This window comes from Eleutherodactylus coqui, chromosome 6 (genome assembly GCF_035609145.1).
Source record: "Eleutherodactylus coqui strain aEleCoq1 chromosome 6, aEleCoq1.hap1, whole genome shotgun sequence".
Classification (NCBI taxonomy): domain Eukaryota; kingdom Metazoa; phylum Chordata; class Amphibia; order Anura; family Eleutherodactylidae; genus Eleutherodactylus; species Eleutherodactylus coqui.
Genome location: NC_089842.1, coordinates 43,275,029 through 43,563,386, shown reverse-complemented (window position 1 = coordinate 43,563,386; position 288,358 = coordinate 43,275,029). Strand labels below are relative to the sequence as shown.

At 45.1% G+C, this 288,358-nt stretch overlaps 3 protein-coding genes across 5 annotated transcripts; 2 read left to right on the top strand and 1 right to left on the bottom strand.

The window, feature by feature from the left end:
* Positions 1 to 67,628: 67,628 nt before the first annotated feature.
* On the top strand, positions 67,629 to 97,223 carry LOC136632082 (mucin-2-like). Its single transcript, XM_066606698.1, has 9 exons — positions 67,629 to 74,633; positions 77,191 to 77,315; positions 81,801 to 81,865; positions 84,298 to 84,494; positions 87,361 to 87,526; positions 89,594 to 89,758; positions 89,882 to 89,955; positions 93,367 to 93,518; positions 96,700 to 97,223. The coding sequence occupies exons 1-9, from the start codon at positions 67,817 to 67,819 to the stop codon at positions 96,748 to 96,750; spliced, it is 7,812 nt and encodes a 2,603-aa protein (XP_066462795.1). The 5' UTR covers positions 67,629 to 67,816; the 3' UTR covers positions 96,751 to 97,223.
* Positions 97,224 to 98,877: 1,654 nt separating this feature from the next.
* LOC136632081 (putative oxidoreductase YteT) lies at positions 98,878 to 220,887 on the bottom strand. 2 transcript variants are annotated; one of them, XM_066606696.1, is made up of 15 exons: positions 220,765 to 220,887; positions 205,642 to 205,692; positions 202,848 to 202,958; positions 181,648 to 181,732; positions 179,886 to 179,959; positions 175,658 to 175,717; positions 172,689 to 172,796; positions 171,487 to 171,543; positions 169,418 to 169,548; positions 167,981 to 168,035; positions 164,702 to 164,794; positions 160,512 to 160,646; positions 157,732 to 157,833; positions 108,170 to 108,334; positions 98,878 to 101,435 (listed from the first exon to the last, which is right to left on the bottom strand). In XM_066606696.1, the coding sequence occupies exons 1-15, from the start codon at positions 220,825 to 220,827 to the stop codon at positions 101,310 to 101,312; spliced, it is 1,416 nt and encodes a 471-aa protein (XP_066462793.1). In that variant the 5' UTR covers positions 220,828 to 220,887; the 3' UTR covers positions 98,878 to 101,309. The 2 variants fall into 2 exon arrangements, with proteins under 2 accessions (XP_066462793.1, XP_066462794.1); XM_066606697.1 differs by lacking the exons at positions 202,848 to 202,958; positions 205,642 to 205,692; positions 220,765 to 220,887 and adding an exon at positions 183,824 to 183,883.
* A 45,279-nt stretch (positions 220,888 to 266,166) lies between these two features.
* Positions 266,167 to 274,412, top strand: LOC136632080 (prothymosin alpha-like). Of its 2 annotated transcripts, none has more exons than XM_066606695.1 (5): positions 266,167 to 266,329; positions 272,387 to 272,467; positions 272,947 to 273,010; positions 273,767 to 273,867; positions 274,092 to 274,412. In XM_066606695.1, exons 1-5 carry the CDS (start codon positions 266,276 to 266,278, stop codon positions 274,158 to 274,160), a joined length of 369 nt encoding a protein of 122 aa, XP_066462792.1. In that variant the 5' UTR covers positions 266,167 to 266,275; the 3' UTR covers positions 274,161 to 274,412. The 2 variants fall into 2 exon arrangements, with proteins under 2 accessions (XP_066462792.1, XP_066462791.1); XM_066606694.1 differs by having other exon boundaries at positions 273,764 to 273,867.
* Positions 274,413 to 288,358: the final 13,946 nt, after the last annotated feature.

Sequence of the window (288,358 nt, the reverse complement as noted above, 5' to 3'; positions counted from 1 at the left end):
ACCAACAACTGCATCCATAGAAACCGGCAAAGAAACATTTTCCACTCCAACCGCCACAGAAGAGACCTCAAAGAAAGTGTCTTCACAACCTAGTACAGTGACTGAGACCTCAACAACTGTAGAAGTTTCAACTACTTCTGGATCTTCACCATCTTCATCGGAACCAAGAATATCACAATCTACTGAGGGCACAGAGACCTCCACAATACAATTTTCACATTCTACACAATCACTTGGATCCTCCGCATTACCACAAACATCAACTTCTTTCCATACATCCCACTCCCCATCTAGTGCACAATCAACAACAGTGGAATCGTCTGTAACACAAACTTTACCAACAACTACATCCATAGAAACTGGCAAAGAAACATTTTCCACTTCAATCCACACAGAAGAGACCTCAAAAAAAGAATCTTCACAACCTAGTACAATGACTGAGACCTCAACAACTGTAGAAATTGCAACTACTTCTGGATCTTCACCATCTTCATCGGAACCAAGAATATCACAATCTACTGAGGGCACAGAGATCTCCTCTGTACAAGATTCACATTCTACACAATCTCCAGGATCCTCCGCATTACCAGAAACTTCAACTTCTTTCCATACATCCCACTCCCCATCTAGTGCACATTCAACAACAGTGGAATCAACTGTAACACAAACTTTACCAACAACTACATCCATAGAAACTGGCAAAGAAACATTTTCCACTCCAACCCACACAGAAGAGACCTCAAAGAAAGAGTCTTCACAACCTAGTACAGTGACTGAGACCTCAACAACTGTAGAAGTTTCAACTACTTCTGGATCTTCACCGTCTTCATCGGAACCAAAAATAGCACAATCTACGGTGGGCACAGGAACCTCCACAATACAAGTTTCAGATTCTACACAATCACCTGGATCCTCCGCTTTACCACAAACATCAACTTTTTTCCATACATCCCGCTCTCCATCTAGTGCACATTCAACAACAGTGGAATCAACTGTAACACAAACTTTACCAACAACTACATCCATAGAAACTGGCAAAGAAACATTTTCCACTTCAACCCACGCAGAAGAGACTTCAAAGAAAGAGTCTTCACAGCCTAGTACAGTGACTGAGACCTCAACAACTGTAGAAGTTTTAAGTACTTCTGAAACTTCACCATCTTCATCGGAACCAAAAATTGCACAATCTACTGAGGGCACAGAGACCTCCACAATACAAGTTTCACATTCTACACAGTCACCTAGATCCTCCGCATTACCACAAAGATCAATTTCTTTTCGTACATCCCACTCCCCATCTAGTGCACAATCAACAACAGTGGAATCAACTGTAACACAAACTTTACCAACAACTACATCCATAGAAACTGGCAAAGAAACATTTTCCACTTCAACCCAAGCAGAAGAGACCTCAAAGAAAGAATCTTCACAACCTAGTACAGTGACTGAGAGCTCAACAACTGCAGAAGTTTCAACTACTTCTGGATCTTCACCATCTCCATCGGAACCAAGAATATCACAATCTACTGAGGGCACAGAGATCTCCTCTGTACAAGATTCACATTCTACACAATCTCCTGGATCCTCCGCATTACCAGAAACTTCAACTTCTTTCCATACATCCCACTCCCCATCTAGTGCACATTCAACAACAGTGGAATCAACTGTAACACAAACTTTACCAACAACTACATCCATAGAAACTGGCAAAGAAACATTTTCCACTCCAACCCACACAGAAGAGACCTCAAAGAAAGTGTCTTCACAACCTAGTACAGTGACTGAGACCTCAACAACTGTAGAAATTTCAACTACTTCTGGATCTTCACCATCTTCATCAGAACCAAGAATATCACAATCTACTGAGGGCACAGAGACCTCCACAATACAAGTTTCCCATTCTACACAATCACCTGGATCCTCCGCATTACCACAAACATCAACTTCTTTCCATACATCCCACTCCCCATCTAGTGCACAATCAACAACAGTGGAATCAACTGTAACACAAACTTTACCAACAACTACATCCACAGAAACTGGCAAAGAAACATTTTCCACTTCAACCAACGCAGGAGAGACTTCAAAGAAAGAGTCTTCACAACCTAGTACAGTGACTGAGACCTCAACAACCATAGAAGTTTTAAGTACTTCTGAAACTTCACCATCTTCATCGGAACCAAAAATAGCACAATCTACTGAGGGCACAGAGACCTCCACAATACAAGTTTCACATTCTACACAGTCACCTGGATCCTCCGCATTACCACAAACATCACCTTCTTTCCGTACATCCCACTCCCCATCTAGTGCACAATCAACAACAGTGGAATCAACTGTAACACAAACTTTACCAACAACTACATCCATAGAAACTGGCAAAGAAACATTTTCCACTTCAATCCACACAGAAGAGACCTCAAAGAAAGAGTCTTCACAACCTAGTACAGTGAATGAGACCTCAACAACTGTAGAAGTTGCAACTACTTCTGGATCTTCACCGTCTTCATCGGAACCAAAAGTAGCACAATCTACTGAGGGCACAGGAACCTCCACAATACAAGTTTCAGATTCTACACAATCACCTGGATCCTCCGCATTACCACAAACATCAACTTTTTTCCATACATCCCGCTCCCCATCTAGTGCACAATCAACAACATTGGAATCAACTGTACCACAAACTATACCAACAACTTCATCCACAGAAGCTAGCACAGAAACAATTTCCACTTTAGCCCACACACAGGAGACCTCAAAGAAAGAGTTTTCACAACCTACAACAATGACTGAGACCTCAACAACTGTAGAAGCTTTGACTGCTTCTGGATCTTCAGTATCTTCATCAAAACCAAAAACAGCACAATCTACGGTGGGCACAGAGATCTCCTCTGTACAAGATTCACATTCTACACAATCTCCTGGATCCTCCACATTACCAGAAACTTCAACTTCTTTCCATACATCCCTCTCCCCGTCTAGTGCACATTCAACAACAGTGGAATCAACTGCAACACAAACTTTACCAACAACTGCATCCATAGAAACCGGCAAAGAAACATTTTTCACTCCAACCGCCACAGAAGAGACCTCAAAGAAAGTGTCTTCACAACCTAGTACAGTGACTGAGACCTCAACAACTGTAGAAGTTTCAACTACTTCTGGATCTTCACCATCTTCATCGGAACCAAGAATATCACAATCTACTGAGGGAACAGAGACCTCCACAATACAATTTTCACATTCTACACAATCACTTGGATCCTCCGCATTACCACAAACATCAACTTCTTTCCATACATCCCACTCCCCATCTAGTGCACAATCAACAACAGTGGAATCGTCTGTAACACAAACTTTACCAACAACTACATCCATAGAAACTGGCAAAGAAACATTTTCCACTTCAATCCACACAGAAGAGACCTCAAAAAAAGAATCTTCACAACCTAGTACAATGACTGAGACCTCAACAACTGTAGAAATTGCAACTACTTCTGGATCTTCACCATCTTCATCGGAACCAAGAATATCACAATCTACTGAGGGCACAGAGATCTCCTCTGTACAAGATTCACATTCTACACAATCTCCAGGATCCTCCGCATTACCAGAAACTTCAACTTCTTTCCATACATCCCACTCCCCATCTAGTGCACATTCAACAACAGTGGAATCAACTGTAACACAAACTTTACCAACAACTACATCCATAGAAACTGGCAAAGAAACATTTTCCACTCCAACCCACACAGAAGAGACCTCAAAGAAAGAGTCTTCACAACCTAGTACAGTGACTGAGACCTCAACAACTGTAGAAGTTTCAACTACTTCTGGATCTTCACCGTCTTCATCGGAACCAAAAATAGCACAATCTACGGTGGGCACAGGAACCTCCACAATACAAGTTTCAGATTCTACACAATCACCTGGATCCTCCGCTTTACCACAAACATCAACTTTTTTCCATACATCCCGCTCTCCATCTAGTGCACATTCAACAACAGTGGAATCAACTGTAACACAAACTTTACCAACAACTACATCCATAGAAACTGGCAAAGAAACATTTTCCACTTCAACCCACGCAGAAGAGACTTCAAAGAAAGAGTCTTCACAGCCTAGTACAGTGACTGAGACCTCAACAACTGTAGAAGTTTTAAGTACTTCTGAAACTTCACCATCTTCATCGGAACCAAAAATTGCACAATCTACTGAGGGCACAGAGACCTCCACAATACAAGTTTCACATTCTACACAGTCACCTAGATCCTCCGCATTACCACAAAGATCAATTTCTTTTCGTACATCCCACTCCCCATCTAGTGCACAATCAACAACAGTGGAATCAACTGTAACACAAACTTTACCAACAACTACATCCATAGAAACTGGCAAAGAAACATTTTCCACTTCAACCCAAGCAGAAGAGACCTCAAAGAAAGAATCTTCACAACCTAGTACAGTGACTGAGAGCTCAACAACTGCAGAAGTTTCAACTACTTCTGGATCTTCACCATCTCCATCGGAACCAAGAATATCACAATCTACTGAGGGCACAGAGATCTCCTCTGTACAAGATTCACATTCTACACAATCTCCTGGATCCTCCGCATTACCAGAAACTTCAACTTCTTTCCATACATCCCACTCCCCATCTAGTGCACATTCAACAACAGTGGAATCAACTGTAACACAAACTTTACCAACAACTACATCCATAGAAACTGGCAAAGAAACATTTTCCACTCCAACCCACACAGAAGAGACCTCAAAGAAAGTTTTTTCACAACCTAGTACAGTGACTGAGAGCTCAACAACTGTAGAAGTTTCAACTACTTCTGGATCTTCACCATCTTCATCAGAACCAAGAATATCACAATCTACTGAGGGCACAGAGACCTCCACAATACAAGTTTCCCATTCTACACAATCACCTGGATCCTCCGCATTACCACAAACATCAACTTCTTTCCATACATCCCACTCCCCATCTAGTGCACAATCAACAACAGTGGAATCAACTGTAACACAAACTTTACCAACAACTACATCCACAGAAACTGGCAAAGAAACATTTTCCACTTCAACCAACGCAGGAGAGACTTCAAAGAAAGAGTCTTCACAACCTAGTACAGTGACTGAGACCTCAACAACCATAGAAGTTTTAAGTACTTCTGAAACTTCACCATCTTCATCGGAACCAAAAATAGCACAATCTACTGAGGGCACAGAGACCTCCACAATACAAGTTTCACATTCTACACAGTCACCTGGATCCTCCGCATTACCACAAACATCACCTTCTTTCCGTACATCCCACTCCCCATCTAGTGCACAATCAACAACAGTGGAATCAACTGTAACACAAACTTTACCAACAACTACATCCATAGAAACTGGCAAAGAAACATTTTCCACTTCAATCCACACAGAAGAGACCTCAAAGAAAGAGTCTTCACAACCTAGAACAGTGAATGAGACCTCAACAACTGTAGAAGTTGCAACTACTTCTGGATCTTCACCGTCTTCATCGGAACCAAAAGTAGCACAATCTACTGAGGGCACAGGAACCTCCACAATACAAGTTTCAGATTCTACACAATCACCTGGATCCTCCGCATTACCACAAACATCAACTTTTTTCCATACATCCCGCTCCCCATCTAGTGCACAATCAACAACATTGGAATCAACTGTAACACAAACTACACCAACAACTTCATCCACAGAAGCTAGCACAGAAACAATTTCCACTTTAGCCCACACACAGGATACCTCAAAGAAAGAGTTTTCACAACCTACAACAGTGACTGAGACCTCAACAACTGTAGAAGCTTTGACTGCTTCTGGATCTTCAGTATCTCCATCAAAATCGAGAACAGCACAATCTACGGCGGGCACAGAGATCTCCTCAGTACAAGATTCATATTCTACACAATCACCTGGATCCTCCGCATTACCAGACACTTCAACTTCTTTCCATACATCCCTCTCCCCGTCTAGTGCACATTCAACAACAGTGGAATCAACTGTAACACAAACTTTACCAACAACTACATCGATAGAATCTGGCAAAGAAACCTTTTCCACTTCAACCCAAGCAGAAGAGACCTCAAAGAAAGAATCTTCACAACCTAGTACAGTGACTGAGACCTCAACAACTGTAGAAGTTTCAACTACTTCTGGATCTTCACCGTCTTCATTGGAACCAAAAATAGCACAATCTACGGTGGGCACAGGAACCTCCACAATACAAGTTTCAGATTCTACACAATCACCTGGATCCTCCGCTTTAGCACAAACATCAACTTTTTTCCATACATCCCGCTCCCCATCTAGTGCACATTCAACAACAGTGGAATCAACTGTAACACAAACTTTACCAACAACTACATCCATAGAAACTGGCAAAGAAACATTTTCCACTTCAACCCACGCAGAAGAGACTTCAAAGAAAGAGTCTTCACAGCCTAGTACAGTGACTGAGACCTCAACAACTGTAGAAGTTTTAAGTACTTCTGAAACTTCACCATCTTCATCGGAACCAAAAATTGCACAATCTACTGAGGGCACAGAGACCTCCACAATACAAGTTTCCCATTCTACACAGTCACCTAGATCCTCCGCATTACCACAAGCATCAACTTCTTTCCGTACATCCCACTCCCCATCTAGTGCACAATCAACAACAGTGGAATCAACTGTAACACAAACTTTACCAACAACTACATCCATAGAAACTGGCAAAGAAACATTTTCCACTTCAACCCAAGCAGAAGAGACCTCAAAGAAAGAATCTTCACAACCTAGTACAGTGACTGAGAGCTCAACAACTGCAGAAGTTTCAACTACTTCTGGATCTTCACCATCTCCATCGGAACCAAGAATATCACAATCTACTGAGGGCACAGAGATCTCCTCTGTACAAGATTCACATTCTACACAATCTCCTGGATCCTCCGCATTACCAGAAACTTCAACTTCTTTCCATACATCCCGCTCCCCATCTACTGCACAATCAACAATATTGGAATCAACTGTACCACAAACTATACCAACAACTTCATCCACAGAAGCTAGCACAGAAACAATTTCCACTTTAGCCCACACACAGGAGACCTCAAAGAAAGAGTTTTCACAACCTACAACAGTGACTGAGACCTCAACAACTGTAGAAGCTTTGACTGCTTCTGGATCTTCAGTATCTTCATCAAAACCAAAAACAGCACAATCTACGGCGGGCACAGAGATCTCCTCTGTACAAGATTCACATTCTACACAATCTCCTGGATCCTCCGCATTTCCAGAAACTTCAACTTCTTTCCATACATCCCTCTCCCCGTCTAGTGCACATTCAACAACAGTGGAATCAACTGCAACACAAACTTTACCAACAACTGCATCCATAGAAACCGGCAAAGAAACATTTTCCACTCCAACCCACACAGAAGAGACCTCAATGAAAGAGTCTTCACAACCTAGTACAGTGACTGAGACCTCAACAACTGTAGAAGCTTTGACTGCTTCTGGATCTTCAGTATCTCCATCAAAACCAAGAACAGCACAATCTACGGCGGGCACAGAGATCTCCTCAGTACAAGATTCACATTCTACACAATCTCCTGGATCCTCCACATTACCAGAAACTTCAACTTCTTTCCATACATCCCTCTCCCCGTCTAGTGCACATTCAACAACAGTGGAATCAACTGCAACACAAACTTTACCAACAACTGCATCCATAGAAACCGGCAAAGAAACATTTTCCACTCCAACCCACACAGAAGAGACCTCAAAGAAAGTGTCTTCACAACCTAGTACAGTGACTGAGACCTCAACAACTGTAGAAGTTTCAACTACTTCTGGATCTTCACCATCTTCATCGGAACCAAGAATATCACAATCTACTGAGGGAACAGAGACCTCCACAATACAATTTTCACATTCTACACAATCACTTGGATCCTCCGCATTACCACAAACATCAACTTCTTTCCATACATCCCACTCCCCATCTAGTGCACAATCAACAACAGTGGAATCAACTGTAACACAAACTTTACCAACAACTACATCCATAGAAACTGGCAAAGAAACATTTTCCACTCCAACCCACACAGAAGAGACCTCAAAGAAAGAGTATTCACAACCTAGTACAGTGACTGAGACCTCAACAACTGTAGAAGTTTCAACTACTTCTGGATCTTCAGTATCTCCATCAAAATCGAGAACAGCACAATCTACTGAGGGCACAGGGATCTCCTCTGTACAAGATTCATATTCTACACAATCTCCTGGATCCTCCGCATTACCAGAAACTTCAACTTCTTTCCATACATCCCTCTCCCCGTCTAGTGCACATTCAACAACAGTGGAATCAACTGTAACACAAACTTTACCAACAACTACATCCATAGAAACTGGCAAAGAAACATTTTCCACTTCAATCCACACAGAAGAGACCTCAAAGAAAGTGTCTTCACAACCTAGTACAGTGACTGAGACCTCAACAACTGTAGAAGTTTCAACTACTTCTGGATCTTCACCATCTCCATCGGAACCAAGAATATCACAATCTACTGAGGGCACAGAGATCTCCTCTGTACAAGATTCACATTCTACACAATCTCCTGGATCCTCCGCATTACCAGAAAGTTCAACTTCTTTCCATGCATCCCATTCCCCATCTAGTGCACATTCAACAACAGTGGAATCAACTGTAACACAAACTTTACCAACAACTACATCCATAGAAACTGGCAAAGAAACATTTTCCACTCCAACCCACACAGAAGAGACCTCAAAGAAAGAGTCTTCACAACCTAGTACAGTGACTGAGACCTCAACAACTGTAGAAGTTGCAACTACTTCTGGATCTTCACCATCTTCATCGGAACCAAAAGTAGCACAATCTACTGAGGGCACAGGAACCTCCACAATACAAGTTTCAGATTCTACACAATCACCTGGATCCTCCGCATTACCACAAACATCAACTTTTTTCCATACATCCCGCTCCCCATCTAGTGCACAATCAACAACATTGGAAACAACTGTAACACAAACTATACCAACAACTTCATCCACAGAAGCTAGCACAGAAACAATTTCCACTTTAGCCCACACACAGGATACCTCAAAGAAAGAGTTTTCACAACCTACAACAGTAACTGAGACCTCAACAACTGTAGAAGCTTTGACTGCTTCTGGATCTTCAGTATCTCCATCAAAATCGAGAACAGCACAATCTACGGCGGGCACAGAGATCTCCTCAGTACAAGATTCACATTCTACACAATCTCCTGGATCTTCCGCATTACCAGACACTTCAACTTCTTTCCATACATCCCTCTCCCCGTCTAGTGCACATTCAACAACAGTGGAATCAACTGTAACACAAACTTTACCAACAACTACATCCATAGAAACCGGCAAAGAAACATTTTCCACTCCAACCCACACAGAAGAGACCTCAAAGAAAGTGTCTTCACAACCTAGTACAGTGACTGAGACCTCAACAACTGTAGAAGTTTCAACTACTTCTGGATCTTCACCATCTTCATCGGAACCAAGAATATCACAATCTACTGAGGGCACAGAGACCTCCACAATACAATTTTCACATTCTACACAATCACTTGGATCGTCCGCATTACCACAAACATCAACTTCTTTCCATACATCCCACTCCCCATCTAGTGCACAATCAACAACAGTGGAATCAACTGTAACACAAACTTTACCAACAACTACATCCATAGAAACTGGCAAAGAAACATTTTCCACTTCAATCCACACAGAAGAGACCTCAAAGAAAGAGTCTTCACAACCTAGTACAATGACTGAGACCTCAACAACTGTAGAAGTTTCAACTACTTCTGGATCTTCAGTATCTCCATCAAAATCGAGAACAGCACAATCTACGATGGGCACAGAGATCTCCTCTGTACAAGATTCATATTCTACACAATCTCCTGGATCCTCTGCATTACCAGAAACTTCAACTTCTTTCCTTACATCCCTCTCCCCGTCTAGTGCACATTCAACAACAGTGGAATCAACTGTAACACAAACTTTACCAACAACTACATCCATAGAAACTGGCAAAGAAACATTTTCCACTTCAACCCAAGCAGAAGAGACCTCAAAGAAAGAGTCTTCACAACCTAGTACAGTGACTGAGACCTCAACAACTGTAGAAGTTTCAACTACTTCTGGATCTTCACCATCTCCATCGGAACCAAGAATATCACAATCTACTGAGGGCACAGAGATCTCCTCTGTACAAGATTCACATTCTACACAATCTCCTGGATCCTCCGCATTACCAGAAACTTCAACTTCTTTCCATACATCCCACTCCCCATCTAGTGCACAATCAACAACAGTGGAATCAACTGTAACACAAACTTTACCAACAACTACATCCATAGAAACTGGCAAAGAAACATTTTCCACTTCAATCCACACAGAAGAGACCTCAAAGAAAGAGTCTTCACAACCTAGTACAGTGACTGAGACCTCAACAACTGTAGAAGTTGCAACTACTTCTGGATCTTCACCATCTTCATCGGAACCAAGAATATCACAATCTACTGAGGGCACAGAGACCTCCACAATACAAGTTTCACATTCTACACAATCACCTGGATCCTCCGCATTACCACAAACATCAACTTCTTTCCATACATCCCACTCCCCATTTAGTGCACAATCAACAACATTGGAATCAACTGTAACACAAACTATACCAACAACTTCATCCTCGGAAGCTAACAGAGAAACATTTTCCACTTCAGCCCACCTACAGGAGACCTCACACCCTGCTACAACAACTAAGCCTTCAACAGCTGTAGAAGTCTCAACTGCTTCTGAACCTTCAACATCTTCATCAACTAAAGTCGGACACGTATTTGCATCTTCAACACTAGTTGACACTTCAAATGTATTTGATACATCTCACTTTTCTTCTAGTGCATATCAAACTATACTAACATCAAATGTAATAGAAAATTTACCAACAACTACTTTCAAAGAATCTACAACAGTTTTTGATTTACTGAGTTCGTTAGCAGTAGAAGGCTCTGAGACATCTAGTTTTTCAGATGTGACAGCTACCTCAAATGTTGTTCTCTCCACTGAAGTATCTACTAAACCAACTGTTACAGAAGTGATACCACCATCAAAACAGACTTCTACCCAGCAATGTCCAAAAGACAGGTTTGGGGAAAATTGTGAAAATGGAGTCAATTACGTAGACATAGGTGAGACCAGATTTATACATTCATAGATTTTAATGTATTGTGATAATATAGAATGGATGTAATTTTGAATGGTTTCTGGCCTGTACAAAGCCCTGGATGTGACGGGGTTTTTCTTTTACCTTCAGCCTTGTCTTTTTCAATTCCTTGGTTCAGATTGCTGGATTTATTTCTTTTGTCAGTTGTACTAACTATGCAGCTATCTATCCTATCCTAACAATGTTATGTCATTGTTTGTCCAGACAGAATAATTAATCTGCATGTGTGGCTTTGCATTGTACTGCAGCTCAGACCGCCATAAAGCATACTTCTGGAAAACTCCTTTTACTTCATTTTTTTGGTCTAAGAAAAGTACATTAATCTAAACCATATTTCTAACCTCACAAAGCTTTGACTGAACTTTAGCAAATCCCAATAGAGGAGTTCTACAAAACAGTAAAATGAATATTAGAGGCATTTATAGCAGCAAATGAGAGTTGATTCCAAAACAAAGCTTACATTGTAGTTTATGGAAAGTTTGAATAGTATTTATTGTCAGTGCAATTAGTCTATATGGATTTGTAAAAATGTTCCTCTCTGACTTTTAACATTTTCTCCTATTCAGGTAAAATCAATGCTGTTAAGAGTATTAATGTTCGTGTCTCATTGAACAGAACATATACTCAACAACTTGAGAATACGTCTTCATCAGAATATATGGACCTGAAAAACGATATTGTAAAGGTAAATAAAATGTATATAAAAGTTGTATATGTAAAATTTTTAAATGTAATGCTTAACTTAATTTAATATTAATATGATTCACTTAGGGTGGCTTCACACAAGCGTGTTTTTGTGCATGCATACGCATGCACAAAAACACGCTCCTATTTGCTACAATGCATTCCCTATGGTGTGTTCATATGTCCGTGCTTTACAGGCGTGTGCCTGCAAAGATAGGACATGCGTGCACCATAGAGAATGCATGCATTGTTTTCAATGGAGCCGCGGCTGCTGCCGGTGGCTCCATTGAAAACAATGGTCTGCCGGCCCCCCTGCATTCTTTTTCTGGAAAGGGCTTCACATATACGCCCTTCCCTGAAAAAGAAGGATTTTAGTGTAAAAAAAAAAAAAATACTTACCTCTCCGCCGCTGCCGTGACCCCTACGGGGATGAAGAACACATCTGCTGCATGCGGCAGATGTTTCCTTTATCCCCACTAGTTAAAAGAATTCCCTGCTGCTACATCTGCCACATCTGTGACAGATGCAGCAGAGGAATTCTTCAATTCTCCACTGCAGCTGTCACACATGTCAGCTGCGATAGAGGATTCTGCTGCCGGCAATTGATTTCAGGGAAGGGCTTTAAATATAAGCCCTTCACTGAAAATCAAGTAAAAGTAGTTTAAAAAACAAAAAAATTCATTCATTCAGGGAGAGCTGCCTATGAATGGCTGAGCACTTCAGCCAATCACATTCAGCTCTTTCAGCAGGCAGGGATTTTAAATCCCCGCCTACTGATAAATCAGCACCACAGTGCAGGAGACAGCAGGAGAAGATGCGGCTGAGCCCCAGCAGCTGAAGGGGGGTGAGTATCTTTTTTTTTCTGTTTTTTAAACCACTTTTACTTGATTTTCAGGGAAGGGCTTATATTTAAAGCCCTTCCCTGAAATCAATTGCCGGCAGCAGAATCCTCTACCGCAGCTGACATGCGTCACAGCTGCGGTAGAGAATTGAAGAATTTGTTTGCTGCATCTGTCACAGATGTGAGAGATGTAGCAGCAGGGAATTCGTTTAACTAGCGGAGATGAAGGAAACATTTGCCGCATGCGGCAGATGTGTTCTTCATCCCTGCGGGGGTCACAGCAGCAAGAGAGGTAAGTATATATATATTTTTCTTTTTTTATGTTTACCCTAAAATCTTTCTTTTATAGGGAAGGGCTTATATGTAAAGCCCTTCCCTGAAAAATAATGCAGGGGTATCAGCAGACCATTGTTTTCAATGGAGCCGCCTGCAGCAGCCGCGATTCCATTGAAAACAATGCACGGACTTGAATTCACATGTGTTTTTGCACGTACATGGGTGCCCACCTATGTATGCGCAAAAACACGCTTGTGTGAAGCCACCCTTAATGTATATGTGGTGGTAACTATATATTGGACAATCAGCAGCACAGCTGAAACCATGAGACACCGGATTGTCTATTGACTTAATGTAGTCTCTCTTAAGTCTCTTCAATTTATGAAAATCCTGAATGGGGGGCACCTTCTATCAATTCAGAATATCTCAATGAAGTATTTAAAAATGGATTTTCTAATGCAGTTCTCTTTAAGCTGTGCTCTATAACAATGTTCTATGACATCCTTTAATTAAAGAGGATTGAATAGTGGAATAGGCTGCATAGTTCTACATCTGGGTCCCCGCTGATTCATTTGCTGTCACAGTAGCCATTTGTAGTGGCCCAGAGTTAGTGGGACCCCTCCATAATGTTATATGTCTGTCTTGTGTCACTGTATTGTCAGTATCTTGTCTGTGGTATGTATTTGGTTTATGTGTATTGCATGGCTGCAGGACTGAATGGGTAAATGTCTGGTATGTGATGTCTTGTCCGGAAAATGTTACGTTTTATGAGTCATGTGATTATGTTTTATATATATATGTTTGCAAGAATGCAAGAAGGAACAGTCAGAGAGGGAGTTTGTGAGTGGGAGGAGTCTGACACCCACACATCAGACGAGTTGGTCTGTATGTGGAGAATAGAGGAGGCCGAGCGATGGCCTGAAGCTCAGCCTGGGCCTAACCGACCCAAGAGTTATAGTACCCCTGTTCAGTGTTGAGAGAATGAAGTTGCTTCACAGCGAGAAGAGGACAATGTGAGTGAGTGTTGACCAGTAGAGAGACATAGTTGCCGGGAACAGGATCACACAGATAACTTGGACTGTGGATTATCGGAATACCCCAAGTATCCTCCCTGCTGCACCACTTTGGCCTGTTGTATCTGTACCAGAACTGTTTTATTTGAATTGAAGTTTGGAAAGTTCCAGTAAACGGACATAACAGACCATTCCCACTCTTCTGTGTGTGGACTACTTTATTTCAACAAGGGATCTGCACCAGAAGGTGGAACGGTGGCATCACGAGTGACAACTGAACTTAAGGTAACCCCGGTTACTAACCTTGTACTCTCCCCCAGCAGTAACTTGGTCGGGTCCCAAGCTACCTTCAGGGGAGGAGATGGTAGAGCCCCGTTACAAGGCCTGTTCTATATCCCACTGTCTTCTCGGCTGTGGGTCCGCTCCTCAGACGCTGCACATTGACACTGGGTGGTGAAGACCATTTAATTGACAATTGACTAGTATTCTGGAATGGAATTGATTGTAGACCCAACTGTAAAGATATGCAGACCCTTCCATTTGTCAGAGAACATAACAGGTCCTCTTTAAGCATGATAAAAGTTATTATTCTAGATATTATCTATTGTGAGAACACGTGTGTACAGAATAATCATTTTTAACATAGAAATGTTCTTTTATTTTTAGAATTTTTCTGAAATATACCGGAAGTGTGCACCAGAATACTATCAAGGAATTATACTACATGGGTTCAGGTAACTTATACACTGTATCTACAAGTAGTAAGGACTTCACATAATATTTTTATATTTAGTCATGGAAAAACAGTAACTCACATATACATGTGTGTGTGTGTGTATATATATATATATATATATCTTAATACATATACACATGCGTATATTTAAGTTACTGCCAAGGAACGATGAGTTGTGTGTTCGGACACATTAGTTGGAGCACCAGGATTGTATTCAACTGCTATTTGCTTGACTGCGCACTGCCTTGACCATGCACTCAGAACAATTCTTAACATCCTTCTCTGACCCCTTACTTTGACTCATTGTTACGTCCACAGGATCCCCTTTTTGATTGGCTGTATTTCCTCAATCACACCATTCTTGTTACACTCTCGACACTGTTGAATGAGATAACTTCACGAGGTTGGCAGTTTTTGAAACACTTGCCCTGGAAAGTCTAGCACTGATGACAAAGTCATTCTTATCACTTAAAGGGGTTGTCCCGCGGCAGCAAGTGGGTCTATACACTTCTGTATGGCCATATTAATGCACTTTGTAATGTACATTGTGCATTAATTATGAGCCATACAGAAGTTATCAAAAGTTTTATACTTACCTGCTCCGTTGCTGGCGTCCTCGTTCCCATGGTGCCGACTAATTTTCGGCCTCCGATGGCCAAATTAGCCGCGCTTGCGCAGTCCGGGTCTTCTGCTGTCTTCAATGGGGCCGCTCGTGCAGAATGCCGGCTCCGTGTAGCTCCGCCCCGTCACGTGCCGATTCCAGCCAATCAGGAGGCTGGAATCGGCAATGGACCGCACAGAAGAGCTGCGGTCCACGGAGGGAGCAGACCCCGGCGGCCATCTTCAGCAGGTGAGTATGAAGACGCCGGACCGCTGGGATTCAGGTAAGCACTCTCCGGTTTGTTTTTTTAACCCCTGCATCGGGGTTGTCTCGCGCCGAACGGGGGGGGGGGGGGTTAAAAAAAAAAAAAAAACCGTTTCGGCGCGGGACAACCCCTTTAATATTTCCCATTTTAATGTGGATTCACACTAAAACCGATTCACTTATTTTATACTGTACTCCGGGGTCACAGCTTCAATTTTTAAATGACAGGCCCTGCAATAAAGTGGTCATTGAGTGTATGGCCGCCTGCACACGGGCGGAAATCCCGCGGCGGTATTTCCCGCGTGATTTCCGCCGCTGAAAGTCTGCATAGGAGTGCATTACAATACGCACTCCTATGCAGACGGCAGCGGTTTGGCCGCGCGAAATCTCGCGCGGCAAACAAACTGCGGCATGTCCTATTTTTGTGCGGGGCTCACACTCACCCGGCCGCCGGGGCCGCCAGGAGCGGGTGAGTACGCGCTCGTCACTGCAGGCGGCCTATGTCTGTGTGTCATTGCAGTAGAGAGGTAGAGTGCTGATTGGTTACTGGTAGATTTCATGAACTTTCTTTCTTACACAAACTAAATAACATATTTGCAAGTTAGTAAACAGAAACAATAATTGTTGTCAAGAAAACATATCACCAGTTCATTCTCCCGGCGATCTAATGCTGCAGCTCACTCAGCTACATTTGGCTACTATCTGACTGCTGCAGCAATCATGTGCCTTATTCCTGGCATATCCCCATCTGCAGGCAGTATCTCTAGTTCTCAGTTCTCTCTGAGCTAGTGGGAGAAGTCTGGCTGTTATGATGTCTTCTATATACTGTGCACAGAGAAGACTGCCGATTCTGCTCCCTGTCTGTAACATAAAGAGACATGGTGAAAAAGGTTTGGTACCGTGTTAGCCAGTAGAGCAAAATGTGATTGTTCCCAGTAAGAGAAACCAAGTAATCTTGTAGATATGATACCTTTTAACATCTAACAAAAATACACGTGTCTTAACATCATGTATTTTTGTTAGCCATTAAAAGGTATCATAGCTACAAGATTACTTGGTTTCTCTTACTGAGAACAATCACATAAAGAGACATAACATCATCAGGGAGGACATTAGATAAGTACTATGCAGTAGAGATGTGATTCCAGTAGCTATTACACAATAAGCAATCATGTCTATGTGAATCTGTCTCTCCCCAATAGCTCCCCCCTCCTCTCTACAGTCTTCAATGAGCAGCATGAGTCATCACCCTTCTCCACTGCCTGTTGTCTGCATTGTTATCTCTGTTACTAGAGACAGGCATCACTTGACAACAGGCAGTGGTCAACAAATTAGGAGGAGAAACCCATTATGGGCAGTACTTTAGAATGATTTTTCAACACAAAAACGTCATAGGTAGATAGAATGAATTTCACTTGTACTAGTCATTAGATTATCACATATGCAAAAGTTGTTTGAGAAGTTAGTGACCATTTTAAAAAGCCAGCCACAACTAGGTGAAGCTCAGAAGCTTTGTGAAGGCAGATTTATCATTGAGTTTGACAGGAGCTGTAGAAACCCTTTCATAGTGGAAGATGTATGTGGCCAGAAATCTTATAATGTAACCATATGGGTGTAGGGAATGAAGCGGATGAAAAAGAGCTTCAATTAAAAAAATTAATGGAGCTCTGGCTTTGCTATAAAAATAATGTAATTACACTTTATATAAAATCATGTAATTATAAAGTACTGATCATAACAAGAACTGAGATGCGTCATCTTTTATGGTTAATTTCCTTTTTTCCCCATTTTCTTTCACAGCAATGGAAGCATTGTAGTTAATACTTCTGGAATCTATGGCTACCCAAACAACCAGACAGGCATCGACTACATAAACCATAATTTAACTGGTGACGTTTCTAAAGCATTTTCCACCATTAATGACGGCACAAATAAAAGGCCAGAAGTATTTTCCGCTTCTTCTAATATAACAAGTAAGTCTTTGTTTCTAAAAAATGTTCGAAACTATTTGGCGCAGCATAGACATTGGACATGGCCAGGCTCTCTAACCCTGCCGATTGCTAGAAACAAGTGGCAGCAAAATTAGGAAAACGCAGTGCCATTTCATCGCCTGAGATGGTCCGCTCATTACAGTCAATTGCTGACCATGCAGCTGCCAAGAAAACGCCAAGCAGAGAGGACTGAAGTGGCGCTGGCTTCTGACCACTGCTGTCATTTTGTTTCAGTGATTGGCAGAGGTTACATCGGTTGGACATGGCTGCAATATACTAGTGATAAGTAGCACGCTGCTTTATTCCTTCCACATGGGCGTGAAAAGCACGCAGAAGCTAGCTGCGCAAAAAAACTCCACTAAAAAGTGCATCAATGGACGATTTTCCGTGAGCCACATTTGTCCATTCACACGATCTGGAGCGGCGTGTTGCAGAACAACTGTGCTGCTGTTCGGAATTCTCTCGATTGGTAGAAATTAGAGATGAGCGAGCGTACTCGGAAAAGCACTACTCACTCGAGTAATTTGCTTTATCCGAGTATCGCTGGGCTCGGGTCTGAAGATTCGGGTGCCGCTGCGGCTGACAGGTGAGTCGCAGCGGGGAGCAGGGGAGAGCGGGCGGGAGAGAGGGAGAGAAAGATCTTACCTTCGTTCCTCCCCGCTCTCCCTTGCAGCTCCCCGCTCCGTGCCGGCACCCGAATCTTCAGGGACGAGCACAGCGATACTCGGATAAAGCACATTACTCGAGCGAGTAGTGCTTTTCCGAGTACGCTCGCTCATCTCTAGTAGAAATCCTTCGATAACTTCTAATGTGTAAACAACAGGCACCCGTTTTCTTTTCTGACCGCTGGACGCAGCTAATCTTCCTCCCCCTCCCTTTTTTTTTAGATCCCATTGGAATCTATGGAAACTCCTGCACTTTGCACACCAAACATAGGGCTAGACCTATATTTTAGCACAGCAGGAAATTTCAGTCGCTGATGTCTTATCTTTTTGTGTGATGTTTTGGCGGCTAAAATTCCTCTCTCTGAACGTTTCCATAGGAAACCATTGGTTATTATAGTTGAGATTTTTTTGCACATGTGAGTGAGCTGCGCAAATTCCCTTGTGTGAATAGGTAGAAGTAAGGAAACATACTGCAAGTAAATGGCATATATACAAATAAGGAAAACTTTAAATATTGTCTTTTCTTTTGGACCAAACTCCTTATTATTCTAAGACTGTGAGACAGTAAAATAGCAAAATACAGATCACTATTTCAGTGCCTATTGTCTTATGCTGGGAGTTACTGAAACTGAAAGGGAGGAGACACAAATTAGATATTAGAAAAAACTTTCTGACGGTGAGGGTGATCAATGAGTGGAACAGGTTACCACGGGAGGTGGTGAGTTCTCCTTTAATGGAAGTGTTCTAACAAATATCTGTCTGGGATGATTTAGTGAATCCTGCACTGAGCAGGGGGTCAGACCCCCGATGACCCTGGAGGTCCCTTCCAACTCTACCATTCTATGATTCTATGATTTTGATGCAGAATTGCAGGCATGTTTTAAGCTATTTTCACTTCCTCATCAAAATCCACAAGCAGCCCGCAGATTTTGCGGTGGAATTTACTGCGGCTTGCCTATTCCGTCCCATGTGGATCGCACGAGAATATGATGATGTGATGCGAGCTGGTTTTAACACAACAACCCCTCACATCCGTGGGGACCGCACACGTTGCGAGTGTGATATGGGGCATAGTTTCACGGCCCAATATCAGACTCACCTGTGTAAAGTTAGCCTAAGGCCGGCTGTACACGGCTGGATCTGCATTCCAGAATATGGAGTGGACATCCGCCTACGGATTCCCCTGGATGTACCGCCCGTAGCATGCTATGGAAAAGCGTTTTTTCCTCTATACGAGCAGAAATGAATTGCGGTTTTCCACTCACGGAGGAAAAATCACGGCATGCTCTATTTTAGTGCAGATTCTGCACGGACGGCCTCCATTGAACTCAATGTAAGCCGTGCGACCTGCCACCCTGACATTGCGGAAAAGTCGCGGGCACCCGCGTCATCTCCTAGCGACGGCGCTGGAAAGTCAGTGATTAAAAGAAAAAAAACATTTTCTGTGCGGGTCCGATGGCTCGCCTTGTGGACCACCCATAGTACAGAAAAAAGAAATTACTGGTCCGCGTGGATGCCAGCAGGCACAGGGTTGGATTCCGCTGCGGGCTCACGCATGCAGAATCCGGCCCAGTTGTGTGCAGCCGGCCTAACACCGTGTGCATGGATTTTGTTGCATTTATGAACCACAATTTAAATCACATCCATAACTGCATGCACTATTATAAACCGCACGGGGATTCAAACAATTCAGGCGGGTTTTTAAACTGCATGCAGGTTTCTGATGCTTTTTTAAGTTGTGTATAAAGTGTTAAATAAATAGTATATACCCAGGTTATACCAGCTGTACATATATAATTATATACAGTATATACCCAGGTTATAACATCTGTACATATATAATTATATACAGTATATACCCAGGTTATACCAGCTGTACATATATAATTATATACAGTATATACCCAGGTTATACCATCTGTACATATATAATTATATGCAGTATATACCCAGGTTATACCAGCTGTACATATATAATTATATGCAGTATATACCCAGGTTATACCAGCTGTACATATATAATTATATACAGTATATACCCAGGTTATACCAGCTGTACATATATAATTATATACAGTATATACCCAGGTTATACCAGCTGTACATAAATAATTATATACAGTATATACCCAGGTTATAGCAGCTGTACATAAATAATTATATACAGTATATACCCAGGTTATACTATCTGTACATATATAATTATATACAGGAGAGGTATAACTTATACCAGCTGTACATGTATATTTATATACAGTATATACCCAGGTTACACCAGCTGTACATATATAATTATAAACAGGAGAGGTATAACTTATACCACCTGTACATATATAATTATATACGGTATATACCCAGGTTATACCAGCTGTACATATATAATTATATACAGTATATACCCAGGTTATACCAGCTGTACATAAATAATTATATGCAGTATATACCCAGGTTATACCAGCTGTACATAAATAATTATATACAGTATATACCCAGGTTATACTATCTGTACATATATAATTATAAACAGGAGAGGTATAACTTATACCAGCTGTACATATATAATTATATACGGTATATACCCAGGTTACACCAGCATGGTACATACAGGAGATTATAAGTATATACATCTCCTGTATACAGTGATATCGGCCATGGTGGTGTAAGGCCGGTCTCACATCTACGTCGGGACCTCTGGCCAGAGATTCAATCACAGATCCGGCACCAAATATGGAGTCCTTCCGGCGCTATTCCGTTCTGTCTACAGACGGATCGTTCTTCCACAGGGATTCCCCTTTCCTGCTCCCCAAACGGAACAGGAAAACGGAATTCCCCAGTGCAGATGTGAAACCTCCCAAAGTTGCATATCTTCTGTATATAATTATACATGTACAGCTGATATAAGTTATACATTCTGTATATAGTAATATAGAGCATGCTGATATAAACTGGGCCAGGTTACACCAGCATGGTCTATATCACTATATACAGGCTGCAGAGCTTCTACCAGCTGTACATACATAATTATATACAGGATATACACAGGTTACACCAGCATGGGACATATCACTATATACAGTAAATGTATATCCCCCTGTATATAGTGGTATGTCCCATGCTGGTGTAACCTGTGTATCTCCTGTATATAATTATATATATATATATATATATATATATATATATATATATATATATATATATATATATATATATATATATATATATATATACAGCTGGTATTACTTATACCAGCTATACATATATAATTACAATTCCTCCTCTACTCACCTCTGCAGCAGTCTCTGGGCAACCTGTAATGGAAAGTCCCGTCCTTTGATCACATGACCAGAGCCTGGTCATGTGATCTGCAGCCACAGGTCCTCTCCCTGGTCCTGTGCATCTAGCGCTCCGGAGGGCATATTTCTCTTTTCAGCCGCAGTTCTCCGGCGCGGCGCATTCAGCCAATCAGCTGGCTGGAATCGGCACCACGTGACTACACAGCGTGCATGCGGATTGCCTTCAGCAGCCGTGCACTACACACTACAGTTAAGCAGACGTGCACTACACACTACACTTAAGCAGCACGGGGTTAGGTTTAGTGTTAGGGTTACCTAAACCTAACCCAAACCCCAACCCTAAACCTATCACTAACCCTAAACCTAACCCCAACCCTAACCCTAAACACTAAACCTAACCCTATACCTAACTCTAAACCTAACCCTAAACCCTAACCCTAAACCTAACCCCGTGCTGCTTAACTGTAGTGTGTAGTGCACATGTCTGCTGAAGGCAATCCGCGTGCACGCTTTGTAGTCACGTGGTGCCGATTCCAAAGGGTAATATGCCTCCGGAGGTGAGTAGAGCCGTACTAGCCCCTCCCCCTGGTAATCGCTGGTCGGCAGAGACTGATACAGCTCACAGCTGCAGCCTATCAGTGGGAGTACTGCACGGTGTGGAAGTCTGCAGCCTGTAATTGGCTGCCGACTCCACGTGTAACAGCCCTCCCCTCTGTTCCTGCCGACCTGCGGAGCTGCCTCCCGCCTCTCTCCTCTCCCTTCTCAGCCATCATGCGGCCGACAGCGTCGGTCCCCTGGGCCCCCTCAGCGCAAGGGCCGGGTCGCTGTTGCGACCCCTCCTTCCCCTCACTGTACGCCAGTGGCCATGTCCTTAAGGGGTTAAAAAATACAACTTGTTCTGCAAAAGCAAGCCCTCATACGGCTATGCTGACGGAAAAATGTAAAAGTCATGTTTTTTTGATTACGACAATGAAAAAAACTGAAAACGTTAGTCAATCAGATGCAAAGAGGCTTTGGCACTAAGGGGTTAAATTGACTGGCTGCAGCTTTCCCTGACAGTAAACATTAGGATATAAAAAAAGAATTGTACACAGTTGCCCCCTTCCCTTCCCCACTAGCCCACTCTGTCCAATAGCAGCATTCAGGTAGCAGAGCAGCAGAACTTTAACCCTTACTGCACCTCATTCCAAAAGCCCTCTCCACTAAGCAGATGATCCACCTAAGGCACACATACCGGAATGAATTGCAGTTCGTGACCCCTGTCACTACTCAGCAGCAGCAGGGCACATACGGAGCTGACGTGTACAGTGTCAGCAGGGGGATGACGACATCATCCTGTTACACAGTGCTGTGCCATGCATCCCCCCCAGAGCCCCTTCTTCTCCTCACCCCTCCCCGGCTTCCTCTGTGGCTCATCCTATCGGCTGGACTGCATGGCTGACAGCACGACATGAATGTACATTTGTTAATGGTGGGAGGGCGACCTCTGGGCCCCCTTAAGCTCAAGGGCCATTGCGACCCCAGCACCCCCTGACGCTCCGCCCATGCCCTTAGGGTACATTGCTGTGGTGCAAAAAATATGATAAAAACATAGGAACCCTTAACGATAACCTTACTGAATTGCAAGCATTTAAGGCCTCCCTCACACAGGCGTTCGTCAAAGTGCCATATATTAGTTGGCATCGTTTGTGGCAGTATTTTCACACAATTTTGTCTCATAGTGTCATATTTAGGCCACATCCCTTTTACAGTGAAGCCACGCCCCTTTTGTTGAACGAGGCGCAGGAAGTTTGTAAAACACATAATAAACGTAATAAAAGATATGTAAGTTTTTGGGGGCAAATTAAGATACAATTCTGGTGCAATTAGTTAGTAAGGGTGGGTTGAACCAGGGGCGTAACTATAGGGGATGCAGGGGATGCGGTTGCACCGGGGCCCAGGAGCCTTAGGGGCCCATAAGGCCTCTCTTCTCCATATAGGGAGCCCAGTACTATGAATAAAGCATTATAGTTGGGGGCCCTGTTACAGATTTTGCATCGGGGCCCAGGAGCTTCAAGTTACGCCTCTGGGTTGAACCAACCAAGCTGTGGATCTAGGATTAGTTAAACTGCGATCACCTGTTGAACTTGGTTTCAGGAAAAATGTTGCACAAAAACTTTTCGATCTAAGATTAGCAAAACCAAGTTTGCTTGATCTGAAATCAAAGCTTCTTCCTGGACGACATGCATCGCGTATGGTAATTGCTTACTGTAATCAGGTGATCTTCCCAGCATGTATTGAAATCTTAGGAGCATTCATAGCTTTAGTTAAAAACGTGGCTGCTACCAGCAGGAAATGTTGGAGTCATTTCATAATCCAGGAGAAGTCTATCACGCTATTAACCTAGCCCACCATCTTGGATTTCACCAGTTGAATTTCGATCAACTAGTTTGATTCACCAAAACTGGGGGATCAAAATGAACCTAGACGTAAAGCATGATCACGGGCTAAACTATGTTGGTGCAACATTTTTAGACTTGATCTTAGATCAAGTCTTGTTCATCTCAGATCAACTGGTACAACTGGCCCTGAATCACCTGATTGTCTTGACCATGCTCATATACTGTAAGTTTATTCTTCATCTTGCGCATTTTAGGTCTAAAGCAACTAGGACCTTACATGACGTGCAGTTTGACCTTTACTAATTACACGGTGATCTGTAACGAGTCCTGCGAGTGTGAAGGACCATGTGCACAGAATTCTACCTATTGTCCTAATAATCATACGTGCTACAATCGTGAACATGGACCAGTGTGCATGTAAGTTCTTCATAAACTAATATGATATATCTACCTAAGCTGCTTTGCAGACATGATATGGTGCTTTATAGACAAACATAGCTTTCGAAAATTAAGGGTAACCATGAATGAGGGGGAGATATGGAACTGAAATAGGTCAACCGATTAACATATAACGGCCACCACTAGCATGTGTTCATTCCAAACAAACTTATGTAGCTTCCATAAAGTTTACATACTAACTGTATAAATCCATATTTAAAGGGTTCTCAGTAGAGATGAGCGAACGTACTCATTTAGGGCAATTACTCGAGCGATCATCGCTTTTTTCGAGTAACTGCCTACTCGGGCGAAAAGATTCGGGGGGCGCCGGGTTGGAGCGGGGGGGGGGGGGGGGACAGGGGGGAGCTCTCCCCCCCCCACTCCCCTCAGCAACCCCCCCGCTCACCCCTGGAGCCCCCCGAATCTTTTCGCCCGATTAGGCAGTTACTCGAAAAAAGCAATGCTCGATCGAGTAATTGCCCTAAACGAGTACGTTCGCTCATCTCTAGTTCTCAGTAATGGAAGCTACATGTAGTCAAAATTATAAGTAGAGTGAAAGACCATTTTGGAGGAGCAAACACTGACTTTTACTAAAATCCCTCTATTTGTCTTCGCTTCTAAAATAGTAATATTTTTTGACATGATGAATACAAGAAGACTATTCCTTTTGGGGATTACCTAGAAGCCAGTCAATTACACTAGAGTATAGTTGTAACAGGCTGATTCATAAATAACCTATTAAATCCTATTCATTATATTTTGTGTCTGAGAAAAAAAAAATATTAAAAATTGAAAAAAAATAAATACATTTTAGGGCTCAGTCAGACAGGCGTTTTTTGCTGCGCATGCTTTTTGCGTTTGCGATCCGTATTTATCAGAACCAATGTTTTTTAATGGCAGAGGTCACATTTCTGATTTTTATCTGCGCAAAAAATTTGCACCGGTAAAATAGGGCAGCGGATTTCAAAATGCAAGTAACTGCGGCATTCTTTCACCTTACGGTCAATGGGGCTGGTGGCAGCAGCGCCAACCCCATTGAGAACATTTGGTGAAGATCGCAATCCTCTGGCACAGCTGTCACAGCTGTGGCTGAGGATTTCTTCATCTCCGTGGGGAGTCCCCTCATCACTGAACACTGTGACAGCATTGACACAGTGTCCAGTGACAAGGGGACTCCCCGTGGGGATAAAGGAATCCTCTGCCACAGCTGTCACAGCTGTGGCACAGGAGCACAATGTTCTCCCATTGCTTTCAATAGGGCTGGCGCTTCTGAAGCCGGAGAATAAATTTGATGAAAAAGAAGTGCTGCAGAAGTGCCGGCCCCATTGAAAGCAATGGCAGAACATCACGGTCCTGTGCCACAGCTGTGACAGCTGTGGCAGGGGAATTCATCATCCCTGTGGGGAGTCCCCTTGTCACTGGACACTGTAACAATGCTGTCAAAATGTTCAGTGATAGAGGGACTCCAAGTGGAGGTGCAGAAATCCTATGCCACAGCTGTCACAGCTGTGCCAGAGGATCGCAATCTTCACTGTATGCTCTCAATGGAGCCCCATTGACCACAGGGTGAAACCCCTGGTTGTGATGGCATCCAGGGGTTTCACATCCAAGGAATCCCCTGCTGCAGCTGTCACAGCCCCAGCAGGGGATAGCTGGCACTGCACTTTATGTGAATTTTAAATGCAGCCAAGTGTGTTTTTTCAGTGTGACGCTCGCTTCGGTCAAGCGAATTTCTGAGTGCATGAGCTTTGCGCAAAAAAATGCGCAGCAAACAAACGCTGTTAGGGTGTACATAGAGTGTATTACAAAAGATAATAGTAAACAAAATTATAAAATTCTGTCTTTTCTACAGCTGTAATGCAGGACAAACATGTGATATCGAAACTACAACCACATCATCCATAGCAACTTCTACACCACAGCAGTCTGAGTCAGTCTTAACTACTGAGACTTCCACTGAAGCACTCACTACTACTAGAACTCAGGAAACTCGCACATTTTCTACAGGATCGTCAGGCTTCTTATCAACAGTTTCGTCCACCTACTTACCATTGGAAACAACAACTGCAGAGCCTACCATTACAACACAATCTCTGAAGTCAGAACCCACAACCTCTACCGAGGAAAATGGCCCACAATCAACAATTCCAACAACTAAGACAATTGTAATACCTGCAATGACTTCTACACTAGAAAGTCTTACTACCTCAATACCAGCCACAGTTTCTAAGCTATCTACGTCAAGTGAGCAAACAAGCGTGTCTTCAGAAGAAGTACCAACATCATCTTTGTCAAGCACATCAGTTTCAACATCTCCAACTTCAGAAAACATCTCCCCAATAGAGACAGGTCACACTCCAACTCCAAAGTCACAGACATCAACACAATTACCTACAAGAGCAGAAGAGACCTTATCATCTCAAGAACCCAGTACCATGCAAACCATTAGTCTATCAACAGAGGAACAAATATCGTCTTCTGCATCAATGGCACCAAAGACTGTCTTCACCACTGAAATTTCCACTGAAGCAATTACTCCTACCACAATTGAGGAAACTGGCACGTTTTCTACAGAGCCTTCAAGCTTCTTGTCAACTCTTTCTTCCACCTCCTTACCATTGACAACAACAATTGCAGAGGTTTCGACTACAATGCAAGCTCTAAAGTCGGAATCCGCAACCTCTCCTGAAGAAAATGCTACTCTGTCATCCGTTCCAACAACTGAGGCAGTTTCCATAACTGCAATCAGTTCTACAATGGAAAGTCTTAGCAGCTCAATACCACCCACATTTTCTAAGCTATCTACGTCAAGTGAGCAAACAAGCGTGTCTTCAGAAGAGGTACCAACATCGTCTGCGTCAAGCACATCAGTTTCGACAGCTCCAGCTTCGGAAAATATCTCTACAACAGAGACAAGTCACACTCCAACATCAAATACATCAACACAATTACCTACACTAACGACAGAGACATTACCATCTCCAGAACCCAGTACCATGCAAACCATTGCTCTATCAACAGAGGAACAAATATCATCTTCTGCATCAACAGAAACAAAGACCGTCTTGACTACTGAAATTTCCACTGAAGCAATTACTCCTACCACAATTGAGGAAACTGGCACGTTTTCTACAGAGCCTACAAGCTTCTTGTCAACTCTTTCTTCCACCTCCTTACCATTGACAACAACAATTGCAGAGGTTTCGACTACAACGCAAGCTCTAAAGTCAGAATCCGCAACCTCTCCTGAAGAAAATGCTACTCTGTCATCCGTTCCAACAACTGAGGCAGTTTCCATAACTGCAATCAGTTCTACAATGGAAAGTCTTAGCAGCTCAATACCACCCACATTTTCTAAGCTATCTACGTCAAGTGAGCAAACAAGCGTGTCTTCAGAAGAGATACCAACATCAACTTTGTCAAGCACATCAGTTTCAACATCTCCAACTTCAGAAAACATCTCCCCAACAGAGACAGGTCACGCTCCAACTCCAAAGTCACAGACATCAACACAATTACCTACAAAAGCAGAAGAGACCTTATCATCTCAAGAACCCAGTACCATGCAAACCATTAGTCTATCAACAGAGGAACAAATATCATCTTCTGCATCAACGGCACCAAAGACTGTCTTCACTACTGAAATTTCCACTGAAGCAATTATTGAGGAAACTGGCACGTTTTCTACAGAGCCTTCAAGCTTCTTGTCAACTCTTTCTTCCACCTCCTTACCATTGACAACAACAATTGCCGAGGTTTCGACTACAACGCAAGCTCTAAAGTCGGAATCCGCAACCTCTCCTGAAGAAAATGCTACTCTGTCATCCGTTCCAACAACTGAGGCAGTTTCCATAACTGCAATCAGTTCTACAATGGAAAGTCTTAGCAGTTCAATACCAACCACATTTTCTAAGCTATTTACGTCAAGTGAGCAAACAAGCATGTCTTCAGGAGAGGTACCAACATCGTCTGTGTCAAGCACATCAGTTTCAACAGCTCCAGCTTTGGAAAATATCTCTACAATAGAGGCAAGTCACACTCCAACGTCAAATACATCAACACAATTTCCCACACTAACGACAGAGACATTACCATCTCAAGAACCCAGTACCATGCAAACCATTGCTCTATCAACAGAGGAACAAATATCATCTTCTGCATCAACAGAAACAAAGACCGTCTTCACTACTAAAATTTCCACTGAAGCAATTACTCCTACCACAATTGAGGAAACTGGCACGTTTTCTACAGAGCCTACAACCTTCATGTCAACTCTTTCTTCCACCTCCTTACCATTGACAACAATTGCAGAGGTTTCGACTACAACACAAGCTCTAAAGTCGGAATCCGCAACCTCTCCTGAAGAAAATGCTACTCTGTCATCCGTTCCAACAACTGAGGCAGTTTCCATAACTGCAATCAGTTCTACAATGGAAAGTCTTAGCAGCTCAATACCACCCACATTTTCTAAGCTATCTACGTCAAGTGAGCAAACAAGTGTGTCTTCAGAAGAGGTACCAACATCAACTTTGTCAAGCACATCAGTTTCAACATCTCCAACTTCAGAAAACATCTCCCCAACAGAGACAGGTCACGCTCCAACTCCAAAGTCACAGACATCAACACAATTGCCTACAGTAGCAGAAGAGACATTATCATCTCAAGAACCCAGTACCATGCAAACCATTAGTCTATCAACAGAGGAAGAAATATTGTCTTCTGCATCAACGGCACCAAAGACTCTCTTCACTACTGAAATTTCCACTGAAGCAATTACTCCTACTACTATTGAGGAAACTGGCACGTTTTCTACAGAGCCTACAACCTTCATGTCAACTCTTTCTTCCACCTCCTTACCATTGACAACAACAATTGCAGAGGTTTCGACTACAACGCAAGCTCAAAAGTCGGAATCCGCAACCTCTCCTGAAGAAAATGCTACTCTGTCATCCGTTCCAACAACTGAGGCAGTTTCCATAACTGCAATCAGTTCTACAATGGAAAGTCCTAGCAGCTTAATACCACCCACATTTTCTAAGCTATCTACGTCAAGTGAGCAAACAAGCGTGTCTTCAGAAGAGGTACCAACATCGTCTGTTTCAAGCACATCAGTTTCGACAGCTCCAGCTTCGGAAAATATCTCTACAACAGAGACAAGTCACACTCCAACGTCAAATACATCAACACAATTTCCCACACTAACGACAGAGACATTACCATCTCAAGAACCCAGTACCATGCAAACCATTGCTCTATCAACAGAGGAACAAATATCATCTTCTGCATCAACAGAAACAAAGACCGTCTTGACTACTGAAATTTCCACTGAAGCAATTACTCCTACCACAATTGAGGAAACTGGCACGTTTTCTACAGAGCCTTCAAGCTTCTTGTCAACTCTTTCTTCCACCTCCTTACCATTGACAACAACAATTGCAGAGGTTTTGACTACAACGCAAGCTCTAAAGTCGGAATCCGCAACCTCTTCTGAAGAAAATGCAACTCTGTCATCCGTTCCAACAACTGAGGCAGTTTCCATAACTGCAATCAGTTCTACAATGGAAAGTCTTAGCAGCTCAATACCACCCACATTTTCTAAGCTATCTACGTCAAGTGAGCAAACAAGCGTGTCTTCAGAAGAGGTACCAACATCATCTTTGTCAAGCACATCAGTTTCAACATCTCCAACTTCAGAAAACATCTCACCAACACAGACAGGTCACGCTCCAACTCCAAAGTCACAGACATCAACACAATTACCTACAAAAGCAGAAGAGACCTTATCATCTCAAGAACCCAGTACCATGCAAACCATTAGTCTATCAACAGAGGAACAAATATCGGCTTCTGCATCAACGGCACCAAAGACTGTCTTCACTACTGAAATTTCCACTGAAGCAATTACTCCTACTACTATTGAGGAAACTGGCACGTTTTCTACAGAGCCTTCAAGCTTCTTGTCAACTCTTTCTTCCACCTCCTTACCATTGACAACAACAATTTCAGAGGTTTCGACTACAACGCAAGCTCTAAAGTCGGAATCCGCAACCTCTCCTGAAGAAAATGCTACTCTGTCATCCGTTCCAACAACTGAGGCAGTTTCCATAACTGCAACCAGTTCTACAATGGAAAGTCTTAGCAGTTCAATACCAACCACATTTTCTAAGCTATTTACGTCAAGTGAGCAAACAAGCATGTCTTCAGAAGAGGTACCAACATCGTCTGTGTCAAGCACATCAGTTTCAACAGCTCCAGCTTCAGAAAATATCTCTACAATAGAGGCAAGTCACACTCCAACGTCAAATACATCAACACAATTTCCCACACTAACGACAGAGACATTACCATCTCAAGAACCCAGTACCATGCAAACCATTGCTCTATCAACAGAGGAACAAATATCATCTTCTGCATCAACAGAAACAAAGACCGTCTTGACTACTGAAATTTCCACTGAAGCAATTACTCCTACCACAATTGAGGAAACTGGCACGTTTTCTACAGAGCCTACAACCTTCATGTCAACTCTTTCTTCCACCTCCTTACCATTGACAACAACAATTGCAGAGGTTTCGACTACAACGCAAGCTCAAAAGTCGGAATCCGCAACCTCTCCTGAAGAAAATGCTACTCTGTCATCCGTTCCAACAACTGAGGCAGTTTCCATAACTGCAATCAGTTCTACAATGGAAAGTCCTAGCAGCTTAATACCACCCACATTTTCTAAGCTATCTACGTCAAGTGAGCAAACAAGCGTGTCTTCAGTAGAGGTACCAACATCGTCTGTGTCAAGCACATCAGTTTCAACATCTCCAACTTCAGAAAACATCTCACCAACACAGACAGGTCACGCTCCAACTCCAAAGTCACAGACATCAACACAATTACCTACAAAAGCAGAAGAGACCTTATCATCTCAAGAACCCAGTACCATGCAAACCATTAGTCTATCAACAGAGGAACAAATATCGTCTTCTGCATCAACGGCACCAAAGACTGTCTTCACTACTGAAAGTTCCACTGAAGCAATTACTCCTACTATTATTGAGGAAACTGGCACGTTTTCTACAGAGCCTTCAAGCTTCTTGTCAACTCTTTCTTCCACCTCCTTACCATTGACAACAACAATTGCCGAGGTTTCGACTACAACGCAAGCTCTAAAGTCGGAATCCGCAACCTCTCCTGAAGAAAATGCTACTCTGTCATCCGTTCCAACAACTGAGGCAGTTTCCATAACTGCAATCAGTTCTACAATGGAAAGTCTTAGCAGTTCAATACCAACCACATTTTCTAAGCTATTTACGTCAAGTGAGCAAACAAGCATGTCTTCAGAAGAGGTACCAACATCGTCTGTGTCAAGCACATCAGTTTCAACAGCTCCAGCTTCAGAAAATATCTCTACAATAGAGGCAAGTCACACTCCAACGTCAAATACATCAACACAATTTCCCACACTAACGACAGAGACATTACCATCTCAAGAACCCAGTACCATGCAAACCATTGCTCTATCAACAGAGGAACAAATATCATCTTCTGCATCAACAGAAACAAAGACCGTCTTGACTACTGAAATTTCCACTGAAGCAATTACTCCTACCACAATTGAGGAAACTGGCACGTTTTCTACAGAGCCTACAACCTTCATGTCAACTCTTTCTTCCACCTCCTTACCATTGACAACAACAATTGCAGAGGTTTCGACTACAACGCAAGCTCTAAAGTCGGAATCCGCAACCTCTCCTGAAGAAAATGCTACTCTGTCATCCGTTCCAACAACTGAGGCAGTTTCCATAACTGCAATCAGTTCTACAATGGAAAGTCTTAGCAGCTCAATACCACCCACATTTTCTAAGCTATCTACGTCAAGTGAGCAAACAAGCGTGTCTTCAGAAGAGGTACCAACATCATCTTTGTCAAGCACATCAGTTTCAACATCTCCAACTTCAGAAAACATCTCACCAACACAGACAGGTCACGCTCCAACTCCAAAGTCACAGACATCAACACAATTACCTACAAAAGCAGAAGAGACCTTATCATCTCAAGAACCCAGTACCATGCAAACCATTAGTCTATCAACAGAGGAACAAATATCGTCTTCTGCATCAACGGCACCAAAGACTGTCTTCACTACTGAAATTTCCACTGAAGCAATTACTCCTACTACTATTGAGGAAACTGGCACGTTTTCTACAGAGCCTTCAACCTTCTTGTCAACTCTTTCTTCCACCTCCTTACCATTGACAACAACAATTTCAGAGGTTTCGACTACAACGCAAGCTCTAAAGTCGGAATCCGCAACCTCTCCTGAAGAAAATGCTACTCTGTCATCCGTTCCAACAACTGAGGCAGTTTCCATAACTGCAATCAGTTCTACAATGGAAAGTCTTAGCAGCTCAATACCACCCACATTTTCTAAGCTATCTACGTCAAGTGAGCAAACAAGCGTGTCTTCAGAAGAGATACCAACATCATCTTTGTCAAGCACATCAGTTTCAACATCTCCAACTTCAGAAAACATCTCACCAACACAGACAGGTCACGCTCCAACTCCAAAGTCACAGACATCAACACAATTACCTACAAAAGCAGAAGAGACCTTATCATCTCAAGAACCCAGTACCATGCAAACCATTAGTCTATCAACAGAGGAACAAATATCGTCTTCTGCATCAACGGCACCAAAGACTGTCTTCACTACTGAAATTTCCACTGAAGCAATTACTCCTACTACTATTGAGGAAACTGGCACGTTTTCTACAGAGCCTTCAAGCTTCTTGTCAACTCTTTCTTCCACCTCCTTACCATTGACAACAACAGTTGCCGAGGTTGCGACTACAACGCAAGCTCTAAAGTCGGAATCCGCAACCTCTCCTGAAGAAAATGCTACTCTGTCATCCGTTCCAACAACTGAGGCAGTTTCCATAACTGCAATCAGTTCTACAATGGAAAGTCTTAGCAGTTCAATACCAACCACATTTTCTAAGCTATTTACGTCAAGTGAGCAAACAAGCATGTCTTCAGAAGAGGTACCAACATCGTCTGTGTCAAGCACATCAGTTTCAACAGCTCCAGCTTCAGAAAATATCTCTACAATAGAGGCAAGTCACACTCCAACGTCAAATACATCAACACAATTTCCCACACTAACGACAGAGACATTACCATCTCCAGAACCCAGTACCATGCAAACCATTGCTCTATCAACAGAGGAACAAATATCATCTTCTGCATCAACAGAAACAAAGACCGTCTTGACTACTGAAATTTCCACTGAAGCAATTACTCCTACCACAATTGAGGAAACTGGCACGTTTTCTACAGAGCCTACAACCTTCATGTCAACTCTTTCTTCCACCTCCTTACCATTGACAACAACAATTGCAGAGGTTTCGACTACAACGCAAGCTCAAAAGTCGGAATCCGCAACCTCTCCTGAAGAAAATACTACTCTGTCATCCGTTCCAACAACTGAGGCAGTTTCCATAACTGCAATCAGTTCTACAATGGAAAGTCCTAGCAGCTTAATACCACCCACATTTTCTAAGCTATCTACGTCAAGTGAGCAAACAAGCGTGTCTTCAGTAGAGGTACCAACATCGTCTGTGTCAAGCACATCAGTTTCAACATCTCCAACTTCAGAAAACATCTCACCAACACAGACAGGTCACGCTCCAACTGCAAAGACACAGACATCAACACAATTACCTACAAAAGCAGAAGAGACCTTATCATCTCAAGAACCCAGTACCATGCAAACCATTAGTCTATCAACAGAGGAACAAATATCGTCTTCTGCATCAACGGCACCAAAGACTGTCTTCACTACTGAAAGCTCCACTGAAGCAATTACTCCTACTATTATTGAGGAAACTGGCACGTTTTCTACAGAGCCTTCAAGCTTCTTGTCAACTCTTTCTTCCACCTCCTTACCATTGACAACAACAATTGCCGAGGTTTCGACTACAACGCAAGCTCTAAAGTCGGAATCCGCAACCTCTCCTGAAGAAAATGCTACTCTGTCATCCGTTCCAACAACTGAGGCAGTTTCCATAACTGCAATCAGTTCTACAATGGAAAGTCTTAGCAGTTCAATACCAACCACATTTTCTAAGCTATTTACGTCAAGTGAGCAAACAAGCATGTCTTCAGAAGAGGTACCAACATCGTCTGTGTCAAGCACATCAGTTTCAACAGCTCCAGCTTCAGAAAATATCTCTACAATAGAGGCAAGTCACACTCCAACGTCAAATACATCAACACAATTTCCCACACTAACGACAGAGACATTACCATCTCAAGAACCCAGTACCATGCAAACCATTGCTCTATCAACAGAGGAACAAATATCATCTTCTGCATCAACAGAAACAAAGACTGTCTTGACTACTGAAATTTCCACTGAAGCAATTACTCCTACCACAATTGAGGAAACTGGCACGTTTTCTACAGAGCCTACAACCTTCATGTCAACTCTTTCTTCCACCTCCTTACCATTGACAACAACAATTGCAGAGGTTTCGACTACAACGCAAGCTCTGAAGTCGGAATCCGCAACCTCTCCTGAAGAAAATGCTACTCTGTCATCCGTTCCAACAACTGAGGCAGTTTCCATAACTGCAATCAGTTCTACAATGGAAAGTCCTAGCAGCTTAATACCACCCACATTTTCTAAGCTATCTACGTCAAGTGAGCAAACAAGCGTGTCTTCAGAAGAGGTACCAACATCGTCTGTTTCAAGCACATCAGTTTCGACAGCTCCAGCTTCGGAAAATATCTCTACAAGAGAGACAAGTCACACTCCAACGTCAAATACATCAACACAATTTCCCACACTAACGACAGAGACATTACCATCTCAAGAACCCAGTACCATGCAAACCATTGCTCTATCAACAGAGGAACAAATATCATCTTCTGCATCAACAGAAACAAAGACCGTCTTGACTACTGAAATTTCCACTGAAGCAATTACTCCTACCACAATTGAGGAAACTGGCACGTTTTCTACAGAGCCTTCAAGCTTCTTGTCAGCTCTTTCTTCCACCTCCTTACCATTGACAACAACAATTGCCGAGGTTTCGACTACAACGCAAGCTCTAAAGTCGGAATCCGCAACCTCTCCTGAAGAAAATGCTACTCTGTCATCCGTTCCAACAACTGAGGCAGTTTCCATAACTGCAATCAGTTCTACAATGGAAAGTCTTAGCAGCTCAATACCACCCACATTTTCTAAGCTATCTACGTCAAGTGAGCAAACAAGCGTGTCTTCAGAAGAGGTACCAACATCATCTTTGTCAAGCACATCAGTTTCAACATCTCCAACTTCAGAAAACATCTCACTAACACAGACAGGTCACGCTCCAACTCCAAAGTCACAGACATCAACACAATTACCTACAAAAGCAGAAGAGACCTTATCATCTCAAGAACCCAGTACCATGCAAACCATTAGTCTATCAACAGAGGAACAAATATCGTCTTCTGCATCAACGGCACCAAAGACTGTCTTCACTACTGAAATTTCCACTGAAGCAATTACTCCTACTACTATTGAGGAAACTGGCACGTTTTCTACAGAGCCTTCAAGCTTCTTGTCAACTCTTTCTTCCACCTCCTTACCATTGACAACAACAATTTCAGAGGTTTCGACTACAACGCAAGCTCTAAAGTCGGAATCCGCAACCTCTCCTGAAGAAAATGCTACTCTGTCATCCGTTCCAACAACTGAGGCAGTTTCCATAACTGCAATCAGTTCTACAATGGAAAGTCTTAGCAGCTCAATACCACCCACATTTTCTAAGCTATTTACATCAAGTGAGCAAACAAGCGTGTCTTCAGAAGAGGTACCAACATTGTCTGTTTCAAGCACATCAGTTTCGACAGCTCCAGCTTCGGAAAATATCTCTACAACAGAGACAAGTCACACTCCAACGTTAAATACATCAACACAATTTCCCACACTAACGACAGAGACATTACCATCTCAAGAAACCAGTACCATGCAAACCATTGATCTATCAACAGAGGAACAAATATCATCTTCTGCATCAACAGAAACAAAGACCGTCTTGACTACTGAAATTTCCACTGAAGCAATTACTCCTACCACAATTGAGGAAACTGGCACGTTTTCTACAGAGCCTACAAGCTTCTTGTCAACTCTTTCTTCCACCTCCTTACCATTGACAACAACAATTGCAGAGGTTTCGACTACAACGCAAGCTCTAAAGTCGGAATCCGCAACCTCTCCTGAAGAAAATGCTACTCTGCCATCCGTTCCAACAACTGAGGCAGTTTCCATAACTGCAATCAGTTCTACAATGGAAAGTCTTAGCAGCTCAATACCACCCACATTTTCTAAGCTATCTACGTCAAGTGAGCAAACAAGCGTGTCTTCAGAAGAGGTACCAACATCATCTTTGTCAAGCACATCAGTTTCAACATCTCCAACTTCAGAAAACATCTCACTAACACAGACAGGTCACGCTCCAACTCCAAAGTCACAGACATCAACACAATTACCTACAAAAGCAGAAGAGACCTTATCATCTCAAGAACCCAGTACCATGCAAACCATTAGTCTATCAACAGAGGAACAAATATCGTCTTCTGCATCAACGGCACCAAAGACTGTCTTCACTACTGAAATTTCCACTGAAGCAATTACTCCTACTACTATTGAGGAAACTGGCACGTTTTCTACAGAGCCTTCAAGCTTCTTGTCAACTCTTTCTTCCACCTCCTTACCATTGACAACAACAATTTCAGAGGTTTCGACTACAACGCAAGCTCTAAAGTCGGAATCCGCAACCTCTCCTGAAGAAAATGCTACTCTGTCATCCGTTCCAACAACTGAGGCAGTTTCCATAACTGCAATCAGTTCTACAATGGAAAGTCTTAGCAGCTCAATACCACCCACATTTTCTAAGCTATTTACATCAAGTGAGCAAACAAGCGTGTCTTCAGAAGAGGTACCAACATTGTCTGTTTCAAGCACATCAGTTTCGACAGCTCCAGCTTCGGAAAATATCTCTACAACAGAGACAAGTCACACTCCAACGTTAAATACATCAACACAATTTCCCACACTAACGACAGAGACATTACCATCTCAAGAAACCAGTACCATGCAAACCATTGATCTATCAACAGAGGAACAAATATCATCTTCTGCATCAACAGAAACAAAGACCGTCTTGACTACTGAAATTTCCACTGAAGCAATTACTCCTACCACAATTGAGGAAACTGGCACGTTTTCTACAGAGCCTACAAGCTTCTTGTCAACTCTTTCTTCCACCTCCTTACCATTGACAACAACAATTGCAGAGGTTTCGACTACAACGCAAGCTCTAAAGTCGGAATCCGCAACCTCTCCTGAAGAAAATGCTACTCTGCCATCCGTTCCAACAACTGAGGCAGTTTCCATAACTGCAATCAGTTCTACAATGGAAAGTCTTAGCAGCTCAATACCACCCACATTTTCTAAGCTATCTACGTCAAGTGAGCAAACAAGCGTGTCTTCAGAAGAGGTACCAACATCATCTTTGTCAAGCACATCAGTTTCAACATCTCCAACTTCAGAAAACATCTCACCAACACAGACAGGTCACGCTCCAACTCCAAAGTCACAGACATCAACACAATTACCTACAAAAGCAGAAGAGACCTTATCATCTCAAGAACCCAGTACCATGCAAACCATTAGTCTATCAACAGAGGAACAAATATCGTCTTCTGCATCAACGGCACCAAAGACTGTCTTCACTACTGAAAGTTCCACTGAAGCAATTACTCCTACTATTATTGAGGAAACTGGCACGTTTTCTACAGAGCCTTCAAGCTTCTTGTCAACTCTTTCTTCCACCTCCTTACCATTGACAACAACAATTGCCGAGGTTTCGACTACAACGCAAGCTCTAAAGTCGGAATCCGCAACCTCTCCTGAAGAAAATGCTACTCTGTCATCCGTTCCAACAACTGAGGCAGTTTCCATAACTGCAATCAGTTCTACAATGGAAAGTCTTAGCAGTTCAATACCAACCACATTTTCTAAGCTATTTACGTCAAGTGAGCAAACAAGCATGTCTTCAGAAGAGGTACCAACATCGTCTGTGTCAAGCAAATCAGTTTCAACAGCTCCAGCTTCAGAAAATATCTCTACAATAGAGGCAAGTCACACTCCAACGTCAAATACATCAACACAATTTCCCACACTAACGACAGAGACATTACCATCTCAAGAACCCAGTACCATGCAAACCATTGCTCTATCAACAGAGGAACAAATATCATCTTCTGCATCAACAGAAACAAAGACCGTCTTGACTACTGAAATTTCCACTGAAGCAATTACTCCTACCACAATTGAGGAAACTGGCACGTTTTCTACAGAGCCTACAACCTTCATGTCAACTCTTTCTTCCACCTCCTTACCATTGACAACAACAATTGCAGAGGTTTCGACTACAACGCAAGCTCAAAAGTCGGAATCCGCAACCTCTCCTGAAGAAAATGCTACTCTGTCATCCGTTCCAACAACTGAGGCAGTTTCCATAACTGCAATCAGTTCTACAATGGAAAGTCCTAGCAGCTTAATACCACCCACATTTTCTAAGCTATCTACGTCAAGTGAGCAAACAAGCGTGTCTTCAGTAGAGGTACCAACATCGTCTGTGTCAAGCACATCAGTTTCAACATCTCCAACTTCAGAAAACATCTCACCAACACAGACAGGTCACGCTCCAACTGCAAAGACACAGACATCAACACAATTACCTACAAAAGCAGAAGAGACCTTATCATCTCAAGAACCCAGTACCATGCAAACCATTAGTCTATCAACAGAGGAACAAATATCGTCTTCTGCATCAACGGCACCAAAGACTGTCTTCACTACTGAAAGTTCCACTGAAGCAATTACTCCTACTATTATTGAGGAAACTGGCACGTTTTCTACAGAGCCTTCAAGCTTCTTGTCAACTCTTTCTTCCACCTCCTTACCATTGACAACAACAATTGCCGAGGTTTCGACTACAACGCAAGCTCTAAAGTCGGAATCCGCAACCTCTCCTGAAGAAAATGCTACTCTGTCATCCGTTCCAACAACTGAGGCAGTTTCCATAACTGCAATCAGTTCTACAATGGAAAGTCTTAGCAGCTCAATACCACCCACATTTTCTAAGCTATTTACGTCAAGTGAGCAAACAAGCGTGTCTTCAGAAGAGGTACCAACATTGTCTGTTTCAAGCACATCAGTTTCGACAGCTCCAGCTTCGGAAAATATCTCTACAACAGAGACAAGTCACACTCCAACGTTAAATACATCAACACAATTTCCCACACTAACGACAGAGACATTACCATCTCAAGAAACCAGTACCATGCAAACCATTGATCTATCAACAGAGGAACAAATATCATCTTCTGCATCAACAGAAACAAAGACCGTCTTGACTACTGAAATTTCCACTGAAGCAATTACTCCTACCACAATTGAGGAAACTGGATCGTTTTCTACAGAGCCTACAAGCTTCTTGTCAACTCTTTCTTCCACCTCCTTACCATTGACAACAACAATTGCAGAGGTTTCGACTACAACGCAAGCTCTAAAGTCGGAATCCGCAACCTCTCCTGAAGAAAATGCTACTCTGCCATCCGTTCCAACAACTGAGGCAGTTTCCATAACTGCAATCAGTTCTACAATGGAAAGTCTTAGCAGCTCAATACCACCCACATTTTCTAAGCTATCTACGTCAAGTGAGCAAACAAGCGTGTCTTCAGAAGAGGTACCAACATCATCTTTGTCAAGCACATCAGTTTCAACATCTCCAACTTCAGAAAACATCTCACCAACACAGACAGGTCACGCTCCAACTCCAAAGTCACAGACATCAACACAATTACCTACAAAAGCAGAAGAGACCTTATCATCTCAAGAACCCAGTACCATGCAAACCATTAGTCTATCAACAGAGGAACAAATATCGTCTTCTGCATCAACGGCACCAAAGACTGTCTTCACTACTGAAATTTCCACTGAAGCAATTACTCCTACTACTATTGAGGAAACTGGCACGTTTTCTACAGAGCCTTCAAGCTTCTTGTCAACTCTTTCTTCCACCTCCTTACCATTGACAACAACAATTGCCGAGGTTGCGACTACAACGCAAGCTCTAAAGTCGGAATCCGCAACCTCTCCTGAAGAAAATGCTACTCTGTCATCCGTTCCAACAACTGAGGCAGTTTCCATAACTGCAATCAGTTCTACAATGGAAAGTCTTAGCAGTTCAATGCCAACCCCATTTTCTAAGCTATTTACGTCAAGTGAGCAAACAAGCATGTCTTCAGAAGAGGTACCAACATCGTCTGTGTCAAGCACATCAGTTTCAACAGCTCCAGCTTCGGAAAATATCTCTACAACAGATACAAGTCACTCTCCAACATCAAATACATCAACACAATTACCTACACTAACGACAGAGACATTACCATCTCCAGAACCCAGTACCATGCAAACCATTGCTCTATCAACAGAGGAACAAATATCATCTTCTGCATCAACAGAAACAAAGACCGTCTTGACTACTGAAATTTCCACTGAAGCAATTACTCCTACCACTATTGAGGAAACTGGCACGTTTTCTACAGAGCCTTCAAGCTTCTTGTCAACTCTTTCTTCCACCTCCTTACCATTGACAACAACAATTGCCGAGGTTGCGACTACAACGCAAGCTCTAAAGTCGGAATCCGCAACCTCTCCTGAAGAAAATGCTACTCTGTCATCCGTTCCAACAACTGAGGCAGTTTCCATAACTGCAATCAGTTCTACAATGGAAAGTCTTAGCAGTTCAATACCAACCACATTTTCTAAGCTATTTACGTCAAGTGAGCAAACAAGCATGTCTTCAGAAGAGGTACCAACATCGTCTGTGTCAAGCACATCAGTTTCAACAGCTCCAGCTTCGGAAAATATCTCTACAATAGAGGCAAGTCACACTGCAACGTCAAATACATCAACACAATTTCCCACACTAACGACAGAGACATTACCATCTCAAGAACCCAGTACCATGCAAACCATTGCTCTATCAACAGAGGAACAAATATCATCTTCTGCATCAACAGAAACAAAGACCGTCTTGACTACTGAAATTTCCACTGAAGCAATTACTCCTACCACAATTGAGGAAACTGGCACGTTTTCTACAGAGCCTACAAGCTTCTTGTCAACTTTTTCTTCCACCTCCTTACCATTGACAACAACAATTGCAGAGGTTTCGACTACAACGCAAGCTCTAAAGTCGGAATCCGCAACCTCTCCTGAAGAAAATGCTACTCTGTCATCCGTTCCAACAACTGAGGCAGTTTCCATAACTGCAATCAGTTCTACAATGGAAAGTCTTAGCAGCTCAATACCACCCACATTTTCTAAGCTATCTACGTCAAGTGAGCAAACAAGCGTGTCTTCAGAAGAGATACCAACATCAACTTTGTCAAGCACATCAGTTTCAACATCTCCAACTTCAGAAAACATCTCCCCAACAGAGACAGGTCACGCTCCAACTCCAAAGTCACAGACATCAACACAATTGCCTACAGTAGCAGAAGAGACATTATCATCTCAAGAACCCAGTACCATGCAAACCATTAGTCTATCAACAGAGGAAGAAATATTGTCTTCTGCATCAACGGCACCAAAGACTGTCTTCACTACTGAAATTTCCACTGAAGCAATTACTCCTACTACTATTGAGGAAACTGGCACGTTTTCTACAGAGCCTTCAAGCTTCTTGTCAACTCTTTCTTCCACCTCCTTACCATTGACAACAACAGTTGCCGAGGTTGCGACTACAACGCAAGCTCTAAAGTCGGAATCCGCAACCTCTCCTGAAGAAAATGCTACTCTGTCATCCGTTCCAACAACTGAGGCAGTTTCCATAACTGCAATCAGTTCTACAATGGAAAGTCTTAGCAGTTCAATACCAACCCCATTTTCTAAGCTACTTACGTCAAGTGAGCAAACAAGCATGTCTTCAGAAGAGGTACCAACATCGTCTGTTTCAAGCACATCAGTTTCAACAGCTCCAGCTTCGGAAAATATCTCTACAACAGAGACAAGTCACACTCCAACATCAAATACATCAACACAATTACCCACACTAACGACAGAGACATTACCATCTCCAGAACCCAGTACCATGCAAACCATTGCTCTATCAACAGAGGAACAAATATCATCTTCTGCATCAACAGAAACAAAGACCGTCTTCACTACTGAAATTTCCACTGAAGCAATTACTCCTACCACAATTGAGGAAACTGGCACGTTTTCTACAGAGCCTACAAGCTTCTTGTCAACTCTTTCTTCCACCTCCTTACCATTGACAACAACAATTGCAGAGGTTTCGACTACAACGCAAGCTCTAAAGTCGGAATCCGCAACCTCTCCTGAAGAAAATGCTACTCTGTCATCCGTTCCAACAACTGAGGCAGTTTCCATAACTGCAATCAGTTCTACAATGGAAAGTCTTAGCAGCTCAATACCACCCACATTTTCTAAGCTATCTACGTCAAGTGAGCAAACAAGCGTGTCTTCAGAAGAGGTACCAACATCATCTTTGTCAAGCACATCAGTTTCAACATCTCCAACTTCAGAAAACATCTCACCAACACAGACAGGTCACGCTCCAACTCCAAAGTCACAGACATCAACACAATTACCTACAAAAGCAGAAGAGACCTTATCATCTCAAGAACCCAGTACCATGCAAACCATTAGTCTATCAACAGAGGAACAAATATCGTCTTCTGCATCAACGGCACCAAAGACTGTCTTCACTACTGAAATTTCCACTGAAGCAATTACTCCTACTACTATTGAGGAAACTGGCACGTTTTCTACAGAGCCTTCAAGCTTCTTGTCAACTCTTTCTTCCCCCTCCTTACCATTGACAACAACAATTGCCGAGGTTGTGAGTACAACGCAAGCTCTAAAGTCGGAATCCGCAACCTCTCCTGAAGAAAATGCTACTCTGTCATCCGTTCCAACAACTGAGGCAGTTTCCATAACTGCAATCAGTTCTACAATGGAAAGTCTTAGCAGTTCAATACCACCCCCATTTTCTAAGCTATTTACGTCAAGTGAGCAAACAAGCATGTCTTCAGAAGAGGTACCAACATCGTCTGTGTCAAGCACATCAGTTTCAACAGCTCCAGCTTCGGAAAATATCTCTACAATAGAGGCAAGTCACACTCCAACGTCAAATACATCAACACAATTTCCCACACTAACGACAGAGACATTACCATCTCAAGAACCCAGTACCATGCAAACCATTGCTCTATCAACAGAGGAACAAATATCATCTTCTGCATCAACAGAAACAAAGACCGTCTTGACTACTGAAATTTCCACTGAAGCAATTACTCCTACCACAATTGAGGAAACTGGCACGTTTTCTACAGAGCCTACAACCTTCATGTCAACTCTTTCTTCCACCTCCTTACCATTGACAACAACAATTGCAGAGGTTTCGACTACAACGCAAGCTCTAAAGTCGGAATCCGCAACCTCTCCTGAAGAAAATGCTACTCTGTCATCCGTTCCAACAACTGAGGCAGTTTCCATTACTGCAATTAGTTCTACAATGGAAAGTCTTAGCAGCTCAATACCACCCACATTTTCTAAGCTATCTACGTCAAGTGAGCAAACAAGCGTGTCTTCAGAAGAGGTACCAACATCATCTTTGTCAAGCACATCAGTTTCAACATCTCCAACTTCAGAAAACATCTCCCCAACACAGACAGGTCACGCTCCAAGTCCAAAGTCACAGACATCAACACAATTACCTACAAAAGCAGAAGAGACCTTATCATCTCAAGAACCCAGTACCATGCAAACCATTAGTCTATCAACAGAGGAACAAATATCGTCTTCTGCATCAACGGCACCAAAGACTGTCTTCACTACTGAAATTTCCACTGAAGCAATTACTCCTACTACTATTGAGGAAACTGGCACGTTTTCTACAGAGCCTTCAAGCTTCTTGTCAACTCTTTCTTCCACCTCCTTACCATTGACAACAACAATTTCAGAGGTTTCGACTACAACGCAAGCTCTAAAGTCGGAATCCGCAACCTCTCCTGAAGAAAATGCTACTCTGTCATCCGTTCCAACAACTGAGGCAGTTTCCATAACTGCAATCAGTTCTACAATGGAAAGTCTTAGCAGTTCAATGCCAACCCCATTTTCTAAGCTATTTACGTCAAGTGAGCAAACAAGCATGTCTTCAGAAGAGGTACCAACATCGTCTGTGTCAAGCACATCAGTTTCAACAGCTAAAGCTTCGGAAAATATCTCTACAACAGATACAAGTCACTCTCCAACATCAAATACATCAACACAATTACCTACACTAACGACAGAGACATTACCATCTCCAGAACCCAGTACCATGCAAACCATTGCTCTATCAACAGAGGAACAAATATCATCTTCTGCATCAACAGAAACAAAGACCGTCTTGACTACTGAAATTTCCACTGAAGCAATTACTCCTACCACTATTGAGGAAACTGGCACGTTTTCTACAGAGCCTTCAAGCTTCTTGTCAACTCTTTCTTCCACCTCCTTACCATTGACAACAACAATTGCCGAGGTTGCGACTACAACGCAAGCTCTAAAGTCGGAATCCGCAACCTCTCCTGAAGAAAATGCTACTCTGTCATCCGTTCCAACAACTGAGGCAGTTTCCATAACTGCAATCAGTTCTACAATGGAAAGTCTTAGCAGTTCAATACCAACCACATTTTCTAAGCTATTTACGTCAAGTGAGCAAACAAGCATGTCTTCAGAAGAGGTACCAATATCGTCTGTGTCAAGCACATCAGTTTCAACAGCTCCAGCTTCGGAAAATATCTCTACAATAGAGGCAAGTCACCCTGCAACGTCAAATACATCAACACAATTTCCCACACTAACGACAGAGACATTACCATCTCCAGAACCCAGTACCATGCAAACCATTGCTCTATCAACAGAGGAACAAATATCATCTTCTGCATCAACAGAAACAAAGACCGTCTTGACTACTGAAATTTCCACTGAAGCAATTACTCCTACCACAATTGAGGAAACTGGCACGTTTTCTAAAGAGCCTACAAGCTTCTTGTCAACTTTTTCTTCCACCTCCTTACCATTGACAACAACAATTGCAGAGGTTTCGACTACAACGCAAGCTCTAAAGTCGGAATCCGCAACCTCTCCTGAAGAAAATGCTACTCTGTCATCCGTTCCAACAACTGAGGCAGTTTCCATAACTGCAATCAGTTCTACAATGGAAAGTCTTAGCAGCTCAATACCACCCACATTTTCTAAGCTATCTACGTCAAGTGAGCAAACAAGCGTGTCTTCAGAAGAGATACCAACATCAACTTTGTCAAGCACATCAGTTTCAACATCTCCAACTTCAGAAAACATCTCCCCAACAGAGACAGGTCACGCTCCAACTCCAAAGTCACAGACATCAACACAATTGCCTACAGTAGCAGAAGAGACATTATCATCTCAAGAACCCAGTACCATGCAAACCATTAGTCTATCAACAGAGGAAGAAATATTGTCTTCTGCATCAACGGCACCAAAGACTGTCTTCACTACTGAAATTTCCACTGAAGCAATTACTCCTACTACTATTGAGGAAACTGGCACGTTTTCTACAGAGCCTTCAAGCTTCTTGTCAACTCTTTCTTCCACCTCCTTACCATTGACAACAACAATTGCCGAGGTTGCGACTACAACGCAAGCTCTAAAGTCAGAATCCGCAACCTCTCCTGAAGAAAATGCTACTCTGTCATCCGTTCCAACAACTGAGGCAGTTTCCATAACTGCAATCAGTTCTACAATGGAAAGTCTTAGCAGTTCAATACCAACCCCATTTTCTAAGCTACTTACGTCAAGTGAGCAAACAAGCATGTCTTCAGAAGAGGTACCAACATCGTCTGTGTCAAGCACATCAGTTTCAACAGCTCCAGCTTCGGAAAATATCTCTACAACAGAGACAAGTCACACTCCAACATCAAATACATCAACACAATTACCCACACTAACGACAGAGACATTACCATCTCCAGAACCCAGTACCATGCAAACCATTGCTCTATCAACAGAGGAACAAATATCATCTTCTGCATCAACAGAAACAAAGACCGTCTTGACTACTGAAATTTCCACTGAAGCAATTACTCCTACCACAATTGAGGAAACTGGCACGTTTTCTACAGAGCCTACAAGCTTCTTGTCAACTCTTTCTTCCACCTCCTTACCATTGACAACAACAATTGCAGAGGTTTCGACTACAACGCAAGCTCTAAAGTCGGAATCCGCAACCTCTCCTGAAGAAAATGCTACTCTGTCATCCGTTCCAACAACTGAGGCAGTTTCCATAACTGCAATCAGTTCTACAATGGAAAGTCTTAGCAGCTCAATACCACCCACATTTTCTAAGCTATCTACGTCAAGTGAGCAAACAAGCGTGTCTTCAGAAGAGGTACCAACATCATCTTTGTCAAGCACATCAGTTTCAACATCTCCAACTTCAGAAAACATCTCACCAACACAGACAGGTCACGCTCCAACTCCAAAGTCACAGACATCAACACAATTACCTACAAAAGCAGAAGAGACCTTATCATCTCAAGAACCCAGTACCATGCAAACCATTAGTCTATCAACAGAGGAACAAATATCGTCTTCTGCATCAACGGCACCAAAGACTGTCTTCACTACTGAAATTTCCACTGAAGCAATTACTCCTACTACTATTGAGGAAACTGGCACGTTTTCTACAGAGCCTTCAAGCTTCTTGTCAACTCTTTCTTCCCCCTCCTTACCATTGACAACAACAATTGCCGAGGTTGTGAGTACAACGCAAGCTCTAAAGTCGGAATCCGCAACCTCTCCTGAAGAAAATGCTACTCTGTCATCCGTTCCAACAACTGAGGCAGTTTCCATAACTGCAATCAGTTCTACAATGGAAAGTCTTAGCAGTTCAATACCACCCCCATTTTCTAAGCTATTTACGTCAAGTGAGCAAACAAGCATGTCTTCAGAAGAGGTACCAACATCGTCTGTGTCAAGCACATCAGTTTCAACAGCTCCAGCTTCGGAAAATATCTCTACAATAGAGGCAAGTCACACTCCAACGTCAAATACATCAACACAATTTCCCACACTAACGACAGAGACATTACCATCTCAAGAACCCAGTACCATGCAAACCATTGCTCTATCAACAGAGGAACAAATATCATCTTCTGCATCAACAGAAACAAAGACCGTCTTGACTACTGAAATTTCCACTGAAGCAATTACTCCTACCACAATTGAGGAAACTGGCACGTTTTCTACAGAGCCTACAACCTTCATGTCAACTCTTTCTTCCACCTCCTTACCATTGACAACAACAATTGCAGAGGTTTCGACTACAACGCAAGCTCTAAAGTCGGAATCCGCAACCTCTCCTGAAGAAAATGCTGCTCTGTCATCCGTTCCAACAACTGAGGCAGTTTCCATAACTGCAATTAGTTCTACAATGGAAAGTCTTAGCAGCTCAATACCACCCACATTTTCTAAGCGATCTACGTCAAGTGAGCAAACAAGCGTGTCTTCAGAAGAGGTACCAACATCATCTTTGTCAAGCACATCAGTTTCAACATCTCCAACTTCAGAAAACATCTCCCCAACACAGACAGGTCACGCTCCAAGTCCAAAGTCACAGACATCAACACAATTACCTACAAAAGCAGAAGAGACCTTATCATCTCAAGAACCCAGTACCATGCAAACCATTAGTCTATCAACAGAGGAACAAATATCGTCTTCTGCATCAACGGCACCAAAGACTGTCTTCACTACTGAAATTTCCACTGAAGCAATTACTCCTACTACTATTGAGGAAACTGGCACGTTTTCTACAGAGCCTTCAAGCTTCTTGTCAACTCTTTCTTCCACCTCCTTACCATTGACAACAACAATTTCAGAGGTTTCGACTACAACGCAAGCTCTAATGTCGGAATCCGCAACCTCTCCTGAAGAAAATGCTACTCTGTCATCCGTTCCAACAACTGAGGCAGTTTCCATAACTGCAATCAGTTCTACAATGGAAAGTCTTAGCAGTTCAATACCAACCACATTTTCTAAGCTATTTACGTCAAGTGAGCAAACAAGCATGTCTTCAGAAGAGGTACCAACATCGTCTGTTTCAAGCACATCAGTTTCGACAGCTCCAGCTTCGGAAAATATCTCTACAACAGAGACAAGTCACACTCCAACGTTAAATACATCAACACAATTTCCCACACTAACGACAGAGACATTACCATCTCAAGAACCCAGTACCATGCAAACCATTGCTCTATCAACAGAGGAACAAATATCATCTTCTGCATCAACAGAAACAAAGACCGTCTTGAGTACTGAAATTTCCACTGAAGCAATTACTCCTACCACAATTGAGGAAACTGGCACGTTTTCTACAGAGCCTACAAGCTTCTTGTCAACTCTTTCTTCCACCTCCTTACCATTGACAACAACAATTGCAGAGGTTTCGACTACAACGCAAGCTCTAAAGTCGGAATCCGCAACCTCTCCTGAAGAAAATGCTACTCTGTCATCCGTTCCAACAACTGAGGCAGTTTCCATAACTGCAATCAGTTCTACAATGGAAAGTCTTAGCAGCTCAATACCACCCACATTTTCTAAGCTATCTACGTCAAGTGAGCAAACAAGCGTGTCTTCAGAAGAGATACCAACATCAACTTTGTCAAGCACATCAGTTTCAACATCTCCAACTTCAGAAAACATCTCTCCAACAGAGACAGGTCACGCTCCAACTCCAAAGTCACAGACATCAACACAATTGCCTACAGTAGCAGAAGAGACATTATCATCTCAAGAACCCAGTACCATGCAAACCATTAGTCTATCAACAGAGGAAGAAATATTGTCTTCTGCATCAACGGCACCAAAGACTGTCTTCACTACTGAAATTTCCACTGAAGCAATTACTCCTACTACTATTGAGGAAACTGGCACGTTTTCTACAGAGCCTTCAAGCTTCTTGTCAACTCTTTCTTCCACCTCCTTACCATTGACAACAACAATTGCAGAGGTTTCGACTACAACGCAAGCTCTAAAGTCGGAATCCGCAACCTCTCCTGAAGAAAATGCTACTCTGTCATCCGTTCCAACAACTGAGGCAGTTTCCATAACTGCAATCAGTTCTACAATGGAAAGTCTTAGCAGCTCAATACCACCCACATTTTCTAAGCTATCTACGTCAAGTGAGCAAACAAGCGTGTCTTCAGAAGAGCTACCAACATCATCTTTGTCAAGCACATCAGTTTCAACATCTCCAACTTCAGAAAACATCTCACCAACACAGACAGGTCACGCTCCAACTCCAAAGTCACAGACATCAACACAATTACCTACAAAAGCAGAAGAGACCTTATCATCTCAAGAACCCAGTACCATGCAAACCATTAGTCTATCAACAGAGGAACAAATATCGTCTTCTGCATCAACGGCACCAAAGACTGTCTTCACTACTGAAATTTCCACTGAAGCAATTACTCCTACTACTATTGAGGAAACTGGCACGTTTTCTACAGAGCCTTCAAGCTTCTTGTCAACTCTTTCTTCCCCCTCCTTACCATTGACAACAACAATTGCCGAGGTTGTGAGTACAACGCAAGCTCTAAAGTCGGAATCCGCAACCTCTCCTGAAGAAAATGCTACTCTGTCATCCGTTCCAACAACTGAGGCAGTTTCCATAACTGCAATCAGTTCTACAATGGAAAGTCTTAGCAGTTCAATACCACCCCCATTTTCTAAGCTATTTACGTCAAGTGAGCAAACAAGCATGTCTTCAGAAGAGGTACCAACATCGTCTGTGTCAAGCACATCAGTTTCAACAGCTCCAGCTTCGGAAAATATCTCTACAATAGAGGCAAGTCACACTCCAACGTCAAATACATCAACACAATTTCCCACACTAACGACAGAGACATTACCATCTCAAGAACCCAGTACCATGCAAACCATTGCTCTATCAACAGAGGAACAAATATCATCTTCTGCATCAACAGAAACAAAGACCGTCTTGACTACTGAAATTTCCACTGAAGCAATTACTCCTACCACAATTGAGGAAACTGGCACGTTTTCTACAGAGCCTACAACCTTCATGTCAACTCTTTCTTCCACCTCCTTACCATTGACAACAACAATTGCAGAGGTTTCGACTACAACGCAAGCTCTAAAGTCGGAATCCGCAACCTCTCCTGAAGAAAATGCTACTCTGTCATCCGTTCCAACAACTGAGGCAGTTTCCATTACTGCAATTAGTTCTACAATGGAAAGTCTTAGCAGCTCAATACCACCCACATTTTCTAAGCTATCTACGTCAAGTGAGCAAACAAGCGTGTCTTCAGAAGAGGTACCAACATCATCTTTGTCAAGCACATCAGTTTCAACATCTCCAACTTCAGAAAACATCTCCCCAACACAGACAGGTCACGCTCCAACTCCAAAGTCACAGACATCAACACAATTACCTACAAAAGCAGAAGAGACCTTATCATCTCAAGAACCCAGTACCATGCAAACCATTAGTCTATCAACAGAGGAACAAATATCGTCTTCTGCATCAACGGCACCAAAGACTGTCTTCACTACTGAAATTTCCACTGAAGCAATTACTCCTACTACTATTGAGGAAACTGGCACGTTTTCTACAGAGCCTTCAAGCTTCTTGTCAACTCTTTCTTCCACCTCCTTACCATTGACAACAACAATTTCAGAGGTTTCGACTACAACGCAAGCTCTAAAGTCGGAATCCGCAACCTCTCCTGAAGAAAATGCTACTCTGTCATCCGTTCCAACAACTGAGGCAGTTTCCATAACTGCAATCAGTTCTACAATGGAAAGTCTTAGCAGTTCAATGCCAACCCCATTTTCTAAGCTATTTACGTCAAGTGAGCAAACAAGCATGTCTTCAGAAGAGGTACCAACATCGTCTGTGTCAAGCACATCAGTTTCAACAGCTAAAGCTTCGGAAAATATCTCTACAACAGATACAAGTCACTCTCCAACATCAAATACATCAACACAATTACCTACACTAACGACAGAGACATTACCATCTCCAGAACCCAGTACCATGCAAACCATTGCTCTATCAACAGAGGAACAAATATCATCTTCTGCATCAACAGAAACAAAGACCGTCTTGACTACTGAAATTTCCACTGAAGCAATTACTCCTACCACTATTGAGGAAACTGGCACGTTTTCTACAGAGCCTTCAAGCTTCTTGTCAACTCTTTCTTCCACCTCCTTACCATTGACAACAACAATTGCCGAGGTTGCGACTACAACGCAAGCTCTAAAGTCGGAATCCGCAACCTCTCCTGAAGAAAATGCTACTCTGTCATCCGTTCCAACAACTGAGGCAGTTTCCATAACTGCAATCAGTTCTACAATGGAAAGTCTTAGCAGTTCAATACCAACCACATTTTCTAAGCTATTTACGTCAAGTGAGCAAACAAGCATGTCTTCAGAAGAGGTACCAATATCGTCTGTGTCAAGCACATCAGTTTCAACAGCTCCAGCTTCGGAAAATATCTCTACAATAGAGGCAAGTCACCCTGCAACGTCAAATACATCAACACAATTTCCCACACTAACGACAGAGACATTACCATCTCCAGAACCCAGTACCATGCAAACCATTGCTCTATCAACAGAGGAACAAATATCATCTTCTGCATCAACAGAAACAAAGACCGTCTTGACTACTGAAATTTCCACTGAAGCAATTACTCCTACCACAATTGAGGAAACTGGCACGTTTTCTAAAGAGCCTACAAGCTTCTTGTCAACTTTTTCTTCCACCTCCTTACCATTGACAACAACAATTGCAGAGGTTTCGACTACAACGCAAGCTCTAAAGTCGGAATCCGCAACCTCTCCTGAAGAAAATGCTACTCTGTCATCCGTTCCAACAACTGAGGCAGTTTCCATAACTGCAATCAGTTCTACAATGGAAAGTCTTAGCAGCTCAATACCACCCACATTTTCTAAGCTATCTACGTCAAGTGAGCAAACAAGCGTGTCTTCAGAAGAGATACCAACATCAACTTTGTCAAGCACATCAGTTTCAACATCTCCAACTTCAGAAAACATCTCCCCAACAGAGACAGGTCACGCTCCAACTCCAAAGTCACAGACATCAACACAATTGCCTACAGTAGCAGAAGAGACATTATCATCTCAAGAACCCAGTACCATGCAAACCATTAGTCTATCAACAGAGGAAGAAATATTGTCTTCTGCATCAACGGCACCAAAGACTGTCTTCACTACTGAAATTTCCACTGAAGCAATTACTCCTACTACTATTGAGGAAACTGGCACGTTTTCTACAGAGCCTTCAAGCTTCTTGTCAACTCTTTCTTCCACCTCCTTACCATTGACAACAACAATTGCCGAGGTTGCGACTACAACGCAAGCTCTAAAGTCAGAATCCGCAACCTCTCCTGAAGAAAATGCTACTCTGTCATCCGTTCCAACAACTGAGGCAGTTTCCATAACTGCAATCAGTTCTACAATGGAAAGTCTTAGCAGTTCAATACCAACCCCATTTTCTAAGCTACTTACGTCAAGTGAGCAAACAAGCATGTCTTCAGAAGAGGTACCAACATCGTCTGTGTCAAGCACATCAGTTTCAACAGCTCCAGCTTCGGAAAATATCTCTACAACAGAGACAAGTCACACTCCAACATCAAATACATCAACACAATTACCCACACTAACGACAGAGACATTACCATCTCCAGAACCCAGTACCATGCAAACCATTGCTCTATCAACAGAGGAACAAATATCATCTTCTGCATCAACAGAAACAAAGACCGTCTTGACTACTGAAATTTCCACTGAAGCAATTACTCCTACCACAATTGAGGAAACTGGCACGTTTTCTACAGAGCCTACAAGCTTCTTGTCAACTCTTTCTTCCACCTCCTTACCATTGACAACAACAATTGCAGAGGTTTCGACTACAACGCAAGCTCTAAAGTCGGAATCCGCAACCTCTCCTGAAGAAAATGCTACTCTGTCATCCGTTCCAACAACTGAGGCAGTTTCCATAACTGCAATCAGTTCTACAATGGAAAGTCTTAGCAGCTCAATACCACCCACATTTTCTAAGCTATCTACGTCAAGTGAGCAAACAAGCGTGTCTTCAGAAGAGGTACCAACATCATCTTTGTCAAGCACATCAGTTTCAACATCTCCAACTTCAGAAAACATCTCACCAACACAGACAGGTCACGCTCCAACTCCAAAGTCACAGACATCAACACAATTACCTACAAAAGCAGAAGAGACCTTATCATCTCAAGAACCCAGTACCATGCAAACCATTAGTCTATCAACAGAGGAACAAATATCGTCTTCTGCATCAACGGCACCAAAGACTGTCTTCACTACTGAAATTTCCACTGAAGCAATTACTCCTACTACTATTGAGGAAACTGGCACGTTTTCTACAGAGCCTTCAAGCTTCTTGTCAACTCTTTCTTCCCCCTCCTTACCATTGACAACAACAATTGCCGAGGTTGTGAGTACAACGCAAGCTCTAAAGTCGGAATCCGCAACCTCTCCTGAAGAAAATGCTACTCTGTCATCCGTTCCAACAACTGAGGCAGTTTCCATAACTGCAATCAGTTCTACAATGGAAAGTCTTAGCAGTTCAATACCACCCCCATTTTCTAAGCTATTTACGTCAAGTGAGCAAACAAGCATGTCTTCAGAAGAGGTACCAACATCGTCTGTGTCAAGCACATCAGTTTCAACAGCTCCAGCTTCGGAAAATATCTCTACAATAGAGGCAAGTCACACTCCAACGTCAAATACATCAACACAATTTCCCACACTAACGACAGAGACATTACCATCTCAAGAACCCAGTACCATGCAAACCATTGCTCTATCAACAGAGGAACAAATATCATCTTCTGCATCAACAGAAACAAAGACCGTCTTGACTACTGAAATTTCCACTGAAGCAATTACTCCTACCACAATTGAGGAAACTGGCACGTTTTCTACAGAGCCTACAACCTTCATGTCAACTCTTTCTTCCACCTCCTTACCATTGACAACAACAATTGCAGAGGTTTCGACTACAACGCAAGCTCTAAAGTCGGAATCCGCAACCTCTCCTGAAGAAAATGCTGCTCTGTCATCCGTTCCAACAACTGAGGCAGTTTCCATAACTGCAATTAGTTCTACAATGGAAAGTCTTAGCAGCTCAATACCACCCACATTTTCTAAGCGATCTACGTCAAGTGAGCAAACAAGCGTGTCTTCAGAAGAGGTACCAACATCATCTTTGTCAAGCACATCAGTTTCAACATCTCCAACTTCAGAAAACATCTCCCCAACACAGACAGGTCACGCTCCAAGTCCAAAGTCACAGACATCAACACAATTACCTACAAAAGCAGAAGAGACCTTATCATCTCAAGAACCCAGTACCATGCAAACCATTAGTCTATCAACAGAGGAACAAATATCGTCTTCTGCATCAACGGCACCAAAGACTGTCTTCACTACTGAAATTTCCACTGAAGCAATTACTCCTACTACTATTGAGGAAACTGGCACGTTTTCTACAGAGCCTTCAAGCTTCTTGTCAACTCTTTCTTCCACCTCCTTACCATTGACAACAACAATTTCAGAGGTTTCGACTACAACGCAAGCTCTAATGTCGGAATCCGCAACCTCTCCTGAAGAAAATGCTACTCTGTCATCCGTTCCAACAACTGAGGCAGTTTCCATAACTGCAATCAGTTCTACAATGGAAAGTCTTAGCAGTTCAATACCAACCACATTTTCTAAGCTATTTACGTCAAGTGAGCAAACAAGCATGTCTTCAGAAGAGGTACCAACATCGTCTGTTTCAAGCACATCAGTTTCGACAGCTCCAGCTTCGGAAAATATCTCTACAACAGAGACAAGTCACACTCCAACGTTAAATACATCAACACAATTTCCCACACTAACGACAGAGACATTACCATCTCAAGAACCCAGTACCATGCAAACCATTGCTCTATCAACAGAGGAACAAATATCATCTTCTGCATCAACAGAAACAAAGACCGTCTTGAGTACTGAAATTTCCACTGAAGCAATTACTCCTACCACAATTGAGGAAACTGGCACGTTTTCTACAGAGCCTACAAGCTTCTTGTCAACTCTTTCTTCCACCTCCTTACCATTGACAACAACAATTGCAGAGGTTTCGACTACAACGCAAGCTCTAAAGTCGGAATCCGCAACCTCTCCTGAAGAAAATGCTACTCTGTCATCCGTTCCAACAACTGAGGCAGTTTCCATAACTGCAATCAGTTCTACAATGGAAAGTCTTAGCAGCTCAATACCACCCACATTTTCTAAGCTATCTACGTCAAGTGAGCAAACAAGCGTGTCTTCAGAAGAGATACCAACATCAACTTTGTCAAGCACATCAGTTTCAACATCTCCAACTTCAGAAAACATCTCTCCAACAGAGACAGGTCACGCTCCAACTCCAAAGTCACAGACATCAACACAATTGCCTACAGTAGCAGAAGAGACATTATCATCTCAAGAACCCAGTACCATGCAAACCATTAGTCTATCAACAGAGGAAGAAATATTGTCTTCTGCATCAACGGCACCAAAGACTGTCTTCACTACTGAAATTTCCACTGAAGCAATTACTCCTACTACTATTGAGGAAACTGGCACGTTTTCTACAGAGCCTTCAAGCTTCTTGTCAACTCTTTCTTCCACCTCCTTACCATTGACAACAACAATTTCAGAGGTTTCGACTACAACGCAAGCTCTAAAGTCGGAATCCGCAACCTCTCCTGAAGAAAATGCTACTCTGTCATCCGTTCCAACAACTGAGGCAGTTTCCATAACTGCAATCAGTTCTACAATGGAAAGTCTTAGCAGTTCAATACCAACCACATTTTCTAAGCTATTTACGTCAAGTGAGCAAACAAGCATGTCTTCAGAAGAGGTACCAACATCGTCTGTGTCAAGCACATCAGTTTCAACAGCTCCAGCTTCGGAAAATATCTCTACAATAGAGGCAAGTCACACTCCAACGTCAAATACATCAACACAATTTCCCACACTAACGACAGAGACATTACCATCTCAAGAACCCAGTACCATGCAAACCATTGCTCTATCAACAGAGGAACAAATATCATCTTCTGCATCAACAGAAACAAAGACCGTCTTCACTACTGAAATTTCCACTGAAGCAATTACTCCTACCACAATTGAGGAAACTGGCACGTTTTCTACAGAGCCTACAAGCTTCTTGTCAACTCTTTCTTCCACCTCCTTACCATTGACAACAACAATTGCAGAGGTTTCGACTACAACACAAGCTCTAAAGTCGGAATCCGCAACCGCTCCTGAAGAAAATGCTACTCTGTCATCCGTTCCAACAACTGAGGCAGTTTCCATAACTGCAATCAGTTCTACAATGGAAAGTCTTAGCAGCTCAATACCACCCACATTTTCTAAGCTATCTACGTCAAGTGAGCAAACAAGCGTGTCTTCAGAAGAGGTACCAACATCGTCTGTGTCAAGCACATCAGTTTCGACAGCTCCAGCTTCGGAAAATATCTCTACAATAGAGACAAGTCACACTCCAACATCAAATACATCAACACAATTACCTACACTAACGACAGAGACATTACCATCTCCAGAACCCAGTACCATGCAAACCATTGCTCTATCAACAGAGGAACAAATATCATCTTCTGCATCAACAGAAACAAAGACCGTCTTGACTACTGAAATTTCCACTGAAGCAATTACTCCTACCACAATTGAGGAAACTGGCACGTTTTCTACAGAGCCTACAAGCTTCTTGTCAACTCTTTCTTCCACCTCCTTACCATTGACAACAACAATTGCAGAGGTTTCGACTACAACGCAAGCTCTAAAGTCGGAATCCGCAACCTCTCCTGAAGAAAATGCTACTCTGTCATCCGTTCCAACAACTGAGGCAGTTTCCATAACTGCAATCAGTTCTACAATGGAAAGTCTTAGCAGCTCAATACCACCCACATTTTCTAAGCTATCTACGTCAAGTGAGCAAACAAGCGTGTCTTCAGAAGAGGTACCAACATCATCTTTGTCAAGCACATCAGTTTCAACATCTCCCACTTCAGAAAACATCTCCCCAACACAGACAGGTCACGCTCCAACTCCAAAGTCACAGACATCAACACAATTACCTACAAAAGCAGAAGAGACCTTATCATCTCAAGAACCCAGTACCATGCAAACCATTAGTCTATCAACAGAGGAACAAATATCGTCTTCTGCATCAACGGCACCAAAGACTGTCTTCACTACTGAAATTTCCACTGAAGCAATTACTCCTACTACTATTGAGGAAACTGGCACATTTTCTACAGAGCCTTCAAGCTTCTTGTCAACTCTTTCTTCCACCTCCTTACCATTGACAACAACAATTTCAGAGGTTTCGACTACAACGCAAGCTCTAAAGTCGGAATCCGCAACCTCTCCTGAAGAAAATACTACTCTGTCATCCGTTCCAACAACTGAGGCAGTTTCCATAACTGCAATCAGTTCTACAATGGAAAGTCTTAGCAGTTCAATACCAACCCCATTTTCTAAGCTATTTACGTCAAGTGAGCAAACAAGCATGTCTTCAGAAGAGGTACCAACATCGTCTGTGTCAAGCACATCAGTTTCAACAGCTCCAGCTTCGGAAAATATCTCTACAATAGAGGCAAGTCACACTCCAACGTCAAATACATCAACACAATTTCCCACACTAACGACAGAGACATTACCATCTCAAGAACCCAGTACCATGCAAACCATTGCTCTATCAACAGAGGAACAAATATCATCTTCTGCATCAACAGAAACAAAGACCGTCTTGACTACTGAAATTTCCACTGAAGCAATTACTCCTACCACAATTGAGGAAACTGGCACGTTTTCTACAGAGCCTACAACCTTCATGTCAACTCTTTCTTCCACCTCCTTACCATTGACAACAACAATTGCAGAGGTTTCGACTACAACGCAAGCTCTAAAGTCGGAATCCGCAACCTCTCCTGAAGAAAATGCTACTCTGTCATCCGTTCCAACAACTGAGGCAGTTTCCATAACTGCAATTAGTTCTACAATGGAAAGTCTTAGCAGCTCAATACCACCCACATTTTCTAAGCGATCTACGTCAAGTGAGCAAACAAGCGTGTCTTCAGAAGAGGTACCAACATCATCTTTGTCAAGCACATCAGTTTCAACATCTCCAACTTCAGAAAACATCTCCCCAACACAGACAGGTCACGCTCCAAGTCCAAAGTCACAGACATCAACACAATTACCTACAAAAGCAGAAGAGACCTTATCATCTCAAGAACCCAGTACCATGCAAACCATTAGTCTATCAACAGAGGAACAAATATCGTCTTCTGCATCAACGGCACCAAAGACTGTCTTCACTACTGAAATTTCCACTGAAGCAATTACTCCTACTACTATTGAGGAAACTGGCACGTTTTCTACAGAGCCTTCAAGCTTCTTGTCAACTCTTTCTTCCACCTCCTTACCATTGACAACAACAATTTCAGAGGTTTCGACTACAACGCAAGCTCTAAAGTCGGAATCCGCAACCTCTCCTGAAGAAAATGCTACTCTGTCATCCGTTCCAACAACTGAGGCAGTTTCCATAACTGCAATCAGTTCTACAATGGAAAGTCTTAGCAGTTCAATACCAACCACATTTTCTAAGCTATTTACGTCAAGTGAGCAAACAAGCATGTCTTCAGAAGAGGTACCAACATCGTCTGTGTCAAGCACATCAGTTTCAACAGCTCCAGCTTCGGAAAATATCTCTACAATAGAGGCAAGTCACACTCCAAAGTCAAATACATCAACACAATTTCCCACACTAACGACAGAGACATTACCATCTCAAGAACCCAGTACCATGCAAACCATTGTTCTATCAACAGAGGAACAAATATCATCTTCTGCATCAACAGAAACAAAGACCGTCTTCACTACTGAAATTTCCACTGAAGCAATTACTCCTACCACAATAGAGGAAACTGGCACGTTTTCTACAGAGCCTACAACCTTCATGTCAACTCTTTCTTCCACCTCCTTACCATTGACAACAACAATTGCAGAGGTTTCGACTACAACGCAAGCTCTAAAGTCGGAATCCGCAACCTCTCCTGAAGAAAATGCTACTCTGTCATCCGTTCCAACAACTGAGGCAGTTTCCATAACTGCAATCAGTTCTACAATGGAAAGTCCTAGCAGCTTAATACCACCCACATTTTCTAAGCTATCTACGTCAAGTGAGCAAACAAGCGTGTCTTCAGAAGAGGTACCAACATCGTCTGTTTCAAGCACATCAGTTTCGACAGCTCCAGCTTCGGAAAATATCTCTACAACAGAGACAAGTCACACTCCAACGTTAAATACATCAACACAATTTCCCACACTAACGACAGAGACATTACCATCTCAAGAACCCAGTACCATGCAAACCATTGCTCTATCAACAGAGGAACAAATATCATCTTCTGCATCAACAGAAACAAAGACCGTCTTGAGTACTGAAATTTCCACTGAAGCAATTACTCCTACCACAATTGAGGAAACTGGCACGTTTTCTACAGAGCCTACAAGCTTCTTGTCAACTCTTTCTTCCACCTCCTTACCATTGACAACAACAATTGCAGAGGTTTCGACTACAACGCAAGCTCTAAAGTCGGAATCCGCAACCTCTCCTGAAGAAAATGCTACTCTGTCATCCGTTCCAACAACTGAGGCAGTTTCCATAACTGCAATCAGTTCTACAATGGAAAGTCTTAGCAGCTCAATACCACCCACATTTTCTAAGCTATCTACGTCAAGTGAGCAAACAAGCGTGTCTTCAGAAGAGATACCAACATCAACTTTGTCAAGCACATCAGTTTCAACATCTCCAACTTCAGAAAACATCTCTCCAACAGAGACAGGTCACGCTCCAACTCCAAAGTCACAGACATCAACACAATTGCCTACAGTAGCAGAAGAGACATTATCATCTCAAGAACCCAGTACCATGCAAACCATTAGTCTATCAACAGAGGAAGAAATATTGTCTTCTGCATCAACGGCACCAAAGACTGTCTTCACTACTGAAATTTCCACTGAAGCAATTACTCCTACTACTATTGAGGAAACTGGCACGTTTTCTACAGAGCCTTCAAGCTTCTTGTCAACTCTTTCTTCCACCTCCTTACCATTGACAACAACAATTTCAGAGGTTTCGACTACAACGCAAGCTCTAAAGTCGGAATCCGCAACCTCTCCTGAAGAAAATGCTACTCTGTCATCCGTTCCAACAACTGAGGCAGTTTCCATAACTGCAATCAGTTCTACAATGGAAAGTCTTAGCAGTTCAATACCAACCACATTTTCTAAGCTATTTACGTCAAGTGAGCAAACAAGCATGTCTTCAGAAGAGGTACCAACATCGTCTGTGTCAAGCACATCAGTTTCAACAGCTCCAGCTTCGGAAAATATCTCTACAATAGAGGCAAGTCACACTTCAACGTCAAATACATCAACACAATTTCCCACACTAACGACAGAGACATTACCATCTCAAGAACCCAGTACCATGCAAACCATTGCTCTATCAACAGAGGAACAAATATCATCTTCTGCATCAACAGAAACAAAGACCGTCTTCACTACTGAAATTTCCACTGAAGCAATTACTCCTACCACAATTGAGGAAACTGGCACGTTTTCTACAGAGCCTACAAGCTTCTTGTCAACTCTTTCTTCCACCTCCTTACCATTGACAACAACAATTGCAGAGGTTTCGACTACAACACAAGCTCTAAAGTCGGAATCCGCAACCGCTCCTGAAGAAAATGCTACTCTGTCATCCGTTCCAACAACTGAGGCAGTTTCCATAACTGCAATCAGTTCTACAATGGAAAGTCTTAGCAGCTCAATACCACCCACATTTTCTAAGCTATCTACGTCAAGTGAGCAAACAAGCGTGTCTTCAGAAGAGGTACCAACATCGTCTGTGTCAAGCACATCAGTTTCGACAGCTCCAGCTTCGGAAAATATCTCTACAATAGAGACAAGTCACACTCCAACATCAAATACATCAACACAATTACCTACACTAACGACAGAGACATTACCATCTCCAGAACCCAGTACCATGCAAACCATTGCTCTATCAACAGAGGAACAAATATCATCTTCTGCATCAACAGAAACAAAGACCGTCTTGACTACTGAAATTTCCACTGAAGCAATTACTCCTACCACAATTGAGGAAACTGGCACGTTTTCTACAGAGCCTACAAGCTTCTTGTCAACTCTTTCTTCCACCTCCTTACCATTGACAACAACAATTGCAGAGGTTTCGACTACAACGCAAGCTCTAAAGTCAGAATCCGCAACCTCTCCTGAAGAAAATGCTACTCTGTCATCCGTTCCAACAACTGAGGCAGTTTCCATAACTGCAATCAGTTCTACAATGGAAAGTCTTAGCAGCTCAATACCACCCACATTTTCTAAGCTATCTACATCAAGTGAGCAAACAAGCGTGTCTTCAGAAGAGATACCAACATCAACTTTGTCAAGCACATCAGTTTCAACATCTCCAACTTCAGAAAACATCTCTCCAACAGAGACAGGTCACGCTCCAACTCCAAAGTCACAGACATCAACACAATTGCCTACAGTAGCAGAAGAGACATTATCATCTCAAGAACCCAGTACCATGCAAACCATTAGTCTATCAACAGAGGAAGAAATATTGTCTTCTGCATCAACGGCACCAAAGACTGTCTTTACTACTGAAATTTCCACTGAAGCAATTACTCCTACTACTATTGAGGAAACTGGCACGTTTTCTACAGAGCCTTCAAGCTTCTTGTCAACTCTTTCTTCCACCTCCTTACCATTGACAACAACAATTTCAGAGGTTTCGACTACAACGCAAGCTCTAAAGTCGGAATCCGCAACCTCTCCTGAAGAAAATGCTACTCTGTCATCCGTTCCAACAACTGAGGCAGTTTCCATAACTGCAATCAGTTCTACAATGGAAAGTCTTAGCAGTTCAATACCAACCACATTTTCTAAGCTATTTACGTCAAGTGAGCAAACAAGCATGTTTTCAGAAGAGGTACCAACATCGTCTGTGTCAAGCACATCAGTTTCAACAGCTCCAGCTTCGGAAAATATCTCTACAATAGAGGCAAGTCACACTCCAACGTCAAATACATCAACACAATTTCCCACACTAACGACAGAGACATTACCATCTCAAGAACCCAGTACCATGCAAACCATTGCTCTATCAACAGAGGAACAAATATCATCTTCTGCATCAACAGAAACAAAGACCGTCTTGACTACTGAAATTTCCACTGAAGCAATTACTCCTACCACAATTGAGGAAACTGGCACGTTTTCTACAGAGCCTACAAGCTTCTTGTCAACTCTTTCTTCCACCTCCTTACCATTGACAACAACAATTGCAGAGGTTTCGACTACAACGCAAGCTCTAAAGTCGGAATCCGCAACCTCTCCTGAAGAAAATGCTACTCTGTCATCCGTTCCAACAACTGAGGCAGTTTCCATAACTGCAATCAGTTCTACAATGGAAAGTCTTAGCAGCTCAATACCACCCACATTTTCTAAGCTATCTACGTCAAGTGAGCAAACAAGCGTGTCTTCAGAAGAGGTACCAACATCATCTTTGTCAAGCACATCAGTTTCAACATCTCCCACTTCAGAAAACATCTCCCCAACACAGACAGGTCACGCTCCAACTCCAAAGTCACAGACATCAACACAATTACCTACAAAAGCAGAAGGGACCTTATCATCTCAAGAACCCAGTACCATGCAAACCATTAGTCTATCAACAGAGGAACAAATATCGTCTTCTGCATCAACGGCACCAAAGACTGTCTTCACTACTGAAATTTCCACTGAAGCAATTACTCCTACTACTATTGAGGAAACTGGCACGTTTTCTACAGAGCCTTCAAGCTTCTTGTCAACTCTTTCTTCCACCTCCTTACCATTGACAACAACAATTTCAGAGGTTTCGACTACAACGCAAGCTCTAAAGTCGGAATCCGCAACCTCTCCTGAAGAAAATACTACTCTGTCATCCGTTCCAACAACTGAGGCAGTTTCCATAACTGCAATCAGTTCTACAATGGAAAGTCTTAGCAGTTCAATACCAACCCCATTTTCTAAGCTATTTACGTCAAGTGAGCAAACAAGCATGTCTTCAGAAGAGGTACCAACATCGTCTGTGTCAAGCACATCAGTTTCAACAGCTCCAGCTTCGGAAAATATCTCTACAACAGAGACAAGTCACACTCCAACATCAAATACATCAACACAATTACCCACACTAACGACAGAGACATTACCATCTCCAGAACCCAGTACCATGCAAACCATTGCTCTATCAACAGAGGAACAAATATCATCTTCTGCATCAACAGAAACAAAGACCGTCTTCACTACTGAAATTTCCACTGAAGCAATTACTCCTACCACAATTGAGGAAACTGGCACATTTTCTACAGAGCCTACAACCTTCATGTCAACTCTTTCTTCCACCTCCTTACCATTGACAACAACAATTGCAGAGGTTTCGACTACAACACAAGCTCTAAAGTCGGAATCCGCAACCGCTCCTGAAGAAAATGCTACTCTGTCATCCGTTCCAACAACTGAGGCAGTTTCCATAACTGCAATCAGTTCTACAATGGAAAGTCTTAGCAGCTCAATACCACCCACATTTTCTAAGCTATTTACGTCAAGTGAGCAAACAAGCGTGTCTTCAGAAGAGGTACCAACATCGTCTGTGTCAAGCACATCAGTTTCGACAGCTCCAGCTTCGGAAAATATCTCTACAATAGAGACAAGTCACACTCCAACATCAAATACATCAACACAATTACCTACACTATCGACAGAGACATTACCATCTCCAGAACCCAGTACCATGCAAACCATTGCTCTATCAACAGAGGAACAAATATCATCTTCTGCATCAACAGAAACAAAGACCGTCTTGACTACTGAAATTTCCACTGAAGCAATTACTCCTACCACAATTGAGGAAACTGGCACGTTTTCTACAGAGCCTACAAGCTTCTTGTCAACTCTTTCTTCCACCTCCTTACCATTGACAACAACAATTGCAGAGGTTTCGACTACAACGCAAGCTCTAAAGTCGGAATCCGCAACCTCTCCTGAAGAAAATGCTACTCTGTCATCCGTTCCAACAACTGAGGCAGTTTCCATAACTGCAATCAGTTCTACAATGGAAAGTCTTAGCAGCTCAATACCACCCACATTTTCTAAGCTATCTACGTCAAGTGAGCAAACAAGCGTGTCTTCAGAAGAGGTACCAACATCATCTTTGTCAAGCACATCAGTTTCAACATCTCCAACTTCAGAAAACATCTCCCCAACACAGACAGGTCACGCTCCAACTCCAAAGTCACAGACATCAACACAATTACCTACAAAAGCAGAAGAGACCTTATCATCTCAAGAACCCAGTACCATGCAAACCATTAGTCTATCAACAGAGGAACAAATATCGTCTTCTGCATCAACGGCACCAAAGACTGTCTTCACTACTGAAATTTCCACTGAAGCAATTACTCCTACTACTATTGAGGAAACTGGCACGTTTTCTACAGAGCCTTCAAGCGTCTTGTCAACTCTTTCTTCCACCTCCTTACCATTGACAACAACAATTTCAGAGGTTTCGACTGCAACGCAAGCTCTAAAGTCGGAATCCGCAACCTCTCCTGAAGAAAATGCTACTCTGTCATCCGTTCCAACAACTGAGGCAGTTTCCATAACTGCAATCAGTTCTACAATGGAAAGTCTTAGCAGTTCAATACCAACCCCATTTTCTAAGCTATTTACGTCAAGTGAGCAAACAAGCATGTCTTCAGAAGAGGTACCAACATCGTCTGTGTCAAGCACATCAGTTTCAACAGCTCCAGCTTCGGAAAATATCTCTACAACAGAGACAAGTCACACTCCAACATCAAATACATCAACACAATTACCCACACTAACGACAGAGACATTACCATCTCCAGAACCCAGTACCATGCAAACCATTGCTCTATCAACAGAGGAACAAATATCATCTTCTGCATCAACAGAAACAAAGACAGTCTTGACTACTGAAATTTCCACTGAAGCAATTACTCCTACCACAATTGAGGAAACTGGATCGTTTTCTACAGAGCCTACAAGCTTCTTGTCAACTCTTTCTTCCACCTCCTTACCATTGACAACAACAATTGCAGAGGTTTCGACTACAACGCAAGCTCTAAAGTCGGAATCCGCAACCTCTCCTGAAGAAAATGCTACTCTGTCATCCGTTCCAACAACTGAGGCAGTTTCCATAACTGCAATCAGTTCTACAATGGAAAGTCTTAGCAGCTCAATACCACCCACATTTTCTAAGCTATCTACGTCAAGTGAGCAAACAAGCGTGTCTTCAGAAGAGATACCAACATCAACTTTGTCAAGCACATCAGTTTCAACATCTCCAACTTCAGAAAACATCTCCCCAACACAGACAGGTCACGCTCCAAGTCCAAAGTCACAGACATCAACACAATTACCTACAAAAGCAGAAGAGACCTTATCATCTCAAGAACCCAGTACCATGCAAACCATTAGTCTATCAACAGAGGAACAAATATCGTCTTCTGCATCAACGGCACCAAAGACTGTCTTCACTACTGAAATTTCCACTGAAGCAATTACTCCTACTACTATTGAGGAAACTGGCACGTTTTCTACAGAGCCTTCAAGCTTCTTGTCAACTCTTTCTTCCACCTCCTTACCATTGACAACAACAATTTCAGAGGTTTCGACTACAACGCAAGCTCTAAAGTCGGAATCCGCAACCTCTCCTGAAGAAAATGCTACTCTGTCATCCGTTCCAACAACTGAGGCAGTTTCCATAACTGCAATCAGTTCTACAATGGAAAGTCTTAGCAGTTCAATACCAACCACATTTTCTAAGCTATTTACGTCAATTGAGCAAACAAGCATGTCTTCAGAAGAGGTACCAACATCGTCTGTGTCAAGCACATCAGTTTCAACAGCTCCAGCTTTGGAAAATATCTCTACAATAGAGGCAAGTCACACTCCAACGTCAAATACATCAACACAATTTCCCACACTAACGACAGAGACATTACCATCTCCAGAACCCAGTACCATGCAAACCATTGCTCTATCAACAGAGGAACAAATATCATCTTCTGCATCAACAGAAACAAAGACCGTCTTGACTACTGAAATTTCCACTGAAGCAATTACTCCTACCACAATTGAGGAAACTGGCACGTTTTCTACAGAGCCTACAAGCTTCATGTCAACTTTTTCTTCCACCTCCTTACCATTGACAACAACAATTGCAGAGGTTTCGACTACAACGCAAGCTCTAAAGTCGGAGTCCGCAACCTCTCCTGAAGAAAATGCTACTCTGTCATCCGTTCCAACAACTGAGGCAGTTTCCATAACTGCAATCAGTTCTACAATGGAAAGTCTTAGCAGCTCAATACCACCCACATTTTCTAAGCTATCTACGTCAAGTGAGCAAACAAGCGTGTCTTCCGAAGAGATACCAACATCAACTTTGTCAAGCACATCAGTTTCAACATCTCCAACTTCAGAAAACATCTCCCCAACAGAGACAGGTCACGCTCCAACTCCAAAGTCACAGACATCAACACAATTGCCTACAGTAGCAGAAGAGACATTATCATCTCAAGAACCCAGTACCATGCAAACCATTAGTCTATCAACAGAGGAAGAAATATTGTCTTCTGCATCAACGGCACCAAAGACTATCTTCACTACTGAAATTTCCACTGAAGCAATTACTCCTACTGCTATTGAGGAAACCGGCACGTTTTCTACAGAGCCTTCAAGCTTCTTGTCAACTCTTTCTTCCACCTCCTTACCATTGACAACAACAATTGCCGAGGTTGCGACTACAACGCAAGCTCTAAAGTCAGAATCCGCAACCTCTCCTGAAGAAAATGCTACTCTGTCATCCGTTCCAACAACTGAGGCAGTTTCCATAACTGCAATCAGTTCTACAATGGAAAGTCTTAGCAGTTCAATACCAACCCCATTTTCTAAGCTATTTACGTCAAGTGAGCAAACAAGCATGTCTTCAGAAGAGGTACCAACATCGTCTGTGTCAAGCACATCAGTTTCAACAGCTCCAGCTTCGGAAAATATCTCTACAACAGAGACAAGTCACACTCCAACATCAAATACATCAACACAATTACCCACACTAACGACAGAGACATTACCATCTCCAGAACCCAGTACCGTGCAAACCATTGCTCTATCAACAGAGGAACAAATATCATCTTCTGCATCAACAGAAACAAAGACAGTCTTGACTACTGAAATTTCCACTGAAGCAATTACTCCTACCACAATTGAGGAAACTGGCACGTTTTCTACAGAGCCTACAAGCTTCTTGTCAACTCTTTCTTCCACCTCCTTACCATTGACAACAACAATTGCAGAGGTTTCGACTACAACGCAAGCTCTAAAGTCGGAATCCGCAACCTCTCCTGAAGAAAATGCTACTCTGTCATCCGTTCCAACAACTGAGGCAGTTTCCATAACTGCAATCAGTTCTACAATGGAAAGTCTTAGCAGCTCAATACCACCCACATTTTCTAAGCTATCTACGTCAAGTGAGCAAACAAGCGTGTCTTCAGAAGAGATACCAACATCAACTTTGTCAAGCACATCAGTTTCAACATCTCCAACTTCAGAAAACATCTCCCCAACAGAGACAGGTCACGCTCCAACTCCAAAGTCACAGACATCAACACAATTGCCTACAGTAGCAGAAGAGACATTATCATCTCAAGAACCCAGTACCATGCAAACCATTAGTCTATCAACAGAGGAAGAAATATTGTCTTCTGCATCAACAGCGCCAAAGACTGTCTTCACTACTGAAATTTCCACTGAAGCAATTACTCCTACTACTATTGAGGAAACTGGCACGTTTTCTACAGAGCCTTCAAGCTTCTTGTCAACTCTTTCTTCCACCTCCTTACCATTGACAACAACAATTTCAGAGGTTTCGACTACAACGCAAGCTCTAAAGTCAGAATCCGCAACCTCTCCTGAAGAAAATGCTACTCTGTCATCCGTTCCAACAACTGAGGCAGTTTCCATAACTGCAATCAGTTCTACAATGGAAAGTCTTAGCAGTTCAATACCAACCCCATTTTCTAAGCTATTTACGTCAAGTGAGCAAACAAGCATGTCTTCAGAAGAGGTACCAACATCGTCTGTGTCAAGCACATCAGTTTCAACAGCTCCAGCTTCGGAAAATATCTCTACAACAGAGACAAGTCACACTCCAACATCAAATACATCAACACAATTACCCACACTAACGACAGAGACATTACCATCTCCAGAACCCAGTACCGTGCAAACCATTGCTCTATCAACAGAGGAACAAATATCATCTTCTGCATCAACAGAAACAAAGACAGTCTTGACTACTGAAATTTCCACTGAAGCAATTACTCCTACCACAATTGAGGAAACTGGCACGTTTTCTACAGAGCCTACAAGCTTCTTGTCAACTCTTTCTTCCACCTCCTTACCATTGACAACAACAATTGCAGAGGTTTCGACTACAACGCAAGCTCTAAAGTCGGAATCCGCAACCTCTCCTGAAGAAAATGCTACTCTGTCATCCGTTCCAACAACTGAGGCAGTTTCCATAACTGCAATCAGTTCTACAATGGAAAGTCTTAGCAGCTCAATACCACCCACATTTTCTAAGCTATCTACGTCAAGTGAGCAAACAAGCGTGTCTTCAGAAGAGATACCAACATCAACTTTGTCAAGCACATCAGTTTCAACATCTCCAACTTCAGAAAACATCTCCCCAACAGAGACAGGTCACGCTCCAACTCCAAAGTCACAGACATCAACACAATTGCCTACAGTAGCGGAAGAGACATTATCATCTCAAGAACCCAGTACCATGCAAACCATTAGTCTATCAACAGAGGAAGAAATATTGTCTTCTGCATCAACAGCGCCAAAGACTGTCTTCACTACTGAAATTTCCACTGAAGCAATTACTCCTACTACTATTGAGGAAACTGGCACGTTTTCTACAGAGCCTTCAAGCTTCTTGTCAACTCTTTCTTCCACCTCCTTACCATTGACAACAACAATTTCAGAGGTTTCGACTACAGCGCAAGCTCTAAAGTCAGAATCCGTAACCTCTCCTGAAGAAAATGCTACTCTGTCATCCGTTCCAACAACTGAGGCAGTTTCCATAACTGCAATCAGTTCTACAATGGAAAGTCTTAGCAGCTCAATACCAACCACATTTTCTAAGCTATTTACGTCAAGTGAGCAAACAAGCATGTCTTCAGAAGAGGTACCAACATCGTCTGTGTCAAGCACATCAGTTTCAACAGCTCCAGCTTTGGAAAATATCTCTACAATAGAGGCAAGTCACACTCCAACGTCAAATACATCAACACAATTTTCCACACTAACGACAGAGACATTACCATCTCAAGAACCCAGTACCATGCAAACCATTGCTCTATCAACAGAGGAACAAATATCATCTTCTGCATCAACAGAAACAAAGACCGTCTTCTCTACTGAAATTTCCACTGAAGCAATTACTCCTACCACAATTGAGGAAACTGGCACGTTTTCTACAGAGCCTACAACCTTCATGTCAACTCTTTCTTCCACCTCCTTACCATTGACAGCAACAATTGCAGAGGTTTCGACTACAACACAAGCTCTAAAGTCGGAATCCGCAACCTCTCCTGAAGAAAATGCTACTCTGTCATCCGTTCCAACAACTGAGGCAGTTTCCATAACTGCAATCAGTTCTACAATGGAAAGTCTTAGCAGCTCAATACCACCCACATTTTCTAAGCTATCTACGTCAAGTGAGCAAACAAGCGTGTCTTCAGAAGAGGTACCAACATCGTCTGTGTCAAGCACATCAGTTTCGACAGCTCCAGCTTCGGAAAATATCTCTACAACAGAGACAAGTCACACTCCAACATCAAATACATCAACACAATTACCTACACTAACGACAGAGACATTACCATCTCCAGAACCCAGTACCATGCAAACCATTGCTCTATCAACAGAGGAACAAATATCATCTTCTGCATCAACAGAAACAAAGACCGTCTTGACTACTGAAATTTCCACTGAAGCAATTACTCCTACCACAATTGAGGAAACTGGCACGTTTTCTACAGAGCCTACAAGCTTCTTGTCAACTCTTTCTTCCACCTCCTTACCATTGACAACAACAATTGCAGAGGTTTCGACTACAACGCAAGCTCTAAAGTCAGAATCCGCAACCTCTCCTGAAGAAAATGCTACTCTGTCATCCGTTCCAACAACTGAGGCAGTTTCCATAACTGCAATCAGTTCTACAATGGAAAGTCTTAGCAGCTCAATACCACCCACATTTTCTAAGCTATCTACGTCAAGTGAGCAAACAAGCGTGTCTTCAGAAGAGGTACCAACATCATCTTTGTCAAGCACATCAGTTTCAACATCTCCAACTTCAGAAAACATCTCCCCAACAGAGACAGGTCACGCTCCAACTCCAAAGTCACAGACATCAACACAATTGCCTACAGTAGCAGAAGAGACATTATCATCTCAAGAACCCAGTACCATGCAAACCATTAGTCTATCAACAGAGGAAGAAATATTGTCTTCTGCATCAAAGGGACCAAAGACTGTCTTCACTACTGAAATTTCCACTGAAGCAATTACTCCTACTACTATTGAGGAAACTGGCACGTTTTCTACAGAGCCTTCAAGCTTCTTGTCAACTCTTTCTTCCACCTCCTTACCATTGACAACAACAATTTCAGAGGTTTCGACTACAGCGCAAGCTCTAAAGTCGGAATCCGCAACCTCTCCTGAAGAAAATGCTACTTTGTCATCCGTTCCAACAACTGAGGCAGTTTCCATAACTGCAATCAGTTCTACAATGGAAAGTCTTAGCAGCTCAATACCACCCACATTTTCTAAGCTATCTACGTCAAGTGAGCAAACAAGCGTGTCTTCAGAAGAGGTACCAACATCGTCTGTGTCAAGCACATCAGTTTCGACAGCTCCAGCTTTGGAAAATATCTCTACAACAGAGACAAGTCACACTCCAGCATCAAATACATCAACACAATTTCCCACACTAACGACAGAGACATTACCATCTCCAGAACCCAGTACCATGCAAACCATTGCTCTATCAACAGAGGAACAAATATCATCTTCTGCATCAACAGAAACAAAGACCGTCTTGACTACTGAAATTTCCACTGAAGCAATTACTCCTACCACAATTGAGGAAACTGGCACGTTTTCTACAGAGCCTACAAGCTTCTTGTCAACTCTTTCTTCCACCTCCTTACCATTGACAACAACAATTGCAGAGGTTTCGACTACAACGCAAGCTCTAAAGTCAGAATCCGCAACCTCTCCTGAAGAAAATGCTACTCTGTCATCCGTTCCAACAACTGAGGCAGTTTCCATAACTGCAATCAGTTCTACAATGGAAAGTCTTAGCAGCTCAATACCACCCACATTTTCTAAGCTATCTACGTCAAGTGAGCAAACAAGCGTGTCTTCAGAAGAGGTACCAACATCATCTTTGTCAAGCACATCAGTTTCAACATCTCCAACTTCAGAAAACATCTCCCCAACAGAGACAGGTCACGCTCCAACTCCAAAGTCACAGACATCAACACAATTGCCTACAGTAGCAGAAGAGACATTATCATCTCAAGAACCCAGTACCATGCAAACCATTAGTCTATCAACAGAGGAAGAAATATTGTCTTCTGCATCAAAGGGACCAAAGACTGTCTTCACTACTGAAATTTCCACTGAAGCAATTACTCCTACCACAATTGAGGAAACTGGCACGTTTTCTACAGAGCCTACAAGCTTCTTGTCAACTCTTTCTTCCACCTCCTCATTACCATCTCAAGAACCGGGTACTACGCACACCATTAGTCTCTCAACAGAAGAACAAATATCGTTTTCTTCAGGACCAAAGACTGTCTTCACTACTGAGATTTCCACTGAAGCAATTACTACAACCAGAATTCAGGAGACTGACACATTTTCTACAGAACAATCAAGCTTATTGTCAACTGTTTCTTCAACCTTCTTACCATTGGAAACAAGCTCCTTACCATTGGAAACTGCAGAGGCTACTATTACAACACAAGCTCTGAAGTCGGAACCTGCAACTTTTCCCGAAGAAAATGGAACCTTGTCATCAAATCCAAGAACTGAGACAATTTTGACAATTGCAATCAGTTCTACAACGGAAAGTCTTACCACCTCAAAACCTTCTACGCTTTCTGACATATCTACTTCAACTGAGGAAATAACCATCTCTTCAGAAAACACATCAACATCGTCTTTGTCAAGCACATCAGTTTCAATAGGTTTGACTTCAGAAAGCATCTCTGCCACAGAGACAGATACAGTAACAAAAGAGACATCACCATCTCAAGAACCCATTACCATGCAAACTATTCACCTTTCAACATGGGTACCAATATCATCATCTGCATCAGCAAGACCAAGGACTGCCTTCACTGCTGAGATTTCCACCAAATCAGTTACTGCTACCAGAACTGAGGAAACGGACAGATTTTCTACAGAATCATCAACTGTTTCCTCCACCTCCTTACCATTGACAACAACTTCAGAGGTTTTATTAACAAAGACCCAAAGTAGTCATTTTTCTGCTACAACTCCTGAACTACGAGGTACAACAACAATGAAAGAAACAGTGAAGTCTGAGCCGACAATGTCTTCTATGGTGAATAACACTGTGTCATCAACTCAAGCAACAGAGACAATGTCAATAAGTGCATTACCAACTCTATCAGAACCTACAGCCTCTCGCGAGGTGAACTCTGATTTAACAAGTTCAACTCCTGAACCAGTTCCTACACATGTCATAAGTTCTTCAACTCAAAAAGCCACATCACTGTCACCCACTACTGAAAACTCATCTTCTCGGCAGATTATTACTACTCAAACAACAGAAGTTCTAACAGTTACAGAAAAACCATTCTCTGCTCATTCAACATCTGAAAGTGTCTCCACCACTTTCTCTCCACACATCACATCTTCTACGAAGACTGACACAACTTCTGGTTCTAGTACAGCACCGGCATCTATCTCAACCTCATCATTTTCATCACAATCAACGTTCTTTACCACACCACCCATTTCTTTGAGTAGAACTACTAGTTCTTCTATTCCTAATTCGGTAACGCAAAGTTCCACAGAACCACTCACGGTAACAAAAATAATGACACCCATTCCAGAGACTGTAACAGGCTCAACAACACATCTTTCAACAGCTAATCTGGAGTCCTCAACCACAGAAAAATCAACTGTAACTCATGAGTCAGATCATGTACCTAGGACTAATAATGTAACATCTTTACCACCAAAACCCACTACTACAAAGTCAACGTCTCTAGTTTCAGCAACCTCCAGTAATTCTACCAGAACTCAAACCTTTTATTCCACGTCTTCTTACAATGATCATTCTGTCACTCAAAATGTTACAACTGTGAACCCATTAGTTAAATACACCACAATGAAGACGTCCCTCTCTTCATCATACACTAATCTTAATACCACTGCTATTTGGACATCCATTAGAAAGATGTCCTCTCTGTCCATGACTAGTTTAAACACTCCTGAAAAGCAATGTACAAGCACCGCAAGCAAAGACTGCTCATATATAAATGGAACCTGCTCTTGTGTTTGCAACAAATATTTCGTCGGGAGTGAATGTATATATGGACATAATCAAACATCTGCTTCATTACGTAAGTGAAACTGAAATTTTGACTTCAACTATTTAAATGTCTTTACGTTATGTGTTTTAAGGTGTCCACGGTACTCAGGAAAGCAATTCACATATGTTTTTAAATACCCCAACATATAGATAGAAAGTAATAATGATGATCTTTATTTATATGGTGCCATCATATTCCACAGTGCGATAGATAGATAGATAGATAGATAGATAGATAGATAGATAGATAGATAGATAGATAGATAGATTATACATTTATATACACATACACTCATGGTAAAAACAATATCAAGCACCTAACACTTATCAGAATTGAGTGACACTTTCTCTGTGTGATTGTAATGTTGCTATAAGTAAGTAATTACAATATCACAGCAAAAGCATAATTTACTGGGGAAAAACTGAACAGTTAAATGGAGGCTCTAGTACCCTATTTGACCACCTCTAGCTTGGTGGTAGGATGTGATACAGGTGGGCACATAGGCTCTAGTACCCTGTTGGGCCGCCTCAAGCTTGGATACAAGATGTGATACGGGTGGGCATGGAGGCTCTAGTATCCTGCTGGGCCACCTCTAGCTTGGTGGCAGGATGTGATACAGGTGGGAACATAGGCTCTAGTACCTTATTGGGCCACCTCTAGCTTGGATACAAGATGTGATATGGGTGGGCATGGAGGTTCTAGTATCCTGTTGGGCCACCTCTAGCTTGGTGGCAGGATGTGATACAGGCGGGCACATAGGCTCTAGTACCCTGTTGAGCTGCCTCTAGTTTGGTGGCAGGATGTGATACAAGCAGAAATGGGTGCATAATGGTTCCATATGGTATCCTGTGGCATATTGCTCCACATTTTCTGTAACTAAGCCTGGTAGGCTGTTTAGGTTTGTGTCCCAGATGATCCCATACATGCTCCAGTGGTGATAAATCTGGTGACTGGGCAGCCACGGAAGTGTGACAATGTTGTGGGGACTCACGTGACCCCCTTGTGTTTGCGGCCAAGCATTATCCTGCTGGAAGTCACCATGAGAGGAACACATGTGGCTGCAGGATGTGCTGAACATATCGCTGAGCTGTCATTGTCCCTCGTACCACTACTAGGGGTGACCAATTGTGTTATGCGATGGCCCCCCAGACCATCACACCAGCATCAAAAGTCAGTGCCCAATCTATACCTGAATTTGTCGCTGAAGATAACACTGCAAATAGAGACGGCGGTGAGTGTCAAAAGCAGTACATGTAATGAGCTCTGCGAGAGCGAATGTCCTTCAGCCAAGCACGTGTAAATGCTTCTGACAGATACAGGGGTGTAACAATGGGGCTACCTGTCTCTTCATAGCGTAGAAACAGTTGGAACTGTTCATACTTGTCGGACAATCAGACAATCCTCTGTACTGGTGGTCTGTCGAGTGTCCTAAGCCTGGTTGCCTTGTGTGATCTCATGCATCCTAACAATCTGGTGAGAACGTCCAGTGGAGGACAATTCGTCAATACGACCATCCAGCTTCTCGTATTACAATAATGCGCCCCTCTAAGACTCTGTTAAATGGGCGAAATCCCTTTGATTGCATCGTAGAAGCGTCATTGTGGAGTCCATGCTTCAATGGGTCAGAGCTGGTTTATTATTATGGCTTATTGGTGTACTAGCTAAATAAATCCATGCTTAGATAACAGTAGACATCATATAAGAAAATATGTCGCAGTTATGTGTTGATTTCTTCTCTCTACCCCCTCTTCTTACAATCCTACACACAGTAGAAGAGCAACTGACTGCACGATCAGACTACATAGTGTTTGTTTGTAGTCTGTAACCATTGCGACACATAAGTCTGCATAGAAGCTGTATACACAAAGCAGGGAATATTTTTAATCAAGAGTATTGCCTCCTTCCTTGTATTTTAGATGCATTGGGGCAATAAATATGATTGTAAAAGTTCATACAGCTTTTATTGCTGTCCAGCTGAATAAATATACCTTCTATCTCCTGTATGTTGCATACAGATACTTGCATAAATTCTGGTTCTTGGGGCTAAAAGTTAGAGGAAATCAAGCCTTAGCGAAACAGCTTCTATGTTACTAAGAAATATTGCTAAAATCTGGCCGTACCTAACCATGGACACTCCAAAAACACTCGTTGTCGCCCTCATCCACTCCTGACTCGACTACTGCAACTCGCTATTCAAAAAACACACCTCTTCAGGGAGACATATCAAATCCCCTGACCTAGTCCCCCTGCCCCTCCCTATGGCTCCCCAAACCTTCTACCCTGCCTATTGCATATGACCTCTTCCCCTGCACCTCCTTACCACCCCCACCCTGTTTGCTTCCTAATAACTATCTTCCACTTGTCATTCCTGTACTGCCTGTGCCCCCCCCCACTCCCCCGTGCCTTATCTCCACCCTCCCGTACCTCCTGTATCACCTCCACCCCTTTCTTTCAAACTGGTTGTATATCACATTTAATCTGTTCTATGTGTCTGTGTTCTCCCGTGCTTGAAAGTACTGCGGAATAAGTTGGCGCTATACAAATAATATTATTAAGTAACATACAAGTAAGCAATTTTGTTTTCCAGCCAAAGAAAGTGGCCCGATCCGTACCATCTCAGTTGACATCAAAATAGCTAAGAAGTTTGATGCATCTTTAAGCAACTCATCATCGGAAGAATATTTACATCTGTCTGCGCAAATACAAAGTGTGGTAAGTATAAAACAATCAATATACAGCAATATTCTAATATGTAGGCGGCTTTTCTACATTGTACATTATTTGCATACTAATCATACAACCCTTAGGCCTCATGTCCACGGGGAAAATCAGGCCCACTACGGATTCTCTATTGAGAATTCGTAGCTGGTCCCTCCTGCCCCGCGGACATGAGGGCTGAAAATAAGAAAACTTACCCGCAGCGGACCGGCAGATCTTCTCCTCTTCACGGCCGGATCTTCTTTCTTCGGCCGGCGGATGTGCTCGGCACGCCGGCAGCGTGCCGCGCGAATGCGCCTGGCACATCCGCCGGGCCGAAGAAAGGAGATCCGGCCGCGAAGAAAGGAAGACCTGCCGGTCCGCTGCGGGTAAGTTATTCTTATTTTAGGTCTCCCGCGGATCCGGACGGCTTCCATAGGCTTCAATAGAAGCCTGCGGGAGCCGTCCCCGCGGGAGACCCGCACCTAAATGGAGCATGTCCATTTTTTTTCATGCTCCATGTTTTTTTTATTCACTTTTATTGACCATCCGCGGGTATTTATCTACCCGCGGGTGGTCAATGCATCCCTATGGGATGCGGATCCGCGTGCGGGTGATCCGCTGCGGATTTAAAATCATCTTTTGCCCGTGGACATGAGGCCTTATTTTTGAGCACCTTAGATTGATAGAGGTTGTATAGTTGTATAAAACGTCTGTGAGTAATGGAAACTATGTAACAGCCTTCGTCCTTTCTGATTTATCCGATGACTATCATTATCTGTGCCCCCATGACAAGACCCTCTGCCCCATGCTCCATGGTGGTCTGGAGGGCAGAAATAGCCGAACGCCCTGTACTTCACTGTTTTGGTAACTCCCGTAGAGATTAATTGGCATTCACAAAAACAATGTAGCACAGCGAGCTACGCCATTTCTGTATCTCTGGAGCTGTGAGAACAGCATAGCTCACTGTGCTAAGCTGTTTGTGTGACTCCTATTGACTTCCAAGGGAGTTACAATAGCAAATGTAGCTCAGCTGAGCTTACAGATGCAGCAAAGTGTAACATGACTTTTAAGGCATTATGATTAGTGTTGAGTAATTAGTGAAATATTCGGGTCTGGACTGCCTGATCTGATATATATAAGAAATGATTGTGAATTGGAACAGCCGTTTGCTACTCCTATTGAAATCTATTAGTAGCAGTGCTAATAACTGAGCTATCACATCTGTGCTTTCTACAGAAGAGGAGGCGAAGAAAAACAAGAAGGAGAAAGTAAAGAAATCCTTGGGCAAATTTGTACCTACACATCCAGCACTGCAAAGCCGCAATGCTAACAACTGAGATACCACACCGATCCTTTCTCCTACAGAGGAGGAGAAGAGCAGGAAGAGTAAACAAAAACACAACATAAAACGACCCCCAGATGTTGCCCTTGTACAGATATTTATCTGTATTTGCAAATCAGCAGTGCTAACAACTGAACTATCAAATCTTTCTTTTTTGCTCGAGAGGAGGAGAAGAGCAGGAAGAGTAAACACAAACAGAACGTAAAAACTACATCCAGATGTTGCCCTTGGACTTATTTGAACCGACAACTGAGCCAACACACTTCTTTTTTCCCCTTTCTCCATGGAAGGAGAAAATGGAGAAGAAGAATAACAAAAAACACAAAGAGCTCATACAAACAGGGGTTGTTGCAGATGCTGTCCATAATCAGACATTAGAATCCAAGCGTTACAAGGTAACAGTACTAGCCACTGAGCCACTAAGCTTCTTCCCTTTATCCTCCCCTTCTACTTCTCTTTTCTTTGTTCTTCTCCATCACTTTCTTTTTACTCTCCTTCTCCACTGGAGAAGCGAAGGAAGAAGAAATTAGAAGAAGGAAAAGCAAGCATGGTGGCTCAGTCTTTAGCACTGTTTCCTTGCAGTGCTGGGGTCCTAGGTTAAAATCTCTCCAAGGAAAACATCTGAATTGACTTTGTATGTTCTCCTTGTGATTCTCTGCCTTCTTCCCCTCCTCCTGAAAAGGAAGACCAAGCATGGTGGCGCAGTTGGTGGCACTTCTGCCTTGCATTGCTAAAATTCTAGGTTCAAATCTGACCATGGGCAACAACTGGATGGTATTTTATATATTTATTCTTCCTACTCTTCTCCTCCTCTGGAGCAGAAAGGCCAGGTGTGGTGGCTCAGGTGTTAGCACTGCAGTCCTGGAGTTCTACATTTAAATCTGTCCAAGGACAACATCTGGATGTTCTTTTTGTGTTTATTTGTATTGTTCTTCCACTTCTCTGGAGCAGAACAGACAAGTGTGATGCCTAAGGCCTCATGTTAACGGGAGGATCTGAATTGAGGAATCCGTGCAGAACATCTGCAGTGCAAGCCACCCATAGGGAACCATGGGAGTCTGTAATGGAATTTACAAATATGGATTTGTTTTCCAGGATCCGCATACGGAAAACAAATCGCAGCATGCTCCCTTTTAGTGCGGATGGCTTCCATTGAAGTCAATGGAAGCCGGACAGGCCGCGTGTTCCGTGGCAAAGCAGGAGTCTGAAAAGAAAACCTGTACTGCGCATGTGCGTGGTGGGCCGGCCATCACTTCTGCACACATCCACAGTACAGAAAAAAGAACACCCGGACAGGCACACAGGGTCGTCAGCCGCGGGCATAGTCAGATTCCGCTGCGGGCTCACACAGGAATCCAACCCATCTGTGGACATGAGGCCTTAGTTGTTAACACTGCTGCTTTGCAATGTTGGAAGTAGCAGGTTCAATTCTGAGGCAATATCTCGATAGGTATTTTTTATAGAAAACATCCAGCCCCATCCCCCCTCCCCACCTCTGCACCTTTAATTTGTAAAACGGTTTTCTGGTGATCAGGTGGGGATAACCCAATCCGATTTTACCAAAACTGGCACGGTTTTATTGCCAAAACAATCACTATGAGTGAAGGACCTTTTACATGCTAAGATAATCTTTCAAACAACCAAAAGATTAAAAGATTTAGCGACGTATTTGCATAAAGTGTTATTGGCCTTAATGGACATTAACATTTTAATCATCTTTATTTGCATGTAAAAGGACCTTTAATCATCTTCTCCCCCCCCCCCCAGGAGTTAGCTGCTGAGCTGGGCATATGTTTAAACACAAGCACAGCTGAAACAACATCTGCTGGCAGTTTCCATTGTTCTCCTTTCTGTAGAGTACACCCTGTACTCATTATGTATGTATCTTGGAAGACAAGCAAAATGCATTCAAATGGAATGCATTTGCTCAGTTTTTCAGCTGCGAACGATGGATTTTATGCAGACCTAAAATCCATTGTTCAAACGAAAAGTGCATGATGCTTGCATTTACATGTAACTATTTTCGCTCATTTTCGCCCGTTTGGACCAATTTTGAGCGATTATTGTTGCATGTAAAAGGGCCTTAACAGCAGTTATGATAACTCATTGTATCACAGTTTGTTTAACCTTTCAATTACTTTACAAAGACTTTTGTTGTTTTAGGATAGAATAAAATATCTTTCTATGGCTTAAAGAGGTTTTCCAGGTCCGTACAATTGAGGACCTATCCTCAGCATAAGTCATAGTTGATTGGCTGGGGTCCACCGCTTGGCATCCTGGCTGAGCAGCTGATCAGGTGCCTACTTTCAACACCACAACACACAAGGGTTTGGAGGAATCAAATTACTCCGACCCCTGTTTATTGGCTGGACTGGTAATTGCAGGCGCAGATGTCACTGATGTTAATGAGACCCCAGCCTACAATTATCAAAGCCAGCCACTAAACAGCCGTCGAAGCTAACTGCTTCCATTCTATACCCCAGTGTGTTGTCGTGCTGACAGCATGCCCCCAAGTAGCTGATTTGCCAGGATCCTAAGAAGTGGACCCCAGCCGATCAACTACTGATGAATTAATAGTATTTGCCCAAGAAACCCCTTTACATAAGATAACCTTTTCTGAAAAGGTTATCAATAGACAAGTTAAAATCTGTTGTGGGTATTCTGAGCCTGGTCGCCTTGTGTGCCCTCAAGCAACCATTGGTCCCAACACCTCCTAACAGTCTGGTCAGAATGGCTCGGTGGCAGCAATTCATCGATACAACCATCCAGCTTCCCACATCCCAATAATGCGCCCGTCTCAGACTCTAGTGAAGTGTCTTCTCTGCGTCGTAGAGGCATCTAGTGGTCAACAAGCTCTACACAAACGGAAGAAGAGGTCACTACACACCAGGAGCCTCCGAGAGCCTTTTATAGGCCATGAGGGGGAACCACTTTTAGGGCCTCCGGTGACAAGACCGTTCATCTAATCACCCCAACTCTCATCATCTACATATCTGCCTGAGATGGAACTGCATGCCGGGTTTTGCAGCAAAATGACAACTTCTTCTAGGGGCACGATTCTTTTTTTTACAAAGTTTATATATTGCTCATTAGTACAGGAACGGTAACAATGTTCTATCATGCTCACATACTGACTACTTCTGTTTTCTTTACAGCTTGAACCCGCTTTGAAGAAAATAGCACCTGATTATTTTTTGAAAGTGGTCATTCTTGGCTTCAGGTAGTAAAATCAATCCTCCTGTTTTTAGGGAATGCATCATCCTGTGTTATGTCGATCTGATAAGTGGTGAACAAGGGCAAAACAACTGTTAGTGATCTCTGGTGTTATCTGCACTGATGGGGCATGGAGGGGGAGGACTGAGCAGCCGCGTTATGTTTGGCTGCAGAGACTACCTGATCATTAAGGCAGCGGTCAGGAGTCTCTAGATCTATCAGACCCCCCTGCCTCTGGAAAACAAGGCAAAGACGCTTTCAGCAAGATTTTATCTGAAAACTGCATCTTAGGGCTCTGTCACACAAGCGTATGCCACGGCGTATTACACACATGGGTCTTAAGCGTGTTACAAGCAATACCAATTTTCATATTGATTTTCAATTGTGCCTCTAACACAAAAAAGATTGTGGCATGCACTACCTGCGTATTACGCTTGTATATATGCCAAGGTAGTGTTTGGGGGTTGTTGGCACGCAGCAAGTATGCAAATCATTGTCTACTTTCTGTGTGCTCCCGCGCAGGGAGATAAGCGCATGGTGCGCTGCAAAAAAACTGTTGTGTGAGAAAGCCCAAGTAGTCAGAAAAGTATGGCATAAGGCTGGCTGTTCATGGGCAATACTTCATAGCAGGATCCTCGGTGATAAATCGCACGTGGATCACGCTTGAAACACTTTCCATTGGACAACTATGGAAAGCGCAGCCCAATGTACACGAGTGGGCAATGCATAGCTATTTCCTGCTCACGTCTAAAAATCGCGGCATGCCTATTAATATGATAGGTTCTTCGCGGAAAACGTGGTGACTTTAGTGTTCTCCCGTGGTAGAAATCCGTGGCGTTAAAGCGCAACGCTCGTGGACAGGCAGCCCAATAAATTTGGAAAATCCTCAGACCTTTTCACTTTTTTTTTAACGTTTTGTTATGTTGTGGTCTGCTCCCACAACAAATTTTCCCCCATGATTCCACAGTTAATACCCTATAATGACGAAGGGATAAAAGAATGTTCAAAATCTTTGTAAATGTAAAACAAATGAATAACATCTTGCATTGACCCAAGTATTCACACCCTGTACTCAGTACTTAGTTGAAGCACCTTTGGCAGCGATTACAGCTAGAGATGAGCGAGTATACTCGCTAAAGTCAATTGCTCGAGCGAGCATTGCCCTTAGCGAGTACCTGCCCACTCAAGACTGCAGGTTCGGGTGCCGGAGAGGGGGAGCGGTGAGTAGCGGCTGTCAGCAGGAGGGAGCGGGGGGGGGGGGGGGGAGAGAGAGATCTCCCCTCCGTTCCGCTCCGCTCTCACCCACAGCTCCCTGCCCGCTGTCGGCACCCGAACCTGCAGTCTCGAGCGGGCAGATACTCGCTAAAGGCAATGCTCACTTGAGCAATTGCCTTTAGTGAGTATACTCGCTCATCTATAATTACAGCCTCTGGTCTTCTTGCCACAAGGTTGGCACTTCTGGATTTGGGGATTGTCTGCCATTCTTTCTGCGGATCCTCTCAGGCTTCTAGAGGAGAATACATTTGGAATATAGCATTAAACGAAGCATGGCATGACATTATATTTGCAGACAATCATAGAAAAAACCTCCATATTTCTGTGAAACATAAGAAGCTTATGGAGGCAATGGTCCCTGTATTACAGATAAACCCACGAGGATACATAATAAACGGGTGTGCATGCACCTTATCACTTCCACAGGGCTCCGTCACTCTACAGGCACTGCAGTGGCACCGACCAAAGGACACAAGATACAATAGGGAGGTGGTGGACATCCAGCTCCTGGTCTCAAATTATGATTTTTAATCAGTTTTTGGTACTGGAATCATTTACTCTGATTTGTAGGAATGAGAAATAAAATTGCACACTGATCAGGGGGATCCATAGAGTAGAAAAAACATCCATCTAGCAGCATGACACTAAGGCCGCATGCACACAGCAGAGCCGGATTCCACATGCAGAATCCCGCAAGGAATCCGACTCTGGCATCTGCATGTACCTGTCATTCTGTTTCTTCATCTGTACTGTGGATCATCCGCATGGTTCGCCATCAGACATGTGCAGCACAGATTCTTCTTTCTAGACTCCTATTTTTCCAGTGGAATCCACAGCCGTTTACAATGTCAATTGCGGATGGGCCGGGGGTCGGATGGCCTCTGTTGACTTCAATGGAAGCCGTCCGTGTGGGAACCGCAGGAAAATGGAGCATGCTGTGATTTTTCAGCCACGAGCAGAAACCGCAATTGGTTTCCGCTCATGTGCATGAAGTATTACTTTTGCACTGCATGCTATGGGCGGTAATTTCTGCGGAATCCGGAGACAGTCGCCCACTCCAGATTCTGCAATTTAAATCTGGCCGTGTGCATTGGGCCTAAGTGCTTTAAGTCCATATTATTGACAAGATAAGAGTTACAATATATGTATATCTCACTTTTTTAGGGATGGGAGCATTCTTGTGAACAGCACTGCAGTCTATGCATATCCTAATAACCAGACGGGCATTGACTTCATAAACAAGAATTTGACGAAGTCTGTGGTGGAGAGTTCCCTGAAGGAGCCATTGTCTAAACTCACAACAGAGATGAATGCTAATGTGTCCATTCTTACATTAGATCCGGAATCTCCTAATATAACTAGTAAGTTCTTTATCTCCACATCATTACGGTTGGGGCTACACAGTGACTGTCCCAAATGTGCTGTTCCAATGTGACTTCAAAAAGTTGCTCACTCAGCAGATTCGGCCTCCAGTATCATCTCTACGCTGATGACACCCAGTTATACACCTCTTCCACCAACATCTCTACACCTTTCCTCCAAAACATCACCGACTGTCTGTCCACTGTCTTTAATACTATGTCCTCCCTTTTTTTCTTAAAGGGGTTGTCCCGCGCCGAAACGTTTTTTTGTTTTTTTTAACCCCCCCCCCCCCGTTCGGCGCGAGACAACCCCGATGCAGGGGTTAAAAAAACAACCCGCACAGCGCTTACCTGAATCCCGGCGGTCCGGCGTCTTCATACTCACCTGCTGAAGATGGCCGCCGGGATCCTCTGTCTCCGTGGACCGCAGGGCTTCTGTGCGGTCCATTGCCGATTCCAGCCTCCTGATTGGCTGGAATCGGCACGTGACGGGGCGGAGCTACACGGAGCCGGCATTCTACACGAGCGGCCCCATAGAAGACTGCAGAAGACCCGGACTGCGCAAGCGCGGCTAATTTGGCCATCGGAGGGCGAAAATTAGTCGGCTCCATGGGAACGAGGACGCCAGCAACGGAGCAGGTAAGTATAAAACTTTTTATAACTTCTGTATGGCTCATAATTAATGCACAATGTACATTACAAAGTGCATTATTATGGCCATACAGAAGTGTATAGACCCACTTGCTGCCGCGGGACAACCCCTTTAACCTTAACTTCTCAAAAACCGACCTCCTTGTTTTTCCGCCTTCTACAGCCGACCTCCCAGCAACATCTCCATATCAGTATCTGGCACCACCCTGACCCCCAGACAGCATGCCCGCTGCCTTGGGGGTCACACTGGTTTCTGACCTCTCCACATCCAATCTCTGGCCCAACATGCCACCTGCACCTCAGTAACATTGCTAAACAAGCCGACCGTTTCTCAGCATGGACACGCTAAAGACACTCGTCGCCCTCATCCATTCCCGACTCGACTACTGCAACTTGCGGCTCACTGGCCTTCCCCGCACCAGACTCTTCCCTCTCCAATCCATACTAAATTAAGCAGCTAGTCTCCTCTTCCTATGAAGCCATTTCTCAGATGCCTCCGCACTATGCCAGTGACTGCATTGGCTGCCCATCCACTACAGAACTAAATTTAAACTCATCACCCTCATCCACAAAGCTCTCCATGGCACCGCGCCACCGTACACCGCCTCGCTCCTGTCCGTACACCACCACCCGCGCACGCAGACTACACACCACTCTAATACGAGCCTCACATGCTCGCCTACAAGACTTCACCAGAGCAGCACCCATCCTCTGGAATGCTCTACCTCAAAACATCCGGACAATTCCCGATGCATGAAATTTCAGAATAAAAAACGCACCTCTTCAACCCCTTAATGACATGGCCTATTTTGGCGTTGAGGACCAAACGATTTTTGGTATTTTTTCATCTCCATTTTTTTAAAAGCCATAACTTTTTTTTTTTCCATTGACGCGGCCGTATAATGGCTTGTTTTTTGCGTGGTGAACTGTAGTTTTTATTGGTACCATTTTTGGGTACATAGACTACATTGTAAAACTTTTATTATTTTTTTTATGATCACAGGGAGAGAAAACGCATCAATTCTGCCATAGATTTTTTTGGTTTTTTTTAAAGCGTTAATTATGCAGCATAAATGACACTCTACATTTTTTTCTGCGGGCTGGTACGGTTACAACGATACCAAAATTCTTATATTTTTTTTACGTTTTTTCACTTTTCCACAATAAAACCCCTTTTTTTGGAAATTATTATTTTTTTCTAAACTTACTGCATTCAAAGTCCTATAACTTTTTTATTTTTCCATGGACGGAACTCTGTGAGGGCTTATTTTTTGTGAGATGATCTGTAAATTTAATTGGTACCATTTTGGGGTACACACATTTTTATTATCACTTTTATTGCAATGACGCAGGGATATCACCAGTCTTTTCAATGGGGCCAGTGGCAGCAGCGTTAGCCCTATTGAAAAGATAGGGAGAATACCGCGGACTTCTGCCACAGCTGTCACAGCTGTGACAGCTGTGGCAGGAGTTTCCTTCATCCCTGCGGGGACCGCTGTGACAGCTGTGGCAGAAGTGTAGCATGCTATCCCATTGCTTTCAATGGGATCAGCGCTACTGCCGGTCCCATTGAAAGTAGTGCTTTGTGGCAAACCCTGCAGTATGATTTTTGGGGAAGGGCTTGAAATATAAGGCTTTCCCTGAAAATCATCATTCAGTGGTGAAAAAAGAAATAGCTAAGCACTAGCTGTAATTGGCTGAGCGCTCAGCCAATCAGCACAGCTTTTTCAGGAGGCAGGGATTTTTAAATCCCCGCCTGCTGAAAGTGCTGGACAGTACAGAAAGCAATAGGATAGCATGCTGCACTTCTGCCACAGCTGTGACAGCTGTGGCAGAAGTCTGCGGTATTCTCCTTATCTTTTCAATGGGGCTAGCGCTGCTGCCGCTGGCCCCATTATCAGACTGGCGATATCCTGGCCTCATCCCAGCGTCTGTTTTCACTTGCTCTCGCAACGCAAGAGAGAATAAAACTCCAGTGGGTGTCCAGCCTTAAACTGTTGTTTGAATGACTTTTGAGCAATCATCTGTCAGTGTAAAAGGGGTCTAACAAGGCATACAACTAAAGTGCCTCATTTATTGTACTGTTCACCTCATATGGGGAAGAGACCTCATAAAGTTCCAAGGTTTTGGTGCGACCGCATGCTCTGCACCTGCTAATGTTACACCCCTGCTCTCGTATCTGCTTACATTAATCTGTATCTCTTCAATATTACAGTGGTAGATCAGATGAAGAAATATGTCAGCTGCTCCTTAAATTACACTGGCTATACAGTAGAGTGTAATGATGAGTACTGCTACTGCACTGGGCCATGCTTCAACGACCCAGGCTACTGCCATCATAACGGAGAATGCTTCAATGCAGCAAATGGTTCCATCTGTCAGTAAGTATGTTTGCCACATATTGTTTGAGTCTATCATGTAAGCATTATTCTAGCACCAGTAAAGAAGGCAAAATGCCAGAGGGAACCAATTAGATCACTTTTTTTTAAAGTTTTTGTACTACAAGTCTTGTCAGGCCTGACATGGAATACTGTCTACAGTTCTTGAAAGATGTTGCAGTGCTTGAAGGGATTCAAAGAAGGGCAACTAAACTAATACATGGAATGACGGGACTGGAATACCCAGAGAAGCTCAAAACTGGGATTATTCACCCTGGAAAAAAGACGGCTAAGGGGCGATCAAATTACCATGTATAAATACATGAGGGGACAATACAAGGATCTCTCCCATGATCTGTTTAGTGCCAGGACTGTGTTGGTAACAAGAGGGCATCCGCTACGTCTAGAAGAAAGAAGGTTTCATCACCAACACAGAAGGGGGTTCTTTACTGGAAGAGCGGGGAGATTGTGGAACTCTCTGCCTGAGGATGTGGTGATGACAAAATCCATAGAGGAGTTTAAGAGGGGCTAGATGGCTTTCTAGAGCACTATGATCTTACAGGATATAGACATTAAATAACCAGTGGGTTGTTGATTCGGGTGTGGGGTCCGGTAGAAACTTTCAAACGTTGATCCAGGTATTATCCTGACTGCCATTATGGAGTCGTGAAGGAATTTTTCCCCCAAAATGGGCTAAATTGGCTTCTGCCTCATTGTTTTTTTTTTGCCTTTCTCTGGATCAACAAGGGGGGGGGGGGGGTAGAAACAGACTGAACTAGATAGAAGTTATCTTCCTTCAGCCTAACATACTATGTAAGTGTCAGCTGGAATGTGACTGGTTGTTATGAGCAATGCAACTTCATTTTGCAGCAGTTTTTAGAATTATTTGCATTTCGTATTAGCAATAATAAAATTTTAAAGCGACCCTCTGGACCCAGAAAAACCAAGATGGCCGCACCATTTCTCTGTCTACCTGATAGACTCCTAATGCATTACTAATGTGACATGAGCAGCGCTGGACGATCAAGCAGCGCATAGAGTGTCAGACTACCAATACACCACCAGTGCTGAATTTACCTCTGGCTTCTCCAGGACCGGAGGGTTGCGTTAAAAAGGCACTCTGACTAAAGACAGCCATAGACTATGCCATACGTGTCTGATCATGGAGATCAGATGGTAACACTCTGCCAGTCTTCTGCACATGGCAACTTGGTGGCAGATGGCCAAACGTGCATGTGTGTTTGCCAAGTTGGTATACAAATGGAGATATTACAATACCTCAGTAGTGCCACCGTTTGCAAGGTATATTTCCTACTAGTCAATGTCCTGACCAATGTCAGGCCTTATAACATGGAATGGTGTAGACCAAAAAACTGGGAATAAGGCGCCATACACATCTACCTACATTTCTTGGGTTGGTTGCACCAGCCATTTCATACATATGTCACTCTTGCCATTCCACCATCAAGATACCCAACTAGGACAAGGATAAACTCATTCCTACTGCACCTAACCTCTAATGGGGTTGCTCTGCTCCTTTTTTCTATCCTTCATCTTATAATATGACTGGAAATATAAGCCAAAACACTAACGAGGTGTAAAAACCCGGAAACAGCTGTCTATACATGGCCATCTTTTCCTTCTGGAGAAGACTGGTTTTGGCATATATTCCCAGTCATGTTAGAAGGCCTGTTAAAGGGTCGAACATTGACTAATAGAAAAGCTACCTTCTAATTGGTGGTGCTGCCGACAGATTGTAACATCTTCCATTTGCATACCAAATTTCCCAGAGGAGCATTGCATGGCCTATAAGTCTCCTCACACCAAGGTGATCTCCACAATGAAAAACTGTCCTCCTCCCAACTGAGCAAAGTGTGAGAGGAGGACACAGACCTAAATCTCCTTACCAGTGAAAGTCCCATCAAACAGACATTTATCATTGGAACATCTTTTTGGGGTCCCACTAAAGCCACCATATATGACAAAGCTGTATTCTAAGAACCAAATTACATATACTGTACAGAAAACAAATCCTTCAATAAGTTGTACTGAAACTATCATTTGCTCTAGGTGCTACAAGCATCATTTCTACCAGATCAGAGGAGAAAGGTGTGAGATCTACGAACGAACTTCAGGATTTTACGGGTTAATATTTGGAGTGATTGGCGGAGTCCTCCTGCTTCTCATCGTACTGATCTTCGCAGTGTTCGTCCTCAGGAAGAAAAGAATGTTCAAGTACGTCTATTGTGTCATGTAATGTGGAGCCTATGGTTGATGGTTGAGGGAGCTACCCAACAGTTATACCAACTGATACATTGTAGAAGCCGTAGAATGAACTTCTCTTTCCATGTCCTTTAGTTTATTTACAGACAGACGCGAGTCAAAAACGTGGTTCACATACGATGAAGAGAGAACCCATTTCCAGCATACGGGTAAGTAGGAAGTGATGTTGGTTTATTTTTAACCCTTTCCAATTCACTGTCTGACTTCTGAAGACATTATGGTTTAAGGCTGTACAGCTCCGATGTTGGAAGACATCCATCGGGGTTCTCTTACTGTAAATTGCCAGCCTCTCTGCTGTCGGAGCCTATCCAACGTGTCACCTCATGCAGTACTGGCTTTAGCCAGCATATAGCGTTATTGTATAATGGCAAAAAAAACCTAAGTCCTCCAGGAAAACCAGAATACAAATTGGATTGGAAAGGGTTAAGAGCTCCTTCATACAAGAGTATGTGTAAAAGCACCTGCTTCAGCACATCGTATTTGTCCTATGAATAAGGTTTATTTGCGCGCATGCCTGCACATGGTACTGTACTTTTTATGCACGCAGGGCCTGCTCATATGCCCATGCAACACCCCAATCCTGTTTTTAAAGGCTATTTAGTCTAATAAGGTCCATATGGGTTCTTTTCCCCGCAGTTTTACACTGTTTTTTGTGCATTTCGTGGGGTAGTGCGAGCACATTTGTGCAGACACCACAGACCTCTGCAGGGCCTGTTGGTGCGCAGATGCGCATAGAATGGAGCATGTTCGGTCTTGTTGCACGCACGAGAAATGCCTGCACAAAAAAGGAAATGTGAATGAACCCACTGATATCAATGGCTTCTGTTCTCTGTGTATGGTGCACACAAATACGCTCATGTGAAGGAACCCTGAGGACTCTTTCACACAGGCTTGCTTTTAGGTGTGTCTAACTGCACTAAAAATCACGTGAACGGGCAATTTTTTTCCGCCCAGAAGACCCGAGCTTCATGTGAATGAAGATCGTGCATTCACTGGAGCAGCGTGTTGCTTAAAAAAGCGTAGCTGCTCTGGGAGAAGAGGGAGATGAAGCTCGGGGAGGAGAGGGAGCGGGGCTATGGGGATTCCCGAGAGATATCCCCACAGGGAGAAAGAGAGTGGGGCTGCTGGGATCCCCAAGGGATAGCCCCATAGCAGGGAGAGACAGAGCGGGGCTATGGGGATCCCCAAGAGATACCCCCCCGCCCCACTCTCGGGGAAGCTCTTTAACCATGCTCCCCTCTCTCTCCCCGCTATGGGGAAATTCCTTGGGGAACTCACTGTTGGAGAGAAAGATAAAGGGAGTCCCTTACTTAGATATGCTCACGAGAGGATGGTGTGATTGCGCTCTGAATCGAGTGCGATTGCGTTCCCATGCATTTCTGCGCTGCCATGCCAGTTCACATCTGCGTGGGAGACACCTGCACCAGTTTTAAACCAGTACAGCAGCTTAATTAGTCCCCGGTGTTAGCAATTAGCACCACAAAATCGCTCAGTTACGCACAAAACTTCATTAAGACGGGGTGCGTATTTGCGCACCTCCATATACTCCTATTAAGCCTCCAGTGCGCAAATACGCACAGAAATAGAGCATGTTACATTTTTTTTTTCGCCTGACATTAATGTGGGCGCAAAAATGCTCAATATTAGGGAACCCAGTAAAATCAATTGCCTGCAGTTTGCACAAGCAAAGTACAAAAATGCATGAAGCAGCGCAACGTTTTTGTATCGCAAAGGAGTCTTTTTTGAGCACGTGACTGCGCAAATACAGTGCGTATTTGCACATACACTGCTAGTTCACATAGGCAGGGGAATCACCCATTGATTTAAATGGCTATTAAGCCAAACAAGGTGCCGGTGTTCGCAGGTATGTGTAGCATTTGCGCATCCCCACTGACTCCTATGGGGACCTTTGGTGTGCAAAAGCGCACTAAAACAGAGCATGCTCCTTTTTTTTTTGCACGTGCGAAATGCAAAAATGAAATATGAGAATGAATTAATTGAAAGCAATAGGTTCTATCCTCTATGTAATAAATACGTGTGCAAATACGTCTGTGTGAGACCGCCCTAAGGGCCCTCCACACGAACATATTTGCGCATGTATTTGCACGTGTAATATGCGGAGAATAGAGCCCACTGATTTCATTCCCAACACTCTTTTTTATGCATGCGGAAAAAAATGTTGAATGTGTATCGGTGGTGCGCAAATATACGCTCAATACCCGCGCAAATGTGCAATACGCTACGCAATTCTGTGGAAAAAACAACACGTCTGGAACTTATTAGGATAAATAGCCTAAAAAATTGAGGCAGGGTTGTGTCCTGCGCCCATGTGAACTGGCCCTGAGCGTGCAAAAAGTACAGTAATATGTGCAAAAACGCACGCAAGAGCACAACGTTTGCAGCGCACATGCATTGCGCTTATGCGAGCGTTTCTACGCATACACCCATGTGAAGGGGCCCTAAATCTGATGACTATCCACATTCATTGTATGTAAATGGAGTGTTTGAGTCTATTTGCTAGTAGCATCCTTGGTGGAAGACAGCTGGGTTTTCGGAGATGTGCGTGCCTGTATGTCCGCAGAGCATGATATACGCACTGTGGTATATAGAGCTAGAGGACGCCACATGGCTCAGAGGATGCAAATTACTGCAAGGTCCACTGGAACTCCAGTATCACCAGTACAAACAGCGGCTGCTTCTGTACTGGTGACACCGGAGCTCCAGCAGACCTTGCACTAATTTGCATCCTTTGAACCATCTGCTGACTCCTCACTTTTTATGCTACTTTGAATAGAGTTGTTGTAACCCCGCTCACGTGCGCCAAAAAGAAACCTGCACAGATTTCTGTCCATATCGCAAAAAAAACAGAATGCAAAAATAGGTAGCGTACTATTTATTCTCATATCTGCACAGAAAAAATGGCGGATTATCCCCCCTGATTGGCGCTAATCCCCTTGAGGATCCACGGCACGTCAATAGCAGAAATCCAAGTGTCAGCCTCAGATTACTGCTGCGAATCCTGCAATTAATACATGTCGGATTTGCCTATGACAAATCAGTCATGCGTGGAAATATATCCGCAAAGGCTCACAATATATAAAGCACGCATATACTCATACAGACATAATCTATATGTCTAAGAAGGTGTACACACTGACAGGCCAAAAGTCATGGGATAGTGGTATGCAAATTAATTATGAATTGGCGATATCTCAGGAACACCCACACCTGTATAAGTTGTTATCTTGTGTTCTATATTGTATAATGCCATGCATTGTATTATATTACTGGACTCTGCATTATATTATATGTTAGATTATATTATTCTGTATGTACACTGATATGCCAAAAGTCATGGGATATTGGAGCCAAAGACTCACCACAAAACACGGCGCCTCACCTGGGCTCATGAAGTTGCTAACTGGACCCTAGAGAACTCACATGATCCTCTGGATAGTTACCCAGTATACTGCCAAGTCATACCTACTACAGAAGAGCAGAGGACCGCAGAATGATCATCACTAATAAAATATTGGTTTGCTTTCCTTCTCTTGTTCTAGATATGGACGGTTTTGGCATAGCGAATTTGGCAAGCTTTTCACCCAAATCTGGAAAATATGATTTAGAAACCAATTCAGTAAACTCTTCAGACAGTGACCTCTCGGCAGGAAAGTACAAGCCCAGGCTGGATAAAGTGGACACTTCACAACCGGTAAAGAAAAAAAGGCAACATATTTGTGCAAATTATGGTAAACTGATAACTACATTTAATGGGGCCTTCCAGGACTAAAATATTAATAAGTCCTCAGAATAGGCCATCAAAAACAGATCACCTCTTCCGATCAGCTGTTTGAACAGCGGTTGTGTTCAGGTAAATGCTGCAGCCTCTTCATCGTATTCCAGGCATAGCGCCATATATTTTGTAGTGACTGTGCATGGAATTGCAGTTGAATCCCATTCACTTAAATTGGACTAAGCTGCAGAATGGCCATGTGACCGAGACACGTGACATCACAAGCCAGAAAATAGGCCATAGCTCTGAAAGGACCGATGGATGGACATGCTGGGAGTTGGCCCCTCACCAAGCTGATATTGATGACCTATTCTGAGGATAAGTCATCAATATTTTAGACTTTGAAATCCCCTCTAAATGGTTGTGAAATGGTTTGTCCCATTAAAGCACATATGCATCACAGAGGTCGGTCCCTTTCTCTTAGGCTTCATTCCCATGAGCGCATATACACCGCTTTTTCACGCCCGGGCGTATATTCGCTACCCATGTGAAGTATTAGTTCCCAATGCATTAGTTCACATGGGCAATTATACGGTGTGTAAGTACATCAGCACTGTGAAAGATGGAACATAAGCGGCCGAAATATGTCCGGCATATATACGGTGACCAAAAAGATAGTTCTGGAACGATGTTTTGGCCAGTATACACCGGCGGGTCTTATAGACTCCTATGGGAGCAGGAAAAGAGTAATAAGGGGGAGGCATTTTTGCAGCGTCCAACGCTGCGATATGCTCACAGGTGCCCCTATATAGGCACTGGAAGACATCCTGAGGATTTTGGCAGAGTGAGGGTTTTCCGGGGTGCGGTGTATTTTTTCATTAAAATCGAAGCTCGCGGTCGTGTGAATGGTCGAGAAAACGCTGGCCGTGATCACGGAAAAACGCTCATTCAGGCGCTCATACGGAGGGGGCATAAAAACGCAGTCGCCATATATTCGTTCGCGTGAAAGAGCTCTTATGCAGAGCATAGGAGTGTTAAAATAAGAGTATCTCTTGCTCTGGCAGATCTGGCCCATCCATGTATTACATGTCAACTATTATTTTGATTTGTATGTCCAAATGCAACTTCTGATGACAACAGCTGTTTGTCAGAGGTGTCAGAACCGGACTTATGGCGATCAGCTCAATGTCAGACTAGCTTCATCATTTGTTTTATTGCTGCAATGCATGGAATATTTAAAAAATTTGCAACTTTTTAAACAGTGTTTATTAAAAACATCATACCATTCTGTGTATACAGCTTTTACACAGACTTATGTGTCTCCATGGTCACAGGCTACAACAAACACTGTGTCTATGTGAGGTGGCACTGGGGACAGGCTTGGGCTCTACCTCACTCTCTGGAGAAGAGTAACCACTGGTTGGGAGACAAGGTGCAAGTCTGGCAGTGTCAGACCCAACACTTGTAGGTCACCATCGTCCCCCGGCCAACATACATGGGTGAAAGCACCAGCAAGGCCTCATGGCCATATGGGCTCATTGGATGGCTTCATTTTGTAGTAGGTCTGAGGGGTTACTGTAGTCTTAAGGTGCCACGGGTAGTTCTGAAACTCTCCAAACTCCATTAGTAATACTGCAGAACTTTTATTAAACCTAACAACTGTACCAACAGTAACAGACGCCCGTTCTCGGGCCAGAGACCAACAGTGAGGTCTTTATCCGTTAGCCGGGTGTTTACCAGGTAGTGTAAGTCCAAGTTTTACCAGTTCACGGGAACATTCCCTAACCCAGGAACCGGGTCTATCAAAGTCAGTCCTTTCCCGCTCAGCAGATCTTTTTAGGATTAACCTCCCATGTACCAATGCTTACCCAGGAACCAGGTTCTTTTCTGCTCAAACTCCAATGAAGTCAATGGTTAGGAAGGAGTGAGAGCAGCTGCTGGTTCCAAGTAACTTTGCAACATTAGTTTACCGATTCCAACGTCACACCCGGAGGGCAAATAGCTTTCTGCACACAAACACTTTCTTCTTAAAGACACTGCTTATCTACACAAAGAACTTAACTTACCCTCCTCCAGAAAATGTCATTTTTGTAGTGTAGATCTTGAATTGATGTATCATGTAACTATATTGGTGCCCAACTCAGTTGTCATAAGAGCATTTTTAACCCCTTAGTTAAAACCCTGGATAATTTTAGCCTTAAGAATAAATGGTATACCCCTTTGTATTCCAGCGGTCATAACCTTTTATTTTATTGTCAGTGTATCTGTGTGGCATCTTGTATTTTGCAGGACCAGTTCTATTTTTTTTATAGGAACCAATTTTGGGCACTTATGTATTTCATAACTTTTATTACTTTTTTTCTTGCTGGGAAGCGGTGGAAAAAAAGCTGTTTCTCCATTTCTTGGGATTTATTTTTATAGCATCCCCCATGCTTTGTACAATATAAAGCTGGATGCACACAGGTGTCTGCGTTTTTACAATCGTCAGCCGGCGAAGTAAAAACGCATGAACAGGCGCACAAATCTACCAAGGGGTTAATGCCTTATGTGAGGGAAATAAAGGTTTTAGAATTTTTCTATAAATATGACTGCATCATCTGCAGGGTTAAATGGCGTAGTGGGGTGATTAGAGGAGCAAGTCCTCATTATTTCACTGCTTTTCAAGGTCAAAAGGTAAAAAACGGGACAGAGCAAATATGATCTCCGACTGATAGGGTGGTGATAACATAAACAAAAATTAATGTCTCCCCTCTGCTGGGATAGGGAGATATTCAGGAGAATCACAGATCCTCTCGTTCCCACTCCACTCTGCGCACACTGACTGAACAGTGGCCGCTGTAAATTCAGTATTCCCAACCCCACTTCTAATGGTTGTAGCTCTGGTCCTGTAGGTGCTATTGAGATGGTTCTGGTGTCAATCAAAAGCCAAGAATCTTAGCTTTAAAATGACACTAAAGCATGGGGGTATATAGAGGCAGAACTACAGAAAGAGCTCTGTTCAACCAAAACTATACTTTTCCAACAGGATGAACTGAGCTCCTTCTAAACTGCTGGGGGTCCAATCAACTCTGTTCGTAAAGTTGATTTATTTTTTATTTCAGATGCAAATATCACTTATGATCCTAAGAAATAACTTTACATTTCCTAAACTTTTTAACAGTTCAAAATTCAAAGACCAGAAATAGTCCCAGCCAATGATGAACAAAGGTGAAGACATCAATGGGTGAAGACATCAACGGGTGAAGACATCAACGGGTGAAGACATCACCTGAGACGACTCTGCTTTATGTTGTGTTCAACATAATCTAATTTACTTCTGTGAATGTAACTTTAAAATAAAAAAAGAAAAAAATAGCATAAAATGTTTCGCCGACAAATGTTCTCATCAGATATCTTATTCTGCTGCGGCACTTTGCACATTACTGTCTTGGATTCCTGTATGTTCTTGTTTCTATATGAGGTTTCCAGATTTTTATATTATGCATTTATATTATTATAGTAATATATGAACCATAAATGAACAAAGCGGATTCTATATGAACGCAATGTGCTGCTTATTGCAGATATAGAAGTACGCCCCTGTACTATGCCTTTTGCACTTATAACAAACTTTGTATTAATAATGATGCATAGTTGGAAGTTACTATGCTGAATTTTTTTAAGCCTATTTAAATATGACCTACGTTATAATACTAAATGATTGGTCAATAGATAATAAATAAAAAAAATTAAAAAAATGTGTGAAAAAAGAGTTATTAATTCCATAGGGTTAATAGAATGGGGAAGGCACTGCTTCAGCATTGCTTTGTGGGAGATGTAGGGTTTACGGTGCTTGGAGTGAACAGCATGGTGGCTTAGAGATTAGCGCTGCTGCCTCTGGCCTGCTCTGTCTCCATTCACAGAACAACTACAGTGTTTCCCTGAAAGGAAGACCTAACCCAATATTAAGCCCTACCCTGATTTTCGTGGACTTGAAATATAAGCCGTACCCCGAAAACATGCCCAAGCTACATCAATACTCACCTAGCAGGTGCCGTCTGGGTCCCTCCCGCTCCTCTCCGGTGTTTCTGCAGTTCCGTGCAGTTGTCAGTGCTGACAGAACATCTCTTGCTGGTAATGTGAAAACCCTGCCTACAGCAAGAGATTGCTCTGATTGGTTCTTGAGTGCTATGGCTGTGATTGGTGCATCGAGCACTGGCTCTGATTAGCTGAGCCGTGGTGCTCGAGAGCCAATCAGAGCAATCTCTTGCTGGAGGTGGGGTTTTCAAACCCCATTACCAGCACGAGATGTTCTGTCGACGCTGACAACTGCAAGGAAGCCTGCAGGAACGCCGGAAATGAGCGGGAGAGACTCGGACGGCGCCTGCTAGATGAGTATAGGACATCCCCCCAAAATAAGACTTCGTGCCTCTATTGGGGAAAAAATTAATATAAGACAGGGTCTTATTTTGGGGGAAACACGGTATCATTGTTGCTATCGGGTGCTTATGTGCGTGATTGTTATCCCATGTAAAGGTACCTTTGGGTCAAATCTTTTGCATGGCGTTAGCATATTTTTCTAGGTTTTCTTCAAGTTCTCTGGTTTCTTTTCAGTGTCAAAAAACAAAGAGGGGTTCATTTACTTTTTATTAAATTGGCCTAGCGTGTCTGCAGTGTTTATATTGTGTACAGCACTGTGCAATCAACCTGCGACTATTGTGTAAGCAATGGAAAATTAAAGGGGTTGTGCCAAGTTATCCCTTACTTACATCATAGGGGATAACTTTATGATCGGTGCGGATCCAACCACTGGTAAACCCACCGATCCTGAGAACGGGGATCTGGTTGGCCCCCAAGTGAGTGGAGCGAAGCTCATACAAGCACACTTCTTCTCTGTTTACTTCGATGACAACACCGGAACTTACTGAGTTCAAGCATTTTAGCAATCTCCGGCGCTGTCATTAACGTAAATACAGAAGCAGCAGCGGCAGCTGTACGGCCTCCGCTGCATCCACTTGGGAACTAACCAGACCTCAGTTCTTTGGGATGTGGATCCACCGGCACTAATCATAAACTTATCCCCTACCTTCTGAATAGTGGATAACTTTATAACTTGGTTCGTCCCCTTTATTAATAAAATGTCTCACCAGAGTACGTTAAACACACTAAGTCAGCTACAGTGAGGGCAGCAGAACTCTGCATACAGCTATGAAAGTTACAGGAAGAGACTTACAAAAAGTAATTGAACCCTTCTGGAAGGACCTGGATTTCTGCATTGATTGCTAATACAATTTAGTTTTGATTGTTATCTATGTCACAGTTATACACAAACACAATCTAACTAAAAACCAAACAGACACACAGTTTATGTATTTTATTGAGCATATTGAGTAAACATCCACAGTGCAGGAAAAAAGTAAGTGAACCTCTGTGTTACTGATTTCTTTCAAGAGGTAATTGGAAAAATGTGTTTTTCCACTAAGAAGATGAGATTGGAATTGTAGGTTTCACGGGTGCTTTGCGCATTAAATAAAAGCACATAAAGCCTGGTTACTGACAAATCTGTTCTTCTCAAGAAGGATTGGTTCGTGTGAAGACCTCAGAAGATTCATGTTCAAGTAAATGTTCTTCACGAAGAAAATATAATAAATGTGAGAATTTTAAAAATACAAGTTTTTGGAAACAAAATCTTAAACATTATGTATTTAATTGGAAAATGGTTTCCTAGTAGGCAAAATCTTCGGTGAGCCAAACTGGCTCCTGCTCAGGCAGGTCTGGTGCATCCATGTACTTTATGGTTGGCCATTCATTTGAAAGGCAGTGATATAATAGTGCATTTCCCCTACAGAGGCTACAGCAGAGAAATGTATGGCCAAATGAAGCTTCCCCTGGTGATTACAGGTAAATGTCAGGGGTTCCTTACCCACAGTATAATGGCTTTAAGAGGAAGAGATTCCTAATATTCAGATTCTCATGTTCCTTTCATATTGAAACTAGGTTGGATTTTTGTGCACCCTATGTAATCTGGGAAGGAAAAGTGATCTGATATAGATTGCTTCCTGAGAATATCATCAAGGCGATGTGTAAAAAAACCTGCCACAAGGTGGTGCTGTAGATATGTGTCTAAACCTCCCACAAGGTGGCGCTGTAAGATATGTGTCCAAACCTCCCACAAGGTGGTACTGTAGATATGTGGCTAAACCTCCCACAAGGTGGTGCTGTAGACACTTAGTATGTCTAGAACAGTTCAGACTTTGACACAGCTGAGGCCGGTTAGGTGATACCATAAGAAAATAATAGAAACAAAATCATCAAATTGGAAATTCTGAGTTTTTACACCCAAGAAATCGAATCAAGTAGTTAGAAAAGATCGTGAAAAAAAATTGGTCGCTTGGCTTCATCTAATGATTAGCGTGATTTCAAATCAGTCAGATGATTTCCAGTTAAATTGAATTAGGAGACGACCACAAAGACCTGTATAAAGCATTTCTGCTCTAAAAGGTCCTCGGAATGACAAAAGAGAACTAGATGCTCAACACCAAAGAATGGGTAAAAATGCAGATTTATACTCCGTGGGGGAGATTTACTCTGAGGCCAGATTCACTTGGGCGTATTTGAAAGCAATATGCAGAGAACAGAACCTATTGATTTCAATGGGTTCGTTCACATGTGCATATTCATCCTGCGCACTTTGCTAATACAAAATAATACGTATCATGCTCTACCTTCCTGCGTATTTGCGCACCAAAAGTCCCGATAGAAGTCAATATGGATGAGCAAATTGGCGAGCAATATGCAAGGACATGTATAAAACACTGCGCAGGAAAAAGAACACATCTGGAACTCATTAGACTACTTATCCATTTCAATTGATGCAGATTTCTTTTGCACCACGCAAATACACATGCCTTGCATGCGGAAAAAGTACAGTAAAATACGCCGATGGGCACGCAAAAAAGCATTCTTCATTCCGCAAATACACAACGCTCATGTGCGTGCAAATACGCATACGCTTGTGCAAATCTGGCCTTACCGGCATACTGTAGGAACAGTGTGCCAGCCTCTTCCCACTCGGCACATAAACCCGAAGCGGTAAGTTCATCAGTATGGCACTGCCCCAGAAGAACCCATTTTTGATGTGGCTAATGGAAGAGGCTGTAAACACAGACAGATATCGGACACATGCATTCTACTGACAAGAAGACGATTTCAAAGGAGTTTCTAGGATTAGAAGAAGCAGCCACTTTTTCCCACTAGCAGCACCATTTCTGTCTATGGACTCTGTCAGGTACTGCAGTTTATCGGGCAAAGCTGCAATACCAGACAAAGCTCACGGAGTGGCGCTGTAAATGGAAATAAAACACAGATTCCTTTTCATCATTATATGAGCCTTTAAAATGATCTTCTTTGGAATCATCGCCTCTTGAGAGCTCACAACACAATTTTTGACATCACACTTCATTGCTCTCCACATGGCAGCATGTACCAGTCAATGACTGGGATCCCTGATCTAGGGGTGCTTTACGTGTACTTTTCTGATGCAGTATTTGAAGCCAGTGCAGGAGTGGATCATAAAAGGTAGAAGTTTTGTATATGAGAAAAAAAGTCAACTTTTTAAAAAAAATTCACTTCTAGTTTTGGCTCCAAAAACTGCATCTAAATGGCAGGTGTGAAAGCACCCTAAGGCATCTTATTACCAATTACTAGAGCATTACATTACTATTACTAATTCTACAATTACGTTTGCAGTATATTCCAGGATTTTTGGCAGGATCTGAATATCCACATTCTTTATTGTCCATCCTTGTCTATATGCACCACGCGATTCTCTAGCCTCGATTTTTCAGCTTGAAACACCAACAGGTGACTTCTAAGAGTCTCATCTGGCCCCGATATAATCAGCGATGGGTCATTGTTCTGTCGGGAGGAAACACATCAGATTTTCATAACAATATTAAGAATGGAAACAATCAGAGGTGCAGAGGAACACATGGACTGTCCATTGCAGCCAATCAGAGACTGCAGCGGTCAGATGGCGTTCTCTTGGCATCATGGCGCCCAACATCAGAGGGGTGATGCGAAGAGAGAAGCGCATGACTGCTGCAGTGGTCAGGTGGTAGCGGTTCCTAAATAAAGACTGGGAGGACCATGGGATCGCTGGGGAGGGGGATGGGTAATTACAGCTACTTTTATTGTTTTAACAGATTTAGATCCAGTTTTACAAAAATCATATAACACCCCATTAACAGATACCTATAATGGATGTTCTACAGTAGCACCCAGCATCCTTAGACTACCAGAAACTGATAGAAGGCTAACCACAGCGCAATGGCTAAGGTTGGCATTACAGGCGCATCTCCTGTAGGATTCAATGGGAGCGGTGCTGCAGTAACAACCCAGCCCGCTGCGCTATAGTCAGTGCTACCTGCTTCCTGATTAAGTTGACCGTAGAGGCAGCGGAATAGAGAATCAGCTAATTGGCGGGGATCCGAGTATGTATTGATGACCTGTCTGTCATCAACAGAAAAAAGTTTTAAAAGTCGCAGAATATTCCTTTAAGAAGAAAAAATATACTTTTTTTATTGACTTCGTGGGATGAAATATCATAGTCTATACTTTTTTTTAAAACAGTATACTGATGCTGCACCAGCCAGACGGAGGCTGAAAGGATGATCTTTTGGTCTTCATCTGGCAATGAAAGACTATAAACACGTTTAGTATGTATGCTGAAAACTTTCCTGGCATACATACTAAATGTAGGACAAAAATCCAAGTTACTAGTGCATTATGCCTCCACCGGAAGAATGGGTGGAGACATGAGTTAGCTGGTTTGACGGCAGATTACGCCCACAGATGCTGATTGGCTGAGGCACGCTCTAGGAACCCTGCCGAGGCCGCTGCTGTCAGTGTATGGGCTCCCATCTACCCTGGCGAACCCCTGCCGCTGTCACGCTCTACATGGCAGTGCCCTCCCAGCTCCGCTGTCATTCTCCTACTCCCCACCGCTCGCTGTACTTCCATCTCAGCTCCTGGGCCCACTGTCACAGTAGCAGTCGTTTCCACGTTGGCTCTCTGCCACACTGGCTTCTCACTCCTCTGTTCCCCACCAGTTCTATTGCGCTGTGCTTCAGCGATTCGGGCTCACATAGCTGCTGTGTGCTGGGTGTAGGCCACCGCCACGGTCTAGGAGAGGGAGTCTGCCAGGTGTTAATGGAGAAGTCTGTCAATGTCTGACAATTAACTGTGGGGACAGAACAACATCCATCACGAGCCAAATCGGCAGCTAGGGGCATGACCGGGGCATAACCTCCAGCTAAGGCCGGTTAACCCCTAGCTTCCGGTGGAGACATAATGCACCAGTACCAAAATCCAATGTAAACCCAGGCCAAGACTGTGTTCATCTCTCGCTATAAACACATTCAGTGTATGAGATACTAATAGGCCTCTATTCATACAACAAAGGCCAAAAAGGCGTCTTTTTGTCCTCTGTTGGAGTGGTATGCGTCAGTAAAGAGTTTTTTTTTTTTTAACTGTATGGGAAAATACAACAAACTGCCCTTTCTTATATAGTGGGCCATAACGCAAAACATATAGTTCACAATATAGTTTTGTTTTTTTTTAACTTTGGGAAAATGGCTGACAGATATACCATTGTATACCTCCGATGGAAGGCTCTATGAACAGATGTGAACAGAACTTAGCCTATGCATCCCTTCTGCCTTTATAAACCCACCGCTGGCATTAGGGAAGAAGACAAACTGGCTATTACTTGCTCCAACTCCCATAGAAGTGAATAGAAGTGAGGTGAATGTGTTGTTTTTGTAATTTCTGAAATGTAAAAACAAATTAATTCCCTGTGCTACGTGGTCTAAGCAACTTCTATCCACTTCTTTCTCTGTAATCCTGGCCATGTTGGGCAGAGGAGATGAGCTGAGATGAGCTGAGATGTGCTTGGGAGGGGGGGGGGGGGGCTTTTGGAGACAGGTGTGGCATATATCAGACACTTATGATATATCCTGTGGATATACAACCACATTGCATACACAACCATTTGTATACACAACTATAAAGCTGGCCATGCACATTGGACAGTTGATAGAAATGGATGATTTCAACCAAAACCATGAGTTATAAGGTGAAATTGAATAATGAACAATCATTTTAGCCAACTGATGACACATTGCCATCGTCTGGAAGGAAGTTTGTTATGATTAACATTTTTGCCTGATAGTCATTAGTACTACAACGTATATGGTGCCAGATCCGTTCTGTCTAAAGCTGATAAATGATTGCTTACTTTTTTTCTGTATGGCAGTGGACTGTCCATATAAAGACCTTCTCAATCACTAGCCCTGTACTAGGCCGAAGAGACAATGGTATTTGGCCAACCGTGAAACACATGAGCACAAGTGCTTCCTCCTAGAGCCATCGAAATCTATAGCCAGTAGCTGTAGAGAAATGGTTACCCAAGGGTTTATGTACTATGAAGATAGCCGTCGGGGTTAAAACTGGGCCCTTGTGGGGAATGAAACGAGTTGTGGTAAGGATAGGGATAACAAAGGGTGTTGAACAAAGAGTCTTTAAGAATTCATATCAAATTCCTGGAGTTTCCATAGTATATAACCGGAGATGGTTACGTGGGGGATAGTTAGGTAGATGATATATTGTTACATAGTCCTGGCATCTTTAGGTAGTCAATCAAGGGTTGCCAGATATTTAAGAAATTGCTCATGGTGTCAGTTACGATTGCATAAATTCTTTCGTATAGCATAATTGTGGATATTCTGTTGACAACCTCAGTAAAGGTGAGGATTCCCATTTGAAAGAGATATTGTAGTGACACAGAACACCATCCTGGTCCCCTCCATAAATGTCATACATGTGTTGTCCTATATAGATGCACTGTGCAAAGCTTGTCTTGTCATATCCAGTGTGTGTGTTGCACAGCTGAGGCATTGAGAGGTTAACTCTATAAAATCACTGCCTGCCTGTAAATGTATAAGTTTGTCATGTCATGTGGTGTGTCAGAAGGTATAAATAGAAGTGCTTGAGAGTGGGAAGAGAAGTTGAGTTCTGTCTTCAATCTGTGAGTGCCATCTTGTTCAGGGACCCAAGAGAGTGCTAACGCAGAGCCACATGGAAGCACCTTCAGCTTCCATGCAGGTGAAGATGGAGGAAAAGAAGCAATATCCTCTAGCATTTTGAGTGTGGATGTGAATGGAGTGAGTCCCACCATCAGAGAGAGAGAGAGAGAGAGCACCTTACAATAGTTCTGTAGAGAAGAACCCATCGTACAGGTTACACAACATGCTTTTTCTGTGCGTCTGTCCAAAGTCAGGATCACCGCACAGAGGTACTCTACTGAGACACACCCAATAATTGTCTGCCAGAGTGTCTGCGGAGTGACCCCTACCCCTTTCCTCCTCTGGAGTTCTCCCAGTCCAGGAGCGGTGCCATACAGATAAGGTGGACTGTAGGACCGGATTCATCCTGTGTATCCTCCCTGACCTCTGAGCTTTAGCCTGCTTGCAATTAAAGAGAATTTTACCTGCATTGCTTCGAATACCTGTTGTAAAAGTTTATTATTCAGTAAAAGTTATACCGGGCCCTAACCGTTCCTGGGGACCCAACGTACTATACACAAGTCTCTGTGCTATTTTCTCCTCCACGTAGCATACCTGTGTGTGGGAATAGTTGTGTAACGAGTGATAACTACTACTACACCCATCATCCCACTTATTGGCATTCCCTATCCTAGTGGTGTCGAAGGTGGCCTGCAATCCTACTGTGGCCTTAGCTACGAGTCATCCTTCTGGGACCAGAGCTTGGTAAGTGCCGCCGTGACAAGCCAACACTTATCCTTCCCAGCTCTGCACAGTAATCAAGTGTCCGGGGTCATCCCTCTGGGGTTTTGCAATATGACTTATTGTGGCCATACATATAAATTGAATATGTTTATGGGCTTGAAATTTGAATCGTGGAGGACGATCTCCTAGGAGGAAGACCGTGGGCGATTTGGGTACCAGACCCACAAACAAATGATTTAGTAGATTAAGAACTTGTGGCCATAATCAATCAACCTCCAGGCAGGTCCACAAGCTATGGGGCATAATCTCCGTTTCTTGGCATCCTTAGAAGCATAGTGGGGAGGAAGATGGGTACAGATGGTACAATCTTTGGGCTACTAAATACGTAGTGTGTAGGATTTTAACTGAGGTTTCCATAAGGGAGACTTGGTGACTACCTATAGAGATCGTGGAGCAACAGTGTTGCCACCAATCAGAAGTCATCTCCGTCCATAGATCTTCTTCCCACCTCCTCCTAAACAGAAGCTTTTCTCTGAGTAAAAGTTGATTTAGTATATTATATATGAATGAGAGGATTCTCCTCTGGGAAGGATTAGTAGCACATTGAGTTTCAAATTAGGTGGGCCTGCGGGGCATGGGAGGAGGGGAGGGGGTGGTAGAGATAGGGAGTGAACAAAGTGGAAGACTTGATCTGTAGGTATTCTTGTATAGGGGGTTGTTTTGTATAGTGTATCCCTGGTTTCCTTCTGTTGGACGAAATACAAACAATGCAGCTGAAAAGCATTTGTGAAGGCAGCAATAGACCATGCGAGGGCGGGAGGGCGAGTCATGCGGAGCCCTGCTGCTCTATTCAAAGTCAATATGGCTAATGGAAACAGATGAATACTCTGTCTTAGGGCTCCTTCACACAAACCTATGGTCACAGGCACTCAGATTTTGCGCATGTAATATGCTGTCTTAATCTGCCATAGGCCGGTCTCACACAGACAGGTCGGATTCCGCATGCAGGAGCCCGCAGCAGAATCAGTCTCTGACCGTGGCAGGTGACCCCATTCAACTTGCTTTACTGTACCGTGAATGACCGTGGATGCTCGCCGATGGTCATTCGCACTACAGATTTTTTTTTTTATATTTGTATTTCCCATATTGTCTACTAGGCGATGGCCTATCCGCAATGTCGATTGTGGATGGGCCATGGGGCGGAGGCTTCCATTATTGAGTTTAATGGAAGCCGCCCGTGGAGATCCGTGCAAATAGAACATGCTGCCATTTAAAATCCGCTCGTGGAAATCACAATCGCTATCCACTCATCTGAGGGAATATGCGAATGTCCTCTTTTTTCAATGTGTGCAGAATACCGCGGATCATAACCTACCTGGACAAAGACCAACCGGTCGAAACGTTGCTATGCTGTCATAGAACATAAAGAACTTTTTTCTATATTGCAAACCCGGATGCTGCCGCTTCTTCCTGTCTTCTGGTTCATTTCTCTGGGAACTTGCTCAGATCCCGAGCGGCTTTTGCAATCCTGTAAGTCCTGCCCCTGATGTGGATGCAAGTCATGCTGTTGGTAATCTATGGTATTTAACCCCTTAATGACACGGCCTATTTTGTCGTTGAGGACCAAGCGATTTTTGGTATTTTTCCATCTCCATTTTTCAAAAGCCATAACTTTTTTATTTTTCCGTCGACGCGGCCGTATAAGGGCTTGTTTTTTGCGTGGCGAGCTGTAGTTTTTATCGGTGCCACTTTTGGGTACATAGACTATATCGTAAAACTTTTATTATTTTTTTTATGATAACAGGGAGAGAAAACGCATCAATTCTGCCATAGATTTTTTTTTTTATAAAGTTAATCATGCAGCATAAATGACACACTAATTTTTTTCTGCGGGCCGGTATGGTTACAACGATACCAAAATTTTTATACTTTTTAGCTTTTTACACTTTTTGCAATAAAAACCCTTTTCTTTTGGAAATCTTTTTTTCTTTCTCTATAGCTGCATTGAAAGTCCTGTAACTTTTTTATTTTTCTATGTACGGAGCTCTATGAGGGCTTATTTTTGGCGAGACAAGCTTTAGTTTTTATTGGTACCATTTTGGGGAATGTACGGCTTTTTTGATCACTTTTATTGCATTATTTGGGAGGCAAAATGCTGGCGTCCTGTTGCAATGGCGACAGGCCGGGCTCTCGCGATAACATCGCGAGAGCCGGCCGGAGACACAGAGGGAGCACTCCCTCTGTGAACTGTTTCCCTGCCGCAATCTACTTAGAAGGGAAGGGGTTAACAGCGGGGGGGGCGCATCTCCGATGCCCCCTCTCGCTGTTGCAGCGGGACGCCGGCTGTGACAGACAGCCGGCTCCCGCTGCGGGATAGCGCAAGGTCAGTCATGATCTCGCGCTATCCTGATGACGTAAGGGTACGTCATTTTGCGCGAAGTACCAGCTTGCCATGACATACCCTTACATCATAGGGCGGGAAGGGCTTAGCATGTTCTATCTTGGCGCGTATTAAGTGCACATACACGCCAAGATAGTGCATGGTGATGAACAGCACACAGCAAGTACGCGCTGTCACTGTCAACTTGTTGCGCGACTATCTCATGCGGGTGGTATGTGGCGAATTCCGCTCATGTGAAGTCGCCCTTGAATCCCACTGGCCCATACTTACTAGCATCACTAAAGCGATAGGGACCGGAGCATCAGTTACATGTGAACGGTGAGATTTGGCATTCGTTCTAGCTAGTGGTAGGTTATGGGGTGGGGAGTAATTGGTTATATAAATACACTAAGAGGACAACTACGAGCTGCAACAGCCTCCACTTTATATGGACGGGTACTTACAGCGACTGCGGAGATGAAACTGTCGATGAGGTAGTAGTCCGCACCACCATGTGCGCTCAGTTGCATAGGCATGAATCCAACAATCTTTGCTTGATACTGCGTCTCCTTATTAGTCACAAAATCGAACACTTGAATAGGTCCCCCTCCGGTGCAGCGTAACTCTCCCTGGAAGAACAAACAGAATATCCTTACATGCGGTCATGGATTAATATGAACCTATAGTTCACCGGGCTATGAAGATGTGCTAATAGCTGCCCTGCTCTCCCGATTTGGCAAGACCGGCTGACCATCAAATGAGTTTGGGGGTGTCCCAATTCTTCCTTAATGGCAGATGTGGAGGGAAAGATTAACTGGGCACACTGGATTTCCAAATGTCCAATACTATTGTCCTCGGGGGAAATAAGTCAACACTAAAGGAGGCGACAGCGGCTTACTCCCATCTACCCAAGTAAACTTGGTTGAGAATTGGGAGGAATGGCTGTTGGCCAAACATGCATTTGGTTGGCAGCAGTCTGAAGTTTATGACCAGCTTTTGGCTTTGTCCACATCTTTGTAGTGGCTTCCATTTATAACCCTTTATATCGTTCTATATGCTAGAATTTAAAGGTTTAAAGGTTTTTTTTTATTTCCAGACCCTTTAGAAGAAAGAGAACAAACATTATACAACATATAAAAGATGTTCCCCAAAACAGTGTCATTAAAAATAGAACTTGTCGTAAAAAGAGAAGGTTATGGTTCTTGGAATATAGAGATAAAAAGGCAGAAGGACAAAAAAACAACAAAAAACAAATGTTATATCCTTAGGGGCTCCCGATGTAGAAGGAGAGAGGAATCTGCCCCAGAGGGTTTTTTAATCAACGGTTCTTGATTCTATAACTCCTGTGTAGGTTCTCGCCACCCAGCAGCAAAGGGAATGGCCCAAACCAGGGATGGGACCCCTACCCCAAGCACTCCTTAGCAGGGATGGATGGATGGATGGATGGATGGATAGATGGATAGATAGATAGATGGATAGATAGATAGATGGATAGATAGATAGATAGATAAATATGAGATAGCTGTAAGATAGATAAATATGAGATAGATATAAGACAGATAAATATGAGATAGATATAAGATAGATAAATATGAGATAGATATAAGATAGATAGATATGAGATAGATAGATAGATAGATAGATAGATATGGGAAAGAGAGAGATATGAGATAGATAGATAGATAGATATGAGATAGATAAATAGATAGATAGATAGATAGATAGATAGATAGATAGATATGAGATAGATAGATATGAGATATGAGATATATAGAGAGATAGATAGATAGATAGATAGATAGATAGATAGATATGAGATATATAGATAGATAGATATGAGATATATAGATAGATAGATATGAGAGAGAGATAGATTGATAGATATGAGATAGATAGATAGATAGATAGATAGATAGGAGAAATAATAATAATATTTAGTCATATAGCACCAACATATTCCACAGCACTTTACAAAGTGGGGAAAACACTAATTCAGAGACCATGAAACCTTCACATCTTTATCAGTGGAGTATTTAAGTATTTATTTATATCTCTACTCATCCTGTTCTGGTATTCTTTTAAGAGTAAATTAATCACATCCTTGTCTGCGCCATGTCATAAGTATGTGTGTATATATATGCATGCCTCTTCGGATCTATTTCATTATGCCTGAGGAAGAACCCTGAGAGGTTCGAAAGCTCGCACTAACATCATGTATTTTTGTTAGCCATTAAAAGGATTCATATCTACAAGATTACTTGGTTTCTCTTGCTGGGAACAATCACAAGATAGATCATGACATGCAGCAATATATTAATGCCCATCTTGCACCATAGGGGTGGGGGCCCTGCTCACAAGAGCTTAGGGTCCTTTTACACCGGACGACTGGTTGAGCACAGACGCCTGAAAGGGCGTCCCAGCGATAATTGTTCCCGTCCTTTTACACAGGAATGAGCATCACTAGTGAATGCAAGCAGAACAGGTCAGAGATTGTACCGGCCCATCGGCCTCCATTCACAGTAGACAGGCAGTCGTTCACAACTGATCAGCCTGTTTACGCGGGCTGAATCCCCATTCAGTTTTCTGCATGTAGAAATGGAATAGCAAATGTGATGTAAATGAATTCTGATTCATCGTTGAGTCGGGGCATGTATTTACACTGAATGATAATCCTGTAGATCCCCGCTGGATATGGGAATCTGAACGATTTATCGGCCCGTGTAGAAGAGCCCTTACAGACTATAAGGAAGTATATATATAGGATACTATGCATACATAAGGCTGTGTGAGTGGATCACCAGCAGTGTTTGCAAACAAACAGATAAGAGGTACCATGTGGTATGTGGGGGATACAGTGGGATGAAGGGGCTCAAGGGAGAGTGTAGAGGCAGGCTAGATTGAGAAGAGTTAGATTAAGAAAAGTGGTAGGCCTCCCTAAAATGATGTGGTTTTAGGACATGCTTAAAGCTCTGGGTGTTGGGAATTACGCCGATTGTCTGGGGTAGCACATTCCAAAGAACTAGTGCAGCTCAAGAAAAATCTTGGAAAAAATTCAGATAAGAAACAAATTTAGTTTTAGGTCATTAGCAGAGCGGGGAGAACGGGTAGAGTAGTAGACAGAGATTAGGGAAAAAGATATGGAGTGGCACAGCATTGTGGAGAGCCATATGGATGAGAGTGAGGACTTTAAATTGTTTTCTATGTATAGTGACTGGCACAGGGTGGAGGCAACAGTGTAGTGACTGGTACAGGGTGGAATCATGAGTATAGTGACTGGCACATGATGGAGGCATCAGTGTAGTGACTGGCACAGGATGGAGGCATCAGTACAGTGACTGGCACAGGATGGAGGCATCAGTACAGTGACTGGCACAGGATGGAGGCATCAGTGTAGTGACTGGCACAGGGAGGAGGCATCAGTGTAGTGACTGGCACAGGGAGGAGGCATCAGTGTAGTGACTGGCACAGGGAGGAGGCATCAGTGTAGTGACTGGCACAGGGAGGAGGCATCAGTGTAGTGACTGGCACAGGGAGGAGGCATCCGTGTAGTGACTGGCACAGGGTGGAGGCATCCGTGTAGTAACTGGCACAGGGTGGAGGCATCAGTGTAGTGACTGGTACAGGGTGGAGGCATGAGTGTAGTGACTGGCACAGGGTGGAGGCATCCGTGTAGTAACTGTCACAGGGTGGAGGCATCCGTGTAGTGACTGGTACAGGGTGGAGGCATGAGTGTAGTGACTGGCACAGGGAGGAGGCATCAGTGTAGTGACTGGCACAAGGAGGAGGCATCAGTGTAGTGACTGGCACAAAGTGGAGGCATGAGTGTAGTGACTGGCACAGGGTGGAGGCATCCGTGTAGTAACTGACACAGGGTGGAGGCATCCGTGTAGTGACTGGTACAGAGTTGAGGCATGAGTGTAGTGACTGGTACAGGGTGGAGGCATCAGTATAGTGACTGAGAGTTTTTGCTGTTTCCACAGTGAGGAAATGGCGGATTTGGGAGATGTTTTCGAGATGCAGGTGACACTAGCTAGAAGTAGAGAATACATATGTTTAAAGAGAGATTATGCACTTTACGTTAGCTTACATTCGTATTTCGTTGCTGTTTGGGGTTGTGTTAAAATTGGCTTCCACATGAGACCCTGGATGGAACCATAAACTGCTATTAGTAATAAACAATCAGTTTTTGTAGGCCTCTGTCCAATTCCAGCATTTTGGCAGAATAGTGTAGTCTACCTGTCTTAGTTAAAAACGATTTATTGGACGCAGAACAGCCGGCTTTACTGAGCGGATCATGTCACATTAATCTCATTGATTTCTTTGACTATGTCATAAAAGCGGTGAATGAAGGTGCCGTGAATATCAGTAAGCCTTTGATGTAGCTCCACATAAAGAGCTCATAAATAAGTTCTTGAAATTTGGACTTAACCCTTTGGTATTCTAGCAGATTCCCAATTGGTTAAGGGTGCCTTCACAGTTGCGATCGCGATATGCGGACTTTCTAATGTTAAAAACGCATCACAAAAAAAAAACAACGCAAGTTTGCGCTTTTTGTGCACATTCTCATTAAAAAAACGCAGCCATATCGCGATCGCCAGTGTGGAGGCCCCCTAGAGGATAGATATCAGTGTTGTTGGTAGCGGAGTGTATTCTGATCAGAGATAGGCTATGGTGACCACAAGGGGCGTCCCTATCCTGTTTCATATGTTTGTAAGTAACATAGGAGAAAGTTAGAGAGTCCTGGTGAGACCACATCAGGAATTCAGTGTTCACTTTTGGAGACGTCACCTACAAAAAGACATGTATGAAGCAGAACGAGACGGGCTACGAAAATTATGGAGGGCCTAGAGAGAATCTGCCAGCACATTTATGCTGCTTTCACTGTGGGCAGCATAGGCTAGTGTCAGGCATGCTGATTGCAGGTATATCAGTAGCAGCACACATAGAGGACTACAGGAAGTAGTCCTTGTTATTTATGACCTGTAGGCTTGGTTTTTGCCAATCGAACTTCGATCAGCGAGTCTGATTTGTGAAAATCAGTGAATCAAATTTATCCGAGATGGAAACGTATTTTTGCAATGTTTTTCTACTTGATCGGCAGTCACCTCTTCTTGCTCCTCGATCAAAAAGTGGGTGCAACCACAGTCAAAATACAGTATAATACAATACTACAGTATTGCATTATACTGTGTAAGTGATCAAACTTTCACAAGTTCAAGTCTCCTATGTGGCCTAATGGTAACATTGAAAAACACATTTTTCAGCAAACAAACCCTCATGTTGCTATGTCGTCCGAAAAATAAAACAGCTACGATTTTTTAAAAGTGAGGAAGAAAAAAAAACTAAAAATCAAAAGGATCAAACATGTTAAAGAATCCACTGTCTGACGTCTAAAGACATTCTGATTGACGGCTGTAAAGCTCCAATGTCGGAAGAAGTCCGGTAGGGTATTCTTACTGTATATTACTGGCCGCTCTGTTGTCGGGGGCCTTTCCAGCATGTCTCATACCGCAGTACTGTCTCTAGCCAGCAGATGGCACCATTGTATAGTGGCAGAAAGAGAAAACCTCCTAGGAAACCCTGAATCCAAAATTGGCTTGCAAATGGTTAAATAAGGTTCAGGAGGGAATAAACAGAATACAAGAACAAGGGGGCACAATCGGAGATTAGTTGGGGGAAGATCAGTAGCAATGTCAGCAAATATTTTACTGAAAGAGTAGTAGATGCTTGGAACAAACCACCAGCAGATGGGGTTGGAAAACAACGATAAATGAATTCATGCTGCTTGGGATAAGAATCCTAAGAGAGAAGTAATGTAAGGGCAGACTAGATGGATCGGGGGGGCTTTATCTACCGCCAATATTCTATACATACTAATATTATAAATGCGGAATCTACTGTCTGTTTGTTACCTTTTCACGGCTGAGACGCCGAAGCGATTTTGATATAATCTGGCAGGTAGATAGCTTGCATCTAGAGGAAGGATATAGGCTACATTTTATTTATAGTGTTCTCTAGGGAGCGCGACAAGACCGATTTATTTGGTGATGCGTAGGCGCACCTCTGTACCCATGCCTTGCTGTGCGGCGAGGCACATCATAAGCTATGCTTACACAAACGGGCAGACACGTGAGGGCAGATGTCACTGCCGTATGTATGCGATTATTATGCTAGCAGGGATACCCGCGTTGCCCGGGATTAAAACTTGAACCAAAAAGATATATTATGGATTGAGACTTGAAAGAAAATCTGTGTTGCCCCTAGCAACCAATTACAGCACAGCTTTTACTTTGCCTCAGCAGTATAACAAATGAAAGCTGGGCTGTACGACACAAGCAGACAGATTTTGCTTTACAACTTGAACATGGATTGACTGGAATAGCAAAAGGAGAAAGTGTTTTACTTCCACGCATTCCAACAATACCAACGGATTTGCCTTTTCAATTCACAAAGCTGCAATTCACTCTAAAAATAGTATTTGCGATGGCGATCATTAAGGCTGAAGGGCAAACACTTAAGGCAGCGGGTGTACATTTAGAAAAAAACGGTTTTTCTCATGGGCAGCTGTATGTGGCGGCTCACGTGTATACAGCCCGCAAAACCTTTATATCCTAGCAAAAGACGACAAGACCAAAACCGTACAGAACTGCTGACAGCAGATTGCAGCTACATTCCTTTCACTAGTTCAACTTTTTAGGTTTCAATATAGAGCAAAACACAGATTAGATTAAAAAAAAAAATACAAATTCCATGCTAACGAAGCCGCAGGTAACAAGCTAGTGTTTTTATAAACCTCAGAACAAGATGAAGTAGACTGGGTTTCCCACCTCACCACTAGATGTCAGTAGAGTGTCATAATCTAAAACTCAAGTGGAAAAGTAAATACAGCAAATACATAATAAGGACTTGTATTGTATCACCTCGTTAAGCTGTGCCCCATCATTTATGGTATATAGCGCACACATATTTCCATTGATATGCATAAAGCATCGGTCCATACTGATCAGTATACTTTCAAACAAGTCCGAATTTTGTATATTATTGTTGTGGATTTCACAACTTGGAATCCACAGCATATTGTATAGGGGAAGTTGCAGAACTGAACGTCCGCAGATCAGATCAGCTGTGTGAGGGAGTTTTGAAAACTCCATTCTAGTACATTATGCTGTAATTCCTTCTGTTGGTCAAAAATACTCGCCGCAGCATATCTGCGCATGGATGAAGTTTGAAGAGGTACATAATCTGTGCGCTGCACGTGTGTCTACTACACTTTTTGCGCACACAAGGTCATTTCACGCATGACACACCCGTAAATTTCACGGCTGTTTAAAGCCTAATGTTTTGCGCAGTGTCACACCCTTCCCCTTGCATATTTTGGCATCTCCCATAGACTTTTAGGGGACTTTTGCTGCGCCAACGGCAGGATATAGGAAGGTCCTACTTCTGCCCGTGTTTAGGAGAATGAAGCCATTGAAATCAATGGGTTCTATTTACTATGTGTAGCGCCTGCAGATTTAGCGCACACAAATACTTGCGCAAACACGGTTGTACAAAAAAGCTTTGTGATTTGTGTGTTGCGAGACGCACAGAACCTGCCCAAATATAAACCCCATTCTTTTGAGTGGGGTCATACACATGAGCGATGTTTTCCTGGATGGCACCGCGATGCGATGTGATGCAGGAAACAAATCGCGGCATGTTCTATCTTTCTGCGTGCTCTCGCATCACAGCTCCTATCGTTCTCCATGGGGCCGGCGGCAGCATCACGCCATGTGCACGCAATGCAATGTTTCCCATTGAAAACATAACATGAAATGCCTCGCATCCGTGGAGAATTTACATGGCGGGGAGCATGATATGGCACCGGGATTCACAGCCCCATACCGTGCTCGCCAGTGTGAAGATAGCCTGAGGGTGCATTCACACAGGCGAGAAAATCGTGCAAGCTTTGTGCATTGCGAGATGCACGAAACTTGCATGAGAATACAACCCACTATTTGCAAGTGGTGGAATTACATGGGCGATTTTATTCTTGCAGCGATGCAGCGAGACAGAAAAATTGCAAGTGCATACACATGTGCGGCCTGCCGAACATCACACAAGACACATAAGACGTGTCCATCTGCGGTGTGATGTCAGTCACGCCTGAGGATGTCAAGAATGACTCGCGAATGCACCCTCATGCATGTGGAGCGTGGGGTCTGGCGGGGCATGTGCCCCGGGCGCTGCTATCTAAGGAGGCACCAACAAGCTATTCTGCCTGGCTTAGATATTTAGATATCAGTGTGTCAGGGCACCAAACTGAACTTTTGCCCCATTCTCGTAGGGCTCGTCAATGTAGTGACCGATGGGGTTCTCAGTTCAGGACCAGTGCTACCAATCTACTGACACAACTCAACACTCACTTCAGTATTACTTTACCAAACACCTAAATTATCCCCCCCCCCATCCCAGTCAGTGACTTTTCCTTCCATCAGAATGTAAGTAAATTCCAGTGTTTATATGCCATTCAGTAGGGACTACAAAAATAAAGACAAGTGTTGATTTACCCCGTTTCATTGTAATGCAGCGAGCCAGTGAACTACGAAACGCGTTTGCATTCTCCCCCACAGCACTTTACTGGTCCGGGGTCAGGAATGAATGAAATGGGAATTAGCATTAGAACAGTAGTTGTGAATGTGAGGCAATTTCCTGACACAATAGATGCCTATTCCCGGCTTACATCTGCTGGGCGCCCGCTCGCTGGTCATTACTGCCATTTACATATATTGTCCGTACCGCCAATTCACGGTCTTTTTTTGTACAATCCCTCTAATTTGTTTGTATTTAGTGATAATCAGCGCTGATTGAAATGACGACATATCACTTCAAGAATCGCAAACTTTATCAGCGGCAGAAGAGAAAAAAAGTCTCTCGGTGTTATAGCCCACGAGGGATAAACAAATTACATGAAAGCGCTGCGGAATAAGTTGGCGCTATACAAATAAGATTTCTTTAGTTAGGTCATCAATAGTTGATGGGCGGAGGTCAGGATCCCCGATGGTCAGCTGATTCTCAGCATTGCTGTCAATATGAACAGAACTAGAAGCAGACAGTGCCGTCCGTAGTGTAGTGCCCTAGTTTGGTACTACAGCCAGTGCTTTCTGCCTCAGCACTCTCCATACTGGCAGCGGACCAGGGGATCAGCTAGTTGTCGTAGATCCCAAGCGGCAGACCTCCACCAATCAATTATCCTAAGCATGGCTCATCGATAGTAAAACTCCGGACAACTCCTTTAAGGGCTCGTCTGGAATGCCAGAAGTTAACGAATTGCTTTATTAAGAACTGTCCCCTTTAACTTAATGTCATTATATGAATTGTCTGTCCCCTCCTTGGCTCCAATCCTTATTTCGCATGCATGAGGCCTTTCAGCAGATGTACTGTGGAATCCTTACTTATGCAGCGCTTTTACGCAATTCCCTAATATAATGGCTAATTAGTGGCGGGACATCAAAGTCTGCCATATGCTATTTCCTAGGAAGCTTTGCAAGGCAGACAACCAGTCTTATCTTGTTTGCTCATAGCAGTGTGAGTCACTCAGCAAACTGTAAGATCTAGCTGTCAACTCCACAGTGAAGGCAGACACATTGTGGTGTGCGCCCCCTGCAGGCACAGCGACTTCTGGCTGCCAAAGGCGCAGAAGTGAAAGTGAGAGCCTAGCTTTACAAACTACAGGGGGGTTCTAGTCAACCCAAATATTCCTCAATAATGTGCGGCACGTTCGTTCACATAAGGCAGCGGGCTCCATTCTCCTGAGCCTTTGTGCACACAGTGAACTAATTACACTAATTGCCCATTTAAATGAATGGGAGCATGGTTGTGAATTTTTTCTTTGCGCATGCAAATGCACGATTTGCATGCACAAAATGTACCGTACAACACGCACATAAATACACTTCTGCCCGTGTGAAGCTGGCCTAATGCACAAACATTTCCTTAGTCTGGCATCCGATAATCCAGAAATTCAAATGAAGTATGGAACTGCAAGATAATCTGAAACCTCACAAAAATCAGACTACTGCACCTACGAAATAAAGCGACAGCAGCACACTGCACCGCAGCATTTTGTTTCAGTGACTCTTCATAGATACTTTCTGTGGCCCTCCACTAATCCAGAATATTTGATAATCCAGCAACTATCCGGTAACGTTACTGCTGGGTTCAAGGAATGTTACTGAGATTTTGCTTCTTAGTATTCAGCTCCTAATCGTACACAGATACATTAGGACGGATCAGCGATGTAAGCTGTAATGCTGTCTGACCTAATTAGTCCCCGATGTTTTCGATTTCCTGCAAAATTGCGCGGGTTTTGAGTTGCGCTGATGCGCTGTTGAACCGCTTCTAGCTTGGATACAAGATGTGATACGGGCGGGCATGAAGGCTCTAGTATCCTGTTGTACTGCCTCTAGCATGGATAAAAATGGTAATATGTGTGGGCATTGAAGCTCTAGTACTCTATTCTACCGCCACTAGTTTGGATACAGGCGAGCACGGAGGTTCTAGTACCCTGTTGTATCACCTCTAGCTTGGATACAAGATGTGATACTGACAGGCATGGAGGCTCTAGTACCCTGTTGTACCGCCTCTAACTTGGATACAAGATGTGATACAGGTGGGCATGGAGGCTCTAGTACCCTGTTGCACCGCCTATAGCTTGAATACAAGATAAGATACAGGTGGGCATGGAGGCTCTAGCACCCTGTTGTACCGCCTCTAGCTTGGATACAAGATGTGATACAGGCAGGCATGGAGGCTCTAGTACCCTGCTGTACGGCCTCTAGCTTAGATACAAGATGTGATATAGGCAGGCATGGAGGCTCTAGCACCCTGTTGTACCGCCTCTAGCTTAGATACAAGATGTGATACAGGCAGGCATGGAGGCTCTAGAATCCTGCTGTACGGTCTCTAGCTTCGATACAAGATGTGATACAGGCAGGCATGGAGGCATTCAGGTTCCATATAGTGTGCTGCAGCACATTGCTCCACATTTGCTGTAACTGAGCCTCTATATCATGCAGACTTGTAGGCTGTCAAAGTTGGCTTCCAAGATGGTCTCATACATGTTCTATTGGTGATACATCTGGTGACTGGGCAGCCACGGAAGTGTGACAATGTTGTGGGGGCTCCTGTGACCCCCTTGTGTGTGCGGCCAAGCATTATCCTGCTGCCTCTTGGAAGCCGCCATGAGAGGAACACATGTGTCTACAGGATGTCCTGAACATATCGCTGAGCTGTTATTGTCCCTTGTACCACCACTGGGGGGTATGTGATGTCCCCCAGACTGTCACACCAGCAGGGGGCAGTGTGGCACGCCAAGCAAAGGCAGGATTAAGGTGCTCACCCCGAGGTGTCCAGATATGAACAAGACAGTCGTCAGCGCCAAACTGAACCTGGATTCGTCGCTGAAGCCAACCTGATTCCACTCCGTAGCGTCCAGTTTCATCGTTCACAACACCCCTGAAAACAGAGGTGGCAATGGGTGTCAGAGGCCAAACATGCAATGGGTGCCATGAGATCAAATGTCCTCCAGCCAAGCACCTGGAAATGATTCAGACAGATACAGGGGTGTAACGATGGCGCCACCTGTCTCTGGATGGAGGACAATGAAACAGTTGGAGCTGCTTGTGCTGATCGTAGGATCACCTGATCCTCTCTACTGGTGGTCTGCAGGGGGGCGTCCTGAACCTGGTCGCCTTTTGTGCCCTCACTGATCCCAACATCTCCTAATAGTCAGGTCAGATGCTCCTCTCTACTGGTGGTCTGTTGGGGGTCCTGAGCCTGGTCGCCTTATGTGCCCTCACACATCCACTGATCCCAACACCTCCTAACAGTCTGGTCAGACGCTTCTCTCTACTGGTGGTCTGTTGGGGGTCCTGAGCCTGGTCGCCTGGTGTGCCCTCACACATTCACTGATCCCAACACCTCCTAACAGTCTGGTCAGGCGCTCCCCTCTGCTGGTGGTCTGTTGGGGGTCCTGAGCTTGGTCGCCTGGTGTGCCCTTACACATCCACTGGTCCCAACACCTCCTAACAGTCTGGTCAGACACTCCTTTCTACTGGTGGTCTGTTGGGGGTCCTGAGCCTGGTCGCCTGGTGTGCCCTCACACATGCACTGGTCCCAACACCTCCTAACAGTCTGGTCAGTGCGACCCGGTGGCGGACAATTCATGGATACGACCATCCAGCTTCTCCCATCCCAATAATGTGCCCCTCTCAGACTCTGGTAACGGGGTGAAATCTCTTCTCCGCGTCGTAGAGGCGTCTAGTGGCCAACAAGCTCCACACAAGCGGAAGAAGAAGTCACTACACACAAGGAGCCTCCGAGAGCCTTTTATAGACCAAGGGGGAACCACTTTTAGGGCCTCCGGTGACAAGACTGTTCATCTAATCACCACAACTCTCATCATTTGTATATCTGCCTGAGATGGAACTGCATGCCAGGTTTTGCAACAAACCGACAACTTCTTCTAGGGGCTTTGTTTCGTTTTTTTACAAGGAGTATAAAACAAACCCCCTTGCGTTTCCCGGATGCGAGCGGTGGGGCGTTCCCAGCGCCACCACATATATCCACTACTGGGTTAAGGATTAGCCGGGTTGTTATGCGTTGTTTGACACTGAACAGATTGAGTTGTTGAGGTGAAATCTGAAACCCGGCATTGTGAAGCGAGCCGACTCCAGCAGACTGTGTGCAAAACAGCGCTGCACACGGTACTCGCCGTTTCCTTGACGACCACAGAATTTGAATTTACAAAGGATTTTTTTCCTTTGTAGTGCCATGGAAACCTCCGCAGGAAACGGTCATTTGTCACTCACAATTGTGATGTTAGTGCAGCCTTCTTCTCCAGCATCTGATACATTGCCTATAGCCTTCCTACAGATGATCAAAGGAGCAAATCACAACACTCTCCTGGTAATCTGCAGTGAATGGAAACTAAACGGTATGTTCACCCGTAGCGGAAACGCTGCCGGATTTACACCAGCATCATTTCTGCAACCAAAACAGTCAAAATCCGCGGATTTTGGTGCAGATTTTAACTCCGAATCGGTTGTGTATCCGCAGCTGATTTCAGAAGATACGGCGCTCACCTCCGAAGTCTTCACGCTGTCAGCGCCTCCCCGGTGGTCTGGGGTAAGCGCACCACCACTGGTCAGGTGATCCGGAAGTGACATCACCTGATCAGCAGCACTGCGCTGACTACCTCGCCGCTAGATGGCGGAAAGTGCTGACAGTGCGAAGACTTTGGAGGTCAGGGCAGCACCGTATCTTCTGAAATCAGCTGCGGATAGACGGCTGATTGGAGTCAAAATATGCACCAATGGTTTGGATTTTGACTGGTTTGGATGCGGAAATCCCGCAGCACTTCCGCTACGTGTAAGCGTATCCTAAGGTTATGTTCACACATGAAAAAAAGAACACATCTGGACTTCGTTAGGCTAAGTAGCCATTTAAATCGGAGGGTGTTCATCTGCCGCACACAAACGAACATGATCTGCGTGCGCAAAAAGGATATTAAAATACGCTGATCTGCACAGAAAAAAAAGTCTCATAGCGCAAATACGGTGCGCTGAGGTTTGCACAAATATGCATACACCCATGTGAACGAGCCCTTAAGCCTCATGTCCACAGGGACAGATCCGCAGCGGGTGTCCCGCACGCGTGATCCGCACCCCATAGGGATGCACTGGACACCCGCAGGTAGTTAAATACCTGCGGATGTCATTTTCCCTTGAGGCGCCGATTGTGTGTGTGGGAAAACACCAAGCAGCATGCTCCATTTTAGTGCGGGTCTCCCGCAGGCTTCTATTAAAGCCTATGGAAGCCGTCTGGATCCGCAGCACACCCGCAGCAGAATTCCTGCTCTCCGGCGCGGGAGAGCAGGAGTTAAAAAAAAAAGAGTGCACAGCGCATGTGCACCGCACCTTGCCGGCGTGCCGAGCACATCCGACGGGCCGAAGAAAGAAGATCCGGCCGCGACAGAGGGAAGATCCGCAGCGTCCGGACAGGTAAGTAATTCTTCTTTCTAGGCCTCATGTCCGCGGGAAAGGAGGGACCCGCTGCGGGATTCTGCATGGACATGAGGCCTAAGTCTACTGGGAGGGGCATCTTAGGGTCCTTTTACACCTATCAATTTCTTATAGATGGCAAGTAGCGGTTAACAAGATCGGCACTGCCAATCACAGACTATTAGCGGTCGAATGGTATTCATACATTTGTGGATGCGCTACAGACAACTATGACTTTTTTGCCACATAAGAGATGCGATCACCTATGGAATGAGCGTTTGCTCGTTCGTCGGGTGATCAGCGCATATTTAGTCAGGCTGTTTATCGAGCCCAACAATCAATCCTTGTAAAAGGCCATTTAGGCTGCGTTTGGCATATATACTATACGTGCCAGGAAAGTCTCCTGCCGTATACGTCGTCCATTGAATTTTATTGTAAAAAACACATAATGCCTCAAAGCAAAAAAAATGTACAGATATATACCAGCCAAATGGATACCAAACAGACGGCTTTACATTATATACTATGGAGATGAGGACAAAACGAGGTCGCTCTGTTCTCACTGACATTATGGCTCTGTGCTGATCAGTGATAGAACAGATCTCTGCAGTGTCTTAAGAACCCCGCTGACTTATTGTGATCCGTCTGAGACTTTGTCATTTTGACAGCAGGACTAGTATTATTGGATGCATTTTCTTGACAGCAAATGTGACAAAAAGAGTCTGAAAGATATTCTCCGAGTCTACAAAATTGAACTTCAGAATGGTGGGGGTCCGACCACCATAGAATGCCAGAGTTGGAAGGGACCTCCAGGGTCATCGGGTCCGACCCCCTGCTCAGTGTAGGATTCACTAAATCATCCCAGACAGATGTTTGTCCAGCCTTTGTTTGAACACTTCCATTGAAGGAGAATTCACCACCTCCCGTGGTAACCTGTTCCACTCATTGATCACCCTCACTGTCACTGTCACTACCCCCACCCCCAGCAATCATCTGACTGAAAGGACAGCGGAAAGCTAACCATTGTGTCCTCTTCATTGTTTACCAGGCACAACTCCATATATTTGGTAGTCACACAGACAAATTATCCCCAAACTGCTTGTTTATTGTTTGATTGTATCTTTTATGAGACATCACATGGTACCATGCCACTGTCAAAAATGTGCATGAAGAATCAAGATTCAGGTATTGTAGAGTTCGGTACTACCCTACGAAACCCCTACACTGTGACCACTACCGCCTAACCAACCGGTAACCCTACCGCCAAACACTTTTATAGGCAATCGGTTGCCTTTCTCCACCGAATGTAGACACAGAGACCTGGAGTAAATTGGCCACAGCAGTCATTTTACTGTACAAACATCAACATGTAACATAAAACTTCTCTTCCAAACAGAATACACCCACTCATACCTACCAACATATATGAACAATCAAATAGGAGGGACATCTTTGCAGATGCAAAAGTCTGGCGCCCAAACAAATGTGCTCAATGATCTAGATTACTCCACCAGAGGCAATTATCGCCAGCTGAGGAAACACCGTAAACTACATTAATTTGCACCGACTTCCAGGGACCCCACCCTGTAAGACCTTCAAATGTACCTGACTAAGAAGAGTGGTTAATGAATTGAGGAAACCTTACTCATGATGAATCCCCCCACCAATTTGACCAAATCCAAGGACCTCTACCAGCTAACAGCTGTCATGACATCGTATCACTGTCAAGATCAGCTATCGCTCGCATCTCTTGTAATGTTGACACTGATCCCATTCAAGAAGGCCTCCAAAAAATATATGATAGAAGATGAGGGAGGGCAGAATGTTCAGTACTCTGTCCCTACTTTATCGCTAGGTGTACTTTCCTGCTCAGAACATGGGAGTGCTTCCTCAAATTGTATCTCCTTTAGTAATCCCTTCCTCTTCATAAACCATCCCTGCCCTACAAACTAGTGCTTCCACCAATGGCCTTCAGCCTGCCCCTACTTACTAATGACTCATAAATATAGTGAAATATAGTGCTAATGATTGCCCCATGTAAATTTAATTAAACTCTTGCCAGTAGACTTACTACATGGCCATTTGTGATGGTTTGGGGTAGAAAATCTGCATAAAAGGAACCTTTAGACACCGTTGTGGCTCAAAATTTTGAAATGCGGGAATTGTATAATTTGACCAAGGCCAATTTCACAACTGTGGCAGAACATCGGGCTGAAGGTTCCATCACAGATCTGGCTTAAAATACCGGATGGTGTCCAAGAGATGGTGGATCAGAGGGGTGGCAGAGAACAACTATAAGTAATATATCCACCTCTGCCTTCTGTCCTGAAACGGAGGGCTGCTTTACAATCAATGGGATGGGGATCGGGCTTTACTGTCCTAGAATAGAGTGTGAATTGCCACCAGGTAGGTGACCTTCTTTTGATCTTGCTATGGTGTAGAGCCAGAAGGAGGAATAGTCAGCCACTGTTGTGTGCGTGGGTGTGGTATGAAAACTGAAGGGTTATGGTTCATAGCTGTTGGCTGAATGATTGTCTATTAGAGATGAGCGAGCGTACTCTGTCCGTGTGTTTTTGCACTCGAGCACCGCTTTTTCCGAGTAACTGACTACTCGGAAGAAAAGATTCAGGGGGCGTCGGGGGTGAGCGGGGGGTTGCAGAAGGGAGTGGGGGGGGAGAACTCCCCCCTGTTCCCCACTGCTACCCCCCGCTCCACCACGCTGCCCGCTGCCCCCTGCCCCGAATCTTTTCGTCAGAGTAGTCAGTTACTCGGAAAAAGCGGTGCTCGAGTGCAAAAACACCCGAACCGAGTACGTTCGCTCATCTCTATTGTCTATTTCACAGCTATCATATTGCATATTCAGGGACCAAGACTGGGCAAAGGGGCACATTCTGATACCCCAGCCCTGGGCACCAAGAGAGCTTCTCTCTCCCCGCTGTGGAGCCTCCTCTTCTATATGCAGATCCCTGTTCTGAGCTTTGCAATACTATCATAATTACTCAACGTACTGAGCACCAGGCGTAGCGGATAATTTTAGAGTTTTTAGGAGTACTAAAAGCACAATAATTTTCCTTTGTAGCAGACGCAATCTAGGACGTCTGGAAAATGGCTTTAATTTCGGTTTCTGCTGAACATATGTCACTCATTTAGGTCACCAGAGGTTGCAACCTCCAGCGCTCTACATCATTAAAATGAGCTGTGTGAAGGCACGCAGGAAGCAAGTTTCCAATATAAGCCTCCAATTATTAGACAGGGCTTATTTTAAGATTTGTAAATCTGACAACAGCCAATGTTTTATCTCTGAGCACACCTGAATACGCCTGTAACATAGCCAACGTAAGAGGAGAACAACCGGGGTCCATCATTTGTAGCTACTAAAAGAAGTTCTATTAGCTCTGATGGTCTGGACACTCAAAGCTTGTACCCCTCATCCTACAAACAGTACCAGATCACAGATTTACATGGACCTTGGGGCGAATGAGTCACAGTAGATCCTCTCAGTAATTTATTGGTCCCATTGTGCCCCTTCAGTAATTTATAGGCCTCACTCTGCAGCCTTAGTTATTTATAGGCTCCACTGTGTGCCATTAGTAATTAATAAGACCTAATTGTGTCTCTTGAGAATGAAGACCAGATCAATTCTACCCCTGAGTGGAACCCCCAGGTTTATGGACCCCAACACCTACCCGGATTTGCCAGGTGCGGACGTCAGCCCAGCCAGGGTTGGACCTATAGGAATGTAGCTGTGCAGAAAGCGGATATATTCCCTAGTTTAACACCACCTATGTGAGATAAGCAACTTCTGGCACTGTGATTCAGCGAGAAGCCAGCAAGAAGCCCACGATTCGGCAGTGAAGTCTGCTTGTCTAAGCACTCTGCACAAGCGCCAGCAACCTTAGCGGCGACGTCAGCGCTTGTGCAGTCGTTCAGACAACTGTCATCCCATTTAAATGAGACATTAGTCTGTGGTGCTCATAGGGCCCGACAGGTTGCCTTTAACCCTCCTGCAACTCTAGTAAACACAAACTTAGTTACAACTTTGTGATTTAAGTCTGGTTAGTTAGAACCGTGGAGATTCTGGACATTGTGGCCATCTCACATGGGCTTTATGGGCCATTTCTTAAATGGGATGTACCAAAAACAACTTTTATCGCCTATCCATAGGATAGGCAATGAAAGTCTGTTTGATGGGGATCTCAGCACTGAGACCCACACTGATGCTGAGAATGCGGGTCCCGTGTCCACCCTCATCCTCCATGTAGGCTCGCTGCACCCCAAAGTGAGGTGAAGAATGAATGGAGCAGAGGTCATGCATGCGAGGTGCCACTCCATTCATTTTCAATGGGTTTGCCAGAGAAAACCAAGCGCTTGTGCTCAGCAATGTCCGTCAGCCCTTTTGAAATGAATGGATCGGCACCGTGCATGTGCGAACACCGCTCCACTGAATCTGACGTCACGGTGAGTGTGTGCAGCGGCCCCGCAGTGACGAGAATAAAGGAATGCCGGACCCCGTTGTTCTTGGGATCAGTGGGGATTTCAGTGGTGAAACCCCAAAGATCAGACTTTTATCACTATCCTTTTGATGGGTACTAAAACGTCTTTAGAGACTACTTTAGGGACCTTTCACACAAGACAGAATATCCTGCACCAGCATGACAGAGTATATCCTCCTGTGGAATACTCAGCACCAAAATCTACACTGCTAACACGCGGAATTGAAGATACCAGAATGCTGCCGGCAATTCCACATCAAAATACACAATTGGTGCAGAATTCAGGAACGGCGAATCCAGCAACACTGTTGCGGAATATTCTGTTCTTGTATGAAAGGTCCTTTAATATATTTTCAAAGGGGCAAGGTCGCTGGCCTTTTTGATAGCCTTGTCGTTTCTTGCAGATTCAGTGAACGGGGCTGAGCTGGAATACCAGTCCAAGGGCCCATTTACACAAAACAATGATTGTTCAAATAATCGCTGAATCGTGGTAAAATGAATGATAATTGTTTAGTGTATACATGGCCAACAACGGAACGAGGAACGACAATTCGCTCGCTTATCGCTCATTGTTCATTTTATGCAGGCACGCCATACGTCATCATTTGACAATCGTTGTGTGTAAAAGACAGTTGTTCAGTCTTTCTCAAATCATTCCCTGGCGTGTAAAGACTCCCCTGTTGTTCCGCCTCTAGCTTGGATACTAGATGTGATACATGCGGGCATGGAGGCTCTAGTACCCTGTTGTACCGCCTCTAGCTTGGATACTAGATGTGATGCATGCGGGCATGGAGGCTCTAGTACCCTGTTGTACCACCTCTAGCTTGGATACAAGATGTGATATGGGTGGGCATGGAGGCATACAGGTACCTTATGGTATCCTGCAGCATATCACTCGACATTTGCTGTAATTGAGCCTCTAGATCGTGCAAATTAGTAGGCTGTTGGAGTCGGCATCCCAGATGGTCCCATACATGTTCTATTGGTGATAAATCTGGTGACCAGGCAGCCACGGAAGTGTAACAATGTTGTGGGGACATTCCTGTGACCCCCTTGTGTGTGTGGGTGACCATTATCCTGCTGCCTCTTGGAAGCCACCATGAGAGGAACACATGTGGCTGCAGGATGTCCTGAACATATCGCTGCACTGCCATTGTCCCTCGTACCACCACTAGGGGTGACCGACTGTCGTATGCGATGGCCCACTACACCATCCACCAGCAGGGAGCAGTGTGCCGCTCCCCAGCAAAGGCAGGATTGAGGAGCTCACTCCAAGGTCTCCAGACATAAACATGGCCATCGTCAGTGCCTAAACGAAACCTGAATTCATCACTGAAGACAACCCAGTTCCATTTGGCAGCTGTCCAGTTTTGTCGTTCATGACACCACTGCCAATTGTCGCAATGGTGGGTGGGATTTCAAAGACAGCACACATAATGGGGGCCATGAGACCAAATGTCCTTCAGCCAAGCACCTGGAAATGGTTCCGACAGACACAGCAGCCTGTAACGATGGTGCCACCTTTCTCTGGATGGAGGACAATGAAACAGTTGAAGCTGCTTGTGCTTGTAGGATGATCAGATGATCCTCTATGCTGGTGGTCTGTAGGGGGCGTCCTGAGTCCAGGTCTTGAGTGCCCTCACGCATCTACTGGTCCCAACACCTCCTAACAGTCTGGTCAGAACAGCACGGGTGTCAGCAATTCATCAATACGACCATCCAGCTTTTCACATCCCAATAATACGCCCCTCTCAGACTCTGGTAACGGGGTGAAATCTCTTCTCTGCGTCGTAGACGCGTCTAGTGGTCAACAAGCTCTACACAAGCGGAAGAAGAGGTCACTACACGCAAGGAGCTTCCGAGAGCCTCTTATAGGTCATGGGGGGGAACCACTTATAGGGTCTCCGGTGACAAGACCGTTCATCTAATCACCACAACTCTCATCGTCTACATATCTGCCTGAGATGGAACTGCATGCTCGGTTTTACAGCAAAACGACAACTTCTTCCAAGGGCGGGATTTTTTGACAATGACAGGTTCTTCCGTCTTATCTCACACAATCACTTAAAACCGTGAACTGTTGGCCGGTATGTTAACTACCTGATCCCTACAGAGGATACCTGGAGTTCCTGTTCTGCAATCTCAGTGCCCAGGTTGCATGTACAGTCTATGTATAGCATAAAGTGGAAGAACAATCCGACTAGAACAAGCGCGGATTCCCAAAGCGTACTTTTTCTATGTTTAATTTGCCCATTGAACGGGCATCATTTCCTAAGAACACACGGCAGGAATGTGAATCACACATGGAGCAGCGATATATGAAGGACGTATTGTGAAACGCAGCAACTGTATTCATTTCATTTTGGCAGCGGGACAGAAATGAAACATGGCCGGCTGCACACAGCTCCCTGAATTACCTCATAGTCTATTTCAGGGCTGTCTGCCGCCTTTCAGGCCAGATGTTGCCTTCCAAGCCTTCCCTGCCCTTCATTAATTATCCACATTGCGTTGTGTTTGACTTTCTGATATCTTTATACTGTAGGCTATGTTCACACTGCTTAATAAGTGTTAGATCCACGTTAGATTTATCTGATGTGGATCGAACGCTTCATCCACGGAATCCTGCTGCAGATTTACATGTGGATCCATCTAATGTGGATAGGGAATAACTGATTGATGGGGGTCCCACTAATCAGGAGAAAAGGGAGGGGGGGGGGCCTGAAGATCCCCTAATGAATGAAGCAGTGGTTACGCATGTGCATTCCATTCATTTCAATGGGACTATTGGGGATTGCTTGCATTTGCTCAATCTATTACCAGCATGCAGAAATCTTCTAAGCTCCCTCTAGTGGTGGCAACAGGCTGCTAGAATTTAAGCTATTCGCCTTACGCCTGTGCAGAGGATTTCAAGCTCAGAAAAACAGAGCTATTACACTTATAAAGATATGTGAAAGGGGCACTCCTGTGATTTTATTTTATTTTTTTGCCTTTCTCTGGATCAACATTAGGGGTAATAGGCTGAACTTGATGGCTATGTCCTTTTTCTGCCTTATATACTATGTATTATGCAGCTTTCCCCCCAGTATATATAAGTGGGTTACCTTGGTTAGTTATTCCCTTCTGTCTGAGTCTCCCAACCTCTTTTTCCTCAAATGGTCATGTGATCTCAATTCTGACCAGCTCAAATCAATTTGGGGTTATGCTGTCCGGAACTAGTCAGTTTCTCAATCTGTGTTATGCTGTTTCATGAATCTGACTACAGAAACTGTCTAGAGGGGGACAAAGACATTCCTGTCACAGTTACTAATGACGATCACACGGGTATAATAGAGGAGGTCACAGCTCATCTTCCTGACTGTATACTTATTTAGAAGACTACATTAGCTAATAATAATTAAGCGGTTGTCGCAGCAGGGAGAAATGGTATAGCTAATACTGTGCTGATACATCATGGGATTGATGTGAAAGTAAAATCTTTCACCATCAACACGGTACCTGATAAACATCAGACCGGGGGCAAAACTGCACAGAAGTAGCTGCAATATACAAAGCAGACCTCCAGAGTGTGACAGGCAGTCATGTGAGGGGGATGGAAAAATGTGTTTTCACCGGAGTGGCCCTTTAAGAAACTGAATAGTTTTGTAACTATTTAGGGAAAAAAAATTGTGATTGAGGGTGAACATTCAATTTGATTTTTGGCTCGAATGGACATTTTCCAGACTCACTCCGTCCAACCATGGCAACCAGGGCCATTTTAGTACCCAAGTGGCCGTTGGGCACAGGTAGCAAAACGGTCCCCATCCCATCCCCAAACATTCTATGGCATTCAAAAATAACAGTCATATTCACCTAATCTATCCCCAGCTCACCTCCGGGTCCAGCAGTCACATGCCCATCGAAGCACATGATCACTGCAGCCAACCGATAGCCGCAACAGGTACTTAGACCGGTGACTGGTCACAGCAATCATGTGCTTCAACAGACATGTGACTGGTGGTCCAAGAAGTGAGTAGAGACCGGAGTGGGAATAGAGGAGTATAGCTTTTTCTTATTTTAACTTCTTCAATACTTTACAACTCTGTCCGCATCTTGAAGACACAGATACACTTGAAATTGGTGCCATTGCCGGGGGGCCTGGTGCTACTAAGGGGCCCGGCGCACATGCACGGTTTGCCCTATGCTTAAAGCGATATGTTACATTAACTTCATATTCATAAGCTTCATATTCATAATTACATACTTCTTTGTACATTTATATATTGATTTTATGTTATTGTTAATTTTTGTAGATCTTATCCTGCAACGTTCCCATTCTAGCCATACAATAACATTTTGCTTGGAAGTGGCACAGTCCTGTAGACGTTCATCTGAGCCTAGGGATATAACCACTAAGCAAGATATCATGTGCTGACACTATTCCAAGAACGTCTCCATTCTGCAGAGAGAATTGTTCATCACTGACTGGAAGCGATATTCATGAATTAATAATGAAGCATGCAGAAAAATGGAGTATGTTGTCATTTCCATGCAGTCCCCATCTGTGACACTTTGCTGGAAGAGCGAGCCGTCCAGACTCTGATTCTATATAATGGGAACATACAAGTCCCTCTTATCAGCTCCCAGCAGACGTGACATTGCAAAGAATATGAGGAAATGCTGCTATGTCATCTCGCTCTCACAACTGGCGGCTGTTATGAAGACCGTCCGTTATACCGTTGTGTTTGACTATTGCTTCACGCATTAATGACTGCGGTCAACAGCCGGAAGCCTGTTATCACTCGCTAAGGAAACTACACTGTTTTTCAGGCATAGTGGTTGTTTTTCCATGTTGGACCAATCACAATAATGGGACATAGTGAAAAAGAATAGGTACCTGCTGGATAGTATAGAAATATATATTCTATCTACCCTCTCCTATCAACCAACCCATGCTCTCTTCAGCTAATGGCCAATGGTTATTGATTGACTGTAACTCATCCTGACTGCAACGGAGTCATATCCTTTCAATCCGCCACATAATAGTGCCAAGGAGGAGCAGTCCACACCATCCACCTCCATTAACAAACTGATCCTGCTAAACCTGGAGGCAGTGCTGGTCTTGGGTTAGATTATTTGTTGTCCCCTCCCTCCTATCATGAAAAAAATGACATATATTGCACTTGTAGGCAGTCCGCCTGTATTCTGTTTGTGCAGAAAGCAGCAGGATAGAAACATATCCACAGCAGAACAGCTCAAGGAATGAATACAATACCAGAACCAAGTTAAGTACATAAATACAGTCCCAGGATCAAGCTCAGTGGATGCAGCACCGGAACCAAGCTCATAAACATACACTCCAAGTACCCAACTCATAACAAAATACAGCACCAGAACCAACTCATAACATACAGTCCCAGTACCCAACTCATAAAAAATACAGCACCAGAACCAAGCTCATAACATACAGTCCCAGTACCCAACTCATAAAAAAATACAGCACCAGAACCAAGCTCATATCATAAATACAGTCCCAGGATCAAGCTCCATGGATACAGTCCCGGAACCAAGCTCATAATATACAGTCCCAGTACCCAACTCATAACAAAATACAGCACCAGAACCAAGCTCATACTGTAAATACAGTCCCAGGATCAAGCTCAGTGGATACAGTCCGCCTTCGGATTCCGTAGAAAATACTGCCCATAAAATGCTATTGAAAAATCGCTTTTTCCTCTACACAAGTTCATATCATAAATATAGTCCCAGAATCATACTGAGCACAACACAGTCACAGAACCATGCTCAGAACATAATTACAGCATCAGAACCAAGCTTATAACAAATATAGTAGCATAACCAAGCTCATAATTAATACAGTACCAGAACCATGTTCATAACGTAAAAAATGCAGCACCAGAGCCAAGCTTATAACAAATACAGTAGCAAAAGGGCTTCTTCACACGGGCGTATTTATGCACACAAAATTTGTGGGGAGGAATGCAAGGAAAATAGAGAATGCTGTTGGGCTATCTGTGTGATCGCAATGCGCAAGAAAATACGCTTATGTGAACGAACCCACTGAAATCAATGCGTTCTATTCACTGCTTTCTGTGTGTGTAAATATTGCATGAGCATAGACTCGTGCAAAGACGCCCGTGTGAAGCCGGACTAAGAGAAACAAGTATCTGGCTATAAACAGCAACAGCACACGGGAGAGAAATGTGGAAACATATTACAACATGATTCCGGAAAAAGCAATTCAAAGATTCGGGATTGCTTTGATGTTCTACCCTGCGGGGGGCTCACAGACTTGTTTCATGACACAACTAGAGCAAGAATGTGAAGCAGGACTACAACTACATGCACGGGCCTGTAGATGCGAAAGTTGTGTACCTTGTGCATTCCTGACAACAGACAACTTGGCATCCGGGGATTAGGGGCCCACGTACACTAAAAATAGGCTACTAAATGTTCTGCGGGAGATCCCAATCAATGCAAAACCAAAAACGAGAACATGACCTGCGTCCCTTCCCTTTGGACTTGTGACAAGTTCTCCCTTCATCTACTCCACACTATAGGTTGAACATTGGACCTTCTTCTTCCTCACCCATTCACAGACATTACATCTATTTTTTGTTTGACCTGTTCATGGCTGATTAAGGCTGGTTTCACATCCTCATCGGACCTCCGGTCGGCAGTTCCGTCACAGACGTGGCTGAAAATAGCAGAAGAAAAAGTGTGCACTGCTTTTTCTTCTATCCAAAAGACGGCAAACTGGGCAGAAAACGGGCAGATCCCATTATAGTCCATGTGGCCCACCCGGCGCTGTTCGGTTCTGTCCACAGTCGGAATCGTTCGGCTGTGGGGATTCCCCTTTCCTGTTTCCCGTATAGAGCAGGAAAGTGGAATCCCCGACACAGATGTGAGACCACCATATCATAGTCATATCTGACTTGATGTTCTCCTGGTTGAAGGTTATTTTCATCGCCGTTTATATCTGATTTTGCACTGGTCCGTGTAAAGAAAGTAAGCAAAAGACAAGCGCAACGGATGGACTCTGGCCACGATTATATACGGTCTGCCATGGTCACATAGGTGTCCTCAAACTAAAGTGCTTTGGTTTACTCCTACGCACTTTTACCGGTAATCGCAGTGTAGTGTACCCCTTATTCCTCAAGATGGCGCACAACTATCGAGGAATACACTGCAAATACTAAAGGATAACAGTTGTACTGTAAGAGTAACCTGTAAGAGTGTTGTACACATTTATTTCAGGGCTATTTATGGTTGATTACTGTGACAAAAGCAGTCAAAAACAGGCGTCAGCAGTGGGCGAGGCTCTACTAGAAGAAGTTCACTGTGCAAACCCTAGATAAGATAATTGCCAATTTTAGAATTTAGCAATTGTTTATGTTTACAGCAAGCCTGAGATAATGTAAGGCTGGTTTCACATCTGTGTCGGAGTCTCCGTTCTGTGGTTCTGCTGCAGATCTCGCGCAAAATACCGGAAGAAATAGCGCCGCATTCAACACTTTTTCTTCCGTCTAAAAGCCGGCAGCTGCGCGGACACCAAGTAGACACCATTATAGTCCACGGGGTATTTTAGTGCTGTTTTGCTCCATCCTGAGACATAGCCGTTCGGCCATGGGGATTCCTCTTTTATGTTCTTCGAACCGAGCATCAAAGCAGAACCCTGGGCGCAGGTGTGAGCCCATCCTTACTGATAGCTGTAGCAATTTTATAAGTTCACATGTAAATTTGAGATAATGTAACTGCCAAGTCAATTGTAACATTTAGAATGATGATTGGATGACAGCCGGGCGGTGTCTGTCAGGATCAGCTTGTGCTACAATGTGTTTATCTATATATACGTTTTACTCAATAAAGAGCTTCAGAAGGGGAAGCGATTTTTGAAGCGCCACTTCTCTGTTTCATGCTGTGTTCTTCTCTGATGCAACGTCGAATTTGGCATATCTGACTGATACGCCTATGAACCCTTTGAGTATCACCTAAATTAAGGGATCCCTTTGACAGTTCTTTGTGTAGTCCTCCATGACCCTTTTTTTTTTTTTAGAAAAGAACCAGAAATTTTTGGGAGATCAGTTGTGCAGAGTGAAATCCCCCCCCCCCCCCCCCACCTCCTCCCCCCCAAGTAATGTGGCAAGTGTTTTTCAATGGAGCGGTGTCAGAAAATTGTGGTAATGGCATTGACACGTGCCCCAGAGTAGGGCAAGTAAGCCAATACTCTCTGGGCTGGGCTGCAGATCTGGAGAGAGAGAGAAAGTGGTGGTGAGGCCCGACCAGAAACAGAAATAATAATTGGGGTGGCACAGTTTGGAGCTGCGAATGCTTCTGCACACTTTTACAGTCTTAGCAAAATTCATGTGTCAAGCTGGGTACACACGGGATGGAATTACCGTAGAATTTCTGTGCGGCAAATCCGCCCACGGCTTCTAATCCTGAGATAAGTCAGCCATGTGGACGAGATTTTAGCGAAATCTCGTCCACACTAGGCGGCCAATCCGTTGCGGCAAAGCCAGGCGGAAATGGACATGCGGCGCGGAATTAAATTCCACTACATGTCAATTCTTTTTTTTTTACACTGCGGCCTCGCTCCTCTCTGTGGGGAGAGAAAGTCACAGTGGAATGCCGGCGGCCGTACCACTCCAAAACCTGCGGTGAAATGCCGCGGGTTTTGAAGCTGCAGCTCTCCCGTGGAAATCTCAAGAGTTTTTTGGTGCGGCCAAGCCAAGGGATGAACCCAGCCTTATATGTAGATTTTTCTGGGGACTCCCCATGCCGTTCACCCCTGCTACAATGAAGCATGCTCGCTTTTCCGTATTGAAAATTTCTCATTCACTTGTCTTGTACCGTAATCCACATCACATTTTACCTGCGCGAATCTGCAGGTGAAATCTACAGCAAATCCCCCACAGGTGAATCCATCCTTAATGAATTCCTTCAGTACGCCGCAGACAACTGATAAGCATACACAAGTAGTTCTCTTCCAGAAGCACGCAGACAACATGCTTTATCGCCATGTTTGCCGTGTTAATTGCTTTGTAAATGTATTAATCTTTAGGTGGAGCAGAACAAGCAACAAAGCAAGTATGACAATCCTAAATCTGAACACAGTAAGATCTGGCAATGTGTCACCCAGCACCGCACCCAAGCTAGGACTGCAAAGCTAATTATTTCTTTTTTTTGGATAACTTATCAAAAGAATCATGCACCGCTATTATGGATATATTGGAAATTCAAAATAAATCATGCTTTCTTTAGGTTTCCTCTTTGTTTATTTATTTTTTGGTTCAGTTTTTAATGTAGTTTTATGTAACTTATCAGCTAACTTTGTAGTTTGCAGAAAACCACTGCTAGCTGCGTAAGGCCGCCTGCAGACGGGCGGGTTGGATCTGGCGGCGAGGAGTCTCACTGCGGGACCCGACCCGAGCGTCTGCAGGGACCAGCGCGTACTCACCCGCGCCCCGCAGAGAAATAAAGCATGCCGCGATTTGTTAACGCAATCCTATGCAGGCTTCCAGCGGCGGAAATTCCGTGGGAAATCCCGCCGCGGAATTTCCGCTCGTGTGTAGGCGGCCTAAGGCCTGCAAATAACTTATAGTGGCTGGACTGGCAACTTTGAACGATGTGTGAGGACTAAAGATGAGCGAGTATACTCGTTAAGGCACATTACTCGAGCGAGTAGTGTCTTAGCCAAGTATCTCCCTGCTCGTCGGGGCCAGCGGAGGAGAGCGGAGAGCAACGGAGGGGAGATCTCTCTCTCCCTGCGCTCCCCGCCGCAACTCACCCGTCACCCGCGCCACCCCCCGAATCTTTAGAGACGAGCGGGGAGATACTCGGCTAAGGCACTCGCTCGCTCGAGTAATATGCCTTAGCGAGTATACTCGCTCATTTCTAGTGAGGCCGCTGACACACACTGTGTGTATTTGCTGTTTCCCTGTTTAGTTTCTTTTTGTTTTAGATCATCAAAAAAACACTGCCAACTAAATAAGCTGCAACCCTTGGGAGGCACAATATGTGAGAACAGAAGGCCACAAAGTATAGCTTGTATCTCTATAAGTTGTCCCCAATTGGTGCAGCGTAATTGAAGTTTCAAAACCCCACTGCTAGCTGCGTAATGTCTGCAAATAATTTGGAGTGGCTAGATTGATGACTTTGAACGATGTCTGAGACCACAAACAGAGAACTGCAATATTCCCCACTCCAAAGCGTATGTCTACTTTGCTGCTATATACGTTGACAGCAGCATAAATATACCCTCCTCCAATGTACAGACCATGTTTCGTACAGGCATGTAAATGTGATGCAGCAACTATCCCTGCTCCCTCCAACAGAACCCCATTTTAGTCCTCTGCCGGTGTACCTATCAGTCTCTCTGTGAGGGAATTTGAACTAGCTCCTTTGTGCAAAGGGTGATGGTTGTACTTCTTGTGTTCTGGTGAGCATTCTATAGACCTGTTTTCAGTGGTTCTCTGCCCCATGGACCTGTGCTTAGTAGTTCTGTATTCAGAAGTTTAGTACTCAGTTTTTTTTGCATTCTGTGCCCAGTACTCCAGTGCTCGGTGGCTTGGCATTCCATGTTTAGTGTCACTTTGTGACCTTGGACTTGTTCTCAACTTCTCTTTCACAGTGGGGTTGCCCTTTTCAGAGCAGGTGCTTTGCGCGAGTCAAGTTTGGGCAGTTCAGGAGATACCTTGGTGCCATTATTACTATAAAACCATTATAGTCTCCTACGTTAATCCATACTCCAGTCTGACCCTATGCTTAGGTCTGGAATGAATAGTCTTCGGTTGCACCGACAAGTCTAATCATATGGGACATGCATTGTTTCATTTCTGGATTGTCTGCTGGACTGTATTAAATGGTCAATCTCGACCTAACACAGTACCGAAGTCACTGTCCAGTCTGATTTCCTTTCCTTGCCATTCATGTGAAAGTCACTTTTCTATAGCCAACGTCTGTATTACCGTCCGTGTTCTAGATACAGCAGTGCAAGTGCACAGATTTTACTTGCAAACAGTAAAATGTTATTTTTGGGCCTAAAGCTCGGGGGAAGAGTCCTATAGACAGATTAAGTCTTCGGCTATAAAAAGAGCTGATACAGCAACTGGCACTGAATGAACAAATATTAACTCCTCACTCCCAAATGTCATAGTAGCTACTCCTATAGAGCGGCAAATCTCCCCTACGGCTAAACTATTAATCACCGGTGAGCACAACATCCCAGCCCCTGTCACATACTTGCTTCTAAATCTGCCTCTTAAAGAGAGACTGTACCTATTTTGAAACGGACACTGCATTACCTGCAGCATGAATCCGGACAGATCATGCACTGCAGTACCTGCCAAAGCCGCATCATGACTGTTAGTACATGGAGCCGTACCACACTGATACTTCATTGGTGCAACGTCTAGTACCGTGCTATCAAGTGCCAATTATATATCCCTGAAATCTACAAATCAAGCGATAATTATATGATTCAGACCAACAATAGAAATAGTCCTGACCCCGGGGACACGTTTCAGTGACGCTAAGAAATCTCAGGTGTTTTGACATCTCAGATACTCAGTGGTATACACCAAATGGCCACTTTATAAGAGATGCCCACCTAGTAGCGCATTGGACCTCCTTTGGCTTTCACAACTGCAGCAATCAGTCTGCAGATATTAGAGGACCCAGAGTGTGCCAAGAAAACATTCCCCACACCATTACTCCACCAGATTGAATCATTGGCACCCGACATGAAGGGTCATTGATTCATGCTGCTTGCACTAAATCCTGACTCTCCCATCAGTATGGTGCAACAGAATTCTGGATTTATCTTACCTGGCAATGCTTTTTTACTACTCCAATTGATCCAATTTTTGCACTCTTTTGCCCACTTGAGTCTTGTCTTTCCGTTTTTCTTAGCAATGTTGCTGCAACTAATCATCCGCCATTATAGCCCATCAGTGCTACGTAACGACAAGTTATGTGTCAGACATGTTAGTTGAAGCACCAGTACTGTAACTCTGCAGCGCCTGTTCACCCAAATAATTCTTGACATCTTCCTCTGACCCCTTTTGCCAATCATTGTTACATTCCCGGTGTTAAGGACAGCGAGTGTGGACCCACTGTGCCAACTAACCCGTTTGGCTTTGGGCTAATCCTAAGGACGCTATTTTGGCGGTTCCCCAGTATTCACCCTTTAACGCCTGTACAGGGATCTGGCCATCACTGCGGGAAACTGGGCAGGCTGCTACCTCCTTGAATAGTTCCAGTGTAGTTAGCAGCTGACCCACAGGAGTCAGAGGCACCAATGCAAAGCACCGCAAAACAGTCCGAACTGCAATTAGAGTTTAGTCCAGTGATGGAGCAGGCAGAGTACAGGCATTATCCAGGTAATGTCCAAGGATCGGAGCAGACACAGGAGTCATAAGCTGGAGACCTTTGCTGGGTGAGGCAAACTCACACCAATACTTTGGCAAGGAGGACGATCCTCAGCTCAGCTAAATAGGAGGGCAATAGCCTATTACCTGCAGCTGGGCTGAGAGCACTGGGGAGAATTAACTCCTGTAGTGCTGATGGAAAGTACTCAGTTACGGAATCATTCATACATGAGGAGCAGAGCAACGCCTGCATCTGCCTGGAAAAGCAAGAGGACCGCAGACACGAGTAGCCAACCTAACACCCGGGATCCCCTTTTGCTGGATGTTTTAATTGAATCACATAATTCTCTGTATACTCTCCACACCGTTGCATGAGAAAACTCCACGAGGTTGGCAGTGTATGAAATCCTGTCACGGGCTAGTCTAGCACCAATGACCAAGGCTTGTTGGAAGGTGCTCAGATCACTGAATTTTCCCATTCTAATGTGGATTTACAATGAAACCGATGCATGGTGACTTTGCTTCCTTTTTTTATGCCGCACTCTAGGATCACGGGGCTAATTTCCATATTGAAGCTCCAATCCAGAAAGTGGCCATTTAGTGTATCTTTATAGGGGTTGGAGGTTGCATTTTTCCCCAAATACAGAGCTCCAAACTCTCTGCCCAGACAAAAATGCACAGAAAATAATAAAATTCTATCTGCCTTATGCCACCACTAGGGGGAGCATAAGAGCTTATTGCATGCCATATTAATGAGTTGCAGCAATCTTGCTTGTAGGGCAGTTGTCACCATCCTTCCCCCACTCCTCCTGATAGCTTGAGCAAAGTACATACTTTAGCAGCGGGCAAAAGTGAGGACAGGCAAAGTAGGAGTGAAATTGAGAATAGCTATAAGAATAATTGCTAAATTTCTTTTTTAAGAGAGATTTTACACATTTATATACACAGTTATATTGGGATGTTAATATCAGTTGTGACTAGTGGGGATAAATATGGTTATGTCCTGAACAGTACAACTATTAGGGGCTATCCATGAGGGATTAACATAGCCTCTCTTATGTCACCAGCCCAGGGTCAGCCCCTAGGCACAGGGGATAGTGCATAGGGGTAAGCCCAACTCCTCCACAGCAAACAGGCCCTGCAATAATGGACTGAGTAAACTAGGATATATCTGGACAATGGTTTCTTCATTTTGCACTCTATGAATCGTCAGTGAGGTCAACCTTCATACCGATAGTGGGTGTGTACACTGATAGGGACTGAGTCAGTGTAAGAGGCCGGTTATATAAATCTATAGGAAGTGCTCTAAGTGCGGTTTATTATACTGTCAGCAGTGAGTGGAACCTTGTCTCAGGGGTTCTGTCACTATACATTTCCGTGTCATAGAACATATCTTTGGGAAGGAACGCTAATATTGTTTTTCTATCACCGCCATTTTCTTTTTGCTGTGTGAATTACAATATAACCGAGTTGGACCCCCAGGGTCATCGGGTCCGACGACCTTCTCAATGCAGGATCACTAGATCATCCCAGACAGATATTTGTCCAGCCTTCGTTTGAAGACTTACATCTACCATCCGTGGTTCGTAAGAAGACTTTAGTGATCTCTGTGGACTTTTATGAATCACAGAGCTGGAGAGGCGGTACAATGTATCACAGCTTCTTACTGATTGTCTGTTATCTGGCTGTCAAGGCTTCTGTTGCCCCAAGGCGGACAGACTAGTCGCATTCTATTCCTGGCTCAGCTGCAGGTATCAGCTTACAAGGTGATTGTAGGGATCGATAAGCTGCTTAATGTAAAATGAGTCAATCAGTAAACAATTAGGTGCAGGAGGAAGAAGAAAAGGAACAAAGAAGTGAAGAAAAGGCGGCAAAATACACAAGCGTGCATCGAGGAGACCTACAAGAGGAAGCCGTCTCCCAGTATTATGGCTCCTTGGCACGGGTATATGCGCTTTTGTGCGTGCCTCACAAGGCTTTATTGCGCACGTATCTGTACATTTTGCTGAATTTTGTGCGCTCACAGGGCATGTTTATTTGCATGCGGCAGACGAACACACCCCGATTTAAATGGCTATTCAGCCTAATGAGTTCCAGATGTGTTCTATTTTCACGGAATCTGTGCGCACATTGCACAAATCTTACGTGATTTTCTCGGCCATGTGAAAACAGCCTAAGCGTGCATTCCCACGAACGTATATTGGCTTTGTTTTCACTGGGGGGGGGGGGGGAGGATGGAAGAGCCAGGGGCAGGAACTGTGCTCCTGCCCCCTCTCTACTTTCTCTCCGCCCCTCTGCACTATTTGCAATGGGGAGAGGTGGGGCAGGGGCGGGCTAATTCGCAGAACTTAGCCCTGCCCCCGCCCCACCTCCTTTCATTGCAAATAGTGCAGAGGGGCGAAGAGGAGGCAGAGAGGGGGCGGGAGCTAAGTTCCTGTTCCTGGCTCTTCCATCCTCCCCCCCCCACCCTGCACATGAGGACGACGTATATCGGCTCAGCGTGAAAACCGAGCCGATATACGTTCGTGGGAATGCAGCCTAAGGGACCCTTCATGCGGGCCGGAATAAGGACGCATGATGCACCACAAACCAGGGTAAATTCCACACCAAAATTTGCAGGCTACCTGCAGGTTTTGATGCAGAATTGAAAAAGGCTTAAAATCTGCCTGCAAATCTGTATCAAAGTCTGCAGTTAGACCTCTGGATTTTGGCATGGAATTCCACAGCCCCGGATTTGGGTGCATCCTGCGTCCTAACCCCTGCCTGTGTGAAAAGTTCCCCAGTCTGAAAAATGGGTGTGGCTAAATCAGAAAGGGGACATGGCTTAATTGTGACTTTTTGCGCCAAAGATGCACCAACATTTGGACACAAAATCTGTCATACAACTAGGCCAACTAACAGATGATATAACCTAGGACTAGACAGTCTAAAGGCCCTTTTACACACAAAGATGATTGCTCAAAAGATGGCTTTTGAGCGATCATTTTGCATAAACTATTAATTGGTACTAATGCCAATTAGTAGTTTATTAATGCCTGTGAGCTGGCGGGAACTATATTCAGAGAACAGCGGGTGGTCTGTTCTCTAAATACATTCCCTTGGTTCTGCCACGGGAGAACCCAGCGTGAAGTCCCTGCTATCAGCTCTTCTGCCAAAAGATGAATTTTATGCCGAACGTAAGATCATCGTTCAGCAGTAAAGCGAAAGATAGGCACATTTATATGCAACGATTATTGCTCAAAAGATATGTTTCGAGCGAATTTTGAGTGATAAACGTTGTGTGCAAAAGGGCCTTAAATGTGCACAAGATTTATCATTCAGCCTGGTAAGCATGGCACATTTTATCAGGGGAGATAAGGGTGCAGCACTTGGATTTTGATTGACCAATCACAGTCAGCCTCACATGTGACTGTGCGATTGCACAAGGTGCCAGTCACCAGTCGGATGTAAAGGCCCTTTTACACACAATGATATCGCTCAAAATTAGTTCAAAAGCCATCTTTTAAGTGATAATTGTTGCATGTAATCGTGTGCCCATGGTGCATTTTTCGTCCATGGCTCAGCTTAACATCCATCAGGAATGATAAGACGGACCGCTCAATGAGTTCTCCGTGGGCAGTGCTGATAACATTCTTTCAGCAGCTGTCCAGCTGGAGAACAATAGTGATGTATTTAGAGAACAGACAACCTGCTGTTCTCTAAATACGTGCAAATGAAGCTAGTTAGCTACTAATGGGCTGATTAGCCCATTAGTAGCTAAAGTAAAATGATTGATTAAAACTGTCAGTTTCTGACAAATTTTGAGTGATTATCTGTGTGTATAAATGGGCCTTTAGCTGGATACAATCACCTTTCTGAAGTCTGTCTGGCTAGATGTCTTCTTCCTCCGTGCGACAACGTCTTACATAAATCATTCTCCTCCTGAGGGTGAAGCCACACGAACGTATATCGGCTCGGTTTTCACGCCGAGCCGATATATGTTGTCCTCGTGTGCAGGGGGGGGGAGGCTGGAAGAGCCAGGAGCAGGAACTGAGCTCCCGCCCCCCTCTCTGCCTCCTCTCCGCCCCTCTGCACTATTTGCAATGGGGAGAGGTGGGACGGGGGCGGGGCTAATTCTCGGAACTTAACCCCGCCCCGCCTCTTCCCATTGCAAATAGTGCAGAGGGGCGGAGAGGAGGTAGAGAGGGGGCAGGAGCTCAGTTCCTGCTCCTGGCTCTTCCACCCCCCCCCCCTGCACAAGAGGACAACGTATATCGGCTCGGCGTAAAAACCGAGCCGATATACGTTCGTGTGACTTCACCCTGACTCTGTCTCCTCCTCTCCGATGCTCAGGTAACGCTACCAGCCTATTGGTAACTCCCGCAAAAAAAACAAAAAAAAAAACTTAGCTTTGCTACTATATTAAGATTATATGCTTGGTTTTGGTGCTGTATCTATACACTAAGGTTAGTTCTGGTGCTGTATTTATGTTACGAGCTTGGTTCTGGTATAGTATTTATTCACTGAGCTCTTCTGGTATGGGAACGCTGCTATCTTACTACTTTCTGCACAAGCAGAATACAGGCAAAATGCCCATCAGTGCAATATATATTGAGTTTTTTTTATGACAGAGGGGGCACCAAAAAAAATCCACACAGGGAACCATCTAAGGGTACCTTTAAACGGACCAACTACTGGCTAAAAAAAATATTGCTCAAACAAGCAATTTTGATCAATAGTTGTCCTGTGGAAATGTGGGACCTGACAGGGTACTGAGCAAGAAATCGCTCATTAGTTGCTATTCACTTCATTTCACATTACGAAAATGAAGCTACTAGTGAGTTAACCCTTTCCAATCCAATTTGTATCCTGGTTTTCCTAGGGGGCTTACTCTTTTTCTGCTGTTGTACAACGGTGCTATCTGCTGGCTAAAGCCAGTACTGCAAGAGGTGACACGTTGGATAGGCTCTGACAGCAGAGAGGCTGGCAATATACAGTAAGAGAACCCTGACGGACATCTTCCGACATCGGAGCTATACAGCCTTAAAGGGGTTGTCCCGCGCCGAAACGGGTTTTTTTTTTTTTTAACCCCCCCCCCCCCCCGTTCGGCGCGAGACAACCCCGATGCAGGGGTTAAAAAAACAACCCGCACAGCGCTTACCTGAATCCCGGCGGTCCGGCGTCTTCATACTTACCTGCTGAAGATGGCCGCCGGGATCCTCTGTCTCCGTGGACCGCAGGGCTTCTGTGCGGTCCATTGCCGATTCCAGCCTCCTGATTGGCTGGAATCGGCACGTGACGTCGCGGAGCTACACGGAGCCGGCATTCTACACGAGCGGCCCCATAGAAGACTGCAGAAGACCCGGACTGCGCAAGCGCGGCTAATTTGGCCATCGGAGGGCGAAAATTAGTCGGCTCCATGGGAACGAGGACGCCAGCAACGGAGCAGGTAAGTATAAAACTTTTTATAACTTCTGTATGGCTCATAATTAATGCACAATGTACATTACAAAGTGCATTAATATGGCCATACAGAAGTGTATAGACCCACTTGCTGCCGCGGGACAACCCCTTTAAATCATAATGTCTTAGACGTCAGACAGTGGATTGGAAAGGGTTAATTCTCACTCAGTATAAACTGGCAGTCGTTCATCTTTGACTGACTGCCTGTTCACATTGAATAGAGGCGGGTGGCCATAAGAGATCTCAGGTACGCTCCACCAGCATTCACTGAATGACTATCGCACCTGTGCCTCAGCGTCAGAGAGTCGTCCCATCTAAACGTACCCTAACCCAAGACCAAACTCTCCTTTGGCGGACATCTATTCTTCCCGACTATCCAATACACATGCATGCTCATTTGAGCCAAGGGTGCAAAAAGAGCACTTTATGGATATACATGTAATATAGGAAGACTTTATAGAATCAAGAATGATGTCTGTAAGGCAGACTTAAACCCATCCAACAAGAATATGAGGAGGGAAGGATATATACAACCTATATTTACATATGCAAAAGAGGAAATGAAAAGCACCAGGAATGTTCCTTTAAATGCCCAACTGATTGGCTGGCGTACAACCAATGTACCATGATATCATGCACAATGCAGGACATTGTATTTTCGTATCACTTATCTGGACCATTTATCTAAATCACCTTCTGATACTCTTGTATATAACACACCTGCTCTCCTTGCCCTACAAACCAGCATTTCAGGTTTTCTGCTATGGTGTGCATGCCTCTCCTAAGCAGAAGGATCTAAAGATGTCCGATTATGTCTAGGATAGCTTTACACAGGACAACTATCGTCTAAATAGTCACTCGAAACAGTCGCGAGAGCGTATGACCAGCAGAGCGATTGCTGTTCATTCTCGCAAATGAGCAAATTTGAACAAATTTTTGAGAACATTTACACCAGCTGAAATATTGTCCATCAACTGCTTAGGAGCGGGAGGTTCTTTGGCGGGTGTGTATTTGGAATTTCAACCACTCCCCAAAGTACAGTCATTGGTCGCCGAGTCCACCGAACGCACATAAATACGTGCAAGGAGCGTTCGCGTTAAAGACTTGCAGTCACACTGGACCAGAACCGGCCAAAGACTGTAGCAGCGAATCTTCTGTTGCAGACCAGCAGGGCCTGTTCAGTCGAGGATCACTCACATATGTATGTGTTTTCGGGAACCAATGAGTATTAACCCTTTCCAATCCACTGTCTGACCTCTGAAGACATTATTTAATTTAACATGATTTAAGTCTGTAGAGCTCCGATGTTGGAAAACATCGGCCGGGGTTCTCTTACTGTATATTGCCAGCCTCTCTGCTGTTGAAGCCTTTCCAACGTGTCACCTCATGCAGTACTGGCTTTAGCCAGCATATAGCGCCGTTGTATAACGGCTGAAAAAGAGTAAGAACCCTAGGAAAACCAGGATACAAATTGGATTGGAAAGGGTTAAGTGGGAGGGCAGAAAAAGGTGGGAGCTAATCAGCGTTTGGTGGGAGGCACAAGCGCACACCTCCTTGCAAAGTTGTAGGCTGGTCTTTGGAAGATTACCTGTTTAGACCAGATGATAATTCATGAATTAGCGACTATTTTTAAGTTATTTTTGTGAAGTAAAGACAAGTCACAAATTATTGCGCACAACATATTTGGGCAATAATTTGCGACTTTCTACCATTTTACTCTTCTCTGACGACTTTTGAAAAGTGCCAAGAAAGTGCATGGGCTTTAGCAGTTAAGGAGGGACCTTTCGTACACTGACACATTTACCATAACTGAAACAAGACAATGTATAAGGGGCTATACTGAAGGGTTAGATAGCTGCCATGACAATGGAATGTGAGATGTGCAAAAAATTGCACCAAATTGCCAAGCTTGTCAAAATTTGTGCCAAATTTTGCCACAGTACAACAGAGCATGCCTAGCGGACCCTTACTGCTTGGCTGATGCCTGGCATGTGAAAAGAATTTCTGCTGCGCCACAAGAAGGAGAGTGCAGAGACTGTGACAGCCACCAGAGGGGCTGTTGGAGTGTTGCTGGATATAGGTGCAATAGTCTGTACAGAGAAAGAAAAGACAGGTGCAGCCTGGACCCCTGGTTGAGAGAGGATGTCTGGAGGAGAATGGGCACTGGACTGAGGAACTGAGGGCTGCTTGGAACCAACAGAGGGAGATAGAGTAGCCACACTACAGCTCCAGCCTGGTGCAAGCCATTGGACTGTGACAAGGATCTAATTAAACCATGGTAGAGTTGTCTTCCCAGCCTTTGATTAACCTAAGGTGGTGATAACGGCAATTCTCACATGAAAAACTGTAAGTGAGGCCGGCCTCAGTAAAACCGCTTCGTGTGCACATCACAGGGACTCGGCACATCATTTTATGTGGTCTGGACACAGGATAGACTCTTCTACATCGGAGAGTCCTGAGCTGTACATTGGATGCATTTGTAGTCTGCAGCTGGTTAGCAGGATTGTGGCTACCATCTTAGTCCTACACTGCAACATCAGGTGAATGCGGTCTTAGCGCGGTGGCTGTATGTTTATCCTCTGAGACTATTCTGCCGTACATCTGCTTGCCGGGGCTCAGACCGTGGGGCAGCTCGGACATGCCCGCTGCTCTTCCCTAGCATCCTGCAGAGGACAGTCTGTTCCACCCTGCCTGTCCATATCCAGTGAGAACATTATTTTATACTGTTGCTTAACCCAATGAGTAAGGCTTTATCCTAAGGAATTTTTTTGGAACCTTTCACCAGGTCTGCTAACAACCGTAATTTTTCCTTTTCATTGACTACATGGCAGTTTAGAGTCAATGTCTGTGTTGGAGGACTTGTGCCCCAATTTTTCTGGACCTTGCTCTGGTCCATCTATTCTCTCTTCTCCCTTTTTAATATACCCTTTAAAATGGTTTTACAATTAGAAACGGCCCATTGAAAGCAACCGTAATGCCTTCGGTGAAAAAGTAATGCCGAAGCCGGTGACTGGAAGGAATAGGAGGGGACAGGCATGACAGGGTTAATGGGGGAATGAAGGGGTTAAAGGAGTTGAGAAGTTGCTGGAAAAGAGGAGGGGAGGGAGGAAGGGGTGGAGTATGCAGGAATAGGTCACGTGCCCTGGCAGTTGGAGTCATCTTTCAGAGGGAGAAGACGGAGATCCTGGAAGAAGAGTCCCACCCGCCCACCGTTCTATTTGGGGTTAATTTTATTGTCATGGCAGTGTAAAAGGGGGGTCCTGTGGAGTCAGCGGATTGGGTTGGGGGGGGTGAAGGCAGGGGCTAGAGAGCGGCCTTCCCCTTTCCACCCTCTTTTTGGTTAGAAGTGTGAGTTGGTGGATCTGTCGCCTCGTGGTTTTGACAGGGTGGTGCCCTGCCAAGAGGGGTGGAGTCGCTAGCCCGTGTAGGGCTAGTGGGCCTCGGTGTTGGGAGGAAGGAGACTAGAGGCCAAGTGGTGAGTGTTGATCTCCCGAACCAGGTTGTTGGAGGCGGGGGGAGTGTGTTGTTGGGAAATAGTCTCCCGAGTCGGGGGTGTGCGGCGGGAGGCCGTACTAAATATTTCCCGGGTTGTGAGGCAACAGATCAGTTTGGGGGCTAATAGGACCTCCCCTGGGGTTGTTATCTGTAATGTTGTAATTTGTTATTTTTCAATAAATGCCTGCTGTGGCTAATTGCATCCAAAAATGGTTTATGGAGTTTTCTTGGTAATGGGAAGGGTTGCATGGGGCCACTGCGTGAATGAGTCCGTTATACCCTTGTCATGAGTTTGAGGCCCCTGGCCTAGATGTTAGTCTGTTGGCGGTGATGTTTTCGGAGAACTGACAGTAGCCTGTAGTGATTTAGATTGTGACCCAAATCAGTGTTCTCCAACTTGTAGTTGCCCACCTGCTGCAAAACTACAACTTCTGAGACTGTCAGGGCATGCCGGGGGCTGTCATTTTGGAAAATCTAGAGAGCCACAGGTTGGAGACCACTGATCCACCGTAAACATTCTTGATGTCTAGAACTCCAGCTCTGTGGACAGCAATGACCTCTTGGTAGTCAAATGTGGCGTTACACACAAGAAAGCCTCCCGTATAATGGTGTAGGTCAGTTTGGTTTATTCCAACAAAGCATCTTTTCTGTGTGCATTGTACCTAGAAGTGCAGCCTGAGCAAAAATTAACAAATGTTTCGCAACAAAGACCAAATATCTCCAGTGGAATAATAGCTCCACAAGCCTAGGAGAAGCCTTGCTGTTTGCACAGAGCTTAGTATCAGATTACCCCACCGCATCTGTGGCCTATAGCACCATAAGGGAATTGCTAGAAGGAGCCGCCTTCACATATGTTTACATAACAACATAATGAGAACCAGATCAGCTTGTAGTCTATTATTACAGCTATGGAAGGTATATAGTAATTAGAGGTCCACTATAAACACCGCATACAAAGAGAAGAGATCGAATGTCTATATAATGTGTAAAAAGCCAATGCCCCATGGTGGCACAGACCTGTAATGCTACAATTTTACCCAAAGCGCGGTGTCACCCAATCATAAGTGTCCAAAAACTAAACATATAATGTGATGGTTGTTCCACATGTCATTAAAGGGGTTGTGCCAAGTTGAAAGGTTTTTCCCCTAGCCACAGGAGAAGGATAGCTTCATGGTTATGGGGCCTGACCACTGAGAAAGGGGGTGCGTTGGTCCCTAAGGAAATAGAGCGGACATTGCATAGGCACGCTGCTGCTCCATTCACTTAAGTTCAGCCCCAGCTGAAGCACTTCAACTTGGTAATCTCTGGCGCCGTCATTGAAGTGAATGGAGTGGAGGTGTGCCAGCGTGACCGCCACTCACTCCGCAACCGAACTCCTGTTATCAGGGTCCATGGGGAATCTCAGCGATTGGACCTTCACCAATCATGAAGTTATCCCTTATCCCGTGTTATAGGGAATAACATTATAACTTGGCACAACCTCTTTAACCCCTTCCCGCTCAATGATGTAAGGGTACGTCCTGGGAGCCTGGTACTTCGCGCAAAATGACGTACCCTTATGTCATCGGGATAGCGTGAGATCATGACTGACCTCGCGCTATCCCGCAGCAGGAGCCGGCTGTCAGTCACAGCCGGCATCCCGCTGCAACAGTGGGGAGGCATTGGAGATGCGCCCCCCGCTGTTAACCCCTTCCCTGCCGCGATCTAAGTAGATCGTGGCAGGGAAAGAGTTCACAGAAGGAGCGTGCTCCCTCTGTGTCTCCGGCCGGCTCTCGCGATGTCATCGCGAGTGCCCGGCCTGTCGCCATGGCAATGCCTATGATCGCTGTATAAGCGATAAGGCATGGCAGAGCAGTAGCTCTGCCATGCCTTCTCACAGCAATCATAGGTACAGGGTTGTAAGTCCCTCAGAGGAACTCAAATAGTGTAAAAAAAGAAAAAATGTAAAAAAAAGTAAAAAAAAACCCTTTTTTGTGCTTTTTCTAATATTAGCATAAAAAAGGTAAAAAAAAAATTAAAACCCCACATATTTGGTATTGACGCGTCCGTAACGATGTGTACAAAAAGTTTAACACGCTTTTTATTTTATACGGCAAAAAACTTTTTAAAAAATGCTAAAAAGCAGAGGCAAAATGCTAATTTTTAGCATTTTGCCTCTCAAAAAATGCAATAAAAGTGATCAAAAAAGCCGTACATTCCCCAAAATGGTACCAATAAAAACTACAGCTCGTCTCACAAAAAATAAGCCCTTATAGAGCTCCGTACATAGAAAAATAAATAAGTTACAGGACTTTGAATGCAGCTATAGAGAAAAAAAAAGATTTCCAAAAAAAACGGGTTTTATTGCAAAAAAGTGTAAAAACCTAAAAAAATATAACAATTTTGGTATCGTTGTAACCGTACCGACCCGCAGAAAAAATTTAGTGTGTCATTTATGCTGCATAATTAACACTGTAAAAAAATATATATATTGATGCAATTCAGCACAGTTTTCGGCACATTTTAAGCCATCCCCTTTTTTGGGAAGACTGTCGGAAAGTGTCTTAAAACAAATGATAAATGTGGCGCAAGCATGTAATACAGTTGTCTGGTGCAATTTGTGCCAGAAAACTGTCGCACTTTAAATAGTAAATAACCCCCAGTGTGTTTACGGTTGAGTCTTCCGTCAGGGAGCACCCGTAATAACCTACGCTGGCTTCTTTGCCTACAATACTATACCAGCGCACACGGATAGAACTGGAAGAGAGGCCTATGGATATGAGGTGGGCGGGCGTCACGAAAATGCATGGAAAATGTCATGGACCATTCTGCGGGGCACCGATACATGGGGAGTCAGTATGGAAACTATGTTGCAAAAGTGCTTCCTTCCAGGGGTAGGTAAAGAGAAGCGAAGCTATCAAAGTCCCGGAATACCCTTTTAGGTATTGGAAACAGCCTTGCATCGCTGCAGGGCTGAATGAATCCCCTGCCGCGGCTGTCACAGTCGCGGCAGAGGATCGTGGGGTTCTCCCCTTGATTTTAATGTTGCTGCTGCTGCCGCTGGCCCCGTTGCGAGCTATGGGCTATATCGCAAAAGGATAGAAAATGCTGCGATTTGTTTCCTTCATCGCATCGCATCGTGGTGCTGTACAGGAGGAAAAAAAAAATCGCTCATGTGTATGGACCCATTCAGAAGAATGGGGTTCTTATTTATGCATCTCGCAACACACAAATCTTACACGATTTTCTCGGCTGTGTGAAACTGGCCTCAAGAGGTAAGTTCATCTGATGGTAAAGTGGTCAGCAACATCCTGATGCTGTTTGTATATGCAATGAGATGTGATGCGGTTATAATGTGATGGCAATGGCGCACCCCACCGAGCTGCTGTACTTACTAATCTACGTCAGTCCCATAGACAGCGAATGGAGCGGTAGTGCGCATGCATTACACTGCTGCATGCCAACTAGGGACTCGGGACCCCACAATTGCAATCAGTGTGCCTCCAGAAGAAATGACCGTAACAAGTCCATAGCTCAGTATCAATGATTAAATGTGGTGCAGTGTTAAAACAGCTCACGGCCTGAAGGTTGTCAGTTCAATCCCCGCTTGGTTCAGGTAGCCGGCTGAAGGTTGATTAATCCTTCCGAGGTTGGTAAAATGAGCACCCAGCTTGCTGGGGGGGAGGGTGATAAAAAAATTACCTGAAAGCGCTGCGGAACAAGCGGGCGTTAAAAAAAAAAAAAAAAAAAATCTTATTTGTATATTATTTGTGAAAAAGCAAAAAGGAGAGAAAAGGCAAAAGCTAAGAAAATGCTTATTAGGTATTTTTGCACACACAAATACGCCCATGTGAAGCTGCCCTAATTGGCAACATCCGTATCTGCGCTGCATCCTGCCGGTGTGGAGGGTTGAGCAAGTGCAAGGACTGTCTCTCCTCTATATACATCACTGGCAGAAAGGGAGGAGAAGAACAAACATATTCCTCCAATCCGCACTCACACGAAAAATGAGACAACCCTATATATACAGGCACCGAGCAACTCCAGCCAATATTTGATGCTAGCTATGATTAAGTCTATAAATTGTTCCCTCACCCTCCAGCAGAGGGCACTGTTACACTGTAGCAATATAACAATCCAACCGGCATATCTTGTATCACCCGATATAATATAATGTTCAGTCAATTCATTGAATCACCACTGAGAATCCAGGAATGCCCAATGCTGAGAACAAAGTTCGGGAAGAATTTCCTAGGCCTGGATGGCATCTGTTTTGCAGGTTCTGTTCAGGGGCCTGCAGCGCAGATCTGGCAGCGTATAAAACTGGTCACAGAGGTGCTATCTTTCCCGGAACGATTATTTTATATATAGATGGTCGTGCTATCTAGGCGATTTTTTTTTCACGCAGTGAAATAGTTGTGTAAATTCGATCGTCTGAATAAGCCTTTAGGGCCCTTTGCATAAGCGTATTTGTGTGCGCAATACACAGAGAATAGAACCCACTGATATCAATAAGTTCTTTCTCATTACATCTGAACAATCCCCAATGGACGAAACGTCGGACGTGCCTTAAAAATGCACCACTTCAGGGAGGCATACCAAATCTCCTGATTCACCCCCCACCAATGCCCCCTACCCCTCCCTATGGCTCCCACACCTTCCACTTTGCCTATTCTATACATTTTCTGCCCCTGTAGCTCGTGTATCACCCCCCACCCCAAATAATTGTGTGCCACATGTAATTGTTGTCTTGTTTTGTGTTCCCCTGCCTTGAAAGCGATGCGGAATAAGTTGGCGCGGTACAAATATAGACTATTATTATTACACAGGCCTGTAGAGCAATGATTGGGACTTGTATATATGTATACACACCGGTAGATCATGGTGTATACTCATGTTACATCTACGGGGACTTTTCTCTCTGTAGTATCAGCTTCTCAGGTTTTACATAGTGTAAGAGGAAGTGAAATCCTCCCACAGAAGTTCCCAGCAGCTAAATGTGTAAGTGGCGTATGAGTCAGCGCTGGAGGCCATCGCTCGGCCGCCGCACATCTCTAGACCAGCCGACTGTTACTAGAAGTGGCTGCACACAGAATAACTACCGGCCGAGTAGTCGCTCCAAATAGTTGTTAGCCCTGAGGGCTGTCAAACAGAGCAATTGTTCCTTACTTGTTCTTCGTGTTCGCAGTCGCTGAAGCGCACCCCCGCCTGCAAGGTCAGCCCAACTTCACACAGGTGTATTTGCACATGCAAAATTTGGGCGTGCAATATGCAGAGAATAGAAACCATTCATTTCAATGGGCTCGGTCACATTTCAGTCACGCCAAAAAAACACAGCTCTATTTTCCTGCGTATTTGTACACTAAAATCTCACATAGAAGTCAATGCAGATGCGCAAATGCACACAAAGAGGTTCGTGAAATACTGCGTTATTGCACAAGAAAAAGAACACATCTGGAGCTCATTAGACTAATGAGCCATTTTAATTGGTGCATATTTTGTGGTCGCATGGAAAATACGTTGATGTGCGAGTATAAAAAGCATCGTCGTTCCTCATAAAACGCTACACTGATGCACGCGCAAATACGGGGGGCCTTATAAGTTAGTTGTTCAAGGACAATTACCTGTTTACATCAGGCAATAATTAATTAACTGACGGCTACTATTAGATTAGCTGAAGCCAAGCGACTAGTGAAGGAATTCTTACTCCTCACATGGTTGTCGGCCGCGTTTACATGGAACAAATATCGGATAGTAGTTAACTCATTGTATAACCCTTTCCAATCCACTGTCTGACCTCTGAAGACATTATGAGGGGTTGTCCCGCGCCGAAACGGGTTTTTTTTTTTTTTAAACCCCCCCCCCGTTCGGCGCGAGACAACCCCGATGCAGGGGTTAAAAAAACCACCCGCACAGCGCTTACCTGAATCCCGGCGGTCCGGCGTCTTCATACTCACCTGCTGAAGATGGCCGCCGGGATCCTCTGTCTTCATGGACCGCAGGGCTTCTGTGCGGTCCATTGCCGATTCCAGCCTCCTGATTGGCTGGAATCGGCACGTGACGGGGCGGAGCTACACGGAGCTACACGGAGCCCCATTCAGAAAAGAAGAAGACCCGGACTGCGCAAGCGCGGCTAATTTGGCCATCGGAGGGCGAAAATTAGTCGGCACCATGGAGACGAGGACGCCAGCAACGGAGCAGGTAAGTATAAAACTTTTTATAACTTCTGTATGGCTCATAATTAATGCACAATGTACATTACAAAGTGCATTAATATGGCCATACAGAAGTGTATAGACCCACTTGCTGCCTCGGGACAACCCCTTTAAGTGTTGCATAGCTCCGATGTTGGAAGACGTCCGTCGGGGTTCTCTTACTGTATATTGCCAGCCTCTCTGCTGTCGGAGCCTATCCAACGTGTCACCTCATGCAGTACTGGCTTTAGCCAGCAGATAGCGCCATTGTATAACAGCAGAACAAGAGTAAGCCCCCTAGGAAAACCAGGATACAAATTGGATTGTAAAAGGTTAAGGCCACCGTTTGTTGGTTGATTGCTCAGTTTCAGAGCACATACATCTTCCCGTGTGAACAGCTGGCCTGTGGGGATGAATGACCATCATTACGATCTTTCATCCCTAAAAGCCGATTCTTGACCTGTGTGGATGAAAATGAAACGAGTGCAGACGTTCAGCGCTTGCTGCATCAGGCCTCTTTCACACGAGCATTGCGATTTTCGGTCACCTGCATCACAGCCGAAAATTGCATGAGCGGGAGAAAGCCATGACCAAGTCATGGCTAAATCTCCCGTTTTCTCACCCGTTCACGTGGCTAGGCAGCTCGGAATTCCGTGGGCCCAGGGAAAGAGACCTTAGTGCTGCTAAGGTTTCTCCCCCTCCCCTTGCTGGCTTACAACGATAATAGAAGCTCCCATGGAAGCCTATGGGAACTGCCGGCAAGGGGAGGGCGAGGGACTTTAGCATAGGTGTCTATGGGAACGGCCGGTGTATTCCGGCAAAAGATACCCTGTTTCTTCGAAAATAAGACATACTTTGAAAATAAGACATAGCATGATTTTCCAGAATTTTTGAGCATGCAAAATGATGTTTCAGGCTTTTTGAGGATGCTTGGAATGTAAGCCCTACTCCAAAGTTAAAGGGGTTGTCCCGCGCCGAAACGGTTTTTTTTTTTTTTCAATAGCCCCCCCGTTCGGCGCGAGACAAACCCGATGCAGGGGTTAAAAAAAACAAAACGGATAGTGCTTACCTGAATCCCCGCGCTCCGGTGACTTCTTACTTACCTTGTGAAGATGGCCGCGGGATCTTCACCCTCGGTGGACAGCAGGTCTTCTGTGCGGTCCATTGCCAATTCCAGCCTCCTGATTGGCTGGAATCGGCACGTGACGGGGTGGAGCTACGAGGAGCCGCTCTCCGGCACGAGCGGCCCCATTCAGAAAAGAAGAAGACCGGACTGCGCAAGCGCGTCTAATCCGGCGATTAGACGCTGAAAATTAGACGGCACCATGGAGACGGGGACGCCAGCAACGGAACAGGTAAGTGAATAACTTCTGTATGGCTCATAATTAATGCACGATGTATATTACAAAGTGCATTAATATGGCCATACAGAAGTGTATAACCCCACTTTGTTTCACGAGACAACCCCTTTAAGCCCTGCTAACAGTTAATTTAAAAAGTCAATTTAAATAGTGTCCAGGCAGCTATACATGTAAAAAAGTTAAACCTTTTTTACAAAAATTAATATAAGACACTATCTTATTTTCGGGGAAACACGGTAGGACAAGTCCTATCCTTTCCAGCTGTGTGTAAATGCGGCCAGCCAGAATGCGCACCGCATGCGCTATCTTTTACAGTCAGACAATTTTACGTACCGAAAATCGCCCATCTGAGCAAATGCATTGGAATCCAATACTTCAGAGGGCCACGATAAAACATGTAAAGCATGTAAAAGGACTCTTAGGGTGGCCTCAGATGGCTGTAGGCGCAACTACGGAGCATAATTGTGCCTGAACAAGGTTTTTCAATCTCCGGCCATAGCACAGAAGTTTGAAAAAAAAACACTGGAAGATAGGACCGCCCTAGTACCTGGTATTAACGACGTGCGGGGAAGGTAGGGCAGGACCGGTCTCTTCTCGGCCGTAGTATTAATGCGTGAGAAAAGAGCTAGTGAAAGCGAAACCACTAAAATCATTGGTTTTGTTTTGATTATCACGGCCGCAGAAGGGGAGAAAAACATGTTCCTCCACATAAGCCCTAAGGCCAGATTCATACGAGCATATGCACATTTGCGCATGCCTAAGCGTAGTGTTTTTATAGAACATATGTCACTTTTTAGCACACGCATCCGTGTATTTTACTGCACTTTTTTCATCTCAGGAGTTCTATTCTACATTCTCTTTCTGTACTTGTTCTGAATGTTTCATTACGTAAAGTAATGGTGGCAAACAAGTACCAATCATTATCACATCCGTTATACATCATACCGCCCGTTCTCAAAAATGTCTGCTACTATATTGTCACCCGTTAATTACCCCCAGGAGGGCGTCCAATGAGGACCTCATCCATCTTGCAGTCTTCTGCTTTCCCCTCCGTATAATGAGTGCTTTATATCACACTTTACAATGTAATGCGCGGCTGATACTGCAGCTGTAAGACATGATAGATGCCGGCGAGATGGCAGACAAGGTCACAGAAATGAGATCTACGCTAGTTATCCCCTTGGTGTCAAGATGGGCGGATCAGACGTGTAAATCGAGCTTGAGCTTATAAATTCATCTTCTCCATTATGGTATAAGAAGACTACAGACGTGAATGGCGCAGCCGGCTGCGGGCTCCACTCTAGTGTGTGTTTTACATCAAGCCTAGCTGATGAAGGGATCTGACAAGTGGAACCCTGGCGGAGCGACATCACAGAGCCGTCCTCTGCCGGTACAATGGGGCTCTTGTTACACAAATGGGCACCATAATGAGATAAGGAGAGGTCAGCCATGTCATGACCGCAGCACGAAAATATAAACAGGATTGAATGCCGCAGAAAAGCGACAAGGCCTTCTGGGATGACGGAGGATATAAATGTAGGCGGGAGGACTTTTCCTGTATACAGCGAGCGAATAAAAGGTCCGATTCAGTCCTTGTGCCATTAAGCCCTTATTCACACAGGCGATGCATTTTTACACTAGCCGCACGTGGCCGAAAATCGCAACAATGAAGAATAGCCGCGATCAAGTCCAGAGATTAATTAGCGTTTTCTCGTCCATTCACACAGGCATATTGCGTTAAAAACACGCTACAGCGCGGAATTACGGCTGTCAGCAGAAATCCTCATAAGGACTTCTAATGCTTAAATAGCGCCAGCTGTCTTCTTTCCCGGGTGCTAGACGCAGGTAAACTCCCTCCCCCTTTTTTTCAGCTCCCATAGGAGTCTATAGGAGCCTCCAGCATATTTCATGAAAAGATGAGTCAAGACTAGGGATGAGCGAGTATACTCGCTAAGGCACTACTCGCTCGAGTAATGTGCCTTAGCCGAGTATCTCCCTGCTCGTCCCGAAAGATTCGGGGGCCGCCGCAGCTGACAGGTGAGTTGCGGCGGGGAGCGGGGGAGAGCGGGCAGGAGAGAGGGAGAGAGAGATCTCCCCTCCGTTCCTCCCTGTTCTCCCCCGCAGCTCCCTGCCCCGCGGCGGCACCGGAATCTTTCGGGACGAGCGGGGAGATACTCGGCTAAGGCACATTACTCGAGCGAGTAGTGCCTTAGCGAGTATACTCGCTCATCCCTAGTCAAGACCTATCTTTAGACGCAGCGTGAAAAATTGGCGACCAAAAGCAGTCGGCGATTTGACGTTCTGACGATGCGATTTTTTTCACGTGCCCGAAAATCACCCAAGCCACATAAAAACATTTTTTAAAGAATCGCCCAAAGAACGAAGAAGCATTGGGTTCCAATGTATTCATTCAGATGAACGATTTTTTCACGGTGATGACAATTTAAAAATTGTGCGATCCTCACACACATGAAAAGCGTGCATGAATATCGCAGTACAGCGATGCTATACGTTTTCCCCCAAAGAAGCATCGCACTCGCTGAAAAATCGCAGGTTTGAGAGTGCGAAATCGGTCCAAGTTTCTCAGACCGATATTGCGCTCACCCATATGAATACAACCTAACACAGTCATTACTAGGCTGGACATCCCACCTTAGTACCATAGATGGTGGTCTTCCTTGCACCGAGGTCTCTTGTGAATGCCATCATGGTAAATGCAGCCGTCTGTCCACCTTCAAACTCCATATTCACAACCTGTTCATGAAGAACGCCACAATTATTACTAGAACATTCCTACACGTTTATCCGTACAACTTTAGGCGGCTCTCACACCGCCGTTAGGGTCAGTTAAGGGTTTCTGTCTCTCTGCTCCGTTTTTGGAGGAGTGAAATGGAAAAAAATTATCATTTTTTCCCCCATTGATTTCAATGTGATTTCAAAAAAACGGAAAGCTAACGAAAGGCTTCCACTTGCGTCCATTCCGTCAGGTTTCTATTTTTTTAAATAAAAAAATTATACTGTACACTGCACTATTTTTCCATTAAAAGAACAGATATGTATGTGGCCATATCTTTAATCTTGGGTGAGCGGAGTTCTGGCCATTACTATACTGCTTGGTGGAGGAGAGTTCTGGCCATTGCTATACTGCTGGGGAGGGGGGATAGTTCTGGCTATTAGTATACTGCTGGGGAAGGGGGAGGAGACTACTAGCCATTAGTATACTGCTGGGGAGGGGGGCGGAGTTCTGGCTATTAGTATACTGCTGGGGAGGGGGGCGGAGTTCTGGCCATTAGTATGCTGCTGGGGAGGGGGAGGAGTTCTGGCCACTAGTATACTGTTGGGGAGGGGGGAGAGTTCTGGCTATTAGTATACTGCTGGGGAGGGAGGTGAAGTTCTGGCCACTAGTATACTGTTGGGGAGGGGGGAGAGTTCTGGCTATTAGTATACTGCTGGGGAGGGAGGTGAAGTTCTGGGCACTAGTATACTGCTGCGGAAGGGAAGGGGTGTAATTCTGGCCATTAGCATACTGTTGGGGAGGGGGGCGGAATTCTGGCCATTAGCATAGTGTTGGGGAAGGGGGGAGAGTTCTGGCCACTAGTATACTGCTGGGGAGGGGGGTGAAGTTCTGGGCACTAGTATACTGCTGCGGAGGGGAAGGGGTGTAATTCTGGCCATTAGCATAGTGTTGGGGAAGGGGGGAGAGTTCTGGCCATTAGTATACCGCTGGGGAAAGGGGAGAGTTCTAGCCATTAGTATACTGCTGGGGAGGGGGGAGAGTTCTAGCCATTAGTATACTGCTGGGGAGGGGGGTGAAGTTCTGTACACTAGTATACTGCTGCAGAGGGGAAGGGGTGTAATTCTGTCCATTGGCATAGTGTTGGGGAAGGGGGAGAGTTCTGGCCATTAGTATACTGCTGGGGAGGGGGGAGAGTTCTTGCTATTAGTATACTGCTGGGGAGGGGGGAGAGTTCTGGCCACTAGTATACTGCTGGGGAGGGGGGAGAGTTCTGGCCACTAGTATACCGCTGGGGAGGGGGGAGAGTTCTGGCCATTAGTATACCGCTGGGGAGGGGGGAGAGTTCTTGCCATTAGTATACTGCTGGGGAGGGGGGAGAGTTCTGGCCACTAGTATACTGCTGGGGAGGGGGGTGAAGTTCTGGGCACTAGTATACTGCTGCGGAGAGGGGTGAAGTTCTGGGCACTAGTATACTGCCGCGGAGGGGAAGGGGTGTAATTCTGGCCATTAACATAGTGTTGGGGAAGGGGGGAGAGTTCTGGCCATTAGTATACCGCTGGGGAAGGGGGAGAGTTCTAGCCATTAGTATACTACTGGGGAGGGGGGTGAAGTTCTGTACACTAGTATACTGCTGCAGAGGGGAAGGGGTGTAATTCTGTCCATTGGCATAGTGTTGGGGAAGGGGGAGAGTTCTGGCCATTAGTATACCGCTGGGGAGGGGGGAGAGTTCTTGCTATTAGTATACTGCTGGGGAGGGGGGAGAGTTCTTGCTATTAGTATACTGCTGGGGAGGGGGGAGAGTTCTGGCCACTAGTATACTGCTGGGGAGGGGGGAGAGTTCTGGCCACTAGTATACTGCTGGGGAGGGGGGAGAGTTCTGGCCATTAGTATACTGCTGGGGAAGGGGGAGAGTTCTGGCCACTAGTATACTGCTGGGGAGGGGGAAGAGTTCTGGCCACTAGTATACCGCTGGGGAGGGGGGAGAGTTCTGGCCACTAGTATACTGCTGGGGAGGGGGAAGAGTTCTGGCCACTAGTATACCGCTGGGGAGGGGGGAGAGTTCTGGCCATTAGTATACCGCTGGGGAGGGGGAAGAGTTCTGGCCACTAGTATACTGCTGGGGAGGGGGTGAAGTTCTGGGCACTAGTATACTGCTGAGGAGGGGGTCAGCTATTGGTATACTGCTGGTGGGGAAGGGGGGCAGAGTTCTGTCTATTAGCATACTGCTGGGAGGGGGCGGAGTTCTGTCCCTTAGCATACTGCTGTGGAGGGCGGTGGAGTTCCGGCCATTAGTATACTGCTGTGGGAAGGGAAGGAGTTCTAGCCATTAGAATACTACTGGTTGGTGGGGGAGATCTGGTCATTAGTATACTGTTAGGGGGGAGTTCTGTTCATTAGTATACTACTGGGGAGGGGTGAAGTTTTGTCCATTAGCATACTGCTGGGGAGAGGGAAGGAATTCTGGCCATTAGAACACTACTGGTTGTTGGGGGAGATCTGGTCATTAGTATACTGCTGGGGAGGGGGGGGGGGGTCTGGCTATCAGTTCTGGCCATTAGTATACTGCTGGGGAAGGGGGGATGGGATTGAGGGTTGTTGAAGTGTTGGATGTGAATAAATTGAAATGAAGAGGGCTGGTGAAGCTTTGAATGTGATTACACTGTAAAGGGAAGTTGGTTTTCAGCTGTTTATTTACCTGGTTGCTGACGACATCATTGTCACATTCATATACACATCTTCCATAAGGGCCCGTCTTTAAAGCATCAGTCAGCGATTCAATATCATCGACCCCATTACTGCATACAACAGACACGGGCCAGCCGAAGCTTCCCTGAAAAACACAAGATGCAGAAGATCTCATAAAATAAGCAAGCATGCCAATAACATGCACATCGACGCAAAACAAACATGCATACCCTAGCCTGATAGATTTCTAGGACACCAGATACAAATAATTATGTCATGACAGCTCTCATGACCCTTCAAGATCTGCTAGTGTGACAGCTGCTGGGGGGGACGACAATTTTATTATCATTATCTTCTATATCCTTCCAAGTAAGCTACAGCTCATAAGTATACAGTCAGGGAGTATGAGCTGTGATCTCCTCTACTATAACAGTGTGACAGGAGCTGTGTGATCATCATCAGTAACTGTGACTGGCCCTTTAAAATGAACCTGTCAGGTCCTACGAGCCCCATTGCATAAGGTTATAGACTCATAGAACAGAGGCTGTTGAGTCCAGGAATGTGAATGTCATACTCCCCAGTCTCAATGTTCCCTTGCTGTCTGTTTAAGAAGCCGTTGCTTAGTGAGTGCATCAGCCTCATCTTGGACACTTTTTTGCTGTCCAACAAAAGAGAGTTCCTTAGTAGAAAGGGGGCATAGCCTAAATAGCGCCAATATTTTGTCATAATTTTTGGCGTAAACTAAACCAACTAATAGGTGATGGTTACTTAGACTGCAAAATATTAAAATTCGACAGATTTCCCATCCAGCTGCAATGAATGTGGAGCATTTTAAGACAATGGGGCACATTTACTAATACTATCCAAAAGTTAGATAGTGAAAACGGAGACAGGAGGTCTTAAAATGCGTCAATTCATCACAGCTGGAAGGTTAATCTATTGAATGTTAACACTATCTGGTGTACGTTTATAGCGGTCTTACTTTACACCAAAAATTGCACCAAAATGTTAGTAGGTGTGCCCCAGTGCGTGTATGTGCGCAGAATGAAGAGAGAAGTCCGATGCAAACACCGAGCCCCAGCCCAGACTCGTCAGCTTCTGATCTCACGGTCCATAATAACCTTAGATTATGGGGCTCAAAGGACTTGACAGGTTCCCTTTAACATATTTAAAGTAACCCTCCAGGCATGGAGAAAGAAAGCTGGCCGAACGGCTTTGGCTATGTGATGCACAGGGTGCATACTATGCATTGGTAGTCTACGACACTGCATGCTGCTTTGACTGGCCAGTACTACTCATGATGGCAGCACCCGTCAATCAAAGGAGGTGTAGCGTCTTAGACTAATAAGGTATATGAATACACAGTGTGCATCAGGTAGTCAGAGAACCAGTGTGGCCATCTTTGTATCTGCAGTCCGGGAGGGTCACTTTAAAGAGGATTTCCACTAAGAACAAAGAATCATCAGTACATATCCTACTTCATTGTAACGACAACTAGCAGAATAGTGAGTGCAGCTCTGGAGTATAACACATGCCGTATGCAGGGCAGCCTCCTGTCTGATGCTTATCAGGCACCATCTTGATGTTACTTTCACTTTCAAACAATCCCATAATGTATCAGCACAGAATTATGGAAGATATACCATCTTTGCCTGCTGGGTGGACAATGTAAATATCATTAACCTCTATATTCACCTAAATAAGCTAAACACTACAGTAGCCATTCAGGAGCTTGAGCTGTGATCTCCTCTATTATAACTGTGTGACAGGAGCATCTAATTCACTGGGGAGGTCACCATGAGATCGCATGACCCAACTGAAGGGACTTTTTCAGATAGAAAGGGATAACTAAACAAGTAAGACTAGCTGATTTATATATACTGGGGGTTAGTTACATAATGCTCAAAACACAAAACCTCAGAGAACTGCTTCTTTAGAGTTTTTGTCTGGGCTCATTTCAACTAATAACCTATGACCAGTGGTTATATCCTTAGTAGTTGGTGGAAGGAGGTCCACCTCTCAGGACCCCCATCCATTAACTGATCATCCAGCTCACTGTTCAATACAGCGGGTCGGACATTGTCATCATCGGACGGGGAGGAAATGCCGGTGCCGGATTCATTCCCATTGCTACTGCCCTTCCTGGCCTGTTACTGACATTTTGTCTTAGGGCTCGTTCACACAAGGGACCTAATTGCACAAAAATTTTGCGCGCAAAGAAATCGCGACCAACTTCGCAAAAAAGCGTGTGAATTTTCCTTGATCGAGTCCCGAGCTTCGTTAGCGTTAAAATTGGCCATTTGCACTATCTGGAAGCGGCGTGTTGCAGAAAAAATGCGCTGCTATCCAGAATTCTCTCAGTCAGTAGAAATCCTCCTAATGACTTCTCATGTGTAAACTAGTCAGGTTTAGGATTAGTCGTCAGTTGAAACGAGCCTAGACAACCCCTTTAAGGATTGCGCAATGCAGATGTTCCAGGCATTTCCTAACTATCCTACCCAGGGGCGTAACTAAAGGCTCAGGGACCCTGATGCAAGACGTAAGCTGGGGCCCCCCGTCTATCTGTATCTGTACCTGTACCCATACCTAAACCATGCTGCATAGAGGCATAACTTGAAGCTTCTGGGCCCCAATGCAAAACCTGTAACAGGGCCCCCAACTATAATGCTTTATTCATAGTACTGGGCTCCCTATATGGAGAAGAGAGGCCTTATGGGCCCCCTAAGGCTCCTGGGCCCGGGTGCAACTGCATCCCCTCCACCCTCTATAGTTACGCCCCTGATCCTACCCCCAAACTCATTGATCAGTGTCGGAGCAGTAGGTGGGCCTTTGTAGCAGCACATATAGGTAGACCCCCGCGGGACAGTTCCAGCATGCCGCTGCAATGTGAATGTACTGTAGTACCGTCATGTGGAAATAGGACCCCGCACAACACTCATACAATTATTATAAACCCACGAGAGGCACATTCATCTCCAAGGTTTCTTCCCATCTCACAATCTGAACAGATGTCAAACTTTCTACAAAGAGGGAAGGACATAAAGGGAGGTGAAGTCTGCCCAGCAGATGCCTTCTAAGTGTCTTGCGTTGCTCTTGGCAGACGGCGCGGGGCCTTTTGTGTCCGCTCGTACGAGTCTCTCCTCTTCTCCGCTCATCAGACCCGTCTCTCTCTACTACACGTATGCCGCAAGCTTGGCATGGCTCTAAAGAGCAGATGGCCATCTTCTAGGCAGCCGCATCAGCACAATGGAGTCCTTAATAGCCGGCGCTCCTGCATTGTCCTCTGCACAGTCCTGGCCCTACAATACCAGATGTACTCCAGGTTTTATTTGCAGCTTCCATCTTTATTTGTCGCATGCCCCGTGGTGAACGGCCGCACGATCACAAGGCGGGGAAACATCTGACTAAATGGACACCTGATGAATCGGAGTTTTATGGGAATTTTAAGTGCGAACTTAGGGCTTCTTCAGACGAGCGGATTTAGCAAATTGCTAGCTCCTGCACAATTGTTTTGCGTAGCGAACCAGTGTATTTGTGTGTGTGCGTAAATAGTGTGCGTATTTGCGCAGGCACCGCTTGTTTACATGGGCGGGAAAATCAACCTGATTTAAAAAGCTAATTTGCCTGTGATCACAGATATGCGCGGCGCTTATAGCGCATACGCCGATGTGTGTGTTTGCGTACCTCCAATAGACGTCTATAGGGCTGTTTTGGGCACAAATACGCACAAAATAGGGCAGGTCCTACTTTTTTTTTTTTTTTAAATCAATGGTTCTGTTCACTGCGTATTACGAGTGCAAATCCTTTGTGTGCATTGATAGCGCTCAGTAAAACACACATGTGCGGGCAAATACACGACGCTAATGCGCTTACGCCTGTGTGACACCAGCCTAAGGCAGGAAAAAAAGAAGAGAATCAATCATCGCCACACAAACCATTTCTTAGGCCACTCTCACACGTGGTGTTGGCGAAATTGTGCCGTTTTCTAACGTTCGCACGCAGGTTTGCGACACCCAATTGAAATCAATCGGAGCTTTGTACCGTGATGACCGCGGTAATTGTGGTAAAAAGCGTACATATAAGAGTGGCCTTAAGGGTACGTTCACACATAGCAAAAACGGCGCAATTTTCCACTGCGCCAAAACTGCGTCTAAATTTCCCCCATTTGCGCTGCACGAACTGTGTACAAGAGGTACCTACCCGAAGGGCCTTCTTCAGATAGACTTTCTGTGCTGAATAAGGACACGCTTCTTCCACCGAACAGTCCAAGCAGCGGCTGCTGGCGCCCTCGGGCTGAGTGAGAGATACGGGACAGATGAAGAATATACAATCATATCTACAATGTTCACCAATGAATATTTAACATATACAATAAAAACTACCGAATCGAAGGACTCCTATGGCCCAATGCACACGGACATATTTGCACTGCGGTATCGCATTCTCCTCTGGATCCCACAGCAAATACTGCCTATGGGATATGCCAAGCAAAACGCTTTTCCATGCCCACAAGTGGAAATCAACTGCGATTTTCCACTCGCAGGTGGAAAAAAAAATCACAGCATGTCCTATTCTAGTGTGAGCCTCGCATGGACAGCTTCCATTGCAGTCAATGGAAGACATCTATCCCGCTGTGAGTCAACATCTACCCCGCTGTGAGTTGCCGTCGAACCACGTATTCGCCGGCGCGACTCTCCGCACAGCGCATGTGCGGCAGCGCGCCAGCCGGCACATCCACAGAGCAGAGAGAAGACATCTCTTGTTGGATATTGCAGACTCTCGTCAGAAACTGGCCGAGGTCACCAAGAAAAGATGACCAGCAATATACAGCAATCACGGTGTGTGAGGAATAACACCCGCTTAGGCCGCTGTCACATGAGCATTATGTTTACGCTATGTAAGGCACGTCAAAAAATCGTGACCATCGGAGCAGTAAACTGCATAAATGAAGAAGACTTGGTCGCGGCTATTATTTGCGACTTTTACAGCCATTTACACGGTTGGCTGCAGTAAAATAACACCGCAGCCCCGAAATCTCTCGGTCGGCAGAACTACTATTTAATCAGTTTAAATACCATTAGAGGCACCCCTCAGTGTTTAGCAGCACTCGTCGCTGCTAAACTCCCTCCCCCTCCCTTTTTCAGACGGCTCCTATAAGAGTCTAAGGAGCTTCCAGCGTTTTGCGGTCTAAAGAACGGACCTATCTTTTAGCGCAGAAAGAACATTTCGGGCGTTGAAATAACGATGTTTAGGTGCGTCAAAAAAATTGTTCGTCTGAAGAAATCCATAGGAAACCATTGGTTTCAATGGTCGCAGCTGTTTGGCATGCCAAAATAATGTTCGTATAAAAGAGGCCTTACAATGGCTTAAGGACATCGAATACTAATGGCCCATGTGACAGCAAGGAGACCAGTATCTATGTGTATAATATGGTTGTCCCCTTTTCAAGGGGGGGGGGGGGGAGTATAATTTCTTTTGGCCTACAAAAGTATGTAAGCACAGACAGTACTGCCTTCCTGTCTCTGTAATGATCTAGGAACAGATAGTACTGCCTCCCTACCTCTACCTGAAATGATGGAGAAATAGGTAGTACTGCCTCTCTGCCCCTTCTTGTAATGATGGAGGAATAGGTAGTACTGCTTCTACGTGTAGTGATGGAGGAATAGATAGTACTGCCTCCCTACCTCTACCTGAAATGATGGAGAAATAGGTAGTACTGCCTCTCTGCCTCTTCTTGTAATGATGGAGGAATAGCTAGTACTGCTTCTACGTGTAGTGATGGAGGAATAGGTAGTACTTCCTCTCTGCTTCTACCAGTAATGATGGAGGAATAGGTAGTACTGCTTCTGCCTGTAGTGATGGAGGAATAGGTAGTACTTCCTCTCTGCTTCTACCAGTAATGATGGAGGAATAGGTAGTATTTCCTCTCTGTCCCTTCCTGTAATGATGGAGGAATAGGTAGTACTGCCTCCCTGCCTCTACCTGTAATGATGGAGGAATAGGTAGTACTGCCTCTCTGCTCCTTCCTGTAATGATGGAGGAATAGGTAGTACTGCCTCCCTGCCTCTACCTGTAATGGTGGAGGAATAGGTAGTACTACCTCCCTGCCTCTACCTGTAATGATGGAGGAATAGGTAGTACTGCCTCTCTGCCCCTTCTTGTAATGATGGAGGAATAGCTAGTACTGCTTCTACGTGTAGTGATGGAAGAATAGATAGTACTTCCGCTCTGCTTCTACCTGTAATGATGGAGGAATAGGTAGTACTGCTTCTGCTTGTAGTGATGGAGAAATAGGTAGTACTTCCTCTCTGCTTCTACCAGTAATGATGGAGGAATAGGTAGTACTTCCTCTCTGCCCCTTCCTGTAATGATGGAGGAATAGGTAGTACTGCCTCCCTGCCTCTACCTGTAATGGTGGAGGAATAGGTAGTACTACCTCTCTGCCCCTTCTTGTAATGATCTAGGAACAGATAGTACTGCCTCCCTACCTCTACCTGAAATGATGGAGGAATAGGTAGTACTGCCTCTCTGCCCCTTCTTGTAATGATGGAGGAATAGGTAGTACTGCCTCCCCGCCTCTACCTGTAATGGTGGAGGAATAGGTAGTACTACCTCCCTGCCTCTACCTGAAATGATGGAGGAATAGGTAGTACTGCCTCTCTGCCCCTTCTTGTAATGATGGAGGAATAGCTAGTACTGCTTCTACGTGTAGTGATGGAGGAATAGATAGTACTTCCGCTCTGCTTCTACCTGTAATGATGGAGGAATAGGTAGTACTGCTTCTGCCTGTAGTGATGGAGGAATAGGTAGTACTGCTTCTGCCTGTAGTGATGGAGAAATAGGTAGTACTTCCTCTCTGCTTCTACCAGTAATGATGGAGGAATAGGTAGTACTGCCTCCCTGCCTCTACCTGTAATGGTGGAGGAATAGGTAGTACTACCTCTCTGCCCCTTCTTGTAATGATGGAGGAATAGGTAGTACTGCTTCTACGTGTAGTGATGGAGGAATAGATAGTACTGCCTCCCTGCCTCTACCTGTAATGATGGAGGAATAGGTAGTACTGCCTCCCTGCCTCTACCTGTAATGATGAAGGAATAGGTAGTACTGCCTCCCTGCCTCTACCTGTAATGATGGAGGAATAGGTAGTACTGCCTCCCTGCCTCTACCTTTGTTCTGACTTTTATTACTTAGGCCGACTTCACACTCGCGTATTTGCAGAACAAACATTGCTATTTGCATGTGCACATTGCCATTCTTTACTGCACTTTTTCAATGTGCATGCGTGTGCTTTTTCTCACGGCAAACAAAGACGCACCAATTGGAACGGCTAATTAGTCTATTAAGTTCCAGTTATTTGCCCGAGGTCCGTGCACATAGCTGGTGTCCTCCTTATTTTCCCGATCCCACAAGCGTCTGATGGTCCTACAAGTCCATATAAAACCGTACATTTAACTCCTATTAATACGTTTCTTGACTTACCTGGTTTTCTTTAGTAAAGTGGGACAGAGTTCCGAAGGACGACACCTTTACACATCTGGAAACAAAGAAAATCTTGTCATCCAATTACACCAGGCGAAAAGTGTTCCCAGACGAAATCGTAATAGACAGAAGGTATTGGGAGGCTCAGGCCATTTTCACACAACTGAGAAAAGTGCGTGAGATTTCTGTCTTGCGAGACGCACAAATCTCGCACAAATGTGAACCCCATAAGCGTTTTTTTTTCCTTTTCCGACTTCGTGGTGTTCACTGGGGCCAGCACAGCATCACACGGCATACAAAGTGCACGCGAGTGCGATGTGAGCTTTACCTATTAACAATGGGATCGCTACTTTCCTGAAGTGATGCAGGCAGTTTTAACACAAAAACGCCCCGCATCTGCGGGACATCGCATGTTGGTGAGCGCGATATCGGACCAAGTTTCACAGACCAATATCGCATTATCCCTTGTGAAATTAGCCTTTAGGGCCTTTCACACGTTGTGAAATTAGTCCCTGTGGACATTTCTACGTCACAGTGTTCTCTCTATGGGACTTGAGTTCAGCTCACATTTTTAGGCTCCTTTACACGGACTAATTAACGTTCAACTAATCGTTCCAACGGCGAAACTGAGCAATAATCGTTCATTGTAAACACGGCCAACGATTAAAAGATGAACAATAAGTTGAATGCTTACAGATCGTTATTCATTTAAAGCATGCATAAAAACCAAACAACTGTCGGCCTGTGTGAACAGGCAGTCGTTCGACTATGACTGCCTGTTTACTGTGAATGGAGGCCGGCGGCTGGAAGAGATCTCCGGCGCACTCCACATCCATTCAGTGAGCGATAACCTCTGGGACAATCGTCCCGTGTTACATGCTTACTGACGTGATGTAAATGTGCGTGGGAAGAAAACCCACCCACTCCAGGCAAAATCCATATGCCATGTTATGTCTACCGCAGAGCATGTGGAGGTGGAGCATTGGTCGGGGGTTTAAAGAATAAATTGTGTTAAGCTCAATCCATCGCTAGGCTTAAAGAAGTTATCTGAGATTTTACTATTAATGACCTTTCCTGAGGACAGTTTATTAGTGAGGATCTGCCACTGAGGATCCCCACTGATCGGCTGATCTCTGGACCCGCGTTGGAAGCAGATTGCACATTGCAGCAGCCTGATTTGGTACTACAGGCACATCACTCACTCAGTTCAATGACTACCAAACAGGGCCATTGCATCCAGTGCTGGCCGACCCCTGCCGATCAACTATTGATGACCTAATAGGTCATCAATAGTAAGAGTCCCTTGAGAACACCCTTAAGAGAGTATATTCGTTTTACCCGGAAAATTCCTTTAAGTGGTAAATTAGATGTCATATGTTAAGATATCTCAGATTACTTTATAACAAGTCCTAAAACATATAAAGGATAAAGCTATACCTTCGATTTCCCATCCAAAAACATATGAGATCGATATCATGGCAGGACTTGGCAAGTAGAGCGAATGTGCTTTCTTCTTCATTCCTCCAGTTCCCTCGCACGTATGAATGAGCAAAGTGCCAGTATCCAATCTTCACACATAGAGAAACAAGATGGAAATACACAAATAGCGCAATATGCACAAAGCATCATTCATGAAGCAGAGGTGGCGGGATTCCCTGCACCATCTGAAGTTGACACAGCTGCATAGATTTCCGACAGGCAGCAACTTCTCACTGGTGTACACTGCCTCAAACAGTCATAACGAATACTGGATGGAAAGCTTCTGACTATGAACAAAAATAGTCAGTGTAAGGGTGAAAACACATGGGCGCATGCTTCAATACGCTCGGAGCGTATTAGCGCATTAATCGTTTTTTTTTTTGTTTTATTTTGGCTATTCAAACTCAGCGCTACTGCACAAGAGTTTGAAAAAAAAAAGTGGGAAGATAGGTCCTGCCATATAGTTCCCGCATGTAGAAAAACTAGTATTAATGTGCGAGAATTCCACTAGTGAATACGAAATCAATGGTTTTGTTTTGGACCATGACTGCAAAATGGGGGGGGGGGGGGAATCACGCTCATGTGTTTAAGCCCTAAGGACCCAAAAATCGTGACCATCTGAAGCATTGGATCCCAATACATTCATTCACATGGGAGACGTTAGCCGCGTAAAATCAACCGTCCGAAAAAGATAGCGCATATGCTGCAGAATCCAGCAGCCGAATTTTGACGTGACCAGCAAAGATAGGTTTTGTCCTATCTTTTGGCCGAAATACGCTGGCAGCTCTCTTAGACTCCTATGGGAGCCTATGAAAGCCATCAATAAAGGGTGGAGAGGGAGTTTAGCAGCGGCTAGAGCTGCCAAACCATATCAGCTGGCTCTATTTAAATAATAGAAGCCATGCTGAGCATTTCTCCTGACTGAAGGATTTTTGGGCTGCGGCGTGTATACAGAGCCGCTCTCTGTTCCGATTCACAAATAGAGGTTCCTATGTAATTCCAATGTGTCCTAGAATAGTATATAGTAGCATTGGACACATGATGCTTAAAGGGGCTTTCCGGGCAAATTTTATCGATGACCTATCCCTAGTGTCAGTGCAACTGGGCTGGATGTAGTCATCGGTGTTGGAGGTAAGGTGCCATAGAGGGCTTCACTCCTACTGAAATCAATGGGAGAGCCGCCTTCTGTTACGTATCCGTGTCTGATCCCGCCACCGGAGATGGAAGTGCTAGAAGTGTAATAGGAGGCTTCAGTTCCCATTGATATCACAGGGTCGGGGTTAACTTGCCAATTGGTGGAGGTCCAACTGCTGGGACCCCGACCGATCTAGAGAAAGTGCCCTTGGCGTGTCCTAAAATTCTAACAGTGGTGGCCACACACGGGCACCAGTGTGCCATTTACTTCAATAAGATTGCCAGAAATAGATGGGTTCAAGTGCTTGGCAATCTCAGGCGGCTCCACTGAAGTAAGTGGTGCAGGCGCTGCAGGCAAAGTCAACGGGACGCGCTAGAGGCAATATTTTTGGATCGGTCAAGTTATCCCCTATCCTATACATAAGGTATAATTTGCTGAGAAGGAAATACTCCTTTAACCATTTGATGCCCACATTGCAGATCCACTGGAGTGTAACGCAAAGTCCATGATTGACGAAAGAGGGTAAAAACATTTTAGGCCCCATTAGGATAGTGCGGGCGCAGTCAAAAGGCCCCAATGGGGGAAGAGGGAAGAAAAATAACTGTAAAATAGACCCTTATTGTGATTTTAACCATTTGATGCCCACATTGCAGTTCCACTGAAATGTAATGCAAATCCCATGACTGTTGAAGGAGAGTAAAAACATTTTAGGCCCCATTAGGATAGTGCAGGCGCAGTCAAATGGGGACTGCGGGTGGAAGAAAAGTTACTATAAAATAGACGCCTTTTGTGTTTTTATACATGAATGGCTGTTAAAAAAAAATTCTTTTATGATTCCCTATTAATTAGAGACAGCTTTTACATATCAACAGTCTCTCGGCGAAATACTCACTGGCTCCATGTGTTGAATGTGTACAATATCTCCGATAACACCAGAATCCAACAGCTCCTAAAAATAGGACGAAAAAGAATAATGAGGTCTACGGAGATGCTGCCGGCAATCAACGCTTCCAGATTATCTTTTATAATGAGGACGTTTTACCTTGGAGACGTATCAGGAGGTGAATCCTTTATCTAAACATTATTCTTGTGAACCGCTAAAGCTGAAATATGTCACCTTATCAGACCTCCAAACACTTACTAATGGGCTAGAAGAGACAAGGCTGGGTCTAAGCGGAAAGAAAGCACCTCCGCGTGAAGCAATTAGCGCTCGGAATCAAATGGCCGCCAAGATTTGTACCAATAATTGCCTCATGCAAATAAGTAAAACAATGAATGATGGGCGCTAAAAATACCGTTCTTTTTTGACTAAATTAATGAATTATACATAAACTCTTCAGCATGCATTAACATTGGCTTTGTCTACTTTTTACAACCCATTTCTATTGTCCCAATGCATCAAAAATAAAACAGTTTAAACGTAAGACTATTTGCAGAGATTCTTAGTTTTTCATTGGCATTAGGTTGCAAATAGTCTTATTATAATGAAAATCACCTACTGTCTTGTGTATACAGCTCTTATGCAGAACTATATATGTCTCCATGGCAACAGACTACAAAGAAACCCTGCGTAGTCTGATCCTGCATTCATACTGTCTTACATCTATTCCCTGCAAAGCCCCCCAAAATTAGCGCTTAGCCTAGAAGGACACATGGGATCACCAACACTCTAACCTCCACCATTTCTATTCTATTATAGGGGCCTCGTGTGGCAAAGAGTGTTAAGGCTGCAGAATGCAGTTCTAAGCTCTCGCTCATGACCTGAAGGTTGCGAGTTAAATCCCCGCGTGGTTCAGGTAGCCGGCTCAAGGTTGACTCAGCCTTCCATCCTTCCGAGGTGGGTAAAATGTGTACTCAGCTTGCTGGTGTGTGTGTGTGTGGGGGGGGGGGGGATAAATTACCTGAAAGCACTACGGAATAAGTTGGCGCTATACAAATAACAAGTCCCTTCCCCCTATTATAGAAATGGCATGAAATTTCAATTTATCTTTCAAAAAGTCGCATTTTATGCTAAAACACAGCACAAACACTTTAATAAATGTAAGCGAAGGTCTACAAGAAGAGATAGGTAAGTTGTTAGCTAAGAAAGTTTACCTTGGTTCTCCTAGAAATAGGATGATACCGCATGACATGTCCCACAGCAAGTATGACGCCATTTTCTTTACAAGCGTTAACTATTTCACAACAGTCTTCAGGAGTAACCTAGGAAGACAAAAAAAGAAAACTCTGATTAGTGATTGTTTTGTTGTTGTTCCTGATCTTGTGTATATAACAAAAAAAAAAAAAGAAAGAAAACCTCTGCCCGGGAGGCACCGGGCAAACTAGAGCACTAAACTAGCATACCTGTAGTATGTGGAGTCCGGCACATGCGTGTTAGAGAATATATCACACGGTACTGAGCAAGGTCGGTTGTTTCTGTTAGTGCCAAGTCTAGTTTTTCTGCTACCCAAACATATTCCAGTTCTGCCAAACAGGCTTTGCTCATTCAATAGCTGAGAGCTGCCTCTAATTGGTCCCTGCGCTCAGCCAATCAGAGGCAGCACTCACTCACCCATTCATGAATTCATGAATGGGTGAGTGAGAGCTGCCTCTGATTGGTAAGGGCTGTGATCAATCAGAGGCAGCCCATTCAGCAGCCGGGGATTTTAAATCCCCGCCTGCTGAATACTACATAGAGTAGTTCAGGAGAACTGCTGGCTGGACGCGGCTGAACTCCGGCTGCAGGAAAAAGGTGAGTATACTTTTTTTTTTTTTTTTTTTTTTTTACACATTTTCAGGATGGTTTCGGGGAAGTGCTTATATTTTAAGCCCTTCCCCGAAAATTCATCCCGCGATCGCCGGCAGCCCATTGCTTTCAGTGGAACCTGCTGTATTGCCGGCTCCATTGAATTAAATGGGCGAACATTGTTCTTCTCTGCCACTGCTGTTACAGCAGTGGCAGAGGAGAACGATCTTTAGTATATGTTCTCAATGGGGTCGGCGCTGCTGCCGCCGGCCCCATTGAGCGCATATATAGGACACAGCGATGCGCAGAACGCAGATAGGCGCGTTCTGCGAATCGTTGTGTCCTATAATTTATCGCACATCCGCATAAAAAGCGGACATGTGACCGATCCCATTGGGATGCATTGGGTCTATAGATCTGCAGATCGGACGCGCGTCTGCAGATCGGACCAAAAAACGCTCGTGTGACCAAGCCCTGATTGTTTGAGTCTATGCAAATGTCTTTAGGACAAGACTGAAAACTGCCAGAACACAAGTGTTGTCTTGGGGAAGTAGTGGGGGCTTTGTGCCTATGGAATCAATAAGGTGTTAAAAGGGGTGTCCAGGATTTGAAAACATGGCTGCTTTCTTCCAAACACAGCGCCTTGCTTGTCCATAGGGTTGTGTGTGGTATTACAGCACAGCTCCATTAAAGAGAATGGGAACTGAGCTGCAATACCAGACACGATCCACAAACACAGGTAGCGCTGTGTTTGCAAGAAAGCAGCCATGTTTTCCTAACCCTGGACAGCCCCTTTAAAGGGGTTTTCCAGGGAAATACTGCTGATGACCAATCCTCAGGTAGGTTATCAATAGTTGCTCAGCGGGGGTCTGCCATTAATTTTAATTAGCTTTTAACTGTGCCTGCAGTTACAAGAACTGGCCACTGCACAGGGCTTTGAGCAGCAGCTTCCACTCCATACCCCCATGTGTAGCAGCAATGACATAGGGCGCTTGATTGGCTGATCAGCTGGGGTCCCAAGCGGCAGACTCCAGCCAATCAACTATTGATGACCTATCCTAAAGATAGGTTATCAATAGTATGTCCTGGAAAACCCCTTTATATGTCTGTAAGGAGTCTTTTATATAAGCCTTAGGACAAGAGTTTAAACTAGTGTCACAAGGAGACCAAAGGAAGCAAAATGCAATAAACTATTTAGTGTGGCGTGGCCCTTTAAGAACAATATTTAATTACATTTATTCAAAAAGTCAGTTTCTTCCCTTTTTTACATTAAGAGGAAGATATCAAAAGCCTAACTGAGATGTTATTTATACAGCACAAGGTTCTTTCAGGAAATTTGTCCAATCTGCATATGTAGACCGAGATCACAATAGCTCCATTATATAGGAAGAATGTAGACTGGTAATAGGCCATCTGTTGTTTGCAGTATTTAGTTAATTAATGGAAATCTCACCCACAATAAAATGCAGCAGAACAGTCTTGTGAACTTTGTGTTGGAAAGTCGAGGCCAAGTGCTTGTGAGCTCATGCATATGTAAGGAGCCCTCGTAGGGCAGCATAGAGGTATACAGGGCCACTTACCTACATGCATATGTAAGGAGCCGTCGTAGGGCTGGCATAGAGGTATACAGGGCCACTTACCTACATGCATATGTAAGGAGCCGTGGTAGGGCTGGCATAGAGGTATACAGGGCCACTTACCTACATGCATATGTAAGGAGCCGCCGTAGGGCTGGCATAGAGGTTCACAGGGCCAATTACCTACATGCATATGTAAGGAGCAGCCGTAGGGCTGGCATAGAGGTTCACAGGGCCACTTACCTACATGCATATGTAAGGAGCCATCGTAGAACTAGCATAGAGGTAGACAGGGCCACTTACCTACATGCATATTTAAGGAGCCGCCGTAGGGCTGGCATAGAGGTACACAGGGCCACTTACTTACATCCATAGGTCTCCAATTTCATATAAAGGCATAGGCCAGTTTCATATATGCGTATTGCAGCACATCTGTAAGGGCCCATGCCCACAGACGTTTTTTTCACTGCGAATTACGTGGGAGTTACACGGGCACGTGATATGCGGTGAATGGAGTCAATGGACTTTCATTGGTCCATGCACACGGGCGTGTGGACACTGCGTGTCGATGCATACGAGAAATAGATCGCAGCATGCTCTATTTTTCTGTACCACGCAGCGTGATCCCTATACATTGGTATAGGCAGCGTATGAAAAAGGTTTTCTTACCTGCAATGGTCAAGGAATGTCTCTATTCTCTCCAGACGTGTCTGAAGAAGAACCAAAGAAATACATTGTACAGACTGCATGTAATCACTTACTGCCATGGGTTTTTCCAGAAGAATATGATATCCCTTCTTTGCAAATGCTATCGCTGGGTCCTAAAAACAGACAATTTAGATCGGTATTTAATAAAGATGATGCAACAAAACTGGAACAAATGTACAAAAAATAGGTACTAGAGACAAGAATATTATCTACTGTGAGATATAAGGCCTATGGACAGACAGTCATTGCTGGCAAAGCCAGGAGGGATAGCTAACGGCGCGTCTAAACGCGCGCCCATTGTGCGCTTTTCGGGCACTGCTAGCTGATCGTTAAGTTCAGTCCAACATAAAAATCGTCAGTCAGTCTTATCAGCTGTTCGCCACAGGGAGTGCTGATAGCATTGTTTTCTGTGGAGAACAAAGGATCTGAGCGCAGATAAGAGCCCTCGGGCTATTAACTGCGTTCAGCTAAGGCTTCATTTGCATACTTAAGCTACTCAATAGTTTATGCAAAATGATCGCTCAAAGCTGTCACTCAAATTATTATTTGAGCGATCATCATCCCGTGTAAACCAGCCTTAACACTAGAGAAGAGAGTATACAAAAAGATCTAGATAAGCTTGCACAGTGGGCAGCGACTAAAGGCCCTTTTACACACAACGATTATCGCTCAAAATTTGCTCAAAAGCTGTCTTTACAGCCCGGCGCTCAGAGCGGAGGCTGCAAAAGACAAGCGGGGTGTCCCCGCTTGTCTTCTGAAAACAGCTGTTCTTCGCTCCGAGCGCTCGGATGTAGGACGTTGCAGGATACAGCTGATACTATTGTTTCTGCTGTATCCCGTCCCTGATAACAGGCTCAGTATGAAGAACAGAGCAGCCCAGCTCTGTTCTCCATACCTGGCACGGAGCGCCCGGCTGTATACCAGCCGATCTCTCCGTGCAGAAAACATCTGGATGCAGAAGACAAGCAGGGACACCGCGCTTGTCTTCTGCATCCTCCGCTCCGAGCGCCCAGCTGTATAACAGCCAGGCGCTCGGAGCGGAGAACAGCTGTTTGCAGAAGACAAGCGGGGACATCCCTCTTGTCTTCTGCAGTCTCCGCTGGCAGTGCATGGTGGTTGCTCATCTTGAGCGATCATCTTGCGATGTAAATGACACAACGGCGATCATTCAAAAGTCTCTTGAGCGACACCTTTTGAGCGATTATCGTTGTGTCTAAATCAGCCTTAACAGAATGGTATTTAACAAGGAGAAATGCAAAGTCCTACATCTGGGCAAGAAAAATGAAAAAAAAGCACACACAGAATGGGAGAAATTGGGCTAAGCAGCAGCACATGTGAAAAAGACTTGGGCATACTAATAGATCATAGACTGAACACGAGTTAACAATGTGATGCAGCAGCCAAAAAGGCAAACACAATTTTGGGATGTATTAAGAGAAGCATAGAGTCTAGATCACGTGAGGTCATTATTACCCTCTACTCTTCCTTAGTCAGATCTCATCTGCAATACTGTGTCAGCGAGGGTGATCAATGAGTGGAACAGGTTGCCACGAGAGGTGATGAATTCTCCTTCAATGCTAGTCTTCGAACAGTGGCTGGACAGACATCTGTCTTTGATGATTTAATAGTCCTGCATTGAGAAGGGGTTGGACCAGATGACCCTGGAGGTCCCTTCCAACTCTATGATTCTATGACAATTTTTGTTCTTGTAAGAGCAGAAACTGAATTCAAAATAATGGCAGGTTATTTGTGGCCCCTTAAAAAGGTTTTCTTGAGGCTAGGTCATCAATAGGTGATCAGCGGCAGTCTGTCATTCGGATCGCAGCTGATCAGCTGATTGAAGTGAAAGTGATGCTCAGGTGAGTGCCTGTCACTTCAGCCTATACTAGGCACAGGGCCACACATTGTATAGTGGCTATGCCTGGTATTACAGCTCAGTCCCTGAGTTGCTCTTAGGCCATGTGACATGTGACAAAGGAGTGTGACGTCACAGGAATGAGAAGAGGCTAAAGAGTTCATCCAAGCACCATGGCCACAGCAATCAGCTGATTAGCGGAGATCACAAGCAGGCGTATCCCCGCTGATCAACTATCTTAAGGATAGGTCATTAATATTGTAGTCCTGGAAATGCTCAATTCTAGAGAGTGCATGACATGGTTAAAAACAACAAACAAAGAACACTCACTGCTCTGATCCCTCTCTAACCCAGATCCGCTGCTCCTGTCCTCACCACTAGGCCCTGTTTAACAGTTTCATATACATATAGGGAGTCTAGTAGTATAAATAAAGCATTATAGTTGGGGGCCCCGTTACAGATTTTGCATTGGGGCCCCGAATCTACAAGCTAAGCCTCTGCCTTCCACAAACCCCACTTAATAATGCCTACTGACATGTCACCTTTTTCTGGCTTTTACCTAGAAAGCCTTCCTGTAGTAGCGCTTCCTTTAGAGTCGGGGCCCCCGCACTGCGTGCGCATGTATCTGGTGCTGGAGCTTAGCCCCATTCTGTTGACAAGCAGCAATGCTCCATCATTTTGCTGGTCAGTGAGGGTTTGATTGTGTGAGTGCTGGGGTTCCACCACTGATAGACTATCCTAAGGATAGATCATAAATATGAAATCCCCTTTAAGGCTGGGCATGTCATGCCAGATCCAATTAAAGGGTAATCCAGTCTACATTTAAAGGAGTTGTCTGGGACTTCTACTATTGATGACCTATCCGTGAGGCCCACATTTATTATGAACAGCAGTGGAAGCAGACAGCGCTGTCCATATTGAAGTGGCCTGGTTTGGTACTGCAGGTACAGCTCCCATTGAATTCAGTAGGAGCTCTGCCTGTAGTACCAAAGTGGGCTGCTGCAATGTTGACAGCGCAATCTGCTTCCAGCACTGACAGCAATGCCAGAAATCAGCTGATCAGCCATGATCCCAAGCGGCAAACCCCCGCTGATCAACTATCCTGAGTAAAAGTCCTAAACAACCCCTTTAAATGAAGTCACTGTCCAATGAAATTAGTCAACCCTGTCCATGATTGTCCAAAATGTAATACTTAGACTACCTTCACACAGGTGAGCGCGATATTGGGTTTGTCAATGTGCGTTTTATTCGCGAATGCGTGGCGATTTTCATGCAAAAACGCTTACATCACTTCTCTGAATTTCTGACCCCCTGGTGCTTGCTTCATGCGTGTCGGAAGATCGGCAAGTGATTCCCATTGATTTCAATGGGAAACATCACATCACGTGATGTGTTTGACTGCCACATTGAAAACAATGGGCGATGCTTTCCGAGGGGCGCAAAAAAAAAAAAAAAATAGGACATGCAGCGATTTTTTATCTTGCAGCATCACTCATGTGTATGACTCCGTTTAAAAGAACGGAGTTTATACTTGCGTGTCTCGCAACGCACGGACGAGATTGAGCACTACACTATGGAGAACACATCTGGACCTCAATAGGCTAAATAGCCTTTTAAATCAAGGAAGGGGTGTCAACTGGCCCTGCGTGCGCAAAAGGATCCAGTACTATTCAGAGATCTGTGCGTGAATGTATGTCATCAAACCTCGTTAACTGCACAAATGTGTTGCGCTGAATTGCCGCCCTTATTCACATATCCATATAGTTTGTCCGTGTTTGCATCGGGCTGCACATGGAAGTGCACGGACCCATTGACTTTAATGGGGCTTTTAAAAAAAAACACCCATTAACCCGGACCCGCGGATCTGTGCTTAAAAAAAAAATTACAGCATGCCCTATTTTGCGCTGTCTGATGTGTAGTGGCCATAAATCTTTGGCGCAGCTCGCATACGCCTGTATAAATAAGCCCTAATGGAAATCTACACATATTCTCTACCAACGTTCATTAGGACAGAACTACAGTAAGTGATCAGCAGCAAATGATTTCTACTCGAGTGGGAAAATATAAAATAATGTTGCAAGGATGAAGTAAAGGAGCGTTACTGTAGCATCACCACCTACACAATGTAACGAAATCCCAGCCTCATGTGATGGCAGCTTAAGAACCACTATAGCTGTTGGAGGGTCTGCAGTGCAGGTGCAGGATTGGGGGTTGTCAAATACATTTGTGTGCCATCTGGTTGGCATTTCACAACAAAAGATGTATTGAGGTCACCCTGGGAGATGGTAGACATGAAAGAGAATTTGGCCTAGAGCAGATGCTGGTGGTGCACCCAGCGAGAAGAGCCGGGACCTCATTACAGCCTCCCCCTCGCACCTGCTTCAGCATCGTGACTCAGATGGGCCTCTGCATTTCGGAACATATACCTTATGTAGTCTGTCCGGGGTTGCGATTATCACTGCTTCTGCAAATCTCTCACGTTCTGCAGCTTCTCTCCAGTCTGCAGAAAAAAAATATTTTGGAAAATGTTTAGCATTAAATGTCTCAGCTAAAGTATATGGAAATAAACGTGTTGGCTGCAAGAATAGAACTACTTAAAGGGGTTGTAACAAGATTGCTCTTAATCACCTATGGATAGGTGATAAAAGTTTAATCGATGGGGGTCTTACTACTGAGACACCCACCGATCCTGAATATGAAGGTCCCATGTTCCCCCTCCTCCTAATTGTGGCTCGCTGTGAGGAGGAGATTGAATGGTGCAATCGCTCTGCATGTACGGTGCCACTCCATTCATTTTTAGTGGGACTGCCAGTGATAGCTGAGTACTAGGGCTTGGCTAAGATGACAAGACATCCTGATTTAGGTGGACAGTTGCGCTTTGGGACTCTGTCCTGCTGTTCTTTGGCTCCCTAAGCGGGATAGCCTTTTGTCCTGGGGACAGTGATTACCAGTCGGCTCCCCGGCTGGTAATCACTCAGCGGTGCTGCTACGGATGCACAGACTGACAGCAGTGTGTGCACCCGGGATCCTCCTCCCCTGACCGATCCTCCTTGCTTCCGCAGGAAGAGAAGAGAAGGCGTCAGAGTGCACACACTTCTACCCGCAGCAGTGCCAAGCAGGTAAGCAGCGGCGCTTTGAAGATAAGAAGGAGGTAAGTATATTGGTCTCAGGGGGGAACTATTACTACTGGGGCTGATAAAGGGAACACTATTAGTAATAGTGTCCCCTATATCGGCCCCAGTAGTAAAAGTATTACTACTGAGGCCAATATAGGGGACACTATTTCTACTAAGGGCACTGTGGGGGTCACTATTACTACTGGGTCCAATATAGAGGACACTGTTACTACTGAGGCCACTGTGGGGGTCCTAAAGCCAGTACTGCATGAGGTGACGCGTTGGATAGGCTCCAACAGCAGAGAGGCTGGCAATATACAGTAAGAGAACACCGACAGACGTCTTCCAATATCGGACCTGTACAGCCTTAAATCATAATGTCTTTAGAGGTCAGACAGTGGATTGGAAAGGGTTAATGCAGAATTACGACTCGCACCCCAGAGTTGAAATTCTGCTGTGTGGAAACTTACCCAAAGAAATGTTTATCAAGTAAGGAGCTCGGGTGGTGTAGCCTGTGGATATTGTTAGGGACTTGACACGCGGGATGGAATTACGACGCCTGACACAGCCAAATCCGCTGCCATGGAATTCCACACCAAATTCTGCAGGTCTAACTGAAGATTTTGATGTGGAATCGCAGGCAGGTTTTAAGCCATTTTTAAATCCGCCTCAAAATCTGAAGGTATCCTGTAGATTTTGGTGTGTAATTTTCCGTGGCTTGCGGTGCATTGTGCGAACTGTTCCGTCCCACGTGAAATGTCCCTTAACCCTTTCCAATCCAATTTGTATCCTCGTTTTCCTAGGAGGCTTACGCTTTTTCTTTTGTTATACAACAGCGCTATTTGCTGGCTAAAGCCAGTACTGCATGAGGGGACACGTTGGATAGGCTCCGACAGCAGAGAGGCTGGCAATATACAGTAAGAGAACCCCGACGAAAGTCTTCCAACATTGGAGCTTTACATCCTTAAATCATAATGTCTTCAGAGGTCAGACAGTGGATTGGAAAGGGTTAATAGACTTCATGTTCTACGTGCATTTTTATTTCACTAACACAAAATCAACGTATACATACCATCAAAATATTTATCTTCATCTATACGATGCATCAACTTAAGCATTTCTTTCACACTCGCTCGAGGATCTACAGCTCCGACAACCTGAGAAGAAGGTTGTGTAAACGTAACAGTGAGATTCTGCATTCCGTAATCCAGAAAAGGACTTTTTCTAAAGCACAAAAGTCCAGTATTATGTGAACTGTCACCGGACTAAGCAGAGATAACCAATCAGGAAAATCCTCAAAAGTTACAGTATCACATTTTGTGCCAACATTGAATTTTGGGCCGTTTTTTTGAAGGTTATTTACCCTTAGAAGTAAGTTTTAAATACGGTACTTTTCTATGAAGATGCAGAATATTTCATAACCACCTGGTCTCATTTACTCAACAGCAGATTATAGAATTTTTCTGTATATACATTAATATACCGGCATGATGCTACAAACATTAAACCATTCACTTGTTAAAATTTAAAGGGCCACTCCGGTGATTTTTCTTTAAAATTCATTCATTATGCAGTTAGCCCCCAGCATATATAAGTGAGCTAGTGTTACTTCGGTTAGTAGTTATTTCTTTTTGTCTGAACCTCCCAAACAGAGGATCCAAGGCAGATATGAAGGCAGCCTTCCCTGGTACGGTGACATCTATGGGTCTGGTTGTGCCCATTGCTGCAGCCCAAGCAATATGGCCTTGGCTTTGCTAGATAAAGGGAATGCAGTGCCACTGTCACTTAGCTTCCAAGGATGGGACCCCCAAGGACCCTTCACTGATGACTTGTGTGATTAATTAGATTATGAATCCATACAAAAGGTTTTAGGTACTGAGTAGAGATGAGCGAGTATACTCTATAAGGCCCATTACTCGAGCGAGTAGTGCCTTAGCTGAGTATCTCCCCGCTCGTCTCTAAAGATGCGGGGGGCGGGGAGCGGCGGGGGAGAGCAGGGAGGAATGGAGGGAAGATCTCTCTCTCCCTCTCTCCCCGCCGCAACTCACCTGTCACCCCCGCCGGCCCCTGAATCTTTAGAGACGAGCGGGGAGATACTCGGCTAAGGCACTACTCGCTCGAGTAATGTGCCTTATAGAGTATACTCGCTCATCTCTAGTACTGAGTATAAACAAAAATTCAGTGTTTATTGACGGTTTCCCCAGAATAAAGTATGTATTCTGTCTGTTTTGTACTTCTGCAGCATTCACTGGAAAAACACCAGAAACCGCTCTCATAAACACGTCCGTTAAACCAAAGGAACTTCATCGCTTCCTCTTTTAAACTTTCGCTTGTTGACTTTATGAACATTTCAAGGGTATATGAGATAGTGAACTCGTTAGGCGATCAGTGAATACAGCACTGCAAAATAAAGAAGGCCCAACTTTCTTTTATTTCATTCAACTTTTTAGGTCTCAAAAATTGCCCAATGCCCACGGACGGATTTTCACTGCCAGACACCCGCCGCGAACGCCACAGCAATGTCCATCCATAGACATGCTATGTTCAAAGATTCCCTTGCCGGCGAGCGAAAAACAACTGCAATTTTCCGCTCGGGGGGGAGAATCGCAGCATGCTCTATTTTGTGTGGTAAATTGCAGCTTCCATTTCAGTCAATAGAAACCATTCGTCCTGGGAGACTTCCACAGTAAGCAATGCGGAAGTATTGTGCTAATCCGCATCATAGCTCAGAACCGGCGAGTTATGCCTAGTACTGCACATGCGTGCCAGCCGGCTGAGACAATCACAGCGGAATCCGGACAGGCGAGTATGGGTCTCTGGGGGGCACTGCCGCTGCAAGATTTTGCAGCCAGAATCCAACCCGGCCATGAGGCCTCAATACTGTAGCAGATTGCTTACAATTTCTCGTTTAGGCCATGTTCACACGGGATGGATTTGCTGCAGATATTCTGCAGCAGATCCGCAGCTGAAAGCCTGCATCAAAACCTGCACCATTTCACACTGTTTTTAATGCGGGTTTTGCATATCAATTTTTCGTACACGTCAGTTTCTTGGTCCCCAAAGGGCACATGCATGCTGCAAGCCCTACCCCATAAAGAGCTACCTCCTCTACCCAGCTTTCCAATCTTCAGTCAATCCAGCCAGGCTTCTGACTATTTAAGGCACTGTCCTACACTAGCAGGTGACTGAGCAATCAGTCTCTGTTAGGTCTGGCAGATGTGGGCGTCGTTCTCTGAATCTGTGATTACCTTTTTTCCAGCACTGCCATGGTTAAATTGGTTCTGCCTGTTCTACCCAGCTGCAGATTGTTGATGATCTCTTAAACACTATATAGAGGCCTCCGACCTGTCAACCCCTGCTGCAGTGTTGATGTATGAGCCTTCATGTATACATGTGTTGCAGCTGCTCCTGTTTGTGGCTGTGTTTGCAGTTTATGCTTGGTCTTAAGTTTGCTCAGTACTTCCAGCTTGGTCCTGAACTTGCTCACTCCTTGGTTCTGCAGACAACGTGGTGTTATCCAACTTTCTGGCTGGTGATCAGTCCTGAGAGGGTTAATCAGCACCTAGGTTCTCGCGCGGGGCCGCCCTTGTCAGGGCAAATTGTCTGCTGTTGATAGGCAGGGACTTTCCATCTCCTACTTCCAGCTTACGGCTAGACCCCCTGGTCACCTTGCATTCCAACTCGCGCCTTCCAATGGTGAGCATCCGGGTTTCCAGAGTCTGTTCCATCTACTGTTGGGCAACACAGATCATCCACAGCAAATGCTTGCCTGAGCTCTCCAATCCGGACTATAGCTCATTATTTGTCTATGTGTTCCTTGTCTGCTGCCTGCCGTGATGCTTGGACTGATCCATGTTGTATAAGTATCCCACTTTTCTTACTCCAGCTCTGTTTTACTCTACACCTGTGTCTCTAATTATAACCTCTGGTACCGAATTACGAAAAACCCTGACCAAGTGTGTCAGCTGCCTCTTAACAGACTATTTCTAGGGTAACAGTTTCCTGAAGCGAAGACCAGATTCCCATTGGTGGGGTGAAAGAGTGAAAAACAGGTAACCCCATGTGTTAACCCTGGCTCTAGCCCCAAATCAAGACAGTTCTGGGATGCAGAGGATCCACATCCACTGTTGGGACACCAGCCTAGATAGAATAAAATGTTTACGAAGACAACAGGATTCTTTTTAATTGTACATAGAGTCAAGAAACATGAGATGAACTTTTTTTGTATATCTGAAGTCCTTCTTTAATCCCACCAATGATCCAGGATGTAGAGATATGTTGAGTTGTTCAGTGATGGCCTACAATATAGTGATTAGATGCAGTTTATAATGGTGCCAGAATAAAGGTGGTCACCAGTGATTAAGCTACTTAGGGACAGTGCCTCGAAAGGGTCAAAACCGCCTGTGTCTCCTGAAGCTCCATAAAATTTTGTATGTTGAACCAACTGTCAGGGCGCGCCACCACTGCCTACTTGGCTTACCTGCTGCTGGGGCCATGGTCAGACATCGCCATCAACCACTCACAGCACAATAGCTCCCTCTTCTACTGGCTCTCTGGTGTCTGCCTGTAGGATTTGGACGCACTCCTGCCCCTCACTTAACGGGCCAATGCACGCTCCCTAACCCTGTCCCCCTTCAATCCTGCCACAACACCTGCTATATTAGGCATGCACACCCTAGGGTGGATGTCCAAGCCATTGGTTCCTATCCATTGTTACAAAGCCCATGTTAGTGTTTTTTCTCTGGCCTGTTTTCCTGACTGCTGTGCTCAAAACATTGGCTACATTATTGTCCTTTGCCATTTGCCTGCTGCCTGCCCTGATCTTTGCCTAAAACTGTTACTGAAGTTGTGCTGCTTGCCCTGACCACTGCTGGTTATACGGACAAGCCTCAGTTCACACCATCTGGTACCACGCCTCGGCCTCGTGCCGCATCATCAGCCACCCAACCATGACTATCACGGCAAGTAACGACTTGGGGACTCTGCAGCGAAGACCAAATCCCAAGTAGAGGGTTCAAGGGTGAAAACTGTGGTGCTGCTTCCATTGATAGCCCAAAGTCAAATCAGTGTGTGGCAAAGCGGATCCGCATCGATCTGCCTGACACCAACATACTCCAAAAATTTGCAAGGTTGCTTTCTCGTGAACATTTTTGTATCTCACAAAAAAAACAAAAAAAAACCTCCCCCTTTCTTACTATGAATACTCTTGAAGCCCACAAAATGGCTTCCTCCGTCGGGTCGGAGACATTTTGAGGTCTGCAAGAGCGCAGCCATACAAAAAAAAACCCTCCTAGGCTATTTGAATACATCCTATAAATCACCTAAACCATGTGTTTCTGTACAAGCACGGATGAGGGAGCTCTTGTTCTATATACAGTATCTATGAAGTCAGATGTTCTACACAACGCCTCCGAGATGGTAAAACCCAAACAAAAAAAAAAAAAAGCACCCTCTAAAATTAAAGCTAGAGTTCTTGCCAATCCCATTTTCCTCTTTCAACAAAAGCTTAGGTCGTATAGTGTTATTTTTACCATCTCTAAATAAAGCGGTAGTGATTGATGCCGCAGTTCCGCCCCTACAATTCCTCTCTTTTCCAGAAATACACATTGTTTCGGTTAGGGGGGGGGGGGGAGAAAAAAAGTCCTGCAAGTCCGGATTGGCTGCAATCTCCGACTGGTTTCAGCCAGACAAGTCCCTCTTTTTTTTTTTAAGCTTATCTCCTATTAAAATCACCCTTGTCCTGTTTTTTTTTCTAAAGGGAGCCAGGAAGAAGCTGTTCTAATCTTCAGAACATAACCTTGTAACTCATAAATCTTTTTTGTTTTTGGGTTTATGCCCGGAAAACAACGAAAGATATTGCATCATGAACTTTTTTTTTGTTGATTCCAGCTAGCAAATGCTTGAGTTCTTACAGAGAACTCGGAGAGCAGAATATCCCTCCCACTCGCTGGAGACACAGTGGAAGCAGGATCCATTACAGCTCAGGCGAGGAGCACGTATTCAAGAAGGCACAGTAGGAAATCCAAGAAGAGTTCAAGAAGAGACTTGGAGGAGATGCGAGGTGCAATTTTAGCAGAAGATTCTAATTAGTACTATTTTTGTCGCGTCTCTATTCTTTATTTTAACTGAAGAGATCATTTTTATTTATTTTTTCCACCTATTTTATTATAATTTTTTTATTCTGCCACGACTAAAAGATGCCTTCTCTGTCAAGGATGTGAATGCTATTGGGCCGACGTGTTGCGAAAGGTGATTTTTATTTATTCATCTGTTTGTATGCCAAATTAATTTTTTGTAAATTGTTTTTGGACATTTTATTATAGATGGTGGCTGTATGAATAAATGTTTTTGGTATTTTGTATATTATTTTGTACTTATTATTGTATAGGTCATGCAGGACTAGGTTAGTATATTTGGGTATAGCATTTAGTTCAGCATTAGAACGGGCATAAAAAGGTGAAAAAGTTTTTTAAAAATCCAGATTTAAAGTTTGATGCAGTGATGGATGTAGTGTGGCTATATAGATAGGTAAAAACATGCAGGTACTTGGATAGGGGACTGATTGAGATAGGAACGAAAAACTGGGCAAATGGGGCAACCCTTTGTAAATCACCACTAAGACCAGGATAACCTGATGCCTCTTCAATTTAGAGCACAGAACCAGCACGTGACGCGTTTCGGGGACATAGCCCCTTCCTCAGGACAGCTGGCTGGTACACTGTTTAGGTAACATACATAATAATCACTCCTTCATTTTAGACATCTTCACCTATCTGTATATCTTTGCCTGTTACCTAAGCAGTGCACCATCCAAGTGTTCTGAGGAAGGGGCCTGAAACGCGTCACATACACTGGTTTCTATACAAATAAAAGAGGAGTTTATTCTGGTTGGAGAAGAGATTATTCACAAAGGATAGCACCATTTGCCAAGTTTTCCAGTGTTTTATCTCCATCTCCAATAACACACCCGTCCACAACTGAAGCGTCCCTTGAGCTGGCAGTGCCTTGCAATAGCACCTTCTGTATTACGGTCACAGTCCCTACAAGGACATATACTACTGTATTCTCAGACCAATTTCTTTGGAGTTGCTCCGCCTATCTGTACTTTTCTTTGATGGAGCAAGGGTGGTTTGAGTATTTCCAAAGTCTGAGGATCTTCCAGGGGTTTTCACATAAATGTCTCTAAACTTTATAATGATGCACAAAACAAAATCTCTAAGTGCCAGCTCTTTGGGCAAAAATCCATATGAATGAGAAAAGTTAGAGGAACATAAATGGGGATTCTGGTTAAATGGAGAGGCATTATATCAAATAGCCACTGGTGGGCAGAGGAGTATATGTGAAGACACAACAGGTCCAACCGTGAGGTAACAGGGATGCAGCAAGTCTACACCGGGTTCCAGTTAACGAAGAGCAAGGAACTGGGGCTACAGTAGGCCGAGGCTCACTATAAATGGACAGCTCGATAAGTGTTCACGAATCCTAGTTTCCTCTGATGGTAGGGTCATAATGTGGTGTAGATCACACAAAGTCATGGATTCATCCTGTCTTGATGCAACAATGCAGGCTGCTGGTAGCAATGCACTGGTAGGTGGAGCATTTTCCTGGGCACACATTTGGTGCAACTTGTACATCATTCAATTCCCAGTCATTGTTACAAGGCTTGTATAAAGAGTCTAACATGGACTTCTGGGAATGCTGCCTTCCAGTAGGTGGCGCTGCAGAGGTACTGTTCCATCTCCCTTATTTGTACATCATTTACATGTCTTGGTCCACTTGTGTATTGCTGCTGACTATGTTCATCCATGCATATAGAAACAAACACGGTGCTAGCAGCACAATCCAGAGCACTTAATAGTGAGGCAACATATGCAGAGTCACCTGGAACCAGAATCCATGGATCCAATCTAGACTCACAAAGTATTTGTAATTACAAAAGTATCTGTTCTTGACAAACGCCATTTTGGTCGAAACATTGCTACTACGTCCTTGAATGCAGTCATGTGTCTTCCATGTCCATCGACAGTCTACCCATCTCTTAATACATTGCATGGCATGTGATAAAGCAACGATTCCACAAACATGACAATGTGTTCAAGATGCCCCAATTGTCCCAGGTCACTAATCCTGAAGCTTTGGGGTAAAATGAGAGCCTTGTGTGGCACAGAGTGTTAAGGCAGCAGATATGCAGTCCTACGCTCTCGCTCACGACCTGAAGGTTGTGGGTTCAATCCCTGCTGGTTCAGGTAGCTAGCTCATCCTTCCGAGGTTGGTAAAATGAGTACCCAACTTGCTGGGGGGTAATAAATACATTACTTGAACGCGCTGTGGAATAAGTTGGCGCTATACAAGAGTTATTTTTTACTTTACTTTTACTGCAGCATGAATAGGGAGCAAATGTGAGATGCTTTCATATGTACAACTTCTAATGATTGTTTCGACGGTAGCACCTTGGGGGTCCTGGTGGTCATTGAGGCAATACTGAATGCCACAAGTAGACACAGGTAGAATTTGCCACCATCTCAATAAAGGGTATTCTAAAGAAGACAAATGTACATTCTAGGTCATTGGTTGTGTAGACTAATGGTTAACTTAGTCGCTTCTGAACACAAGTCCACACCCTCCAATATAACCTCCGGAGTGAATGAGTCCCTCTGTGATCTGGTGAAGCAGCATCGGCTGTACATCAGAGAGTTGGGTTTATAAGCCTCGCTACCCTTTGGAAACCACGAGCATCTATGGCTCATGCACAAAGTAAACTGGCAAAAGGAACATGAAACCTGAAGCTCCACCGCTGGAAAACAGTAAAATGGTCCAATAAGTTGTTTTTTTCCTTACATAAAACCACCCACAGTGACTCACACTACTGGCTGCACTAGCCACGAACGGAAAGAGGCGCGATGGTCTGCATTACGCAGAAAGAGAACGGTCTATTGTTTTATACAGCGACATGTGTCCTCTGATCACACGGGACACATGAGGCTGCTGTATGGGCATAAAACAGTAATGTTTCCTTATACGTACCTTACAGGAGCTCACCTGGTCCTGCACTGCCACTCCCCGTATACAACGGTGCATGACGACATGTTATCCAATGTGGCGGCACTTCACATGAGCGCAGAGCACACTAGGAACAACACATCACACGCGTGCATACAGGGAGCGGCGGAGATACTGTAAGGCCTCATGTCCACTAGAAAAATACAATCCGTGCAGAATCCGCGGCGGATTTGCTTTAAATGGTATTTTTTTTGCATGCAGATATCCGCACACATTGCTATCAATGTGATAGCAATGTTGACGATCCGCGGCAAAAATGGAGCATGCTGCGTTTTTTCTCCCGCGCGTGAAAAACACAATTCTTTTAAAATGCCATCCGCGGGTGCAAAAATCAATTTAATGAACCGCGGATGGCCAATGATTCCCTATGGGCAAAATCCATAGAGCTATGGAAAATCCGCACCAAAATCTGAGTCTATCAAAAGCCTCGTCAAAATCGGCATCAAAATGAACCAATGGTGCGGATTTTGACGTGGATTTTGGCTCCACAGCAGATTTCACCCATTCAATTGAAACAGTGAAATCTGTTGCGGATCCGCATCCACAAATTGGTGGAGATTTTGATGTAGAACTTGGCGCGGATTTTAATGTGGATTTGTCCACTGTGGAAAATCCGCTACATTTTTAAACACACCCAAAGCAGCACACGGAGTCCCCTGCGGCTCTGGAATATGGAACTGGAGACGTCTGAGCGCCGCTGAATTGTGGGTGCCATATCTTAGAGATAGAAGCAATAAGGGGACATTCCCACAGTGCATTTCACTTCGCAGTGGGGGTTGGGGGTGGGAGGGAAGGGTTTACATTACAGGTACCGTTTCACTAAAATCCGCAGCATTTCTGCTGCATTGTGTGGATTTTGACTCGGTTTTTGATCCGGTACTGCTGTGGATTTTTCTGAGGAATTTTCAGCTATGGAGGATCCGCAGAATTTCCGCTACGTGTTTATAGGTCACGGATTCGCTGCGGATTTTGTCATGCATGTTGGTATACTGATCTGCAACAGATTTCACCCGTTCAATTGAATTCAAACTGAAGGAGTGAAATCTGCGGCAGATCTGCACCAAAACCGGCAGCAAATGAGCAACCTGTGAACGCAGCAAGATTTAGGCTAGGTTCACATGGGGTGGAATCGCCGCAGAATTTCCGGGCAGACTTTTGCAAACATTTCGTAGAAACACTGCGGACAAGCCACGCGGAAACTGACATGTGGCGTGGAATTCAATTTGGAAGTAGCTTTTCCGCTATAGACATTCCGTGAGATTTCAACGGGATTTCCGCCCCATGGGAACCCACCCTAAAGAAGAAGTATGGAAAAGTACAAATGGACTCCAAAAAGAAAACATGTGCAGCGCAGCAGATACAATATATCCGGTCACGCTGTTTACCGCGCTGAACTGTATAAAAATGACCACAAAACTCTGATGCCGGTATTTAATGGCCCATGGGGCAAAGAGGATGATGAAGAATGAAACCAAGATGTAAAGGAGAGAGCCACTAAACCTAAATAGGAGCTGCTAATATCATTCGCAGACACGTAGGTCTACAACCTCAGGCCTGCGCTACATAAAAGGATTTGTGCGGCTTTTTGTGCGCGTGCGGTACACAGTGGGAAAAAAACATGGATTTCAATGGGTTCGTTCACACAAGCGTGTTTTGCACGCACATTACATTCACGCAAAAAATGTGCAGCTTGCTCTATTCTCCAGCACAAGAAAATAGAGCATATTGCCCATTTCAATGAATAAGAGTATGCGGGCGTGGATTTTTGCAACCCGCAAATGCGCACAATTTGCTTGCGTATAAGTACAGTAAAACACACATGTGTGTGCAAATAGCCAAGCACATTGTGCAAATGCGCTTAGACCTGCGTGACACCGGGCAAAGGATATACGGTATTAAGGTACGAGATTTTTGTAAACTAAGGCTGGGTTCACATGGGGCGGATTTGCCGCGGAAATTCCGTCCGTAATTTCGCCGCGGCAAATCCACCTGCGGCCGTTAATCCCGGGATTAGTCAGCCATGTGGACGAGATTTCGCAGAAATCTCATCCACACGGGATGGCGAATCCGCTGCGGCAAAGCTGGCAGAAGCTGGCGCTGCGACGCGGATTCGCCGGCCGCAGCATGTTAATTTTTTTTCTTCTTCCGCTGCGGCCGCACTCTCCTCTAGCGAGAGAGCCAGCGGCCAGGCTGCTTCAAAACCCGCAGCTAAGTGCCGCGGGTTTTGAAGCAGCGCTTCTCCCGGCGGAAATCTTGCAGTTTTTCGCTGCGGCCAAACCGCGAGATTTCCGCCAGGGAATCCGCCCCGTCTGAACCCAGCCTTAGGGCCCATTCACATGTGCGTATTTTCTGTCCGTATTTTTTTACTGACTGATGGGCGTATGCGCTGATACGTTTGTCACTACAAAGCATATTAGAGCAAGAATAAGGGGTGTTTGTTTTTTCGGACTAGTCAGCCAAACTCCACGCTACAGCCCACAAATTTGAAAAAAAAAAAAAGAGATACGGGAAGATACTTCTACAAGTAGTATTAACGCTTGAGAATCCCGATTGTGGAAACAAAATCATTGAAATCGATGATTTTGTGTCATCCCTTTATGCGGCCGTGATTATCACGATAATGGGACAAAATCCAGGTGCAATAAGGTTTTTTTTTTACTTGCACCCTGTTTTCTGCAACATCACTTGGGTCTTCTTGTGTTTTTTATTTCAGGAGTGAAAAACGTGTGATCCACAGATGCAACAAGATACACCAAAAACACATTTTACAGAACAAAATCACATACGCCCGTGTGAATCAGCCCCATCAGTCATTCCACTGAGTAAAAGCTCCTTCACAGAAGTGTTTGCGCAAAAAACACTCGCCGCAGCTCATGAACGAGGAAGGATGTATTCTTTCCCTTTTGTTTTCGTAGGGTTTCACGCTTCCCCTTTGACCACCTCTTATGAACTTCTATGGGGCATTGCTTGAAATAAACGCAGGAAAATAAAGCAGGTCCTACTTTTTACCATGTGCGCAAAATGTGCTTACGAAAACGCGCTCCTGAGAACGAACCTATTGAAATAAATGGGTTGCATTCTTTGTTTTTGGCACGTGCAAATACCCGTGCAAACGTGGTCGCGTGGAGAAGACCTAAGGGTGGTTTCACATGGATGTATGTGCGCCCGCAGCACGCAGAGAATAGAACACACTGATATCAATGGTTTTATACTCATTTCCCTTTTTGCGCACCAAAGGGCCTTAGAGGTGTATGGGGAATGCACACAGTAGGATGAGCAAAATGCAGCGCAAAACATTGAGGAAACGAACACATCTAGATTTCATTAGGCTAAATTGCCTTTTAAATCAGGGTTTTCTTCATAGCTTAAAATGGCTGATAACAGGGAACAGCAGAACACTTTCAACTACATGGTAAAGGATATAGGATAAATGTTTGGGTTAGTTTCCCTTTAAGCTGCACGTGATCCGATGTCTTTACCATGTAAGTAATTAAGTGCAATTTGCGGAATTCAAAAAGTGAAGAGACTGTAAGTAAATAGTGAAGCGACATATTTGGAAGAAGAACAGCGTTGGACAGGAGTGACGTGGAGTAGAACCGGCGGACCGGCGGGAACTGCCTGGAATGAAATGACTCAGAACAGCTGGACGTGTTACAATAGACCGCACGGCGCTGGGAGTGACTGTATTACGCAGACTCCATTCCCTTCCACAAGGGGGCGATGGTGGAACAGTAATGGATAGCTGAGGCTCCTTTCACACTTCTTCTCTTCTGTACCTCCCAAGTTTTCGTTCCGAGTATACATGACAGAAACCTCCAATACATACTTGCCAGTGCCACTTAGCCCCTTCTGCTGCCCGTCGGCTGCCATTGTAAAAAAAAAAAACGTTTCTGTGGAGGCGCACGGAACAGCTGAGACATGCGTGCCTCTGCCTATAGTAGACGCATCGTGCGGCAAGAGAAATCCTATTAAGACCAGCGTATGAAATCCCAGTCTTCATACATTTACCCCAAAGTGTTAAAGTAAGCCAAGCTTCTTCCACGTATCCGCACTTACAGGGACTGCTGCGCAGTAACGCATCTATTATCGCCTTTTATTACTTTTACAGAGGTTGTGCCAAGTTATCCCGTATCCACACCACAGGGAGTAACTTTATGATCGGCGAGGGTCCAACCACCCGGACCCCCACTGAACCCAATAAGAAGGGTCTTCTTGGTCCCAAATTGAGGAAGCGGAGGTTGCGCAGACACGCCGTCACTCCATTCCCTTCAATGACAGCCCTGGAGATTACTTAATTGAAGCCCTTCGGCAACCTCCGGCATGGTCACTGAAGTGAATGAAACCAAAGCGCACCTAGACAGCCTCCGCTTCATTCAACAAGCGGTATGCAGAAAAAGCAAAAAAGTCACACATTTTTGGACAAATACCTGTTTGCACAAAAATATGAGACTTTTTACGTTGAAAAGGGATGTAAAAGCTTTAATAAATGTGCCTTGGGTGACTTCACATGGGCGTATGTGCACACAATACGTAGAGAATAGAACCTATTGATTGGGTTTGTTCACATTTCCCAATTTGGCGCGCATTTCTCGTGTGTAAAAAAAAAAAAATTCGGACCTGATCTATCTTTTTGCGCATTTGTACACCAACGTTCACCATAGAAGTCTATTGTGGGTGCGCAAGAATACATGCAATGCGCAATACGGTGAAAATAAAGAACACCCCAAATATCCTTAACACCAAACAGACTTATCTAATAGTGGAACCGGACCGGAGCCGCTGACTTGCCAGAAAATCTTCAGAGTAGAAGTATAACCAGCATCCTGAATGAGGAGGAGCCAGAATAAAAGTGCACAGACAAGCACCGATTGGCCGGCTGTAGCACCCGCCTCCCAGCCAACCAATCATCCACACACGCTCATGTCGGCGTCCGAGCCCGGAATGCCACTGAGTATGCCATTGTGTGGGTCACATAGGCTGCGGCTGATGCTGTGATGTCACTCCAGTCCTGATCCGACACGGCCCGGAGATCCGTGATACTGTGAGAACCGGCATTTGTAGAGTATTTCGTAGAGTTTACCAATTTTCCCGCCTGATATCATCGCACCGTTCAACAGGATTAGGATTCTAGTAGATTACACTTATTAGCGCCGTTGCGTGTTCCACTCATTCTAACACTGCTTGCTGTCATTTCTGTATTGTACGATGTATCCCAGAGAATCGGGTTCCATAAAATGCTTTTCTATTAACTCTTCTCTTTCCAGTTTTGAGCATTTCTATGGTCTACACTGCTTTGGCTTTGTTCGTTATCGCCGGCCTCCCATCATTAAGGGGCCGGGACGCTCGTAACGTTTGTTTTGGAAAATCTATAAATAAGGAATTTATAGAGGTAAAAAAAATCATAAAAATACTGTTTGCCGTACGTATAATGCGCTCCTTTAAGTAGTGACTGGGAAGGATGCCAGCAGCTCTTGTGGGACTCTCAATATCTAATCATTAACCATTGTAATATGGCAGCCGGCGTCCTCGCGTGCCCTCTGCCAGAGAATAGCTGAGCTAGGAGGGGCGCCATTACCCTGCTAATATAAACGCAGACATGCCCCCCCCCCCCCCCGAAGGATATTTATTCACCTATCCCTCTCGCTGGCTTTACATAAGGGCTCGCTCACACGGGCTTAGGGGGGCCTAGAAGCCCATTCATTTACATTGGGCCATTCAGATGCGTTTTTTTTTCACATGCGTATAATGTGAGTGAAAAAAAACGCACAGCATGTCCATTGATTGCAATGGGTTAATTCTCATTTCCTTCCTTTGTGCGAGCGCAAAAAATAGGGCCTGTTCTAGGTTGTGCGTATGTTGCGCACCAAAGTAGCCCATAGAGGTTTATGTGAATTGCGCAAGTGCGCACATATGGAGCTCTCTGCCTGAGGACGTGGTGATGGCAAAATCCATAGAGGAGTTTAAGAGGGGACTAGATGGCTTTCTAGAGCCGAAGGATATTTCAGGATATAGACATTAGGTGACCAGCGGGTTGTTGATCCGAGTATACAGACCGGTAGGAACTATTAGAGGTTGATCCAGGGATTAGTCTGATTGCCATTATGGAGTCAGGATGGAATTTTCCCCCTGAAGGGCTAATTGGCTCCTTCCTCTTGGGTTTTTTGCCTTCCTCTGGATCAACAAGTAGGAACTAGATGGACATTCGGCCTTACATACTATGTTACTAAATGTACATACGGGTATTCGCAAAACGCTGTGCAAGTAGCACCTCATTTGGCTTAATAGGCTTTTAAATCAGGGCAGGGTTATTCCGCCACCGATGTGAACGAGCGGTGCCTGCGTATTGTGCGCAAGCATGCACACAAAGTACACTTGTTCTCTGTGCAAAAAAGTTGCAAGTGTATTTTGCAATGTGCTCGTGTAACGCTGCCACAAAGTAACATGTTAAACGCAAATTTAAGGGCCCCTTTACACGAGTGTATACGAAAAAATGCTTGCATGAGCGTTGTGAAAGATGTGCATTTGCGCACATTTTTCTTCATAATACGGTACATGAGCGCAGGACACACCCGCGCGATGATTTTAAAGACTATTTAGCCTGATGAGTTCCAGATGTGTTCTTTTCCCCCCAGAATTACACTGCATATTGCACAATTACGTGGGTATTGAGAACACATTTGCGCAAAAAAAAAAAAAGTAACGAGAATGAACGCATTGAAAGCATGGGTTCTCCAGTGAAGGACTGCCTCACAGGCGTAGGCGCATATACACTCACTATGGCGAGACGTATTTGGGCTATGTAGGGCGCACGATAGTGGGCTATTGTATGCATAGCGCTGCATTTTACTGTACTTTATTGCACTGGTCCCGGCAGCGCCATTACAGAGTAGGCGAGTCAGCTGACTCGGTAGGCCTAGGTGTTCTCGTATAAGCCCAAGAAATCGTGCAGCTCACTGTGTGATTACGGGCAAACGGAGCCTTGTGTGCGGAATTGCGCACCAAAATAAAGCAGGTCTCATTTTTTTCCCCTATGCTCGAAATGCGCAAAAAACCCCCCCAAAAAAACAAGGAACCCATTTAATCCAGTGAGTTCTATTTGTTGCACATTCAGCGTGCAGATTTTCCGAACACAAACGCGGCCGTGTGAGACCGCCCTAATACTACTTTACAAAACGCAGATGTGCGTGTGAGCACCTCCCACAGACCTCTACGGGGCTCTTTGGTGTTCAAACACACACAAGATAGAGCAGATCCTATTTTTTGGTGCCCGCAAAATTTTTGGCATGCGCAAAAACAGTAGTGAGAATGAACCCATTGAAAATCGATGAGTTCTATTTTCCATGCTGTGCACGCAGGATTTTGCGGTGTGCAAAAATAAGCAAAAGCCAGCAAATTTGTTAACGCCCGAAGAGCGTAAAAAATATGGCAGTGTCATACGGACGCAGTCGTGCGTGCATTTGCACGGGCAATGCGCAGAGAATAGAAACCATTGTTTTCAATCGGTTCATTCTCATTTCCACTTTTGCACGCACATTTCACGTACACAAAAAAAACCTCACAACGCTATCCACTTTAGTGCGCATTTGCGCAATGAAGGCCCCATTGTAGTCTATGAGATGTGCGCAAATACACGTCTGAGGCCCGCAAAATTGCGCCATTTTACTGGGAAAAGAATACACTGGGGACTAATTAGGCTAAATAGCTGTCGTAGCTTATTGGTCGCGATGATATCATGGTGCGTTAACTACGATGCCGAAGCATTCTAGTCGCTCCCTCCCCCCCTTGCAGTTCAGTTGGTCATGGTGGTTGAGTTGTGTCAAAGTCCTCCTGGAGTTAGCGGTGCATCTTTCAGTTACGTTGTGGCTTATTTCCCTCTCTTGGTCATTCATACTTTGTTTTGGTTTTCTCCCTTGCCCCTCTGTTAGGGTCGGGTATCTCAGTGTTTCCCAACTCCAGTCCTCAGGGACCGCCAACAGGCCATGTTTTCAGGATTTCCTCAGTGTTGCACAGGTGATGTAATTATTGTCGGTGCCTCAGACATTGCCACAGGTGTTCTTACTATAGGATATCCTGAAAACATGACCTGCTGGTGGTCCCTGAGGACTGGAGTTGGGGACCCCTGGGGTAGCAAACCGAGGGGCGTTTAGCAGGTTCGCACTTTTCAGAGCGGTCAATCTGCTGTTAGGTAGGGACTTATTCCAGTTAGGAGCAGGGTCAGTTTTCCCTCTTATTTTGTGTTTTCCTTTGCCCGGTGTTGACAGTCTTGCATCTGTCCTGGGCAAGGTGTGCATTGTGCCCACCAGGTCGAATGTGACAATTGGCTTTTAACTCCGGCATGGCTGTGTCCCGCGTCCACATGAACAGTCCCGGTTAGCACAAAAGGTTCTGTTAAATTAGCAGATACGCAAGTGATAGCGCAATGTTTTTGTGCCGTGAGTGTCGCACTACGTTTTGCGCATACACTTGTGGGAAGCCACCCTAATTCTCAGTTCTCTTTGAACTGGTTGGAGGAGCCTGGTTGCTGTTGTGTCTTCGGCACACGAAGAAAACAGGTTTTTGCCTTCTTTAATGCTCTACAGCACACACAAGCCTATCAGCCTGGGGGATAATGGGGCAGAATGAACCTACAAGTTTTCTCTTGATGAAGGAATAGCAGAATTTGCACAAAGAAAAACTGGAAAATGTCCTCTGAGTGATTAATTTCTGATCACGTTCTGACCAGCTTAGGGCTCTATGGAATCTATGTTGCCGATTTAGTCATATGAAAAACGCCAAACGGGAACTGAATGGACCTCATTATAGTCAATGTGGTCTGTTCGGTGCTGTTTGGTTAGGTCAAGATGGATCCGTTTGGTAATGGGGTGCCATTTTCCTGCTTTCCGAACAGAGCAGGAAAACAGAAACCCCCATCACAAATGTGAATGAGCCCTTAGGCCTCATGTCCACAGATCCGCAGCAGGTCACCCGCACGCGTGATCCGCGCCCTATAGGGATGCATTGGACACCCGCAGGTAATTTAATACCTGCGGATGTCATTTTCCCTTGAGGCGCGGATTGTGTGTGCGGGAAATCACCCGCAGCATGCTCCATTTTCGTCCGGGTCTCCCGCGCGGACGGCTCCCGCAGGCTTCTATTGAAGCCTATGGAAGGCGTCCGGATCCACGGCACACCCGCAACTGAATTCCTGCTCTCCGGCGTAGGAGAACAGGAGTTCAAAATAAAAAAAAATCCACGGCGCATGAGCGCCGCACGCTGCCGACGTGCCGAGGACATCCGCCGGGCCGAAGACAGAAGATCCGGCCGCGACGGAGGGCAGATCCGCAGCGTCCGGACAGGTAAGTAAATTCTTATTTTTAAGCCTCATGTCCGCGGGAAAGGAGGGAGCCGCTGCGGGATTCTGCATGAAGAATCCGCGGCGGGCCTGATTTTCCCCGTGGACATGAGGCCTTAGGTTGTTGTTGTTTTGTTTATCAATAATAGTTTGCAAATGCAATTCAAAAAAGTAATAAACTAAACATAATTGCAAGTTCTGCAGCTCCACTCCTGGCCTGAAAGTTACTTTTCTGCACTTATTGTGTATGCTCGTTTCGGAGGCGCACATTCAGTTATGTGCCCAGAGCCTAGCACACCATTAACCCGTCCCTCTTCACAAAAACGCTGTGTAAACAGATATCCATACATTTGCTGAATACTAAACTATGCATTAGGTATTAAAGAGGTTGGCCACTTGTAAATTCGATGGGCCATCGATAGTAGATCAGTGAGGGTTCACCACCCGGGATCCCCGCCAATCAGCTGTTCTCTGAGCTGTTGTGCTGCGCTGAGTTCTGCAGCAAGCAGACAGCTCCGTTCCCACTGCAGTGACCAGGTATTGCAGGCTGAGGCCCCATACACTTCAATGGGAACTTTGCTTCTAATACGAAGCCTGGCCTCTGCAGTGGGAATGAGGCTGTGAGCTTCCTGCATAAATCAGCTTAGAGAACAGCCAATCAGTGACAGACCACTGATATACTATTATGTTGGGTTCCCACCGCGGAAATCTCTTATTTTGCCACAGCAAAAAAAACCCACAAAATTTCTGCAGGATAAGCGCAGCTTCAAAACCTGCGGCACTTAGCCGCGGGTTTTGGAGTGGCTTCACCACATGCTTTTCCGTTGCAGCTGGCTCTCCCATAGAGAGGACAGAGGCTGCAAAAAAAAAAAGAATTGACATGCTGTGTCCCAGGAATCCGCGCCGCAGCGCCAGCTAATGCTGGCTTTGTCGTGACCGATGGTCAGCCCTATGGGGCTGGCCAATCGCAGGATTAGCGGCCGCAGGTGGATTTGCCGCTGCGAAATTCCACGGCAAATCCACCTTGTGTGAACCCAGCCTTAATGACCTATTCTGAGGATAGGCCATAAGGCCCTATTTTTTTTTTTTCCTCAGCTATCTAAATAAATATATATATATATATATATATTTTTTTTTTTTTAGAGACTAGGGCCTCATGTCCATGAGCATAATAGAATTGCGGAATCTGCGCATGTCACCCACACGTGTGATCCGCAGTTCAATCATCATAAACAATCATTTGGCATCCACAGGTAATTGAATACCTGTGGATGTCCTTTCCTGATTTGCGTATAACATGTGTTTTAAAAAATAAATTGCAGCATGCTCCATTTTCTATGGATTCCTGTACGGACGGCTTCAATTGAAGTCAACGGAAGTCATCCGATTCGCGGCACGTGTCTTGGATCCACGGGAAGGCAGAATATTTGAAAAAAATTCTAAAAACGCACTGCACATGGCGCACTGGCCATGCATCCGCCGTACATAAGAAAAAAGATCTAGTCGGGACAAAGAAGACCCGCACCGCATCCGGAAAGGTAAGAAAATGTCCATGGCTGCGGGCATGGGTGGATTCCGCATAGAGCTATTTTTTATAGCTTTTTTCACAATTTTTTTTTCATTTTTTTGTCTTTATTAGGGGTAAAAAGTAATTTTTATTTTTAAAATTAGTATATTTACAGTAAGGGGGTGGGTCACTATTACTACTGAGGCTACTGTCAGGGGTCACTATTGCTACTGAGGTTACTGTGGGGGGCGTCACTATTACTACTGAGGCTTCTGTGGGGGGAGGCGTCACTATTACTACTGAGGCTACTGTGGGGGGGGGGTCACTATTACTACTGCGGCTACTGTGGGGGGGGGGTCACTTACTACTGCGGCTACTGTGGGGGGGGGTCACTATTACTACTGCGGCTACTGTGGGGGGGGGGTCACTATTACTACTGAGGCTACGGTGGGGGGGTCACTATTACTACTGTGGCTACGGTGGGGGGGGCACTATTACTACTGCAGCTACTGTTGGCGGCGGTCACTATTACTACTGTGGTTACTGTTGAGGGTAACTATTACTACTGCGGCTACTGTTGGGGGGGGCACTATTACTATGGAGGCTGTGTGTGTGTGGGGGCGGGTCACTATTACTACTGAGGCTGCTGTCGGGGGTTCACTATTAATACTGCGGCTACCGTTGGGGGGGGGGTCACTATTACTACTGCGGCTACTGTGGGGAGGGGACACTATTACTAATAAGGCCACTGTGGGGTGTGGGGTTTGCTATAACTACTGAGGCTACTGTGTGTGTGTGTGGGGGGGGGGGGTCACTATTGCTGCTGAGGCTACTTTGGGGGGGGGGGGTTCACTATTGCTGCTGAGGCTACTGCGGTGGGGTCACTATTACTACTGAGGCTACTGTGGTGGGGTCACTATTACTACTGAGGCTACTGTGTGGGGGGTCACTATTACTACTGGGGCTACTGTGTGGGGGGTCACTATTACTACTGGGGCTACTGTGTGGGGGGGTCACTATTACTACTGGGGCTACTGTGTGGGGGGGTCACTATTACTACTGGGGCTACTGTGTGGGGGGTCACTATTACTACTGAGGCTACTGTGTGGGGGGTCTATTACTACTGGGGCTACTGTGGTAGGGTCACTAGTACTACTGAGGCTAATGTGGTAGGGTCACTATTACTACTGAGGCTACTGTGTGGGGCTCACTATTACTATTGGGGCTACTGTGTGTGTGGGGGGTCACTGTTACCATTGAGGCTACTGTGTGGGGGGTCACTATTACCATTGAGGCCACTGTGTGTGGGGGGGGGGGTCACTATTACTACTGAGGTCACTGTATCAGACACTATTACTACTGGCTCAACTCCGAATGTGGCAGCATACCTCTAGCTGACTTTGGGTCATGCTCGAAATGCTGCAGAATGTCCACAGTGGAAAAAACTGTCAAAATCCATACCATTGGTGCAAATTTTGACTGGAAATAGGCCGCATATCCGCAGCTGATTTCATACTATGCGGCTCTCCCCCTCACCTGCTTCGAAGGATTCACGCAGTCAGCGCTCCCCAGCTTCCAGTTCCCAGCGGCTTAGTCAGGTGATGCTGGTCAGGTGAGGTAACTACAGGTCACTGGAAACTGGAAGCTGGGGAGCGCCGACACAGGAAGCCTACGGAGGAGGCGAGGGGAGCGCTTCGTAGTATGAAATCAGCTGCGAGTACGCGGCTGATAGTTCAGGCTCATGACTGTATACTTATGGTCTGCAACTAATTTACATAAATGTAGAATGTAATGATAGTGTTCTCCCAGCAGGCAGAGATGATACAGGCTCAAGCCACTCAAGTGATGTTGCTCTGATGCATCATGGGATGGAAAGCACAGAATAGTGAAAGAGACAGTACCTGATAAAGCATTAGACAGGAGGCTGTACTACATGGAAGGGATTGCACTATACATAAAGAGACCTCCAGAAGTGTGACGGGCAATCAGGTGAGGGTGGCAGGGATGGAAAAATGTGTTTTCACTTGAGTGGCCCTTTAAGATTTTCCCACCACCCATATTATTAGGAGAGCCAACAGCCAATGTTACCATGAAATGACTCTGTCCACAACCTCAACTTCAAATGGTAAATATTGAAGGGGGAATCCATGGATACGCACTAATATTTCCTTTGATGTGATCTCATAACAGTATTTTATATTCTATGTATTACCCTCAATATCTGTTCAGTGCTTGGGAACCCCACCGATCAGCTGATTGAAGAGGCTGTGGCACTTACAGCAAGTAAGCACTACCCATAAGTGGGACCGGATTAGTTCTTATAAGTATATGTGCTCTAGCCCACAATTAGTCATCATGTGCCGTAAAGTTTTACCTTCATTCTTTTGGGGAAGTTTAAGGCATAATAAGTATAACAAATCCCCCGACTTCCAGCGCCCACTATCAGGACCGTTACACGTTTCACGTCTCCTTTATCAGGTCTTGGCTGAGAAAAGAAAGAATATATTTCAGTTGTTGGATGATGTAAGAAACACATTCATATATCAAAACTATTGGGACTAGAGATGAGCGAACGTACTCGTTAAGGGCGATTTCGCAATTGAGCATCGCTATTTTCGAGTACCTGACTACTCGGGTGAAAAGATTCGGGGGGCGCGGGGGGTTGCAGGGGGGAGTGGGGGGAGAGAGAGAGAGAGCTCCCCCGTTCCCCACTGCTACCCCCCACTCCACCACGCTGCCCCCAGAATCTTTTCACTCGAGTAGCCAGGTACTCGAAAATAGCGATGCTCGATTGCAAAATCGCCCTTAATGAGTACGTTCGCTCATCTCTAATTGGGACATATTAGCAAACACAGTAACATAGTGTGTAAGGCTGAAGAAAAGACACATGCCCATCTAGTTCAGCCTATTACCCCTCAATGTTGATCCATAGGAAGGCAAAAATGAGATAGAAGCCAATTTTCCTGATTTTAGGGGAAACCTAGTCCTTCCCAACTCTAATCTGGCAATCGGAATAATCCCGGATCACCGACCCTTCTGAAGTAATCAGTGACTATAACATGTAATAATGTAATTCTCAAGGAAGGCTCTTGAGTACCAATGCCCAAAACTGTCCACAATATTCCATGTGTGGTATGACCAATGACTTGTAAAGAGGAAGAACAATGTTCTCATCATGTGCCCCTAGACCTCTTTTAATGCACCCCATGATCCTATTTGCCTTGGCAGCAGCTGCCTGACACTGGTTGCTCGAGTTAAGTTTACAGTTAACTAAAATCCCCAAGTCCTTTTCCATGTCAGTGCTCCTCAGTGGTTTCCCATTTAGTGTGTAATGGTGACATACACTCTTTGAAAAAAAAACAAAAACAAGCGCCTAGGAGATATAGGCAGATATACAAATGATGAGAGTTTTGGTGTGATTAGATGAATGGTATTGCCACCTGAGGCCCTATAAGTGGTTCCACCTTTGGCCTATAAAAAGGGCTCTCAGAAGGTGAAAACTTCTCCAGTGCCTGCTGTCCCATCCCGCACCAGTCCTTCGGTATTCCCCCTGACATTTGAGACCATACCATTCCTAGGTCTCTAATTGTTTGTGTATTTTAACCAGCTGAACTGATAAACGAGCATTTTCCCATACTGGCAACTCACATTATTTAATAAAGGAGAAATTTCAAACATTATCATCTTCATTATTTTCTATATCTAAAGTGTTGCACCAAATAACCAGTTTTTCAGTTCTATCCTCCCACTTGTGTAGAGCTTGTTGACCACTAGACGCCTCTACGACACAGAGAAGAGATTTCACCCATTACCAGAGTCTGAGAGGGGCGCATTATTGGGATGGGAGAAGCTGGATGGTCATATCGATGAATTGTCCCCCACCGGGCCGTTCTGACCAGACTGTTAGGGGGTGTTGGGACTAGTTGATGTGTGAGGGCACACTAGGTGACCGGGCTCAGGATGCCCGCAACAGACCACCAGTAGAGAGGAGCGTCTGACCAGACTGTTAGGAGGTGTTCAGATCAGTGGAAGCGTGAGGACACACAAGGTGACTGGGCTCAGGACGCCCCCTACAGACCACCAGTATAGAGGATCGTCTAACCAGACTGTTAGGAGGTGTTCAGACCAGTGGAAGCATGAGGACACACAAGGTGACCAGGCTCAGGACGTGCTCAACAGACCACCAGTAGAGGGTATCATGATCATCCGACAAGCACCAGCAGCTCCAACTGTTTCGTCGTCCGCCATCGAGAGACAAGTGGCGCCATCGTTACACCCCTGCTTCTGTTTTCCAGTGCTCACACTGGGGGAACAATGAGGGGGGCGAAAGTGTAACCCTTACATCCCTGGACTTAGCAGGGTCACCTACTTTTAGCCCTTAGGCGTAGCTTACAGGGTTAAAAGTGGGTGTTAAGAGTCCCTTTAAGTGGAGTGAAAAAACCCATTGTGCCATTTCCCAGGCAGTGTTCATAACGCGGTAAAAATATGTTACCATCAATCTAAGAATCAGTGCCATTATGACGACACTATCATTATAGAGTTTGTTTGTTTTACTACTTTTCAAAACAATTTAAAAAAAAAAACATTTTCTAATGGAACAAAACGCATTTGGTCAACATATTCAGAACCCTAGAACATTTTCACTTTTTGATCGAACAGCTAGCCCCGCTGGGTATGCAGTGGGCTCAGCTTCAGAGTCCGCTTCATACTTACCCCGCACTTCTGTGACATACATGTGTCACAGAGGACCAACTGGTTAAACACAATAACATGAACAGCATGGCTTTGCAGTGCAAAACATAACATTGTAATTATGGCCTCCTGCACCCGGGCGGATATGCATTGCGGAGTCCACGGTGGGCGTCCGCCTCCGGACTCCGCAACAAATACCGCCCCATAGCATGCCTTCTGCTGCAGATGCCATAAAGCACACACCGTGCCCCACTGTTCATACCGGAAGGAAATGTGTGTTTCCAATATGGCCGTCCCAAGGAAACTTTTAAAAATGAATACCAGTAGTTGTAAAAAAAAACAAAAAGACACATCCACATGTATTGTGTACTCGGTTATGGATCTTCAGTGAGGAATCAACAATGCGAACATTGGCCAGAAATAGACGGAGCATTGCTTTAAATGGGAAAATCAGAAAAGCGGGATTTTATACTTACAGTTTCAAAATCAATCGTGTCATGAACCTCGGTTTTTGGCATCTTGGATTCCTGAATCAAGAGACATAAATCAGAATAAGGTGCTGTATATTACCAGCCAGTATACTACTGAACATGTGTCGTGCACACAGGATACAATTACTTGCTTTGACAGATCTTCCTGCTGGATTGTATCCAGGAACTTCTGGTGCCATCAACTATCACAGTAATCATAGCGGATGTACGTTTTTAACCATTTAGGACCAAGCGCCATAAATACATCATGCTTAGTCCTGGTCTTTAACCCCTGAAGGACATGGCCCTTTTTTAATATGATACATTTTAATGGCTAAGAAAAGAAGGTGACTTAACAGCAAGTTTTCAAACCTACTTAGAGCTCTTCCTCAGATCCAAAGAAGCACATTATATATAAATGAAGGTGACCAGACATTCTGATTTAGGCTGGACAGTCCCACTTTGGAACCCTGTGTCCCACTGTCTCCAGGGACCCTAAATGTGACAGCCTTTTGTTCTGCTTTCAGGACACCAGATCTCGGTGACAGTGATTACCAGTCTGGGTGCCGTGGCTCCCCGGCTGATAATCACTCAGCAGATCTGCTACGGGTGCACAAACTGACGGCAGTGTGTGCACCTGGGATCCTCCTCCCCTAAACTCTCCTCCTTGGTTCTGCAGGAGTAGAGGAGAAGCCACTGACAGCAGAGCTGAGCAGAAGAGCAGCAGGGATTAGAAGACGAGGGAGAGGTAAGTATATCGGTCTCGTAGTGGTGGTGGCTATTACTTCTGGCGCTCATATAGGGGACACTATTAATGCTGAGGCCAATATAGGGAACAGGTCGGTATTACTACTGGACCACTGTAGGGGGTCACTATTACTGCTGGGGCTAATATAGGGAACACTATTACTACTGGGGCCAATGTGGGAGTCACTTTTACTACGGGGGACACACTGGGAATCACTATTACTACTGAGGCCACTGAGGGGGTCAATATTACTACTTGGCCATTATAGGAGACACTATTACTACTGATGCCACTATGGGAGTGATTTTTTACTACTAAGGCCACTGTGGGGGTCACTATTACTACTGAAGCTACTGTGGTGGTCACTATTACTACTGAGGCCACTGTGGGGGAAAGTATTACTACTGAGGCCACTGTAGAGGACACTATTACTACTGGGGCCACTGTAGAGGTCACTATTACTACTGGGGCCACTGTAGAGGTCACTATTACTACTGGGGCCACTGTAGAGGTCACTATTACTACTGGGGCCACTGTAGAGGTCACTATTACTACTGGGGCCACTATTACTACTGAGGTGACTGTTAGGGGTCATTATTACTACTGAGGCCACTGTGGGGGTCACTATTACTACTAGGGCCATTATAGGAGACACTACTACTACCGATGCTATTATGGGAGTGACTTACTACTGGGGCCACTGTGGGGGTCACCATTACTACTGAGGCCACTGTAGGGGACACTATCACTACTGAGGCCACTGTAGGCGACACTATTATAACTGGCGCCTATATAGGGAACCCTATTACTACTTAGGCCACTCTGCTAGTGGCAGCATAGCCAAGCTGACTTACAGTATGTTTACATGTGGCGGAAATGCTGCGGAATGTCCACGGCAAATTATGCAGCATTTCCTCATCCAAAAAACAGTCATAATCTGTACCAATGGTGCAGATTTTGACTGGAAATAAGCTACGTTTCCGCAGCTCATTTCATACTAAGCAGCGCTCCCCTCACCTCCTCCGAAGGCTTTCCGCTGTCAGCGCTCCCCGGCTTCTAAGTTCCCAGAGGCCTGGTCAGGTGCGGTCACTACAGGCCACTGGGAACCAGAAGCTTGGAAGCGCTGACAGCGAGCAGCCTTAGGAGGTGGTGAGGGGGAGCGCCGAATCAGCTGATTTCCGTTCAAAATCCGCACTATTGGTGTGGCTTTGACTACACTTTTGGATGTGGAAACGCTGCAGAATTTGCTCCCTATCATTTTTTAAATGGTCCTTTTTAGAATGACGGAAGTAAAATCACTTGTCATGATAAGCCCCACCCCCTGAACACACCTCCCTGTCCTGCTTTGACCCGGGAAAAATCTGGTCACCTTATATAAATACACATCATATAAAAGCCAAAAACATGGCGTGATTCGTTTTAGCACTTTTTAACGCACCTCATCACCCATCATAATGGGATGCATAAAAAAACGCTGTCAGCGCTGTACAATATGTTAAAAAATGCAGTTGAAAATCACAGTAAAATGCTGCGGCTTTGTGAAAGCATGTGTGAGAACGGCCTTACTGAGAACAGTCACATTTTTCTCTTTTAGCTAACCTGGTACCAAATTTTTTTTTTCAAACTACAAACAAACCCATTTCATGCTAACCTGCAGACAGTGGAAGAGAAGGCAATATATGACTAAAAGGATCAGACTACACAGTTTGTTTGTAGTCTGTAACCATGGCGACACATAGATCAGCATATCAAGCTGTATGAAGAAAACCGAAGGGTGGGTGACAGCTATATTATGTATATGTCTAGTTTTCGACTCATTCTCACCATCTATAGCCTTGGGATGGTCCAGTCCACCCTATGTACTTACTTATCTAGATCTATTATGTCCTCTCCATGTAACAACTTCTGTATTTTATCTTGGCAACCAGTCTGCTTCCTCATATAACTCTAGGTCAATGTGCCATCTGTACTTCGGTCTCTTACTACTAGGCCCACTCTTACACCACCACTATCTTGCCTTGTACGCCTAGCTACCCACCCCGATAACAATATCATAGGACAATGCATATGGAAATGTTATAGTTTGCAATACAAAATCCTATGATGGGTTCCAAAGTTCTGGACTGTAGTGAAGTTTAACTTCCCCACCAAAAAAAAAGAAACAACCTGCCCAGATGCAGATTGGCCATAAGCTCTACAAGGAGAAATCCCGGTAGGCCCGTCAAGTCATGGGCCGGTCTGGTGAGGCAGGGCTGGCGTCAGCAACCGTGTACATGCCCGGACTCACTGTACTCCAGTGGGATCACTACATCTGAATTAGGGTTGATACAAGATGGAGCACTTGCTATAGAACCTGGTCTACCGCTAGATCCATGGAGCTGCTGCAGGCTGATTGTGGCGGGGGGACCTTTCATTACAGAAGGCAGTGTGGTTGTGTGGCATAGAGGTGGTACTACAGCTTGTGTCATCAAGTGACATTGCTTCTAATTTAAATGTCGCCCTCCGATTCCTTTTTGGCGCGATAAAGAGCTGAGCTGGTGCAACTGCGCACTCCACTCAACCCATCCAGGCCCAGAGAAATGAGCGGATGACATCTTATAGCACAGATCCAGCAGCAGCTAGTACTTTTGTCGGCCCTTCTGCTAGTTCACCTACAACGCGAGTCCACTTCTAGATTTTTTTTTTCCAGGGCCATTTCAAGTTCAGAATCCACCCACTGGACTGGCCCACTCAAAAGGGTTAAAGTATCACTACTAGCTAACACTACTAGTATTCTTGTAATCCCTTTTTATTTTCATGTTGGAAATCATTGCAGATTTCATAAGCTGCTACTACAGGATGACGAGTGGAAATGAATCGATGCATTATAAAAAAAAGTACAAGATTTGCCAATCCACTGATGAAAATGGTCTTTAACCTAGATTTGAAGAAAGATGTGACCCAGAAACCACCTTTGTAGCATGCAAATGTTTAGCTGCAAAAAATTAAAAAAAAAGATCCCACATACTGAACGGAAGTGAGAAAAACCACTAAGGAAGTGGTAAAGAGAAAAGACAGGAGGTCATAGCCTTAAAGGAGATTTAAACATTAAAAGACACCAGCGTATTCTTATCGGCTTGAATTTCACATGGACTCCCTTGTTTCCTTAGAACTGCGGTGTCAAACTCTTTTTCACCAAGGGTCATTTCAGTATTATAGTTGTCTTCAAAGAGCAGTTTTCTAATTGTAAGACTGTATTTTAAAGGATATATTAAAAAGAGAGATCAGAGCAAGGTTCTAGTCCAGAAAAATTGGGGCACAACTCCCCAACACAGACTCTAAACTGCCAGGTAAAATTATGGTGAGTCAGCAGAACCTTGTGAAAGGTTCCCAAGAAATTTCTTAGGGCAGAGCCCTTACTTTCTGGGTTATGCATTGGTTTAACACAATGTCCTTTCTGATCCGTACAGCCGACTCACATGATATGGACACGCAGGCTGGAACAGAAGGTTCTCTGCAGGATGGTAGCGGGGTGCAGCTGGGATATTCAAACTGCACGGTATTCCAAAATAGGCTCAGAAGGAAAAGCAAGCAGTGAAGTGCACACCAGAGGCTCTGGGGGCTGCAGTAACAGCTACAGCACTCAGTCCACTTCACAGAGTAGGACCAAGATAGCGGCCACAATCTCAGTACGAGCGGTAGGCTGCAAACGAGTCCACAGTGTGCCAGAGGGTCTTACTAGCACAGCTCAGGACCCTCCGATCTAGAAGAGGCTCTTCTGTGTTCTGACCTAATAGGCCACATAAGATGACATGGTGCGCTGGATTCATCTCGCGGGCTTTGAGTTTCACACATATGCCCTAGAAAATACATCACTTTCAACTAGATAACAGTTTGAAAATCAATCAGGTGGCAACTCTGCTTCTACAAGGTTAAAATTGTATAAATGGGTAAGGACCTTTCAGGGAGGTCACGTGATTTAATTTAGTTTTGCTCTGCCATGACCTTAAAGGGGTAAACCGCTGCCATGACTATCAGCCAAAGCCTATCGGAGGAGCTAAATGCTTAGCACAGTGCTGTTTCTGTAGCTCTCATTAAAGTGAATGAGAGCTATGGAAACAGCAAATCGCACTGTGCTACTCTGTTGCCGTAACTCCCATTGACTTCAATGAGAGCTATGGAAACAGCGCTGTGCTAAGCGCTCTGCTATTTCTGACAGGTGGTCGTAACAGAGCTTCCAGGTTTCCCAATCTCAGCTATGAAAAGCTAAGATGGGAATACGCCTTTAAGCTCTGTGCTGATTGGCTGAGAGAATGAATTTATAAAGGGAGGCCTAAGAACCGTTCAGAAATAGAGCAGAACAGAGTCCTATCCAGGCAGCCTATCGTAGTGGCCAAGGCCTCCACCATCATGGAGCATGGCACAGGCCATGGAGCAGCGTCATATAACCAGCAAGTGTTGTAATGTAGCTTAAAATTGGAATGCGTGGCAGCCAGCAGTGTCCCAGCCTAAATCGTGATTGAATGGTCTGTGCAGACTACTGGGGAGATAACCCACGAGTGGATCCCATTTTCTGAAGCCAATACTGGGAGTTGCAAGCTGATTGCAGACAGCATCGTCCGAAGGCTGCCATGAGAGTATGTTGCAGATAGACTCATACAGAGTCTGTTGGACCATGAGTAGCTGGTTCTTTGGACTGACCGCTATGGAAAAGCCTATATCAGGAAAGCAATAATTAGTGCATTCTTTCCCCCGATATACGCAAAATCCTAGGCCAGGATGGGTGTCTAGGACCTTCTGGGACTACCCAAAAGGGTTAATGCTATCGAATGGTGTTAAATATGGCACCATTTTTAGTGCAAGGCCTTGCAGCGCTATTGCTTCGGGTATTTTGTGCCGGAGCTCCAACTGAACCTCTGAACGGAGGTTCCAATGTGGATGTGAAGGCAGCCTTACTCCTTGTATTTCAGCTTACTGTCGTCAAGGTGGTGGTGAAACCAGTTTCCTGCTCCTTACATCTCAGAGAACATTATTGAAAAGAGCTGTTGGGGACACTTTACACGTCACCATGTATTGTCTGTTCCCATAGAAAGCCTTCACTGCCTCCAGATAAAAGGAATTACACTACGTCAATAGATAAAGGGACAAAACAGGGTGGGCCATCACCAAGAACCGAGATCTGCTAACTCTACAGAAGAATAGGAGTAGTTTCCTCCAACAACAAACATCTAATTGCTGATCCTTATATCTGTTCTGGCTCAGCAGAGATATTCATATTATACAGTGAATCCCATATCAAACTGGCTGCATATAGCATATATATATTTAAAAGAGGAGAATGTGTTTGTATATATGTTTCTCTGGCTTCAGAGGCTCCTATGTGCCTTGGTGGATCTCAACCAGACTTGATCCACAAGCTCTTCATGATCCATCTTAAAAAAACAAGGATGAAAGGGGTTTCAACAGTTTGTTGCTCACAGCAACTAATAGCAGCATAACTTTCATTTTACTAGAGAGCTTAAAGGGGTTGTCTCGAGGAAGCAGTGAATTTTTTTTTTTTGCCCAGTCCCCCTTATTAAGCATACATTACTAAGCCCCCTGTAAATGACTTTTCTAGCCGGTTTCTACTTACAGTTCCAGCGTTTCCCCAAGATGGCCGCCGGCTCTTTTCCCGTTGCTTGCTGTAGCCCGACGTGCGCGCTCCCGAGACGCTACCAGCTGTGTCTCCCTGACAACCAGATGCCCCGCAGCCGCCGACCGGACCCACCGCAGCCGCCAACCGGACCCACCGCGGCCGCCGACCACGGCACACGCTCTTGGGCCACAGTCACCCACCGCCAGGCAGCAGGTAACCGGCGCTAGGCCCCGGCTCCCCCGCGCTAGGCCCCGGCTCCCCAGCGCTAGGCCCCGGCTCCCCAGCGCTAGGCCCCGGCTCCCCAGCGCTAGGCTCCGGGGCCACAGCGCTAGGCTCCAGGGGCCACAGCGCTAGGCTCCGGGGCCACAGCGGCAGGCCCCGGGGCCACAGCGGCAGTCCGTCACTCGTCACCCCCGTCAGTCCGTCACCCATCACTTACCTGGGCGGCTGGGCGGCTGGGCTGGGCAGCTGGGTGGCATGGCTGGGCGGCACGGCTGGGCGGCTCAAGTTTCTGCACCTTCCTCTAAGAGAGGATGGTAGCAGAATGGCCGCTCCAGCGCGCTTCCGAGAAGCTACAGCTCGTCTGTGCATGCGCAGAAGAGCTGTAGCGGCGAGCACACTGAAGCGGCTCGTGCTCAGAGCAGAAGACCGGACTGCGCAAGCGCGTCTAAAAAAGCAAGCCGCCAGCGAATTTAGACGGAACCATGGAGACGAGGACGCTAGCAACGGAGCAGGTAAGTGAATAACTTCTGTATGGCTCATATTTAATGCACAATGTACATTACAAAGTGCATTAATATGGCCATACGGAAGTGTATAACCCCACTTGATTTCGCGAGACAACCCCTTTAACCCTTTCATAACTAAGGATCATTGACGCTCCTGCATCCAGGTTACATCCTGCAGCTCTGATATTCAGACTTTCAAATAAAATCATAACTTTTTTTTACATTTTCAGGTGACAAATCTACTACATGAGGGCTTGTTTCTTGTGTGATAGGTTCTAGTTTTCAAAGGTACCATTTAATTTACCCTATAGTGCATTGGAGGTCTTTTAAAAAAAATTCTAAGTTGGGTGAAGTCAGGAAAAAAAAATTGCAGCAATTTGGGGTGGCTTTATTTTTACGGCATTCATCAAAGCACTAACGACCACTTTTTCATGAGTGAGTGTGTTACATGCTCCACCCCTGATCATATGACGGTGATGTCATCGCAGGGCCTATAGCATAAAGCATGCAGAGCCTGACAATAGCCGTGTGCTGACAGGACCTGTCATGATCAGTCACCTGGGCTCTGACTTTCGCCCCTGATCACGACAGTGATGTCATCATAGATGCTTCACTTTATTAAAAACCTGCAGAGCCAGATAACACCTGTGTGACGACAGGATATGTGATGATGTCACCGTCATGTGATCAGTCATTGTCTCTTAGCTCTGACCCTGGTTACATGATGGTGACGTTATTACATCACAGATCTAAACCAGCAGAGGCCGATGAAGAATGCATGTAGCACAACTGTATGTGGTGTGTGTGACGCGTGCATGCGGCAGAGCTCTGCGTGTGCGTGACGCCCATGTGGCAGGGCTTTGTCTGTGTGTGTGACAACTTTTTAATTTTCTGTTAATGGGGCTGTATGAGGGTTTGTTCTTTGCAGGACAACCTGTAGTTTGTAATGGTATCATAGGGGAGGAAAAGAAAACTTTTTCAGAGCTTTTTATGACTCATTTTGGAGACAGAATGACTAAAAAAGAATAATAAAAAAAAAAAATTAAAAAAAAGCAAAATTTTTTTCTAACCTAGTAAAGCGGGAGGATATTGCGAGATCGGCCCATGAAACTTGACCCCATATCACGCTCACAAACTTGCGATTTCCCGTGAATGTGAGGCATTTTTGTATTAAAAAAAAAAGTACCTTGCATCACTTCAGGAAAGTAGCGATCCTCCGTCATGGTTGACAGCCGCGGCGTAGGATTAAGGTGTGTTTCCCATTGTTTTCAATCGGAAACCTTCCATCGCATCACACTAGCGTGCAACTAGCATGTGGTGCGATGCTACCGCTGGCACCATTCAAAACAATGGGTACTGCGATGCGAGGGCACACCCAAAGATAGGACATGCCAGGATTTTTTACCCGCATCGCAGTGTGGAAAAAGAAAATTGCTCATGTGTATGACCCCATTCAGGATTCATATTTGTGCGAGACTTATGCATCTTGTAACACACAAATCAAGCACCAGAATCTCGGCCGTGTGAATCTGGCCTTACTCATGCAAGATTGACAATGTAAATTTTAATATATCGAACCTTTATGGATGGAGTGATACCAATTTTTAGATTTTTTTTTTTTTGATGCAACAACCAGAAAACATTTTTTATTTTTAATTAAAAACTTTATTTTATAAATATTTTTACTTTTTTCTTTTTATTAGTCCCCACATGGGACGTAATTTGCGATTGTTTGCTCATTCTGGACAATGCAATACTAGAGTGTTGCATTATACTATATTTTAACAGGCTACCTATTAAAGATTTGACACAGGTACATCTTTAATAGGCAAACTATCATGGCTACCCTAAAGGCCCATTTAGGCACAACGATTATTACTCAATAGATGTCTTTTCAGTGACTTTTGAGCGATAATCGTTATCATTTACAGCGCAAGATGATCGCTCAAATGTTGAGCGTTCACCTTGCGCTTCGGGCAGAGGATGCAGAAAACAAGTGGGGCTGCTTGTCTTCTGCATCAAGCTGTTCTCCGCTCGGAGCGCCCGGCTGTTATACAGCTGAGTGCTCAGAGCGGAGGATGCAGATGAAAAGAGGGGTGTCCCCGCTTGTCTTCTGCATCCAGCTGTTCTCTGCTTGGAGCGCCCGGCTGTTATACAGCTGAGCGCTCAGAGCGGGGGATGCAGAACACAGTTGGACCGCTCTGTTCTTCATACCCAGCCTTTCATCAGGGAGCGGGATACAGCTGAAACAATAGTATCAGCTGTATGCCGCTGTGAATCAGTGATAAGGCTCATCGTTGTCTTTCAGCACGCTGAAAGACAACGATGAGCGACGGCTTAATGAAACCTGCACGAAGTCAGTGCAGGTACACACAACGATTATCGCTCAAAAGCCGTCTTTTGAGTGAATTTTGAGCGATAATTGTTGTGTCTAAATGGGCCTTAAGGCTCTTGAAGCCCCCATCCTGCTATGAAACACCCGCAATATTTTTGTGGGGAGGCCACTCTGGACATTTAAATCCAAATCGGAACATTTTAATGCAGCTGTCAGACTAACCAAGGCATTTAAAGAGTTAAGAGCCACAATCAGAGTTATCTGTGATCGCAGCCGTCGTGGGCGGGTGTCAGCTGTCAAAGACAGCCGATACCCGCCGAGTATGGAGTGGGTTCGGTTCGGTTCACAAGTCCGCTCCATACACAGCATATACTATGGGTGCATGCAGTTAGGATGTAAATAGTCATATGTGTGTCAGAAAGGGGCTAAAGAATGATGACTGGTTGTTATGTGCAACAATCAGTTTTTTGCAGTTTCAATAAACGAGGCCTATTTCGTAATGATAAAATTAAGATACTTTGTGATTCAGCGTGGTGAATAACTTAGATATTTGGTGAATCTGGAATGCCCCAGAAAAAACCCATCAGACAAGTTGAGCTGAAAGCAAGGAAAGAAAAGCAGGTGAGACAAGTGAACAATGTGATCAATGACTTAAAGGAAATCTGTCACCGATGTTTACCTGATAAGCTAAGCTGGTAAAGTAAGTGGAATCTGGTGAAGTAAGTCTTAGGTCTCTTTCACACGGGCTACGAAATCATCGCTACAAAAACACATGTATGTGGAGCTCATGGTTTCCAATGGATTCTTTCGGGCTACAAAACATCTCTCGTGTAAAAGAGCCCATTGGAAACCATGAGCTTAACATACATGCATTTTGTAGTGATGATTTTCACATATGTGCGTTTTGTAGCAATGATTTTTTAGCGAGATTTTGTAGCCCATGTGAAAGAGGCCTTATAGTTACCTTACCTGTCGTTCTTCTCCAGTGTGAACACTGGAAGCCACCACTGAATGCATTGAGCACCACTGCTAAGTAGTCCACCCATTCTAATTTGATAATGGGCAGATTACTTATCACACCACTCAATATGACTCATTGGGTCACCTACTTTTAGCCCAGAAACTTAGTTTATAGGACTAAAAGTAGGTGACAGATTCTCTAAGAATGAGCAGGAAAGAGCCAGGACATCAAGGGCTGCAGAGACCCCAGAACAGCATGAGGTACAAATTCAGAAAGAGAGAGGAAGAGCCAGTGCATCAAGGGAGTCAGAAACCCCAGAACAGCATGAAGCCTGACTTCAAGTATTGATGGAAAGAGCCAGGACATCAAGGGCTGCAGAGACCCCATAACAGCATGAGGTACAAATTCAGAAAAAGAGAGGAAGAGCCAGTACATCAAGGGAGTCAGAAACCCCAGAACAGCATGAAGTCTGACTTCAAGTATTGATGGAAAGAGCTAGGACATCAGAGGCTGCAGAGACCCCGGAACAGCATGAGGTCTGAATTCAAAATGAAAGGAAGAGAGCCAGGACAGCAAGGAATACCCGGGCAATGTTGCTAGGAAGATAAGCTAGGAAGATAATAAAACAGTGTACTGTAAAATTCTAATCTCCTCCAACGAGTGGCTGCAGATAGCAAAAATGTGATCATTTAACTCTATAGAGAAAATTCACATAAATCATTCATCTTTAGCAACAGCAGGGCCTGGCTGCAAAGTGTAGGCTGGGGTGCAAACAAACAATGTTTGTCCATGAGCAGTGGCCCTCCATAACGTGTTTACCTCCGTGCCTTCTGTACCATAAATTCAACACCAAAATTAAACAATATATTCCAAAATTAGTGGCAAGGCAGTACACAGAATAGCCTGTGTATGCGGAGGTGCTAGTGAGCAGGGGCAGCTGTATGGGAGTGTCTGGAGGAGTTAAAATCTCCAGATATTTGCTGCTGAAGCTGGGAGGAGGCTGAAAGCCTAAAGTCTGTGGCTGACCAGGCTGTGGTACGGCCAACAAAGCTGACAGGGAAGGACGCCCCTAGACTGACATTCTGGTTGGGTATGCTATTGGACATTACTGTGGTGTTAGGCCACTGCGTTTCTTTATTTATATTTGCTTGTCAGGGTGCTGCACCTTAAGACTATCAGCTTATTTTTGTGTAAGTACACACAAACCAACGCCTTCATCTATTAGAGGAAATAAAGCTTTCTGATATTCTTCAATGGGATCCCCTAGGACAGTGTTTCTCAACTCCAGTCCTCAGGACCCCCCAACAGGTCAGGTTTTCAGGATTTCCTCAGTATTGCACAGGTGATGTAATTATTGTCAGTGCCTCAGACATTGCCACAGGTGTTCTTACTATAGGAGATCCTGAAAACATGACCTGTTGGGGGGTCCTGAGGACTGGAGTTGAGAAACACTGCCCTAGGAGCTCATGATAAGTAAACACATCAGATAACATGTGAAGGTTCTGACATCTGTATATAGTGGTGTCAAGAGATACCAGCACCACCTTCATCTGCTGTCTCAAATATGTATGTTATAATATGGCGGTATACAGAGTTGATGACGGATGGCAGTACACTCCATGACATGCTGTTCATCAGACTATATATTACTCTAGTAGCAGAGCTTCAATTAGGAAAATTTTGAAAATACAGTATTGACCACGATACACCTCAAAATATGGTCCGTCAAGGCAGGCTGTATTTACACAGTAAGTATGCGCCAGTTTGAAAGAAAAAAAAAAGCGGGAAGATAGGTCCTACTCTATAGAAAAGCTACGTGTGAGAAAGATAGGGCAAATCCTATTTTTTCTCACGCATAGTATTAACGCAGGAGAATCCCGCTAGTGAAAAGAAAACAATTGAAATCAATGGTTTCATTTCGTCCGAAAGGTCGTCCCAGCAAAAATTGTTCCTGTGCTTTTACACAGGCACGATCATCACTAGTGCCGCCCACCTCCATTCACAGTAAACAGGCAGTTTATAAGTGAACGACTGCCTGTTCACACGGGCCGATCCCTTGTTCAGTTTACTGCATGCAAAAGCTGAATGACAAACATTGTTCAGTCGGGGTGTGCCTTTACACTCAACGATAATCATACAGATTCTAACTGGATCGCAGGAATCCGAATGATAATAATTGTTTCATGTAAAATTACTTAGATAAGTGACAATGGAATGAATGCAAGCCTCTAATTAGATGTGGTTCATCTTGGGCTGGCCGTGTGCTGACATCTACGGGACTAAAAGCTTATACTCGGCCACATCCACTTTTTAGAAAAGTCATGAGGAAGGCATAAAATGTGGAAAAGTTGCATATTTTTGTGCAAGTGGGACTTGCTCAAAAATGTGCAACTTTTTTAACAGCACAATTCTGGCGTAAAGTCGTTTATGAATTCATCCTATGTATGCAGGAAGCAGGGCGGCGGCTTCACTCGCAGTGTTTTCGTGAACAACGCCTGATTTTTTAATTGCATTTTTATTAACTTTTTTTGTGTTTTCTTTTAGCAGCCACATCTCTGATTGAATGGGTTGTACTAAGATAGCAAGGTATTCATAGGATAGAGCAAAGCTTGCTGATTGATGGAGGTCTTACTGCCGAGACCACCACCAATCGCGAGAACGGGGGTCCCGTGTCCCCCAGCTGAGCATGCGCAGTCAGCGCTACATTCACTTTCAATGGGGCTATGGAGATACCTAAGCAGCACCCGCTCAGGTATTTTGTCGACCCCCTTGAAATGAATGGAGCGCTGACCTCGCATGCTGAACCAGTGCTCCTCTTATTTCAGCTGTCACTCTGGGGGGACCACCGCAGTGACAGGCAGAAGGGGCCACGGGAGTCCTGTTCTACAGATCAGGGGGGTTCAGCAGTAAGACCCCCACTGATCAGCACCCTATCTCCCATCCATAGATAACTTGGAATCTGGTACTACCCCTTTAGTCCGGCTTCACGTGGGCTTATTGGCAGGCGCAATACACTGAGATTAGAACTTTCAACGTGTTCATTCAGATTTTTCTGCGTTTTTTGCGCACCATAGGTCCCCGTAGAAATCAATGGTGGGGGTGCATAAATGCGCGCACAATACGCAAGGAGATGCGTGGAATGCTGCCTAGTTCTGCTGGAAAAGAACACGTCTGGAACTAACTAGCCATTTCAATCGGTGCGTCTGTTTGCCGCGTGCAAATAAAGATACCTTGCAAGTGCAAAAAGTACTGTAAAATATGCCGGTGCGTGCGCAAAAAAAAGCCTAGTTCATTCTGCAAAAAGGATATGCTCATTCGCGCGTAAATACACGTACGTTCATGTGAAGCCGGCCTAAGGGCTTATTCACACCGAAACATTTGCGTGTACAAAATCTGCGAGTGCAGAACATAGAATCCGTTGTTCTCAATAGGTTCCTTCTCACTGATCATTTTTGCGCGCACATTTTACTTGCGTGAAAAAAAACGAGATGCTCTATTTTTGTCCCCATAGAACTCTATGGGGGTGTCCAAATGCGCACATGTGTACACGCGGGGATGCGCGAATTACTACGCATACCCACAAACACTGGCATACAATTTGGCTTAATAGCCATTTAAATTAGGTCAGGGGCGATTCCCCCGACCGTGTCAAATACGTGCAGTATTTGCGCGGACACGGGCGCAAAGAAGGCTCCTTCAGGCTAAGTTCACACGGGTGAGTGCAATATTGCGCTGTGATACTCAGCCTGATATCACGCTCGCCAATATGTAATTTCTACTGTGGATGCGAAGCGGTTTTGTATTAAAAAAAAACAAATCTCTTGTATCACCTCGGAAAAGCAGCAATCCTCCAGCGTGGCGGATCGCGGAGGGTTTCCCAATGTTTTCAATGGGAGACCGCATTGCGTGCACTTTGCATGTAGTGCGATGCTGCCACTGGTCCCAACGAAAGCAATAGGCGATGCGATGCACTTCTGCTAATGTGACGGACATTTGTCATAAATCGACTTCCGAAGCTTTGCCAACGTTTATGAGAGGAGGACAGCGGAAAATCTGCGAATCAGTGTGGAAATTATTTTTAAATGCTTGCCGGCAATCACGTATGCGATTTTTTAAATTTTTTTTTTGTATTCCCCACACAGATGCACTGCGGATCATTTGCGCAGGAAAAAAAAAATAGCAAGCCCAAAGTGACCGCCTCCCCCCCTTTTCCGGAGACGTATCTGCCTACAAATCCACAATTAAATTGCGGATCGCTCGCTTCCATAGAGATCATTAGAGCCCATCTGCGCAGATTCCATGGTGAAATGGAGCAGCTGGGAAAAAAAATACGCAAAATAAATCTGCAAGTGTGGATGGAGGTGCGGACGCTCCATGCTTTCCTATGGGCGGCTGGAACTGCGGATCTTCTGTGCGGGTGCCGATCACGGATTCCGCAAATCACATCCGCCCGTGGACATGAGGCCACATAGATTGCCTGCAAACATCAGATGCAAAATCCTTGTAGTCCATCCCAGCGTTCCCCAACTCCAGTCCGCAGGAACCCCAGCAGGTCAGGTTGTCAGGATGTCCTCAGCATTGCACATTATCATCAGTCCCCAGACATTGCCGCAGGTGTTCTCACTATAGGATATCCTGCAGACATGACCTGTTGAGGTCCCTGAGGACTGGAGCTGAGAAGCACTGGGATAGCCGGCGGTGGTGGACCTACTAGCAGGCACCGAGACAACCTGTTCTACAGACCTGAGCGGAGGACGCGCCTTGGGTTTTGTTGCCTGACTTGGAGAGCTTCTTGAAGAAGTCCATGCTGTCCTTCTGTCAGCAGTGCGGAAGGAGAAGACTGGAGGCAAAGACGGCCGTACAAAGACTGCAGGAAGAGCTCCCCGCACACATTGGCTGCTGCTGTAGGGCAGCGAGAGGTTAACGGCACAAACCCCTCCTCTCACATGCTGAACTATTAAACGCTGCTTCAGTCCCATAAACCGAAGACAATTGGAAGATCCGGGAAATTTGGTGATAAACATCCGTAAATATAAATACAGACGGTTTCGCAAGAAGCGCCACTTTTATTTCATCACGTAATTTGTCTAGAGCCGTGCTCGTTTCCAGAAGTCCTCGGCGGTCGCCACTTTCAACATCTTCTGAGACGACTCCGTGTTCATCTAGAACCAACGCAGGTGTCCGCTTTATTTGTTTGCGCCAATTTTCCAGCGCAATTTCTGTCCGACTGCGATATGGAAGGAACTCGCACAGAGAAATAAGCCATTCATATGCACATTGCGAGATAGAAGAATCACTGGATGTCTATTGATTCTGTTTAAGGGCGGCTTCACACGAATGTATGCGTATTTGCACGCACCTGAGTCCTGCGTATTGACGGAATGAATTATGCATTTTCGCGCACGCATCGGGGTATTACTGTATTTTTTTTGTGGCCACAAGGCATGTTCATTTGCGCGTGGCAAACAAAGACGCACCAATTGAGATGGCTAATTAGTCTGAGTTCCAGATGTGTTCTTTTTCCTGCGCCAATTACGCAGTGCTTCACGTATTTCCTAGCGTATTTTGACTTCTATGTGAAGTTTTGGTGCGCAAATGCGCAAGACAATAGAGCATAATGCGTTTTGGGTTTTTTTAGGCGTGACCGAAACGTGCAGGAGAAATATGTGCGTGTGATCAAACCCATTCAATGGGTTCTATGAAATGCGTATTGCGCGCAAATTTTGTGTGCGCAAATATAACCATGTGAAAGGGGCCTAAGAATTGCGCATTATTCCCTGTGTGGTAAAAAAAGAAAAATCGCACTTCCATGTCAATGCGAGTTTCCTGCAGTTTTCTAATTTCTACTATTGGCAATTTTTTTTATGCGTGTGAAAAATGGCCGTGTGAAACTTGCGTAAATTTTAGTGCAAATTGCATAGATTTACCTTTCCGGTGCATGGATTGGCCAAAGGTGAACCAAATTTATTAAAAGGCTCATGTCTATTAAAATAACAGCTGTAGGCTCTGATTGGCTGCACTGGTCAGGCGGTATCCATTTTATAGTTCAATAGGGTTTTTATTGAAAGCTTTTAGGCCCCATGCACACAGCCGGGTCGGATTCCGACTTTGAGATTCTGGCAGCGGTAGGCGACCCATGCCCCTGCAGTGACCTCCCGCTTACCTGTCCGGCGTCTTCTCTCTGCGAGACTTGTACAGAAATAGGACATGCCGCGATTTTGTTACCGTGCGCATTTTCTGCAATCAAAATTGTGGCTGTCTGCATAGGATTGCGTGCATGCATGCAATCCTATGGCAGCGTGCAACGGCGGAAATTCCGTACAGGGTCTCGCTGTGGAATTTCCGTACGTGGGCATTGGGCCTTAAGACCGGTAATAAAGCAGCAACTAGGAATACAATAAAATCGTCTTGAGAAGTAACAATATCCGGTCTGCTTTTATAAAACTTTCACAGTAAACTTACTGATAAGGAAAAAGGTGAACAAGGAAACAAATGGGGAGGGAGGAAGGGGGAGGTTGAGTGAGCCAACCGATTAAGGGGGGGGTTCACACAGGGCGGATTTGTCGCGGAAATTCCGTCCGGAATTTCCGCGTGGCAAATCCGCATGCGGCCGCTAATCTCGGGATTAGCCAGCCATGTGGATGAGATTTCTCAGAAATCTCGTCCACACGGGGCGGCCAATCCGCTGCGGTTAATCCGGCCGAAACCGCGGCGCGGCTTTGCCGACCGCAGCATGTCCATTCTTTTTTCTTTCCGCTGCGGCCGCGCTCTCCTCTATGGGAGCGCCGGCCGCAGCGGAACAGCGAGCGGCCGGGCCACTTCAAAGCTGCCTTGGGTTTTTCTGCGGTGCTTCTTCTGGCGGAAATCTCACTGTTTTTGCTGCGGCCAAACCGCGAGATTTCCGGCGGGAATCCGCCCAGTGAGAACCCACCCTAAACCTGTGGTGCATTTCTAAAGTGGAAACAAAGGTAGCCCTCTTCATTACATGTCTTAGCTCATACAGCTCTGCTACTTTGCACACACATCTGCAGCTGGCATGTTAAACACTGATTTTATTACCACTAAACACCCATAAACAAGTGTAGTAATACATGCCCCCCCCCCCCCCTAGCTGCTTTCTGCCCACCAGGTTATGCCATCATATGTGGTCCTGCTGCTATTGCAAGACCTTTGATCTTTTCTATTGTCTGCCTCTGTGTGAGTAGTGGCCCAGTACAAGGGGCCCCTCCTGAATGGTGTGTATGCTTAGTGTTGTGTTGCAAGAATGGTGTGCATTGCATAGCTGCAGCACTGAATGAGTTAATTGTCTGGTATGTGAGCTGACTGCCTGGAAAATGTATCTTTTTGTCTGTCATGTGATGATGCTTAATATATGGGTTGGCAGTCTGTTCTTAGTTCTGCTGAAGAGAGGAATACAAGGCAGCTGTCTGTGGGTACCTTCCACCCACAGACACAGAATGGAGGCAGCCAAGGTATTATTGTATCTGGTCACCACCAAAAGAATGGGTAGAGACAAGATGCACGCCCACAAGCAAACACCTCCAATTTGATTGGCTGTGCTGGAGAATGGCAGGCCATGATCTCCCCTCCTGCCTCATTTCACTCACCCCTCGGATGCTTGGCTTGGTCCCCATCCCTGCTCCTCTCTGGCATGACGATCCCGCTGAACCACCGCTGTGCTGCTGTGAGTCTGTGCAGCTGCCCCAACACCCCCCCCCCCCCCCCCACACACACACACCTGCCTGTGCTCACCTGTGGCCCAGCAGCTGTGCTTCCTGGGCTGCTGTCGGCAGTCTGTCAGTTCATGCCCTATGGCCTCTGCAATGCTCCAGGTACTTTCCAGCGTCTCATGGAAAGGTGTCTAGGCCATAAGAATTTTGAATCCGTACTACTGATAGGGGTCAATCAATATTTCTCTAATAATCTAACATAAAAAAGATAAGGGAACAGTGTAATAAATGTGACATTAGTTATTTGGTTATATAATGTTATGTATTATATGTAAAACATTCCGGAAGTTGCTAGTAGAATTTGGATATAGAATCATATGTAAAAAGGTATATTCAAGCGTTTATTTGAATATTGATTATACAATACTAAATGTATGATTAATTAGATTTTATTCAGCTATCTTACTGAATACCAACTTACCAACTTTGTGCTGACTCCCGAGTAGGTGGCCGAACCAGTTCTATGTGTAAACTAGAAAACAATGTCCCCTCTTTTGATGTGCAAATTGTTGATGTACTTTGAAGATTACATTTCTAGTCAAACAAGAAATGTAATTAACAAAAGTAGACAGCCAAGAGTCAGTCTTTATTATCACACTGTAAGGCCTCCTTCCCACGAACGGATTTCCGCCGCGTAATTCGCGGCGAAAATCCGCTGCGTTGCCCGCAGCTATTAGGTTCTATTGAACCTAATAGCACAATGCTCACGATGCGTAATTCCACCGCGGAATTACGCACCGCGATTTCTCCCGTCCTCACCCGCAGCATGCTCTATTTTCTGCGGGTGAGGACGGGCTGTACGCACTGACGGCTTCCATTGCAGTCAATGGAAGCCGTCCATTCACGCTATCTCCCGCTGTCACCAGCGGGAGATAGCGTGAAAAAACGCTTTCCCGCCCACCGCCGCGCGTCATATGACGCCATATGACGCGCACGGCCGCGTCACGTGACACGGCCGGCCGCGTCACGTGACACGGCCGGTGACGCGCGGCGGTGGGCGGTGACGGGCGGCGGTGGGCGGGGAAGCGATTTCACGCTATCTCCCGCAGGTAAGTATAGGGGCTCTGGGGGGCGCCGTGACGGGCTTCACAGCGTAATATTACGCTGCGGAGCCCGTCACGCTCGTGGGAAGGAGGCCTAACTGTTTCTATGTCTACTTCAAACAGTTTTGTTGATACCTTTTGTTTAGAAAAGCTTGTTTATTTACAGTCGCCAAAAGTACTTTGTAACCAGGCATCAGGTAACATTTGGAAACGCCTTCTTTACAACTTGCATATAAACTAGTAATGTACAACAATAAACAGAATTCATTCTGATCACTAGACGGTCTTATGTGTAGTGGTTATTATGGTTCTCTATGAGTACTCTATATAATATTTCCTCTTAATTTGGATACAGGCAACATTCGCATTTCGGTCTGCGTTCCAGACCCCCCACACTACTATACTTAGATGACGTGATAATATATTCTAAGACCTATGAGGAACATACCCAACACCTCAGAGAAGTGTTTCCGACCCTCATTGATCACGGCTTAAAAATAAAGTCATCTAAAGGTCACCTACTGCAAATTAAAGTGCGCTATCTCGGACCTATCGTCGGTGCCGAAGGGGTATACCCAGATCCTGATAAGGTGAACACTGTCAAAAATTGGCCTACTCCTAGGACCTTAAAAGACATCAGGAGCTTTCTAAAATTTGTAGGATATTACAGGCATTTCATCCCCAAGTTTGCCCAAATTGCTGCCCCATTACAAGAAGTTTTGTGCAGGCATCCAAAAAAAACCATTGCCATAAATTGGAAAAAAGAGCAAGAGCAGGTCTTCCAGGTATTATCCTAATTATGCGCTCTCGTTCAATATTTATATGGACGCTAGCTTTAAGGGCCTAGGCGCAGTACTTAGACAGATACAAGAGGGCAAAGAAAGGGTAGTTGCATATGCTAGTCGCTCATTAAAAGACGCTGAGAGAATTGACAAACTACAGCTCCTTCAAGCTGGAACTTCTTGCGCTAGTCCGGACTGTTACTGAAAATTTTAAGAACTACCTTGCTGCCACCTTTACTGCCCATACGGATAATAACCCAGTTGCCCACCTGAACACTGCAAAACCAGGGGCATTAGAACAAAGATAGTTTTCCCGCCAGCCAACTTCATCTTCCAAATCAAATACAATATGCAAAAAGCAATACAAATGCTGACGTTTTCTCCCGACTACCCACCACGTTAGACAATTCCTCTGAAGATGACACGTGGGAGGACATTGAGATGCCAGACATTGAGGTGCAAGCCCACCATGAGTGTCAAACAGTTTCTTCTAATCGCCCATCAGAAACTGAGGACACTTTAAGAAAAATGGTTCTTGCTTCAGCAAGACAGTCGGACCTTTGGGGATTTACAAGAACATTTGCTCACAGGAGCCATCCCAAAAATCATACTACGCAAATCCATGGACCCCGTGTTGCAGCAATTGTGGAGACAGAGAAAGAGGTTGCTTCTCAAGAAAAACCATTATAGAAGTTCCATTAAACTCCGCATCTGGACACCAAATTGCAGTTCCCCACAGAGATGCCAATCAGGTACTACTTTCATAATATGATCAGTCTGGACACTTCGGAGTCCATAAAATAGAAGCTGTGATTCGCCAACGTTTTTTTTTTGGATTGGCATGAGAGATAATATCGAGAAATGGTGCCAAGAGTGCACAGTCTGTAAAACCAAAAGGAGAGCCCAAAATGATCCAAAAAGCCATTGTCACCACCAAGCCTTTGGAAATTCTCACCATTGACCACCTAAAGATTAAACACGGTAAGTCCGGACATAGTTATGTACTCCCTTTAATTGACTGTTACACCAAATTCACAGTTGCCATCCCTGTCAAAGATCTCACCACCAGAACCACTGCTGCCATTGTTTGGAAGCATTTTATACTCTGTTACGGATGCCCTGACCAAATATTATCTGATAAAGGACCAGCTTTCGAATCACAACTTTTCCAGGAATTATGCGCCACCTACAATTGCAAGAAACTTCGTACCACCGCTTATCACCCACAAGGAAATGGACTCTGTGAAAAGGCAAATCAGACCATACTAGAATTTCTCAGAACGATCCCATTAAAACAAAGAATATTGGCCCACGCTTAATTAATCTACATTTATAACAATACCCGACATTGTTCCACAGGATACACCCCATATTGCTTAATGTTCGGCCGTCAAGGAAAGTTACCCGCTGATCTCAAATTAGGAATTCCAGTAACCGATGATCACAACCCTTTGCCTACCTCTGATTGGATTCCGGACCCTCAAAGGAGACTCAAGGAAGCCCAGGAAATTGTCGACACCCACTTGGAAGGAAAAAGGGAAAAACAAGCTCGTGATTTTGACAAACATGCCCATACACTGTATCAGAAAATTGGACACCCGATGGGAGCTCACCCCCTATACAGTCATCACAGCCATATCCCCAGAAAAAGGACTCTATCACATAGCCCATCCTGAGGGAAAAATCCAAGTTGTCCACCGAAACAGCCTTAAAACTTGCCTTGCTCAACCCGCTTCACCCACAGATTCAGACACAGAAGAAGAAATCGCCAAATCTACTCCCAAATCAACCACAGAATGTCTTTCTTCATTTAATCTGAAAAAATAGTTGCTCTGGTATTTAAATCTATTCTCTCGTCAAGTATATCAAGCACCATCACCCAATTCTGTAGAAGCATCACCACATCCTTCATCTTCATCTCCACTGTCAAGTTCTTCCACTTCATCTACCTCATCTAGTTCTATGCCAGTTTCCCTAACATCATCACCAACTCCCAGAAGAAGATTACCAGCATTGCCTACAGTTCTAAGAAGATCCACCAGGTCCACACGTGGTCAACCACCACCAAGGTTCCCTGAATAGACTTTCTCATACAAACGTCAGTTTATCAATCCTATGGATTTAAAAAATACCCTTTTTTATTGCAAAATTTGCCACAACCAAGCTCATTGCCCTGAGAGACTACTCAGTGTGCCCTACAGTTACAAGTTATTGCGATGTTTAAGACATGTACCTCAAGAGACTACTTGAAGTTTGCTACTAGTTTTGTTGTTTGTTGGTTATGCTCACATTTCTTCTGCCCTCTTTCTAGAGACGCTTGTATCAGTGCACCGCACTAGCGCATTGTGGGCTTGTTATGCTTCCCATGGACTCTCGCACATCCAAGTGGCTGTTATGCCGTCAACAGAAGGTTTGCCAAGAATCAAGCTGTTGTTTCTACTGCATGCTTTCTTCCAGAATATACATATATGCCAAACTTTGCACAGGCCTCTAAAGTAATGTTGTGCCGTGATTGTTGCCTAACCTCAAATTCCCTTCCTTACAGGTTGTCTACCAAACAGTACATTTCTCTCATGTTTTTATTGCATTGAATGTTTATGCATTTTTCTCTGTGCCTTTGGGGAGAAGAGCCATGTAAGTGCCCCATAGCAAGCTGGGAGCTAGGATTCCATCGTAACCCAACCTAACTACTAAAACTCTCAGTTATACCAAAATCTCAACTTATGTACTGTCGCACATACCTGGTAGGCACACCTTTCCGCCCCTAGCAGCTCAGTACTGCCAAGGGCGGCTGTGTTTTTAAGTAGGGGGGAGTTGTAGTTGCCCATCGGGTCCTACAGAACACTCACCACATACTTGTCCTGTCACACCTGTTTATATACCGTCCATGGATATAGAAGGCGACATCTATAGGAGAAACCCTTTGTCTCCCCTTCTTCTCTAAGCCTAGAGCTTAACACTGATGTCAGCTGGTTGGCTGACAGATTCAATTTCACTGGTGCAGAGCCCAAGGGCGGGAAAGACACAACACAAGTCCCTATGCATGAGTGGGTGCAGAAAGTGCGAGAAGGAACAAAGGAGATAAAAGGAGGAGTCAGTGAGCAGTTAGTCAGACTCGGCCAGGTGTGAGAGAGGAGAGGTTGCAGTTCAGTCATGTTGGAAAGGAGGAGTTACTCGTACTACAGCAAGCCAGCAGTTCAGCACGTTTCCTTTCAAGGTCAAGTGGGGTGTAAACCCGCTCCCTTGGCACCTCACAGCGGAGGAAAGAAGAACCTTTCTGAGGTCCATCTTCACCATACAGTGAGTCATAGCTACCCGGTGAATTCAAAGCCAGGATTAGCCATTCAGCCACTTGTCCCTTTGCTTCATCTACACTCCACTAAAATCCAAATCAATCTTTCATCTAAAACAGCCAGTGGGGAAACTGTCCAATCAAATCAGTTCAGGAAGAAAGGAAAGGAGAGAGCGTTGAAGTCAGGGATATGCAGGGCAACCCGCCGAATTATCATGGCGTCATTAATAGGTTGCTGGCCTGCATGGTGAACTACATATATCAGAATGGTCTGCCACCCTGTATCCACTATGTGTGGGAGTGTACACCAAGCATCCACCCCCCTCATTATCAGGAGGCAGTGTGAGTGGTTGTTTTATCGGTGTCCTGCACAGATGTTATTGGCTCCTCCATTTGGTAGTCAGCTACCTGCATGGTGAGAGGAGGATGCATCTATATGCACTTCTCACTCAGTAAGTAACGGCCATTTTCTGTGATTGTTTTTAATTCTTGATTTCCCCTTCTGTGATGCATTGAAGTCAGGTCTTCATCCAATAAATATCTCTGTATCTTCTCATCATGTCAATTGCCTGCCTAGTACTGCATCCGTGTGTATCTGTTCCAAGTGCTTAGCCACAGTTTTATAGACCCAGTTGTATTTCAAATACCAAAGTTAGCAAATCTGTATATTCCCAGATTTCTAAACTATTGCTGGACTCGACTCTAACTTTTTCAGCATACCCCCCCCCCCCCCCCCGAGACGGAGCGTTGGCATCACCGTGACCAAAATAGGCTTCCAGCCATACATGCTACAGTGAGTTCTTTGGAGCGTTACACAATCATCAAGCGTGGTGTGCCTCTGTGTGAGAAGAAGAATAAGTTTACATGTTTATTCAAAATGTTCTGTTTTTACATATACTTATAAGTCCACTTATGAATTGTGTCAGTTGGTCAGATGCAGATCGGGGGAGCATTGTGTTTGCTATGCAACCTAGCTTGGCATCTACTTTTTCAACTGTGTATTGATATAGTGATCATTGGAGTTCGGCTACTGGAAAATGTACAGCAAACTGTGTATCTGTATAGGATATTCAAACCTTTTATACACTGCCCATCTTAATTATTTTATTCTGTCAATGCTCAGACTTCCTGAGGAAGTTAAGTTTTAAAGGGGTCAACACCAACATTCCTGGTGTGTAAAGTCAAGATTTTATGGTAAAATCCCAGAGAAGTTGTAAGTTTCTGTATCCCTAGTAGTTTAATGACATTGAAGGTTTCAATATCATTAGCCCTGGTGATCTATGGCAGAGAAGGGGTTATATCAGCATCCCTGGTGATCTAGGCCAGAAAATGGGTCAACAACATTCAATCCCCGGTATCCACTGGTTACTCCTCTCTCTATTCTCAAACATTCTCCCTGTAACGGGGCTGAATACTGATCATTCAACTTCCTATTCCCTCCCAGTTGCACTGTTCATATTTATCAATGCAGGCCAGAGAGAAAATGGTGCGACTGTGAATAAACAGCCACCCAGTTCTCTCTATGATCAGGCAGAGCGCATGTCATGTGTCCTGAACTATGCTGCATAAAATGCAGACCCTTTGAAGTGTCAGCCATAGTTAGTGACGGGAATAGCACACTATTGGATATACGGGTTCTGCTGCTGCACACAAGTTGACCATAACGAATCACAATGCTTTGGCCCACCTACAATGGTGCGAGGAGCTTGGTCACGGCTGCCTCTCGTTCATGCGATTTATTTTTTTAAAGCCATGATTCGTGTGGACGAAAATCGCAGTGCCGTGTGACTAAAGCCTAACGTGAGAAATCAGGTGGAACCCATTATAATCAATGGGGTCTGAATAGCACCAACCAAGTCAGGCATGAGCCAGATCTGGCAGTTGTGGTTTTTCTGTTTTGCTCCTAGGATAGAGACAAACAATGGAGCAACCCAACGTTGGTGTGAACCAACATAATCTTCACATTTAGCACCAGTCATAATAATGCTTCCTGTCCATGGCCATGACGGAATATCGCGAGTGATATTCCGCTGCAGGGGTGGCGGCGGGAGCTCTAACAGGTCTCTGCAATGAGCCTATCTAATAACACAGATTAGATATCAGAAAAAACTTTCTGACAGTGAGGGTGATCAATGGGTGGAACAGGTTGCCACGGGAAGTGATGAGTTCTCCTTCAATGGAAGTCTTCGGAGGCTTGACAGACATCTCTCTGGGATGATTTAGTGAATCCTGCATTGAGCAGAGGGTTGGACCCGATGACCCTGGAGGTCCCTTCTTACCCTACGATTCTGATTTCTTCACCTAGAGGCAAGAGTTACCATATATTACTATGGCTATCTTCATACAAAACTTTGACTTTTCTTTTCTTCTGTATCATTTTTTTATTTCATTCCCATTTCTAACAAACATAATGAATACATAGCTGTACATACAGACAGAGGAGAACAGACGCTGGGGCAGATTTAGAAAAGTTTTCATTTTATCTCAGCAGGTTATGAAACAAAAGCTGATACAATAGATCTTTTATTTAGCCTTTTCAATATTCCAGGGGATTTTAGAGCCCTATTTGAGTAGATATGCATAAGCTATTCATACCATGCCAAACATTTTTCTCACTGATATACAATGTTGTATATACCCCATGTTTTTGACTATAAGACGCAGTTCTTGGCAAGAGAAAATCTGAAAATTGTCTGCGCCTTATCATATAGAGGCAGGGAGGTCTGATAGATCCAGAGACCCCTGACCGCTGCCTTAATGATCCAGCAGTGCGCTGATCGATCATCGGGCGAACTCTGCAGCCATACATACTGCAGCTGCACAGTCCTCCATGTCTGATCAGTGCAGATATTGCTAGATATCACTCACATATCTCCCCCGGGATGCAGGTCCTCCTTTGTACACACAGGGACAGACAACCACAAAGATCAAAGGTCTTATAGTAGGAGCAGGACTGTAATAGATTACGTCATACCCATGTGAGCAGAAAGCACCTACAGGGGTCATGTATACTACACTTGTATGTGGGGATTTAGTGTTAATAAAATCAGTGTTTCACATGCCAGCTGCAGTTGTTAGTGTGTGCATGTACAATGTGCGTGCAGCAGTGCTGTATATGTGTATAGTGTGCACTTATGTGCTTGTGGAATTGTTGCAAATAAGGAAGACAGAGCATTGCCGCTGCAGCGCCACCTATTGGAAGGCAGGATTCCTGCAAATCAATGACAGACACTTTATACAAATCTTTATAACAATGATTGGTAATTGAAAACCAAAAACCAGAATCCATACACAGGCAGCTGTTTCAGTTTTTTTTGCCCCGCATCAGTGTGCAGTAGGTTTTTGGCTTGGCCTATGATGTGGGTCGGGAAGGGTATCATCTCTTCTTAAGGAGCGCACCTACAAGATATGCAAGGAGAGCACCTAGAATGTGAGTTACGAGACTTAAAGCACATTTCTACGTAACGATTATCGCTCAAAATTCATTCAAACGACCAAAAATGAGTGATAATCGTTAGATGTAAATGTGGCCACTGTGCACTTTTCCTTTAAACGATGATTTTAAGGTGAACCTAAAATCCATCATTCAGCTACGGAGAGGTAAAGCAAACATCATTACCTCTCAGTAGACCTCAGGCTGTTATCTCCACGGGAATTGGCAAATAACATTGTAATCTGCTGTCAGCCACAAGCAGAACAATGCAGCCGTGTGTACAGCTGGGCGTGTGATTAATCACAGGCTGGGCTCTGCAAACAGCTCCTGTAGGCCCTTTTACATGCAAATGAAGATGATAAAATGTTAATGGCCATTAACACTTCATGCAAATAGATCGCAAAATCTTTCAGTCCTTTGAAAGATTATCTTTGCGTGTAAATGGGCCTTTATAAGGGCATGCATACTCCTCTGTGAAATGTATGCAAATAAAAAAGATGGAACAATACCTCTGCAGCACTACCTATTGGATGTCAGCAGTCCCAATCATTGCTATAAAAACTTGTATAAAGGGCCTGTCATTGATTTTGCAGAAATGCTGCAGTTTAGTGCGCAATTTACTGCAGAAAACCGATAACACCTGGGACTAAATAGGCTGGCCCATCTACTCAAATGTGGCGCTGGTGTGAGTGGTCATGGCAGTGCCAAAAAACACCGATATGGGTGAGATAGCACATGATCACGCACGCTGCACAGCGCATACACTTCCTGCTTTTGCGAGCGTCTATGCGCTTATGCTTGTGAGCGGCCACCCTTAGTCTGAAAAATATGGTGTTTTATTAGGTTTGTGTTGAATTTTCCCCCAACTAATGTCAATCTAGGAATGTTTTCCTGGTAATGTATATTTAATAAACCGGTGACCCTGAAAAAATGCACAGCAAAAAATGCACATATCTATATGCGGCTGTTGTGGTGCGGCTTCTTGCACATGACCGTCATAAGGCTCCGGTTTGTGATGAGGCGTAACAGCGCGCACCTAGCGGCGCTTTAGGACCAGCTATACTGTATGTCTCAGGTTGCATCTAGAGATCTCGATCCCATTACACGTTGTATTACGGATGTATTTTCCACTTGAAACGCTTGCTAATTCTGGTTTTAAAGAAAGAACCAATTGTTGCATTCGCCACATCCATCAGTCTGAGACATTCTAGAGGAACTATCTGGCTTGTCATCAGAGCGGAACACGGTGATTACTTGCCGTGTTTTATTGGAAGCAAACATCTTAATCCCACTGTAAAACCCATTTCCGCTGCAGTAAAAGCAAAATTTCACAGGATATTATCTGATGTAAAGTTATTACTCCACCGAGACTGAAGAGTCATTTCAGGAGGCCTCTGTAGATTACTGCAGCGCTGTCTACTGATGATAATTGTATTATCACATACCTCTCACGCATTTTACCTTTTTCTATGTTTTTTAAATATATGAACAAGGTCTATATTACTGTTCGTCCTAGCCTCCTGGAGCATTAATAGAACACTAGAATGACAATAAAGACTGAAACTAAGAGGAAGCGGGGACTTAAGCCCCATTTACACTGAAAGATGATCGCTCAAACGACAATTTGAGTGACAGTTTTGAGCGATCATCTTTGCCTAGTCTATAGTAGCTAATTAGTGACTAAAGAGCTATGCAGGCGGAGTGGGACACCGCCGCTATTGCTCTGCAAACAATACAGCTGTTTTGCATAAGCAAACAGCTGTATTGTTCTCCGCGATTACAGCTCACGTCCCGCTGTGAACTACCAGCAGGACATGAGCTGAAAGAATCTTATCAGTGCTGATGACTGTGATAACAGCCTGCACCGCTGATCAGAGTTCTTCGCTCAATTCAAAAAAACTAGAATTGAGTGAGGAACGAATCATGCAAGAAAACTGCACGATGTCCATGCATTTAGAAGCAATGGTTTTGAGCGAGAATCGTTGTGTCTAAATGAGCCTTCAGCTTATTGGGTTTAACCCTTTCCAATCCACTGTCTGACCTCTGAAGACATTATGATTTAAGGCTGTACAGCTCCGATGCTGGAAGACGTCCGTCGGGGCTCTCTTACTGTATATTGCCAGCCTCTCTGCTGTTGGAGTCTACCCAACGTGTCACCTCATGCAGTACTGGCTTTAGCCAGCATATAGAGTCGCTGTATAACGGCGGAAAAAGAGTAAGCCCCCCTAGGAAAACCAGGATACAATTTGGATTGGAAAGGGTTAATGTTCTAGTCTTCAGTAACATGCTATGTGAACATGTTTGAGCTTTCCCATTGCAAATCTAAGTGGTGCGGGGGTAGAACTCCCTTTACTTGCCCCATGATGTATGGATGGTGTATTATAGCAATGTTGACTCTGTTCAAGTAAATGTATCTTTAAGAGTGACTAGGCCTGATGAGGATTAGGCAATGTCAGTGGGACCTAAGATTGGTGCAGTAGTTTGGTGGTGACAGAGGTTAGAGGAGCGTCCTAGTGAGAAGTTGTTACCAGTGTTTTGTTTTATCATTGGCAAGTAAAGACGGACAGTTCTTCATCAACCATGTAGTCTTCGCCTAGGGCCCTACGCTCACCTTCCCATTGGATCCCAGGCTTTTTGGTGGGTACCCAACTTTTCAGTGAGCCTAGCATCCCTAACCTGGCCTAGGAGGCCCTTCGGCTAGAACCCTCTGGGGACCGATCCTCCACACCTGTGGTGAAGTTTAAATCTGGTGTTACAAACAGGATCGGTCTTCCACTTGAGGCTGGAGAGGATTCTGGTACTGAAACAGCTACGATACAGCCAGTACTGTCCCCTGTGTTGGCAGTGGTAACCACTGTTGTGCTATTCAGTCAGCGGTGGATTTTTGGCCACTGCAGTGGGATGAGAGGCCTAAGCAGGCAGTGCTTCCAGGAGGGAAGCCTCCAGGTGGCAACAGGACATTCCAATCCCAGAAGGTAGACGGCCCCACGTTCTCCAGTGTCCCATCTGTTATCTCCAGGCCCTGGTACCGGACACCCGAAACACTCCTCATATGGGTTCATTATAAAAAACAGCAGTTGGTGGAGGAAGCTAAGTTCCAGCATGTGCAGTAGAAACGAGAAGAGCGACTCCGGCTGCAGCAGATGACGGTGGAGCTTTGACATGTACTCAGGCTATGGATTCATGAGAGACTGGATTTATCCTGACACCCTCTTTGTACATGTCTGTTGCCCAACTTAAACTCCCGCTACCGAGGCATGACTTGTTGTAGGGCAAAACAAATCACTATACGCACATGTCAGACTTGCGTGGGCCATGGTCTGTAGGCAGGAGAAACCAGGGGCGCAATGCCCCGTGATAGAAGATTAGGGAAGAAAGAAAGAGGATAGTCCTCCTGCTGTTCTCGTGCCTGGCGCATAGGCGGACCCTCCCCTGGCTGCTCTTACCCTAGATTGGGACCTTCTCCAAAGAGAATACATAGATGAGATGTGGAGTTCCCATGTTAGCCAGCCCCAGCCACTTGCCCAAGAAGGACAGGCAGTGAGTGTGCAATCCTGCCCTGTTGTGGTGGTGAGGGGAGCTAAGGGTGGGCTTGGGCGAGGGGGTCCCCGCAGTTTTTCCTAAATCTTATGATGCTTAACCAAGATGGGGAACTGTTTTTTTGCTACGAAGTTTGCAAGTTGAAGCTTTGATGTATTCCAGGGTATGTTGGCCTGGAATACCCAACACAAACGAGGGGAAAATATAGGGATAGCGTATTATGGCACGTTAACAACATTTACTCTGTTCAAGTAAATGGAACTTTAAGAGGGACCTGGTCTGGTGAGAGCGCACTGGGTGCATACCGGACTGAGGAGGCCCTTTGGCTAGAAGCCTCCGGGGACCAATTCTGAACACTTGTGGTGAACTTTATGGATACAACTAACTTAGACATTAGTACCCCATGGACTTGAAGAAGAATGGGCACCATCAGTGTGCTATGCAATAGGCATACATTATTTTGTTTTACCGTATAGGAAACCACATTTTTATATGAGACAACCAGCCAACAAATGAGTGTTGACCCACTTGTCAGCTCATAACTGTTACATTTACACAGCACAAAGATTGGGCAGTCAAACTTACAGGTCAATGCTCATGTCTCGTAGTCGGCCCATGTAAAAGGCCCTTTAGGTTCAGCGGAGTCACAAGAGGTCCGGCCCGGGGACTGTGGCCATAATGGGGCATTGCATTACACTCTCATTATGGTCACCTGAAAGTTGTTCAGTCTTGTCTTCTTTCTGAATAGAAAAAAACCCATATCAATAGTTTTGATGCTTTGACGGCATCACTGTCGCTCTTTGATTTCCAAAATTTGCCTTCAAAAGAGATTTGATAGTTTGTAAATTTCAATTCATTGTAAAAGTTCTTGGTACATTAAAAAGCCAGAAGCAAATTCATTTCCCCTATCCATAGATGAAAAGATGTAATTTCTCAGCCACCAAGATTTTGTTTGAAGTTCTTATCTTTCTCAAGACTGTATAGAATTAACATTGACTATGTAAATGTAAACTCTGCAATCTACAAAGAGAATTCAAATAGAAGGGAGTATAAAATGTGACAAGGGCCATTCACTCTTCCTCTTTCATGTATCACATCTCCGCATTCATCTTACCCTGATGCTGGGCTGCCATTAGAAGTGAAGAGGACCCTAGATAGTAAAACTGATGGGGCCTTCCAAATTCTCCAATCATACTTCACTTCCCCTGCGGAGGCGCTGCAGGGATTTTCCATAATATGACTTTCCCACTAGCAGACAGAATATTGTGTAATAGCAGACAGATCCGTCTCTGGGACTTCCCAGCTCCGTTACCTCTCTTGCAGTAAGAACACTGGGATAAATGGTTTCCTATGTCTCAGCTCATCTGACATTCATGACACTGTGTTTCTCTCATTTTATGGAAGACTTTTGCCCTAGTGACACCCCTGAAGACCACCCACTGTGACACCCCACAACCGCCTGTCCCTGCAGCCTGCAAATGTGACTTGTTCTTCTTCCACATTAATTATCGAACAGAAATATTTCCCAATTTAGCATAAAATGGACTGGTTTATATTCTCATTGATAAAATGGAAAATTAGAGTCCTAAATGTTATCGATAGGAAAGATACTGCAAATAATGAAGTTGGTCATATGATCGCTCCTCCCATATAGAGTTTCTCGGTTACATATACACCGATTGGGTCACCGTAACAAGTGCGGTACCACAGGGGTCAGTACTAGAGGGGTCACCGTTACTAGTGAAGTACCACAGGGGTCAGTACTGGAGGGGTCACCGTTACTAGTGGAGTACCACAGGGGTCAGTACTGGAGGGGTCACCGTTACTAGTGGGGTACCACAGGGGTCAGTACTAGAGGGGTCACCGTTACTAGTGAGGTACCACAGGGGTCAGTACTGGAGGGGTCACCGTTACTAGTGGAGTACCACAGGGGTCAGTACTGGAGGGGTCACCGTTACCAGTGGAGTACCACAGGGGTCAGTACTGGATGGGTCACCGTTACTAGTGGGGTACCACAGGGGTCAGTACTGGATGGGTCACCATTACTAGTGGGGTACCACAGGGGTCAGTACTGGAGGGGTCACCGTTACTAGTGGGGTACCACAGGGGTCAGTACTGGATGGGTCACTGTTACTAGTGGGGTACCACAGGGGTCAGTAATGGATGGGTCACCATTACTTGTGGGGTACCACAGGGGTCAGTACTGGATGGGTCACCGTTACTAGGGGGGTACCATAGGGGTCAGTACTGGAGGGGTCACCCTTACTAGTGGGGTACCACAAGGTTCGGTTTTGGGCCTATTCTTTATAATATATTTATTAATGACTTGGTAGATGGATTGTGCAGTAAAAAAGCAATACTTGCAGATGGCACAAAACTGTGTAAAGTAATTAACACAAGAGAGGACACAAGGCGGTGGCAAGAGGATCTGGATAAATTAGGGTTTGGGCAGAAAAGTGGCAGTTGAGGTCACAGATACATGTAAGGTTCTGCACATGGGAAGAGGAAATACATGTCATCATTACACACTAAATGGGAAACAACTGGGGACACTGACATGGAAAAGGACTTGGGGATCTTAGTTAACTGGAGCAACCAGTGTCAAGCAGCTGCTACCAAGGCAAATAGGATAATGGGGTGCATCAAATGAGATGTAGGGGCACATGACGAGAACATTGTTGTTCCTCCTTACGAGTCACTGGTCAGACCACACATGGAATATTGTGGACAGCTTTGGGTACCAGTACTCAAGAAGGACATATCAGAGTTTGAACAGGTACAAAAGTGGGCAACTAAAGTAATAAATGGAATGGGCGGACTACAATATCCAGAAAAGTCATCAAAAGTGGGGTTATGTTGTTTAGAAAAAAGCCGGCTGAGGGGCGACCTAATAACCATGTATAAATATATCAGGGATCTCTCCCATCACCTATTTATACCCAGGACTGTGACTGCAACAAGGGGGCGCCCTCTACGTCTAGAGGAAAGAACATAGAGGATGCCTGCGGGTGTGGTGATGGCAAATGCGATAAAAGAGAAGCCTACAATATCATGTCACTGATTCCTTCAGAAGAGTCTGTGGATTATTGCGATTGCCAGATTGGAGTTGGGAAGGAATATTTTACTGTTAAATGAGGAAAATTGGTTTCTACCTCATTGGAGGTTTTTTTGCCTTCCTCTGCATCAATATTGGTTAGTAATAGACTGAACATACTATGTTACTATTTTACATGTTCATCAGCTGAATGGGTGCAGCTTCACATGGCTCAATGACTAGCAAACGAATTGTGATTGTTCGCAGCAAGAGAAACCAAGTAATCTTGTAGATATGATACCTTTTAATGGCTAACAAAAATACATGATGTTATAGCGAGCTTTCAAACCTCCCGGGTTCTTCTTTAGGCTTACGTGGATTATGTGGTTTCTCTTGCTGGGAACAATCACATTTTGCTCTACTGGCTAACACCGTACCAAACCTTCGTTTTCATTATAACGAATGTCCCTTCCCAATTATAGGCCATGTAAAAGGCCCCTTAGGCTCTTACTGGGGTTTGGTGTGATCGCTACCTTGTGGTCTCTATCCCGACAACATTTTAAAATGTAGAAGATGCATAATTTTGTTTGGTGTCTCCACTTGGTGGTTCGTCACAGTTGATAAAAAGAAGAATGCAGCAAAACAACAGAAACCAAGGTAACCCCTTATGCAATAAGGGCCAATTTAAACGGGACAGCTTGACGGGCGCAGAACGTCCCAGTGGTTATCATTACTATCATTTTACACAGGAACGATCATCACTCAGTGAATGGAGGTGGAGCGGGCTGGAGATCATTCGGGCCGCCCGCCTCCATTCACAGTAAACAGGCAGTTGTTCATAGATGAAGGACTGCCTGTTTACACAAGCCGATCTGTCGTTCAGTTTTTATGCATGCAGAAACTGAAAGACGAATGATAAGCAAATGAATTCTCGCTCGTCGTTCGGTCGGTGTATGCATTCACACTGTAAAATTGTTCTAAATTCTCGCTGGTCGCGGTAAAATGAACGATTATTGCAGCCATGTAAAGTCAATGCAGTTCCATTGGGTGCTGTCAGGATCCCTCATTTGATAGAATTAGAGATGAGTGAGCATACTCGCTAAGGGCAATAACTCGAGCGAGCATTGCCCTTAGCGAGTACCTGCCCCGCTTTGAAGAAAAGATTCCGGCAGGGGGCGGGGAGAGCGGGGAGGAATGGAGGGAAGATCTCTCTCCCTCTCTTCCCCTCGCTCCCTTCTGCTCACTCCTGCAACTCACTGGTTCCCCCGCGCCAGCGTCAGCTGTTTATTACAGCTGACACCCGCGGGCAATAGCGTTAAGGGGTTAAAAGAATATGACCACAAGAAATGCCTGGTTATCACCGAACCTTCCCTTGTGTACACCCAGCCCATGGTAGGCTGTTACCTGCACATGGTGCCAGCCACCAGCCTGAAGGTGGGGCACTAAGCAGATGTAGGCTATGGGCTATCGGGTCTCTTAGGTCTGCCTTGCCAGATGATCTTTTTCATCCATGTGGCAGCATTTTGTGGAGCATTGCTACATGAATCCTCCTCCTCCTGCCTGTGTCTCTATTATGTCCTTCAATATCACAAACTGAGTAACTCCGGCGGAACTCCGCAGCAGGACATAAATCATGACCACACTGTTAAGTCATTCATACTCATGAACTGGTGAACTCCGGAGGAACACCGAAAAAGTGCGGACATAACTCAGAAACAAACCTAACTTGGAAACAGCCATACTCAGAACCCAGAATCAGACAGAACTCGGAACCCAGACAGAACTCGGAACCCAGACAAATTCCCAAAACACTCACCTGCATACCCGCGCACCTAACCAGATGGAATAACCTTAGAATGTACGAGTTAGTTCATATTTTGGCCAAGATACTTAAGCCTGTGAGCCCATTTTTAGGGTCCTCGTTGTCACGTGAGTCCCTATTCTAATGAGACAACTAATCCCAGGAAACTTGCCTGCATGCAGGGCAATTGTCCTGACAGTGATGACCCCGCGCTGGAACCTAGGGACCTGCCTAATTCTAAATAATAAAGGATCACCAGCAAGACCCAGTTCACACCACACGTACAAAAACCTGCACAGACATGCAGAAACATGACACTGATCACATCAAAACACACACTGAACATGCCTGTTCACACCTCATGTTCACCAAATCACAGGTCTGATACTGTATTTATGTTCTGAGCTTTGTTCTGGGGCTGTAATTATGTATTAAGCTTGGTTTTACTTCTGTATTTCTGGTGTGAGCTTGTCTATCATGCTGTATCTATGTATCAAGGTTGGTTTGCTACTGTATTTCTGGTATGAGCTTGGTTCTGGTACGGTATCTATGTATTAAACTTGGTTCTGGGGCTGTATTTATGTTAATAGCCTGTTCTGGTATTGTATCTATGTGCTGAGGTTGGTTCTGGTGCTGTATTTATGAACTAAGATTGCTTCTGTATTTATGTTATCAGTTTGGTTCTGGTGCTGTATCTATGTAGGTTGGTTTTGCTACTGTATTTCTGGTATGAGCTTGGCACTAGTGTCATATCTATGTATTAAGCTTGGTTCTGGGCTGTATTTATGTTAGCAGCTTGGTTCTGGTATTGTACCTATGAACTGAGGTTGGTACTGGTGCTGTATTTCGGTTATGAACTTGGTTCTAAGTGCTGTATTTATGTACCGAGCTTAATTCTGGTACTGTTTCTCTGTTTACATTATCAGCTTGGTACGGGATTAGTGTTATGACCTATTCTGGTATGGGTGTCTTAAACAAGCTGACTACCCATCAGTGTAATACATAACTAGTTTTTAATTTATGATAAGGGGCACCTGAAAAAATTCCACACAGAGCGCCATCTAACTGAAGGCAGGCGCTGACCTAGCCTTAGGATTCTCAGTCATCCTCATACATCTTATTTGGGCTTGTGATATAAGACCAGATCTCAGCCTACTTCAGTACTGTTTGCTATAGTCTAGTCCATCAACTGTAAATGGGTTACACTGACTCACTGCCTTCAGAGAACAAAACACATGGATCTTAATAACTGCCATTAACTGATATTTGCAGTAACCTCATGGCTCGGTAATTGAGATGATGACTAAAATTATTTCTGGTTAAAGCAGATGTAATTATTAAATCTGTTGAGTCCAGAACATGAATGGCATAAAATTCCTAATTTTTATACACAGAGACCAGGCTTGCAGCACTAATGTCAGCTTCAGATATTGTGCGCTGCTTTCTTCAGAAATGCCCTTCTTCTAAAATCTGGTCAGAGACAAAACATGAAGCAAAATCAGGACACCTCATCTACCGAGCACCATAGTGATGTCTTCTTATGTGGCAGAGGGACCTTTGGTGCAAAGGTCTAGGTCAACTATTACCTCTGCCCCTGAATCTGGTCACACCTCTGTGGCTGTACCTCTCACACCTCACCATCAGTGCAGAACTACTTTTCGGAAAGCTGATGGATTTTCAGCCATATTTCCATGATATAGATGTAAGAAATGTCTGAATATAAATTTTAAGAAGATTCTCAGTCAGGACATAAAGATACCATAGAGAGCCCCCTCTTGAGATCCCTATTAGAGATGAGCGAGTATACTCGCTAAGGCACATTTCCCGAGCGAGTAGTGCCTTAGCTGAGTATCTCCCTGCTCGTCTCTAAAGATTCGGGGGCCGGCACGGATGACAGGTGAGTTGCGGCGGGGAGCGGGGGGGAGAGAGCTAGAGCGAGAGATCTCCCCCCCGTTCCTCCCCGCTCTCCCCCGCCGCTCCCCGCCAGCCCCCGAATCTTTAGAGATGAGCGGGGAGATACTCGGCTAAGGCACTGCTCGCTCGAGTAATGTGCCTTAGCGAGTATACTCGCTCATCTCTAATCCCTATCTAATAGTTTGAATAGAGAGCTGCCATATGGAATGGCTCCTGGTCTGGCAGGCAACCATGCTTTAAAGGGGTATTCCCATCTTGGGAATCCTATTTCAATGTGTTGGAAATTGTAAAACAATGCAAGATGTTTATTTCCATAATGCTCCATTCTCCAGATATTGATTCCTCTTGTTTACTGCTTCTTGCCAGGGAAACAGACCACCTCTTCTATGGAAGAAAACAGCAGGGGATCACTGGGATCCCAGGAGCACATGCGCATTAGCTTTCGGTCTCAATATGTTCTGTTATCCTGGCAATGAGCAGTAAACAACCAGAGGGCAGAGGAACCAATATCTGCCATGTCTGGAGAACGGAGCATTTTGGAAACAAATATCTTATGGGTGAGGACATTGTTTTGCGATTTTTGAACACATTGAAATAGGATTCCCAAGATGGACATACCCCTTTAAATTTTGTCTATTTATAAGGGTATGTTTATATAAGGGATAATCCGCAGCATTTAAAGTGGAAGCCATAAGAATGGTAGAGTTGGAAGGGACCTCCAAGGTAATCTAGCCCAACCCCCTGCTCAGTGCAGGATCACTAAATCATCCCAGACAGATATTTGTCCTTCCTTTGTTTGAACACTTCCATTGAGATAGAACTCACCACCTCCTGTGGTAACCTGTTCCACTCATTGATCACCCTCACTGTCTAATATCTAATCTGTCTCCTCCCTTTCAGTTTCATTCCATTGCTTCTGGTCTTTCCTTGTACAGATGAGAATAGGGCTGATCCTTCTGCACTGTGACACTGTGTTGTGCCTAACACTTTTATGCAAGCTTGAATATATACCAAGCACTCAGCGAGCGCATTAAGGGTGGACACGCACTGGCGTTTTTTTCTCCACTGCGCTGCGAGAGTAAGTAAAAACTCTCGCAGCGCAGTGCGAGAAAAAAAACGGGATCACGCCGGGATATCGCCTGACTTTTCAATGGGGCAAGAGGCAGCAGCGCTAGCCCCATTGAAAAGATATGGAGAATATCGCAGATTTCTGTCACAGCTGTGGCAGAAGTACAGCATGCTATCCCATTGCTTTTAATGGGATTGGCACTGCTGCCAGTCCCATTGAAAGCAGTGGTTTGTGGCAAACCCTGCAGTATGATTTTCGTGGAAGGGCTTGAAATATAAGCCCTTCCCTGAAAATCATCAATAAGTTGTAAAAAAAAATTACCTCTCCGCCACTCAGACGTGTCCTCCGGCTGGCTCCCCAACACTGCTGTCCAGCACTTTCAGAAGGCAGGGATTTAAAAATCCCCGCCTCCTGAAAGGGCTGTGCTGATTGGCTGAGCGCTCAGCCAATAGCAGCTAGTGCTTAGTTATTAGCTGAGCGCTCAGTCAATTACAGATAGTGCTCAGCTATTCATTCATGAATAGCACTATCTTAGCTATTCATGAATGAATGTCAATTGGACTTTCCAATGTTAAAAACACATCGCACAAAAATCGCAAGTTTGTGCTTTGCGATTTGTTTTTAACATCTCGCGATCGCAAGTGTGAAGGCGCCAGAAAAGAGCTGGTGCTCAGCTACACATGTCATGTGGTCTAGCTCATTTGCTGAAGATAACAGCAGCACAGAGACATAAGTTACAGGGAGAGATAAGGGTAACTGATACATCATCCCAGGTAGTGAGAACAGAATTGTTACCTCCACTTTGCTAATGTGTCAGTCCATAGAATACTGCGAAAGAAATGATTTGCCATTACTCTCTTAGGCCGCCTGCACACGGACGGGTCGGAGCCTACAGCGGAATCCGTCTCTGACCGCGGCCGGCGCCTCGGCGTACCTGCTTTCTCTTGTATTGCGGATAACCGCAACGGTTCAACATCATGTGCAGTACAGTTTAATTTTTTTTTTTTTTAAATCATTGTTTTCCCGCACCATTGCTAGCCACGGGACCTGTCCGCAATGTCAACTGTGGATGGGCTGCGGGTCGGACGGCTTTCATTGACTTCAATGGAAACCGTCTGCGCGGAGCCCGTAGAAAATAGAACATGCTGCGAATTTTTTTTTTTCCTCCACTCGCGGAAAATCGCAATTCGTTTCCACAAGTATGAAGGAAAAAGCGATTTTTTTCCATAGCATGTTTTGAACGTTATTTGCTGCAGATCCCCCGTGCGGACGCCGACCACAGCAAATATCCGTTTCTCCAGTCAAACCCAGTATAACCATGTGGCTTCTTTTCACAGCTGAATACGTAACATCTGCAGCGCCACCTGGTGGTGATGACTGGAATCAAGTCTCATTCCAGGCACTGAGAAGCACTTACTATCTATGCACAGACATCGGCTAGTGATTGGTTCGTGAATCCTTGTGGACTAACCTATTTACTATAAAAGATGGTGGGATCATTGCACAGAAGGAGCACTTTTTCCCTCATAGATCGTAAGCTTTTGAGAGCAGGGCCCTCATTCCTATTGTTCAAAAGGCTTATTAGTTTACTACAGTATACAATGTCTGATTGGGTCAAGTGAAGATCATGTCCCCCTAGGACATAAACTTCACTTGACACAAATATTGTTAGGGGGACATGAGTGTCAGTGAAAAAGCAGGGACTGCAATGGTACTTTATTTTATGACTAAAACAAGATTTGTAAACTTGAACATAATGAACTGGGCCACCGAGCGAAACTGGTTGAACCAATCTCTTCACATGAATTCTTCACTTGTTTAATTAGGGGACATACGTGTCGATAAGTGATGCTGCAGGAGGACATAATCTTCACTTGTTCAATCATGGAGATGTGAGTGTCAGAAAGTGAAGCAGCAGGGGGACATAATCTTCACTTGTTCAATCGGGGGACATTGGTATTTGTTTTTTACGTCCATAGATGCCCATTGATTTCGTTGGGTACTGTATAATGATCAGAAGGAAAATAGGCAGATCATAGGTGGTCTTGCTACTGGAACCCTCAGCAATCAGGTTTCATATGTGCCCAATTGTCTCCAATACATGTAATTTTTACACATTCAGCGATGGGATGTTCTATTTTCGCAAATAGCAACACATTCATTGTAAACATTGCAATTTTACAAGTACAACATCATTTTGAGTCTTCGGACAGATATTGAACTCGCCTGTATGAATGCACCCGAAGCAGGCAGTCATTCAACTATGAAGCACTGCCTGTTAACTTAGAATGAAGGCGGCTGGCCGTAAAAGACCCATGACCCCCCCCCCCCCCCCCCCCCCGACCCGCTCCACCTGCATTCACTGAGTGATTGACGCTCCCTGTGAGAAAGTAAAGGAGCGATAATCTTCGGGATGACTGTTGGGTGCTTCATCATCAGACAGTGGTCCTGTGTAAAAGGCCCCTAAGGAAGCCACTCTTATAGTGCAGCTGTCATTGAAATCAATGTGAGCTGTGTCTGCAGTTACAAGCGCCGGCCACTACGCGGAGGTCGGAGCAGAAACTTCAGCTGCTTCCGCTCCACCCCTGTGTCATTGCGGCGCTATCAGCAGGCGCACAATCAGCTGATCAGTCGGGGTTGGACTCCAGCTGATCAATTATTGATGACCTATCCTGAGGATAGGTCATTAATAGTATTCTTCCTGGAAAACCCCTTTAATTCCCTTTAAATTCTGCTTTACTGCTCCAAAAACAGAACAGATGGGGCTTTCCATCTAAATTTTGTCTAATGTGGATGTAACCAGACAAGCCTTTAGAGGTGTTGTACCCAGATAGACTTTTATCACCTATCCATGGGGGGTCTCAGAGGTGATAACAGGGGTCCTTACTGTGGGCTGTCTGCACCCCCTGCAGTGAGGAGCAGACTTAGATGTAGCTATGGCTGCACACTTGATTCTAATGGGAACGGGCCGGAGATATCCCAGCGCTTTGTACTCAGCTATTTCCATTCACCCCACTGAAATGAATGGAAGGGCAGCTGTGCATGAGTAGCCAGGGCTCCAGTCAATCCTGACATCACTGAGGATGGGAGAAGAGACCACACTGTGATGAGCAGAGGGTCCCCGTTATCGGGGGTGGGATTCTTAATAATGAGACTGATCAGACATTTATCACCTATTCTAAGGGTTAAAGCGCTTGGAGCTCCCCCTCCAGGACCCGTGCTCCTTCATGCTCAGGCCATGGGTTCATTTACATGAGCCATCACTGCATGCTCCATTTTCGCGCGTATCGTGCTAGAATGGGGTTTGTAATGTGGCGTGTCCGTGTGTTGTGCGATGTGAGTTGCGCCCGAGATTCTCTGGCTAAACTAGCATTAGCCCATGTGAATACAGCCTGAGGGCTCTTTCCCACGAGCGTATATCAGCCCGCCGTTTTCACTGTCTGCCGATATACGCTGTGATCTGATGCATTGGATTCCAATGCATCAGATCAAATGACCGTATTCCCGTGACGTAAAAGCGCCCGGCCAGCCCAATATAGAGCCGGCCGTTTTTGCGTCGGGCCCAAAAGATAGTCCTGGAACTATCTTTCCGGCCAGAATACGTCGGCAGCTGCATAGGCTCCTATGGGAGACAATAACGGCGGTTGGAGAAGGTAGGTGGGAGGGAGTTTAGCAGCGTGACAGCTAAACTCCCTCCCTCTTCTGTCCTCCCCTCCGGCTGATTGCAATGGGAGGGGGCGGAGCTAAGCACCACCCCGCCCCACCATCTCTCATTGCTGGCTGCGGACAAGGTTGGGATAGGGGCGGAGCTAAGCTCTCACCCCCTCCCCTTGTCCACAGCCAGCAATAGGAGGAGGTGGGACAGGGCGGCACTTAGCTCTGCCCCCTTTCAATGCAATCAGCCGGAGAGGAGGAGAGAGGGGGTGGAGAGGGGAGGGGCAACGATATGGCGGCCTCGGCATATTTGTGCACCCGTTCACGAGTTTTTACACCTCACATCGTAGCATATATTGGCCGGCTATAAAAACGGCGGCCGATATACACTTGTGTGAAAGAGCCCTAAGGCTTTATACACACCAGCGTTTTTACGTGGCTATTTAGCCACATTGTTACGTTGGCGGGAAATCGCAACCATCTGAAGCATCCAACGCAGGGGAAAGCCTACAGGTGCCTCTATTTAGGCATTAGAAGTCATTCCGAGGATTTATGCTGAGCGAGCGATTTCCAGGCTGCGGCGTATTTTTTCACTATTACATCGCATCGGGCCATGTGAATGGACGAGAAAACGCTAAATTTAGCTCTGGACTTGATCGTGTCTGTTCTTCACACAATTTTATGGCGCGTGCGGGCAACCATTAAAACGTATACGCTCATGTGAATGAAGCCTAAAGCAAGTAATGAAAAAAACTGTCAAAGGTGTTATCCGGTTGTAAATTATTGATGGCCTATCAGTAGGATAGATAGATCCATGTCAGGGACTCAGTCAACAAGCTGTTCACTGGGCCTGTGTAAGGTGAGCTGGTTGCTACAGGAAACAGACAGCTCCATTTTCACTGTAGTGGCCAGACTTGGTATTGCAGGCAAAGTTCCTACTGAAACGAATGGGAACTTGGCTTGCAATACCAGGTCTGGCCACTGCGATGAGAACGGAGCTGTCTGCTTCCTACAGAAATCAACTAATTGCATGAGCGCACTAATGTTTCTTTTACAACTAACGAGAAGCTCAACACGTCATCAGCAGCTGATTCATAACACAAAACGATCAGTATTTAAATGTAACAAGAAGCCAACGAGCTAACAAGAAGTTTTATGCCGGCTGAAAGTGAATGACAAATGAAAAGTACAGGATTCTCGTTTGTTGCAGTCGTTGGCTCGCATTTAAACTGAATGATTATCCTTCACTTTCTGCGATCAATAATCGTTCCATCTAAATGCACCTTAACTCAGCAAACAACTGATCAGAGGGGGTCCCAGGTGGTAGACCCCCGCTGATCTATTATTTGTGGCTTATCCTTTAACTTTCTCCAAGTTCCAAAGACTAACGTGATAATCCTGAAGTTCACAAGACCAGAAGACTCGGCATAGTGATGTAGTTACTGCTGCAATAAGAGGTATTGCGGTATATTTTGTATTATCATTTCATTTTTGGCTGTTTTCCTTTCTATCCTAATTTACATATAAATTTCCTGTACTTTCTATGACTGTGAAGTAACAGCTAAATGTAGGGAAGGTATGCTTCAGTGGGGGAGGTAAAATCCCAGGTTTGTAGTGGAGGGATGCAGATGAGCCCACGCTGGGGGCGGTGGGATGCAGACACAATAAGGCCTTTACAAGGGAAATTGACAGACCTTTGAGTGGAGAATACAAGAGAAGATCAAAGTATAGAGAAAAAGAAGAAGCCCTAGAAGAAGAATGGGAACAGCCATAGGCAAGTCATATGGGGCGAGGTCCGATTTGCAAAACAAGACTCAAATGCCGGAGCTTTGGCTTTACTCAGCGGGGGAATCATTGTGCAACAATAATGTACTGCAGTGGTTGGCCAGATGTGTCGCTGTAAGGGCGGTTTCACATCTGCGTCGGAAGCTCCGGCCATAGGTTCTATCACAGATGCGGCTGAAAATACCGGAAGATGCAGCACTTCTTCTTCCATTTAAAAGCCGACCAGCTAGGTGGAAAGTGGGCAGACCCCATTAGAGTCAATGGGGTCCGCCTCATGCTGTTTGGTTCTGTCCAGAGTTGGAGCCGCTTGGCCACTGGGATTCCCCTCTTCTGCTCCCCGAATCGCATTGGCACGTTAGCCCTCGGTCTTGGAGTTACTTATGACTGTCAAGCTTCCGATAGTTGTCCCAATGACTATTGCTGTCACACAGGAGTGATAGTCGTGCAGTGAATAGAGGCGGAGTGCGCCGGAGATCTCTTCAAGCCCCTTGCCTCCATTTACTGTGTACAGGCAGGCATTTAAAGATGAACTGCCTGTTCACACTGAACAAGAAGTCGCTCACTAGTCGCTTTGTTTCAGTGAGCTGAAACGAAGTGACTAGCAACTAGTGAGCGATTTCTTGCCAGCGCCCTCAGGATCTTGTGTGAGCGATTTTTCGGCCAATAGTTGTGCCATGTAAAGCCATCCTTAAAGGGGTTGTCCCGAGGCAGCAAGTGGGTCTATACACTTCTGTATGGCCATAATAATGCACTTTGTAATATACATTGTGCATTAATTATGAGCCATACAGAAGTTATAAAAAGTTTTATACTTACCTGCTCCGTTGCTGGCGTCCTCGTCTCCATGGTGCCGACTAATTTTCGCCCTCCGATGGCCAAATTAGCCGCGCTTGCGCAGTCCGGGTCTTCTCCTCTTCTCTATGGGGCTCCGTGTAGCTCCGCCCCGTCACGTGCCGATTCCAGCCAATCAGGAGGCTGGAATCGGCAATGGACCGCACAGAAGCCCTGCGGTCCATGAAGACAGAGGATCCCGGCGGCCATCTTCAGCAGGTGAGTATGAAGACGCCGGACCGCCGGGATTCAGGTAAGCGCTGTGCGGGTGGTTTTTTTAACCCCTGCATCGGGGTTGTCTCGCGCCGAACGGGGGGGGGGTTTAAAAAAAAAAAAAACCCGTTTCGGCGCGGGACATCTCCTTTAATCCCTCTGATCTTCCAGAGCCTCTTCAGAATAATGAGCAATGCTATTCTATGTCCTTCTCCACAGCTTCAATAGCTCCTGCAGCATTATTTGAAGTCCTCTTTGTACTGACATGCGGCTGATTCACCGAACTTCCATTTATTGTCACCCATCTCCTGCGCTCTGATGAACATAGTCCTCTCATGGTCGGTCGGGTCTGTAGAACAAGAAATTAACAATTATAGCTTTAAAAAAAAAAAACTGCCCACCTCTACTGACTGGGATGGAGAGCTGCTGTATTCTTTCAGCTGGTATCCTGCTGGCAGTTCTCAGTGGGACACCAGCTGAAAGCTCTGAGAACAATGCAGCTGTTTGCATATATGAAACAGCTGCTTTGTTCTCAGAGCTATCACGGCGGTATCCTGCTCCGCCTGCATTAACTCTTAAGTAGCTAATTAGCTACTTACAGTTATAAAAGATAATCGCTCAAAACTGTCACTCAAACAATCGTTTGAGCGATTATCTTTCAGTGTAAATGGGCCTGAAGCTGTGGCCTTTGATTGGCAGATAGCGATCACCTGACTTCCGCGGTCAACAGAGCCCAGGAGAACCGATGGCTGCAGTGGTTGATTGCAGGGTCTGATGACGGGTACGTTTTACTGTATTTGTTGTATTCACATATCTGCACCTGCTATTATATTTCAAAAAGTACCCAGGCAACCAGGGGCGTAACTAAAGGCTCAGGGGCCCGGATGCAAAAGGTGAGCTGGGGCCCCCCTCTATCTGTATCTGTACCCGTACCCATACCTAAACCATGCTGCACAGAGACATAACTTGAAGCTTCTGGGCCCCAATGCAAAACCTGTAACAGGGCCCCCAACTATAATGCTTTATTCATAGTACTGAGCTCCCTATATGGAGAAGAGAGGCCTTATGGGCCCTAAGGCACCTGGGCCCGGGTGCAACCGCATCCCCTGCACCCTCTATAGTTACGCCCCTGCAGGCAACGCATTTAAGACGGTCATGTGTTTGGGGCCTTACACTATACTGCCTTCAGGTTATGGCTACATGGAGATTTGAAGTGGCATGCAGAATTTAATCTACATATTTTTGTTTTTTGCCTCCCTCTTTATGTAGGTTGTTTGTGCCCAGGTATGACCAAGGGAGTAAAAGTTTCAGATATCAATAAGTTGTTTGTACCACGTTCACAAAATGTATTTTTCCAGCATATTTGGTCCGTTTTGCAGACTGAAAAACGGAGCTAATGTCAAAGACCATATTTTTCATGGCCGTGTTTGAAAAAGAAATGAAGCAAGTCCTGCCTTCGTCCATTTTTGCTTCTGTATTGACATTCATCAGTATTACCTTCTATTGGGCAAATATGGATCAGTATATGCCCAGAAGAAATAAAACCGATGACAGCAAATACAGATACAATAATGATGACCTACAGTTGTGGCAATGTCATCTATAGCACTCCCCTATTACGGATCCGCATTATGGACATGTTACAGTATACCCATGTGAAGCTGGCCTAAGGCTGAGAATCAGCACCAGCAGGGGGTCATTATTTTAAGGTTTGCTACAAGGCCCGACCCCTGTGACAATGACCTTTTTAATGACTTTTTCCAATGTATAAACACTGTCTGTATACTTTTGTTCTCATTCACTCTCTGTACATCCACTAGAAGTCCATCTGGACAAACCCTTTCCATTTGTCCTATTAACATCCATTTACTTTATCAGCCCTGACCCCCTCCCTAGAGGGGAGAGCCATTAAAGAGAGTGGCTCCTACATGTGACCAAGTATAGTATTACATCCAGTACTTGCTTCTGTACAGAGAGGTCCCTCGCAGCGTCTCAACCATCTGATCCTCAGAGGTTTCATTCTAAAAAGTCAACTTGGGAGAACTTGTTCTTCGCAGAATATGCCATAAACGACTGGCAGGTGCCCGTCCCTCCTCTGGGACTCTCACCGGTAGAGTGAACTAGAGTCCGGTGATGCCATTCACTAATTTGCAGCCATTGCAGTGTCCATACGGTTCAGTTAAGTGAACGTTCCCAGCAAGATCGCTCAGTTATTGGCAGCCACAGCTGGGTGAAGTCTCAGCAGCAAGCGGCTTTTGTTACTTGGGAATGCACCCTTAGCCCAGGGGCGCACGGACTGCAAATATCAGAATTGTATCTGCTGCCTCCCCGCTTGTATCAGAGCTCACATGGTGATTAAAGTCTTGTTCTCCTCTGGTGATTTTTTAACTTTAGGTGAAATTCTCCGTAATGAAGGTGTCTGAAATAACCCAATGAGTTGGCAATGATCAACCGGAGCCTTTATAATACGGTATGCTTCCCAGCAGAAAATCCCTCTGGAAAGCCCCTCCAGCCCCCTCATTCACAGACCGGGATCACAAGGGGTCACTGATACTAAAGACTTATCACTAGAGATGAGAGAGTATACTCGCTAAGGCACATTACTCGAGCGAGTAGTGCCTTAGCCGAGTATCTCCCCGCTTGTCTCTAAAGATTCGGGGGCCGGCGCGGGTGACAGGTGAGTTGCGGCGGGGAGCGGGGGGGGGGGGGGGGGGGAGTGCCAGAGAGAGATCTCCCCTCCGTTCCTCCCCGCTTTCCCCCGCCGATCCCCGAATCTTTAAAGACGAGCGGGGAGATACTCGGCTAAGGCACTACTCGCTTGAGTAATGTGCCTTAGCGGGTATACTCGCTCATCTCTACTTATCACTCTGTAGTAAGTAGACTTGTTTAGCTTACGCTAACGGAAGGGATCGCACTAATGCAGGTTATATACAATCAGTTTTCTAGGTTGTTCTGTAAATGTCACTGTGGGCGTCCATAGGAATGCTGAATGTATCATAATACAGTATATACAGAACACATCGGGTTCACATTGTAACAATACATTACCCACTAGATAATAACCGGGGATGGATCTATGTAGATAGTTTGTGGTTATCTTATGACTATAGGAGGTTTTACATGTAAAGATGCTGGAAACTATGAGTTTTTTAACATTGTGTTGACTGATGGGGATAGTTGGGTAGAACCAAAAATGTGTTTCATTACTCGTACATTGAAAAAGGTTTGGCACCATGTTAGCCAGTAGAGCAAAGTCTGACTGTTCTCAGTAAGAGAAACCGAGTAATCTTGTAGATAGGATACCTTTTAATGGCTAACAAAAATATATAATGTTCGTGCGAGCTTTCAAACCCCTGAGGATTCTTCCTCAGACATAAAGATTAGAGATGAGCGAACATACTCGTTTCGCGTAATTACTCGATCGAGCACCGCGATTTTCGAGTACTTCCGTACTCGGGTGAAAACATTTGTGGGGCGCCGGAGGAAGGCGTGAAGGAGCGAGGGGTAGCAGGGGGGAACAGGGGGGAGCCCTCTCCCTCTCCCCCCCACTCCCTGCTGCAACCCCCCACTCACCCACGGCGCACCCCGAATCTTTTTGCCCGAGTACGGAAGTACTCGAAAATCGCGGTACTCGGGTGAAAAAGGGGCGTGGCCGAGTAATCTCTAATAATGATAAAACAGATCCGAAGAGGCATGCATATACATACACACATATTTATGACAAGGCACAGACATGGATGTGATTAATTTGCCCTTAAAAAAATACTACAACAGAATGAGTAGAGAAATAAATAAATACTTAAATAGTCCACTGATAAACATGTGACAGTTTTATAGTCTCTGAATTAGTGTTAGGGGGTCACAAGGCCAGAAGGTTATCTGAACTATAGATTTCTCATACTTCCCATTCACGCACGAATCCTCTTGAACAATTTAACCCTCCTTGAAAGTGTCAGATTCTTCTATGGCTTTGTGATTTGAAATTGCCTTTAAGTATAAAAACTTTCACATGTTCTATGTTGTGTCCTTGACTAGGAAAGTGCTCCGCCACAGGGAATTCTGTCTTTAATTGTGTGCAATCCAGTGTCCAGTTTCTCCAACATAAAGGCCGCCAACAAGACATTTACTGCACTGGATTAGGTACATAACATCGGACATGGAACATGTGAATGTCCCAGAGATCTTATAGGAACTTTATAATCAGGAGAGCATTGCCCTCTGACACAAAAAAGGAACTTATTCCTGTAATGTAAGAAGCTGCAAGTCCTGCTGACATGTACTGACAACGGGCAAGATACAAATCCCCAACACACAGCGGACCCGGCCGTGGACATGAGGCCTTACAGAAGGACATCGTGAAGGAAGTTGCTGCAGTCTAAAAAAAACGATATACACAAACGATATACACAGTACTGTAGATATTCCATATCCCAGGAGCTTAAATAGTGTATGGGGCGGCCAAATGGACTGTCAGAGGAAATGAAGATTTGGCCAAATGGACTGTCAGAGGAAATGAAGATTTGCCATGCGTAGTCCCTTCACCCTGCAGAGATCAGCTTTATCAGATGTACAGAAAGGAAATAAGGCAGCTCACCATTAAAAAAGAAGTAAACAGGAGCAAGTGCCCTAGATTGCATCTATAGCACCAACACAAATAAATATGCATGCAAAAGGAAAGAAAACTGTCTCTCAAAGTCTACCTGACTCCTAGCAATGGGAGATACACTCATGCATAAAATATTACAGCATCTTCAATCACCCATCAAAATGAAAATCAGCTAGAAAGACAAAACAAGTATCTGCTGCGGGGCCTCATGACAGTTCTGACAATAGTCGCTCTCTGCGTTAGTATGTAAGTAGGGGACCCCATTACTGGTGTTTTGTAAGTTGTTATGTTGTTGCAAGCATAAGGTGGCGCAGTAACTATATTAAAGTCAATGTTCTGTTAAGGCTACATTCGCACAGGCGAGAGACGCAGAAAACTTGCACTAAAATGCAACCCTTTATTTGCTATGGGTGCTTACATGGGCGATTTCTCTCTCTCAGCAATGCTGCAAGATGGAAAAATCGCAGCATGTTCTATTTTCGCGCGAGTCTCGCACGAAAACAGAACAGGCAGATGTGGGGTCTCCCGCACATCACATGGATAGAGTGTCTGTACTGTGAAGCGCTCTCGCTCGTGTGACTGCACCCTAATGGAGTTTCTTTTTCTGTGATGGATACTATACTTTTGGGTGGTGCAGGCATGGTGATTAGAGATGAGCGAGTATACTCGCTAAGGCACATCACTCGAGCGAGTAGTGCCTTAGCCGAGTATCTCCCCGCTCGTCTCTAAAGATTCGGGGGCCCGGCGGGGGGCGGGAAAGAGCGGGGGGGGGGGGGGGGAACGGAGGGGAGATCTCTCTCTCCCCCTCCCCCCCCCCCCCCCCCCCCCCCGCAACTCACCTGTCACCCGCGCCGGCCCCCGAATCTTTAGAGTCGAGCGGGGGGATACTCGGCTAAGGCACTACTCGCTCGAGTAATGTGCCTTAGAGAGTATACTCGCTCATCTCTAATGGTGATCATATGCTAAGTATATAAGGATGCGCAGGTAATTGGCGTAACAATAAGGAGGAGAAGTAACGTAAGCTCAAGAGTCTGGCGATCCAGAATGGTGTTATTTACCAAATTGTCGTAAACTAGCTATGTGAGCAAAGAGATGCCATATGGGACAAGGCAATTAAAGGTCCGTCTTACCTGCGCCTATTCCCAGTGCTGCATGCTCTCTCCCACACCGCTCTGGTTGTGCTGGAGGAGATTGAAACAGTCAGCTTCTGGATTTGGAAGGTAAGATGTGGTCCTGACCTCTCGCTTCGTGGTTGCATGTCCCCATCCGGACAAATCCCTGCAATAGGGAATTCCTCACTTGCCAAACAGCTGCTGTTCCCCAGGTTCGCTCCCCGGACTTAATGCTTTTCTGACTCACCCCTGATCCCCGGTCGGAGCTCCTCCCAGCACCCTGCACTATCCAGAAGCATTAAATGACACCAGGATACATTAAGCTGCTCTTACACGGAATGATTATCGTTCAGACTCCCGCGATACAAGAATCTGAACGATGCACGCACTGACTAAACGACGAATGAGAATTCGTTCACTTCTCATTCAGTTTCTACATGCAGAAAATGGAACGATGGATCATTCCATGTAAACAGGCAGTCGCTCATTTATGAAAAACTGACTGTTTACTATGAATGGATGCTGGCGGTCCGGGACCATCCCCATCCTACTCCCCCTCCATTCACTGAGTGACGCTCCGTCCTTTGACAATGGCCTCATGCACATGGCACGCACGGATTCTGCATGGGGAATCCCACACAGAATCTGGAATTTTTCTTCATTTTCTGTACTGCGGATGAGCTGGCTGTTGCGCCGGCGCACATGCGCAGTACAGATTTTCCTGTGTCGTTGCTAGGTGATGACGCTGATCCCACAACCAAAAGGCTGCGGGTCAGATGGCTGCCATTGACTTCAATGGAAGCTATCCATGCAGAAAATGCACCGAAATGGAGCATGCTGCGATTTTTTTTTTACCTCTGCAGGTGATTTCCGCTCGTGTACGTGTAACAATCACTTTTACATTGCATGCTATGGATGGACTTTGGTGTGGAACCCACGGACAGATGCCAGTCACGGATTCCGCAGCTAAAATCCGCATGCGTGCATTTGGCCTATCACTGGGACGAGAGCACCTTTGCTGGATACAAGCACAATGTAGATCACCGAGCTGTTGTAACAGTGGGTTTATAGTGAGATATTTCTATATCCTGTACGTGACGCCAACAATTGTACACAGGGCCGAGGTATACACTATATACAATTTTCTTGTTACATGAAATGACAGGCAATGACAGGGGTAGTAGTTGTCAGTTTGTGACGCCGCCGTTCCATACACCCGCATTCATACACAGCGCATTAATAACACTGGACAAGTGTATAGTACCTTGGGTTCTCCGGAACCAGTGACTTCTCCATACAGCAGAGTTCAGAATGCAGAGTTTACAGTGCAGGAAAAACTTAGTGAATATTCAGCAATACTTGACATGAAAGTCAATGGCCACAGAATAGCAATAATGATCACCCCGCTCTCATAGACTTCAGCACGCGTGGGTGTCAGTAAAAGGTGTACCACTATACGGTGATCCAGACTTCAGACGGCCACATAGGAATCATAAATAGACTTAATATTATCTTCAGAGGTTCGGTAGACTTCTGCACTGTTATTAGCTGTATAACGTATAGTCACTTGAAGAGGTAATTACTCACTATGTCTCTCTCTTGGGATAGAACTTTTGGGGGAAAACATGTAGGCTCACTCACTCACTCCCATATGCTTCACATACAGTTGGGTAGTCTTTCCTTTTCCTCCATCTTCAGTGATGGTGATGGTGCCCTCATGCACCTCTGTGGTAGCAAATAGAGATGAGCGAATATACTCGTTTCGAGTAATTACTCGATCGAGCACCGCGATTTTCGAGTACTTCCGTACTCGGGTGAAAAGATTCGGGGGGCGGCGTGGCGGAGTGGGGGGTAGCAGCGGGGAACAGGGGGGAGCTCTCTCTCTCTCTCCCCCCTCACTCCCTGCTGCAACCCCCCACTCACCCACGGCGCCCCCTGAATCTTTTCACCCAAGTACGGACGTACTCGAAAATCGCGGCGCTCGGGCGAAAAAGGGGCGTGTCCGAGTAGGTTCGTTCATTTCTAGTAGCAAACACTCAGATGGTAGATAGGTGCTCCTAAGTAGCAAAGACAGAACTCCCAGCAGGAAACCAATAACTCATACTTATCGATTCATCCACAACACGTCACATGACACCGTAAGATAGATACATTCAGCATGCAGCCAAGCTCATAAGCAATGATTTTAATGGGGTTAACCCTTCAGACGCTGCAGGTGTGCAACACAGATACAGAAAATTGACATGACGGTTTTGCACAGTGCAACCACATAAGACGAACATGTATGACAACTATGGAGGGGACACTACACTGTAACATTGTACAATGAGGCAACTATTCTACATTGTTGCAATTTGAGTATTATCCTGGTCATGGTAAGAAACGCACACAGTATTCGCCCGTGGGTAGTTTGAGATGTTCGGAGACGGAGTGGCACTGATGCCTGCAGTAGACAGCGCACACTCGGACGTCTCCTCCACTCCATCAATGTCAGCGGCCGGTGAGCATAGAAGCGCACAGGTCTATTAAACACCAGCAGGTGGGTGACCCTGTACCCGCTAGCAGTGACTTGATGCAGTCGTTGACTCTTCTACGCTTCATTCGGTCTTCGGGACGTTGTATGCCTTTCATCAAGTTCATAATAAGGATTAATGTATCGTGGTTTGAGGATATTCACAAGGATATTCAATCATGTGATTTACATATTCGAGGTGGTACTAATGCACAGTGCAATTATCTTCCAGACGCCGCAGCAGATACTTGTTTTGTCCTACTGCTCTTTCTAGCTGATGTTATCCGCATTTTTTTTTTTGCTTTTATCATTTAATTTTATTTTATTGGATAATTCAAGAAATTGTAATAAAGAGAGAGTGACATAAAGAGAGTGTTCTAGAGAGCGTAATAAAGAGTGTATTTTATACTTCCATTGTTGGAAGTCAGGTAGACTTTGAAAGCTAGTACGATCCAAGTGGTTCAAATCTGAAGGCCCTTTTACACGGAATTAGAGATGAGCGAGCACCAAAATGCTCGGGTGCTCGTTACTAGGGACGAAAATTTCGCGATGCTCGAGGGTTCGTTTCGAATAACGAACCCCATTGAAGTCAATGGGCGACCCGAGCATTTTTGTATATCGCCGATGCTCGCTAAGGTTTCCATTTGTGAAAATCTGGGCAATTCAAGAAAGTGATGGGAACGACACAGCAACGGATAGGGCAGGCGAGGGCTACATGTTGGGCTGCATCTCAAGTTCCCAGGTCCCACTATTAAGCTACAATAGCGGCAAGAGTGCCCCCCCCCCCCAACAATTTTTACTTCTGAAAAGCCCTCATTAGCAATGCATACCTTAGCTAAGCACCACACTACCTCCAACAAAGCACAATCACTGCCTGCATGACACTCCGCTGCCACTTCTCCTGGGTTACATGCTGCCCAACCCCCCCGCACGACCCAGTGTCCACAGCGCACACAAAAGTGTCCCTGCGCAGCCTTCAGCTGCCCTCATGCCACACCACACTCATGTCTATTTATAAGTGCGTCTGCCATGAGGAGGAACCGCAGGCACACACTGCAGAGGGTTGGCACGGCTAGTCAGCGACCCTCTTTAAAAGGGGGGGGGGGCGATAGCCCACAATGCTGTACAGAAGCAATGAGAAATCCAATCCTGTGCCACCTCCATCAGGAGCTGCACACGTGGGCATAGCAATGGGGAACCTATGTGCCACACACTATTCATTCTGTCAAGGTGTCTGCATGCCCCAGTCAGACCGCGGTTTTTTATAAATAGTCACAGGCAGGTACAACTCCGCAATGGGAATTCTGTGTGCACCCACAGCATGGGTGGCTCCCTGGAACCCACCGGCAGTACATAAATATATCCCATTGCAGTGCCCAGCACAGCTGATGTAATGTCATGTTAAATGCAGGTGGGCTTCGGCCCACACTGCATGCCCCAGTCAGACTGGGGTTCTTTAGAAGTGGACACATGCAGTTACAACTCCGTGTGGACCGACAACATGGGTGGCTCCCTGGAACCCACCGGCGGTACATAAATATATCCCATTGCAGTGCCCAACACAGCTGATGTAACGTCAGCTTTAATGCAGGTGGGCAAAAAATTAATTGGATTACACTGTAGGCGAGGGCCCAAAAAAATTGGTGTACCAACAGTACTAATGTACCTCAGAAAAATTGCCCATGCCCAACCAAGAGGGCAGGTGAAACCCATTAATCGCTTTGGTTAATGTGGCTTAATTTGTAACTAGGCCTGGAGGCAGCCCAGTTAAAATAAAAATTGGTTCAGGTGAAAGTTTCAACGCTTTAATGAGCATTGAAACGTATAAAAATTGTTTACAAAAATTATATGAGTGAGCCTTGTGGGCCTAAGAAAAATTGCCCGTTCGGCGTGATTACGTGAGGTTTCAGGAGGAGGAGCAGGAGGAGGAGGAGGAATATTATACACAGATTGATGAAGCAAAAAGGTCCCTGTTTTTGATGGTGATAGAGAACGATTCTTCCATCCGCGGGTGCAGCCTACGTATTGTTTAGGTATCGCTGCTGTCCGCTGGTGGAGAAGAGAAGTCTGGGAAAATGCAGGCTTTGCTCATCTTGATGAGTGTAAGCCTGTCGGCACTGTCGGTTGACAGGCGGGTACGCTTATCCGTGATGATTCCCCCAGCCGCACTAAACACCCTCTCTGAAAAGACGCTAGCCGCAGGACAAGCAAGCACCTCCAGGGCATACAGCGCGAGTTCAGGCCACGTGTCCAGCTTCGACACCCAGTAGTTGTAGGGGGCAGAGGCGTCACAGAGGACGGTCGTGCGATCGGCTACGTACTCCCTCACCATCCTTTTACAGTGCTCCCGCCGACTCAGCCTTGTCTGGGGAGCGGTGACACAGTCTTGCTGGGGAGCCATAAAGCTGTCAAAGGCCTTAGAGAGTGTTCCCCTGCCTGTGCTGTACATGCTGCCTGATCTCCGCGCCTCCCCTGCTACCTGGCCCTCGGAACTGCGCCTTCGGCCACTAGCGCTGTCGGATGGGAATTTTACCATCAGTTTGTCCGCCAGGGTCCTGTGGTATAGCATCACTCTCGAACCTCTTTCCTCTTCGGGTATGAGAGTGGAAAAGTTCTCCTTATACCGTGGGTTGAGCAGTGTGTACACCCAGTAATCCGTAGTGGCCAGAATGCGTGTAACGCGAGGGTCACGAGAAAGGCATCCTAACATGAAGTCAGCCATGTGTGCCAGGGTACCTGTATGCAACACATGGCTGTCCTCACTAGGAAGATCACTTTCAGGATCCTCCTCCTCCTCAGGCCATACACGCTAAAAGGATGACAGGCAAGCAGCATGGGTACCCTCAGCAGTGGGCCAAGCTGTCTCTTCCCCCTCCTCCTCATGCTCCTCCTCCTCCTCCTGAATGCGCTGAGATATAGACAGGAGGGTGCTCTGACTATCCAGCGACATACTGTCTTCCCCCGCCTCCGTTTCTGAGCGCAAAGCGTCTGCCTTTATGCTTTGCAGGGAACTTCTCAAGAGGCATAGCAGAGGAATGGTGACGCTAATGATTGCAGCATCGCCGCTCACCATCTGGGTAGACTCCTCAAAGTGTCCAAGGACCTGGCAGATGTCTGCCAACCAGGCCCACTCTTCTGTAAAGAATTGAGGAGGCTGACTCCCACTGCGCCGCCCATGTTGGAGTTGGTATTCCACTATAGCTCTACGCTGCTCATAGAGCCTGGCCAACATGTGGAGCGTAGAGTTCCACTGTGTGGGCACGTCGCACAGCAGTCGGTACAGAAAAGCGCGCTAACGTCTCAGAGATGAAAGTGAAAGTAACTCGAACATCGCGTGGTGCTCGCCTCTAGTAACGAGCATCTCGAACACGCTAATACTCGAACGAGTATCAAGCTCGGACGAGTACGTTCGCTCATCTCTACACGGAATGATTATTGCTCAAATCATCGTTGAATTGTGCAAAAATGAACGATAATCCTCCAGTGTGAGACTTATTCAGATGACTGTATGCGCAATTGCACACGCCTCAGCGCAACGCATTTGCGCTGTGAACACGGTAGGTTTGCGCAGATATTGGCGCAAAGTACTTTTGCACACGCAGAGCATGTCCAGATACGTGCAAAAACACTTTATTAGACCCCTGAACTTGCACAACAGGAACTTCCCTCTATGGAAATTTGACCCGCAACCCCAGAGTGCGGCATAACATCATGGGCCAAGTTTTCCGTAGATCAGTTTCAGTGTGAATCCACATTAGATCTGAAAGTCCAGCGATCTGAGCGTCTTTCAACGAGGCCGGTCATCGGTGCGAGGGGAGTCGGGGCCAGGATGTCTCTGCCGACCTTGGGGGGGGTTTCTTAGACAACAGTGTGGAGAGTATATCAAGAATTGGGCGAGTGAGGAAAAATGTCCGGCATACGTATCTGTTGATGTAAACAACTCGTCACAAAAGGGGTCAGAGGAGGGTGTCAAGAATCCTTCTAATGAACAGGCAGTGCACAATCGAGCAAATTGCAGCCGGATACAACACTGGTGTTCCGACTAACATGTCCAAAAACACAACTTGTTCCCTAGCACAGATGGGCTATACAGCAGATGGTCAGTTCCAGCGCCATTACTGTCCAAGAGAAAGGCGAGACTCCAGCAGGCAAAAGAGTGTGAAAATGGGATCACTGAGCAGTAGGAAAAACGGTGGGTCAAAATCTAATATATATATATATACACCTCAGGACTGCTTCACACAGGCGTATTTGTGCATGCAAACTTTGTGTGCGCCATACGTGGAGAACAGAACCCGTTGATGTCAGTGGGTTCGTACACATTTTTTGTATTTTGCGCACGCAAAAAAACCCCAAAAAACATAGGAATTCTATGGGGACCTTTGTGTGCATTTGCCCCCAAAGAAGTCAATGGGAGTTGCGCAAATGCACATGCATGCCAACACAGATACGGAAGACACTGAAAAAAGACCACATTTGAAACACTAAACAGCCATCTAAATAAGGGTGTGGGTGCGTTCCGTGAGCATATACACATGCCCTGCAAAGTACCGTACAATGCGCAGACGCGCGCAAAAGAGCCTCGTTTATGGGGCAAATGTGTTGTGCTTAAGCAGGCGTCCTCAAATACAGAACAGCGGAGCGCCGAGCTGCAAAAGCAGAGAGAATGCGACAACGAAGGGACCTCCAGGATTGTTTGGCTGTGATTGGTTCATCGAGCAACGGCTCTGATTGGCTGTGGCTGTGCTAGTGAACCAATCAGAGCACTTGCTTGCTGGAGGCGGGGTATTCAAGGCCCATTACCAGCAAGAGATGATCCTTTAGGCCGCCTGCACACGAGCGGATTTCCCGCGGGATTTCCGCCGCTGATAGTCTGCATAGGAGTGCATTAAAATACGCACTCCTATGCAGACGGCCGCGGCAAACAAACCGCGGCATGTCCTAATTTTCTGCGGGGCACGCACTCACCCGGCCGCCGGCTCCGGTCTGCGCATGCGCCGGCTGCGCGGCAGCCGGCACATGAAAGAGCCGGGGCCGCCAGGCGCGGGTGAGTACACGCTCGTCCCTGCAGGCGCTCGGGTCGGATCGCGCGGCGAGAATTCTCGCTGCCGGATCCGACCCCCTCGTCTGCAGGCGGCCTTAGAGTTGAGGACTGCACGGAAGCCTGCCGCAGCCCCGGAGACCAGCGCGAGGGACCCGGACGACGCCTGCTAGGTGAGTATAAGACATCCCCCGAAAATAAGACTGTGTGCCTCTTTTGGGGCACAAATGAATATAAGACAGGGTCTTATTTGGGGGGAAACATTGTAGTGTTCACAAGAATCCCCTTAGTCAAAATGAAACCATTAAAATCAATGGTTTCATCTTTCACTTTTTGCAGCTGTGGTTCTCATGGCCGAAAAAGGCTCTCAAGTCATGTGAAGAAGCCCTAAATAAAGGTCGCCGTTCTGGGAGGTATCAGCGGCTCAGGCTGGGGCAGCTGGATTAACCCCTTAAGGACCAGGCTGTTTTGTACCATAAGGACCAAATACTTTTTAGGGATTTTACCCATGTGGCGGTTTTAATGCCCTATTTTTTTTTCTTCAGCTACGAATATTATTTTTGCTGCGTTTTTCCCCCGCAACATATAGGGCGATTTTTTAATATCTTTTTCACTGACTTTTTTTCGGTTTTATTTTGGGGTAAAAAGCTAAGAAAATAATTTTTAACATTTCTAGTTATTTTTTTATTAGTATATTTACGCTAAAATAAGTTATGGGAGCGGGTTCCTCATTTTGTTTCGGACGTTTCGATATATAATATGTACGGTTTTGGATTGCAGGGCGCTTATAGCGACGGTTTAGGTTGGCGGCGGCTTTGGGTTATTTGCTTTCTTATGTATATATTGTTATAGGGCCTATTCAGACGGTCGGATATCGGATGGGTTTTATATCGGATGGGTTTTATATCGGATGGGTTTTATATCGGATGGGTTTTATATGGGATGGGTTTTATATGGGATGGGTTTTATATCGGATGGGTTTTATATCGGATGGGTTTTATATCGGATGAGTTTTTTATCGGATGGGTTTTATATGGGATGAGTTTTATATGGGATGGGTTTTATATGGGATGGGTTTTATATGGGATGGGTTTTATATGGGATGGGTTTTTTTATCGGATGGGTTTTATATCGGATGGGTTTTATATCGGATGGGTTTTATATCGGATGAGTTTTATATCGGATGGGTTTTATATCGGATGGGTTTTCATGCCCGGCTGATATACGCTGCCCCTCTCTGCAAGGGGAGGAGGCGGGCCTAGCTAGGAGCTAGAGCACTGAGCCCCCGCCCCCTCTTCACTGTCTGCAATAGGAGGGGGCGGGATGGGGCTGAACTTAGCTCCTCCCCCAACCTAGTTGACTCTGGCCCTGCTTGCCCTTTTTGTGTGCATATTAGGGCGGCTTCACGCAGTCGGATGCGCACTTGTGCAGGCCTCAGCGCAATGTATTTGCGCTATGAACAAGGGTTTTTTTGTGCGCATGTCTGCGTATTTTACTGTACTTTTTCTGCGCAGGACGCTACCGCGCCCCGATTCTCTTAATCAGTGGAATTCCGTAGCGTTTCACACATCTGCTCATTTGCGCACCCTTACTGACTTCTATGGGGACCTTTAGTGCGCAAAATACGAAGATGTGTACCAACCCATTGGAATCAACGGGTTCTATTCTCTGCGTATTGTGCGCGCAAATATGCCCGTGCGAAGCAACCCTTAGGGCAATATACTGCGCAATTCCGCTGAAAAAAGAACATATTTGGACCTCGCTAGACAAATTAGCCATTTTAATCGGATTGTGGTTGTATCCCACACGCAAAGAAAAAGTAAAGTAAAATACGCAAAAAAAACCCAAAACATCATGGCGTAAATATGTAGCGCCGCAGTGTGCGCAAAAGCACTCGGGGCTCCTTCGCACGCGCGGATGTTTGCACCCAGAATAAGCAAGTAAAACCCATTCAGTTTAGTGGGTTCGTTGACATATATACGCCCGTGTGAATGAGCCCCTGAGTATAACACGCGCAATTTTTGTGCGTGTAATATGAAGTGAACAGAAGCCGTTGATTTCACTGGGTTCGTTCGCAGGAGCGTATTTTTGCATGCAATGTTCAACTGCGTGAAAAAATACGCAGCGCGCCCTATGATGGTGCGTATATCACCGACGTGAGCGGGCCGGCGCAGAAAACTGCGAATTCACTGTGCTTTCAGCAAAAACACGGCTCTTCTGCGCACTTTGTGACGTGCAAAAAGAAAAAAACCCACAGGGGGCGAAATGCGCAGGCGAACACGATTTTCGGTCTCGTAAAAGGCAGCGTATTTAGGCGCCCCTCAGCGCTGCCATTCAGGACTTTGGAAAAGTTGAGTTGGCATCCTTCACATGAGCCGTCAGTCCTCTATTGGGTCCGGCATCTACAGGAGAACATCCTGTGTCCAAAACCCCCATTGTAGGTCCTCGAAGGACTTCTGTCTTCCAAGAAGGCCGATTACTACAAAGCCATCAGCCCACCGTGATGTCTGCGGGCACTAATGGCAGATATTACATAGATAGAAGCCTCCATCCCCCCCCCCCCACTACACAAGAGGCACGGCGCCGCCACAACACAGGAGGGGGCGCTCTCCGCACCATCCCCACCGTAGGCAGTAACCAGTCACAGAGCCGGCAGCCCGGTCCCTCTGCGGGGCGGGAGGAGCGGCACACCAGCCATTCACCGAGCCCGAAATCTCCATAATCCCGCCCGGCCTTAGTTCGTATTCTCCCTTGTGCTCCGGCGCTGCCATTCGTGTCCCCGCAGCGCGGTGTGTGCCATCCTCCTCCTCTCCTCCTCCGGTCCAGCCGTCTGCCTCCTTCTCTCCCCGAACCCCCCGAACCATGGCCGATACGGGTGTGGATACGACCAGCAGCACCGAGGTGCCGGCGACCAAGGTACAGTGCTGCCCTCCTCCTGCTCCTCCTGTCACCTCGTCCCTCCATTGTTCCTGCCGGCTTCTTTGTTGTCGTCTCTCTGCACGCGCTTCCCAGACTGCAGCCGATACGGAGCTGACCGACTTGTATCGGACGATGAGCGGCTGGGGGGTCGCTGACGGATATCTGCCGGACCCCGCTACGTATATGACCGCCGGCTTCTCTTCATGTTTTTTTTCTGCCGCTTCCCCTCATTTATCGCCTTCCATTGTGTTCACTGATCGATTAGTTGCTGTGAGGTCGGAGGGGACGGCGGTGGTGGCGCCGGGGACGCTCAGCGCTCCGATCCGCGCCGGTTTTACCTCACGTTTTCTCATTTATTGGCTGTTTTCTATAGATTTTCTCTCAGGAGGCTGGCAGCGCCCCCGGCTGCCAGAGGGGAAGCAGACCTCCCCGTTCTCACAGACACTTTTTTACGTGTTTTTCCCATTTTTTTCTTGTACATGTTGATATTTTGTTAGCATGTGTTATAACGTAGCATGGCGGACGAGCGCCGACAATATGTTACCTCACGGTTCCTTATTTATTGTCTGTTTTCTATAGATTTCCTCCCTTCTAGAAGTGTCCGCCGGCTCCCTCACGCACCGCACGCTTCTCTCACAGAGACACTTTTTCTGTGTTTTTCCCGTTATTTTCCTTGTAACTGTTGATATGTGGTTAGAACGCGCCATAACAACGCCTGGCGGACGCGCGCCGACGATATTTTACCTCACGGTTTACCGGCAGCATCGTTTATTTCCGGACTATAAGACGCAACAGAAAGGAGGCAAAAAAAATCTTTCGTACTAATTAAAACTTCCCGGGTGGCCCGAGGGGACGGAGGGGGGGGGGGGGGGGGGGTGACGTCACGGCGGCGCGATAATATGTTATTACTAGAATATTATAATGGGTGAAAGGAGCCGCCTGCCTGTTGTGAGGGCAGATGTGGAGGCGGCTGGAAGAAGCGCCTCCGCCGGCAGCTATCAGTGGTAGCGGGCTGCCCTGTGGGGGTACAGTCATGGTATATTACCATGCTATATATATATATAATATTTGTATTGTTGTATGGAGACAGGTTCTGCTCAGTAGTGCCCCCTGATGGTGGGCATTGCGTGGGTAGCAAGCAGTGAGGGGACAATACGCCTGTATCCCCGGCAGTCACATTACGCCTGTATCCCCGGCGTGGGTGACGGTCAGCTATGAGGTGCTGGCGGTAGGCGAGGGCGCTGTATGGCATTAGTGCCCCGTTAGAGCACACTGCCCGCCCTGTGCAGTGACTGCCAGCGAGCGGAGGGGGGAGAGGGAGGGAGGGGGCCATTATGAGATGGTGAGCAGGATTTACACAGTGGGACATTTCCTTGCAGCTCATATTACAGTCAATCATCCCATTAGGTTCTTCACTGGCGGGAAACTGACTGCCATGGCGAAACCTTTAACCCTTTCTGAACCTGCGCACAAGAGACAGCCCCGGAGCGCCTGAGTCCGTCATGCCCTGAACACTGGAGTGCCCAGCGCTGCTGCCAACGGGAATATTATTTTTTTTGGGGGGCAACTTATCTAAAAAAAAATCACGCCGCATTTTTACGGACGCATCGGAAAACGTGGTGAATGATAAAGATTATAGTCGGATGCTGATCTGTTACCAGCATGGACTGTGAGCGGTACGGTGATCATGAAGACCCGCTGAACTACCTCCGGCCTCAAAGTAATCACGGATGCTGGAAAAAATGTCCTCCTTTTTACGGATTATCCAGAAAATTCTGGCCACCCCCGATGCCCGGTACTACTATAGCAGCATTTACAAGAGAGGATTCATTGTTGAAGTGACAAGGAGATGGAGCAGTCAGGACGATAGAACTACAGGGCAGGAGACGGAGTGCGGAGCAGTCAGGACCACAGAGGGTGCCTGGAGGGGAGAACTACAGGGCAGGAGACGGAGTGCAGAGCAGTCAGGACCACAGAGGGTGCCTGGAGGGGAGAACTACAGGGCAGGAGACGGAGTGCAGAGCGGTCAGGACCACAGAGGGTGCCTGCAGGGGAGAACTACAGGGCAGGAGACGGAGTGCAGAGCGGTCAGGACAACAGAGGGTGCCTGGAGGGGAGAACTACAGGGCAGGAGACGGAGTGCAGAACGGTCAGGACAACAGAGGGTGCCTGGAGGGGAGAACTACAGGGCAGGAGACGGAGTGCAGAGCAGTCAGGACCACAGAGGGTGCCTGGAGGGGAGAACTACAGGGCAGGAGACGGAGTGCAGAGCAGTCAGGACCACAGAGGGTGCGTGGAGGGGAGAACTACAGGGCAGGAGACGGAGTGCAGAGCAGTCAGGACAACAGAGGGTGCCTGGAGGAGAGAACCACAGGGCAGGAGACGGAGTGCGGAGCAGTCAGGGCCACAGAGGGTGCCTGGAGGGGAGAGCTACAGGACAGGAGACGGAGGGTGCCTGGAGGGGAGAACTGCAGGGCAGGAGACGGAGTGCAGAGCAGTCAGGGCCACAGAGGGTGCCTGGAGGAGAGAACTACAGGGCAGGAGACGGAGTGCAGAGCGGTCAGGACAACAGAGGGTGCCTGGAGGGGAGAGCTACAGGACAGGAGACGGAGTGCAGAGCGGTCAGGACAACAGAGGGTGCCTGGAGGGGAGAACTGCAGGGCAGGAGACGGAGTGCAGAGCGGTCAGGACCACAGAGGGTGCCTGGAGGGGAGAGCTACAGGACAGGAGACGGAGTGCAGAGCGGTCAGGACAACAGAAGGTGCCTGGAGGGGAGAACTACAGGGCAGGAGACGGAGTGCAGAGTGGTCAGGACAACAGAGGGTGCCTGGAGGGGAGAACTACAGGGCAGGAAACAGAGTGCAGAGCAGTCAGGACAACAGAGGGTGCCTGGAGGGGAGAACTACAGGGCAGGAAACGGAGTGCAGAGCGGTCAGGACAACAGAGGGTGCCTGGAGGGGAGAACTACAGGGCAGGAGACGGAGTGCGGAGCGGTCAGGACCACAGAGGGTGCCTGGAGGAGAGAACTAGAGGGCAGGAGACGGAGGGTGCCTGGAGGGGAGAACTGCAGGGCAGGAGACGGAGTGCAGAGCGGTCAGGACAACAGAGGGTGCCTGGAGGGGAGAGCTACAGGACAGGAGACGGAGTGCAGAGCGGTCAGGACAACAGAGGGTGCCTGGAGGGGAGAACTGCAGGGCAGGAGACGGAGTGCAGAGCGGTCAGGACCACAGAGGGTGCCTGGAGGGGAGAGCTACAGGACAGGAGACGGAGTGCAGAGCGGTCAGGACAACAGAAGGTGCCTGGAGGGGAGAACTACAGGGCAGGAGACGGAGTGCAGAGTGGTCAGGACAACAGAGGGTGCCTGGAGGGGAGAACTACAGGGCAGGAGATGGAGTGCAGAGCAGTCAGGACAACAGAGGGTGCCTGGAGGGGAGAACTACAGGGCAGGAAACAGAGTGCAGAGCGGTCAGGACAACAGAGGGTGCCTGGAGGGGAGAACTACAGGGCAGGAGACGGAGTGCGGAGCAGTCAGGACCACAGAGGGTGCCTGGAGGAGAGAACTAGAGGGCAGGAGACGGAGTGCAGAGCAGTCAGGACCACAGAGGGTGCCTGGAGGGGAGAGCTACAGGACAGGAGACGGAGTGCAGAGCAGTCAGGACCACAGAGGGTGCCTGGAGGGGAGAGCTACAGGACAGGAGACGGAGTGCAGAGCGGTCAGGACAACAGAGGGTGCCTGGAGGGGAGAACTACAGGACAGGAGACGGAGTGCAGAGCGGTCAGGACAACAGAAGGTGCCTGGAGGGGAGAACTACAGGACAGGAGATGGAGTGCAGAGCAGTCAGGACAACAGAGGGTGCCCGGAGTGGAGAACGACAGGATATGGAGTGCAGAGCAGTCTGTACAGCAGTAGTCTACAGAAGAGGGAGCAACCAGTACAGGAGAAAGATCATAGAGAGCGCTACACAGTAGGGAGCGCAGAGCAACCAGTACAGCAGAGGGCGCAGGGAGCGCAGAGCAACCAGTACAGCAGAGGGCGCAGGGAGCGCAGAGCAACCAGTACAGCAGAGGGCGCAGGGAGCGCAGAGCAACCAGTACAGCAGAGGGTTTGCAGAGCAACCAGTACAGCAGAGGGCACAGGGAGCGCAGAGCAACCAGTACAGCAGAGGGCGCAGGGAGCGCAGAGCAACCAGTACAGCAGAGGGCGCAGGGAGCGCAGAGCAACCAGTGCAACAAGGAGTACAGCAGGAGGGAGCATATAGCAGCAGTACAGGAGACGGAGCATTGATTACTCTGTAGACCAGAGGGATTGCAGAGCAATCAGTACAGAAGAGGAATCCTGAAGCAGTCTGTATACCAGAGGAGCGCAAAGCAAGTTCAGTATAGGGAGCACATAACAGTACAGGAGAGGAAGTGCAGAGCAATCTGTACAGCAGAGGGTGCATGGAGCACAGAGGAACCAGTAAAGGGTTCTATACCAAAGCAATCTATATAAGAGAGCAGTCTGTCCAACAGAGGTAGTATATAGGAAAGGGCAGAGCAGTCGGTATAGGAAAGGTAATACAGAGCAGTCTGTGAAGGAGAGGGAGGAGATGACTGTAAGACGCATGGACTTTTCAGCAAAATTTCTTGCTAAAAAGTGCATATTGTAAGCCAAAAATCGTGTATATGCCAGTACTGCCTATTATTCCCACAAATATTACGAGATCTCTCAGACAAGGTACCTAGAAATATATGCCTGGTCCCACTAGAGGGCTTCCTTTAATCAGATTTCCCTCAAATCATTTTTTTTCTTTCTTTCTGTATCTTTTCAATCTTTTTTTCTTCTAAACATTGACATGTGATTAGACTGTGTGATAAGTAACCGTGACGTATGAGCCCAGGGGATATTTACCTCAGATGTTCCTCATTTGGGATATTTTTCTGTATTCTCCCTCATTCGCTCGCCTGTCCTAAGCTTCCACACCTTACATGGCACTTTTCTCCATTTCCTATGTCTTCCTATCTCCGGTGAAGATAATGTTGGGGTGAACAGTTGACTGACTCCTGTCGTAATACCCGTACTGCTTGGCTGCAGAGCTGTCGTCTTATATTGTATCCAGTCTATTTGGACATTTGTGACTAGGATCCCGTAGTGGACAAAGTTGCCCTTATTCCCAGATTCATTCTTATTTATAGTGTTATTATTACTCCTTCTGTTTCCCCTTGGAGTAGTCTTGCCCCCTGCGCTGGCTCTGATCAAACCCCCTCCTTTTTTTTTTAACTTAATCTGAGGAAGATGTTGAGTCCAAATAAAGTGGGGGGTGTGGGGGGCGGAGGTTTGGGCAAGATCATCAGGAAGGTGGTGGAATAGCAGCAGTGGGGCTGGGCTAACAGAAGGGAGGGGGGGTTATATGTGATCGGTTGGCTATAGACAAGAAGTGGGATGGTGCACACTCTGTGCCACATCTCCTCCCACTAGCGGGTATCAATTTGATTACTTTCTTGCTGCTTGTAGACATAGTGATGAAGGAACTCTTATAGATTTCAGTGCATGTATTTTGCAAGCCTTAAAACAACCCTTTAGTTTCTGTCCTGTAACAAGAGGGGAGGGCGAATATTACCATTGGTCGTTTTTTGTTTTTTTTTTTGTCACCCCCACCAATTTGCCAGTTTTGGACCCAATTTCACTTATCCAAAATGGCTGCAGCAATTTTCTGACTACCTAATTAACACACACCGTGTGCTGCTTTGTGATTGGCCAGTGCTGATCACCTGAGCAGCACTGGCTGATTAGAGCAGGTATAGTGCATTGATTATTTAACACTACCAATGCACTGTGGGGATTAGGTAGGCTGAAGATTGCGTTGGCCCTCTTGGATGGCTGAAAATGAGACTCGGAACCGACGGGTTGTATGGCCAACAGAGTAGAACTGCAGGTCACACACCCCTTTCAGTCCCAGGACAGAATTTTGTCCCAAAATTGGAAGGTCACTTTAACAACATGATGCATATTGGATAATAAGCACTAGCTATTAATTTTAATGTTACATTTAACTTCATTTTATTGTTCTGCAGGATCTTAAAGAGAAGAAAGAAGTGGTAGAGGAACCTAAGAAGGCAAAAAATGGCAGCGGCGATGCTCCAGCCAACGGAACTGTAAGTATTATTGGTCAGCGGAGCTGCTAGTGTAATGTGACAGAACTGATGTGGTTGAATTGGTCGTATGACCTGAGCCTGTATGACGAGGCTAAAGGGGGGGCACGCTAAATTCAGGATGAACTGATAAGATTGCTTGGGTTTTCTATTAAACATTTAACCCTTTGCAATCCAATTTTGGATTCAGTGTTTTTTAGGGGGCTTTCTCTTTCTGCCATTATACAATGGTGCCGTCTACTGGCTAGAGCCAGTACTGCAGTATGTGGCATGCTGGAGAGGCCCCCGACAACAGAGCGGCCAGTAATATACAGTAAGAATACCCTGCCAGACGTCTTCCGAAATCAGAGCTGTACACGCTTCAATCAGAATGTCTTCAGACGTCAGACAGTGGTTTGGAAAGGGTTAAAGTAACGGCAGGCTGACGGTTGCGGCTGCACTTCCCAAATCTTTTGTATTTAACCTAAACGTATTTCTTGCAGGAAGAGAACGGTGCGGACCACAGCGAGGAAAACACAGAGGATCCCGAAGAGGAAGAAGATGAAGGTACTTTTCATTTAAACTATAAAGATACATTTAAAGGGCCACTCTGGTGAAAACACATTTTTCCATCTCTTCCCACCTCACATGATTGCTTGTCACACTCTGGAGGTCTCCTCTGTATATTGCAGTCACTTCATGCAGTGCAGCTCCATTTGTGATACTTGTTAGGCATCATCGTGATGCTGAGACTTTTTCCTGCTGACTATCTCTAACCGCTGCTGGCACTCCCATGTTGCATTAGATGATCAGCTAGAGCCAGTATGATCTCTGCCTGTTGGGAGGACACTGTATTACTTTCTGTATTCCATATTCACCTAAATGTAACTACAGACCATAATTATACAGTCAGGGGGATGATGATCTCCTTCATATAAGTGTGTGACAGGAGTCCCTAATCATCAGCAGTAACTGTGATAGAAGTGTATGTGTCCCCTATGAAAAGCTTGTGTGGTAGAGTCCATGTAATATCACACAGGAATTATGCTGACTCAAAAACTGACTTCTTGAGAACATAAAGCCAACTAATTCTCAGAGGTTACAATGAGATCACATGACCCAGCTGAGGAGAAGGACTCTTGGACGTTTCAGAAAGGAATAACTAACCAAGGTAATACTAGCCAATTTATATATACTGTGGGACTAGTTACATAATGATTGAAGACAGAAAAATGGCACCAGAGTGGTCCTTTTAAGGTGTTTTTCTAAAGTAGGGCTGTTTACTCAAGACTTTTTTTATTTATTTTTTTAACTTCTCAGCAGAGGGCGAAGGTGAGGGAGAAGGAGATGAAGAAGAGGAGGAAGGCGAAGGAGAAGAGACCGAGAAGGATGGACATCCTGTAAAACGTGCGGCGGAGGATGAGGTGAGAATCGCGTGCTGCACGTTCCTCATGTAGTGACTCCTTGCTCGCAGCGCTCACATTCTATAGTGATACAATTCCAGCGAGTCCCGTCAGGTTAGATTAGAGGTCAGCTGTCCTCTATATTTACCATAATCGCTCTGTTGTGGTCGGCCTGTTATGTCTGACGGGCCCCGACGCTCCAGACGGCGAGTTCTTTACAACTAACGGCCTTCTTTGCTTTCCAGAAGGAAAAGGAAACAAAGAAACAGAAGACAGAAAACGGAGATTCCACAAAAGTGAAAGAGTCTGCCTAACCCTCCTCCCCGCTCCTTCTTCCCAGACATTTTATAGCTTCAATGACATGGTTGAATTTAAACAGTAGAGAATGTGCTTTATATCTGTACATTTTACAGAACGACTTTTTTATATACTGTAAACCCACATGCACTAGAAACCTATAACATCACACAGCCAAGATAGCAAAGGTTTTTTTGTAAAATGTTATTTATTGGTGCTTGTTTGTACTGGTTGAGTGCTACAATAAAAAAAAAGATCTTTTGTTTTAAGTGGTGGTTTAGCTTTGCTTTGTCTGTACATCTCTGAAACACATGTCTCTCCAATAGTACGGCCATGTGTATTCCTGAGTGAAGCTGCCTTCCTGTAATATAATGGTGTTAGCATAGAAGGTTGGTATGCAATGGAGACCAAAGATGTGGGTCTTGTATAACCAGAGGGAAACCCTGGGGCATTCTGTATAGATCTTTGGACTTGATTTGTTGCTGTTCCGTATATAGTTGTGCAAGCAAAAGTTTGGAAAATGGCAAAGTTCAATATGTACATTTTTTTTTTCTCTGTTTCCCAATATGCTATCAAAGTGTGTGTATAGCGGAGATTTCTGAGGAGCAGCCAGTAGTCTTACATAGCATTTATGACTAGGTTATAAAACTGTATACCTCATTAGTTGATGCTTGACCACGACTTTGTATATTCAGGTTAAGTACTATAAATAAATCTTTCTTTTATAAAAAAAAAATATTTAAAAAAGATCTGACTTTGCATTTTTTCTTATACATCACATGCATGACATATTGTACACTTGCAAGAAAACTAACTGAACCCTCTGGAAATACGGAGATTTCTGCATTGACTACTAATAAAATGCGGTCTAATTGTTATCTAAACTACAACTACAAAGTAACTAAACTAAGACACAAACAGTTGTGCCACCTACATTGTTTTATTGAGCACATTGAGTAACCATCACGGTACAAAGAGAAAAAGTAAGTGAACCTCTCTATTCATGACTTCTCCAAGAACTGAGAAAGGTGTTTCAGTGAAAGAGATGAGATTGGAAGTGTAGGTTTTACAGGTGCTTTGCCCATTAAATGAAAGCACACAAAGCCCGGTTAATGACAAATCTGATCTCAAAGATTGGTAAGTGTGAACCATGCCTCAATGCAAATAACTTTCTGATGTGTTGTCACAGAAAAATTATACACAATTGTGGTATCAGAGGCTGAAAATTATGGCAAATACTACAATTGCACGATAATTTGTGACTTTTTTGGGGGCTTGCCACTTATCCAAAATGGTGAGAAACGTTTTGGGACTTAATAGAACATACCACGGCTCAGCACATTTGGAAAGGGACTTGATATTTGTATAGCGCCAACTTATTACACTACTCATTTTACTGACCTCATAGGAATGGAAGGCTGAATCAGCCTTGAGCCGGCTTCCTGAACCATGCGGGGATTGAACTCACAACCTTTTGGGTCGTGAGCGAGAGCTTAGGACTGCATACTGCTGTCTTAACAATAAAAGCTGCGCCAAATTTATTAAAAAGTTTGCGCCTCTTTATGATTAGTAGGGGGTCTGACTTCTGGGACTCCCACTGGTCCTGAGAACAGGGGTCTGGTCGGTCCTTGAATACATTGCGTAGAGGTTGCGCAGGCGCACTGCTACTTCATGCACGTAAATAACAGTGCCGGAGATTACCAACGCTCTTGAAGTCCATAATCTCCAGTGAAGGGAATGGAGTGGTGGCACGCCTGCGCTACCTCTGTTCCATTCACTCGGACTGATTGGACCACCATACTTGAGATCTGTGCGGGGCCCATGGTCAAATGAGATGCATATTTCCCGAAGGAGCATGGATGGCCTTATAAGTCTCACACCTTCTAGGTGCCCTCCCTAAGGAGAAAGCATACCCTTCCTGACCTGCGCGGATGACGTGTATGACCACTAGCTGTGCACATTATTAAGGCTTATGAGGATGGACAAGTGCAAGCTGGGCCTAATCTTCTGAGCCGCAACTCACATTGGACACCATGTGCTGCTCAATCTCCACAGACTGTGCATCTTGCATGTCTCTTTCTCATCCGCGAACATGGACAAGAATGGAACATGCAGCTATTTTTCGTTTTGTTTTTTTTTACAAGGGCCATCGGTCTATGTGAAAACTCTCCCATGTGAATAGCCTCAAAAACTACAATAGGTCTGTGTGCTAGAAAGTATGCTGGTCTGACTAAAGCCTTAACCCTTTGCAATCCACTGTCAGACGTCTGAAGACATTATGATTTAAGGCTGTACAGCTCTGATGGAAGACGTCCGTCGGGGTTCTCTTACTATATATTACCAGCCTCTCTGCTGTCTGAGTCTATCCAATGTGTCACCTCATGCAGTACTGGCTTTAGCCAGTCGATAGCGCCGTTGTATAACGGCAGAAAAAGAGTAAGCCCTCTAGGAAAATTAGGATACAAATTGGATTGGAAAGGGTTAATAGTTGTATCTTTTAGCAAAAGGGGCAACATTCAAAAAAAAGGCAATATACACCATAGAATTATTAATTGTATCACTTTTTATGGGGAAATCAGTTTAAAAGACGTCTCTACTTTGGACAGTCCCGAATTGTTACTGGGGTATCCTTTGAAAGCAATGGGAGGAACTCTGCGATCCTCTGCTGTGGCTGGAGGATCCCTGCATCCCCAAAGTGACGTGAGGCTGTTTTCACATGAATGGCGAATGCAATATGGGGCCGTGATACACACACAATAGAGGATCGGAAGTGTTTCCTATTGATTTCAATGGGAAACCTTGCACCGCACTCACATGCACATCGCCCAATAAAATCAATGGGTGATGCGTTCCAAGGAAGGCGAAAAGTTAAGAGCGTGCCACGATCGCAATGCGGGAAAACATCGCTTGTGTATATGACTGCATTCCAAAGAATGGGGCTTCATATTGCAGCAAGATTTATGTGTCTCGCAACGTAAGAAACTCGCGCAATTTTCTCGGCTGTGTGAAACGATAATTATTCGGTCTAAACGTGAGTCAACGACTAAACAACAAACAAGAATCCACCGTTCGTTCGTTGTTCGTTTTATGCAGGCCTAAAAATGATCAGTGGCTCATTCATTCATCATTCGGTTTAAACGGTGCTCATTCAGTCCCTCTCATTCACTTATACAGTCAATGTGAAAGGCTGAACAAGCCAGCGATGTATCTGACTGTATAAACAGGCTGCAAGAGAACGAACGAGCTAACGATGACGTCACTCACTCAGTGTAACGATAATCGGCTCGTCAAAAAGGCCCCTTACTCTAGGCAAGTGAATGGGCCTGAGATGCAGTACCAGGTACAGACCCTACCAAAGGGACACAGCCATGCCTGGGAAACATTAGGGAGGCTCCAGCACCATGGACTAGTCAGTCAACAGATCAGTTGGGGTGCTGGGAGTTGGACCACATGACCTGATATTGAGGGTCTATCCCGTGGACAAGCCAATAATATTGAAGTCCCACAAATTCCCCATTAAATTACAGTAGGATGCAAAAGGTGAGCTGGAACCTTCAGACGTCTTCACACAGTCTTGTTTGTGTCTTGTTGTGGTATCTGTAGTAAAATGTAAGTCTGTTAGAGCATAATCTCGCACCAAGGGTGGAAAATACAAGAAAAACACCAATTTTGGAGAAATTGGTTAAAACTTGTGCAAAAAAAAAAAAGTGAAGCAATTGTCCATAGTAACCAATCAGCTTCCAGTTTTCATCTTCCAGAGGTCTTTATGAACAACCTCATTAGCTGCTGTAGGCAACGCTCTTCCTTGGTGTGACTAGAACTCGGTATTTCCTATTTGTTCACTGTAAATATATGGAAGGAGTATTTTTAAAAAAAATGTAATCAAATAATACAGAATTCAATTTAAACTCGCTACCTTCATCCACAAAGCCCTCCACAGTGCAGCGCCCCCCTATATTGCCTCCCTCATCTCAATCCATCACCCAGCCCAGGCTCTCCGCTCTGCTAACGAAACCAGATTGAGCTCCCCTTTAATTCGAACTTCTCATTCCCGCCTCCAAGACTTCTCCAGAGCAGCACCGGTCCTCTGGAACGCACTACCAAAGGCTACCCGAGCAATCCAGGACTCGCAGAACTTCAGGCGTGCTCTAAAAACACACCTCTTCAGGGAGGCATACCGCATTCCCTAAACAAACCCCTCTGTACTCCGCCTGATAACATGCTCCCTGACCTACTGACTGCAATCCCTGCTAGCCATCATAAACCGCTCCTGCAGTCATACCGATTCTGCCGTCACACGGCTAAATGTCTGACCATTGTCTATGTGTATAGCATCCCTCACTCTCCACCTCGCCATACTGTGCACATCTCCAGCCCCTTTACCTTCTGTATCACCCCATTACTTGTAGTATGTAAGCTCGTTGGAGCAGGACCCTTCCCTATTGTTTCATTCAGCTGATTACTATGTAACCGTGGTTCTGTAATGTTTGTACTTTTTGTCTTTCTGTATCCCCCCTGTCTATGGAAGTGCTGCGGAATATGTTGGCGCTATACAAATAAAGATTATTATTATTAATAAAAAATAACACTTGCAAAACGTGCAACCAATACGCTGTTCTCTTAGCCCCGTCACACCGCGGCCACTAGTATCCGTGAATCACAAGTGTCGTCACCCTACAGAAGAGTCATATAACATCCCCTTTATTGTACCAATAAAACCCGTCTTTAGAGCTTTATTGGGCGTATAATAAGTTCCTCCTTATCCGAGGACCTCAGAACTGATGTCTCCAGGACAAATGTTATACAGTTCTATCGCTTTCTTGTCCCTTATTGATATTATATGGCTCACGTTCATAAAGGACAGAAGTCTGGAAGATGTGAGGAGACTTATAAGACCATCCATGCCCTTTATGCAAATTGGAAGATGCAACAATGTCTCTACAGCGCCATCTATTGGAAGGCAATTCCTGCAAGTCAACGTCTGACATTTTAAGGCCGTTGGCACACAACCGAATTTGTATTGCGGAATCCGCGATCGTCACCAGCGCAGATGATCCGCGGTATTGTGCATCCATAGAAAGAATAAAATATTTGCATGTCGGCTCACACGAGAGGACAGCAAATTGCGATTTCCGTGAACAAAATTAAAATTGCAGCATGTTCTATTTTAGTGCGGACTCCACATGGACGGCTTCCATTGAAGCCAATGGAAGCTGTCCGACCCGCGGCTTAACCTTAATTGACATTGCAGATAGGTTGCTAGTACCTGTGTCATTGCGCAGCGATGCGCAGGAAAAACAAAAATTGAAAAAAATACCTGTACTGTGCATGACCAACGGCGAGCATCCATTACAGAAGAAATTAGGTACACTAGGTCACAAGCCGCGGTCAGAGACAGATTCCGCTGCGGGCTCCTGCATGTGGAATCTGAACCGGTCGTGTGCAGCCAGCCTAAGAGGCCTTGTAACAATGACTGGAAATATAAGCCAAAGCCAGCGTCTTCTCCAGAAGGAAAAGATAACCATGGACAGACACTTTACCCCCTCTGATTTACATAGCAGGCCTCTCACCCAGTCAGCCAGAAACCTACTGCACACTGAAACCCTGAAACAGCTGTCTGTACATGGGTAACCTTTCCCTGTGGAGAAAAAGAAGAAAGAGGGAAGAAGAAAAAGAATAAGAAGGAAAAGAAGAAGAGGAAAAAAAAATAAGGAAGTGTCACGTCCATGTGGCTCACAAGCACCACGCTCAGCACGGATCAAGGGTGACGTTCACAACCACTGCAGTTGAACATAGAACGCTGAACAGTAGCACCACTCCAGGAAGAAGGAAGCCTTGCCCTAACCTAGCAGGGGGGTGAAGGGTCCCTGCCTAGAAGCTGAGTAATCGCTTCGATAGAGACAGCCTCACGGTCTTCTTCCTGGGCTGTCTCTAGTGAGACTTCTGGAGAGACTAACCGAACAGCAAAGCAAAACAAAAATGAAAACGGAAATACAACTGAAAAGAAAACCGCAGCAACTTATCTGGACGTAGCTGTACACCCAACACAGAGGAACTCCAATACTCATCTATTGAGCTGAATAAGCAGCGCTGAGCACAAGGAGGGGTGAAAATATAAAGCTACTCCACACCTGAGGACTAGCACAGCAATTAGAGAAGCACACCTCCAACCTTCTGCCAGGCATGACTAATCCAACATATATCATGTAGCAAAGAGAGACAGCACCAGCAGTCTCTGCACATGGCGCATTAAACCTTGTCCTGCATAGCAAGGCGATAGGTCTTGGCCTGCGTCGAGGCCACCATGCCACAACGCTGTAGTGACCGACAAGCTGCGACAGGAAGAAGGAAAAAAGGGTAGAAAAGAATCTTTCCTTCTGTTTCCCTTCTTAATCCATTTCTTTTTTTTTCTTGCTTCTTCTTTGCGATCTTTCTTTCTTTTCCATTAACTTTGCTTTAAAGACAGCTTTAAAGTACACTCCTAGGTGACCTAGCAATGTTATACAGGGCTTTTATGGCTCTTAGACAGTGCTATACACCAGTTCTAGGGGTATGAGTGAAGTTCCGGTTTGATTCAAACTAATTTGGATCAAACCAAGCTTTGTGCCGAAATTCGACAAACAGATCAAACTGAACTTTTCAAAAGTTGGTTCATCACTAGTTATGAACAAAAGCCATGTCACTAGTGTGAGCTGTGCCCAACACTTTTCTGCAAGCGTGAATATATGGTATAGTATAGATGGCACTCAGCCAGCGGGATATGCCTGATACAGCCGGGGCGCAGACGTGTTCACGTCATACTGCCTACCTCATTTGCTGAAGACAACAGCAGCAGAAATGAGGATAAATAATACATCCTAGACAGCGATGACAGAACTGATTTGTCCGATTCACTAATAATGGCACAAAATACGACGGAAGAACTGATTTGCTATTATTCTTTTAAATTCAATTAGAAGTGAATCTCAGAGCCGGCAAGTTGCTTTATCCAGTGGAGTCAGAACAATTTGCTTGAGGCCCTTTTACACGGAATGATTATGGTTAAAAAAAAATCGTTCAAATGAGCGGAAATGCAGCCAATGATCGAATAAGGATAACGTTGGCCCCGTTGACTTATCGTTGGGTTTAAATACTGATTATTCCGTAGTTTTCATTCACTTGTAAGTGAATATGAACAACTGAACGATTTCTGACTTGAATGAACCAACTATGTATCTCTCTGTCCGCAGAGGCAGAGTGGACTTTGACATCGTTCACTCCTTCAAACAACGAATTGGCAGGTCTAACGCTGGGGTCACATGGGTCGTATTCCCGGCGGAAATCTCGTGGTTTTGCTGCAGCGAAAAAACGTGAGATTACCGTTCGGAAAGCACAGCTTAAAAACCCGGGGCACTTAGCCACAAGTTTTGGAGCGGCTTCGCTGCATGCTTTTTTGTTGCAGCCGGAGCTCCCATGAAGGGAAGCGAGGCCGCAACGAAAAAAAAAAAGACATATTGCTGCCGGGGAATCCACGCCGCAGCACTGACTTTGCCCCAACAGATTGTCCGTGCCGTGTGGACAGGATGTTTGACAAATCACGTCCACATGGCTGGCTAATCCCGGGATTAGCAGCCACAGGCGGAGCTGCAGCAGCGAAATTCCGCATGGAATTTCCGTGGCAAATCCGACCTGTGTGAACCCGGTCTAAACGGACCCTTATACTTTATCTCATTCAAACCAAACTGTTTTTCAAGTCAAACATGCTATCGCCACTTATCACAACTGATTAGGCAACATCTGCAGCGCCATCTGGTGGTGATGATACGGAAAAAGTCTGATATGGAAAACAGTGCTGGAGTTTTCTAAGGATACTTTTAGTTTCACATTATCTTTCTTCTATCAGGGTGATATATAGGTTGGGGTTACTCATATTAGCATGTTAGGGTGGGTTTCCCCTCTGTCCCTCTTTAGTTTCGATATTCATACTTTCCACTTACATGATGATCATCAAATTGGCAAGACCAGAAGACTCGGCATAGTGATGTAGTTACTGCTGCAATAAGAGGTATTGCGGTATATTTTGTATCATCATTCATTTTGGGCTGTTTTCCTCTCTATCCTAATTTACACGTAAATTTCCTGTACTTTCTATGACTGAAGTAACAGCTAAATGTAGGGAAGATGCGACGCACAAGGTATGCTTCAGTGGGGGAGGTAAAATCCCAGGTTTGTAGGGGAGGGATGCAGATGAGCCCACGCTGGGGATGGTGGGATGCAGATACAATAAGGCCTTTACAAGGGAAATTGACAGACCTTTGAGTGGAGAATACAAGAGAAGATCAAAGTATAGAGAAAAAGAAGAAGCCCCAGAAGAAGAATGGGAACAGCCATAGGCAAGTCATATGGGGCGAGGTCCGATTTGCAAAACAAGACTCACATGCCAGAGCTTTGGCTTTACTCCGCGGGGGAATCATTGTGCTCAGCCGGTGAGAGTCACCAAAACAGTGACACCGATGAGGCTGTAGTGTTCATGGTATTGTCTACATATGTGCTGTGTGCGCAGATACTACAAGTCGATAATACGGAAGCCGCAGACTGCTTATTTGTGAAAATTTGTGGCACACGCCAGTATATGCTGTATTACAAATTGATTCTCCCCTAGAAGCATTATAGCTACAGCAGTACCGCAAGGAGGCACCATACGGCGGCACACCGACGGGGATGTGTTAAACATTAGGCTAAGTATATGGAAACAGAGAGGGCCTGGGAGATGTAAAAAAAAGTGAATTACTACTAATAATGATTTACAAAATGTTAGCAAAAACTCTTAAAAGGTACTTGTCACTTCCTATACAGTAAGCCCATAAAATAAGTTATGGTGCTTATAGGATAGGTCCTGCTGAGTCTGGGGGAGTCACTTTTATGCTTACTGGGTTCCCCGTTCCGGCACTGTCAGCCCAGGAAGTCAGCACGCCAGATTCGGAGGTTTCGTCGCAGTTCCGGCACAGAATGCCGGAAGACATAGCGCTGCATGCAGGACTTTATCTTCTGGTAAAATACCGGCCAGCTGAACGGAAACCGAACGGACCCCATTTGTAGTCAATGGGCTCTGTTTAGCGCTGTTCGATTCATCATAAGACGGATTCGTTGGGTCAGGGGATTCCCCTTTTACTGAAAACGGAATCCCCGCTGCAGATGTGAAAGCCGCCTCAGTCAGTATGACGTCTTTCATTCAGCCCGTGCGTGCATTAGTATTGAGAAACATGATCGTAAAAGTTGACTTGCATTCCTTGTCAGCATACTGTTATTCTGTTGCCACCATATTACTTACAAATAAACATTGCATATTTTTGTAACTCTGTCTGCTGCATCGTATCCTGAAACCTGCGTCACTCTCTTATCACCCGCAGCACCAGGACCCATAAGCTTTAGTACTGTAAAGCATCTGCAGTCCTAATGGCAGACATTCTACAGACACTTGCAGCTATTTTCTAGACTCACACGGCTTATTCACGCAAGGACGAGAATCTCACGCGGGTTTAGTGTGTTGCAAGATGCACAAAACTTGTACCAATATGAACCAATTTCTTTGGTACCGTTGGACCTTGACGCCCACGAAGCTAGGGGCTGAGCGGGCTTTGGTGGAGTGAATGCCCCCTGTCCGGCTTCTAGCTTCCGATTAGCTGTTAGTGCAGCAGGGAGGACATTGACAGCGGGGCCAGCTTGTTTCCCCCAATGCCAAACAACTCATATCTCTACCCACCACTGTACTGCCACTGCCATCTCCACTCCCATCCAGGTTTCGTCCACTGCAGGCGGGAGCGCTGTCACTCAGCTCCCTGCAGCTCTTGCTAGTGAACTGCCACCTCAACTTGCGTTCCCCCTGGTCGCCGCGTCCAGGCTTCAGCGGCTGCAGGCGGGACCGCTGTCACTCAGCTCCCCGCAGCTGTCCCCGGCGGACTGGCATCTCCATTGGCGTTTTCCCCCTGGTCGGCCGCTGCCGGCGGGGAGCGGTGTACATTTGATGTGGCTACTCCACGCGCCTGGGGTGTCACTGGGATCCCCACTCCTCCCCCCTTCCAGCAGCTGCCGCCAGGAACAAGTGGCAGTGGGGAGCGCTGTACATTTGGTACATGCTCCTCTTTTCTTGCCACGCTGTTATCTGTGGTCCCGTTGCCCCTGCGGGCGCTCCAGGTGGCTGTGCTGTCACTGGGGTCCCCGCTCCTTTTCCCCCGGCTGAACTGTGTCACTCACTGCAGCCGCCGGGGACAAGTACATCAGGACAACAGCAGCAGAGGCACAGCGCCGGAGCCCTGTGTGCAGTGAATCAGGAAGTGGGGGCGTCACTTGGCTGTCAAGCAGCCTAAGTCTTATCGACACCCACCACTTCCGGTGGTGACATAATGCAACGGTACCCAATTCTTTTGAGTGGACCTATCACATAAGCGATTTTTTTTTCTTTACAGCAACGCTGGGAGGTTAAAAATTGCAGCATGTTCTATCTTTCGGGTTCCCTCGGAATGCCTTGCCCATTGTTTTCAATGGGACCTTAAAAGACATCGCATGGCGCTCGCATGCCGTGCGATGTGCTGTTTTCCAATGAAATCAATGATAAACACTTGCAATTCTCTGACGCGCATAAAATACGCGCCTGAGGATCGCAATTTCACAGAAGGGGTGTGAGGTGTTTTTGAATGGAAAAAACGCACGTTAGCAAGTGCAAAATCGGGTCGAGTTTCTCAGCCAAATATCGAGCTCGCCCGTGTGTATTTAGCCTCAGAAGCATAAATCTGTTTCAGGCCGGGCTCACACAAATGTATGTGCATTGTGTATTACACATGTAATATACGCACACATAATACAAAGTAAATGGAGTCAATGAAACGACATTTATATTCATTGTTCCATTCACAGTACTTATTTCATATGTCGCCCGCGTAAAAAAGAACGCAGCGTGTTCTATTCTACTGTGTATTACGTACGCTATAGCCCTATTGTTCTCTACGGTGCGTTCGAGGCGCAATTACATTGCGTATGTGCAGCATTTTTAACATATGTTGCTAAGGGACATAAGAAGTTAGGGCCTTATGTTGTCACTTGCGAACTTAGCAAAATGGGTGATGTTGATAACAGCTTGAGGTTAGTACATACCAGGTCTAACGTTTTTCACGCTTTTGTCCGTGCCACAAAATGCATGTTCTGAGAGGTCTTAGAGATGCTTTACAATCCTATTGGCACATCAGTCCTTGGTCCTAATCCGTGTTCTTACCCTTCCAGCAGTACTACCTACCTCTCTCTGTCCTCTGCAGCGCAGTGCTGGTTATCTGTTTGCACAGATGCTGATTGGACGATCGTCTCCTGCAGCATTATTTGAAGTCCTCTTTGTACTGACATGCGGCTGATACACTGAACTCCCATCTATTGTCACCCATCTCCTGCGCTCTAATGAACATAGTCCTCGGCTTTCCTCTCATGGTCTATTGAGTCTGCATACCTAGAAATTAACAATTAAGTCTGCCCAACTCTACTGACCGAGGTGGAGAGCTGCTGCAAAAGATCAGCGTCCAATCTGACGGATGCAACGGGATTATATAGTCACTGAATGGCCAGCATGTAATTACTCCTGATGAGCAGAACCTCCATGCTATCAAATTTTTAGGTCAGGAAGGGTATTGTTTCTCCTTAAGGAGAGCACCTAAAAGGCGAGTGAGAACACTTATAAGGTCATTCATGCTCCTCTGGGAAATATGCAAATAGTAAAAATGGAACAATACCTCTACAGCGCCACCTATTGGAAGGCAACATTCCTGCAAGTCAATGTTAGACTTTTTAGACAAGTCTAAATAATAACTGGGAATTGTAAACCAAAGCCAGAATAACCATACACAGACAGCTCTTTCAGGGTTTTGGTGTGTAGCAGGTGTGTAGTTTGTAAATAAATACTAATTTTGCTTAGATGTCCAATTACGTTTGGTAGGATAGTGTAAAGCTTCTAGAAACTTCTGATGGTTTTGGCGTTGTGCTGCCTGATGGGTTACATAGTATATTAGGCTGTAAAAAGACATATGTTCATCCAGTTTAGCCTATTACCTCCCAATGTTAATCCAGAGGAAGACAAAGAAACCCCAATAAGGTAGAACATAAAAAGTCTGTTATTCCTCCTATATTCATAGTCTATTGGACAGGCAGAATGCTGCCCCCATGAGATAAGCGGCACCAGCTGAGACTGAGAGGTGCCCCATGAAAACATTGTTTACAATTTGCTGAATATGCCTGGTATTGAGGGTATTAAGGCCGCCTGCACACGGGCGGAAATCCCGCCGCGGGATTTCCGCCACTGAAAGTTTGCATAGGAGTGCATTACAATACGCACTCCTATGCAGACGGCCGCGGTTTGGCCGTGCGAAATCTCGCGCGGCAAACAAACCGCGGCATGTCCTATTTTTGTGCGGGGCACGCACTCACCCGGCCGCCGGCTCCGGTCTGCGCATGCGCCGGCTGCGCGGCCGCCGGCACATGAAAGAGCCGGGGCCGCCAGGCGCGGGTGAGTACGCGCTCGTCCCTGCAGGCTCTTAAGTCGGGTCCCGCGGCGAGAATTCTCGCTGCCGGATCAGACCCGCTCGTCTGCAGGCGGCCTAAGGGTGCTATACCATGAGCACTAGCTGCTGCTACTATTACCTGGCTGAACCTGTAAGTGCAAGTTAAACCTGGTAATTAGTGCTACTAAACAAGCGTTAACGGCCTTATTGTAATGGCGCCCTCAGGGTGAAGATCTCGTTTCTAAATACAAGTTCCATTGTTTCCTTATGCTAAAAATAAATATCCAGTTTTAATACTGAAGTATCTATAAAAATGAGAATGAACAAATAGGAAACTGTATGCGATAAAGAGGAGGCAACAATGTACCGCCACACAGGCAACAATGTACCGCCACACAGGCAACAATGTACCGCCACACAGGAACAATGTACCGCCACACAGGCAACAATGTACCGCCACACAGGCAACAATGTACCGCCACACAGGCACAATGTACCGCCACACAGGCAACAATGTACCGCCACACAGGAACAATGTACCGCCACACAGGCAACAATGTACCGCCACACAGGCAACAATGTACCGCCACACAGGCACAATGTACCGCCACACAGGCAACAATGTACCGCCACACAGGCAACAATGTACCGCCACACAGGCACAATGTACCGCCACACAGGAACAGCATTAGAAACATCACCCCATTTAGGACTCCTTCACATGGGAGGATTTGCATATGCAATACGCAGAGAACAGAAACCATTGATTTCAATGGGCTAATTCATATCTCCCGTTTTTGCACCAAAGGGCCCCATAGAAGTCTATGGGATGGAGGGTGCAAATATACACACAATACGCAAGGGAAGGCGCAAAATACAGCGGGTAAAATACTGCGGGGAAAGGAACATACCCGGACCTCGTTAGGCTAAACAGCAAAAGTGTCTCATTCACGGCTCAAGAGCGTTGCTATGAGGTGCGAGCAAAAACGTATATACCCTTGTAAGAGAGCTAATACAGGGTACACTATTACTACTGGGGCCAATATAGGGGACACTAATAATACTGGAGCCAATAGGGGAAACTAATACTACTGGGGCCAATATAGGGGACACAATTACTTTTGGGGCCAATATAGGGAACACTATTACAAATGGACCCAATATAGGGGACAATAATAATACTGGAGCCAATTTAGGGGACAATAAAACTACTGGAGCCAAGATAGGGGACACTATTACTACTGGGGCAAATATAGGGGACACAATTACTTTGGGGGCCAAAATAGGGGACACTAATACTACTAGTACCAATATAGGGGACACTATTACTATTAAAGCCACTATTACTACTGGGGACAATTAAGAAACACTATACTACTGGAGCCAATATATGGGACACTATTACTACTGGGGCCAATATAGGGGACACTATTACTACTGCGGCCAATATAGGGGACACTATTACTACTGCGGCCTATATAAGGGACAGTTATTTCTGGAGACAATATATGGGACAGTAATAATACTGGGGCCAATTTAGGGGATGATAATACAACTGGGGCCAATATATGGGACACTATCACTACAGGAGCCAAAATAGGGGAGACTATTACTACTGGGCCAATATAGGGGACACTAATACTACTATGCCCAATATAGGGAACACTATTACTACTGGAGCCAATAAAGGGTACACT

Coding starts and splice junctions, on each gene's coding strand:
- LOC136632082 (XM_066606698.1), top strand. CDS start 67,817: ATGGAAAGTCTTAGCAGTTCAATACCAACCCCATTTTCTAAGCTATTT. Junction 87,527..89,593: donor GCAAATGGTTCCATCTGTCA/GTAAGTATGTTT, acceptor CATTTGCTCTAG/GTGCTACAAGCATCATTTCT. Junction 89,956..93,366: donor AACCCATTTCCAGCATACGG/GTAAGTAGGAAG, acceptor CTCTTGTTCTAG/ATATGGACGGTTTTGGCATA.
- LOC136632081 (XM_066606696.1), bottom strand. CDS start 220,827: ATGGACTTCTTCAAGAAGCTCTCCAAGTCAGGCAACAAAACCCAAGGC. Junction 172,797..175,657: donor TTCTGGAAAAACCCATGGCA/GTAAGTGATTAC, acceptor TTGTCTTCCTAG/GTTACTCCTGAAGACTGTTG. Junction 164,795..167,980: donor ACTTTACTAAAGAAAACCAG/GTAAGTCAAGAA, acceptor TCTCTCACTCAG/CCCGAGGGCGCCAGCAGCCG.
- LOC136632080 (XM_066606694.1), top strand. CDS start 266,276: ATGGCCGATACGGGTGTGGATACGACCAGCAGCACCGAGGTGCCGGCG. Junction 273,011..273,763: donor CGAAGAGGAAGAAGATGAAG/GTACTTTTCATT, acceptor TTAACTTCTCAG/CAGAGGGCGAAGGTGAGGGA. Junction 273,868..274,091: donor AACGTGCGGCGGAGGATGAG/GTGAGAATCGCG, acceptor TTTGCTTTCCAG/AAGGAAAAGGAAACAAAGAA.